Source organism: Mobula hypostoma, chromosome 22, assembly GCF_963921235.1.
Source record: "Mobula hypostoma chromosome 22, sMobHyp1.1, whole genome shotgun sequence".
Taxonomy (NCBI): Eukaryota; Metazoa; Chordata; class Chondrichthyes; order Myliobatiformes; family Myliobatidae; genus Mobula; species Mobula hypostoma.
This window is the reverse complement of record NC_086118.1, coordinates 47,752,855-48,011,107: the sequence shown is the minus strand read 5'-3', so window position 1 is coordinate 48,011,107 and position 258,253 is coordinate 47,752,855. Positions and strand designations below refer to the sequence as shown.

At 43.7% G+C, this 258,253-nt stretch overlaps 2 protein-coding genes across 3 annotated transcripts in view; one reads left to right on the top strand and one right to left on the bottom strand.

Moving 5' to 3' along the window:
- Positions 1–5,720, top strand: part of tmem235b (transmembrane protein 235b) — a 101,109-nt gene extending 95,389 nt beyond the window's left edge. For both annotated transcript variants that reach the window (XM_063074567.1, XM_063074566.1), the window contains one exon: positions 3,437–5,720. In XM_063074567.1, coding sequence (XP_062930637.1) covers positions 3,437–3,669 — 233 coding nt within the window. In that variant the 3' untranslated portion in view covers positions 3,670–5,720. The remainder of the gene's footprint in view (positions 1–3,436) is intronic.
- An 8,998-nt stretch (positions 5,721–14,718) lies between these two features.
- tha1 (threonine aldolase 1) lies at positions 14,719–128,239 on the bottom strand. Its single transcript, XM_063074565.1, has 7 exons — positions 127,890–128,239; positions 82,824–82,907; positions 41,203–41,291; positions 28,926–29,111; positions 25,223–25,360; positions 23,761–23,953; positions 14,719–17,489 (listed from the first exon to the last, which is right to left on the bottom strand). Exons 1-7 carry the CDS (start codon positions 128,092–128,094, stop codon positions 17,197–17,199), a joined length of 1,188 nt encoding a protein of 395 aa, XP_062930635.1. The 5' UTR covers positions 128,095–128,239; the 3' UTR covers positions 14,719–17,196.
- Positions 128,240–258,253: the final 130,014 nt, after the last annotated feature.

The window sequence follows — 258,253 nt, the reverse complement described above, 5'->3', positions numbered from 1 at the left end:
TTCCTGTTATCAAAGCCACTGGAAAATCTTTCATAAACATTTCCAACGATTCCAAGTAAAGCCTGTGATTTGCCAACAAGGATTTGGCATTTCCCAGATCACGAAACTTGGAACTTTTCAAGTGTGCTGACCTCTCTCTGGATACAGGCTCTGGTTAGTTATCCCTACGCAAGCCTGAGCCCGTGAGCCTCAAAATTCAGGGCAAAGTCTCTCCGACCCAATAGGTTTCATGAATTCCCAGATACTGTGTTACGGAAGGGCTCCATAGAGCATTTGTAACAGCATTTGAATAATTAAACAAACATCTCTCATACTTCAATGGATCATTATTGGCAGGGTAACAATAGAAAAAATACAAACAAAGAAACAGAGATCAGAACTAGAATCAGGTTTAATATCATCAGTATATGTCATGAAATTTGTTGTCTTTGTGGCAGCAGTACAACACAATGCACAATAATTGAGGAAAAACTGTGAATTACAGCTAGTATATGTATATTAAATAGTTAAATTAAATAAGTAGTGCAAAAATAGAAATAAAAAGTAGTGAGGTGGTGTTCATGTGTTTGATATCCATTCAGAAATCGGATGGCAGAGGGGAAGAAGCTGTTCCTGTATCACTGAGTGTGTGCCTTCAGGCTTCTGTGCCTCCGTCCTGATGGTCAGTGAGAACAAGGCATGACCTGGGTGATGGGGGTCTTTAATGATGGGTGTTGCCTTTTTGAGGCATGGCTCCTTGAAGATGTCCTGGATACTACGGAGGCTAGTGCCCGTGATGGAGGTGACTAAGTTTACAACTCTGCAGTTTACTTCGATCCTGTGCAGTTGCCCCCTCACCCCCACCCCCACCAGATGGTGATGCAGCCGGTCAGAATGCTCTCCATGTTACGTCTGTAGAAAGTTTCGAGCTTTTATGGAGACATACCAAATCTTCTCAAGCTCCTAATGAAATATAGCCACAGTTGTGCCTTCTTAGTAGCTGCCTCAATATGTTGGCTCCAGGTTAGATCCTGAGAATTATTGCTCACTCTTTCCACTTCTAATCCCTCTATGAGGATCAGTGTGTGTGTCCCTCTTCTTAGCCTTTCTGAAGTCCGCAATCAGTTCTTTGGGCTTACTGACATCCAGCGCAAGATTGTTGCTCCAACACTACTCAACTAGCTGATATATCTTGGTCCTGTACGCCCTAAGACACAGGAGCAGAATTAGGCCATTCAGCCCATTGAGTCTGCTCCGCCATTCCATCATGACTGATCCCGAATCTGACTTTTCGCCGTATCTTTCGATGCCCTGACCGATCAGGAAACTAACATACTCCTCCTTAAATATACTCACGAACTTGGCCTTCACTGCAGTCTGTGGCAGAGCATTCCACAGATTCACTACTCTCTGGCTAAAAAAAATTCCTCCTTACCTTTGTTCTAAAAGGTCACCTCTCAATTTTGAGGCTGTGCCCTCCAGTTCTGGATAACCCACCATAGGAAATATCCCCTCCACATCCACCCTATCTCGTCCTTTCAGTATTCGGTTTGCCCTCTCATCACCATTTGAAACTCTGCGAACAATAGTTGTATCATCCGCAGATCTATAAATGGAGTTTGAGCTATGCTTAGCCACGTGGTCGTGGGTGTAGAGAGACAGTAGAGCAGGGGCATCCCTGAGATGTGACAGTGTTGATTGTCAGCGAGGTGGGGATATTGTTTCAGATGCTGAAAGAGGGAAAAAGATAAGGTGCTGGAGGAACTCAGAGGACCAATCGGCATCTGCGGAGACTAAGGGATGGATGACATTTTGGTTCGAGACCCTGAATCAGGACTTAGAGGGCAGAGAGAAGATAGTCAGAGGGAGGGGGTGACAGAGTTTGGAAGGTGATGGAACCAGATGGGATTGGGGGAAGGAGGAATGATGGGCAGATGGAGGAGAGGCTGTAACAATCCACCATGGGCACTAGCCTCCCCACCATCAAGGACATCTTCAAAAGGCAATGCCTCAAAAAAGGTGGCAGCCATTATTAAGGACACCCCCACCCTCTTCTCGTTACTACCTTTAGGGAGGAGGCACAAGATGAGTCTCATCCCAAAGATTTCTGTGCTTAGTTGAATGGAGCTTGTACCTTCGGAGACTGAAGCAAGAGAGCCAACAGCCACTTCTAGTGTTTGATTACGCTGAGGTAGTGAACTCAAATGGAAAATTGTCATCACATGTACTGTGATACAGTAAAAGACTTTGTCTTGCATACCATCCATAGGGATCATTTTATTTCAACAGTGCTTTGAGGTACTACAAAGGAAAGCAATAACAGAGAGCAGAAAAGAGTGTTACAGTTTCAGAAAATGGGCAGTGCTGGTGGACAATAAGGTGCAAGGCCTTAATGAGGCAGATTATGATGTTAAGAGTCCATTTTATCATAACGGGACCATTCAATAGTCCTATAACAGTGGGATAGAAGCTGCCTTTGAACCTGGCAAAAGTACTTTCAGGCTTTTGTATCTTCTGCCCAGTGAGAGAGGGGAAGAAGAGGGAGAAGAGGTTAATGTTACAGGGCAAAAGTTGGAAGGCACTCTTTAATCCAGCCCAAGGCAAATCTTTAGCACTAATGTTCTTTGCTTCCTAGCTGAAAGTGTTGATGTGGGGAGAATATTTCCTATAGTCGGGGACCAGAGGACACAGCCTCAGAATACAAGGACGCCCCTTTAGGACAGAATGAGGAGGAATTTCTTCAGCTAGAGGGTGGGGAATCCGTGCAATTCATTGTCACAGACGGCTGTGGAGGCCAATTTGTTGGGTATATTTAAAGTGGAGGTTGATAGTAAGGGTGTCAAGGGTTAAGAAGAGAAGGCAGGAGAATGGGGTTGAAAGGGATGATAAATCAGCCATGATGGAATAGTGGAGCAAACTCAATGGGCTGAATGGCCTGATTCTGCTCCTGTGTCTTATGGTCTTGTTTGGCTGGTGTATTCTACAATTCCAAAGTGATTTACAGTGTGAGTTGAACAGGTAATATTTCAAAATGGTGCTGTTTCCCAGGCCTCTTCATCCAGCAGCAGTAATGTGTTGACAAGAACAGAATTTAGTGACATTAATGGATGAAAGAGAATATTGAGGATAACTACACAAAGGATCCTTTACATTCACTAGAGGGAGCAACAGGGTCTCAGTTTAAACCCTCAAAAGAAATCTAGACCCTGTGCAAAAACTTGGTCCTGAAGCAGAGTTTTGACCCGAAATGTTGACCGTTCCTTTCCTCCCACAGATGCTGCTGGGTCTGCTGAGCTCCCCTAGCAGGGAGAGTGTGTCACTCCAAAGGCCAGGACCACTGAACACCAGTCCCCGGAGACAGATTCAAACCAACGAGCCTCCGACTGAATGCTGAGAGCACCACCTGCCGAAGTCCAAAAGGTTGAAGTTCGAGCCTCACCTGTCCTTTCTGTTCCAGGTGCGCTGACCCTGGCCGGGATCTGCGTCTACGTCGCCTACTCGAAGGCTGCCTTTGCCATTGCGAAGCACATCTACGGAGACAAGGTGTTCGACAACGTTCACATTGGCTTCAGCTGGTCCATGGTCCTGGCCTGCCTCTCTTGCATCCTGGAAGTGATGTCCGGGGCTTTGTTTCTCCTGGCAGCCAAGCTCAGCACCGTAGGGCAACCAGAACAGTCTGCAGTCATATGAGCTCAGTGTTACTGTACAGCAACGCTGTGGACTGTTGTATTGTTATTGTGCCTCAGTGTATAATAAGCTAAGTTCAGGATACATGTTGCATCCAGCACTGTTTGTTCTTTTAGGCTGCTGTTCTCTCCCCTCCCCTTCAAATGTGAAACCAGAAATTTGCAAATAATAACAGGACTGCTGGAGTGGTATTTGTTCAGGCCTACGGAGAGATGTTTGAACAGGATTGTACGGTGGCAGACAGGGGAAATAACCGAGTTCAGAGCATGCCATTTGCTCTGGGAATTAGTCACAGTGGCGGGAAGTTTCATTCCCAGAAAGACGAGGCTGCAAGCATGTTGCTGGAGTTGCTGGGACTGCTCAGCTGACTGGGCAGCATCCGTGGGGAGCAAAACTGCTTAAAAAGAAGGGATCGTCTCTCTCGCTGAAGGTCATGAGTCTTTGGAACTCTTTTCCTCAAAAAGCAGTGTAAGCAGAACTTTTGAGGTGACTTGAGGGAGAGTAGTAAGGGGTGAAAGGTTACGGAGTTAACGTTACAACCGATCAGCCGTGACCTCATTGAAAGGTAGAACAGGCTTGAAGGGGTGAGTGGGTTACTCCTGCTCCTAAGTCACATCCTTGTATATAAAACAGATTTAACACTTCAGTTTGTTGACTCTTCATCAGTTCGGCGATGAACAGGTTATAAAAGTTAGAGAAAAGTTGGGGAGTGGTTGCGGGGGGGGGTGTGCTGGAGGAAGAAGGGGAGATTATGATTGGGTGGAAGGAAGGAGAGATTAAGTCATGTTAGGACAAGGCGAAGGAAGCTGAACAAGAACACGGAACATTGAACAGGATAGCACAGGTCAGGCCCTTCAGCCCACAATGTATATACTGAGCATGATGCCAAATTAATCTCTTCCGCTTTGCGCGTGATCCTCATCCCTCCGTTCTGTGTATCTTCATGTGTCCACCTAAAGCCCTCTTGAATGCCATGTAAGGCAAGAGTCTGGAAGAGGTGTACAAGGAAGAAAGAAAAATCATTGTCTGAAATTATTAAATGAAAGTACAGTGAATGCTGGAAATGTGAAATAAAAAAAATGCAGGAGATGTTAATAACCGAAACTGTGAAATTAATAATAAGCTTCAAAGATTGTAATATCCCTAGATAGAAAATGAACTCTTTCATAAGTTTGGTCTGGGCTTCATTGCAACAGTGTAGGAGGCCGATGGCAGAGTGTGGGATAGAGGATTAAAGTAATTAATGACAGGAATACGAGGATCATACTCTCACACTAACGGGAAATATTCCACAGAAGAAGCCACTCGGTCTATGACTGGTCTCCCCCCGAAGAAAAAAAAACAAGTCGACAGCAGTTGACAGGGAAAATTGCCTTGAGAAGAAGTCTAAGTTGTTTCATCTGGGAAGAGTGTTTGGACCCTGGATGCTATAGAAGTTAAAGGTCGGGAGTTGCATTTCCTATCTTCTTCCTAAGCCCAACACCCCTTTTTTTACTTGTGCATAGGCCACTGACAGCTGCTCACTGGAGTCCTTTATACTGGGCCAGACATTCCTCTGGACGATAAAAGGTTGATTAGCCCTGTGGCTTCCACGAACTTGCGGCTTTCGCCAGACGACTTTATACACCTTCCAGGCGAAGATCCTTCCTCTCCTAGGAATGAGGTCTTTGGAGCTTCCGTTGGCATTTCTGTAGCACTGGGTTTTTATGGGATGGGGTTGCTGGCCCTATGCCTAACCCTCCTTCTTTCACAGGCAGGCTTGGGACTGTCCATGGCAGAATCTGGCATTTCCTGTGGTTGCTAGGAAAGGTGATCTGAGAAGAGGACATTTACTGTCCACATTCCAACAAGGGGTTGTTCCATACATCTGACATCAGTTTGGAAGAAGTGGGTACACGAAGCAACAGAGGAAGTTTTCTCAAATTGGTGACTTTCCTCATGGATGTGTAGCCATTCTGCATTGACGAGCATTCCAAGTACAGTTCTGTGCAAAAGTCCCAGGCACATATATTCATATATAGAGCCTGGATGCGTAAGACGTTTGCACAGTACTGTGCTTGTCAATGTGAAGCAGAGAGTGAGTTTAGAAATCTGGCGGGAGCAGGGGATATTGGGATTGGCAAGGGTGGAGCGCCACAGGGAGGGGAGTGGGACAGGTGGCTGCAAAGGAGTGGTGGGGCAGGTGGGGGAGGGGTACTGGTTGGCATCTGTGCAGACACACCCAATCCTCAGACACCAGGCAAGGTAATTTGATTCCAAACAATTGGTTTATAGATTATTACACAACAATAATGTCTCTCTGGTGCTTCCCACTCTTTCCCCTCTCCCTTCCCTTTTTCCCTACCATGATTCCACTCTCCCTGCCCCCTTCCAACAAACAGTCCACAAAAGAGACCCATATCATCATTCACATATCTCACAAAATTCATTTTTGTTTGTGGCAGCAGTAGAGTAATACATAAAATTACTACAGTACTGTGAAGTATAATTTATGAAGAAGCAAAGCTTAAATTACTATTTGAATTGAATAACTGTCACCTTTATCACCAAGGTAGGTATGGCTGAAGATATATTATTCCTGCAACTTTTTGTGGGCTAGTTGGCAGAGCCAGGTCAATACTTGAACCCATTTACTGTATCTCTGCTCCTTTATCAAGTGAAGTCAAGTTTATTGTTGTTTAACTATATATATGCATATCGTCAAATGAGACAATGTTTCTCCGAACCAGGGTGAAAAACATTGCAGTATCCATAACACATAATAACTTATGAAAGTAAGAATGAAACCTACAGATAGATCATACATAAATAAACAAACTAAAGTGCATAAATTAAATATTGTAAGGTACAGAACAGATTAACCAGCGATATTTTGAATGTGATGCAGCAGGGAGTTTAGAAGCTTAAAGGAGAGAAGAAACAGTTTCCCATCTGAACTGTTCTTGCTTTTTTGCATCAGAGTCTCCTGCCTGATGGTTGAAAGTCAAAGAGGATGCAGGATGGATGCCTATTAAGGGCCCTGTGTGTGCAGCATTCCTGATAATTGTCCCTGATGGATGGTAGGGAGACTCCTATGATCCTCTCAGCTGTTCTTACAGGCCTTTGTAGGGACTTCTGCTGCAATGCTCGGCTGTTCCCATAACAGATAGAGGTGCAACTTATCAGGATGCTCTCAGTGGTTTTCCTGTAAAATGCGGTTAAGATGGGGGCGGGGAGAGCCTTGCTTTCCTCAATCTCCTAAGGGACTGGAGATGCCGCTGTGCCTACTTGTTCAGGGAGGTGCTATTAAGGGACAAAGTGGTGTGAACTCCCAGGTGCTTGGTGCACTTAACCCTCTCTAAGGAGGAACCATGTATTCGCAGAGGGGGATGGTTCATCTGTACCTTCCTGAAGTCTACAATGATTTCCTTGGTCTTCTTCATGTACTTGACTGCCGTTATGATGCGTCATAATCGTCCTCCAGCTCCACCATTAAGGTGTTGGTTGGATCACTGTTTGTCTGGAACCTCCCCCTTGGCCTTACTGCCATGGATGACCCTACTGAGAGCTAAGCAGTGGATGGCTAAAACTCTAGAGAGCATCTCTCTCGGGATCTCAGGAACTCACGAGCCTTTCCACCACGACAAGGCAATGATCCCCAGAGAAGAATGGCCATGCGCCTGGCTGACCAACCATGCTTCATCTGTCCTCCTAGCCCTCGATGAGCCAAGGCCAAACCTCCGTTTGCCTTTTGGACACAGACTTCCCAAGCAGCTTTATAAAACTGCACAAGACTATTGTTTGATAAACCCTTAACGAAGATAAAGATTAGTTTTATTTGTCACATGTACACCAAAACATACAGCGAAATGCATCAATAACCAACACAGTCTGATGATGTGCTCGATATGCAAGTGTTGCCATGCTTCTGGCTCCAACATAGCATGCCCACAACTTACTAACTCTAACTCATAAGCATTTTGAATGTGGGAGGAAACCAGAGGACCTGGAGGAAACCCACGTGGTCTCAGGGAAAACATACAAATTCCTCACTTACATAATGCTGTCTTCTCTTGGAGGAAGATATTCATCCACATGAAATAATGGGAAGATTCCCCTATGTATTCACCAGCTAGCTGAAAAGGAAATAAAATGATCTGCATCATCACACAACCATCTGCTGGAAGATGGGCATTGCTTAGACTTGGGAACCCCAAAGGATGAAAAGAGCATAAATGGAAATCTACAGCACCACACACATCAAATGCTGGAGGAACTCAGCAGTCTGTGGAGGGAAATAAACAACTGATGTTTGTGCTGAGAATCTTCATCAGATCTGGAAGGGAGCAGGTTCTGGGCCTGAAACATTGACTTTATTTCTCTCCAAAGATGCTGCCTGACTTGCTGAGTTCCTCCGGCACTTTGCTGCTCCAAATTTTCAGTGCCTCCAGAATCTTGTGTTGATGGGAAACTTTCCTGTTGTCTGGATCTAAAACCCCTGACTCCATCATATGTGTACTTCCTCACATACAGACATTCCCGGTTATGTAATGTCTCAACTCCCATTATGATTTTCAAATCTCTTCCTACCTCTGGAATTACTGTCAACCCCATATCTCTCCAAGATCTCTCTGGTCTCATATTTCCAGGCTCTCTTTCATTCCCAAATCTAAATGCACCACCTTTGGAGGACATTCCTTCGGATGACACAATCCTTGGCTTTAGGCTTTTCCACATAAACCTCACTCTATCCCAGCTCTCTCTCCTTTAAAGATGATCAACAAGCTTTTAGTCATCTAACCTCACACCTCCTTATGTGGGTCGGTATCAACTTTACAGATTCAGATTTAGATTCAGTTATTTATCTCCTTGGAGTATTGTGAACAACAAGCAAGAGAAAATCCGCAGATGCTGGAAATCCCAGAAACTCACACAAGATGCTGGAGGAACTCAGCAGGCCAGGCAGTTAGTGTAGTTTTGGATGCCCTGTTATAGGAAGGACCAGAAAGATTGGAGAGAAAATTTAGGAGGATGCAACTAGGACTTGAGGGCCTGTCACTGGAAGCAGTTGGGCAGACTAGATCTTCATTCCCAGGAATGTAGGAAATTGGGAGGTGATCTTATGGAAGTCTATAAAATCATGATGGGTACAGGTAGGGTGAATGCAGCCTTTTTCCCGGCGAAGGTAAAGTAAAAACCAGTAGGGATACAGTAGGCTGAAGGTTGGCAGTGGAAAATTTAAAAAGGACATAAGTAAGGGCACCTTCTTCAGGTAGAGTGTGGAGCATATATGGAACGAGCTGCCAGATGGTGGTACAATAAGATTTAATGTACGTGGACAGGAGGGGTTTACAGCAAGGGGCTCCGACCTTTTGTACGCCTTGGACCAATACCATTAAGCAAGGGGTCCGTGGATCCCAGGTTGCAAGCCCCTGCTCTAGAGGATTAGGCAAGTGTGGGCACACAAGACTAGCTTAGTGGGTACCATGGTCAGCATGGATGAGTTGGGCCGAAGGGCCTGTACCCCTGCTGTATTACTTTATGACTCTAGAATGTGAAAACCAATGGCTGCTTCGTCACTATGTGACACAGCTGCTCCTGAGCACAATGCACATGCCACATTGCCTGCTTTAGAACACGGGTGGTGTCAATTACTCTAGCCAGCAGTGATGAAAGGCAGGAACACCCGGCCACAGATGTACAATTAGGACTGCAGTTACTAGCACTGCAATTATTGAGGTAGCACTCTGATTAACTCTGACGTTCAAATCCAGCACCCCCACTGTTGGGTTAATGAATGCCTGCTTTTGCCTGCTCTCTGTTACAATCAGTAGCTGGGAGAATGAAAGGAAGAATCATCTGGTCAAAACAAAGCATCGCAGCGGGGAAGCGACAGAGCAACATTAATATCATTTCTGACCCAACCTTTGCATGATGGTACGAGCTATAAGTTAATTCATCCTGAACAGTGCACACATAGACCACAGAACAGTAGAGCACAGTACAGACCCTTCAGCCCACAATGTTGTGCTAACCCTTTAACCTACTCCAACCCCTTCCTCCCACATAGCCCTCCATTTTTCTTTCATCCACGTGCCTACCTAAGAATCTTTTAAATCTCCCTAATGTATCTGCCTCAACCATCACCCTTGTCAGAGTATTCCACGCACCCACCATTCTGTTCAAAAAACCTGCCTCCAATATTCCCCCATACCTTCCTCTAATCACATTAAAATTATGCTTATTTGTATTAGTCATTTCCACCCCTGTAAAAAGTCTCAGGCTGTCCACTCTCTCTATGTATCATCTTATACACCTCTATCAAGTCACCCCCATCCTCCTCTGCTCTCTGGCTCACTCAACCTCTTCTCATAAGACATGCTCTCTCGTCCAGGCAGCATCCTGGTGTCAAAGCTTTTGGATATGCCCAAGTGGAGAGAAAGACACTGAAGCGGGTCAACAGCTCACTGACTTTAATGAGGAAACCAATGAACGCTAAGCTAACAGGGCCGTTGACTAGACTCTCAAACTGAAAGTTAAATGCCAACACTGTGGCTGGAAGTAACATAGAAACAGAGAAACAGAAAACATACAGCACAATACAGGCCCTTTGGCCCACAAAGCTGTGCCGAACATGTCCCTACCTTAGAACTACCTAGGCTTTACCCATAGCCCTCTATTTTTCTAAGCTCCATGTAGCCATTCAGGAGTCTCTTAAAAGACCCTATCATTTCCGCCTTCACCACCGCCGCCGGCAGCCCATTCCACGCACTCACCACTCTCTGCGTAAAAAACTTACCCCTGACATCTCTGTACCTACTTCCAAGCACCTTAAAACTGTGCCCTCTTGTGCTAGCCATTTCAGCCCTGGGACAAAGCCCTGACTATCCACACGATCAATGCCTCTCATTATCTTGTACACCTCTATCAGGTCACCTCTCATCCTCCGTTGCTCCAAGGAGAAAAGGCCGAATTCACTCAACCTATTCTCATAAGGCATGCTCCCCAATCCAGGCAACATCCTTGTAAATCTCCTCTGCACCCTTTCTATGGTTTCCACATCATTCCTGAGGTGAGGCGACCAGAACTGAGCACAGTACTCCAAGTGGGGTCTGACCAGGGTCCTATATAGCTGTAACATTACCTCTCGGCTCTTAAACTCAATTCCACGATTGATGAAGGCCAATGCACCGTATGCCTTCTTAACCACAGCGTCAACCTGCATAGCAGCTTAGAGTGTCCTGTGGACTCGGACCCAAAGATCCCTCTGATCCTCCACACTGCCAAGAGTGTGGAATAATACTCCACAGAATAAATGCTATATTCTGCCATCATATTTGACCTACCAAAATGAACCACCTCACACTTATCTGGGTTGAACTCCATCTGCCACTTCTCAGCCCAGTTTTGCATCCTATCAATGTCCTGCTGTAACCTCTGACAGCCCCTCACACTATCCACAACACCGCCAATCTATGTGTCATCAGAAAATTTACTACCCCATCCCTCCACTTCTTCATCCAGGTCATTTATAAAAATCACAAAGAGTAGGGATCAGAACAGGTCCCTGAGGCACATCACTGTTCACCGACCTCCATGCAGAATATGACCCGTCTATAACCACTCTTTGCCTTCTGTGGGCAAGCCAGTTCTGGATCCACAAAGCAATGTCCCCTTGGATCCCATGCCTCCTTACTTTCTCAATAAGCCTTGCATGGGGTACATTATCAAATGCCTTGCTAAAATCCATATACACTACATCTATGGCTCTACCTTCATCACTGTGTTTAGTCACATCCTCAAAAAATTCAATCAGGCTCGTAAGGCATGACCTGCCTTTGACAAAGCCATGATGACTATTCCTAATCGTATTATGCCTCTCCAAATGTTCATAAATCCTGCCTCTCAGGATCTTCTCCATCAACTTACCAAGCACTGAAGTAAGACTCACTGGCCTATAATATCCAGGGCTCTCCCTACTCTCTTTCTTGAATAAGGGAACAACATCTGCAACCCTCCAATCCTCTGGAACCTCTCCCGTCCTCATTGATGGTGCAAAGATCATTGCCAGAGGCTCAGCAATCTCCTGCCTCGTTTCCCACAGTATCCTGGGGTACATCCTGTCCGGTCCCGGTGACTTATCCAACTTGATGTTTTCCAAAAGCTCCAGCACATCCTCTTCCTTAATATCTACATGCTCAAGCTTTTCAGTCCACTGCAAGTCATCCCTACAATCGCCAAGATCCTTTTCCATGGTGAACACTGAAGCAAAGTATTCATTAAGTACCTCCGCTATTTCCTCTGGTTCCATACACACTTTTCCACTGTCACACTTGATTGGTCCTATTCTCTCACATCTTATCCTCTTGCTCTTCACATACCTGTAGAATGCCTTGGGGTTTTCCTTAATCCTGTCTGCCAATGCCTTCTCATGGCCCCTTCTCATGGGCAGGTCTAATATTTCTGAGATTCCTTAATTTCAAAAGAAAACTTCATTCATAATATATAAAGTAAATACAATTGGGACACATCTTTCTCTACATTCAATGTACTATGAATTCAATGCATTGTCCTTCTATATATATATTATAATTATTTCCCCCTTAAACAGTGGACTCATGAAGCAATGGAGAGCATGCTACACAGGGCCTGGTCCATCAGTGACCAGTGAGAATAGCATGCTGAACTGCAGCCCTTCCCTTCCCCAAAGAGCATTTACAGTGGCTGGTGACCTGTCCTTAATTGCCCTTAAGTGGGCTCTCCAGGCGGTAACTTCAAGAGGACAAATCCGACTGGGTAAAGACATCACATTTCTTTCCCTACAGGACATTAGCAAATCAGACGGATTTTTATAAAAATCCTGCAAATTTCAAAATTCAAAATTCAAGATTCAAGCAACACACACAAAAAATGCTGGTGAATGCAGCAGGCCAGGCAGCATCTATGGAAAGAAGTACAGTCGACATTTCGGGCCAGGATCCTTTGTCAGGACTAACTAAAAGAAGAAATAGTAAGAGATATGGAAGTGGGAGCGGGAGGGATGGAGCCAAGAGCTGGACAGTTGATTGGCAAAAGGGATACCGGGCTGGAGAAGGGAGATGATTATGGGATGGGAAGCCTGGGGAGAAAGAAAAGTGGGGGAGAGGAGCCCAGAGGGTGGAGAGCAGGCAAGGAGTTATAGTGAGAGGGACAGAAGGAGAATAGAGAGAGAAAAAATTTAATATATATAAAAAATATATTAAATAACTAAATAAGGGATGGGGTGTGAAGGGGAGGAGGGGCATTAACGAAAGTTAGAGAAGTCAATATTCATGCCATCAGGTTGGAGGCTACCCAGACGGAATATTCCTCCAACCTGAGTGTGGCTTCATCTTGACGGTAGAGGAGACTGGATAGACATATCAGAATGGGAATGGGACGTGGAATTAAAATGTGTGGCCACTGGGAGATCCTGCTTTCTCTGGCGGACAGAGCATAGGAGTTCAGTGAAACGGTCTCCCAGCCTATGTCGGGTCTCGCCAATATACAGGAGGCCACATCGGGAGCACCGGACGCAGTATATCACCCCAGCGGACTCACAGGTGAAGTGTCACCTCACCTGGAAGGACTTGTCTGGGGCCCTGAATGGTGGTGAGGGAGGAAGTGTAAGGGCATGTGTAGCACTTGTTCCGCTTACAAGGATAAGTACCGGGAGGGAGATCGGTGGGAAGGGATGGGGGGGGTACAAATGGACAAGGGAGTCACGTAGGGAGCAATCCCTGCGGAAAGCAGAAAGGGGGAGGGAGGGAAAGATGTGCTTGGTGGTGGGATCCCGTTGGAGGTGGCAGAAGTTATGGAGAATTATATGTTGGACCCAGAGGCTGTTGGGGTGGTAGGGTAGGACAAGGGGAACCCTATTCCTAGTGGGGTGGCGGGAGGATGGGGCTTGCAAGCGGAACAAGTGCTACACATGCCCTTACACTTCCTCCCTCACCACCATTCAGGGCCCCAGACAGTCCTTCCAGGTGAGGTGACACTTCACCTGTGAGTTGGCTGGGGTGATATACTGCATCCGGTGCTCCCCGTGTGGCCTTCTATGTATTGGTGAGACCCGACGCAGGCTGGGAGACCGTTTCACTGAACACCTACGCTCTGTCCGTGCGTTAACAACCAACACAACTGGAGGCTGCCTGCAAGTGTTACCAAACACTACAGCACCAACAAGGTATGCTCACAAATTTTGGCAGAACACAGAACGCAAGCAACAAAACAACAAGAGCAAAAAACAAGCAACACACGTGTGTTGCTTGAATTTCCAGCATCTGCAGAATTCCTCGTGTAGAGCAAAAAACAAGGTCTGTTCCTCCCTTCCACCCTCACACATACACAATTCTCTAACCCCAAGACAGACGATCTTCATCAGCATCCCGCACTCAAGTGCGGAATCGGACAGCAGACATTTGGGCCTTTGACTACTCCAGAGGACTTGCAGAGGTTCGCAGATTTATGGCAAACACTGCCGATAATGTTTCCTGAGGAACAGTTTCAGCCTGAAACATCGACGTTTTTGTTCCTCTGCATAGATATTGCCTGACTTGCAGAGTTCTCCCAACAGTTGGTGTGTGTCCTTCCAATATTAGGTTAGTTTTATTTGTATTTATTTATTTTATTGAAATTGACCGGCATGATGTGGCTTGATTATAATTTTTCTTCTCATTAGTTCAGTTCACCAATCCAGTAAAATGACCCCAGTGTTTGGATTCCAGGAAGTGAGAGAGAGAGGCAGCCATGACCGCGAATCCCAGGGTTCTGTAAATGTTGCCTGATATTAAAATATCAAAAGGAGTGTGAGATGGTTCCAGCGACCCCTCTCTTGGTCTGAATTTTCTTTCTCAGCTTTGGGAATTGCTTGGTTTCCCTGCAACAGCCTCGATACTGATATAATGAAACAGATCAGTCAAATGGTTCGCCTATCATACCGAGCAGTGGCATTAACAGTAACCGTATAAGGGGCTGATCAAAATAATGATGTGTGGTGCCCGCATAGAGGCAGAGTCTACAACTACTCCAGGTTATCAGTACCTATACACTCAGTGGCTACTTTATTAGGTACTCCTATATCTAACGAATTGGCCACTGAGCGTATGTTTTTGGTTTTCTGCTGCTGTAGCCCATCCACTTCAAGGTTTGACGTGTGTACATTCGGAGATGCTCTTCTGCACAACACTGTTGCAACACCTGGTTATTTGAGTTACTGTCGCCTTCCTGTCAGCTTGAACCAGTCTGACCATTCTCCCCTGACCTCTCTCATTAACAAGGTCGTATCTCCCCAGAACTGTCACTTACTCTTTGTTGTTTTTTTGCTTTTCACACTGTTCATTTTTAAAATCGTTTTTTATTAATTATTATTAAAGATCAACAAAAAATACATTAAGGTAATCAAGTCAATATGTACAATGAAGAATTAAATTAGCAACTAACTGATTAACAAAGTTAAGCAATATATCAATAATAAGAAAAAAATAAAGTGTTAAGAATATTTTTTGAAAGAAAAAAGAAAAAAAAAGAACCCTACTAACTAAGAGAAAAAAAACCCTACTAACTAAAAGAAAAGAGACGGTTGTGCGTTAAATTTCCAGAAGTTTAGCAGTTTCTGAAATACTCAAACCACTCCATCTGGCACCAACAATCATTCCATGGCCAAAGTCACTTAAATTACATTTCTTCCCCATTCTGGTGTTTAGTCTGAACAACAATTGAACCTCTCGACCATGTCTGCATGCTTTTATGCACCGAGTTGCTGCCACAGGATTGGCAGATTACATAATTGCATTAACAAGCAGGTGTAGCTAATAAATTGGCCAAAGTGTGTACACTGATATAATGAAGCAGATTAGTCAGACAGTTCACTGGCCATACCGAGCACAGGCAGTAACATAACCGTGTAAGGAGCTGATCAAATGATAATGTGTGGTGCTCACATAGAGGCAGAGCTTGGTGCAACTGCTCCAGATTGTCAGTACATTCCACACCATCTAACTAATTCATCTCATTTCCAAAGTGTAGATAAATAAACATTTTAATAGAGGAACTGAAAAGTGTCGGGACAGCAAGAAGCTCACAGAGCTGAAATAAAAACAGACGGGATGAGAAGATACCTGAGCACCACTAGACACATTAACTTGAAGGTTCACACCATAATCCCCCATTTTCTTATTCTGCCTTTTCCCCCCCTTTCCTTCCCAGTCCTGATGAAGGGTCTCGGCCCGAAACATCGGCTCTTCATTCCTCTTCGCAGATGCTGCCTGACCTGCTGAGTTCCTCCAGCATTTTGTGTGTGTTATTCCGGATTTCCAGCATCTGCAGAATCTCTTCTCTTTGAGGCATATGATTCTGCTTCCACTGTTCGAGTGTTTTAAAGAAGGCTTCCAATTGATTTTTTTAAACAGTATTTAAACCAGACTTTTAGATATTTTATGTACTTTTGTCAGTAATATATTGACTCCTTTCAATTTCTCATCTTGCAAAGTGGGGAGATAAATGATTTAACTTTAAAACACAGTACCAGAGGCACAGTAGAGAGATAAGGACTCTTCATTTTGCATGACTACACCCTGAGGTATGATGACTCATCACAAGGGCACAGAACACTGTATTGATTTGGACACAGTGATCCTCATATGGCAGTGATCTCCAGCCTGTGGGCTTTGCTAAAGTACGAAGCGAGTCTATAAAATCAGTTTATTTCAGATAAACTGAAATAAGTGTATTTCAGATTCATTAGTCAGACCTCATGCGTCTTGGAGTGAGACCCCTGTAGATTTGGAACTATCTGACGCAGCTACAGTACAGACATTCTTGTCAAAGCATACAAGTGCTAGATACAGCCCAGTCCATCAGAGGAAAAGCCCTGCCCACCACTGAGCACATCTACACGGTAAGGCTGGATAACAAAGCAGCGTCCATCATCAAGGACCCCCACCATCCAGGCCATGCTCTCTGCTGTCATCAGGAAGGAGGTACAGGAGCATTAGGTCCCACACCACCAGGTTCACTAACAGTGATTACCCTTCAACCATCAGGCTCCTGGACCAGCGCGGATGACTTCACTCACCTCATCACCGAACGGGTTCCACAACCTATGGACTCATTTTCAAGGACTTCACACCTCTCATTCTCAGTATTGTTTATTTACTATTTACTTATTTATTTTTGTATTTGCAGTTTGTCTTCTTTTTCAACATTGGTTTCTTGAAAGTCTTTGTGTGCAGTTTTTCATTGATTCTGTTGTATTACTGTGAATGACGAAGAAAATTAATCTCACAGTGTACCTTACTAATTCATAATAAGTTTACTTTGAACTTTAAAAGTTCACAGAGCTCAGTTTGAAAAATGTCAGTGATTACTTCACGTACGTTCACATTATCACATGACCCAGCTGTTGCTTGTTCACATTGCAATGTGATCCTCGACAACAATTGCCATCATACACAGAGTGCTAGACTTGATAACTAGAACAAAGTTACTGTACTTGTTCCCATGATGGAGCGCGTAAAGTGTGGTGCCTTTGGCTTATTGTTCTTCTAGTTTCTTGACCACAAAACGCAGCTTCCCCAGGGCCAGGCTGGTGTCCTCCTCGGATACATCCAGGTGCCACACAGCACGCAGTGTGCGTCCATATACTGGGAGCATTAGCACCCGCATGCCATGCCCCGTCACAACCTCTTCCTCCTCGGACACCTGCTCCATCTTGTTGCAGAATTCCTCCGGGGAGATCCTGGGGTGGTTGATGGTAAACATTAGGATGTTTGTCTCCACAGTATTGACATCAACCTCACAGAAGGGTGTAGCGTACATCTTAATACCTGAAATCAAAATAGGCCAATTAAATACTGGAATATAAAAGCAAAGAAAGAATGCTTGTAATACTGAGGTTTTATAAGGCATTGGTTAGGTTACATTTGGATTACTGTGAGCCCCTTATATAAGAAAGGATGTACTGGCATCAGAGAGAGTCCAGAAGAGGTTCACGAGAATTACCCTGGATATGAAAGGTTAGCAGATGAGAAGCGTTTGATAATCCTGGGCCTGTACTAACTGGAGTATAGAAGAATTGGGGGGGGGGGGAAATCTCATTGAAACGTTTCAAATAGTAAAAGGCCTAGGCAGAGTGGATGTGGAGAAGTTTTCCTTCAGTGGGGGAGGCCAAGACCAGAGGGCACAGCGTCAGAATAGAAGGACATTCTTTTGGAACGGAGATGTGGAAGAAATTCTTTAGCCAGAGGGTGGCGAATCTGTGGAATTCATTGCCACAGATGACTGTGGAGGTGAAGTCATTGGGTATATTTATAGTGGAGGTTGATAGGTTCTTGGTTAGTCAGGGTGTCAAAGGTTATGGAGGTGAAGGCAGGAGAATGAGGTTGAGAGGGATAATAAATCAGTCATGATGGAATGGTGGAGCAGACTCGATGGGCTAAAGGGCGTAATTCTGCTCCCATGTCTTATTGTCTAATGGTGTAAGTAGTGTGATGCAGCAAGGACTTAACAAAAGAAAAGAGAGACCATTCTGCCCTTTAAATCTGTCCTGAGCAGCATGGCTTCAGGTTTCATCAGGAATTGGTCCCAGTTTTCACAATGTCCATTAAAGACTTGGATTTTGGTATGTAAGGCACTAGTTCCAAACCTTGAAAGTGTAGTTCTCACAAAACGCTGGTGGAACTCAGCAGGTCAGACAGCATTAAAGAGAGGAATGAACAGTCGATATTTCGGGCCGAGACCCCTTCATACGGAAGGGAAAGGTAGGGGAAAGAAACCAGAATAAGAAAGGGGAGGAGTACAAGCTGGCAGGTGAGAGTAGGTGAGGGGGAAGCTGGGTAGGTGGGATGGAGTAAGAAATTGGGAAGTGATAGGTGGAAAAGGTAAAAGGCTAAGGAAGGAATCTGATAGGAGAGCATAGTAGTCTATGGAAGAAAGCGAAGGAAGATGGCACCAAAGAGAGGTGACGAGCAGATAAGGAGAACAAGTGGTAGTTTCCAACATTTTTTTCTTCCCCTTCCTTTCCAGTCCAGATGAAGGGTCTCAGCCCAAAACATCTCGACCGCAAATTCCTCTCCTTAGCTGCTGCCTCTAGCATTTTGTGCATGTTTCTCTGGATTTCCAGCATCTGGAAAATCTCTTGTATTTATCATCTTGGGAGGGGTAGGGTGCTATGAGAAGGTCAGTAATAGACTATGAGCAGTTGGTGGATAGGTGGCGGATGAAATTTAACACTGAGAAACATAACATATTTCCAATTTGATAGGAGGAATGAGCAGAGACAAAGTAAGCCAGAGGGGACACTTTGGAAGGGGACAAGAGGGAAATCTGGGATATATGTGAATAGATTGTTTTAATTGGCGGGGAGGGAGGGGGTGTTAAACAAAGCACATGGAATCCTGGGATTTAAATAGAGTTCATAGAAAAAAGAACAGTTCAGAAGCAGTCCCTACGGCCCATCTGGTCATGCGAAACCATTTAATTGCTTCTTCCCATTGACCAGCACCTGGACCATAGCCGTCCATACCCCTACCAAACACATACCTGTCCAAACTTCTCTTAAATGTTGAAATCGAGCTCGCATGCACCAATTGTGCTGGCAGCTTGTTCCACACCCTCACAACCCTCTGAGTGAATAAGTTTTCCCTCACGTTGCCTTTAAAATTTTCACTTTTTGCCTTTAACAGAGTCCTGTTCAATAGACTGAAGTCACAATGACCCTCTATAAAACACTGGTGTGGTCTCAAGTGGAGTACCATGTCCAATTCTGGGTGCCACACTTTGGGAAATGTGTAAGGAGTTGAAAAGGGTGCAGGAAAGATTTCAGGACTTGACAAAAGAAAAGGGACCACTCTGTTCTTTAAATCTGTCCAGAGCAGCATGGCTTCAAGTTTCATCGGGTGTTGGTCCCACGTTTTCTTAGTGTTCATCAAAGATTTGGGTTTGCGTATAAGGCACTATTTGCAAATCTTGAAGATGCAGCTTTAACAAAATGCTGGAGGAACTCAGCAGGTCAGGGTGAGAGACTGCAGTAATGCTGATGAACCAGATAAGCTGAGGTTGCAAGGAGATCTGGCAGAGATACTTTAAATCGTGAAAGCTGGAAGAAGCATAGATAGAAACTGCTCACATTGGACGAGGGATCAAGAACTAGGGAATACAGAATGATGGTAGAAGAGGAGTATGAGGATGGTGCTGGGAATTGAGGGACTGAGCTTAAAAGAGGGGTTGAGTAGGTTGGAAATTTTTACACCGGAGCACAGCAGAATGAGAGATTTAGAGGCCAAACGTGGGCAAATGAGACTAGCTTGGTTGGTATGGAGACCAGTTGAGCAAAGGGCCCATTCCCATTCTGTGCAACTCCATGACTGCAACTGAAAAATGACAGTAAGTATATTTATTTCACCCAGATTTGGATATGGAATGGATCGTCAGGGGCAGTATTGGAGGATTCAAATGGAGCACTCCACTGGAGCTAGACAGTATGGACAAGTGGTCAAAATGACCTGCTGCTCTGTAACCACTCTGTGACTGCAAGGTTCTGTGTCAAATTCCAGAGCACGAGAGACAAGCCTTCAGTCACCAGAGAAGATTCCAAAGACTCCTGGCCAGGGTGGAAGGCATGCCTCTGTATTTAAATTCCTCTTTGAGTATTCCAGTGTTGAATGATAATCTGAGGGCTCCCTGTCACATGACACTTGATACCAAGCTTGCAGAGGTCACGCATCACATTGTGGGGTCACTTGCATCTTCTCCCTGTGAGAGTTGACTTTTCCCATTTCTCAAAGTTCAAAGTAAATTTTATTATCAAAGTACATATATGTCACCATATACAACCCTGAGATTCATTTTCCTGTGGGCATACTCAGCAAGTCTATAGAATAGTAACTATAACAGGTTCAATGAAAGGTCAACCAGAGCGTTGAAGACACCAAACTCTGCAAATGCAGATATAAATAAATAGTATTAAATAATAAGAACATGAGATTACAAGACAATGAGTCCTTAAAGCGAGATCATTGGCTGTGGGAACATCTCTACGGATGGGCAAGTGAGTGCAGTTATCCCCTTTGTTCAAGAGCCTGATGGTTGTGGGGTAGTAGCTGTTTTTGAACGAGATGGTGCAATTCCTGAGACTCTTCTACCTTCTACCTGATGGCAGCAGCGAGAAAAGGGCATGGCTTGGGTGGTGGGATCTCTGATGATGGATGCTGCTTTCCTACGACAGCATTTCTGATGTGCTTAGTGGTTGGAAAGGCTTCACCCATGATGTACTGGTCCACTTCTTTTCATAGGATTTTCTATTCAAAGGCATTGGTGTTTCCTTATCAGGCTGTGATGCAGCCAGTCAATACACTTTCCACCACGCATATATAGAAGTTTGTTGAAGTGTTAGATGTCATGTCTAATCTCCGCAGACTCTACAGGAAGTAGAGTCGCTGATGTGCTTTCTTCATAACTGGACTTATGGGAAATTCTTCACACGCTCGGTTTAGTTCCACCATTATTGGTTGAGAAACAGCTCAGTTCCTCCTCAGATCGACGCCTCAGTTCAGACGCTTTCAATTAGAACTGGCCATTGGGTTAGGTCTGGTGGGGGTGGCTGATAATGTGGAAAGACGTGTGGCTGAAGCAGGGTGCTGGGGGTCAGGCTCGGGAGCTGGATAACAAAACACAGCAGACATGTGTGTGGGGGGGTGGCTGAGGTACTAACTGCAAGAATATGAATCTCAAGATAGGATATGGTGGTATATTAGATACACAAGAGATTCTGCAGGTTCTGACAAAGGGTCTTGACCAACAACTAGAACAGTTTATTCCTCTCCATAGATACTGCCTGACATATTGAGTCACTCCACCATTTTTTTGAGTTAATATGATGACATACGTACTTTGATGATAAATTTACTTCTACTTTGAAATGCAGAAGGAGGTAGTCGTTAAGGACAGCTCTGCCTGAACCTATGTGCGTGTGAGAGAGTGAGTGTGCACTGCTATAGGTGTGCCCACCTAACCATGGACTTTAATATTCATGTAACAGAGACTACTCTCCATTCGACTTGGCTTCCCTTATCAATGGAGTAAGACCTTCCTCTGTCATTAGTATGGTAGCTGCCAGGCAGTCACCCTCCAATTACAAGAAACTATAGAGGTAACTTCCATTTCACAATGTGATCTAATATTAGTGAATGCCTTATGACCCTCTGGTCTCCCACTAAGACATAGAACAACGAACATTACTTCACAGGTCCTTCGGACATAATGGTGTACCAACCTTTTAACCGACTCTAAGATTAATCTACCTTCCATCCCACATAGTCGTCCATTTTTGTTTCATCAATGTACCTGTCTAAGAATCTCTTAAATATCCCTAATGTATCTTCTGGGTGGGGTGGGGTGGAGACATGTCTCTACCAAAGGAGGTGATAGGTCTCTACCAAAGGCTTCTCTCGGCAAGCCTGCAGCTCACCCTTGGACAAGGTGTAGCACCCGAAGACGGTCATGTGAAGCCATGGGAGCTGGTGGATGGTCGTATGAGCAACTGGTGCACGTCACAAGCCCTAGTTATACGACCACTGACGCCAGGCAGACAATCTCGAAGGAGTATTGATAATGGCTGGGGTCATCCATCTTGTAAAGACACTGCCCAGAATAAGGCAATGGCAAACTACCTCTGCAGAAAAATTTGCCAAGAACAATCATGGTCAAGACGATGATCGCCCACATCGTACGTACGACATGGCACATTATGAATGAATGAATGTACCTACCCTTACCTCCACCCTTAACAGCGCATTCCATGCACCTACCACTCTCTGTAAAAAAAACCTGCCTCTGATACCCCTCCTACACTTACCTCTAATCACCTTAAACTCGTATCCCTCATATTAGCCACTTCTGCCCTGGGAAAAAGCTCTGGCTGACCACTTCATCTATTCCTCCACACCTATCAAGTCACCTTTCACCCTCCTTCGCTTAAAAGAGAAAAGCCAACAGTCGCTCAATCTATTCTCATAAGACACTCTTCAATGTAGGAAGCGTCGTGGTAAATCTCTTCTACACCCTTTCCAAAGCTTCCACATCATTCCTAGAATGAGGTATCCACTAACTAACACACTGTGGTCATCAGTGTCTATGTCTCACTGCAGGAACCATTGCATGTGGCCAACAAGGGCTTTGTATCACACCTGGTTTTCATCCTCGAGTGAGCCAGGCTGAACCTCATGGATGGCTTCAAGGTTAGAGCGGACGGGACAAAACCCTCTGGCCAGGGATGATTAGCAAGGAAGGAGAAGGAAAGACTCACTGTAACGGCATCCTACTCATTCTTGGTTAGTAAAGGCATCAAAGCTTATGGGGAGAAGACAGGAGAAGGAGTTTGAGAGGGATAATAAATCAGCCATGCTGGAATGACAGTGCGCTCGATGGACCAAATGGTCTGATTTTGCTCCTACGTCTTATGGTCTCTGGCAAACTGCTTGGAGCTCTGTCTTGCTGTGATCAACACTACCGACCCATATATCTTCCAAACCCTGTGATCACCTTCAACCACCTGGGTGATACCTCACATCTTCACAATAGTTATTCAAATCCAACCATGGAGCATAGTGCAGGTTTAAACACCAGGTCCGTAGGTTACTTACTGCGACACATTTTAAGAAGGAATACAGTTACAAACGTTGGGCAGCAAACTACCTGCTGGAGCAAGTCAGCTGGGCAAACAGAACCTGTGAGGGGAAGGGAACTGGCGATGTGTCGGAACTGAGAGCAGAGTGGTGAGATGGCCAGTATAAAGAGGAGGAGGGACAAGGGGAGAAAGGAGGTGGAGCTGATTGGTGGGCTGAGGAGGGGTGTAAGATGACAGATCTCATATTCCTTCCTCAGTCAAACTATCACCTCAGACTCCTGTCTCATCACTTCTTCTCTTTATTCTGGTCTTCGCCCCTCGCCCCTCTCTGTCCTGATGCAGGGCTTTGATCTGAAGTGTCGACAGTTCCTTTCCTCCCACAGGTGCTGCTCGGCCCGCTGGTGTTCCTCCTGCACACTGTGTGTTGCTCCTGATTCCACTGTCCGCCGCCTGTGTCTACGAAGGCTGTGTACCTTCAGCAAACCTCCTGGTGTTCCTGTGGTCTTCCTCCAGCCTCCCCGCCATGTCCGAAAGCGCGATGATCCCAGCCGCGGCCAGCACCCCCGCCTGCCTCATGCCTCCTCCCAGCACCTTGCGCAGCCGCAGGGCTTGCTTGATGAAGTCCTTGCGTCCGGCAATGACGGAGCCAACCGGAGCTCCTAGACTCTGGACAATCCAAGAGAACAGGACCCAGTCAGAGCGAGTCACAGGGAGCTCCAGAAGATATCTGACCCGACTTTGCATCTCCATCCACACTGCCATCAGATCTGGACATTGCCACTCAGACAATCACACCGTTCAGTATTAGGAAAATAACTCATTATCAAACCCGAAATACTGTGTGTAGTTCTCGTCACCATACCATATGAAGGATGTGATTAAGCTAGAGAAGGTGCAGAAAAGATTTTACAAGGATATTGCCTGGACTGGAGGGTTTGAGTTATGAGGAGAGACTGGACAGGCTGGGATGGATTTCCCTGCAGCGAAGGAGGCTGAGGGGTTACTTCATCGAGGTTTATAAAATCAAATGGGAGCATAGATAAGGAGGGTGGCCAGTCTTTTTCCCAGCAGACGGAAGGCTAAAGCCAGAGGAAATAGATCTAAGGCGAGCGGGAAAAGATTTAAAGAGGACCTGAGTGACAAGATTTTTACATAGAGGGTGGTGGGCACATGGAACGAGCTGCCAGATGAGGTGCTGGAGGCAGGTACAATTATAACATTTAAAAGTCATTTGCACAGGTTCAATTGATAAGAAAGATTTAGAGGGATATGCGTCAAATGCAGGCAAATGGGACAAGCTCAGGAAAGCACTTTGTTCAGTATGGATGAGTTGGGCCTGTGGAAAAGTACTTTGCCTGTAGTCACAAAAATGGCATTTTTGTCTGTAACAAAATGGAACCTGTATTGTACCAGAGTGCTTTTCTAATAGTATTCAGGTAACATTATGTCGATGAACCCTGAGTATATGACAAACTGCAGAAAGACAAGTGGATTCGGTTACTGCAAGAATGCCAAATACACTGATCAAGCAGGCTAACAGAATGCACTCTGTCCTTGAACTGGCATGGGTAGATAGCACTTGTGCATAAAAGAGTGACTATGCCGTTTGTTTGTTTGAAGCTAACACCGGCTCTTGTGCAGTGCTAGTCTTCCCTTGCAGCAAGTAAAATAAACACACTTATGATTGATCCACTCTGAGTTGATTGTTGTTTGTTATAAGACGGAGTGAAAAGGTACTCAACAGGGCCAAAAGGGCCTGCTTCCATGATCTATAATATCTTTGGGTCCGTAAACTGGAACCCTGCAGGATTCAAGGGTGTTAAAATCTTTAAAGAATTATCTGTACCACTCAGGGAGCCCACTGACTCATTCACACTCTCAGACTGTGCTTCCACTGCCCCGCCTCCCTCCCTCCCCCAGCCGACAGAATCCTACCTTGGACAGGCACACACACACGGAGTCACAGTACTGCAGGATTTCAGAGACATCGACACCTAGAGCCACTGCTGCGTTCATCAGACGGGCTCCATCCATGTGGACTGGCAAATTATAGGTGTCAGCCAGGTCTCGTACCTGGAATGTAAGCAGAGAGGCGGGGGTGGTTCTCTGAGCAACAAGGGGGTGGCGGGGATTGCAGACATCTAACAGTCAGGAATGAGAAGTCACAGCATCAATATTCTAACACACTGCCGGTGTCCTGATCTGCTCTGGGTGTGGACATTTAGTTCATTTTCAACCATATATGAATATCCATGAATACAGCCAAATGAAACAGTATTACACTGGGGCTATGGTACCACAGTACCAACAGTCATACACAGCACAAGGCACATATAAGATAGAAAGTAAACATACAGTCCCACAAAAATATATCTATAGCCCAAGTTCCTCAGTGATGTATCCTGTAAATTGATGATGCATGGGTGTTATCGGCAGTTTGCAGATGAACGTATGCAATAACATAGTACAGGTCCTTCCACCGACAAAGTTGTGCCAACCTTATAACCTACCCTAAGATCAATCTAGCTCTTCCCTTCTATATAGCCCTCCATTTTTCTACCATCCGTGTGCCTATCTAAGAGGTTGTTAAATGTCCCTAATGTATCTGCCTCTACCACCACTCCTGGCATGGCACTCCCCACACCAACGACCCTCTGTGAAAAGCTAGCTCTAATATCCATCTCCACATACTTTCCTCCAATCAGTTTAAAATTATGGCCCCTCATATTTGTTATTTATGCTCTGGGATAAAGAGGACTGGAAATGGAAGGGGGAAGAAGCCAGGAAGGAGTACAAGCTGGAAGGTGACAGGTGAGACCAGGTGAGAAGGAAGGTGGATGAGACAGCAAGGGAGGATGAAATGAGAAGCTGGGAAGTAATAGGTGCAAAAGGTAAAGAACTGAATAAGGACCCTGGTAGGAGAGGTATTACTCTGGATTTCCAGCATCTGCAAAATCTTTTGTGTTTTTCAGTGACCCTGTCGTGGTTTTCTGTTCATTTTCCAGGATGATTCCTCAAACAACTATATTCATCTGTTTTGATTTCAAAACATGTCATGGCAGCATCTGAACCCAACATTTCTCAGGTACATATGCGCATGCTCTAAATAAAATCAGTGTTGTGAGGAGGTTGCTGAGTTTTTGAAGTTTTTGCCTTGAAAGCAATGTCCACCACTGCCTGAGGACCTTGGAGCTTTGACCAGTGACTGGTCAGGAGATCAGAAGTTTGAGAGAAGGGAATTTCACTCAGGCTCACCAGTGGAGTAGAAAAAGGCAGCAACTCACGGCATTTTTTTTTGGGGCTCAGACCAGCGACCAATCGGCGTTTGGGATTGATTAGCAGGAACAAGTTAAAGGGGCAGGTGTAGCGGCCACTGTTGGATTGGGCAGTGTTAGAGTGGTGATTCTGAGGCTTTAACTCTTCGAGGCTTCAGCAAGAAGCTTCAGTCAGAAAAAGCAAAAAAAAAAGCTGTAGGTGATTTTTCCCTCTTCCTTCTTTACATTTGCTCAACTAGGACAGTACAGATGCCAGGCAGGATAGCTGAATGCTCCTCTTGCGGGATGTGGGAAGGCAGGGAGACCTACAGTAGTCACCTCTGATGACTACAACTGCGAGAAGTGCATCCAGCTCCAGCTTCTAACAATCTGCATTACGGAGCTGTAGCTGGAACTGATGAACGCCAGATCATTCGGGAGGCTGAAGGGGTGAGAGATAGGACATACAGAGAGGTAGTTACACCCAAGGTGCAGGACACAAAAAACTAGGTGACAGTCAGGAAAGGGACAGGTGTTAAGGAGCCAGTGCAGAGTACCCCTGTGGCCATCCCCCTCAACAACAGGTATATCACTTTGGATACTTTTGGGGGGGTATGCCCTATCAGAGGAAAGTCACAGCCGTCAGGTCTCTGGCACTGAGTCTGCCTCTGTGACTGCGAAAGAAAGCGGGGAGAAGAGGCACGTTATGGTGATAGGGAATTCGTTAGTTAGGGAAACAGAAAGGAAAGCAGACGACATGAAGGAAAATCTTAAGCGATTCTACAGATATGTTAAGAGCAAAAGGATTGCAAGGGACAAAATTAGTCCTTTGGAATTCCAGAATGGTAGTCCCTGTGTGGAGCCAAAACAGATGGGGGAGGTATTAAATAATTTTTTTTTGCATCTGTGTTTACTCAGGAGACAGACACAGAGTCAATAGAAGTGAGGCAAGATGACATCAACTTCATGGACGCTGTACCAATTACACAGGAGGAGGTGTTACTACCCTGAGGCAAATTAGGGTGGATAAATCCACAGTATGGCTTTGTGCGTGGTAGGTCATGTTTAACCAATTTTATAGAGTTTTTCAAGGAAGTTACCAGGAAAGTGGAAGAAGGCAAGATAGTGGATGTTGTCCATATGGACTTTAGTAAGGCATTTGACAAGTTCCTGTATGGAAGGTTGGTTAAGAAGGTTCAGTTGTTGGACGTTCAAGATGAGGTAGTAAATTGGATTAGACATTGGCTTTGAGGGAGAAACCAAAGATTGGTAGTAGACAATGCCTCTCTGACTGGTAGAGTGCCGCAGGGATCAGTATTGGGTCCATTGTTGTTTGTCATCTATATCAACGATCTGGATGATAATGTGGTCAACTGGATCAACAAATTTGTGGATGACAGCAAGATTGGGGGGTGTAGTGGACAGTGAGGAAGGCTATCATGGCTCGGATTTGCATCAGCTGGAAAAATAGGCTGAAAAATGGCAGATGGAGTTCAATGCACACAAAGCGAAGTTTTACACCAACCAGCATAGGTCTTACACAGCGAAGGTTAGGGCACTGAAGAGTGTGGTAGAACAAAGGGATCTGGGAATCCAGGTCCATAATTCATTGAAAGTGGTACCACAGGTAGATAGGGTCATAAAGAAACCTTCTGGCACATTGATTTTCAAAAATCAATGTACTGAGTATAGGAGATGACTTGTTATTTTGAAGTATAAGACACTGGTGAAGTCTAATTTGGAGTATTGTGTGCAGTTTTGGTCACTTACCTACAGGAAAGATGTAAACAAGGTTGGAAGAGTACAGGGAAAATTTACAAGGATGTTGCTGAGTCTAGAGGACGAGTTATAAGGAAAGATTAATCAGGTTAGGACTGTATTCTTTAGAATGTAGAAAATTGATAGGAGATTTGACAGGTATACAAAATTTTGAGGGGTATAGATAGGGTAAACGAAAGCAGGCTTTTTCCATTGAAGTTGAGACTACAAACAGAGGTCATGGTTTAAGGGTGAAAGGTGAGAAGTTTAAGGGGAACGCGAGGGGAAACTTCTTGTTAGAAGGGCGTGAGAGTGTAGAATGAACTGCCAACACAAGTGTTGCATGTGAGCATGATTATAACGTTTAAGAGAAGTTTGGATAGGTACATGGATGGTAGGGGTATGGAAGGCTATGGTCCCAGTGAGGGTCGATGGGAGTAGGCAATTTAAATGGTTTCAGCATGGACTAGATGGGCTGAAGGGCCTATTTCTGTGCTGTACTTGTCTATGACTCTATATATATGTGCTTTATTTATAGATTTTGTCATACTTGGAAAAAGGAATGCAGCTCCACATTGTAATGATGTGACTCTGATTCTGATAGTTTTAACCAGGTGTCGTCTCACCTGTTGGAGAAAGGAAAGTGGCAGGACTCGCCCCCCTTTCATATTCTGGGTGTTCTCCAGGCAAATGAGGCTAGTCCGGGTTACGTGCAGGTCAGGGTAATCATGGCGAATGTTTGATTCCAGTTCACTCAAATCGAAAGTCCCATCCGGAAGATTCCTTATAACACGTGAATAAATTCCCGCAATCTGAAAAGGAAGACACAACTGTGTTCAGTGTTGATGTGTTATTAAGCTTCCACCCTGGATACCGGTGGCAGAGAGCCAGCACACAGCCAGCCGGTGAATGACTCTCTGTGGTGTTTTGATCCATGATTCCAACTCTGTAAGTGTCGAAGATCTGCTGTCGGAGGGAAAGCAAGAGGCACTGCAAGTTAAAAGAAAGAAACAAACAGTGGTGTTGTGGACAAGGATGGAAACACCAATGCCCAGGAACAGAAAAGTCTACAGAAGGTGGTGGGTACAGAGCAGTCCATCCCAGACAAAGCTCTCCCCACCATTGAGCACATCTACAAAGAGCAGTCCATCATCAAGCATCCCCACCATCCAGGCCATGCTCCCTTCTCACTGCTGCCATTGAGCAGGAGGTACAGGAGCCTTAGGTCCCACACCACCACGTCAGGAATAGTTATTACCCTTCAACTGTCAGGCTCCTGACCCAGTGTGGATAACATCACTCACCGCAACTCTGAACAGCCTCATTTCAAGAAGTCTGTAACTTATGCTCTAGTGCTATTTATTTATTTATTTTTATTTACACAATGCCTTCTTTTGCACATTGGATGTTTGTCAGCCTTTGCCTATGTATAGATTTTTCATAAATTCCATTACTTTCCTGTAAATGCCAGCTAGAAAATGAATCTCGGGATAGTATATGGTGATATATGTGTACTTTAAACAGACTTTGACTTTGAAAACTTGAGAATAATAGTAACTCCATAAACAACGGCCCACAATAGTGTGTGGCAATGTCTTTTCATATAGCCGCAGAATATTCACAATAGAATACACCATTTGACTTTTGGAGAGGGGCAGTGGACCTTCTCTCATGTAGCTAAGATGGTTCCCACTTCTTTGCATCTTCACGTTTTCCCCGTCTTCTTTGACTTTGAAAGATTCTTTTGCGTGGAGTCTTCCAATTCTGCGATGAACTGTAATGTAATGTAGCAGCACCAGAGGGCAGCAAGCACACAGGATTAATAATGTTTGGCTGCAGGAACAACGGGGCAGGAATTCACCTACAATACATCAGGACTCTGTAGCAACTTTTAATTTGATGTAATTACTTTTCTTGTCAAAAGTAATGACATGCAATAGTTTGGATAAATGGAATTGTGTAACAATATTTTATCACGTGGTTACCAGGAACAACGCTGGATACACACAGGATTTTGGGTTTCAGCATGGCATTTGTCATTGCACAATTTGTACTATAAAATCAGACCATCACACATTTGGGTGGTAATGTGGAGAATGGCAGATCTAGGCTAAATGGCCTCGCTCATTTACCAGAATGTTGCTGGGGCTCGAGGATTTGAATTATAGGGAACAGTTAAGTAGGTTAGAACTTTATTCCCTTAAGCGTAGAAGACTGAGAGGAGATTTGACAGAGGTATATAAAATTAAGTGGGGTACAAATGGGGTAAATACAAGCAGACCTTTTCCACTGAGGTTGGGTGGGATTAGAACTAAAGGTCATAGGTTAAGGGCAAAAAGTGAAACTTCTAAGGGGAACATGAGGGGAACTTCTTCACTCAAGAGAGGGTAGTGAGAGTGAGGAATGAGCTGCCAGCAGAAGTGGTGGACTCAGATTCGATTTCAACATTTAAGAAAAGTTTGGATAAGTAGATGGGAGGGTACAGAGGGCTATGGTCCAGAAGCAGGCTGATGGGACTAGGCCGGACAGCAGCTTGGCACAGTCTAGATGGGCAGAAGGGCCTGTTTTGAGCTGTAATGCATCTGTATGCATCTTGGGCAATAGGAAGGCAGCATTCAAAGGAAAATACACAACAAGGTGCTGGACCAGGGAGCTGAGAAGCTTTCAGAATCCCTGCACCCTCAGCTCTGCTGGGCGTCATGTAGCCATCACTGTACCCGGGCTTGCTGTGCCCAAAATGGCTGCCATGAGCTCTGTGATGCAAAGTTCGTTCAACTGCACAATCAGCCACAAACACAGAGATTCTGCACAGGCTGAAAATTCAGAGCAACACACTCAAAATGCTGGAGGAACTCAGCGGCTCAGCCAGCATCTCTGGGGAGGAATAAACCTTCAGCATTTTGGGCCGAGACCCTTCGAAAAGAAGGGATAAGAAGCCAGAATGAGGAGGGGGGAGGGGAAGCAGTAAAAGCTGGCAGGTGATAAGTGAACACAAGAGATTCTGCAGATGCTGGAAATCCAGAGTAACGTCTCTCCAGATTCTGATTCCTCTTCCATTGACTGTCGATGCTGTCTGACTTGCTGAGTTTCTCCAGCATCTTCTGTGTGTTACAAGTGAGGCCAGGTAAGTGGGAAGGTGGGTGAGAGGGCGAAACAAGAAGCTGGGATATGATAGGTGGAATTGGTAAAGGGCTGAAGAAGAAGGAATCTGATAGGTGAGGAGAGTGAAACATGGGAAAATGGGAAAGAGGGAGGTGACGGACGGACGAGGAGAAAAGGGGTAAGAGAAGAGCCAAAACAGGATATGGAAAAAGAGAGGAGGGGGAGTGTGGAGAAATTATTGGAAGATGGAGAAATTGATGTTCATGTCATCAGGTCGGAGGCTATCCAGACAGAATATGAGGAATGAAATCAACCGTCTGCAATAGGCATGCAGTAGCCCTGAGGTTATAAAAGGTGGCACAAAAATGCAGATAATAGAAACATTTGTGGTGCTCTAGATGACAAGGAGGATTATCATAAGACCATGGACAAAGGAGCAGAATTAAGCCATTCGGCTCATCGAGTCGACTCTGGCATCTGATCATGGCTGATTTAGTATCCCTCTCAACCCCATTGTCCTTCCTTCTTCCCGTAACTTTTGACAGTCAGGGACATTTAAATATACCCAGAGGCTTGATCTCTGCAGCCATCTGTGGCAATGAATTGCACAGATCCACCACCAGCTAAAGAAATTACTCATCACCTCTCCTCTAAGGGGACATCTATCTATTTGGAGACTGTGCCCTCTAGTCCTAGAATCTCCCAGTGTAGGAAACAACCTCTCCAAGCCCATTCTATCCAGGCCTTTCAATATAGAAACCATAGAAACTACAGCACAGAAAACAGGCCTTTTGGCCCTTCTTGGCTGTGCCGAACCATTTTCTGCCTAGTCCCACTGACCTGCACACGGACCATATCCCTCCATACACCTCCCATCCATGTATCTGTCCAATTTATTCTTAAATGTTAAAAAAGACACCGCATTTACCACCTCGTCTGGCAGCTCATTCCATACTCCCACCACTCTCTGTGTGAAGAAGCCCCCCCAATGTTCCCTTTAAACTTTTCCCCCCTCACCCTAAACCCATGTCCTCTGGTTTTTTTCTCCCCTTGCCTCAGTGGAAAAAGCCTGCTTGCATTCACTCTATCTATACCCATCATAATTTTATATACCTCTGTCAAATCTCCCCTCATTCTTCTACGCTCCAGGGAATAAAGTCCCAACCTATTCAACCTTTCTCTGTAACTGAGTTTCTCAAGTCCCGGCAACATCCTTGTAAACCTTCTCTGCACTCTTTCAACCTTATTTATATCCTTCCTGTAATTTGGTGACCAAAACTGAACACAATACTCCAGATTCGGCCTCACCAATGCCTTATACAACCTCATCATAACATTCCAGCTCTTATACTCAATACTTTGATTAATAAAGGCCAATGTACCAAAAGCTCTCTTTACAACCCTATCTACCTGTGACGCCACTTTTAGGGAATTTTGTATCTGTATTCCCAGATCCCTCTGTTCCACTGCACTCCTCAGTGCCTTACCATTAACCCTGTATGTTCTACGTTGGTTTGTCCTTCCAACGTGCAATACCTCACACTTGTCAGTATTAAACTCCATCTGCCATTTTTCAGCCCATTTTTCCAGCTGGTCCAAGTCCCTCTGCAGGCTCTGAAAACCTTCCTCACTGTCTACTACACCTCCAATCTTTGTATCATCAGCAAACTTGCTGATCCAGTTTACCACATTATCATCCAGATCATTGATATAGATGACAAATAACAATGGACCCAGCACTGATCCCTGTGGCACACCACTAGTCACAGGCCTCCACTCAGAGAAGCAATTCTCTACCACCTGTCTCTGGCTTCTTCCATCGAGCCAATGTCTAATCCAATTTACCACCTCTCCACGTATACCTAGCGACTGAATTTTCCTAACTAACCTCCCATGCGGGACCTTGTCAAAGGCCTTACTGAAGTCCATGTAGACAATATCCACTGCCTTCCCTTCATCCACTTTCCTGGTAATCTCCTCGAAAAACTCCAATAGATTGGTCAAACATGACCTACCATGCACAAAGCCATGTTGACTCTCCCTAATAAGTCCCTGTCTATCCAAATGCTTGTAGATTCTGTCTCTTAGTACTCCCTTCAATAACTTACCTACTACCAACATTAAACTCACCGGCCTATAATTTCCCAGATTACTTTTCAATCCTTTTTTAAACAACGGAACAACCTGAGCCACTCTCCAATCCTCCGGCACCTCACCTGTAGACAATGACATTTTAAATATTTCAGCCAGGGCCCCTGCAATTTCAACACTAGTCTCCTTCAAGGTCTGAGGGAACACCCTGTCAGGTCCCGGGGATTTATCCACTTTAATTTTCCTCAAGACAGCAAGGACCTCCTCCTTTTCAATTTGTACAGTTTACATGATCTCACTACTTGTTTCTCTTAATTCTATAGACTTCATGCCAGTTTCCTTAGTAAACACAGACGCAAAAAACCTGTTTAAGATCTCCCCCATTTCCTTTGGTTCCGCACATAGCCGACCACTCTGATCTTCAAGAGGACCAATTTTATCCCTTACAATCCTTTTGCTCTTAATATACCTGTAAAAGCTCTTTGGATTATCCTTAACTTTGATTGCCAAGGCAACCTCATGTCTCCTTTTAGCCCTCCTGATTTCTTTCTTAAGTATTTTCTTGCACTTCTTATACTCCTCAAGCACCTTATTTACTCCCTGCTTCCTATACACATCATACAACTCCCTCTTCTTCTTTATCAGAGTTGCAATATCTCTTGAGAACCAAGGTTCCTTATTCCTATTCACCTTGCCTTTAATCCTGACAGGAACATACAAATTCTGCACTCTCACAATTTCTGCTTTGAAGGCTTCCCACCTACCGATCACATCCATGCCAGAGAACAACCTGTCCCAATCCACGCTTTTTAGATATTCGGTAGGTTTCCGTGAGATCCCCCTCTCAGTCTCCTAAATGCCAGCGAATGCAGGGCCAGAGGCATCAAATGTTCCTCAAACATTAACCCTTTCATCCCCAGGGTAATTCACCTGAACCTCTCCAATGCTAGCCCTTCCTTTCTTAGAAAAGCGACCTGAAGGGGTCAGAGTCCTCCGGTGGAGTCTAAGCTGCAGCATGTCGATAGGCTGCTGCACGACGCAGCATAAGGAATAAGGTGGATGATCTTGTTGTACAGCTACAGATTGGCAGGTATGATATTGTGGCCATCACTGAGACGTGGCTAAAGGATGCATGTCTCTGGGAGCTGAACGTCCAAGGATACACGGTGTATCGGAAGGATAGGCAGGTAGGCAGAGGGGGAGGCCCGGCTTTATTGGTAAGAAATGATATCAAATCATTAGAAAGAGGTGACATAGGATCGGAAGGTGCAGAATCTTTATGGGTTGAGCTAAGAAATTGCAGGGGTAAAAGGACCCTGATGGCAGTTATATACAGGCCTCCAAACAGCTGCAGTGATGTGGACTACAAATTACAACAGGAAATAGAAAAGGCTTGTCAGAAGGGCAGTGTTATGATAATTGTGGGGGATTTTAACATGCGAGTGGATTGGGAAAATCAGGTCGGCACTGGATCTCAAGAGAGAGAATTTGTAGAATGTCTGCGAGATGGCTTTTCAGAACAGCTTGTTGTTGAGCCCACTAGGGCATTGGCTGTACTGGATTGGGTATTGTGTAATGAACTGGAGGTGATTAGAGAGATTGAGGTGAAGGAACCCTTAGGAGGCAGTGATCATAACATGATTGAGTTCACTGTGAAATTTGAAAAAGAGAAGCCGAAATCCGATGTGTCGGTATTTCAGTGGAGTAAAGGAAATTACAGTGGCATGAGAGAGGAACTGGCCAAAGTTGACTGGAAAGGGACACTAGCGGGAAGGACGGCAGAGCAGCAGTGGCTGGAGTTTATGCGAGAAGTGAGGAAGGTGCAAGACAGATATATTCCAAAAAAGAAGAAATCTTCGAATGGAAAAAGGATGCAACCGTGGCTGACAAGAGAAGTCAAAGCCAAAGTTAAAGCAAAGGAGAGGGCATACAAGGAAGCAAAAATTAGTGGGAAGACAGAGGATTGGGAAGTTTTTAAATGCTTACAAAAGGAAACTAAGGAGGTCATTAAGAGGGAAAAGATGAACTATGAAAGGAAGCTAACAAATAATATCAAAGAGGATACTAAAAGCTTTTTCAAGTATATAAAGAGTAAAAGACAGGTGAGATTAGATATAGGACCGATAGAAAATGATGCTGGAGAAATTGTAATTGGAGATAAGGAGATGGTGGAGGAACTGAATGAGTATTTTGCATCAGTCCTCACTGAGGAAGACATCAGCAATATACCGGACACTCAAGGGTGGCAGGGAAGAGAAGTGTGCACAGTCACAATTACGACAGAGAAAGTACTCAGGAAGCTGAATAGTCTAAGGGTAGATAAATCTCCCGGACCAGATGGAATGCACCCTTGTGTTCTGAAGGAAATAGCTGTGGAGATTGCGGAGGCATTAGCAATGATCTTTCAAAAGTCGATAGATTCTGGCATGGTTCCGGAGGACTGGAAGATTGCAAACGTCACTCCGCTATTTAAGAAGGGGGCAAGGAAGCAAAAAGGAAATTATAGACCTATAAGCTTGAAATCGGTGGTTGGGAAGTTGTTGGAGTCCATTGTCAAGGATGAGGTTACGGAGTACCTGGAGGCATATGACAAGATAGGCAGAACTCAGCATGGTTTCCTTACAGGAAAATCCTGCCTGACAAATCTATTACAATTTTTTGAGGAAATTACCAGTAGGCTAGACAAGGGAGATGCAGTAGATGTTGTATATTTGGATTTTCAGAAGGCTTTTGACAAGGTGCCACACATGAGGCTGCTTAACAAGAGCTCATGGAATTACGGGAAAGTTACATACGTGGATAGGGCATTGGCTGATTGGCAGGAAACAGAAAGTGGGAATAAAGGGATCCTATTCTGGCTGGCTGCCGGTTACCAGTGGTGTTCCACAGGGGTCTGTGTTGGGGCCGCTTCTTTTTACATTGTACATCAACGATTTGGATTATGGAATAGATGGCTTTGTGGCTAAGTTTGCTGATGATACAAAGATAAGTGGAGGGGCCGGTAGTGCTGAGGAAACAAAGAGTCTGCAGAGAGACTTGGATAGATTGGAAGAATGGGCAAAGAAATGGCAAATGAAATACAATGTTGGAAAGTGTATGGTTATGCACTTTGGCAGAAGAAATAAACGGGCAGACTATTATTTAAATGGGGAGAGAATTCAAAGTTCTGAGATGCAACCGGACTTGGGAGTCCTCATACAGGATACCCTTAAGGTTAACCTCCAGGTTGAGTCGGTGGTGAAGAAGGCGAATGTAATGTTGGCATTCATTTCTAGAGGAATAGAGTATAGGAGCAGGGATGTGATGTTGAGGCTCTATAAGGCGCTGGTGAGACCTCACTTGGAGTACTGTGGGCAGTTTTGGGCTCCTTATTTAAGAAAGGATGTGCTGACATTGGAGAGGGTACAGAGAGGATTCGCTAGAATGATTCCGGGAATGAAAGGGTTAACATATGAGGAATGTTTGTCCGCTCTTGGACTGTATTCGTTGGAGTTTAGCAGAATGAGGGGGGACCTCATAGAAACATTTCGAATGTTAAAAGGCATGGACAGAGTGGATGTGGCAAAGTTGTTTCCCATGATGGGGGAGTCTAGTATGAGAGGGCATGACTTAAAGATTGAAGGGTGCCCATTGAGAACAGAGATGCGAAGAAATTTTTTTAGCCAGAGGGTGGTGAATCTCTGGAATTTGTTGCCACGGGCGGCAATGGAGGCCAAGTCATTGGGTGTATTTAAGGCAGAGATTGATAGGTATCTGAGTAGCCAGGGCATCAAAGGTTATGGTGAGAAGGCGGGGGAGTGGGACTAAATGGGAGAATGGATCAGCTTATGATAAAATGGCAGAGCAGACTCGATGGGCTGAATGGCCAACTTCTGCTCCTTTGTCTTATGGTCTTATGGATGGTGATTACTGGAGAGCTGGGTGGAACAGTGGCAGACAGACTCTAATCCTGACCACTGCAAAATGGAGCGATTTGAAAGGTCAAATTAAATGGCAGGGTTCCGGCGGGTGTCGATTACTGAGGGACAGTGGGATGGAGGCCAAAGAATTGTGAAAGTGAGTGGACAGGTAAATAGGGGAACACAGAGGCAAGTGGGATGCAGCCATCAGCAGCTGCAGCAGAGATTATAACAGCAGGTGAAGACTTCACAAAACACTAGCTGGGCCACATCTGGAGTGTGTGTGCAGTTCTAGGTTATAGGAAAGATGTAACTGCACTGGAGATTCATCAGGATTTTGTCTGGATTAAGAGTATTTCAACATTCAAAGTAAATTCATTAGCAAAGTATGTTTATCTCAACATATAATTTCACATTCGTTTCCTTGCGGGCATTTACAGGAAATTAAAGGAAGACTATAAAATTCATATAAAACTATAACTATCAAAGACTGACAAATAATTAATTTGGAAAATTGTGCAAATAATAAAGTTTTTAAAAAGTTAGCAGCGAGAATGTGAGTTGTAGAGTCCTTGAAAATGAGTCTAATGTCTGTTCAGCATTGAGGAGAATGAAGTTACCCACGATGGTTCAGGAGCCTGACAGTTGAAGGGGAATAACTGTTTCCCAACATGGTGGTGTGGCTCCTGTACCTCCTTCCTAATGGCAGCAGTGACAAGAGAGCGTAGCCTGAATGGTGGGGTTCCTCGATAATGGATGCCGCTTTCTTGTGGCAGCACTCCGTGATGGGGAGGACTTTGCCTGTGATGAACTTGGCTGTGTCTACCACTTTTTACAGAAATTTCAGTTATAAGCAGAGACTGGATAAGCTGGGTTTGCTTTTCCCCTGGAGCGTAGGTGAACTGACAGAAGTAGACAAAATTATCAGGAGAGTAACTAGGATAATGGGCTGGCCAGTGGTGTAGGGGCTTCAACACTGAGATGGATTACACTGTGTAACACACCATAATAAGAGCAATTGCTGATGATACACTGTGTAATAATCCCCAATAATACCCTGTGTAACAATCCTTGATGACTGTGTAATAATCCCCAATAATACCGTGTAATAATTCCTGATAATACAGCTAATAATACGCTGTGTAATAATTCCTGATAATACAATGTGTAACAGTCCATGATGAAACACTGAGTAATAATCCCTGATGATACACTTTGTAACACTCCCTGTTACTACAATGTGTAACACTCCCTGTTACTACAATGTGTAACACTCCCTGAAACTACACTGTGTTGTCAGTTCTACATGTTGAGATCGGGGTCTTGTACTGATCCACCACATATTGCGAGGGGCAACACTGTGTGATTAAAGAGTCTCTGGGCTTCACCAACAAGGTGTCGAAAATCCTTCCGCACAATCTCTCCCACTGTCAGCTTGTATCAGAAGGTGACTTTGACACAGCAGATCATCCTGTTATTAAACAATTGCGATTCGGAGATGTCACGGCAGACAAGTCTACGAGGCCAGAACGTGGGCGGCTCTGCAGAAGTGTACAGGAAGAGTCACTTCACTTTCAAGTTGATACTGATTGTGATTGCTCAATCTGAATATTAGCTCTAAGGATGCATAAATGCAAATTCAAATCAAAATTTTTTGACCTCAAAATGCTGAACTGTGGGCAGGAATATTTGCAAAAAGTAGGACAGCGTGAGCGTGTGTATGTGAGAAACAGAGAGAGTGTGTGTGTGTGTGTGTGTGTGTGTGTGTGAGAGACAGAGTGTGTGAGTGTGTCTGTATGTGTATGAGAGACAGAGTGTGTGTGTGTGAGAGAGAGAACGAGTGTATGTGTGAGAGACAGTGTAAGTGTGTCTGCATGTGTATGAGAGACAGTGTGTGTGAGAGAGAGAACGAGTGTGTGTGTGTGTGAGAGAGAGAACGAGTGAATGTGTGAGAGACAGAGTGTGTAAGTGTGTCTGTGTATGAGAGACACAGTGTGTGTGAGAGAGAGAGAATGAGTGTATGTGTGAGATAGAGTGTATAAGTGTGTCTGTATGTGTATGAGAGACACAGTGTGTGTGTGAGAGAGAGAACGAGTGTATGTGTGAGAGACAGAGTCTGTAAGTGTGTCTGTGTATGAGAGACAGTGTGTGTGAGAGAGAGAGAACGAGTGTGTGTGTGTGAGAGAGAGAACGAGTGAATGTGTGAGAGACAGAGTATGTAAGTGTGTCTGTGTATGAGAGACACAGTGTGTGTGAGAGAGAGAGAATGAGTGTATGTGTGAGATAGAGTGTATAAGTGTGTCTGTATGTGTGTGAGAGACACAGTGTGTGTGTGAGAGACACAGTGTGTGTGTGAGAGAGAGAACGAGTGTATGTGTGAGAGACAGAGTGTAAGTGTGTCTGTATGTGTATGAGAGACACAGTGTGTGTGTGTGTGAGAGAGAGAGAGAGTGCGACAGTGTGGGTGTGTGACAGAGACAGAGTGTGTGTCAATGTTGAAGTCTACATTCTCTTAAGACTCAGCATAATTATTGTTGACTTCAGGCAGAAAATACAAAAACCTCTGAGGATACACCACCGGGATCAAGGAGATGGCTCCCTCTAATGTGTAATGACCAGCGTGCGCAAAAATCTTGTGCTGTGCAATCTTTTCCCAGTGATGACAACATGTGTGCACTGAATAATTTCTTCAACAAAAACAGCTTAAATAAGCCAGTTCTAAAATCTGCAAACAAATCATCGCAAACTCCATCTTGTCAACGCTGTCTGCATTGGAAACCGGAAAAGGAAATGTGATTGTGTACAACGATGAAATATACCTAACATGCCAATGAGGTTGTGGGTGACAACCATTTGTGCGCAGTTTAAACTCCTTCGTGCGCTAGTCACAAAAGATGTGCGCGCGCACACACCTTAGAAGGAACATTGCTCAAGAACAGCTTCTATTCCGCTGTTGTAATGGTTCCCTAGTATGATAAGATGGATTCGATCTATCTTGTCGTGACCATGCACCTGATTGCCTGCACTGCACTGCGCTTCCTTGGTATCTGTACCACTTTATTCTGCGTTCTGTTATTGCTTTCCCTTGTACTCCCCCAGCAAACTGATGTGATGAAATGATCTTTGCAAAACAAATTTTTTCCTTCGCATGCCCCTCCGTACAGATCACTTATCACATCAGTGCATTGGGGTAGTTTAAGGGAATAACAGAAAGCCAGCCCTAATGGAGGGTCTTGGCCAGAACCATCGACTCTATTCCTCCCCAAAGACCCTGCCTGATTTGCTGTGTTCCTCCAGCACTTTGTGTGTGTGTGTATGTGTGTCACTGAAATTTCAATGTTCAAAAGTTCAAAGTAAATTTAATATCAAAGTACATTTATGTCACTAAGTACTATCATGAGATTCATTTCCTCACATGCATTCACAGTAGAATAGAGAAATACAATAGAATCAGTGAAAAATAGCACACAAACAACAACCAATGTGCAAAAGAAGAAGAAATTGTGCAAATACAAAAAAAGACAATTAATAAATAAACAAATTAATTTATAATATTGAGAACATGAATCCTTGAAAGTGAGTCCATAGGTTGTGGAATCAGTTCAGTGTTGAGGAGAGTGAAGTTGTTCACAGTGCCTCCATACACGTGAAAATAGTAAGCCAAGTTACCAGTTTACTTTAGGTCAAACACACAGTCTCACTTCCAACTCACATCTATATAACGCTGTCTAGTTATGCTCTAAGAATGTAAAGCGGCCACTCCAGTGCCTTATGCTCCCCGGAGGCGAGGTGAGCAATAGGGGTATGGTACCTGTGCACTGCCTCCCTGTTCAAAGAGGTGGATGTGTGCCGCATCACCAACAACGAGCTCCACTCCCCTCTCCCGGCAGTGACACATAACTGCAAAGGAAAAGAGGAGTCGTTATTTAGCAATGTCAGATTTCAGAGGAAGGTTTACTCAACATTGACCTCTGGGAACCAGGTAACCTCAGATTGTACAAGAGGAAGTAAACCAACCAGCCAGCTGACGTTAAATTTATTTTATTTAGAGATGCAGCATGATAACAAACTCTTCCAGCCCAAACACGAAGAAATCTGCAGATGCTGGAAATTCAAGCAACACATGCAAAAAATGCTGGTGAACGCAGCAGGCCGGGCAGCATCTATAGGAAGACGTACAGTCGACGTTTCGGGCCGAGACCCTTTGTCAGGACTAACTGGAAAAAGAGATACTAAGAGATTTGAAAGTGGGAGGGGGAGGGGAGATCCGAAATGATAGGAGAAGACGGGAGGGGGAGGGATGGAGCTCTCCCGGGACAGTTGATTGGTAAAAGGGATACCGGGCTGGAGAAGGGAGAGGATCATGGGATTGGAAGCCTGGGGAGAAAGAAAAGGGGGAAGGGGAGCCCAGAGGGTGGAGAGCATGCAAGGAGTTATAGTGAGAGGGACAGAGGGAGAAAAGACAGAGAGAGAAATGGGGGGGGGAAGAGAGAGAGCGAGAGAGAGAGAGAGAGAGAGATAAATAAATAAATAAGGGATGGGGGTGTGAAGGGGAGGAGGGACATTAACGGAAGTTAGAGAAGTCAATGTTCATGCCATCAGGTTGGAGGCTCCCCAGACGGAATATAAGGTGTTGTTCCACCAACCTGAGTGTGGCTTCATCTTGACAGTAGAGGAGGCCGTGGAAAGACATACCAGAATGGGAATAGGATGTGGAATTAAAATGTGTGGCCACTGGGAGATCCTGCTTTCCCTGGCGGACAGAGCGTAGGTGTTCAGCAAAACGGTCTCCCAGTCTGCGTCGGGTCTCGCCAATATATAGAAGGCCACGTCGGGAGCACCGGATGCAGTATATCACCCCAGCCGACTCACAGGTGAAGTGTTGCCTCACCTGGAAGGACTGTCTGGGGCCCTGAATGGTGGTAAGGGAGGAAGTGTAAGGGCATGTGTAGCACTTGTTCCGCTTACAAGGATAAGTGCCGGGAGGGAGATCGGTGGGAAGGGATGGGGGGGGACGAATGGACAAGGGGGTCGCGTAGGGAGTGATCCCTGCGGAAAGCAGAAGTGGGGGGGTGGGAAAGATGTGCTTGGTGGTGGGATCCCGCTGGAGGTGGCGGAAGTTACAGAGAATTATATGTTGGACCCGGAGGCTGGTGGGGTGGTAGGTGAGGACCAGGGGAACCCTATTCCTAGTGGGGTGGCGGGAGGATGGGGTGAGAGCAGATGTGCGTGAAATGGGAGAGATGCGTTTGAGAGCAGGGTTGATGGTGGAGGAAGGGAAGTCTCTTTCTTTAAAAAAGGAGGACATCTTCTTCGTCCTGGAATGAAAAGCCTCATCCTGAGAGCAGATGTGGCGGAGACAGAGGAGTTGCGAGAAGGGGATGGCATTTTTGCAAGAGACAGGATGGGAAGAGGAATAATCCAGATAGCTGTGAGAGTCTGTAGGCTTATAGTAGACATCAGTAGATAAGCTGTCTCCAGAGATAGAGACAGAAAGATCAAGAAAGGGGAGGGAGGTGTTGGAAATGGACCAGGTAAACTTGAGGGCAGGGTGAAAGTAGGAGGCAAAGTTAATGAAGTCAACCAGCTCAGCATGCGTGCAGGAAGCAGCGCCAATGCAGTCGTTGATATAGCGAAGGAAAAGAGGGGGACAGATACCAGTATAGGCTTGGAACATGGATTGTTCCACAAAGCCAACGAAAAGGCAGGCATAGTTAGGACCCATACGGGTGCCCATGGCTGCACCTTTAGTTTGGAGGAAGTGGGAGGAGCCAAAGGAGAAATTGTTAAGAGTAAGGACTAATTCCGCTAGACGGAGGAGAGTGGTGGTAGAGGGGAACTGGTTAGGTCTGGAATCCAAAAAGAAGGGGAGAGCTTTGAGACCTTCCTGATGGGGGATGGAAGTATATAGGGACTGGACATCCGTGGTGAAAATAAAGCGGTGGGGGCCAGGGAACTTAAAATCATCAAAAAGTTTAAGAGCGTGAGAAGTGTCACAAACATAGTTGGGATGGGATTGAACAAGGGGGGATAAAACCATGTCGAGGTATACAGAAACGAGTTCGGTGGGGCAGGAGCAAGCTGAGACAATGGGTCTACCTGGGCAGGATGGTTTGTGGATCTTGGGTAGGAGGTAGAAACGGGAAGTGCATGGTGTGGGAACTATACGGTTGGTAGCAGTGGATGGGAGATCCCCTGAGCGGATAAAGTTGGTGATGGTGTGGGAGACAATGGCCTAGTGCTCTTCAGTGGGGTCATGATTGAGGGGTAGATAAGAGGAGGTATCCGTGAGTTGACGCTGTGCCTCGGCAAGGTAGAGGTCAGAATGCCAGACTACAACAGCACCCCACTTATCGGCGGGTTTTATAGTAAGGTTAGGATTAGTGCGGAGGGAGTGGAGAGCAGATCGTTCGGAAGGAGTGAGGTTGGAATTGGAACAAGATGTGGTGAAGTCGGGACGGTTGATATCCCATCGGCAGTCTTCCAGCCCAATGAGCCCGAGCCATCTAATTACAACCAAGTGACCAACCAACCTACCAACCGATACATCTTTGGACTGTGGGAGGAAACCGGAGCACCTGAAGGAAACACATGCGGTCACGGGGAGGACTTACAAATTTGGATCGCTGGCACTGAAGTAGCATAATGACCACCATTATGCCACCATGCTGCAGACTCTGTGCAATGGTCACTGCTGCAGGGATCGCTCTGAACCATTTTGGGAAGTCATAGTGGCTATCAAGAGCTATAGTAGAGAAGTTTGTTGAAGATTTCTTTGTAAAAGTATGTGACTTTACCCCTTCCTTTGTCTTCATGTGCCTTCAACTAGACAAGATGGCAATCTTCACATTCCAACTGAAACAGAGATCTTTCTCTATCTGGTTTAAGACATATCAATAAACCCAAAATGCTGAAGGATCAGATAGCATCTATGAAGAAGAATAAACCATCAACGTTTTGGAGATCAGTGCCAGAGTCCTGATGAAGGGTTTCAGCCCGGTACATCGACTACTCATTTCCCTCCTCAGACGCTGCCTGACTTGCTGAGTTCTTCCAGCATTTTGTGTGTTGATCAAGATTTCCAGCCTCTGCAGAATCTCTTGGGTTTAAGACATGCCAAGGGGTCCAGGATCCCAGTCCTTTCCTCACCTCTGCCCAATCTGGAAGGTTTCCCTGATCTTGGGGCAGAGGAGGTCAGCATTATCACTCACAGAATCAAAAGTAAAGTATTTGCAAACAAATAAAATCTCATCTCATTTGTAAATCTATTTTCCCAACTATCCCTCTGTCAGGGTAGCCTCCAACCTGATGGCATGAATATAGATTTCTTGAACTTCTGGTAGTTGCCCACCCCTTCACCATTCCCTATCCCTGTTTCTCTCTCTCATCTTTTTCCTTACCTGCCCATCACCTCCCTCTGGTGCTTCTTCCCCTTCCCTTTCTTCCATGATCTTCTACCCTCCCCTATCAGATTCACCCTCCTCCAGCGATTTATCTCATTCACCAGTCAGCTTCCCAGCTCTTTACTCCTCCCCTTCTCCGGGTTTCATCTATCACCTACCACCTTGTGCCCTGTCCTCCCCGTGCCCCCCCACCCGCGACATTCTCACTCTGATTTGTCTTTCTTTCCAGTCCCGATGAACGGTCTTGGCCTGAAACATCAACTGGTTATTCCTTTCCATAGCTGCTGCCTGGTCAGCTGAGTTCCTCCAGCATTCTGTGTGTGTTTCCCAGATATCGGGGCTATTTCCCAAAGATTTGGGAGGACTAGATCTTCCCGTTTTTGTATACAGTGGGGTTACATGAGGTAATCTCCAATCCTTTGGAACCATTCCGGAACATTGAATGTGTTGCAACATGACTACCAAAGCATCTGCTACTTCTTGGACTTGTTCTTTAAATACTCAAACCCTGGGGGATTAAAGTGTTCATAAATTTAAATTAACATCACTATATGTAATCATTTACACTGTTGGACTGCTCTACAGTATGGAATAGGAGATTGTTTCTTACTTATTCATCCCTTCTGTCACAACAGTTTTTGTTACAACATCTCAGAGCTTACAGATTAATTGGGTGCCAGCAGACCAGACATCCCATGGCACAGATATTAACTGATTACAAATACTTGCAATATTTCCTAACAGGATTCATAGATGTCTAATTCTCCTGTAAAGTCAACGCTGCACAACCCCTCGGAGGCGTGGTCTCTAAGTAATCAGTTGTAGTCTCTGCCAGGGACTAGGATAGAATTACCATTATGAAATTTACATGTTGCTTCTGAGTAATAGGTGAAAACAGAGAAGTAGGAGGAGGAGGCCATTCAGCCCACTGAACCTGTTCCATCCCTTCCTCTGCCTGGCTCTCCATACCCTTTTCCTTCCCGTCTTGAAGAAGGGTCTTGGCTCTAAACGTTGATCGTTTATTCCTTTCCATAGGTGCTGCCTGGCCAGCTGAGTTCCTCCAGCATTCTGTCTGCGTGCATTTCTCAAGACTTCCAGCATCTGCAGAATCTCTTCTGTATATCTTTCTCCCCAGCGATATTTTTTCCCCCAGGGTGGAAATAGATAATATGAGGGGGCATCATTTTAATGTGATTGGAAGAAAGTATAGCGGGGATGTCAGAAGTAGGATTCTTTTTACACAGAGCATGGTGAGTGCGTGGAATGTGCTGCCAGGGGAGGTGGTAGAGGCAGATGCATTAGTTCAAGTTCAAGTTTAATTGTCGTTTATCCACATATGAATACCCATGAACACAGCCAAATGAAAGTGTGCTACTCCGGGGCCAAGGTGTAAATCACAGTACCAACAGTCATATATAGCACAGACTCATAGACACATGGATGAAATAAAAACAGAACTCTGTGTGTGTGTATGTGTGTGTTGTGTGCATGCACAGCGTGTGTATATATATGTGTGGTGTGTGTGTGTGTGTGTGTGTGTGTGTGTGTGTGGTGTGTGTATGTGTGGGTGTGTGTTTGTGTGTGGTATGTGTTGTGTGTGTGTGTTTATGTGTGTGAGGTGTTTGTATGTGTGTGCGTGTGTGTGTAGTGTGTGCATGTGTGGGTGTGTGTGCAGTGTGTGTCTGTATGCGGGTATATGTTGTGTGTGTATGTGTTGTGTCTGTGTGCGCGTGTGTGTTGTGTGTGTATATATGTGTGATGTGTGTGTGCACGTGTGTGTGCGCGCGCATGTGTGTATATATGTGTGATGTGTGTGTGTGTGCATGTGTGTTGTGTGTGTGTATATATGTGTGATGTGTGTGTATGTGTGCATGTGTGTTGTGTGTATATACGTGTTATGTGTGTGTGCGTGTGTGTTGTGTGTGCGCATGTGTGTGTGTCTGTGTGCACGTGTGTGTGTTGTGTGTGTCTGTGTGCGCACGTGTTTTGTGTGTTTTGTGTGTGTATGTGTGTGTGTTTGTGTGTGCACGCGCGCACGTATGTGTATGTTTGCACGTGTGTGTGTGTGTGTATGTGTATGTGTGTGTGTGTGTGTCTGTGTGTGCGTGTGTGTGTGTGTATGTGTGTGTGTGTGTGTGTGTGTGTGTGTGTGTGTGTGTGTGTGTGTGTGTGTGTGTGTGTGTGTGTGTGTGTGTGTGTGTGTGTGTGTGTATGTGTGTGTGTGTGTCTGTGTGTGTGTGTGTATGTGTGTGTGTGTGTGTGTCTGTGTGTGCGTGTGTGTGTGTGTGTGTGTGTGTGTGTGTGTGTCTGTGTGTGCGTGTGTGTGTTACTCTCCACAGCCTTTCATGCTATTTGTGTCCATCTACTTACTAAGCGATATAACGCCGAGTAGGCCCTTCCGGTCCTTTGAGCCACGTCGTCCCAGCAACCCCGCAACCTCGATTAATCCTAACCTAATCACGAAACAATATACAATCGCCAATTAACCTACCCAGTGTGCCTTCGGACTGTGGGAGAGAACCAGAGCACCTGGAGACAACCCATGCATTTGGGGAGGACGTACAGCCTCCTTACAGAACGGCGCTGGAATTGAAATCCGAATTCTGAAACACCCCAAGCTGTAATCGCGTCACACTAACCACTACAATGGCTCCCTAAGATACAGTATAAAAATATATCCAGGCTCTTCTCACATATATTCAGCAACTTTGCCTTCTGCAGAAGAGAGCTCCACAGGTCTGAATGAAGAAGTTTCTCCTTTAAGCCTCTTAGCCCATATCCCGAGGCAATAATAATGTGGTGCATTTCCTGGACCTCAGGATATTGAGCAGTGATTAGACTAAGGGGATTATAATACTAGGCTGCCTTTGATGGGGCTGATCAAGAGAACCTACTTCCTCTGGTGGGGTCATCCAGAACAAGGCAGCGTAATCTTAAAATCAGAGCTGCCCCACTTCAGAGATACTTTGAGAATTCAAAGTTCAAAGAAAAGTTATTATCAAAGTACATATAGGTCACCATATATAACCCTGGGATTTGTTTTCTTGTGTGCATACACAGTAAATCAAAGGAACACAATAGAATCAATGAGAGGCCACACTCAACGCGACAGGCAAAGGACCAATGTGCAAAAGACAACAAACTATGCAAATACTAAAGAAAAAAAACAATAAATATCGAGAGTAGAGAGTTGGAGACTAGAAATGTGAATGCCCTCCACTGACACATGGGGGTGAATGCAGGGTCACATTAAATCTTCAAAGCTGAAGTTGCAAAGCATTTGCTAGGCAGGAGAAGCTGAAGCTGGGAGAGAGATAAAGCCCGTTAGGTTTGAAGATAACATGAGACTTAAGTGCTAGTTGGGGCTGAAGAGAATCTGGTATCTAGAATGGAAGCTTACCAGATAATGAGAGTGGTTAAGAGTACTAAACAGTGGAACTTTTTAACCTCACTTCAAGTTGCACAACCTTTGCATATTTCTGTTGTTTTGTGGTCTTTGTTGTAATTAATATTGAAATATTAAAACATATTGAATATTGAAAGGCTTAGTTAGAGAGGACACGGTGCAAATATTTCCTGTAGTGGGAGAGTCGAGGGCCAGAGGACCCAGCCTCAGAAAACAAGGATGTCCCTTTAGAACAGAGATGAGGAGGAATTTCTTTATCCTGAGGGTGATGAATCTGTGGAATTCATTGCCACAGACGGGTGTGGAGGCCAAGTCTTTGGGTGCACTTAAAGTGGCAGGTTGTATTTATTATGCCCATATATACTGTTCGCTCTGTGAGTTTCATGAAAGCAAAAAATTCCATTGCACCCTGGTGTACGTATATGACAATAAACTAACCAAACTCTGAACAAAAACTAGTCCATTACCCTTGTTTCTTGATACTTCTCGCTTTATAGTGAGATATACCAGCTAGTTGAGTGGAGGAGCGAGATATTTCTCAGCTAATTGAGTGGCTTTGCAGCAACAACCTTGTACTCAACGTCAGTAAGACCAAAGAGCTGAATGTGGACTTCAGAAAGGGTAAGATGAGGGAACACACCCCAGTCCTTATCGAGGGAACTGAAGTGGAAAGAGTGAACTATTTCAAGTTCTTGGTTGTCAGTATCTCTGAGGATCTGTCCTGAGCCCAACATATCGATGCAGTTATAAAGAAAGTGTGACAGCGCCTAATTTCATTAGGAGCGCAAAGAGATTTGGTAGGTCACCTAAGACACTTGCAAATTTCTACAGATGACAGCATTCTAACTGGTTGCATCACCATCTGGTATGTGGTGGGGGTGGGCGCTGCACAGGATCGAAATGAGCTGCAGAAAGTTGTGAACTCAGTCATCTCCATCGTGGGCACTGGTTTCCCCAGCACCCAAGTCATCTTCAAGGAGCAAAGCCTTGAAAAGGTGGCATCCATCATTATGACCCCGTTCGTCCAGGACGTGCCTTCTTCTCATTGTTACCATCAGGAAGGAGGTACAGAAGTCTGAAGTCACACAATCGATGATTCAGAAATAGCTTCTTCCTTTCTGCCATCCATTTTCTGAATGGATATTTAACCCATAAACACTACCTCACTACTTTTTTATTTCCATTTTTCCACTACTTATTTAATTTAACTATTTTACACACATACATATATATATATATATACTTACATACACACCTACTGTAATTCACAGTTCTTTTCCCTCTATTATTATGTATTGCATTGTACTGCTGCCACAAGGTTAACATATTTCACGGCATGTGCCGGTGATATTAAACCTAATTCCGATATAATACGGTGACTGGAGTTGAGTATTCTGTTCTCCTAAGGGGTTGTCTATTTAGTGCTGAGGGCAGCCTGCTAGTGTCACCACATATTCTGGCGCCAACATAGCACGTCCAGAACAACACAAAACACAACAAGCAACAAAACTACAACAGCAAAACAAGCCCCCTTCCTCCCTCCCGTGCACGCACATACACAGTCCTCTAACCCTAAGACAGGCTGTCTTCGTCAGCCTCCAGCCTCTAGCAGACTTGGATCTGGACTTGCAGACACTGGGCCTTTGACTACCCCAGACGTCTTGCAGAGGCCAAAAGGCCTCAACCTCTCAGCGGACTCGGTTCGGTGAGCTTAGAGCCTTGAAGCTGAAGGCAAGGCCAGTATTGTGATTGAGTTCAAGTATAAACAAGAAGGCAGAATTAGAGGAGGCCAGGTATCTCCATGGGTTGTTGAGTTGATACAGACTGGTGTGGCAGAGTCTTGGTGGCATCTGAAAACAAAGGAACGATTGTGGTGTTGCTTAACCACGAGCCAGTTGTGGTTAGAAAGCACAGGATGAGCAGAAATCCAGAAATGCAGGAGAGATAGGAAGGGGTGAGACTGCGAAAACCATAAAACTTCAGTAACTGTGTGAACAGATCTTGCGATAATGATTAGATATTAACTCCTGAAGTAAGTGTTGTCATACACCATACAATGAGAACAAGTTTACAATCAGACATCAAATCTTGGCAACATAAAATCTAAGCATAAACTAACAATTTCATCACAATCTTCCGTAGTTAGTACATTCAATATGTTAGAGAGTAGCATAACCAAGTTGAGTAAGGCTGCTTAAACTGATGTAACTTTTTCCTCTATGAAGATTTCTACTGTATTTTTAACCTGAGTATTTCCACATTCAGGTCTTCCAAATATAATTTTCAGCAGTTCACCTCATGACCACATACACGTTTAATTTCAACTCTTTCAGCCCAGGTCCTATTTCTAGAATACCACTTCATTTTCTCGGACAAACAGCTTCTTGAATGGCTCTTAACTGGTTCACCATTCTCAGTGTGGCTCCCTAGGCCTGAGTCTCAAAAGGAGAGATCATCTCGAGGTTCCTGTCAATTCTTATACACTTTCTGTAATTTCTCAGGATTGATGGATTTTCACTTATTTAAGAACAGCACAGAAGGTGCACATGATACCTCTTTAATTAGTTGTACTTCTCTTTCTGTCCTCTTGCCGTCTCGTCTCTGTTTTCCATTCCCCTGTTGCGCAACTTGCACTATTCCAACCAGTCACCATTGGATGCGGTTTTCTCTTTGCCAAAATTTGAGTCAAATGATAATATGAAGGAAGTAATATTGCACAAATAGATTTCAATGTTACGACAGTCATTGCACTTTATAAGCATTTCAGTAAAATACTCTGAGAAGTTCCTGACAGGGAGGGAGAAATGCAATTCCAGTACTGTAAGTCCTGCTTTCAAATGACTCACCATCATAGGAGAAAAGCATTGAAGAAAAAGCTTTGAGTTTGCCTCACTGCAACTAATTTGGTAACTTTAACAAGTTTCGCCACTGTGAAATTTTCCTTGTTGCAAATCTTCACCTTGTGAAATGTAAGCCCACAAGAGCTGCTTGCATCCTCCGCGCCAGTGATAACCGATCTGGGTTGTATGTTCCAACTATGTGGGTTTGCTCCAGTTTCCTCTTACATTCCTAAATACGTATGGTTAGAGAAAGGGTTAGTGAGTTGTGAGCACACTATGTTAGCTGCCTATAGCACAATCCTCAGACCGTGTTGGTTGTTGATGCAAAATGGCGCATTTCACTGTATGCTTTGATGTACGTGTGACAAATAAAGCTAATCTCATCTTAGTCCTAATGCACAGTCCTGAAACATCGACTATTTCTTTTCTCCCACAGAAGTGTGCTCAACCTGTTAAATTATTCCAGCAGACCGTTTGTTGCCCCAGATTCCACCATCTGCAATCTCTTGGCTCCAAGCACAAAGCCTCAAAACTGTTTCATTTACCAAACGTGCACGATCCTCAATTTTCAAGAAATCGGGATCAATCTTGTTCTACAGTGAGACAGATGGAATTATGAGACCACAGCACCGTAAGATATAGGTGCAGATTGAGGCCATTTTGTCCACTCTATCAGTTATGCCATTTCATCATGGCTGATCGATTTTTCCTCTCATCTCCAATCTCCTGCCTTCCCCCATATCCCTTCATGCCCTGAACCAATCAAGAATCATAAATATGCAGCAGCCTGTGGCAAAAAAAAATCTACAGATTCAATACCCTCTGGAGAAAGAAATTTTTTCTCATCTCTGTTCTAAAAGGATGCCCCTCTATTCTGAAGCTATGTCCTCTGGTCTTAGATTTTCCCACCATAGGAAACATCATCTTTACATCCACTCTGTCAAGGCCTTTCACCATTCGATAGATTTCAGTGAGGTCACCCCTCATTCTTCTGAATTCCGGTGAGTACAGGCCCAGAGCCATCAAACACTCTTCATATGACAAGCCATTCAATCCTGGAATCACTTTTGTGTATCCTCTCGAAGTAGTAGCAGCACTCTCGGCTCAAACAGAAAGGCCACACAGTTGGCGTTCAAATTATCAGAGGCTTTTTATTAAAATTGGTGCTCACAGGGAGACCAGTAAAAGCTGATCTACCTGAGCGTGAATTTGGTACAGCTTTTATGTTCTCAATTGACAAGATTGTCAGAACTTGATTTACAGTAAAAGTAGGTCTTGATAACAGGATCAGAAACACAAGAGATTCTGTGGATTCTGAAAATCCAGAGTAACAAACACAAAACGTTGTAGGAACTCAGCAGGCCAGGCAGCATCTGCAGAGAGGGATAAGCAGTCAATGTTTCGAGCCAAGACCATTCACCAGGACTCTCAGGGTGTCGGCCCAAAATGTCGACTGTTTATTCCTCTCCATAGATGCTGCCTGACCTGCTGAGTTCTTTTAGCATTTTGATAACAGAATGGTGGTTACAGAGGAAAAAAGAACTTAATTAGGTGACAAGCTAGGATTTTGATTACAGAACAAAATAATTTTCCACAAGATCAACTCAGTTAACAGTGAATCTAATAGAACAATAGGTGTATACTATAACATAATTAGAGAAGTTCCTGAAACTCGGCTGTCGTCACTGCTGCATTCCACATTTCTACTTCTAGGCTTTGTCTGCGGTTTCCTGTTGCAACATCAGTAGGATCTACGTTCTTATTTGGTAGATATAGCCCTCACTATTCTTTCCCACACAACAAGCAGCAACATGTTATTCCTTGACTTTAGAATGTTCAGTTTATGAATATTTGTTTGCCAGATCATATGTCATTCATAAGTTCATAGTACCTCTAAGAAGACACACTAAGGTGCTGTATAGGAAAGTTATCAGGTTCTGATACAGAAAACCGTAAAATGCTTTTGTCCCAGGTGATTGAAGATCGATCAAGGTTTGATTCCCGCTGTTGCCTGGCAAGAGTTTGTACGTTCTCCTTGTGACTGTGTGGGTTTCCTCTGGGCACTCCAGCAGCTACCTCCCAGATTTCAAGAAAAGATTCAAAGCTTAGAGTTAGTAACTTGTTTGTTCGTTACATCCCGTGCCATATGATGTAGGTGATCTTGGTCTTTCCATGAACATGATTGTCCTTGGCAAATTTTTCTATTTAAGTGGTTTGCCATTGCCTTCTTCTGGGTAGTGTCTTTACAAAATGGGCAACCCCAGCCATTATCAATACTCTTTAGAGACTGTCTACCTGGCGTCAGTGGTCACATAACCAGGGCTTAGAATATGTACCAGCTGCTCAAACGACCATCCACCACCACTCCCGTGGGTTCACATGACCTTAATTAGGGGGCTAAGCGGGTGCTACACCTTGTCCAAAGGTGATCTGCAGGCTAGCAGAAGGAAGGAGCACCTTACAGCTCCTTTAGTAGAGACGTATCTCTACCCTGCCACCTTGTAAGTTGTAGTCCAGCTATTTCAATGCTTTGACGTACATGTGACATACAAAGCTAATCATCGTCACTTTGCCTAACGAGCTAGGACTTAAGTAGTGACTCAAAGGAGGTGGGAGGTTCACAGGGATAAACACAAGAGCTTAGATACAAGGCAACTGAAGGCATGGCCATCTGTAATTGAATAACTACATCAGGGATACTCAAGATACCAGGGATAGATAATCACATGGACCTAGAAGATTCAAGATTGAAGATTGTCATTCTTCGGTACACGAATGTCAAGGAGAATGAAATGATTATCACTCCAGATCTGATAACAACGTAAAAAGCACAATAAATATAAATAAGAAATTAATCCTATGAAACGCAATGTAAATAGACTGTTAGTATGTACATAAAGTGACACTAGGTGATGTGTATGTAGTGGTGGTGGGATGGGTTAATGGGTGGAGTTATTGATCAGCCTGACGACTTGGGGGCAGTACCTGCTTTTTGAGTCTAGTGGTCCTGGTGTGGATACTGTGTAGCCTCTTCCCTGGTGGGAGTGGGATGAGCACCCCATATACAGTGCTGACAGCAGTACAGTTTCCTTACCACACAGTGATGTGTGTTCGCATTCTATCAACTGCACAACCATAGAAGGTTGTGGAAATGCTCAGACTGCTTTCTGCACTAACTGTTCAAGCCAAAACTGCTCCAAATATCCTTAGGCAGAGACTACATTGGCCGGAAAGCAAGTTTAGCTTCCAAGCTCCAGGTCCTGTCAGAGTCCACTGTCCACCTACTGCTCCCCGACATCATTGAAAGACCCCTCAGCAGTAAAACAAGACAAATTTGACACAAGTCTCATCCCCTCTGACAGTTATACTGACTTGCACCTTCATGCATTGTTAAAGCCAGAGTAACTGACCAGGTGGTTGACTGATCTAAATTTAGTACAGAATAACAAAGCTGATTTATATCAGCAAGAGGTCTCAATGAGTTGGCATTTCAACTCAGGTAGTTAATTCGTGGCCAGCATCCTTGGTGCCTGCCAGATACTGAGTATCAGAGGAATATTAACAATAATCTTTTGCTATCGTTTCATGCCAACAAAATTGTCATTCTGACCTAATATCTTTATGAATCAGGATCAGGTCCATTATCATTGACATACGTCATGAAATTTGTTGTTTTGCAGCAGCAGTATGGTAAGATATATACAATATACTATAAATTTCAATAAGGAATATATATATAAAAGATAAATAGTGCAAAAAGAGAGGAAAGATAGCGAGATACTGTTCATGCATAGGTCCATTGTCTGTTCATAAGTCTGCAGGCATTTAAATTTATGTTTGATAATCTGAGCTGGGGAAAAGTTTGTGAGTGAATGAGGTAGTGAGAGGGGATGAACATAGAACATTACAGAACTAAAACATCTAGTCTAGTCTAGCCCATCTAGTCTGTGCTAAACTATTAATCTGCCTAGTCCCATTGTCCTGCACCCAGACCATACCCCCTCATCCATGTACCTATCCAAATTTCTCTTACATGTTGAAAACGACTCCACATTCATCAACTTGCGCAGACTACTCTCACCACTCTCTGAGTGAAAATGTTCCCTCTAGTATTCCCCTTGAACATTTCACCTTTCATCCTTAACTCATGACCTCTACTTGTAGTCTCACTCAACCTCAGTGGAAAAAGCCTGTTTGCATTTACTCTATCTATAGTCCTCATAATTTTGTGTACCTCCATCAAAACTCCCCTCAATCTTCTAAGTTCTAGGGAATAAAGTCCTATCTAATGAACCTTTTTCTATAACTCAGGTCTTCAAGTCCTTGTAAATTTTCTCTGCACTCTTTCAATCTTATTTACATCTTTCCTGTAGGTTGGTGACCAAAACTGCACACAAAACTCCAAATTAGGCCCCACCAACATCTTATACAATTTCAACATACATCTCAACTCCTGTATTCAATACATTGATTTATGAAGGCCAATATGCCAATAGCTTTCTTTATGACCCCACCTATCTGTGATACTACTTTCAGGGAATTAAGGATCTGTATTCCCAGATCCCTCTGTTCTACTGCACTCCTCAGTGCCCCATTGCTTACCTAGTTGGTCCTCCCAAAGTGCAACACTTCATACTTGTCTGCATTAAGTTCCATCTGCCCATTTTTCCAGATGGTCCAGACCTTCCTGTAAGCTTCGATGGTCTTGCTCGCTATCCACTAACAGGCATCCGTGAGTCTCATGAGACCATGGACTTGGGCCTTGGAAGGTTTCCAGAGCACAGGCCTGGGCAAGGTTGTATGGAAGACCGGCAGTTGCCCATGCTGCAAGTCTCCCCTCTCCACGCCACCGAAGTTGTCCAAGGGAAGGGCATTAGGACCCATACAGCTTGGCACCGGTGTCGTCACAGAGCAATGTGTGGTTAAGTGCCTTGCTCAAGGACACACACGCTGCCTCAGCCAAGGCTCGAACTAGCAACCTTCAAATCACTAGACAAATGCCTTAACCACTTGGCTACGCGCCAGCTATCCACTATACCCCCAATATTGGTACCATCTGCAAATGTGCTTATCTAGTTTAACACATTATCATCCAGATCATTGATATAGATAACAAACTGCAATGGACCCAGCACCAATCCCAGCACACAACTAGTCACAGGCCTCCAGTCAGAGAGGTAAACCACTCCCTGGCTTCTCATCCAATTCATCTCATCTTCGATGCTGAAATAATTAGAATTTATTTAAATCTTACATCTGTCCCACAACGTGAGGGAGTAAAAATCTTTGTGTTATGACTCCATCTCAATGTACGGACATGTGAATTTATACGTCTAATGGCTTGTAGAAAGAAGCTGTCCCGTAGCCGGTTGGTGCTGGCTTTAATGCTGCGGTACCGTATGCCAGATGGAAACAGCTGGAACAGTTTATGGTTGTGGTGACTGGTGTCCCTGATGAGCTGCCAGGCCTTCTTTATATATCTGTTGCTGTAAATCCCTCAAGTTCACAACCGCAGAAGCGCTGGGCTGTCCGTACCACTTTCTGCAGTGCCCAGTGATCAAGGTTGGTGCAGCTCCCGTACCAGGAGGTGATACTGCCGGTGAGAATGTTCTCAGTGGTGCCCCTGTAGAAGGTCTTGAGGATCTGGGGGGGCTCATGCCGAACTTCTTCAGTCACCTGAGGTGGAAGAGATGCTGTTGTGCTTTTTTGTCACACAGCTGGTGTGTACAGTCCAGGTGACATCTTCGGTGATGTGTAAGAGAGAGAGTAAGGATGAAGGGAGGGCATGAGCTCTGATGGAAATGTGAGAGAATGGAATGGAGGAGAAAGGAAAGATGAGGACAGAAATGATAGAAGAGGTGGGGATGAAGGGAGGAAAGGGGGAGAGAAGAGAGATGAAGAGGGCAGAGAATGGGGAGTAGTAGTGGAGAAGCAGAAAGGGTAGGGAAGAGAACGTAATGGGAAAGGGAGAGAGATAAAAGGGTAACACAGGGGGCATGTGCACGCTTCTACAGGTGTTCTTATAGCTGTTAGTATAAGAAGGCTTCGGGAGTAAACCCTGGGGGAAAATCCAGAGCTGGAGTCCCTAAGGCAGTCCTACATGGAGTTCAATGCTGACTGTCAACTGCTGTGACGCTGCTGGTACCAAACTGTGTCAATCTCTGCTGTTCCTTTGGTTCATCAGTTGCATGGAGAGGGGAGCTTGCTACAGAGTGAAACAGCTTGCTCTCCATATTGTACTGCCTAGCCTTGCATATCTGGACACAATATCCGTGTTCAACTCTGACCGACAGAGGCCCTCACATTTTATTTGAAGCAAGAAAAAAATCCTTTACTACAGTTCTTGAATGATTAACAGTGACAGATTCATTTTCACATTTTTGTTTGAATAAGCAGTGGCTAATCACTTTCCTGTAAAAAGTACTGCCTTAAGCGTTTATCAGAATACAGAAATCCATTCCAGGAATGTCTGTTTCATTATTAAATACTCATATGTTTGGAAACTGGAAAGAATATAATTAGTTTTGCTGCAGAAGATAATACTCTTGTCATAATTCATTCTATGCTATTTTCATGGTTTGCTCACACACTTCTGGCACAGGTGTTGCCATCTGAACTAACTTCAGAGTTCAGAAACTTGTGGTTCTTTATTCTGAGTACACAGCATTTGTGCTGACTTCAAATAATTATTTCAAGAACTCAATCCAGCAGTTACTGGTAGACTCCCTAGTATTGCATCAATGTAATGACTGGAGACCCTGCATTTCCAAACTTATGGCAATAATTAAAGGATCAAGGATTTCAGGGCAGAACATCTGATGTGCGATTAATGATTTCAGTGCTTATAATGGGAAAGGTACTTTGCTCTTATCCCTTTTAATGTTAGTGACTCCACTAACTCACATTTTACGATTAGTTATTGATAAATGTAATGCATCAGTACACTGACCCAGTGCTTGATTTTAAGACAAACAAGTAAAACCTGTTGTGTGGGAACTTTCAGTGATGTTTTGCACTGTCTAAGAACCACTGAGAGATGGGCAAAGCAACAGACTTGAATCCTTGACCTAACTCAAAGAGTAGTTGATTAAAACAAAAATAGATTAAAAACTTAACTGGAAATGAAGGATACCCTCAAAATGGTGTAGGTAAGGTTGAAAGACCACCACCATCACTTGCCTCATACGCTGCTGGTGTTTAGGACAGTAATGAATGCCCTCCATCTCTGTCCATGGCCATCTTTGGTCTTGGTGTTGGCAGTGTTCAGCTTCATCGCGCCAGTAGCTTCCTTGCGGTTTTCACTACTTTCACTCATGCAAACCTTGGGTGGAGACTCAGGAATACTGTCACACACAGATCTAGGATTCTTCGTTGTTGTTTCTTTAACAATTTTTTTTTTGCCAGTCAGGATTGGTAGCCCTGAGCCAAGCTCCCAAAACTGAAGGACCAGTGGACCACTCATAGTCTGGCCTCTACCCTTTGGCATGGGTGACCTAACCAAGGTTAAAAGAGTACAGAGAAAATTTACAAGAATGTTGCCCGGACTGGAGGACCTAAGTTATAGAAAAAGAATAAATGGGTTAGGACTTTATTCCTTGGAACATAGAAGATTGAGGGGAGATGTGATAGAGGTTTACAAAAATATGAGGGGTATGCATTGGGTAAACGTAAACAGGCTTTTTCCACTGAAGTTGGATGGGACTACAACTAAAGGTCATGGGTTAAGGGTGAAAGGTTAAAGTTTAAGGGGAAAATGAGGGAAAACATCTTCACTCAGGAGGTAAACATGAAATACTCTGCAGATGCTGGGGTCAAAGCAACACGCACAACATGCTGGAGGAACTCAGCAGGTCGGACAGCATCCGTGGAAACGATCAGTCAACATTTCAGGCTGGAACCCTTTGTCAGGACTGACGAGGGAAGAGGCAGAGGCCCTATAAAGAAGGTGGGGGGAGGGTGGGAAGGAGAAGGCTGGTAGGTGCCAGGTGAAAAACCAGTAAGGGGAAAGATAAAGGGGTGGGGGAGGGGAAAGGCAGGAAAGGTGAAGAAGGAATAGGGGAAAACACAATGGGTAGTAGGAGGCGGCACCATGAGGGAGGTGATAGGCAGCTGGGGGAGGGGGCAGATTTGAACTGGGATGGGGGAAGGAATTACCAGAAGTTGGAGAATTCAATGTTCATGCCAATTTCTCAGAAGGTTGTGAGAGTGTGGAATGGGCTACCAGTGCAAGTGGTGCATGTGAGCTCGATTTCAACGTTTAAGAGAAATTTGGATAGGGACATTGATGGCAGGGGTATGGAAGGACATACAACTATCGTAAATTATAAAATAAATAAATAATGCAAAACAAAGAAATAATGAGGTAGTGTTTATGGGTTCATGGACAGGTAACGAACCTGATGACAGAGGGGAAGAAACTTTCCTGAATTGTTGAGTGTGGGTCTTCAGGCTCCTGTATGAGAAGAGCCATGATGAAATGGCAGAGCAGACTCGATGGGCTGAATGTCCTCATTCTGCTCCTATGTCTTATGGTCTAAAAAGGTGAGTCCTGGATGGTGAGGGGTATCACCTTCCTGAGGTACCGTCTTAATGATGGATGCTGCCTTCTTGAGGGACTACCTCTTGAAGATGTCATCGGTGGAGGGAAGGGTTGTCCCCTTGATGAAGCTGACTGAGTCTGCAGCCCTCTGTAGCACCTTCTGATCCTGTGCATTGGTACTTCGGTACTACTGTCAGCGTAACAAAATTTTAAATCAATAGGCAGCCCAGGATACTGCCACCATGTGACCATGTGGCTTTTGTCCAGGCCCTCCAGTTTAATTGATCATTGTAAATTGACCTAAGCGTGGCAGGATCTGGTTGGTGTAGGAGTTTGTGGGGGACGTGCAAACAAAAGAAGAAATAGCATCAACACAGATTCAGTGAGCCAAATAATCTGTTTCTGTGCTGTACTACTCCGTGAGGATAGAGCTATTGTACTGAAACACCAGTGTATGCTTGAGTAAAATCACAGAGCAAGCTGGTTAATTGGTAACTTGATCAAGATCATTAAGTATCAAGTATCTTGTTATTGTACAAAGCAACACTGAGAAAGCCTGTGCTTTCAAAGGCGATTTATTGCTAACAATGGTAAGGCAAAGGTCAAAACAACAGCTAGTTGTCTGTGTTACCTTTGGAACCAATGGAAGAACAAGAAGTTCCCTTATTTTGCTGATTTACCAAAACAAGAAAAGTCCAGACTTAAGGATTTTTTTTTAGAGAACTGGGTATAATGTTTAAACAATATATATTCGAGATCTCCCAAGGCAAATGACTTAATCAAGCTGTCCCTCCAGTGTACCTCACCAGGAAGAGGTTGTATAAGAAGATAAATCCTACTGGTTAAACTGTTGTGTTGCAACATTAAACAGAATTCCCAAACTTGGTAAAATAAATACAATGATAGTCCTGACGAAGGGTCTCAGCCCGAAACATCAACTGTACCTCTTCCTAGAGATGCTGCCTGGCCTGCTGCGTTCACCAGCAACTTTGCTGTGTGTTGCTGTTACAATGATTTTTTGTATACTTGATGTGGGAGAGTCTTCACTGTGTGTAGAAGCTGAAGCCTAGTGTCATTTATAAAGACTTAACTGAAGGATGTTTAAATGATTCTTGTATCATGATGATCTTAAGAGAAAAATTGGCTTGGCTGGGTGATCGGCGTGTAAAATTCCATCGATTTGCTGGGCCCAGGACAATTCCATCAACTTGTTGGGCCGAAGAACGTGGGATGTCAAAACGTTGTGGTCCCTACTCTAGGGATTTAAAAGCTGACAATGTCCGTCCTCATCAAGGGATCAGAAATGGAAAGAGTTCTTGGGTGTCAACGTGTCTGAGGATCTGTCCTGGGCCCAACAAATGGATGCAGTTACAAAGAAGGCATGACAATGGCTATATTTCATTAGGAGTTTGAGGAGATCTGGTATGTCACCAAAAACACTCGCGAATTTCGACCAACGTACCGTGGAGAGCATTCTAACTGGCTGCATCACTGGCTGGTATGGGGGGGGGAGGGAGAGGGGGGATGGTGGCCACTGCAAAGGGTCGAAATAAGCTGGAAGTTGTAAACTCAGTCAGCTTCATCGTAGGTACTAGTTTCCCCAGCTTCCAGGACATTTTCAAGGAGCAATGCCTCAAAGAGGCAGCATCCATTATGAAGGACATAGCCTCTTCTCATTGCTATCATCAGGAAGGAGGTACAGAAGCCTGAAGCCACAAACTCAACGATTCAGGAACAGCTTCTTCCCCTCTGCTATCAGATTTCTGAATGGACAATTAACCAATGAACACTACCTCTACTTTTTTTTCTCTTTTTGCACTAACTTTTAAAATACCTGTATAGTTACTGTAATTTACAGTTTTTATTATGTATTTCAATAGACTGCTGCCACATCACAATAAATTTCACAACGTATACCGGTAATATTAAACCTGATTCTGATTCTAATATCAGCCTGTTTATCTCATGACTATTTGTGAGACGGCTGTCATGTCTATCTACATTGGGGTGGCATAGCAGCGCAGTGGTTAGCACAACGCTTTACAATGCCTGGGACCTGGGTTCAATTCCCACCCCTGTCTGTAAGGAGTTACTATGTTCTCCCTGTGACTGCATGGATTTCTTCCGAGTGCTCCGGTTTCCTCCCACATTCCAAAGATGTAGCCATTAGTATGCTAATTGGTCACATGGGTGTAATTAGATGGCACAGGCTTGTTGAGGCACAAGGGCCTGTTGTGTTGAATCATTAAAATTAAAAAAACTTGCTGTGAAGCTAGGGCAATTTTACCAAGTTAACAATTACCAAGGGTAAGATTGTTGCAATACAATTGCCATTCAAAGCCCAACAATAGGACTTTAGTGCCTGTTCATGCTGCCTACAACCACCTTGGATTATAAACTGGCCTGGAACATAATTCAGAGGCCACTTTATCAGGTACAGCTGTACACCTGCTCGTTTTGCACATTGACTGAACGCCCAGGTTGCTGCGGTCTTTCATTGATTCTATTATGGTTATTATTCTATTATAGATTTATTGAGTATGCCCAGGAATTTTGAACTTTGAATGCAAATATTTAATTAGTTAATCATGTGGCAGCAACTCAATGCATAAAAACATGCAGACATGGTCAAGAGGTTCAGTTGTTGCTCAGACCAAACATTAGAATGGGGAAGAAATGTGATCTAAGTGACCTTCACCTTGGAATGATTGTTGGTGTGGTTTGAATGTCTCAGAAACTGCTGATCTCTTGGGATTTTCATGCACAACAGGCCAGAATTTACAGAGAATGGTGCAAGAAACAAAAGAAAAATCCAGTGAGCAACAGTTCTGTGGGCAAAAACGCCTTGTTAATGGGAGAGGTCAGAGAAGAATGGTCAGACTGGTTCACCCTGACAGGAAGGTGACAATAACTCAAATAACCACATGTTACAACAGTGGTGTGCAGAAGAGCATCTCTGAACGCACAACACATCAATCCTTGAAGTGGATGAGCTGCAGTGGCAGAAGACCACAAACGTATCCTCAGTGACCACTTTATAAGGTCCAGGAAGTACCGAATAAAATGGCCTCTGAGTATAGCTGAGTGGAACATTTGCATAAAGCAAATCTCACTAACTCGACCAGCTTGGGATTTTGTACCTTGTTTTCACCCTAGGTTCAATGTTGGTGTGATCTCTGCAAAAGAAGAGAGTGAAAATCCCCTGACATTCAAAGGTGAGATGGGCAAGTCCCTGCAAGTGTTATGTAGGTGTCAATGGGGAGTGGCACTATCACAGGCTACTACTAGCTTCAGATGGACTCCACAGACTTCTGTGTTAATGAATTCCACAGATTCACCATTTTTTGGCTAAATAAATATCTCCTCCTCTCTTTTATCCGTTTTTAGAACACAAAAGTCCTAGATAGAGTGGATGATGTGGAGAGTCTCAGACCAGCATGCACAGCCTCAGAATAGACGGACATCCCATTAGAACAGAGATGAGGAGATATTTCTTCAGCCAAAGAGTGGTGAATCTGTGGAATTCCTGGCAACAGACAGCTGTGGATTGTGTATATTTAAAGTGGAGGTTGATGGGTTCCTAATTAGTAAGGGATTCAAAGAGAAGGCAGGAGGATGGGGTCCAGCCATGGTGGAGCAGATTTGATGGGCCCAATAGCATAATTCTGCTCCTATATTTTATGGTCTTAAGACCTCCACATACACAGTAGATGTTTATTATGTTCTTCACTGCAAAAGCTGCTCCTATCAGGCAGGAGGTACAGAAGCCTTTAGTTCCACACTGTAATCATGGAGCCAAACACTACAGAAACAGGCCCATGAGTCAGCTGGTTCATGCTGACCAAGACACCCATCTGAGCCAATTTCATTTGCCAGCATACCTTGTACAAGTCCAATTGTCTTTTAAAAGTTGTTTTGGTACCTGCCTCAACCACTTCCTCTGGAAACTCATTTCAAAACTCTGAACCACACCCTGTGTGTAATAAAAAAATGCTGCTCCTCGAGCACCTATTAAATCTTTCCCCTCTCACCTTGAACTTATGCCCTCTAGTTCTGGATTCCGAAACCTGGGAAAGAGAGTGAGTGCACTCAGTCAACTAATGGCATTTTTTGGTTCTGTATGAGTATAGGAAGCAGCCCCAATATATTCATTGACCTACTTGGGGAATATAAAAGACAGGTTCAGGAACAGCTACTTTCTTACAACTATCAGGTTCTTGAACCAACCTGCACAATGCTAACCTTACCTCAGAAACAGACTGAATTTTGCATTACTAATGACTGTGTCAGTCCTAATTGCGACTTTACATCAACTTCAAAGTTGAGAGAAAGCTTTGGGACATCAACAACTGAATTGGTGCTGGTGCCTACAGTCATACAGGAACCAGCCCCGATGAAGAGCCTTGGCCCAAAATGTCGACACCAATCCTGATGAAGTGTCTTGGCCTGCGACGTTGACTGTTTATTCCTCTGCATAGATGCTGCCTGATCTGCTCAGTTCTTCCAGCATTTTGTGTGTGTTTCTCTGGATTTCCAGCATCTGCAGAATTACTTGTGTTTGTGCAGAAACCAATAATCTCATCACTTTTACAGTCAACTTCCACCCAGCTCTCACTTTCACATGATCTTTCAGTGACTCTCCCCTCCATCTCAGGAATTAGGATAATGTATCTACTTGTACTTTCTGGTTTGCTCTTCTGTCCCTCTAACCACTCTGTTTCTCATGGTAATTTCACATGCAACCATAATTTTGGATCCTGACAGCTGACAGGCACCTTTGCTGAGCACTGCATTGTGCTTGAGACTGCAGATCAAGTGTCATGATGGTCTGTATGCAATGGGCTTAGGATTGATCTGGACATGGAAGGGAAATATGCAGAAATTCTTCTCAAATGGTTCCACACACCCTTCTCACCTGATGTATAAAGTCCAATTGCAACTCTACCATACTTTCAATGCGTAGGTCCTGCAGGTAAATGCACTCGGGTGCTACAAGGTTTGCACTCAGTTTGGTTGTACTTACAGGCTGGGAATGAGATTTATTTCACTTTTTCTATAGTTGATTCTGCCACAGGGATGTGACTACATTCATAAATGTGAAAATAACAGGAAGCAAACCATCCTTCATCTTACATCTATTTATTGCAAACATGTCTTCAAATGAAATATGTAAAATCTTGCAGTTAGAAATTATACGCAAAATGTTAATCAGAAGCAACCAAAGCTAAGACTGCGTTTCTTTCTTGCTCATGTAGGATGGTAAATTAAACACATACAACCTTTTGCTGTCAAGCCATTCAGATGCCAAGTACTATGGATGTTTTAAAGAGTTTATTGTGATTCTACTCATTTATTTTCTCTCCTTAGCTTCATTCTTGAAAACAATACACCAAAACTTTGTGTCATTTCAAGGTTGCAAGTACATGCTCTCTTCCTTTGTGGTCACTTCTCATAAACTTTATCAGATTATAGGAGTGGGGTGAACAAGCTATAGATGGTACACAGCACAAGAAGATTATTCCAGATCAACATTTGGTTGTAAACTCTATACAACCCAGCTTCCTGTTTTTTTTTCCTCTCAGATTCAGTCAGCTAAACACAAGTCTCGTAAAAAAAAACTCCTCAGAAAGACATATTGTACATGATTTTCACGTACTGCCTTTCTAAGAATTAGGCCAGATGCAGTAAGCATCTAACACCTGTGAAGGACTCTGAAACACAAGGGTTATCTTCTCATAACTCAGCACACACCTCTCATCACCAATACAAACAAGATAACACACAACCTGACTTCCTCGTAATCTTGAGTAATCTCTTCTTTGTAAGCAGTGAAGTATAAATCTTGCAAGGCTATTTTAAAATCAAAAAACCACTTTTGGACACAGTAATGTTTTGTTAAGCCCAGCAGGAAGACCCTACTTGATTTCTTGGAAATGGTGATCCAACAATTGATATCAGTACAATAACGTGGTTGCAGATGTTTCTACAGTTTGTGTGAGGTTGTTGAACAAGAGGAATGAAACCAGCAGGATTGTAATAACCTTCATTACTGCTTCTGGTGTAGTCACTTCTCTTAATGGGGATCTCCTGGGCTTTGCTGACAGCGCTGGTATCTACTGAAACTTCTTTAATATGTCAAAACTAGTTTGTTTAGCAACATTTCTGTCTCAAGAGGTCACAATGAAAGGCCCACATCAATACAGACTAGAGGGGAATGGGGCTGGACTTTGAAGCAGATGAATAAAATACTAAGCACATGTAGTTTCTTCTTGGTCTTTGCGAACACTGAAGTACAAGTAGAAGATTTGAAGAATCATGGAACAAAGAACAGTACAGCATTCTACAGGTCCTATGGTCTACAATGCTGTATCTCTTATACACCTCTATCACATCACTTCTCATCCTCCTTCACTCCAAAGAGAAAAGCTCGCTCAACCTTTCTTCACAAGACTCGTCAATGCAGATGGCATCTTGGTAAATCTCCTTGCACCCTCTCTGAAGGTTCCATATCCTTCCTATAATGAGGCAACCACAACTGAACACAATACTCCAAGTGTGGTCTAACCAGGGTTTTATAGTAACATTACCTCATGGTTCTTGAACTCAATCCTCTGACTAATGAAGGCCTACACATCATAAGCAACACACACAATTCTGGAGCATCTCTGAAGGTCAGGCAGCATCTATGGAAAAGAGTAAACAGTTGACGTTTTGGGCCAGGGTGAAGAAGAAAGAGGGAAGATGCCAGAATAAAAAGGTGCAGGGAGAGAGAAGAGGCTAGCTGGAAGACGATAGGAGAAGCCAGGTGGTTGGGAAAGGTCCAAGAGCTGGAGAAGAAAGAATCTTATAGGAGAGGGGAGTGAACGATAGGAGAAAGGGAAGGAGGAAGGGACCAAGGGGGAAGTAATAGGCAGATGAGAAGAAGTAAAAGGTGAAAGTGAAATATAGAGGGGGGGCAATTTTGATCACCGTTAAGAGAAGTAGATATTCATACTATCAGGTTGGAGGGTACTCAGATGGAATATAAGGTGTTGCTTCTCCTGAGGGTTGCTTCATCTTGGCACGAGAGGCTGCCATGGATCGACACGTTGGAGCTGGAATGGGAATCCGAATTAAAATGTTTGGCGTGAAGTCCCACTTGTGGTGGAAGCAGTGGCCCAATTTATGTTGGGTCTCACCAATGTAGAGAAGGGAACATCAGACACAATAAACAACACCAGCAGATTGGCCTCACCTGGAAGGACTGTTTTGGGTCCCTGTTTTGTGAGGAAGGAGGTGAATGGGCAGGTGTAGCACTTGGGCTGTTTGCAGGGATAAGTACTGGGAGGAAGATTATTGGGGAGGGATGAATGGACAAGGAAATCGCGGAGAGACTGATCCCTGCAGAAAGCAGATGTACGGGGAGGTAAAGATAGGTTTAGTGGTAGGATCCCTTTGGAGATGGCGGAAGTTGTGGAGGATAATGTATTGGACGTGGTGGTTAATGGGTTGGTAGGCAAGGACAAGAAGGTCTCTATCACAATTACAGTGGCGGATAGATGGGTTAAGCACGGATGTATGGAAAATAGAGGAGGTGCGAGTGAGGGCAGCATCAATATCAGAGGAAGGTAAACCACCATAAGCCTTCTTAACCACCCTATCAACTTGAAATCCCATTAATATTTAAGGATGGCCTTTAGGTGTGCTTGTTTTCTGATTTATGTGCAGAATGTAAAGGGAATTCCAGAGTGACACTGCATAAGATTTTCTGATGAACTGTGAGCTACTAGAGTTTTCCGGTCACAAGCCATTGGGAGTCTGCTATTTCTTCCAGCATGCCCCCCTATTCGAGCTCCCAGTGCTAGGGTCCTTCTGCCTCCGAGGAGCTGATCTGGCCCCTGAATTTTGCCAGAGAAAGAGAAAGCTGGGGAGAGGCTGAGTCTCACTGGTCTGGGGTGGTACTGCAGTAATTAGCTTGCACCTCACATGGCCACGGCTGGAGGCGGGTGGACTCGAGGTCAGTGACACCACCGTGCATCGTGGGAGATAGAAGATTGAATGCAGTCAGCTGGCTGCTGGCTGTGTGCCCAGAGACCCGAGTTCTTTGGGCACAGAGCTCGGAAAAAGTGATGCAACAGACTTTTTAACACCATAAATCGGCGAGTTGCTTTGTTATGTCTCCCCTCTCGCTGTGAAATGGGGGACACCTCTTTTTCCCTTATTTGGGAGAGAGAGAGCCTGTGGTATGTCGAATACCAGTGAACGAGCAGTCTTTGGGGTACTGCAAGCCTGTGTCTTTATTGATGCTTTGCTACATGCTCGAGTACTTGGTGGAGGGTGCAGATGCTTTTTTGCTGATGGGGTGGGGGTCATTGCTTTACTGCTGATTATGCGTGGGAGGGGGGAGCTGGGGGGGCTTTGGGGTTCTAATATTTAACTGTCATTCATTCTTTGGGGCACTCCTCTGTTTTCATGGATGTTTGTGAAGAAAAAGAATTTCAGGATGTATATTGTATATATTTCTCTGACATTAAATTTACCTATCGAAACCTATTGATGACTCAGGAGACTGTCATATATCCCTAGACAGGTACCTGCTATCATCCACAAAACTTCCACTTTGAAAAGCCTGCAAGTATGAGGAGTTATGGTGGTACCAACCAGAGGGACTTCATTAGCTCATTATGTTACTGGGCTGTTAATCATCTTGGGCACTAGACTCCCCAGCACACTGGACACCTTCAAGTAGCAACGTCTCAAAAAGGAGGCATCCATAATTAAGGACCCCCATCACCCAGGACAGACTCTCTCCTCATTGTTACCATCAGGGAGAAGGAACAGTATAGGAGCCTGAAGGCACACTCTTAATGATTTAGGAATAGCTTCTTGCCCTTGGCCATCAGATTTCTGAATGGTTGGTGAATCCATGAACACTACCTCACTTCTTTTTTGTTCTCCTTTTTCAATACTTATTTGATCTAACATGTATACTTCTTGCTACCATTTAGTTACTATTATGTATTGCACTGTCCTGCTGCTGGATAACAACAAATTTCACGACATATGTCAGTGATATTAAACCTGATGGTAGAGTATTACAGCACAGGAACAGGGCCTTTAGTCCAGAGTAAGTGATCTCAGTCTTACCTGGTTCCAAAGTTCAAAGTTCATTTATTATCAAAGTACATACAGAGTATGCTAATATATACTACCCTGAGATCCATTTTCTTACAGGCATGTACAGGAAAATAAATAAATAGAATATAATTTATGGAAAAAACTGCACAAAGACTGACAAACAAGCAATGTGCAAAAGAAGATAAATTGTGCAAATAAAAAATAAGTAAATAAATAATACTGAAAATATGAATTGTAGAGTCCTTGAAAGTCTATACCTTGAAAATAATAACTGTTCCTAAACCTGGTGGTATGAGACCAAAATCGACCTTCTGCCTGTAGTTTCAAAGCATGCATTCAGGCTAGAACTTGCAAGTTGCAAGCTGAGTATGCATAGAGCTATCTGATTCTCAAAAATACCTAGACTGGTTCACTAGTATTGACCGTTCATGTCTCTCCACAAATGCTGCCTGACCCGTTGAGTTCCTCTAGTACTTTGCTTGTTGATTCTTTGATGCTCTTTCACAGGAGGAAGAGTGAGTCTTATTATGTGCAGGCCCATCCATGACTCTTCTAAATGTTCTTGTAAGTATAACTTCACTGCATTCCAGCAGTATCTGATTTCAAACTTGGGATACTTTGCAACTTGCGATGAGATTGACAAGGTACAAAACAAAATTGAATAACTCACTGGAATTCATCCAGTGTCCACAATGAACAAAATTAGCACAGACACCTAGTGCAGATAATGTGTTGCCTCTATACAATGCTATAGACGACTGCATCCTCCAAATCTTTATTTTCATTGAAACATTCAAGGTGGTTGTCGATACCTTCAAATTTTTCGTAGTTCCTAACTTGTTGAAGTAGTAAAATAGTTTCATTTTCATTCCTGGCTGTTTCTGATGTCCCCAAGCCTGAATGTTTGAAACCGCAGTGAGCAAAACAGTTCGGAATTGCCTTATTGCTTATTTCTCACCAACTATCACTGACAAAAACCATTGCTATTTGAACACAAATACACACAAATCAAGCTATTTAAAAACTGCTTGCTTTTGGCACAATGTAGTCTAATGGCCAAACAAGGGTGCCTGACCTACGCTAGTTAAAAGGGCGCCTGACTGATGCTAGTTACAAGGGCGCCTGACCGAGGCTAGTTACAAGGGTGCCTGACTGGCGCTAGTTACAAGGGTGCCTGATCGGCGCTAGTTACAAGGGCGCTGGACTGATGCTAGTTACAAGGGCGCCTGACAGACGCTAATTACAAGGCCGCCTGACCGACGCTAGTTACAAGGCCGCCTGACCGACGCTAGTTACAAGGGCTCCTGACCGACGCTAGTTACAAGGGCGCCTGACCTACGCTAGTTACAAGGGCGCCTGACCTACGCTAGTTACAAGGGCGCCTGACCGGCGCTAGTTACAATGGCGCCGGACTGATGCTAGTTAAAAGGGAGCCTGACCGACGCTAGTTACAAGGGCGCCTGACTGATGCTAGTTACAAGGGCGCCTGACTGACACTAGTTACAAGGCCGCCTGACCTACGCTAGTTACAAGGGCGCCTGACTGATGCTAGTTACAAGGGCGCCTGACCGATGCTAGTTACAAGGGCGCCTGACTGACGCTAGTTACAAGGCCGCCTGACCGACGCTAGTTACAAAGGCGCCTGACTGATGCTAGTTACAAGGGCGCCTGACTGATGCTAGTTACAAGGGCTCCTGACCGACGCTAGTTACAAGGCCGCCTGACCGACGCTAGTTACAAAGGCGCCTGACCGACGCTAGTTACAAGGGTGCCTGACTGACGCTAGTTACAAGGGCACCTGACTGACGCTAGTTACAAGGCCGCCTGACCGACGCTAGTTACAAAGGCGCCTGACTGATGCTAGTTACAAGGGCGCCTGACTGACGCTAGTTACAAGGCCGCCTGACCGACGCTAGTTACAAAGGCGCCTGACTGATGCTAGTTACAAGGGCGCCTGACTGATGCTAGTTACAAGGGCTCCTGACCGACGCTAGTTACAAGGCCGCCTGACCGACGCTAGTTACAAAGGCGCCTGACCGACGCTAGTTACAAGGGTGCCTGACTGACGCTAGTTACAAGGGCACCTGACTGACGCTAGTTACAAGGCCGCCTGACCGACGCTAGTTACAAAGGCGCCTGACTGATGCTAGTTACAAGGGCGCCTGACTGACGCTAGTTAAAAGGGAGCCTGACCGACGCTAGTTACAAGGGCGCCTGACTGATGCTAGTTACAAGGGCGCCTGACCGATGCTAGTTACAAGGGCGCCTGACTGACGCTAGTTACAAGGGCGCCTGACTGACGCTAGTTACAAGGGCGCCTGACTGATGCTAGTTACAAGGGCGCCTGACCTACGCTAGTTACAAGGGCACCTGACTGATGCTAGTTACAAGGGCGCCTGACCGATGCTAGTTACAAGGGTGCCTGACTGACGCTAGTTACAAGGGTGCCTGACCGATGCTAGTTACAAGGGCGCCTGACTGACGCTAGTTACAAGGGCGCCTGACCGATGCTAGTTACAAGGGCGCCTGACTGATGCTAGTTACAAGGGCGCCTGACCTACGCTAGTTACAAGGGCACCTGACTGATGCTAGTTACAAGGGCGCCTGACCGATGCTAGTTACAAGGGTGCCTGACTGACGCTAGTTACAAAGGTGCCTGACCGATGCTAGTTACAAGGGCGCCTGACTGACGCTAGTTACAAGGGCGCCTGACCGATGCTAGTTACAAGGGCACCTGACCGATGCTAGTTACAAGGGCGCCTGACCGACGCTAGTTACAAGGGCGCCTGACCGACGCTAGTTACAAGGCCGCCTGACCCACGCTAGTTACAAAGGTGCCTGACCGATGCTAGTTACAAGGGGGCCTGACGGACGCTAGTTACAAGGCTGCCTGACCGCGCTAATTACAAGGGCACCCGATTGATGCTAGTTACAAGGCCGCCTGACCGACGCTAGTTACAAGGCCGCCTGACCAACGCTAGTTACAAGGGCGCCTGACCTACGCTAGTTACAATGGCGCCTGACTGACGCTAGTTAAAAGGGAGCCTGACCGACGCTAGTTACAAGGGTGCAGGACCTGTGCTAGTTACAAGGGCGCCTGACTGATGCTAGTTACAAGGGCGCCTGACTGACACCAGTTACAAGGCCGCCTGACCTACGCTAGTTACAAGGGCACCCGACTGATGCTAGTTACAAGGGCGCCTGACCTACGCTAGTTACAAGGGCACCTGACTGACGCTAGTTACAAGGGCGCCTGACCGACGCTAGTTACAAGGGTGCCTGACTGACGCTAGTTAAAAGGGAGCCTGACCGACGCTAGTTACAAGGGTGCCTGACTGACGCTAGTTACAAGGGCGCCTGACTGATGCTAGTTACAAGGGCTCCTGACCGACGCTAGTTACAAGGCCGCCTGACCGACGCTAGTTACAAAGGCGCCTGACCGACGCTAGTTACAAGGGTGCCTGACTGACGCTAGTTACAAGGGCGCCTGACTGACGCTAGTTACAAGGCCGCCTGACCGACGCTAGTTACAAAGGCGCCTGACTGATGCTAGTTACAAGGGCGCCTGACTGACGCTAGTTAAAAGGGAGCCTGACCGACGCTAGTTACAAGGGCGCCTGACTGATGCTAGTTACAAGGGCGCCTGACCGATGCTAGTTACAAGGGCGCCTGACTGACGCTAGTTACAAGGCCGCCTGACTGACGCTAGTTACAAAGGCGCCTGACTGATGCTAGTTACAAAGGCGCCTGACTGATGCTAGTTACAAGGGCGCCTGACTGACGCTAGTTAAAAGGGAGCCTGACCGACGCTAGTTACAAGGGTGCAGGACTGGTGCTAGTTACAAGGGCGCCTGACTGATGCTAGTTACAAGGGCGCCTGACCTACGCTAGTTACAAGGGCACCTGACTGATGCTAGTTACAAGGGCGCCTGACCGATGCTAGTTACAAGGGTGCCTGACTGACGCTAGTTACAAAGGTGCCTGACCGATGCTAGTTACAAGGGCGCCTGACTGACGCTAGTTACAAGGGCGCCTGACCGATGCTAGTTACAAGGGCACCTGACTGACGCTAGTTACAAAGGTGCCTGACCGATGCTAGTTACAAGGGCGCCTGACTGACGCTAGTTACAAGGGCGCCTGACCGATGCTAGTTACAAGGGCACCTGACCGATGCTAGTTACAAGGGCGCCTGACCGACGCTAGTTACAAGGGCGCCTGACCGACGCTAGTTACAAGGCCGCCTGACCCACGCTAGTTACAAAGGTGCCTGACCGATGCTAGTTACAAGGGGGCCTGACGGACGCTAGTTACAAGGCTGCCTGACCGCGCTAATTACAAGGGCACCCGATTGATGCTAGTTACAAGGCCGCCTGACCGACGCTAGTTACAAGGCCGCCTGACCAACGCTAGTTACAAGGGCGCCTGACCTACGCTAGTTACAATGGCGCCTGACTGACGCTAGTTAAAAGGGAGCCTGACCGACGCTAGTTACAAGGGTGCAGGACCTGTGCTAGTTACAAGGGCGCCTGACTGATGCTAGTTACAAGGGCGCCTGACTGACACCAGTTACAAGGCCGCCTGACCTACGCTAGTTACAAGGGCACCCGACTGATGCTAGTTACAAGGGCGCCTGACCTACGCTAGTTACAAGGGCACCTGACTGACGCTAGTTACAAGGGCGCCTGACCGACGCTAGTTACAAGGGTGCCTGACTGACGCTAGTTACAAGGCTGCCTGACTGATGCTAGTTCAAAGGATGCCCGACTGAAGCTCGTTACAACCTGTTCAGCAAGTCTTCTGCCCCTATCAATTTTATTCCATTTTATTTTTTATTTTGTGATACAGTGCAGAATAGTCCCTTCTGGCCCTTCGAGCCACACTGCTCAGCAGCACCCAGCCACCACAATTTAACCTATAGGATTAATTTACAACGACCAACTAATCTACCCGATATGCCTTTGGACTGTCGGTAGAAATCAGAGCACCCAGAGAAAACCCATGCATTCCACAGACAGGATGTACAGACTCCTTACAGAGCATGCTGGTATTGAACGCCGGCTTACCAGGCTGTTATTAAGTGGCACAGTGTCTCAAATAAATGAAAGGAATCTCAGCAATGTTCTAGACTTGTTTTTGTTAAGAGTTGTCCCTAATAAGCGGCTGCTCTGATTTACCCATTGCCACATTAACTGGAAATGTACATCTGAGAATATGAGATGTTGTGTACTTGAAAGTGAGTCTGTAGGTTGTGGAATCAATTCAGAATTGAGGTGAGTGAAGTTATCCTCACTGGTTCAGGAGCCTGATGGCTGTTCCTGAACCTGGTGGTGCAAGACCTATGGCTTCTGTACCTCCTTCCTGATAATAGCAGTGAGAAGAGAGCATGGCCTGGGTGATGGGGGTCCTTGATGATGTACGCTGCTTTCTTGTGGACTGGGCTGTATCTCCCCACTTTCGGTACACTTTTCCATTGCTAGACACCGCTGTTTTCATACCAGGCCGTGATTCAACCAGTTAGGATACATTCCACTGTGCATCTATACAAGTTTACAAAATGTCACCAACCGATTTCTGAGACAAATTAAAACAAGGAGTGCAAATAGTGTACAAGCTTCATTCTGGTAGGAAAGGAAAGAAAGAAGGAGTAGTTATTACCCCTCAACCACCAGGCTCCTGAATCAGTGTGGATAACTTCATTCACCTCAGTACTGAACTGTTCCACAATCTATGCACTAACCTTCAAGGACTCTACAACTTATGTTCTCCCAACTCTTCTTTAATTTATTTATCTATCTATTTATCGACCGAAATTGCACAGTTTGTCTTCTTATATACACGGATTCTATTCTGTTTCTTTGCATCTGCACTCGCAATCCAAGCCTGCAGTCCGGGATCTGTCAATTTTGAGTATCGATAGATATTTTAAATGTCTTAAAACAATGTTGCTTTCAGAAATATCCATGGCTGTGACTGTGGATTTCAGCTGCAGTTATCCTGAATGGGAATATTGATTGATTCTCATCAGAGCTACACACGACGCCAAGCCCTTTATCAGCACCATCACGCCATCTATTGTGAAAGCCCGCAAGAAAATGAATCTCAGGGTAGTATATGGTGACATATAGGTACTTTGATGATCAGTTTACTATGAACTTTGAGGGAACAGTAGCTGAAGTATTTACAAGTCCCATTGAAGCCCAAGAATGTATAACACAGAGTGTGAATTGTTCATGTCCTATTTAAGGACAATCCTCGAAGAGGACCACATCCTTGGTTTGGGGGTTTGCGTGTTTCAATGACCCATAGAGCTATGTTTGGCTGTAGCCAGGGCTTTATGATTTGGCTCTTGGTAGGGTCACTCATGCAAAACAGGTCAGAGGGTAGAGGCCAGACTAAGAGTGGTCCACAGGTCCTTAAGGGTTGGGGGGAGGGGGTTCAAGTTCAGGGCTAACAACCCTGACTGGGAAAACAAAACTGTTACAGAAACAGCAATGAAGAATCCTTCTACATCTGAGAGTGATGGTGTTCCTGAGTCTCCACCAGGACTTGCATGAGTGACAGGAGTGGAAACCGAACCATTGACATGATGAAGGGAGACCTGAACACCACCAGAGATGGAGGATCTTCATTGCTGCCCTAAATGCCATAACAATAACAGGCAGTAGAGTAGAGACTTAAGGATAATGGAGTTGCCTTTCCAGGCAATAACGTTCTGAAGGAGAAAGAGAGCACTGAAAATGTGCAGGCATTGAATGTTGCAATGAGGAAACAGAAATGCAAGAAATCAGTATTACCTTTGGAAATCTATTCCAAAGTGTAGCAGGCGTCCAATAATTTACTAGCTTTGCAGTAGAGATATCAGAGTTCAGATGACAGACAAATCATTTTACCCACAGTCATTTATGAAGGCAGAAAGCCAAATGAACCAAATCCGAAGATGTGAGAATCCATGACCACATCATCACACTCATGAACTTTTCAACATTGTAACTTTGTAAAGTTTTCATATCTAGCTCCTAAAGACAGGTTCAAATGTGGTTTGGATGTGGGGGGAGAAAAGGTTCCAGTTGGAGCTGTTCAGCACAAAAGGCCTTTAGTTTGAATTGGCATGCATCGCTGTTTGGGTTTGGTTTATGAGTGTCACGTATACCAAGGTAGAGATAAAATTTACAAGAATGTTGTTGGGATTTGAGGAAGTGTATTATAGGGAAAGGTTGAATAGGTTAGCACTTTATTCCCTGAAGCATAGAAGAAAGAGAGGAGATTTGATAGAGGTATACAAAATTATGAGGGGTACAGATAGGGTAGATGCAAGCAGGCTCCTTCCACTGAGGTTGGGGGAAATGAGAACTGGAGGTCATAGGTTAAAAGTGGAAGGTAAAATATTTAAGGTAACCTGAAGGGGAACTTCACTTGGAAGGTAGTGCAAGTGTAAACAAGCTGTCAGCAGGAGTGGTGGATGCAGGTTCGATTGCAACATTTAAGAGAAGTTTGGATAAGTACATGGATGGGAGGGGTAGGGAAGGCTATGGTCCGGGTGCACGTCGATGGGACGAGGCAGAATACCAGTTCAGCATGGGTTGAATGGGCCTATTTCTGTGCTGCAGTGCTCTGTGACTATGAAAGAGACCTGTTTGCATTGATACACCAAAGCAACTTCTAGAGACACTACTGATGAAATATAGTGGCAAAGGGCAACTCTAACAGATGTTGCACAGAAGTCAGATAAAACAGTGAGATTATTTGATGACCACCAGATTATTTTACATCAAACAGATGATAATGAACAGCTATTTCCCAGAATCCGTATACATACTTAGCAAGATCCGGATTTTTCAAATTTCTGTGTAGTTGCACACAGAAGCACTTAGCAAACAACATGCATAGAGTTGTAGTCCTGCAGTTGTAATGGAGAGAAACCCACTGCAAAGTAGGATGAGATTTTGCCAGGCAATGATAAATATTGTGATCTTATTGCTCAAATTTGCAAGAAGATAATCTGCATTTCACAGGAAGTGCTGAAGTAACTTCACCATCACAACACCAAACTGAAACGGTGCTGGTGTAATTCTGAACAGCCAGAGATGTTGTTTCTCATTTCAAAGGTAGTTGCAAATGGACTGATACCTGTAAAAGAAAATGGTAATTCAAACATGAACTCCACACATTCAGGTGATAAGGCAGAGCTTTGTTCACTTTTGTGGATGATTCATTATATTATTTTTGTTAAGATCTAGTGATAGTGTTAGCAGTAATTGAAAAAAAAATCAACTGCTGTAAATCTGAAATAAAATCAGAAGCCTGAGAAAGTTAGGCAGCATCGGGGAGAAAAATAACATAATATTTTTGTTCATTATCCTTCATCAGTGAGAAAATGAGAAATCAATTTCTGTTATACAGATAGCTGGGTACATAAGGGAATAGTTCGGAAACTGTGAGGCCAGGCTGTGCTTGAGAAAGACGCGATAAAGCTGGGAAATAGAAATAATGCTGGGAGCCAAAAGCCAAAAGGAAAATGCTCAAAACGCCCAAAAGACAGGGAAATACCTGAATAGCAAGAGGAAACAGAGGGATAACACTCCAGCAGAAATGGGCAGTTCCGATAGTTAGTAGAAATTGTTGAATTTGATATTGAATACCAAAGACTACAATGAAGCCTGAAGTTACACACTCAGCGACTCAGGAACAGCCCCTCTGCCATCCAATTCCTAAATGGACATTGAACTCTTGAACAGTGCCTCTCTTTTTTATTATGTATTATTTCTGGTTTTTTGCACAAATTTTCATCTATTCAATACATGTATACTGTAATTGATTAACTTATTTATTGTTACTATTTTTTTTCTTCTCTATTATGTATTGCATTGAACTGCTGCTGCTAAGTTAACAAATTTCACAGCACATGCCAATGATAATAAGTCTGATTCTGATGTGGCCAGATGGAAGATGAAGCATGATTCCTCGAGCTTACTTTGGGCTTCACTGCAATAAGGCAGGGGGCCTTAGAAAGACAGGTCTGATCCTGGGAGGATGTGGTGGGACAGTGTAGAGGGAGCTTTACCCTGTGTCTGACCCTGGAAGTATGTGATGGGACGGTTTAGAAGGAGCTTCATTCTGTGCCTGACCACAGGAGTGTGAGATGGGACAGAGTGGAAGGAGCTTCACCCTGTGTCTGACTTCAGGAGTGTGTGATGGGACGGTTGGAAGGAGCTTCACCCTGTGTCTGACCCTGGGAGTGTGTGACAAGATGGTTTAGAAGGAACTTCATTCTATGCCTGACCACGGGAGTGTCTGATGAGACTGTGTAAATTATGACGGAAGTAGATGAAGTAGGCAGTCTGAGTTTTTAATCCCAAGGAAGGAAGGATGTCTACAGCTTGAGCACACAGTTTTAACATGAGAGGAGAAAAATGTAAAGATCAGGATGGAGAATTAAAGTGAGGGAAACTGAATGCTCTGGACGGAATGGGGGTGTCCTGTAAAGTGGCCACCCTCTATACGTTTGATTGTTCAGAGAGATATGAGAAACTGAATGCCATATAATGGAATTTAATGAACTGCTGCTTCACCTAAAGGAACTATTTAGTCCATGGTTGATGGGAAGGAAGAAGAGCAGAAGTTGTTAATAGTCTTGCATTCCCTTCATAAGAAGAATGAAGAATGGAATTGGACTGAGAGATGAAATCCCAAAGATTTATGACCACCAGGTTCAGGAACAGTTATTACCCTACAACCATCAAGCTCCAGAACCAACGTGGTTAACTTCACGCACCTCAATTCTGAACTGATTCCACAACCTATGGCCTCACATTCAAGGACTCTACAAATAATGTCCTTAGCATTTATTTATTTATTTATTTATTCATTATGTGCATGATTTATCTTATTTTATACAGAAGTTGTCAGCGTTCGTGAAATACAGAAAACATGAGAATATACATATTGTTTATATAAATTATACATATACATATATAATGTGTGTATACAATTTGTCTTCTTTCGAACATTGTTTTTTTGTCAATCTTTATTTATGTATAGCTTTTCACAAATTTTATTGTATTTCTTTATTTTCCTGTAAATGCCTGTAGGAAAATTAACCTCAAGGTAGGAAATGGTAATGGTGACGTACTGTACACATACTTTGATTATAAATTGACTTTGACTATGCCAAGCGCTGAGTTCCTCCCACATTCCGAGATTCCTGGCTTAGTAGGTCAATTGGCCACTTTATATGGGGGTGAGAGGTAGAACCTGTGGGGAGATGACGGGAACGTGGGTCGAATTTGTAAAAAACGGATTAATTGTAGGATTAATGGTCGGTGCTTACTTTATGGGCTGAAGTGCCTATTCCCGTGCTGTCTCTTTCCATGACCCACAGTTCATTTAGAGATTAGTAGGGGTGGTGATGCAATGGCAGCAAACAATTTATAGAGTTATTGAAAAGAATAACACAGAAAACAGGCTCTTCAGCCTATCTAGTCTGTGCTGAGCCATTTAAACTGCCTACTCCCATTGACCTGCACTGGGACCATAACCCTCCATACCTCTACCATCCATGCAGCTATCCAAACTTCTCTTAAACCTTGAAATTGAGCTTGCATGCACCACGTGCTGGCAGCTCATTTCACACTTCCACAACCCTCTGAGTGAAAAAGTTTCCCCTCAAGTTATCTTTAAACTTTTCACCTTTTACCCTTAACCCATGAAATCTGGTTGTAGTCCCATCTGACCTCAGTGGAACAGCCTTCTTGCATTTACCCTATCTATATCATACTGATTTTAACAAGTTAAGGAAGAGATCAACTCCACGTATTGAAAGATGCCTAGAAGAGGCAAGTATGGCAAAATTACTCTAGTTTCACAATGAATCATGGTCTCTCATTAGCTTTTCATTTATAAATATGTGCATTCACACTTTGATTTTGTTCCAGCAGTATGTCATCATCTTCACACAGGACTGAAGTTAGTACACTCAGAATTACGAGGTAGAGAGGAGAAAGCACCATTGTGAGAAAAATTAATGCAAAGTTAAGTGTCTGACATCATCATTCCCGTCAGTCATTAGACAAGACTCCAACAATGGGACTTTGGTGAAGTTGTCCAAATTTCTATTGTAATTCTATGAAGTACTTAGTTCATGTTGCAAAAGATGAGAGAAATACAAGTAGATGTCTGCAAACACTGATGCATCTAATTTACTTATTATTTTGAACACAAGAGATTCTGCAGATACTGGAAATCCAGAGTAACACACAAAATGCTGGAGAAACTCAGTAAATCAGGCAGCATTTATGGAGAGGAATGAAGAGCTGATGTTTCGGACTGTGATGTCAAGATTTTTATTCCTCTCCTTGATCCTACCTGACCTGCTGAATTCCTCCAGTATTTTGTGTCTGTTATTTTTGGGAGGGGTCTAGATGTTGCTGTCTAGATAAACAGCCATTTTCGAGTCCTAAATTCCCCTGAACTCTGTGGCTTCCTGAGTGTCAACCACATTGCTGATTGTGGTGTCACAGGGCTTGACCAGGTAAAGGGTGGCAGATTTCTTCCACCGAAGAACATTCGTGAACCAGAGGGGTTTTTAGCCACAGTCCAGTATTTTACAGAGTCAACTACAGTTGGCTAGTGAAAGAATAAACTCAGGTGGTTTCAGATCAACAAAGTATAATATTTCACCAAGCATACAACTGAGCAGTCCAATCTGACTAGAGAAGATGGTCAAGAATTTTAATCTGTAATGATTGAATATGATTATGAAAAATATCTATACCAAAAAGGGAGAGCAATATAATGACTTTTTGAAGATTTACAGTATGTAAATAAATCACATGGTTAGAGGGCATCGTGACATCACCATGCTGTAACACCATGTGCTACAGCTAGAATATAGCAGCTTTTTCTTAAAGCAACTGTGACCTGTTGGTATTAGTGAAAATGTAAACTCCAGCAGAATCCAAGGTTCATGTTAGGATGCATTATAGATTGCCCCAAGCATGATGTAGCAATACACAGGGCAATGAGAAATAGGTAAACTAATCTCACACAATAACTACTGAAGTAGCCGTGACTAATACATACAGTTGGCACATCACTGAAATTATGCAAGTACTATATAGTCAAAATCCCCAACCTCAATAATCAAGCAGTGACTATTCATAGCACATGTCCTGTCTGTATCAGAGACTTTTAATGAAAGTTGACACTTCTTCCAAGCACATTCAACTGAGAGTTCAGGCAGTAATGTAATTATTCAGCAAGTTTCAGAATTGGAAAACTTTTAGCAGTTTCAATTTGTGATTTAGGGAGAGGTAAGTGTGGATAAATTTCACTGGTTTACATGTAGAATGGGACAAAACTAAACACTGAAGCAGTTGGGTTGGAGGGAGGAGGTGAACAAGAAACTGTATTTGTGGAGGGAATAAAAGATAAAGATTCCAATATTTTCTAGTTTGGAACTGGCCAGGTTTGTTTTATGCTCTTCATTCATCTTGTACTTGATTCCTATAATCAGGAAACAGATGATGAGGCTAACGCAGATGACAGTCTCAAAAATGCCCCCTCGGATTTTGATACTTTTGCAGAGCAGGACCATGCGTACAATAATTGACCAGAACGTCTGACTGACTGATGAACTGCCTGGACTGTATGTTCTGGCAAATGGGACTATTTTGGATGGAGCATCATGATTGGTATGGCTCCACTTGCTTTAAGTAGACCACTATCATTGTGGTACTTAGGAAAAACAAGGTAGTGTGCCTTAAAGATTATTGCGTGGAGGCTCTGACATCCACCAACACGAAGTGCTTTAAGAGGGTGGTCATGGTACACATTGACTCCAGCCTCCCAGAAAACTCAACCTATTCAATTTGCTTACTGCTGAAACAGATCTACAACATTCACCATCTTCCTGGCCCGACACACATCTCTACATTGGACTACTGCTTGTTGGCTATAGCCTGGCCTTCAATACAATGATTCTAAGCAAATTCCTCCCCAGGCTTCAGACCTGCGATTCAGCACCTCCTCTCGCACTGGATTCTTGACTTCCTGACCAACAGACGGCTAACGGTAACAATAGGCAGAAAACACCGCCGCCACAACGATTCTCAACCCTGGTGCCCCACAATGCCTCATCCTCAGACTTCTGCTCTACTCCCTGTATACTGATGACTGCATAGCCTGATTCTGCCCGAATTCCATCTACAATTTGCATATTATACCACTGTATTTCAAATAATGAAAAGCCAGAGAACAGGAAGGAGATAGGAGGAGATATGGTGCCATGACAACAACCTTTCCTTCCATGTCAGGAGGTCACTGACCTCAGGAAGTAGGCCTGCTTACAGCAGCAGCACAGAGGCGGAGAAGAGTGAGAGCTTTATACTCCTAGAAATGAACATTACCAAAAGCCTATCCTGGCCCAACCATGTTGCTGCCACAGCCAATGAGGCTAAAGAAATTTAGCATGTCCTCTTTGACCCTCACCAATTTTTATTGACGTACCAGAGAATGCATCCAATCTGGATTCATCACAGTTTGGTTATGGCTGCTGCTCTGGCCCTGTCCGTAATAAACTGCAGATAATGGTAAGAGATTTAGCCCCTGAAGAGGGGGCAGGCAATCGGCTCGGACAGAGCCCTTGACTGCCAACCGCCTGGACCAGTGGCTGGCCAGTTTGGCCAGGTTCTGGAGTAAACTCACCAGGAAATCCCCCGACCGACCCAACACCCCCCCTCTCCCCCACACCAGATGGCCGAAGATCGAGAGCGTGGTGCTGATGTGTAACCCAAACTTGAGAAGCAGCCCCTTCAAGTAGCGGCTGCAACCTCTCACATTCCATGCCCTCCCAGTCCCAGCGGCTGGGTAATCAGTGAATTGACTCAAAAATCTGCTGCATGGGACTGTTCTTCCACCCCAGGTCCCCAGTGTAAGAACTCCTACATAAAGAGAATTCCTCTGGAGACCCCCCTCACCACTGATGTACTAGTTCCTGTTTCAGAGGTGGGGGAATTGTGGCTCTCAACCTATGACTATACCAGTTCACTGTAAAAAGAGTAAGTTTGGAAACCTCTTCTGTGGGGTGGTGATGGTTGAGGTGAGGAGGTGGTTTCCTGTTAACACACTGACCTGAAATCAGATTCCCCATTGTTCCACTGGGTACAAACAAAGCAGCCTCCATCCCAAACAGCTCCGCAGCTCGGTTCTGAAGTTCTGTGGGAAGAGAAAGTGAAGTCATTTACTTTGTACAATGAATCTTTGTAATAGCAGACCACCAAGCTGTTTAACCTGACAATTATTCTTGACTTGGTCCTAGATGATGTAATTATTACTTTTCTTGCCCTTACTCTTGTAATAAGACAAGGAAAAGACAAGATTAAAATAACAGAAGGCATTTGTTATACATCTTTTTATTTTAATCCTGTTCTCACTTTGGGCTGGAGAGTTGATTGATATTGCATTACTAATGACTTATTAAGTCTATACTTGAACTTTTAACTATTAGTCTTAATTTCCACTGATAAATTTAATGAAGAAGCTTTTGTGCAAGTAAAGAAATTCATACAAAGACAGGGAAATAAATGGCAGGATGTAAATAGAGGATTGGTAAAGTCAACCAGTAGATTCTGAAAACTCAATTCAGTACGGAGGGAGATTGCATCGCTGGAAGTGTTTCCTTCAGATCCAAACTCTGGGTATTGAGAACAAGCGAGACCGCAGAGCAATGCTCGAAACAAGTTGTTGTTCCACTAAATCCCCTTTACTCATTCAAATAAAATGGCAGATTAACTTGTGGCTAGTCAATCAACAGCTCCATACAACACACACAAAATGCAGGAGGAACTCCACAAGTTCAGCAGCCATCTCTGTTGGGAAACCAGGTAGATGCGGCTCGTTAACCACAGACGGTGGCTCATCTAGGAGAGGGAAAACTCCGATTTCAAACCTCCGCTGCCTTGTGGCTATACCCGCTCATGGGAAAGGCTTTGGGAGTAAACCTCGAGGAAAAATCTGGAGTCGGAGTCCCGAAGGCGGCTGACTGCTGTACCCAGAACTGGCACGGCAACTCCTGTGATGCTGCTGGCTCCAAACTGTATCGACTTTCGTCGTTCCTTTGGACCTGTCATCAGCATGGGGGTGGGGGGGGGGTCCCACCACACGGGCAACAGACGTATCTCCATATCAACTCTGCCCTGGAGAGGCCACTCTCAGTGACTACCAGAGGCGCAGTACCCAAGGTCAACCACGACCGACGGAGGCCACACATGTTGGGAAATAAACTGTCAAACGTTTTGGGCTGGGACCCATCATGAGGACTGATAAAGGGTCTCGACTGTTGATTCCCCTCCACAGATGCTGCCTGACCTGCTGAGTTCCTCCAGCATTTTGTTTATGTTGCTCAAGATTTTCAGCAGCTGCAGGATCTCTTGTGTTAAGGCCCATACAATAGTTCAGGCCTTTCTATCTATTTGATCCTGAACAATATTTCACTATTATTAATTCTACAACATGGTTTACCCTCCAAGAGGACCACAACCTTCTCGATGGGTTTGGAGGCTTGTGAGCTACGTTGGTTAGAGTCAGAGCTTCATGCTTTGGTTCTTGTAGGATCACTGCTAACTCTGCAGAGGTCAGACTAAGAGTGGTTCACTGGTCCTCCAGGTTCGGGGGTTCAGCTCAGGGCTAACAACCCTGACTGGCAAAACAAAATTGTTACGGAAACAGCAGTGAAGAATCCTTCTACATCTGAGCGCTCCTGAGTCTTCACCCGGGACTTCGTGACTGACAGCAGTGAAAACCGAGAGGAAGCTAGTGACATGACAAGGGAAGCCCTGAACCACACCAGAGACGGAGGACCTTCATCGCTGTCGGAAAAGCCAGTGGAAAGTAAGAAAGTAACAGGGTGGATGTAAATTCATGCTTTACTTTACATTTTCAGGTCGTGAAATAGAGCAAAATATCTTGACAAAAATCTGAATCAACCACACTGGTATTTAGCTGTAAAAACAGGACAAAGTTGAGATATCCATCAGAAGCTGAGTCAGAAGCTAATTTCCCGAAGCATCAACACATAGTGGCCACAGGACTCCAGCAAAATGCTACGGATTTTTCACTGAAAAGGACAGGATAAGCAGGTAGCACCAAAAAATACCTCCCCAAGTCAACCACACAAGTTAGTTTAAATGTATTGTCATAGACATACATCCTCAGGGTATAAACATGATGAAAATTAGCTTTCTGCAGTACAGTACATGATAACCTGATAAGCACAAGTTAAAATAAATTATATGCAACTAATTAAAATTAAAATAAACAAAACAACTAGTGCAAGTTGAGAACGAGAAAATAAAAATATGGTGCAAGGTAGCGTTTAGGTTCTTCACCATGATGGTCCTATGGTCTAACAACGCTGTCCTTGAACCTGGTTGTACCTGCTTTTCAGCTTTTCTATCTTCTGCCAGATGGCAGTGGGGGAGAAGCTATTGTTGACCTTGGCATGCAAGTCTTTAGCTGATGGTACCTTATGGCAGCATTGAGAAGGGGACATGGCCTGGATGGTTGGTTCCTAAATGAAGGATGTTACCTTCTTAAGGCAATGCTCCAAGAATGCAAAATCCATCATTAAGCCATTCTGACTTGGAAATATATTTTCGTCTCTTTGTTATCTCTGGATCAAAATACCATTACCCCCAACAGAACAGCACGAGGGGTGGATACACAGTATTTCATTCCAAAGACAGTAGCAGCTTAATGTCACCTTCTCAAGGATTATTACAGATGGGAAATAAGCACTGGAGTTGCCACTGACAACATGGTAGCGTAGCCATCAGTGCGATGCTATTACAGCTTGGGGCGTCAGAGTTCAGAGTTCAATTCCGGCATCCTCTGTAAGGAGTCTCTGTATGAGCTCCCCGTGGAATGCGTGATATTTCCACAGGCGCTCTGGTTTCCTCCCACAGTCCAAAGACATACTGGGTGGGTTAACTGGTCATTGTAAAATTATTCCATGATTAGGTGAGGGTTAAATCGGGGTTGTGGGGGGTTAAAGGTCCTGATCCATGCTGTAATTCTAAATAAAATCTCTTAAGAAAATTTTTTAAAATATTGGATATTTAGAAATAATAAAAGTAAATATTGAGAGGTGGTTTCTCCAGAGTTTGTGTCAATAAGTATGGTTGTTTCATTCCAAGTAATTATAATAAAATGATTACTGTTCCTGTTAAGTTGTTACACTAACAAAAGAAAGCACATTGATGACTGTAGGAACAGAAGTGAGCTACTGAGTCTGAGCCTGTTCCACAATGCATGGAGCGATATGGCAGTGTAACGGTTAGCGCATTGCTTTACAGTGCCGGCCTCTCATCGGCGATCCGGTACAATTCCCGGCATTTCCTGTATGAAGTCTGTAGGTACTCCCTGTGACCGAATAGCTTTTCCTCCGGGTGCTCCAGTTTTCTCCCATATTCCAAAGATGTACGGTTAGGCTTAGTGAGCTGTGGGCATGCTGTGTGAATGCTGGAAACGTGCTGACACTTGAGAATTGCCCAGCACAATTCTCACTGATTTGTTTTGATGCAAACAATACATTTCACTGCATGTTTGATGCACATGTGGCAAATAAAGTTAATATTTAATCTAAAATCATGACCCATTGACAACACAACTCCATTCACCTGCCTTTGTCTCAAATTCATTTGGTAGCTAAGGAACTTGGACAGGATGTTTCCAATAGTGGGAAGAGTCTACAATTAGGCCTCAGAATACAAAAACCTTCCTTTAGAACAGAGATGAGGAGGAATTTCTTTAGCCAGAGGGTGGTGAATCTGTGGAATTCATTGCCACAAATCGTTGTGGAGGCCATGTCACTGGGTAGATGTGGTAAACCATGTATATGGGTTGTATGTATGTGTATGTATGTATGTATGTGTGTGTGGTGTGTATATATATGGTATTGCTTTGCACTGCCGTAACTATATGTTATAATTATGTGGTTCTGTCAGTGTTAGTCTTTGGTTTGTCCTGTTTTCTGTGATATCACACCGGAGAAACATTGTATCATTTCTTAATGCATGTATGCATTTCTAAATGACAATAAAAGAGGACTGAGTGTTCTCATAATCTAATCTAATATAGGTTGTAACTGGGTTACCTGTCTGGACAGCCTCTCTGCTGACTGCTCCTGTGGCTCCTCCCACAGACCCCTGAATAAAGGCGATTGTGTCACTGCTCCTCCCACAGCCCAGGACAGAGATGGATGTGGATCCATTTTACTGTTAATAAAAGCCTTTCAGTATTTACTCGACTTCCAGTCTTTTGGAGTAATTGATCGTGCATCAGTAGATTTAAAGCAAAGGTTCATAGGTTCTTGATTAGTAATAGAGTCAAAGGTTATGGCGGGAAGGCAGGAGAATGGGGTTGAGAAGGAAAATAAATCCGCCATGATGGAATGTCAGAACAGAGTCGTTGGGCTGAATGGCCTAATTCTGCTCCTATGTCTTATGGCCTAAAACACTGACTGAATTTTTTGAGGATATGTTGCTCCACACTGTAATGAACAAACTGCATACAACTGATTCAACAGCAGATAAGCTGTTTCCACAGCCAATTTTAATTAGCACATTATTTATTTCACAGTGATTCCCTATTCCCAAAGAGTCACGGCAGCCTTACCAATCTTTCTGAATTTCTCTAGGTCGATCCTTTCCTAAAGGAACCAAGCCAGGTTTATACAAACATGGATTTGTTAAAGCTGGACTAACTTCTGGTGGGAAATTGAAAAGGGAAAGAACATGAAGTGTTGCCTTTCCTCAAGAGAGTCAGGTGAACAGTCTACATAACGTATTCAGAATGTTCCAAGCCACAACCTGAAACATTCCACTGTGTTTAATAAGCATGTCTACAGTCACCCCATGAACTTTCAAAACACTGGTGTAGTTTGGCTTACATACTGCTTCTTCTATTGTGTACCTTATGAGTAACTATATCAGCTAATCTCTGCACAAATGTGCTGTTGCGTATACAGGCTTAGAGTCATAGCTTAAACTTGCTTGTATCTCATGCATCAGAATGCACTGTACTTTTTCACATTAAATTCTATTTGGCAAGTCTTCAGTCACTGACATCATTCATTAGGATTTCTTTCTCTATTCGCTCTACACCAGTCAGTTGGACACAAAACCTGGATGTTATTAGATGTTACAATTACAACATACATTACATAGGATTAAACATCAAGGGAACTTGTTGATCTTTTCATGGGATGCTTCACATTTGCTTGAATAAATGCATCTGTGATCTTGAAAAAGAATCTAAAGCTTCTCTGGCGTATATGACAAATAAACTCTTTTTGGGCTTCTAGCTAGGTACAGGTATCGATCGTAATCTGTGTTTCGATGTCAAACTCTGCCACCTTCATCATGAAGATGCCAGAGTTTGCCATCGAAACATTGGTTATAATCGATACCTGTACCTGGCTCGAAGTCTGTGAAGAGTTTATTCATTTGTGATCTCATTTAAATTATAGCAAATGGAGGACATTTTCTTGAATCCATTGGATTTTAATCAAAGGTACCATTAACAATTGAATCAGCTTTAAAACCCTTGTAACAAAGTGACTACCAATTTAAGGAGACATGATTTCTGGCAATTTAATAATAGCATTTGGCTTTTGGAACAGTGAGTAAAATAAGCGGGATTTCCAGCCCATAAATGCTCTGCCTGTTGCAGACTGGATAAAGAACAAGAAACCACATATGTTGTAATTTAGGAAAATGTGAGTCACTAGCAAATAGAGAAAAACAGAATCTTTTTAACTGATTTTAAAAAACACTCATAACTATCTGTATACAATAGAGCCTTGATAATAAATCAGCCATGATAGAATTGTAGGGCATACTCGATAGGCTGAATGGCCTAACGGTGCTCCTACGTCTTAAGGTCTTGATGTGCAGTTTCATGAAATGCAGCAAGTAAACATCACGTACAGCAGAAAATTTGGAAGATAAATTGTGGATAACAGAACAAATGATAACAAGTTAAAATGCCATTGTAAGGTCTTTGCTGAGTTCACTTTTAACTTCTGACCTTTGAGGTGAGGTCAGATTTCTGAGATGAGGGTTTATCCTGCAAGGCTGATTTGAGTAAGACTCTCCAAACTTCACTAGGGCTTAAAATAAACTATTCTCCACTGCAGAACTAAAAAAAAATCAAGGAATAGGGAGACCAGAAAAGAAAATGAGCAAAAGAGAACAGATCCCCTATTATTTTACTGAGTGCTACTGTAGACCATTATGACTCATTCCCATTGCTAATTCTCATCCAAAATCATAAAAAAGAAACTAACCGAATTATTTTATCTGACTTATTTTTGGTTTCCCTTTTTCAACGCTATTTTCTTTGAGGACTAAGAGCATGTCTGAAAAGTGCTCATGATTTGGCAATTCAATGTGGGTACCTCTTTTCTTTTTATATGAGAATGATCTCAGGAATTAAAACATTAACATATGAGGAGTGGTTGATGGCTCTGGGCCTGTTCTCGCTAGAGTTTAGAAGAATGAGGTAGGATCTCATTAAAACCTATCAAATATTGAAAAACTTAAGAGTGGACTTGGAGAGGATGTTTCCTATAGCAGGGAAAGTCTAGGATCAGTCTTTTGTTTGTTTAGCGAACTACAACTGACTCAAATGGAACTTTAAACTCAGACTTTAAATGGTTCTTCTTTTCAAGGCTCGGTTTTAGACATCTCAATTTTGGTGTGTGCAAGGATGGACACATACATATAGGACACATTTTACAAATTGCAAACGTTTCGAGCATTTGGTGGAGCTGCAACTGGAGCACCTTCTCTGCATGATGAAATATGCAGTTTTACTCAACACACTTCCAGAAAGTTTACACGGATGTGTAATGACTGCTGGGAAGGACAATTCACAACCCTTTCCCACATATTAAGAGAAATAGGACATTTTTTTTTCCTGGCAGCTCATGCCTTCAACTCCTCAATGATTCAGTGTACCAGAAAGACGGGGTGATTAGCATTATATGGCATTCCCTGCATAAATGTCAAAGTACTGCCGAGCAGATGTTATCAATTGTTTCAACACATTACAGATTCAAGCAGTTGGTCACGGCCAGTCATGTTACCCATGACAAAAGGGTTCAGCTTGCATGCACTGCCACAACTCGAAGGTTCTTGTCTCAGCGCAGGACAGAACGAGAAAGGGTCACCGCATCAGAGAGGCGGAGTGATTAGCACTAAGTAGCATTCCTTAAATAACTGTCAAACAAAGTACTTCTGAGCAAATGTCATCAATTGCTTCAACTTTATAGAGTGTTCAAACAGCCTGTCGTGGTGGAAAACAGCCAATCTTATTAGAACATACAGCAAAGGAACAAGCCCTTTGGCCGATGATGTGTACCAAAATAATTAAATTAGTAATGAAATTTCCAACTAAATTAATTCCTTCTGCCTACAATATGTCCATATCCTTTAATTTTTTGCCCATTCACGTGCCAATCTAAGACCCTCCTGAATGCCCCTGTTGTGTTTGCCTCCACCACCAGTCCTGGTGCTGCATTCCAGATGCTCACCATTCTCTATTCCCAAGGCAAATGGGTTCAGTTGACATCTATCACCACAGCTCAAAGGCCTTTGTCTCAATATTGAAGGTCTGCGTCACTTGGAGAATGCCGTTGATGGGAGCAGCAACACAAAATGCAATTCCACACCTTAAAATATATGATAGGTGTATAGATGGGGAGTTGTAGAGCGTGACTGGGTACGAGTAAAATGCAAACTGCCTCTCTCAAGCATCATACTTCAGCAACACATTACAAGTATAACTGGAGATCACTATTGGACAAAGCAAAGGCCAAAGACTGGGGTTGTATTCCAAGATGGCACTGGTGATACATGGGCAGCAAAGAAAACTACTAACTATTCTATTAATTGTACTTCTTCTGAACTAGGATCACTGTAATCCACAGCGTGTGATTTCCCAGTGGGAGTTCTGCTTTTGAACCATTTGTACGACATGGCACTTCTGTGGTATCTTGAACGAACTGGACTTTCAAGAATGCAGGTACAGTCACGGTGGCCGTTGCTAGAGCAGACTTGGGGCTGAATCAAAGTGGTGGGGGCCAGCCTGAGAGTGCAAAGTGAACCGATGCTTAGCCAATTTAAACACTGAGCCAGATTTTTCAAAAAACGATCTAAGCGTCAAGGCCAAGGGGCACCGCTCTAAGGGGCTTTACTCACATCAGGCTGCATTCTTCCTTTGCTCCCATCTGAAATACATCCCTCGCCACCATCGCTAATATCTACAGGAGCTGCTAGCTCGAGAAGGCGGCATCTATAATCAAAGATCCTCTTCATCCAGGGCATACCATCTTCTCACGCTATCGTCAGAAGCCCAGTCCAGCACCACTAGGTTCAATAACAGCTACTTCCCTCCAACCACTTGGTTCTTGAACCAACCAGGAAAACCCTTAACACTGTAGTTTACCAACATTACCATCACTTTACACTAAAATAGACTTCGCTTTTTTTGTTTTAATTGTGTTTCATTTGTGTAAAAATTGTGTATAATTCATTATCTTTATTTTGAATGTTGTTTATCTGATGCTAACGTAGCTGTGATGATGTTGCAGGTAAGATTTTCATGCATCTGTGCATACATATAGTTGCGTATATGAACCAAAACTCGACTTTGCAAAGGAACTCAAAAGCTGATCTCTTTAAGGTTAAGGCTATTTAGCTTTGTCTGCTATTACAAAAATGTACAAAATTAGGGCAGTACAGTAGTGCAATGGTTAGCACAATTCTTTTCAGTATCAGTGACCCAGGTTCAATTCCTGCCGCTGCCTATATGGAGTTTGTACGTCCTCCCTATGACTTCATGGGTCTCCCCCGGGCGCTCTGATTTTCTCCCACAGTCCAAAGACATACTGTTGGTAGGTTAATTGGTGATTGTAAATTGTCCCATGATTAAGCTAGGGTTAAATCGGGCCTGCAGGGCAGTGTGGCTTGAAGGGCCAGAAGGGACTATTCTGTGCTGTATCTCAATAAATAAATAAAAGTATTTCTAAAAAACTAAATTAACTAATTTCTTGCTATTAAAACACTTTTTTTCCCTCTTTCTAATGACAAAGCTGTTCACAAGACCAACCATTTTAACAAAGGAAGTTTCTAACTGAGCTTGTTTATACATAATAGAAAGTCCCCTCAATTAATGAACAATTTGCTGTCCTGTGCATTTTCTAGTAATGGCCCAACTGAATCAAAGGACTGACAGGCAAGTTACCTGGGACATGTGGGCAATAGGTCACTAGCACACACTGAATCAAAGTGGAATTCTGAGGTTTCCTTTCACTGCTACACTTAAAGGATCAAACTGCGAGGTATACATCAGCAACAAAAGCCTACCACAAAGATTCCATTAGAACTGGTAATGTCTGACTATCCAGCTTGTCTTGGTCATCTGAGTTACCACTCACTTGCAAACAGTGAGCTTGTTCACCGTGGTTCCAAGTCACAGGTTACACCTACGGTCAGTAGGCTAGGTTTCTCGCTGTCTATGAAGTTAAATACTGTTTCTGTTTCTAATTCTCTCCCAAATAGTGCTGTATCTATCAACTTCAGTGGGGTTCTTTTGGTCTCCAAAGGCAGATTTTAAACTAATTGTTGCTTTGTCAATTTTGGTCTGCATCCTAATAGATTTACTGAGTGACCACTTTATTGGGTACACCTGCTCATTAAAAGAAATATCCAATCAACCAATCATATGGCAGCAACTCAATGCATAAAAGCATCCAGACATGGTCATGAGGTTCAGTTGTTGTTCAGACCAAACATCAGAGTGCAGAAGAAATGTAATCTAAGTGACTCAGACTGTGGAATGATTTTTGATGCAAGACAGGGTGGTTTGAGTATCTCAGAAACTGCTGATCTCCTGGCATTTTCATGCACAACAGTCTCTAGAGCTTACAGAGAACGGTGCAAAAAACTAAGAACCCACAACCAGTGAGCGGCAGTGAGCTTGTTGATGAGAGGTCAGAGGAGAATAGCCAAAGAGGTTCAAGATGACAGTAACTCAAATAACCATGCGTTACAACAGTGCATAAGAACATCACTGAACACACATCTCACCAAACTTTGAAGTGGATGGGCTATAGCAGCAGAAGACCATAAACATACACTTAGTGGCCACTTTATTGGGTACAGGAGGTCTCTCATAAAATGGCTCACAGAGTGTTTATTCCCGTTCGGACTACCCCTTCCCTCCTCTCTTCAACGTAACTGCCAATTTCTTTCTTCGCCACTTTGATTAAAAAAAAGCTTTGACTTGAAAAGTTGACTCTGTACCTCTTACCATTGACCCTCCCTGACCGGCTGAACACTTCCGGCATTCTCTGTTTTAGTTCACCAATGAAGAGTTGATCTGTACAGCACCAGAAAGTCTTGCAATTGACCTGTGGTCTGCGTATGCAAGAGTTGCAAATGATGTCCAAGTCTCTGGGCCAGGGAGGGAAAAATTGAATACTGGCTGCACACTGAAGAACAAATAAACTAAGGCTTGATTTGCCAAAAAATATCACAGACCCACAAAAACGTGATTCAATTAATGCTGCTCTTATGAGCAGCAGATATGCACATATGCAAGCCTTTGGACTGCAACCCTGGATTTGTGCAATAACACCCAGAAGCACAGTGACGTCCAATAAACATCAGTCAAATGACCACATAATCTGCCTTACTATTTACGAGAAGAAACATTTGACCAGAATATTTGGAATCATACTTTGCTCCGTAATAAAACTCACAGTGTTTACATCCTCCTGAGAAGCCAGACAGGTTCTCAATTAATGGCATATATCCCAGAATATTGAAAGATTACTATGGCTTTGACAAGGATCTTTGTGTTCTCTACAGCAACAGGCGAGGTTCCCAGAGGATTGGAGTGTAGCAAATGTCATGCCTTTGTTCGACAAGGGAAGTAATTATACAGTGGTATGCAAAAGTTTGGGCACTCTGGTCAAAATTTCTGTTTCGGTGAATAGTTAAGTGAGTAGAAGATGAACTGATCTCCAAAAGTCATAAAGTTAAAGACGAAACATTCTTTTCAACATTTTAAGCAAGATTAGTGTATTATTTTTGTTTTGTACAAAGAGTGAAAAAAGGAAAGGAGCACCATGCAAAGGTATGCGCAGCCCAAGAGATTTGAGCTCTCAGATAACCTTTACCAAGGTCTAAGACCTTAATTAGCTTGTTAGGGCTATGGCTTGTTCACAGTCATCATTAGGAAAGGCCAGGTGATGCAAATTTCAAAGCTTTATAAGTACCCTGACTCCTCAAACCTTGTCCCAACGATCAGCAGCCATGGGCTCCTCTAAGCAGCTGCCTAGCACTCTGAAAATTAAAATAAATGATGCCCACAAAGCAGGAGAAGGCTATAAGAAGATACCAAAGCATTTTCAGTTAGCCGTTTCCTCAGTTCCCCGTAATGTAATTAAGAAATGGCAGTTAACAGGAAAGGTAGAGGTCATGTTGAGGTTTGGAAGACCAAGAAAACTTTCCGAGAGAACTGCTCGTAGGATTGCTAGAAAGGCAACTCAAAACTCCTGTTTGATTGCAAAAGACCTTCAGGAAGATTTAGCAGACTCTAGAGTGGTGGTGCACTGTTCTACTGTGCAGCAACACCTGCACAAATATGACCTTCATGGAAGAGTCATCAGAAGAAAACCTTTCCTGCATCCTCACCACAAAATTCAGCATCAGAAGTTTGCAAAAGAACATCTAAACAAGCCTGATGCATTTTGGAAACAAGTCCTGTGGACTGATGAAGTTAAAATAGAACTTTTTGGCCACAATGAGCAAAGGTATGTTTGGAGAAAAAAGGGTGCAGAATTTCATGAAAAGAAGACCTCTCCAACTGTTAAGCACAGGGGTGGATCGATCATTCTTTGGGCTTGTGTTGCAGTCAGTGACACGGGGAACATTTCACTGGTAGAGGGAAGAATGAATTCAATTAAATACCAGCAAATTCTGGAAGCAAACATCACACCGTCTGTAAAAAAGCTGAGGATGAAAAGAGGATGGCTTCTCCAACAGGATAATGATCCTAAACACACCTCAAAATCCACAATGGACTACCTCAAGAGGCGCAAGCTGAAGGTTTTGCCATGGTCCTCACAGTCCCCCAACCTAAACATGATCGAAAATCAGTGGATAGACCTCAAAAGAGCAGTGCATGCAAGACGGCCCAAGAATCTCACAGAACTAGAAGCCTTTTGCAAGGAAGAATGGGCAAAAATCCCCCAAACAAGAATTGAAAGACTCTTAGCTGGCTACCGAAAGCATTTACTAGCTGTGATACTTACCAAAGGGGGTGTTACTAAGCACTGACTATGCAGGGTGCCCGAACTTTTGCTCCAGGCCCTTTTCCTTTTTTGTTATTTTGAAACTGTGAAAGATGGAAATAAAAAAGTCATCGTGCTTAAAATATTAAAGAAATGTGCCATCTTTAACTTTATGCCTTTTGGAAATCAGGTTATCTTTTACTCGCTTAGCTATCCACAGTAACAGAAATTTTGACCAGGGGTGCCCAAACTTTTGCATGCCACTGTAGGCCAGTGAGCCTCACATCAAAGGTAGGTAAGCTATTGGAAAGGAAACTGAAGAATATTTGGGAAAGCATGGCCTGTTTAGGGACATACTGCTTGGATTTGTATACAGCAGGTCATGCATACAAACTTGAGTTTTTGAGGTGATAAAGGTTCACGATGAGGTTAAGGCAGTTGACATGATCTACGTTGATTTTAGTAAGGCATTGGATGGTTAATTTAGAAGATAAAAATGAATAGGATCCAGAGTGAATTGCAAGTTCGGATTTAGAACTGGCTTGCCCATAGAAGAGAGAATAGGGTAGAAGGCCGTTATTTTGGCTGCAGGTCCATAACCAGTCATGTTTCACAGGGATTGGTGCTGGAACCTCTGCTGTTTGTGATATACATCAATGACTTGTATGGAAATACAGATAGGTCGATTTGGAAGTTTGAGGATAATAAGTTTGAAGATCAGTGGAGTTTGGACAGTGCAAAGGACTATCAAAGAAAACAGCATGACAGATATAGGCGGAGAGGTGGCAGATACAGTTTAATCCAGACAAGTGTGAGGTGTTGCACTTTCAGAAGTCAATAGAAAGGAGAAAGTATGCAGTTAATAGTAGGTCACTTGGTAGCATCAAGGCACAGAGGTACATTAGGGTCCAGGGTCCATAGTTCACTGAAAATGACTGCTTAACTGTTTAAGGTGGTAAAGAAGGCATACGGAATGCATGCCTTTATTGATAGGAGTGCTGAGTCTAAGAGTAAGGGAGTAGTGCTGCAGCTACACAAAACTTTAGTCAGACCACACATGGAGTATTGACTGCAGTTCTGGTGGCCCCCTTATAGGAAGGATAAAGAGACTGTGGAAACGGCGCAGAAGATGTTTACCAGGATACTGCCTGGCTTAGAAGGGACAAGCGAAGGAATGGAGGGATCTGGATGATGCACAGGAACTGGTCATTTAGTCAAAATTGGCATCCAGTTTGGCACAACATTGTGAGATGAACATCTCATCAGCACTGTATGTAATGCCACTTCATACAGTACAATAATCTGTCGACACTTTAGTTCCATCAATAATGCTTTGTGCAAACTCAGTGGAATATAGCCCAGGAAAAGGCCCTTAGGCTCACAGTGTTGTGCTGAACTAACTAAACTAATAATTAAAAGTCTAACTAAATTAATCAATTCTGCCCACATATGTCCAATCCATCCAATCCCTGCATTTCCATGTGCCTATCTCTTAGGCATCTCTATTGTGTTTGTCTCCACCACCACTCCTGGTAGTGCATTTCAGGGATCTACCACTCTGTGTAAAAACAAATTTGCCCTGCACATTTCCTTTGATTTTACCCCATCCCTCTGGCATTAATCATTTGAACCCTGGGAAAAAGATTCTGACTGTCTACTCTTCCTATGCCTCTCATAATCTTCTAAGTTTGTATCGGGTTTTCCCTCGGTCTCCACCAATCAACAACAAAACGACGCAAGTTTGCTTAACTTGTTCCCCATAGCAAATGCCCTCTAATCCAGGCAGCATCTTGGTAAACCTCTTCTGCACACAGAATACTCCGCAGATGCTGGGGTCAAAGCAACACTCACAAAATGCTGGAGGAACTCAGCAGGTTGGGCAGCATCCGTGGAAATGACGAGTCGATGTTTCGGGCCAGAACCCTTCGTCAGGACTGTAGAGGGAAGGGGCAGAGGCCCTATAAAGAAGGTGGGGGGAAGGTGAGAAGGAAAAGGCAGGTAGGTACCAGGTGAAAAACCAGTAAGAGAAAAACCTCTTCTGCACCCTCTCCAAAGTCTCCACATCCTTCCTATAATGGGGTGACCAGTATTTAATGTACTATTCCATATGCAGCCTAACTAGAGTTTTATAAAGCCACAACGTTAACCTCCCAAGTCTTAAACTCAGTGCTTCAATAAAAGGCAAGCACGCCATTGTCTTCTGTACCACCCTATCAACTTGTTCAGCAATTCTTTAGGGAGTTATGGCCTTGAACACAGAGTTCCCTCTGTGCATCAACATTATTAGAGTCTTGTCAATAATAGTATATTGCCCTTTACATTTGATCTCCCAAAGTGCAACACCTCATATTTGGCAAGTATAAACTCTATCTGCCATTCCTTTGTCTACAGGTATATCTGTAACAGATCTATATCCCGGGATATCCTTTGACAATCTTCTACATCAAGGGTTTCCAACCTTTTTATGCCATGGACCAATAACATTAAGCAAGGGGTCCATGGACCACAAGTTGGGAACCCCTGTTCCACACAATCCACAAGACTACTAATCTTTGTATCACTTACAGATTTACTAACCCACTCACCAGGTCATATCAGAAACAGCAGAGCTCCCAGTATGGAGCCCTGCAGAACACCATTAGTCATGGATCTCCAGCTCGAATAAGTCCCATCAACCATTACCCTGTGTCTACAATGGGCAAGCCAATTCTGAATCCAACCGGTCAAGTTATCATGGATCCCATGCATCATAATCTTCTGGATGAGCTTGCATGAGGGATCTTGGCAAAAAAGCCTTCCTAAAACCCATGTAGATAACATCCATAGCTCTACCTTCATCAATCACCTCTTTGGAAAACTCATTTGATTAGTAAGACTGCAGAAAGCCATCTTGACCGCCCCTTTTTAGACCTGGGTTTCCCAAGTACTCATAAATCCTACCCTCAAGAATCTTCTTCAATCACTTCCCTACCTTGACGAGTCTTCTCTACATCAATGAGACTCACTGTTATCAATACTTTTCATTCCACTGTCTCTAAAGAAATGTGAACTACCACACAGAAGTAGTTGTGAGACCCCAGTCATAGCCTGTTGATCTCCTGGACTAGCTCCTCTCCTTACAGCTCGCTATGCATGCAAGAGTTTGCCTCTGGTACTTTGTCTACTTGTGCTCATTGAATGTGAATTCTAGGAAAAGTTTCTAGCTTGTTACCGTAAATAGAAACCAGGATCAATATTTCCATAACCTAAAGCATAGAAAACAGTTCCAAAGTGTCCATAAGGACAACTGACGAGTCCAAGATTTTCCAAGATGTCACAACTTTGCAAATTATTGTCTAAACCAGTTTGCTGTTATCTGGCAAGGCTGTTTTTCAGATGTCTCACAAGTTGCGTTAATAGATATCCTATTACTTGCTCTCTGTTAAAATGGGACTACAAAGAGGCAAATATCAACTGAGCCATAAGTCAACTATGTCACTGACCATAATAGTTACTCATCCTTTTTTCTTAAACTGACACTGTTCAATGAGTTTTGATCTTCTATACAGTGAGAATGGATTTTTTTAAAGCTATTTTTAGCAGTGGTCTTGCAACGTAGTCAGGAGATCAAAGTGACCCAGCTGTGGGCTTCTACTGGAAGCCCCTACACTGTCACCACACAGTGACTTCCTCGGCAGGTAAATGTGAAAATGAATCCTGGGAATTAAAAGGTTAATGCATGAGGATATCTGATGGCTCTGAGCCCGTACTCACTGAAGTTGAGAAGAATGGGGGGGGTGTGGGGAGATGGTGGTGGGATCCCATTGAAACCCATCGAATATTGAAAGGCTTAGATAGAGTGGACATGGAAAGGATGCTTCCTGTAATGGGGTCTCTGGAACTAGAAGGCACAGCCTCAGAATACAAGGATGTCCCTTCTAGAATAGAACAGAGATGAGGAGGAATTTCTTTAGCCAGAGGATGGTGAATCTGTGGAATTCTTTGCCACGGACAGCTGTGGAGGCCAAGTTATTGGACATATTTAAAGTGGAAGTTGATAGGGGTTTCAGTCACTTTCCTTTCTTCCCAGACATCTAAAAATGGGGTATAAATTCATTGGCTGAAGAAAACATACTGAAACTTCAGTTCTGTTTAAGCAGCAGGTTTGGATTTGAGAGTACATCTCAGAAGGTCAACATATTTTGGAATTTTTGAGTTCTCAGAATAGTTTCCTTAAATATTGTACCATAATTTTGGAGAGATTTGCAACCAAAAATTCAAGCATTCTTATAGCATTACTGTAAAAGATGACAGAGCTACTTCACTCAAAAGTCACTCATCCTCTTTGTCTGATATTTTGAAAATCAAATAAAACTGCAGATGCTGGAAATGTGAAATAAAAATAGAAAATGCTGGAAATATTCAGCAGGTCAGGTAACATCTGTGGGAAGACAAGCAGTTAATGTTTTAATTTGAATACCCTTTATCAGAAGGGATGGCGCGATAATCTGATGAACCTGAAACATTAGTTCTGGAGACAGAAGATCTGTTGCGCATGCTGTCTATCCCTAATGGTGATACCATAATTAGAATGGGAGAGGATTGCAGAGCTTGCATGTGTGAGTAAAGCTAGTAAGCTTGTTAGGGTGTATTGTAGAGATATGCCATATAGCAAATACTCATTTTAACAGCAGCCAGTCTTCAGATCTGAATCTGGACTGTAGGTTAAATTTAAAATGCAGCTTGGAACAATGGTCTTCTTGAAGCTGCATTTTAGAGTAAATTACAGACCAGGAAACACCCAATTGACTGAGATGTCTGCATGTGCATGAACACAATTAACAGACGATTGACCAAGAATCTGTATAGACATGCATGGAGACAACAATAATTAATACTCATTTTGCGTGTGTTGGTGGGAAAATAGAGGTAGTTGAAAAATTACATGCAACTCAAAAGAAAAATGAAGGCTTTGTAACTATAAAAATTATCATCACCTTTGTTCTTTAACTCTTTAACATATAAAAATGTGCTGTAATGTTGGGTTTGGGATTCTCTCTCTCTCAGACTCCAAAGGCTGTCAGCTTGTGTGTGTCCTGAATAAAGACCTTTATGTCCACGAGCTGCATCTCTCTGGTGACTTTGTTCACAGTCACAGCAAGCTCAAGGATGTGTTGGGGAGAGTAGGTTTGCAAAATACGGATTTTAAATGTGTGGATAAAATAACAAACAATGAGTATTGTCTAATGTATAACACCGAGTATACTCCCACCTCCAAAATGAATTTTGAGTGGAGGTAGCACTTAAAATGCAGACACTGCTTTGTTGTGTACTCACTGCTAAAGAATGGGAATATATTTTTACTATTATCTCTTCAGCAGTTACACAGAATTTTACCACTTTCCAAAGGGTACACACATTGGTCTAGTAAAGATGAACTCTGCTATCTGATGCAATCTTGATTAGAGCTACACTTGAATGGAGTTACCTAGAACATACAAGATAAGAAATGCCCTGTAACCGCACAGAATTTCGGGGCTAGCCTACAAGGAACAAAGCTCCTTCCTTTGAATTGTTTCAACAAATTAGAAATGCTGCACACAAAACAAGCTAGACTGTTTCCCTGCGAACTTTAAGACATAGATCATTGTTTTTTTCAATCCTACAAGGATACTGTTGCCTCGAAATTGTTTTTCTATTAGGAATGGTAAAATAGCATGTCATTTAAATACTGCTTTTAGAAGTCCCACAAAGATTTTATACAGATATTTGCAAGCAGACTTTTTCCACTGAGGTTGGATGGGTGGGACTACAACCAGAGGCCATGGGTTAAGGGTGAAAGGGTGAAAACTTTCAGGGGAACATGAGGGAAAACCTCTTCACTGAGGGGGGTCAGGAGAACGTAGAATGAGCTGCCAGCATTTCAGCACTTAGGAGAAGCTTGGATAGGTACATGGACCTGGTGCAGGTCGATGGGAGTAGGCAGTTTAAATGACTCAGCATGGACTAGATGGGCTGAAGGACCTGTTTTTGTGCAATAACTTTCTACGACTCGCTAAATATTACAATCTTCAACTGAGAGACCTTCCACAAAGCGGGCCTAAACCTTTCTGTATAAAGCATGTTGAGTTAATTTTAGTGTATACTACTCTGGTGACCTGTTGCAAGATCTCCCAGTTACAACCCTGAGGGACAGTTCTCAAAGGTACACATGGACATTACAAGCTATTGGAAAATGCTAATGGATGCTGCAATGAAGGGGCAGTCAGATGGATCTACTTGATAGCAAAAAGTCTCTGCAGGAAACATATTCATCCTGAAAGGGAGCTATGGATATCCTTGAGGTCTACAGTCAGCTGGACAAGTTTACTGCAGCCAAGTAGGTTTTCTAGAAGCAACAAGGTCCATCTCTAAATGGTCGCCATTTTAATTTTGATTATCTTCAACACATCAATCATATATCATGATCATGTGGCATGTCATATGACATCAGTGATCACGGTCTATCCATGACCATGATTGTTCTTGGCAGATTTCTCTACAGAAATGGTTTGCCATTGCTTTCTTCTGGGCAGTGTCTTTACAAGACGGGTGACCCCCAGCCATTATCAATACTTTAAAGAGACCATCTGCCAGGCATCCATGGTCACAAAAGCTGGACTTGTGATACGTACCAGCTGCTCACACGACCACCTACCACCTGCGCCCATGTTTCATGTGACCTTGAATAGGTGGCAAAGCAGGTGCTGCGCCTTGTGCAAGGGTGACCTCCAGGCCAGTGGAGGAAAGGAGCATCTTACATCTCCTTTGATAAAGATGTTTCTCCACCCTTGCACCCGTATTATATGTTACGTACTATCAATATCTACATTTTATATAGATATACTTATATATAGATATGACAGAATTGTTTCTCTCATATATCATTTTGTATACCTCTATCAAATCTCCCCTCATTCTCCTACACTCCAGGGAATAAAGTCCAAACCTATTCAATCTTTCCCTATTATTCCAGCCCTCAAGTCCTGGCAACATCCTTGCAGATTTTCTCTGTGCTCTTTGAATATTAATAACATCTCTCCTGTAGGTAGGTGACCAGAACTGCACACAACTTTTGTGTGGAGTGAATAGAGAAAGGATTATATACAGAAGTCAGGTAAAGAAATAGTCTGGTCAGCCTTAAGCATCCAGGCCTGTGCTTATGTCCCACTCAAACCCTTTTAACACACTATTCCTTTCTCCCTCACATACTTTCTTTACGTCATTCACTCCAACTGCACCATGGGAACCAATTTTCCCCCGGGATCAATAAAGTATGACTATGACTATGAATAAGTTCCACATTACCCACTCTGGGTTAACAGGATTCCTCTGAATGATCAGTTGTGAAGGCTCAACCTTATAAGTCGCTTCACTATTCCTTCAGATCAAGGCTTGCTCGTTCCCCTCTTCCAGTTGTTCATCTTGACCTTTTTCTATCTCTCACCATACAAACAAAAACAATGTCAATTTTGAAACGACAGTTACTGTTTCTTGTTTTTCCCTAGCTTGGTATAAGAATAGAGGTATAATAATGTACTCTTACTGAATATTAATTTGAAAATTTAATTTAAGTTAATGAAATTCAAATTTTGAAAGTGGAGAATTTTGGAATCAATCCTCTAATACTTCCGTATGTTTTGAAGCCCATGCCAGCAATGGATGGGTTTACGGTATAGTCCAATTAATCCAGATGATTTGTATTAAGAACTCATACTGTGGGTAAACATGCTTCCCACAATACTCTCAAGCTGCAAACATTGCTACACTGGTACAACAAGTTCTATCAATCCAATTCCTGATGAAAACTGGAGACTCGAGAGACTGCAGATGCTGGAATCTAGGACAATAAACAATCTGCTGCTGGAGGAACTCAGCAGGTCGGGCAAAATCGGTGGAAGAGAAGGGAAGGTCTTCCTTTTTCCATTCTCCATTCTGACTCTCCTCTTATCTTCCATTCTCCATTCTGACTCTCTGAGGTGGCTTTAAACTAGAATGGTTGGAGGGTGGGAATCAAATTAAAGAGACTAGGAGAGAGGAGGTTAGTTCACAAATAGAGAAAGCAGGTAGACAGTGTGTGAGGGAGGATAGGCAGGGGACAAAGATCAGGAGCACTCAGACCAAAGATGTAGGGGACAGGGAAGAAAAAGATAACAAAGTTGTTTGCTCCATTAAGGATAAACAGAGAGTAAGAGGTGGAGAGTTTCTTAAATGTATCTATTTTAATGCTAGGAGCATTGTAAGAAAGGTGGATGAGCTTAGAGCATGGATTGATACCTGGAAATATGATGTTGTAGCTATTAGTGAAACGTGGTGCAGGAGGGGTGTGATTGGAAACTAAATATTTCAGGATTTTGTTGCTTCAGGTGTGATAGAATAGGAGGGGCAAGAGGGGGAGGTGTTGCATTGCTTGTCAGAGAAAATATAACAGCGGCCCTCTGGCAGGATAGATTAGTGGTCTCGTCCAGGGAGGCTATTTGGGTGGAATTGAGGAATAGGAAAGGTGTAATGACACTTATAGGGGTGTATTATAGACCACCTAAAGGGGACCGAGAACTGGAGGGGCAAATTTGTAAGGAGATAGCAGATATTTGTAGTAAGCACAAGGTTGTGATTGTGGGAGATTTTAATTTTCCACACATAGACTGGGAAGCCCATTCTGTAAAAGGGCTGGATGGTTTGGAGTTTGTCAAATGTGTGCAGGATAGTTTTTGCAGCAATACATAGAGGTACCAACTAGAGAAGGGGCAGTGTTGGATCTCCTGTTAGGGAATGAGATTTGTGTTGGGGAGCACTTTGGGTCCAGTGATCACAATATCATTAGTTTCAATATAATTATAGAGAAGGATAGGACTGGACCCAGGGTTGAGATTTTTGGTTGGAGAAAGGCTAACTTTGAGGAGATGTGAAAGGCTTTAGAAGGAGTGGATTGGGACAATTTGTTTTATGGGAAAGATGTAATAGAGAAATGGAGGTCATTTAAAGGTGAAATTTTGAGGGTACAGGATCTTTATGTTCCTGTTAGGTTGAAAGGAAAGGTTAAAAGTTTGAGAAAGCCATGGTTTTCAAGGGATATAGGAAACTTGGTTCGGAAAAAGAGAGGGATCTACAATAAATATAGGCAGCTTGGAGTTAATGAGGTGCTCGAGGAATATAAAGAATGTAAAATGAATCTTAAGAAATTAGAAAAGCTAAAAGAAGATACGAAGCTGCTTTAGCAAGTAAGGTGAAAATAAATCCAAAGGGTTTCTACAGTTATATTAATAGCAAAAAGATAGTGAGGGATAAAATTGGTCCCTTAGAGAATCAGAGGGGACGGCTATGTGCGGAGCCAAAAGAGAAGGGGGAGATTTTGAACAATTTCTTTTCTTCGGTATTCACTAAGGAGAAGGATATTGAATTGTGTAAGGTAAAGGAAACAAGAAGGGTTGTTATGGAAAGTATGATGATTAAAGAAGAGGAAGTACTGGCGCTTTTAAGGCATATAAAAGTGGATAAGTCTCCGGGTCCGGACAAGATATTCCCTAGGACCTTTAGGGAAGTTAGTGTGGAAATAGCAGGGGCTCTGACAGAAATATTTCAAATGTCATTAGAAACGGGGATGGTACCAGAGGATTGGCATACTGCTCATGTGGTTCCATTGTTTAAAAAGGGTTCTAAGAGTAAACCTAGCAATTATCAGCCTGTGAGTTTGACGTCAGTGGTGGGTAAATTGATGGAAAGTATTCTTAGAGACGGTATATACAATTATCTGGATAGACAGGGTCTGATTAGGAACAGTCAACATGGATTTGTGCGTGGAAGGTCACGTTTGACAAATTTTATTGAATTTTTTGATGAGATTACTAGGAAAGTTGACGAGGGTAAAGCGGTGGATGTTGTCTATGTGGACTTCAGTAAGGCCTTTGACAAGGTACCACACGTAAGGTTAGTTAGGAAGGTTCAATCGTTAGGCATTAATATCGAAGTAGTAAAATGGATTCAGCAGTGGCTGGATGGGAGACGCCAGAGAGTAGTGGTGGATAACGGTGTGTCAGATTGGAGGATGGTGTGTAGCGGTGTGCCTCAGGGATCTGTACTGGGTCCAATGCTGTTTGTCATATATATTAATGATCTGGATGATGGGGTGGTAAATTGGATTAGTAAGTCTGCAGATGATACTAAGATAGGTGGCGTTGTGGATAATGAAGTAGGTTTCCAAAGCTTGCAGGGAGATTTAGGCCAGTTAGAAGAGTGGGCTGAAAGATGGCAGATGGAGCTTAATGCTGAAAAACGTGAGGTGCTACATTTTGGTAGGACTAATCAAAATAGGACATACATGGTAAATGGTAGGGCATTGAAGAATGCTGTAGAACAGAGGGATCTAGGAATAATGGTGCATAGTTCCCTGAAGGTGGAATCTCATGTGGATAGGGTGGTGAAGAAAGCTTTTACTATGCTGGCCTTTATTAATCAAAGCATTGAGTATAGGAGTTGGTATATAATGTTGAAATTGTATAAGGCATTGGTAAGGCCAAATTTGGAGTTTTGTGTACAGTTCTGGTCCCGAATTATAGAAAAGATATCAATGAAATTGAGAGAGTACAGAGGAGGTTTACTAAAATGTTGCCTGAGTTTCATCTCCTAAGTTACAGAGAAAGGTTGAACAAGTTAGGTCTTTATTCCTTAGAGCGTAGAAGGTTGAGGGGGGACTTGATAGAGGTGTTTAAAATTATGAGGGGGATTGATAGAGTTGACGTGGATAGGCTTTTTCCATTGAGAATGGGGGAGATTCAAACAAGAGGACATGAGTTGAGAGTTAAAGGGCAAAAGTTTAGGGGTAACATGAGGGGGAACTTCTTTACTCAGAGAGTGGTGGCTGTGTGGAACGAGCTTCCAGCAGAAGTGGTTGAGGCAGGTTCAATGTTGTCGTTTAAAGTTAAATTGGATAGATATATGGACAGGAAAGGAATGGAGGGTTATGGGCCGAGTGCAGGTCGGTGGGACTAGGTGAGACTAAGAGTTCGGCACGGACTAGAAGGGTTCAGATGGCCTGTTTCATGCTGTAATTGTTATATGGTTATATGTTATATAGTTACCTCTTCTCTTCTCCTCAGTTGCCTATCATGTTCTCCTTGTACCCGTCCTCCTTCCCTTTCTCCATTGATCCACTCTCATCTTTTATCAGCTTCTTTCTTCTTCAGCCCTTTACCTTTTCCACCTGTCACCTCCCATCTTCTCACTTCATCACCCCCTCCAACTCACCTACCTTCCTCTTCACTTGGCATCACCTATCACCCTCCAGCTTGTACTCCTTCGCCTCACCTTCCACCACCTTATTCTGGCTTCTGCCCCCTTCCTTTCTTGTCCTGAAGAAGGGCCTTGGCCCAAAACATCGACTGTTTATTCCTTTCCACAGATGCTGCCAGACTTGCTGAGTTTATCCAGCATTTTGTATGTGTTACAAAGAAAATGCATTGTTGATGTGAACAATAGCTTCCCACAGATGCTACATCACCTGCTGTTTTTTTTCAGAAGTTTCTTGCTCCTAATAAAAATGTGTAGAGACTACGAATTTAAGTTACCGAAGCCATGAATTATTTAAAAAAAAATTAGGTTTTAAAGACTCTTGCCAACTCTCTTTTCTGTAGCTTGCAAAATGAACACGTTGCTTAGCAACATTAAGTTGAAAAGTAGTTTTGGACAATTTTTCATTTTCATTTAAATCAATGCTTTGGCACCCAGTGGACCAGGTATGCTGCGTAAAACAAGTTATTCATCAGCATCAACTTTGGCAATCTTGCTTCTGTGTTAGGAGGGTCTAGGTCCAGACTCCACTCCAGAAACCTGAGTAAACTTCACCTGTATCCGTCAACATTGTTTGCTCACTGCTCTTGGTGCAGCCTCTCTCATCAGCTTCGTCGAGCATCTTCACCCCATCTGGTTCACAGCCCGGATCTCTCCGTGGCTAGCCATTTTAATTCCACTTTCCCTTCCCACTCCAACAAATTTTAATGACATATGCCGGTGATATTAAACCTGATTCTGATTCTGACGTGTCTGATCACAGTCTCCTCCATGCTCACATCGAGTCCAGATGCAGGCTGGAGCAGCATCAGCTCATATGCTACCTTGGTAGCTTCCTGATGACATCACCATTGATTTCTCTAACTTCTGGTAACAACTGCTCTCTGTTTCACTCTGCACTCCCCCCTTGTTTTCTATTCTGCCCGTAGCCCATTTACCCCCCTCTCTTTCCCCTGCTCTCAACTCAAGATCTGCCCATCTGCTTTAATTTCCTTCCTCTGATTCATCACTTTACTGTCTACTGATTGCTCCTTCACCCCATTGTCTCTAATTATTGCCTCCAAGCTTCTCACATCATTCCCCCATCCCCCACCCATCCACCTCTCCCCTCCCAGAAAGTGGGTGGAGATAGCACCGACCAATCATCTGCCAGCTCATGCTCCCCCCACCACTTATTCTGCCTTTCACTCTCTCCTTTCCAGATCAGATGAATGGTCTTGGCCCAAAACATTGATCATCTATTCCCTTCTGACTGTCTCACTTGCTGAGTTCGTCCATTATTTTGTCTGTGTTGCTCCCGATTTCCAGCATCTTCATTATCTTTTAAGTCCCCACACTCCCAGCATGCTGACACAGTCCTGTGTTGTATTGACAAAATACTAAAGATGTGCTGAGACTTTCAAAGACAAGGCTGGTGGAGTTTTCCCCAAAGTCCTGATATACTGTATATTTACCACTAAAAAAATCAGCATCATTGTCATAGATTACTCTTTATCATATATTTGCATACAATCTGCGCCTTGTAAGGCATGAAAATGCCCTACGCAGGCCTCTCAGGGTCTGTCGACGTTCCCTCCCTCCTTCCCCCCCTCCCCTCCCCTCCCTCCCTTGCATACAATTTGGCACTATTATAATAGTGGATATATTCCAAAATTAAAATTAACATTATTGTCACATATTACTCTTTATCATATATTTGCATATAATTTGGCACCATTATAACTGTGGATGCATTCTGAAATTATTTCACTAGCCATAAAGTCCTTTCAGATTTGTCTTTGTTTTTACACTGGACAAAGTTCAAGAAAAGAGCTTTTACCAGCTAAAGACTTAGAGATACCACAGAACCGGTTGTCCATGTTTTCTGAAGGATCAACTCAAGGTAATTGTAAATATTTTTAACAAGTGTAGAGTTATATAGCATGGAAGCAGATTCATTGAGCCAGCTTATCTGTGCCAACTAAGATGTGTATGTGAAGTAGTCCTAAATGCTATATGAATTTCTTTGTGTTTGTCCCATATACCTCATGAATTGTTTTTATCCACATATCTATCCAAAATGTCTTTTAAAACAGAATTGTACCTGCCTTTGCTACTCCCTGTGGCAACTCATTCCACATCCCCACCACCCTCAGTAAAAAACAAAAACTGTCCTCCGGTCCCTTTTAAACTTTTCCACTTTATCTACACCACTCATGATTTTATAAACCTCTCTACATTCAGTAAATATCAAAACAGTGACAGAAGGACAAGGCGATATTCAAAATGAAGTCACCTCAAGTATTTTTAATGGAGACACAAGCCACTGCAGGTCCTGGAATCTCTCTCCTTCTGGTCCATCTCCCATTTTTGTTCCCTTTCCCATTCCCCCACCTCCCAGTCTTCCACCGCCCGTTTTCATCTCCTTCCCTTCATGGTTCCACCCAGTCACCACCAGATACCCCCAGCCGTCTGGTTTTATCTGCTTTTCATCTCTCCCTTAATAGACCCCATTATCATCCTTACTTACCAGATTCCAGAATGTGAAGCCTTTGAGTGCTAGCTTATCACCCTCCAGTCTCTGCCCCCACCTGCAGCCCCCCACCCTTCCATCTGGCTCCACCTGTCACACTTAACACACACTGACCTCAGACTCCCAACTTTACCTAAGCCCCATCACAGCCCCCTTCTGACCATCATCCCTTAGCCCAACTTCATCCACCAATTTCCTTCTGGCTCCTGTCTCTCCCCTCCGCCTCTCCTCAAACTTTCTCTCTCCACTCTCAATCCTGCTTGAGGGTGTCAACCCGAAATGTGGGTGGTGGGATGGACTTGCATCTCTACCAAAGGAGGTGTAAGACACTCCTTCCTTCTGTTAACCTGCAGGCCCCCTTTGGACAAGGTGCAGCACCTGCTTTGACTCCTTCCCCATCTCCCCCACCACCCCCCCAATCAGGGGGTCAAAGGAAACCATGGGAGCAGGTAGTGGATGGTCATATGAGTAGCTGGTGCATAGTCCTGGTTATGTGACCACTGTCACCGGACCGACAATCTCTGAAAAGTACTGATAATGGCTGGGGTCACCCGTCTTGTAAAGACACTGGCTGCCCAGAAGAAGGCAATGACAAACCACTTCTCTAGAAAAATTTGCCAAGACCATGATTGCCTATGGGGTCATATGATATGGAATTTTACCAAGGAACTTGAAATAATGACAATTTCTTTCCAATACCACCCCCCCCCACCCACAGATTAAAGTTCAAAGTACATATATATTACCATATACAACCTGGATATTTATTTTCTTGCAGGCATTTACCAGAAAAAGGAGCCAGAAAAAGAAATCCAACAGAATTTTATGAAAAATTTTACATAAGTAGACAGAGACTGACAAACAACCAAAGTACAAAAGATGACAAACTGTGCAAATAAAAGAATAATACCGGGACTTGGGAGTCCTTATGCAAGATTCCCTGAAGATTAGCTTGCAGATTGAATCGGTGGTGAGGAAGGCAAGTACAATGTTGCCATTAATTTCAAAAGAACTAGATTGTAAGAACAAGGGTGTGACACTGAGGCTTTATAAACCATTGGTCAAACCGTACCTGGAGTATTGTAAGCAGTTTTGGGCACCTCATCAAAGAAAAGATATGCTGGCATTGGAGAGGGTCCAAAGAATGTTCACGAAAATGATTCTGGAAATGCAAGGGTTAAAGTATGAGGAGCATTTGATGGTTCTGGACTTGTAATTGCTGGAGATTAGAAGAATGAGTGGAGATCTCATTGAAACCTATCAAATATTGAAAAGTCTAGATAGAGTGGATGGGGAAAGATATTTCCCATAGTGGGAGAGTTTAGGACCAAAGGGCACAGTCTCAGAATAGAGGGATGTCCATTTACAACAGCGATGAGGAGGAATTTCTTTAGCAAGAGCATGGTGAATCTGTGGAAGTTACTGTCACAGACAGCTGTGGAGGGCAAGTCATTGAGTGTATTGAAAGTGGAGGTTGATAGGTTCTAGATTAGTCAGGGTGTCAAAACTGACAGAGAGAAGGCAGGAGAATAGGGTTGAAAAGGAGAATAAATTAGCCACAATGGAATGGCAGAGCAGATTCAATGAGCCAAATAGCCTAACTCTGTGCCTATGTCTTATATTGTGCTCGTGTTAATGTTAGGAACAGCGTTTTTATAAAATCAAGGCTCCCTCATGTAATTGAATTGTAATTTAGGGTGATACAAGTGCATTATTGAATCAGTCAGAATCAGGTTCATTATCACTGACATTTGTCGTGAAACTTATTGTTTTGGGGCAGCACCACAGTGGAATACATTAAAAGGTCACTCTAAATTAAACAATAAAATCAGTAAGTAACGCAAAAAGAGAGCAAAGAGTGAGGTAGTGTTCATTGAGGCCCAGGATGGTGAAGGCCCTTAATGACTGATGTCGGCTTCTTGTGACACCCCCCTCGGAAGATGTCCTCAATGCTGCCATCGATGGAGGTGGCTGAGTCTGTAACTCTGTGTCTTTTTTCCTATCCTGAGTATTAGCATCTCTGTACCAGACGGGAATGCAAGCAGTTGGAATGCTCTCTACTGTACAACAGAAGAAATTAGTATTGGAGGTGAAGTGCCATTGTGCTGCTGTGTATACTTGCAGTGTGAGTGACAGAGTGTGAGAGAGCGCGCGCAAGAGAGAGAGCACGCGCGAGAGAGTGTGACAGCATGTGACAAAGTGCGAGAAAGAGAGAGCAGGAACGTGTGTGAGAGAGAGACAGCACACATGAGAGAGCCAGCACCAGAGAGAGAGAGAGAGACAGCACGAGTGAGAGAGTGGGATCGCATGCGAGTGAGGGACTGCGCGAGGGAGAGAGCCAGCGCCAGAGAGAGGGACGGCACCAGAGGGAGGGATGATGCGAGGGAGTAACGGTGGGAGCGCGCGCAAGAGAGTGACAGTAGGAGTGAAAGAGAGCAGGAGCATGGTTGTGTGAGGGACAGTGGGAGTGAGAGAGCCAATATGAATGAGAGAGAGAGCACGCGAATGAGAGGCAGCATGAGTGAGAGAGACAGCGCGAGTGAGAGTGAAAGAAAGGACTCTGTTAAGTTTCTATGATAGTTGATGAACAGTGCCCGTGCCACATTCATAGAATTCATGCACAGTTATCTCCCATTTCTCAGGACTAGAACGGAGGCAACATATCCTGAACTTGAAAGGATCATCTAAGAAGAATAATTCTGTGATACTCGCTGATACAGACCAAAATGATTCAAAAAGACACAGATCTGAACATTACTGACAGATGCTTTACACAGATAGTAACAGACGTAGATGTGAACAAGAGTGTATGGAAATAACTAAAGAGCTGATGATGTATGGAAAGTTGATAGTATCTCTAAACTAACCAATGTTAGGGGGGTAGAAGTGTAAAAAAATACATTTCATAACAAACATTGTTAGAAATAACAAAATAGAACAGGAAAACCAAATTGCTTTAACTACAAACTGTGAAACCTGACCACACACAACAGTGGAAAGTATTTATCTATGTTTAAGGTGCTGATTTTCCATAGGAGGACAGATACATACCTTAATCTGACTACCCTGCCCAGTATAAAATACACATCCAGAAAGCTTATATTCATTTTATTCACCTACTTATTAAATTGAGGGAACTGTCTGAGCCAAATAGAAAAAAAAATTACACATTACTTAATAAGGTTTAGCTACTAATACCTTCCTCTTCTGCTCTGGGCCTGTACTCACTGGAGTGAGTACAATCGATGTTTCAGCCTGAAAATAGATTGCACTCTTTTCCTTGATGCTGCCTTGCCTGATGAGTTCCTCTAGCATTTTGCGTGTCTTGCTCGGATTTCAAGCATGTGCAGATTTTCTCTTGTTTGTGAATATTAAAATGCCTAGATACAGTGGACATGGAGAGGATGTCTCCGAAAGTGGGGGAGTGTTGGACCAAAACTCTCGGCCTTCAGAACAGAAGGATGTCTCTTTAGAACATGGATGAGGAGAACTTTCTTCAGCCAGTGGGTGGTGAATCTGAGGAATTCATTGCCACAGACGACTGTGGAGGATAAGTCATAGAACAAAGAACATAGAAATCTACAGCACATTACAGGCCCTTTGGCCCACAATGTGGTGCCAACCATGTAACGTACTCTAGAAACTGCCTAGAATTTCCCTGGCGCATAGCCCTCTATTTTTCTAAGCTCCATTTACCTATCTAAGAGGCTCTTATCCGCTTCCACCACCATCGCCGGCAGTGCATTCCACACATCCACCACTCTCTATGCGAAAAGCTTACCCCTGACATCCCCTCAGGACCTATTTCCAAGCACCTTAAAACTATGCCCCCTCATGTTAGCTATTTCAGCCCTGGGAAAGAAGCCTCTGGCTATCCACACGATCAATGCCTCTTATCATCTTATACATCTCTATCAGGTCACCTCTCATCCTCCATTGCTCCAAGGAGAAAAGGCCAAGTTAACTCAATCTATTCTCATAAGGTACGCTCTCCAATCCAGGCAACATCCTTGTAAATCTTTTCTGCACTCTCTCTATAGTATCCACATCCTTCCTGCAGTCAGATCCCTGCAGAACACCACTGGTCGCCGACCTCCATGCAGAATACAAACCATTTCCAACCACCCTTCTATGGGCAAGCCAATTCTGGATCCACTAAGCATGGTCTCCTTAGATCGCATGCCTCCTTACTTTCTGAAGGAACCTTGCATGGGGAACCTTATCAAATGCTTTTCTGAAATCCATATACACTACATCCACTGCTCTACCTTCATCAATGTGTTTTGTTACTTCCTCAAAGAATTCAATCAGGCTCATGAGGCACAAACTGCCCTTGACTAAGCTTATGTCTCTCCAAATGCTCATAAATCCTGCCCCTCAGGATCTTCTCCAACAACGTGCCCACCACTGAAGTCAGACTCACCGGTCTATAATTTCCTGGGTTATCTCTACTCCCTTTCTTGAGCAAGGGAAGAATATTTGCAACCCTCCAATCCTTCGGTACTTCTCCCATCCCTTTTGATGACACAAAGATCATCACAAGAGGCTCAGTAATCTCCTCCCTCGCTTCCCACAGTAACCTGGGGTATATCTCATCAGGTACCTGCGACTTATCTAACTTAATGCTTTTCGAAAGCTCCAGCACATCCTCTTTCCTAATGTCTATATGCTTAAACGTTTCAGTCCGCTGTAAGTCATCCTCACAATTGCCAAGGTCTTTTTCCCTGGTGAATACTGAAGCAAAGTATTCATTAAGTACCTTTGCTACCTCCTCCGACTCCATGCACACATTTCCACCATCACACCTGATTGCTCCTGATGGCTCATCCCTTGCTCTTCACATACTTGTAGAATACCTTGGGGTTTTCCTTAATCCTGCTCACCAAGGCCTTCTCATGGCCCCTTCTGGCTCTTCTAATTCCATTCCTAAGCTCCTTCTGAGCAACCTTGTAATTTTCTAGAGGTCTAACAGTACCTAGTTTCTTGAACGTTCCGTAAGCTTTTCTTTTCTTCTTTGGATATATTTAAAAAGGAGGTTGACATGTTTTTGATTAGTAAGTGCTTCAAAGGTTATGGGGAGAAGGTAGGAGAATGGGGTTGAGAAGGATAATAAATCAGCCATGATGGAATGGTGGAGCAGATGGCCAAATTCTGCTCCTATCTCATATGGTCTTATGGGTTTTCTCAAATTTAGATACCAATTTTCCACAATTTGCTTGCACAGCATCAAAGTTTGTACAATTGAAACTTGTATATCTTATAAGATGCATTCATATTTTAATTAAAATTATATTAACTTTGAGAAATAGAAATCTAATTATTTAGACTTATGAAGGCAGGGAATGGGCTGGGGAGTGGAAGATTCTTTTGAGAAACCCATATATCTAGTTTGTCCATAAGCTGTACATTTAAAAAATTGATTTAGGAGGGATTAAACTAATTAAACTGGAAATAATTTTTGTTACAAATGCACCAGATGATTACTTTTGTATTGCTGATGAGACTCAAGCAATGTGATAGAGCCAGCTTATTTAGTTTTCAGATCAGTACGTTGTCAATCCAACAAAAAATTAAGAGAGGTACCAGATGAAACCAGGTGGAAAAGTGGGTAATGGGAAGAAGGGGGAAGCGGGCTGGGGTGACTTAGAGAAGAGGGGTCTTGAGAGACCCTGGGTGGATAGAAAAGAGAGCAAAAGGAACACAATATTCATGCCATTGGGTTGCAGATTATCTGGGAGGTACTATTCTTTTGTTTTGCAGTTGGCTTCACTCTGGCAGTGGGGAAGACTGAGGACAGACAGGTCATTGTGGGAAAGGGCAAGGAGAATTGAAAAGGCTACAGGGAGCTCAAGATAGCCATAGCAGACAGAGTACAGGTGGTTGGAAAAGCAGTCGCCTAGCCTGTGCTTTGTCTCACCTATGTAGAGGAGACCTCACTGCAAGTACTGAATGCAGTAGATGAGGTTAGAGACAGTGCACATGAACCTGTCTCACCTGGGAGGGCTGATTAGCTCCCTGGATGGTGGTGAGGGAGGGACAGGTGCTGCACCTTGTTAAGTTACAGGGGAAAATGCCAGAGTGGGTGGAGAGGACTCAGTGAACCATGAAGGGACTGAAAATCCTAACCCTAAGTATCTTTCTATCTCCTTCTGATCCATCCAGCTTCCAATCCAATTCATCCTCTCCCAAACTTCTTCTCAAATCCCAATCCCACAACCCACAGTTTTGTCTTTTTCATCCATCTGGTTCCATGTGCCTATCACCCATAAGACCCATGTGCCCATCACCCATAAGACCCATGTGCCCATCACCCATAAGACCATAAAGACATAGGTGTAGAATTAGGCCATTCAGCTCATTGAATCTGCTCCACCATTCAAACGTGGTTGATTTATTTTCCCTCTCAACACCATTTTCCTGCCTTTTCACTGCAACTTTTGGTGTCCTTACTAATCAAGAACCTTTCAACCTTTGCTTTAGATATATCCACACACTTAACCTACTAGGAGACCAATCTCTTTCATCCAGCTGGTTCCAACTGCCCATAATCCCCACCTTACCTCATTCCACATCACCTTTCCTACTGACCAGATTCCTGGATCTGTAGCTCTTCAATGTCTCCACTTCCCACCACCGGCCTCTTTCAACCTACACCCTCTCCTCCCCTTAAATGGTTCCCTCTGCCCATCAACCCTTTCCTCAAGTTGTTTCACCTCTCTCAAGGCAGCAGTATTTTCAGTGTTGAGTCGATGGTAAGGAAGGCAAATGCAATGCTAGTTTCATTTTGAGAGGACTAGAATATAAAAACAAGAATGTAATGCTGAGGCTTTATAAGGCATTGCTCATACCACACTTGGAGTATTGTGAGCAGTTTTGAGCACTTTATCCAAGAAAGGATGTGCTGGTATTGGAGAGGCGGTTCATGAGAATGATCACAGGAATGAAAGGCTTAACGTATGAGAAGCATTTGATGGCTCTGGGCCTGTATTCATTGGAGTTTAGAGAGAGGAGGGGGATTTCAATGAGTACTGATAGGTTACATGGAGTGAACATGGACAGGATGCTTTCTCATCATGGGGGAGTCTCAGGCCAGAGAACACAGCCTCAGCATAGAAGGCCGTCCCCTTAGGACAAAGATGCAGAGGAATTTCTTTAGCCTGAGGGTGGTGAATCTGTGGAATTCATTGCCACAGACAGCTGTGGAGACCAAATCATTGTGTATATTTAAAGTGGATGATGTTGATAGGTTCTTGATTAGGAAGGGTGCCAAAGATTACGCGGAGAAGGCAGGAAAATGGGCTTGAGAGGGATAATAAATCAGCCATAATGGAATGGTGGAGCATACTCGATGGGCAGAATGGACAAATTCTGCTCCTATGTCTAATGGTCTCATCCCTCCTCTGCACACACACCTTTAATTCCCTACCTCTCCATCTCCTTTTAACATCCTCCATTCCTGATGCAGACTTGAAAGGCTAACTGTCCCTCTATCTCCAGGGACACTACCTGACCCACTCTGTTCTCCATAAGTTTGCTTATTTGTTCCGGATTCCAGTATTTGCAGTATCTTGGTCTTTGCTTCATTATGCAGATTGTGTGCTTCATAAAGGCCTATCACCAGTACCGGGAACAATTAGTGATGGGCAATGAACAGTGGCCTTGCCAATGATGTCGTTATCCCTGAAGGAGCATATACTGTAAAATTGTCCAGCTGATTTCCCCTATATGGCCTGCGTGCAAATTTCCCTCATCTAAATTAGGAAGTGGTCTAACTCGAGAAATCCAGCTAACTACAACTGCTTACAAATTGCAGTAGACCTTCACCAGGAAATGTCTAGTTAAAACAGTAACCTTAAAGGCACAAGCAATGCTGGCAGCAAAAAATGTTAACCATACAGTTAAAACCTGAAATTGTCCCTTGGCAATAATTATGAATATCATCCGATATTACAGACCCATGATGAACTGCAATGTGACAACTAGGCAGGCAAAGTATTTAAACAAGGTGCTCATAGAATACTGGCTGGCAGATTGTTCCATAAAGTCAAGAATGTGTGTCTTGATGGCACAGGCTGATATTGAGAAGGTGGAGGCACAGGTCAATAGTTACAGACTTTGTAGATAGAAAAGTCCTGACCATTTCTAGCCACCAGCAAGCTTAATGGCAAGTTTCATTTCTTGCTAGGTACTTGGGCATTTGAACAGCAGCCAATCAGAGATCAGAAGTGAGAGAAGAGGTGACTTGCACACTGTGCATTAAAAAGCAGCATTTTGCAGAAGTTTTGGCATTGGAACAGTATCCAATCAGAGACTGGGATTTATTTGCAAGGGCAAATAAAAATAATGCAGGGGTAAACAGAGTGGCCTTTGTTGAAGTCGACAGTGTTAGAGTGAGGATTTGAGGTTCTAGCTCTTCGAGGCTTCAATGAGAAGAGGTTAAGTGAGAGAAGGTGAAAAGCTGTAGGTAGATTTTTTTTCCAGTTTATTTAATGTTTCCTTCTTTATAATTGAACAGTTCGAGCAGCAGGAATACCAGGCACGATAGCTGAACGCTCCCCTTGCAGGATGTGGGAAGGCAGGGACATCGCCAATATCCCTGACAACTTCACCTGCGAGAAGTGCACCCAGTTGCAGACTTTAACACGCTACATTAAGGCGTTGAATCTGGAACTGGATGATCTCCTGATCATTTGGGACATATAGTGAGGTATTTACACTCAACGTGCAGGACACAGGAAACTGGGTGATAGTCAGGGGGGTGAAAGAGATTAAACAGCCAATGCAGAGTACCCCATGTCCATCCCCCCTCAACAACAGGATACTGTTGGGGGGGAATGACCTAGCAGAGGAAAGTCACAAAGGTCAGGTCTCTGGCAGTGAGTGTCTGGGTCTATGGCTCAGAAAGGAAAGTGGCGAGGGAGGGGGAGGTGAGAGGTGATCTGTGGTAAAAGAGGATTCCTTAGATAAGGGAACAGAAAAGAGAACGAGATTCCCAGATGGTATGTTGTCTGACGGATGCCAGGATCTGGGGCACCTCAGATCAAGTCTTCAGCATTTTTAAGTGGGAGGGTGAGCATCCAGAGGTCTTCGTCCATATAGGTACCAATGACATTGGGAGGAAGAGGGATGAGGTTCTGCAAAGTGAGTTCAGGGAGTTAGATGCTAGGATAAAGGACAGGACCTTCAGGATTGTGATCTTAGGACTGCTACCATGTGCTAGTAAGGCCAGAAATAGGAAGATCATACAGTGGCTAAGGAGTTGGTGTAGGAGGGAGGGCATGAGATTTTAGGATCATTGGACTCTCTTCCAGGGAAGGTGGGATTTGTGCAGAAGAGACAGTTTGCACCTAACTAGAGGGAAGGTTTGCTCGTATTGCATGGGGGGAGGGGCAGTGTTAAACTAGCATTGCAGAGGGGTGGGAATCAGAGTGCCAGACAGATAGTGGAGTGGTTGTAGAGACAGATGTTATTAAAACCTCAGACAAATTCAGGAATCAGAAGGTAGAGCATGGTGGGACTACTGTTCTGAGTTGTATGTATTTCAATGCAAGTATTGTAGGAAAGGCAGATGAGTTCAGGGCATGGATCAACACATGAAATTATGATATTGTAGCTGTTAGTGAGATTTTGTTGCAGGAGAGGCAGGACAGGCAGCTCAATATCCCTATGTTCTGTTGTTTTAGGTGTGGTAGAGTAGGAGGGATTAAAGGGGGAGTGGTGATAATACTAGTCAAGTAAAGTGCCACAGCAGTGCTCAGTCAGGACAGACTGGAGAACTTGTCTAGTGAGGCTTTATGGGTGGAACATTAAAGTATGACCATGTTAATGGGCCTGTATTATAGACCTCTGAACAGTCCGTGGGATTTAGGGGAACAAATTTGTAGAGAAGTTGCAGGCAAGAAGCATAATGTTGTGATAGTCGGTGATTCAACTTTCCACATTGGCTGGGACTCCCATGCTGCAAAGGAACTAGCTGGGATGTTAATAGGAACTAGATGGGAGGTTCCTGATTAGTCAGTCAGTCAGTGGGTGCCGTCCCGAATCCGGGGTTGGTGGCTATGCATCTCCATCTTCTTCGATCTTGCGCTCTTTTTCTGGCCTCAGCGTAACTCAACCCAGTTCATTGCCTCACATTATCGTACCGAGTGGTTCGCTGCCTTCCTCTTTCCCTCTTTCCTTCTATCATCCCTTCCAATAACAATCTCTGCAGTCCACCACCTCTTAACAAGTGCCCGGCATATTCCAGCTTCCTTTTCTGCACATTCTTCAGCAACTCCTTTCCTCTCCTCACTCTCTCCAACACTTCCATATTACTGACCTGCATCACTCATCTTGTTTTCTGCATTCTCCTTAAACACCACATTTCAAATGCCTCCAGTCGTCGTTGCGCTTCCTTGCATAAGGTCCACGATTTGACTCCATACAACAGACTGCTCCAGATGTAGCATTTCCAAATTCAACAACGCAGCCCCAAGTCCAACCTCTTGCCACACAGCACCTCACTCAGGCTCCAGAACGTTGATCTTGCAGTCTCAATTTTCCGTCTAATTTCTGTATCACATTCCCCATCCTCTGTGACCATCTGTCCCAAGTACACAAACTTCTTGACTTGCTCTAGGCCTACACCGTTAATTTTGATCCTGATTAGTAAAGGAGTCAAAGGTTATGGGGAGAAGGCAGGAGAATGGAGCTGAGAGGGATAATAAGTCAGCCATGATGGAATGGCAGAGCAGACTTGATGGGCTGAATGGTGTAATCCTGCTCATATGGGTTATGGTCTTATTTAATGTTACAATAATATAACAGGATCTTTCACTATTGTAATCCCTACTGTTGTCCAATCTTCCCTGTGATTGCTTTTTGTTCCTGTTCTAATAGTTTCATGACTTCTGCGAGCTTTACCTTTTAAACTCTAGGAATTACATAGTCATTTGAATTCTAATTCCACAGCTGAAATAGTAAGATTTGGCAACTTAAGCACCACATTATTACACCTCATGCTGGTCAGAGACAAAAATGGTATCTGAAACCACAAACATGTCAGAAACATGATCAATCAATTAAAACTGCCACCTTTCAAAGCAGGTTAATGTTTTCAATTATCTACCTTTCAGCGCATCAGTAAAGTTAAATTATCTGCTTCCGCAAATGACGAAAGCGTGAAACTTATTTGCCTAAGGAAGCTCATTGCTACCCACAGATAAAACTTTTATGAGATTATATCCAGAGCTATATCCATGCAAGTGCAGAACTGTTTAGATATTAGTGACACAAGACATTTTGCAGATGCTGGAAATCCAGTGCAACACACACACACACACACACACACACACACACACACACATGCATAGCTGGAGGAACTCAGCAGGCCAAGCAGCATCTATGGAAATGAATCTATGGACGCTTCGGGCCAAGACCCTTCATCAGGATTGATAATCTCAGAATCAGATTTAATATCACCAACATATGTCGTGAATTATGTTGTCTAGGTATTAGTATCCTTTTTCTTTTTCAGATCAGGAGTCAGTCAGTTATAGAGTCATAGAACACTACAACACAGAAACAGTCTGGGCTACACAACTTATCTGCCTCGACCGATTGACCTGCACCTGGATCATAGCTCTCCATACATCTCCCATAATATACCTATCCAGATTTCTCTTAGAAGTTGAAATTGAACCCGTGTCCACCATTTCTGCCAACAGCCTGTTCCACACTCTCAACTCACTTTGAGTGAAGAAATTCTCCTCATGTTCCCCTTAAACATTGCACCTTTCACCTTTAATGCATGACCGCTCGTTCTAGTCTCATCCAACCTTAGTGAAAAAGCCTGCTTGCATTTACCCTATCTATACCCCTCATAATTTTGCATACCTCTGTCAAATCTCCCCTCATTCTCCTACGTTCCAGGGGATAAAGTCCTAACCTATCCAGCATTTCCCTATAACTCAGGTCCTCAAGTCCTGGCAACATCCTTGTAAATTTTCTTGGCACTTTTTCAGTCTTACTGACATCTTTTCTGTAGGGAGTTGACCAAAACTGCACATCATTCTCCATATAAGGCCTCACTAATGTCTTATACAACTTCAACATATTTCTTTACAACCTTATCCACCTGTGACACTATTTTGAAGGAATTATGTATCTTATCTGTATTCCCAGATCCACCTGGTCTACTGTAGTTCTCAGTGCCCTATGGCCCACCGTGTAAGTCTTCCCAAAGTGTGACACCAAGTAAATTGCTAAGATTGGAGAACAACTTAACCCAACCAACACCTCATACTTGCCTGCATAAAATCTCTATCTCCTATTTTATAGCCCATTTTTCCAGCTGGTCCAGGTCCCACTGCAAGCTTTGCTTGTCTTGCTCACTGTCCACCACACCTCCAATCGTGGTGTCATCTGCAAATTTGCTAATCCAGTTTACCATATTTTCATTCCGGTCGTTGCTATAGATGACGAATAACAATCCCTGTGGCTCCCCAGTAGTCACAGGCATCCAGTCAGAGCGGCAGAGATCTAATACCACTCTATGGCTTCTCCTGTAAAACCAATATCTAATCAAATTTACACTGTCATCCTGAATGCCAAGTGACTGAACCTTCTTGACCAACATCTCATGTGAGACCTTGTCAAAGGCCTTTCTAAAGTCCATGGAGACAACATCCATTGCCTTGCTTTCATCAACTTTTCTGGCAACTTTCTCAAAAAACTCTATAAGAATGGTTAGACATGACCTACCATGCACAATACCATGTTAACTGTCCTTAATCTGTCCATGTCTATCTAAACACTTACATAATCAGACCCTTAGAGCAGTGGCCCCAACCTCCGGGCCGCGGATTGATACATTGCCGCGAAGCATGCAGGGGTGCAGTGGTGGCCAGAATGCACCCAGCACATCTTTAAGAAAAAAGCCAAAATAAACAAGCTAAATAATTAGGTGCCGGCCGGCACGTAAATGTTGGCCCTGATCAGAGGCGATTGCCGATTGCGTCGTCTCTGATCTGGACCAACAGTTACGTGCCAGGTGGCACCTGATTAATTAGCTTGTTTATTTCAGCTTTTTTCTTAAAGATGTACTGGGTGCATTCTGGCCACCGCTGCACCACTGCATTCTTCGTGGCAATGCATTGGTCTGTGGCCTGGAGGTTGGGGACTACTGCCTTAGAATACCTTCCAGTAACTTACCCAGTATTGATATCAGGCTCACTGTATTATGATTTTCTGGCTTATTCTTAGAGCCTTTCTTAAACTATGGAAAAACATTAGCTATCCTCCAATTCTCTGGTACCTCACCTTTGGCTAAGAATGTCTTAAGTACCTCTGCTAGGGCCCCTGCAACTTCTGCACTTGCCTCCTACAGGGTCCGAGCAAACACCTTGTCAGGCGCTGGGGATTTATCCACCATAATCTTCCTCAACGCAGCAAATACCTCCTCCTCTGTAATCTGTATACAGTCCATGACTTCACAGTTGTTTTGTCTCACTTCTATAGACCCTGTGTCCATCTCCTGAGTAAATACAAATACAAAAATCGACTTAAGAACTCCCCCATCTCTTTTAGCTCCATGTATAGATGACCACTCCAATCTTCACGAGGACCAATTTTATCCTTCTTATTCTTCTGCTCTTAACATATCTGTAAAAGCCCTTGCGATTCTCCTTCACCTTGTCTGCTAGAGCAACCTTATGTCTTCTTTTAGCCCTCCTGATTTGCTTCTTCAGTGTTCTCTTGCACTTCGTAATCTCAAATTTGCTCCTTTCTGCTTATACTTGCTATGTACCTCCTTCTTTGTCAACTAGAACTTCAATAGCTCTCAAAAACCAAGGTTTCCTAAACCCATTATCCTTTCCCTTGAATAAGAATACAAAATGTATAGTATTCCAGATACGTTTTCACAAATGCCCTACATAATTGGAGGTTAATCTTAGGACAAATACTGTACTCTCAAAAATTTACTTTTGAGAGCCTCCCACTTACCATGTACACTTTTGCCAGAAAACAATATGTCCCAATCCACATTTTCCAGGTCCTTTGTGATACTATCAAAATTGGCCTTTCTCCAGTTTAGAATCTCAACCCAAGGACCAGACCTATCCTTCTCCATAATTATCTTGAAACTATCGGCATCGTCCTGCCCCTCCTGCAACTAAGTCTCACTAATGACTACAATATCATAATTCCACATGGTGATCCATGCCCTAAGCTCATCTGCCTTTCCTACAATACTCCTTGCATTAAAATTGGTCCCACCATGCTCAACCTTTCAATTCCTGACTTTGTACACAGACTTAACGGCATCTTTCCTCAGAACCACTCCACTATATGCTTTGACACTCCGGTTCCCATCCCCCTGCACTTCTAATTTCATCCCCACTACCCCCCTCCCTCCACCGTACAGCACTAGCAAGCCTTCCTGCATGGATATTAGCCCCCCCCCCCCCCCAGTTCAGGTGAAACCGTCCCTTCTGTACAGCTTCCACGCTCCCTGGAAGAAAATCCCATGATCCAAAAATCTTAAGTTCTCCTTCCTGCACCAATCTCCTTAGCCACATGTTGAACTGTATCCCCTTCTTATCTGTGGCCTCACTAGCATGTGACATGAGTAGCAATCCAGAGATCACAACCCTGGAGATTCTGTCCTTTAACTTAGCACCTGGCTCCCCAAACTCACTTTGCAGGACCTCGTCACCCTTCCTACCCATGTCATTGGTACAACTCTGGCTGCTCACTCTCCCACTTAAGAATTCTGTGGACTCGATCTGAAATTCCCTTCACCATGGCAACTAGGAGGCAACATACCATCTGGGAATCTCATTCTCGTCCATGGAACCTCCTATCTGTTTCCCCTAACCAATGAATCCCTATCACAACAGCTCAGCTCTTCTATCCTCTTCCCTTCTGTGCCACAGAGCCAGAGACCTGACCACTGTGGCTTTCCTCTCCTTCCCATCAGAATCCAAGGCAGTATACCTGTTGTTGAGGGGAACGACCACAGGGGTACTCTGCCTATCCCTTTTCCCCCTGATGACGGTTACCCAGTTACCCACGTCCTGCACCTTTGGTGCAACTACATCCCTGTGTGTCCTGTCGATCAACCCCTTAGCCTCATGAATGATCTGAAGTTCATCCAGTTCTAGCTCCATTTCCTTAACACTGAGATTCAACAGAATCTTCTGACAAAATTTTCCTGAAATGCCAATGCTCCCATCTTGCTGAATGAAATACTCTCTTCCCTTTCTTATCATTGCACATGAGGTTACAAGAACCTGAGTTCCCACACCACTGGGCTCAGGAACAGTTATTATCCTACAACCATCAGCCTCCTGAAGAAAGCTGGATAACTTCACACACCTCTACTCTGAACTTATTTTTAAACAGAGACCTCTTGTTTGAGAGTCCCACATTTATAAAGAGATCCTCTCTGCTTCCACCTTAGCAAGACCCCTTGGTATCTTGGATATTTCACTTTGCTAAGCTCCAGCTGATATGTTTCGCCTAATTTAGTAAGACAAGACTCCTATGCCAGGTACTACTCTAGTAAACCTGCTCTAAACAGCTTTCAATTCAGTAATACTTGATTAAAATTTGAATAAGAATACAAATAATGTATAGTATTCCAAATATGTTTTTATAAATGCCCTACATAATTGAAGGTTAATCTTAGAGCTTCTGTATTTAATTTCCCTGTACACAGTGTCCACTTTATTATGAACAGGAGTGGGATCTGGTGTGATCTTCTGCTGCTGTAGCCCATCCACTTCAAGGTTCAATGTGTTGTGTGTTCAGAGATGCTGCTCTGCACACTACTGTTGTAACGCATGGTTACTTGAGGTACTGTCACCTTCCTATCAATTTGAACCAGTCAGGTCATTCTCCTCTGACCTCACTCATTAACAAGACATTTTCACAGAACTCCATCTCATCCTGGATTTTTTTTCACAGTATTCTCCATAAAACCTAGAAACGGTTCCATATGAAAATCCTTGGAAATGACCTATTTCTGGGATACTCCAACCACCCAATATGGTACCATCAATCAGTCCACAGTCAAAGTCACTTGGATCACATTTCTTCCTCATTCTAATGTTTGGTCTGAACAACAACTGAACCTCTTGACCATGTCTGCCTGCTTTTATGCATCCAATTGGCTGATTAGATATTTGCATTAACGAGGAGTACTGGTGTGTCTAATAAAATGGCCAGTGAGTTACATTACATTAGTTATCTAAATAATTGCTAACATTGACAACCTCACATTTTTCACATTTTATTCAATTTGCAAGATCCTTGTCAACTCTATTAACCAATGCCATTCTAATGTAGCCTCTTAATATCCTCTTCACGACTTACTTTGCTAACTATCTTTGAGTTATTAACAAAATTTAGCACCATTATATTTAGAACCTTTCAAATAGTCATTTATAAAAATTGATAATAGTGATACCCAGTACTGTGCCCTGCGGCACACCACTTGTTAAATATTGCCAACCAGAAAAAGACATATTTATACCCATTTCTGTTTCCTGTTAGCCAACCAATTTTCTATCCTTGACAAATATTACTTCTTAAACCGTGAGCTTATATTTTTTCAGCAATAACCTTTGTGGTTGAACCTTATCACCTTATTTCGTGTGACTTATTTTAACACCTTTTTGTCTATTCTGCAAACAGTTCAATATCTTGCAATGTAATGCAACAGATTGAAGGATATTCTCCAAGGTCTACTGGTGTTAGCAGAGTACCTTGGTTGAACCAACTTTGCAGAACTTGCTGCCACTCTTTTTTTTGCCATTCCTTCTCTCCAAAGCTCCCCCCATTCTCAACTCATCACTTTCTTGCCTGCTCCCCACACAAATATTCTCTCGCTATCCCTACAGCAACTCCCAATACACCCTCTCACCATTTTCCTTTAGTCTCCTGGCCTTTCTCCCACATCTACACCTCTTTCTCACCACTTCTTCTGCCTCCACTTTCCCTCTCACACCCTCCAACCTTATCCTTCTTCCCACTCTCCTTAATCTTATTCCTTCCACTCTCTATCTCTTCTCATCTTCCACCACCATTCCTCTCATGCCCTTCTCACACCATCCCTTTCCCAAATCTGAACCCTACCCCAGTTCATTCCCTCACTCCAACCCTCACTATCACTGTCAATTTCTAAACCTCAGAAATCCCTGCATCTTTATCCCCTATCACATACCATCTTATTTTTCTCCCTGCCCTCAGCCTGCTCCTGCCCCTTCACTCCTACCTTAACATCCCTCTGCCCTCATCCTCTACCCCTCCCACCCTTCTCCCATTCTCCCCTCCTCCCCATCCTCTCTCCCTTCACCTCCTCCCCACCCTCCTTCTCCCATGGCCCACCCTCCCTTCCCCCTCTCACCTTCCCCATCCTTCCACTCTTCCTCCCGTCCCCTACTCCCCTTTCTCTCTCTCTCCCCTCCACCATCTCTCCCTCCCCACATCCTCTACCTCCCTCTCCTCTCCCCCTCCCACTCCACCTCCTCTCCCCTCCCCACTTCCCCTTTCTTTCTCCCCTCCCCCACCCTGCTTCCCCTCACTTCCCCATCCCATCCTCATCCACTCTCCCTCCCTCACCACCCTCCACTACCTCTCCTCCCCTTTCCACATCCACTACCCCCACCCTACTCCTCTGCCTCTACCCCCCACCCTCCTCTCCCCTACCCTCACTCTCCCAATCCCCCTTTCCCCTCCCCATCGTCCTCCCATCCCTTCTCCCCACATCCCATTTCCCCACACTACCCCTCCCTCTCTCAACCTCCCCTCTCACTCTCCTCTCCCCTTCCTCCCCTCCCCCTCCTCTCTCCCTTCCCCCTCTATCTTCCCCTCACCCTAACAATCCGGACTCCCCTCTCCATACAGTTTTCCCCTCCTCACCCCACCTTCCATTCCCCACCCCATTCTCAGCCCATCACCTCTCCTCCTCCTCCCCGCTTCCCTCCCCTCCTCCTCTCCCCTTCCCCCTCCTCCTTCCCCCCACCCTATCAATCTCCCCTCACCCCCCTCTTTCCCACCCCATCTCTTCCCTTCTCCATTCTCAGCCCATCCCCTCTCCCCCTCCCCTCCACACTCCCTCATCTCCCCTCCTTCCTCACCCTCTTGTCCATTCTCCTTCCCCATCGCTCGTCTCCCCTCCCTCCTCACCCCTCCCCTCACCTCCCAACACACTCCTCTATCCCTCACGCTCTCTCCCCCTATCTACTCTCACCCCTCACCGACCCCCTCCCCCATTCCCCTAGCTACGCTCTCCCCCTCCCCGACCCCCTCCTGTTCCCTCTCCTTTCCCACCCCTTCTCCCCATCCCCTCACTCCTCTCCCTCTACCCCTCCCCACCACTCCTCTCCCTTTCCCCCTCCCCTCCAACTCCCCCATCACCCCTCCCCCTCACTTCCCACCCCTCCCCTCTACCCCCATGCTCTCCCCATCTCACCCCTCACCTCCCTCCTCCCCTTCCCCTATCTATGCTCTCCCCTTCCCCTCTCCCGCTCCCCACCCCTTCATCCCCTCCTCTCCCCCCCACCTTCTTCCCCACCCACTCACCCCTCTCTCTCCCCTTCCCACCACCCCTCTCCCCCTCCCCCACCACCCCTCTCCCCTCCCCCCCTCTCCCCCTCCCCCACCACCCCTCTCCCTCCCCCTCCCCCACCACCCCTCTCCCTCCCCCTCCCCCCACCACCCCTCCCCCTCCCCCCACCACCCCTCCCCACCCCTCACCCCTCCACCCCCCCTCCCCCTCCACCCACCACCCCTTTCCCTCCCCCTCCACTACCCCTCTCCTTCTCCCCCTCCCCGTTACCCCTCTCCCCTCTCTTTCTTCACCTCACCCTCTCCTTCTCCCCCTCTCTCATCGCCCTCCCCCTCCCCTCTCTCCTCCCTCCCTCCTCTTCGCCCCCTCCCCTCTCCACCTTCCACTCCCATCCCCTCTCCCCTCGCCACCGTTCCCCCCCCCCCCGGCTGTTCCGCATATTAGGCCGCATCCCCGGTCTTTCCTTACCGTTTACAGTCGGATCTTCGCCGTACCCATCATCGCCGACTCTGGCGCAGGCCATTGCCGTCCGCATGGCCGAGCTGGGGCTAGTGACTGTGTCGCTGCGCAGATCCACGGTCCGAATCGAGCGACGGGCGGCCGGAGTTCCAGGCACCGATCCCCGGTACCATCGCCGGCCGAAAGTCGGGAGCCTCAGCAACACAGAGCGCATGGTGAGCGGAGCCCGAGCGGCTGTCGAGTGCCAGCTTTGCCTGAATTAATTGCTGTCCCAAGGTTCCGAGCTGCTCTCAGCAGCAGTTTTTTTTCCCCTTCTCGTTGCCTGTTGCCCATCACGCACCCTCCCTTGCCATCATCTACCCTTCCCCTCGCTATCCTTCTGCCTTTTCTCTTGCCCCATCCCACATTTTCTGCTTGCCCCCTTCCTACCCTTCTCGTTGCTCCTCCTAACCTTCCTCTTGCCCTCATCCTCCTGTGACCACCTTCCTCTGCCTCATTCACCCTCTTCTTTTTCCTTCTCATCCTATATGCCTCTTATCACTTGTTTGTTGCCCACCTTACCTCTTTTCTTTCCCCACTCCTGATACCATCCATCCTCTCCACTACTCTTACTGATTGACATACCCCAATATTCCTTCACCCCCCTCCTTCTTCATCCTTTTGCTTAATCCACCTTCTTTCCCATCCATGTCCTTCCATCACTGCCCACCCTTATTCTCCCATTGTACTCTCGTCCGTCAAGAACCTTTATAAGGCACTAGTCAGGCCACACTTGGAGTACTGGCAACAGTTTTGAGCCCCATATCTCAGAAAGGATGTGTTGTCATTGGAGAGGAGGTTCACAAGGATGTTTCCAGAATGAAGGGGTTAACATCTGAGGAGCGTTTGGTAGCTTTGGGCCTGGAATTTAGAAGAATGCGGGGGGATCTGATTGAAACATACAGAATGTTGAAAGAACTAGATAGGGTGGATGTGGAGAGGATGTTTCCTATGGTGGGTTATCCAGATTTAGAGGGCATATCCTCAAAATTGAGTGGCGAACTTCGAGAACAGAGGTAAGGAGGAAATTTTTTTAGCCAGAGAGTAGTAAATCTGTGGAATGCTCTGCAACGGACTGCGGTGGAGGCCAAGTCCATGGGTAAATTTAAGGCAGAAGTTGATTATTTCCTGATCGGTCAGGGCATCAAATTATATGGCGAGAAGGCAGGTATATGGGGTTGTGTGGGATCTGGGATCTGGGATCAGCCATGATGAAATGGCAGAGCAGACGCAATGGGCTGAATGGACTAATTCTTCTCCTATATCTTATGGTCTTATCCCAGACCCAACCTGCTCACAGTGGTCTTGCAATCACCTGACCTTCTCTACCCATGCCCTATCTCACCCTGTCCTTTCCCACCTGTTTTTTTTTCTACCTTCCTTCCTCCAATCCTCTGCACAGAATACCTAACTATTATTTTCATGCTCTTTCCTTTTTTTTCCCCTTTGATCTTTTCACCCACTAGCCCTAACAATCCCTTCTTCTTTTCAAATAACTCCTCAGACTTCAACTCTACCCACCGTAGTATAGTGGTTAGCACAACACTTTTCAGTACTGGCAACCCGGGTTCATTTCCTGATGCTGCCTGTAAGGAGTTTGTACTTTCTCCCCGGGAATGTGTGGGTTTCCCCCGGCTGCTCCGGTTTCCTCCCACAGTCCAAAGACGTACTGGTTGGTAGGTTAATTGGTCATTGTAAATTGTCCTGTGATTAGGCTAGGATTAAATCTGGGGATTGCTGGGTAGTGCATTTCAAGGGTTCGAAAGGCCTATACCATGCTGTATCTCAAACAAATGAATGAATGTCTTTCTCACTGGAATTGTGGCTCTGAGGTGTACAAATGTGGACAACATTTTCCAAGGTCTCTTAACTGAGATTGGAGTGCATTTGGTGGCCATGTCTTGGAGACAAACTAGCTCCTCTCAGTGGAATGCTTGTTGAAGATAAGCTGCAGTTTTGTGGAGAAAGCTACTGAGAAAATTGTTGGGAAGTTGATACCAATCTGTAGTAAAGTTCGGTCTTTGGCAGCTCAGCTGGTTGGAGTGCAGTCTGCTTGACATCATATAGTGGATGTAAGAACTTTTGAGATAACCATATAACCATATATAACCATATAACAATTACAGCATGGAAACAGGCCATCTCGGCCCTTCTAGTCTGTGCTGAACTCTTACTCTCACCTAGTCCCACCGAACCTGCACTCAGCCCAGAAACCTCCATTCCTTTCCTGTCAATTTAGCTATCCAATTTAACTTTAAATGACAACATCAAACCTGCCTCAACCACTTCTGCTGGAAGCTCGTTCCACACAGCTACCACTCTCTGAGTAAAGAAGTTCCCCCTCATGTTACCCCTAAACTTTTGCCCTTTAACTCTCAACTCATGTCCTCTTGTTTGGATCTTCCCCACTCTCAATGGAAAAAGCCTATCCACGTCAACTCTATCTATCCCCCTCATAATTTTAAATACCTCTGTCAAGTCCCCCCTCAACCTTCTACGCTCCAAAGAATAAAGACCCAACTTGTTCAACCTTTCTCTGTAATGTAGGAGATGAAACCCAGGCAACATTCTAGTAAATCTCCTCTGTACTCTCTCAATTTTATTGATATCTTTCCTATAATTCGGTGACCAGAACTGTACACAATACTCCAAATTTGGCCTTACCAATGCCTTATACAATTTCAACATTACATCCTAACTCCTATACTCAATGCTCTGATTTATAAAGGCCAGCATACCAAAAGCTTTCTTCACCACCCTATCCACATGAGATTCCACCTTCAGGGAACTATGCACCATTATTCCTAGATCCCTCTGTTCTACAGCATTCTTCAATGCCCTACCATTTACCATGTATGTCCTATTTTGATTAGTCCTACAAAAATGTGGTACCTCACATTTATCAGCATTAAGCTCCATCTGCCATCTGTCAGCCCACTCTTCTAATTGGCCTAAATCTCTCTGCAAGCTTTGAAAACCTACTTCATTATCCACAACTCCACCTATCTTAGTATCATCTGCATACTTACTAATCCAATTTACCACCCCATCATCCAGATCATTAATATATATGACAAACAACATTGGACCCAGTACAGATTCCTGAGGCACACCACTAGACACCGGCCTCCAGTCTGACGAACAAATATAAACCAATTATAAAAGGACATTTTTCCTGGTCTCACTTGACCATAAGACATAGGAGTAGAATTAGGTCATTCAGCCCTTTCTGCCATTCGATCATGGCTGATTTATTTTCTCTCTCAAGCCCGTTACCTGCCCTCTCCCTGTAACCTCTGGTGACCTAGCCCTTACTAATCAAGAACCTTTCAACCTCCACTTTATACCTAACGACTTGGCCTCCACAGGTGTCTATGCCAATGAATTCCGCAGATTCTTTACCTTCTGGCTACAGAAATTCCTCCTCACCCCCGTTCTAAAGTCCTTCTGTTTAGAGGCTGTGCCCCTTGGACCTGGATTCCCCTACCGTAGGAAAACATCCTTTCCACGTGCACTCTGTGTAGGCATTTCAATATTTGTTAAGTTTCAGTGAAATGCAATCACCCCCAACACCACCATTATTCTTCAAAACACCAGCAGATACAGGCTCAGAGACATTGAATGCTCCCATACATTAACCCTTTCGTGCTCGGGGTCCTTCTTGTGGACCTCTTCAGCACCATCTCGAATGTCAGCATGTCTTTTCTTAGATAATGGGGTCCAAAGCTCCTCATAGTTCTCCAAATGCAATTTGATCAATGCCTTATAAAGCCTCAGCATTACATCATTGTTTTAATATGCTTTTATTGCTTGTCAGTTATTGTTTATGTATAAATTTTCACAAAAGCCATTGCATTTCTTTATTTTTCCTGTAAGTACCTGCAAGAAAATGATTCTCAAGGTAGTATATGATTACAAGTATGTACTTTGATAATAAATCTACTTTGATTTTGACTTATTCTAGTCCTTACAGAGCCTGACTGAGAGTCAAAGGTTCTAGGGAAGTTAAAAAAAAACATGTATATTATTAGCATGCTGCTTCATGCATGTACCTAGGAGTGAAGATAATTTCCATTAATATCGCTAATCTAATGAAATCCATACTGTAATTTGGGAAGCTACTCTCTGGCTATTGAGAGGAGAAAGTTCTGGTGAGGACAATTCTTGTGACAGACAGCAAGGAGTTTGTGATTGCTATAGTAAAATGAGATGAAGAAAGGAAAGGCAGCAGGTCCTGATGAATTAGTAATAGAACAAATTATCACCCTTGAAGATTATGGAATTGAAAAACTTACTGATTTAATCAATGACACTTATGAGACTGGAATAATACCAGAGGAGATGAAAAAGTCAGTATTTATCACTCTTCCTAAGAAACCTGGAGCAATAGAATGTGAATTACATAGGACCATAAGTTTAATGAGTCATATCACTGAGATATAACCATATAACAATTACAGCACGGAAACAGGCCACCTCGGCCCTTCTAGTCCGTGCCGAACTCTTAGTCTCTCCTAGTCCCACCGACCTGCACTCAGCCCATAACCCTCCATTCCTTTCCTGTCCATATATCTGTCCAATTTAACTTTAAACGACAACATCGAACCTGCCTCAACCACTTCTGCTAGAAGTTCATTCCACACAGCTACCACTCTCTGAGTGAAGAAGATACTTCTACGAATTTTGATGACAAGAGCTAAAAGTAAGATACGAGCTGAAATAGGTAGAGAACAATGTGGTTTTGTGAAAGACAAAGGTACAAGAAACACGATATTGATGTTAAGGATACTATCAGAACGAGCTATTCAAGTGCAAAAAGATTTGTTTGTTTTATCGACTACACAAAAGCATTTGATAAAGTGAAGCACAATAAGTTATTTGAAATATTACAGGAAACTCTAGATCTAGATTCGCAAGACCTCTGCCTAATCAGAAATCTGTACTGGGAACAAACTGCTGCTGTAAGAATAGATGGAGAAGTGAATCAGTTTATGAAAATCAAGAGAAGCGTTAGACAAGGGTGTGTTTTCTTCCCTGATTTGTTTAATGTGTACAGTGAAACAATATTACAAAAAATAAGAGCCATCTTGGGAATCAAAGTTGGCGGTGAAAACATCAATTGGAAAGAGCCCTCCTTTTCACAAGACTGCTAGCCAGTGGTGGTAGTTGAAGGCGAGAGCGGCAAGCACCACCCACTGCACCACCACACTAGATGGCTCGCAACAGCCGTTTGACACAGGTATAGAGGCTACTAAATATATCAGCAGATGCAAAATTGTGTCACCATAACATGATGGCAGTACGCTGGGAATAAAGAACAATCTGCTGAATTAACTCATTGAGTCAAGCCGCATCTGTGGGGAGAAAAGAATTGTTGACACCCTTTTGAATCATCCTTCCCACTCTCCCCCACCCCACAATGCTGTTTTGGATCTGCTGATAGCCTCGAACCTCCGGTCTGTTACTCCAGATTCCAGCAGCTGCACTGGGATTTTCTGATTGTGAATTTCAGAGCAATTGGCTTTGCTGTTATTATCTAATATTGGGCGGGATGGCTCTTATCAACTTTTCACCATATATGGTGAATTTTTTTCTAGTGACCCACAGATTGTTTGCTTACACGACATATATTGGTGATAATAATTCTGATTCTGATTCAATAACTCTCCATTTGATGGCTGTGACCAGCCCTCCAATGCACAAACTATATAAGAAAATGCACAAGATGCTGGAGGAACCCAGCAAGCCAGGCAGCACTTACGGAAAAAAGTAAACAGTCAACATTTTAGGCCAAAACCCTTCATCAGGACATGATGGAATAAAGAACAATCTGCTGGTTTAACTCAATGAGTAAGCAGCATTTGTGGGGGGGGGGGGGAAGAATTGTTGACACGTTTTTGAAACCCCCCCCCCCCACCGCCCCACTCCATTTCATTCAGTCCTGATGAAGGGTCTCAGCCCAAAACATTGTTGACTGTTTACTCTTTTCCATAGATGCTGCCTGGCCTGCTGAGTTCCTCCAGCATTTTGTTGTGGGTGTCGCTTTGGATTCCAGCATCTGCAGATATTTTTGTGTGCATGAGCAGATTACTTAAACTGATCATTCATTGTGGTTTATATATTGTGGTTGACTCCTGGCTCTCAATATTCTTGCCTTTGAAGTCTTTATAGGCAGTTTCCTCTGAGTTGAGAATGCCTTAGAACTGGATAGCATGGAGTGGAATGCAATTAAGAATTCTTGTGTTAATGACCAACTCTTCATTGAGGTTGTTCAATGTCATCGTTCCAATGGCCCCTCTGTCCTTGATACGCTTTCGTGTGTACTTCAGCACTGTTAAGTGTCATGCATGGTAGTTAACAGTGCTACAGAATTCATGTGTCATTGTTATCAGTAACAATGGATCTCTTCCACCACCCGTTATATACTGTATGTCTCAAGCTTTTTGTTTGCCTTCAGTCTTTGGGATAAAAAAGTTGTTTCTGTGCTCTTGAGGCAGAGTGAATTTTCCTGTCTAATCCATACTTGCAGTTGATAGCTCCTAGATTTCAAAGTTCAAGGTAAATTTATCGAAGTATGTATCTGTCACCGTATACTACCCTAAGAATCATTTCCTTGCAGGCATATACAGATTCAAAGAAGTATAATGGAATCAACGAAAAAGTACACACAAACAAAGATGACAGACAACAAATGTGCAAAGGACAACAATCTGAGTAAATACAAGAAGAAAAACAAAATAATAACAATTTTAAATAAATAATAAATGATGCTGATAACATGAGTTGTAGAGTCCTTGAACGTGAGTACATAGGTTGTGGGATCATTTCAGTGATGGGGTGAGTGAAGTTATCCACTCTGGTTCAGGTGCCTGATGGTTGAGAAGTAATAACTGTTCTGGAATGCTGGAATGTTATGATGAGGTTGTATGAGGCATTGGTGAGGCCGAATCTGGAGTATTGTGTTCAGTTTTGGTCACCAAATTACAGGAAGGATATAAATAAGGTTGAAAGAGTGCAGAGAAGGTTTACAAGGATGTTGCCGGGACTTGAGAAACTCAGTTACAGAGAAAGGTTGTATAGGTTAGGACTTTATTCCCTGGAGCGTAGAAGAATGAGGGGAGATTTGATAAAGGTATATAAAATTATGATGGGTATAGATAGAGTGAATGTAAGCAGGCTTTTTCCACTGAGGCAAAGGGAGAAAAAAACCAGAGGACGTGGGTTAAGGGTGAGGGGGGAAAAGTTTAAAGGGAACATTAGGGGGGGCTTCTTTACACAGAGGGTAGTGGGAGTATGGAATGAGCTGCCAGACGAGGTGGTAAATGCGGGTTCTTTTTTAACATTTAAGAATAAATTGGACAGATACATGGATGGGAGTTGTATGGAGGGATATGGTCCGTGTGCAGGTCAGTGGGACTAGGCAGAAAATGGTTCGGCACAGCCAAGAAGGGTCAAAAGGCCTGTTTCTGTGCTGTAGTTTCTATGGTTCTATGGTTCTATGGTTCCTGAATCTGGTGGCGTGGGATGTAAGGCTCCTGTGCTTCCTTCCCGATAGCAGCAATGCTGGTTGTTCTCATCAAACCATTCCTTCTGCATTCCTGGTAGAGAAGCCAGAAGTCTCAATGCAGAAGTTAATTGAGGTGGAATTCAGGGCAGTTCAGGCATTGAGCTCATTGATTGGGAGCAGTCAGGAAGCCTGAGGCCATGTCTAAGAAGAGTTTGCAGGCTCCTTGAGAACTTCAACACTGATTTTCTTGCAGCAGTATTTTTGTTGCCTGGTTGAGCACCTGAGGGAAATAACAGCTGACTAAGAAGCAGTCGATTGGCACCTGTCCTGACCTGTGATACAGACATCTTGCTGTCTCCTATTCATGGAATGACATAGTACGGCAGATATTGCCTGAACTAGGACATTGTCATGACATCATTTTTGTTTCTGCAGGTGAGGACAAATTCACCTCCATCAACCAGCGAAGGGTGAACTGGGATCCGCCACCCGTGGGTGACACATCATAACATCACACTGTCAGCATTGTGCAGTAGCCAGCTGGTGGGAGCAGCCCCTCTGAAGTAGGATCCCTGCCAGGCACCAGGCACCAGACAACACTATGAGCAAGGCCTGGGGTCATGTCCTTTCAGTCAATGTCAGGCAGCGTTGAGTAGATATCAGAATGCGATACCTTATCATTATACATGTTGTGAGATTTGTTTTTCAGCAACTGTCGACTCAATGAAAAAATTACTGCAAGTAACAATAAAAATATATACTTTATATATATAATATATAAATATATCCAGTGCCTTGAAAAAGTATTCAGTTCCCAACCCTTTGTTCACATAAATGAGTATTACAACCAGGAATTTTGATCAATTTAACTGAGAATTTTATTTCTGAATCACATGCTCCTTTATTCACAGTGAAGCCCAAAACAAAAATGGAAAATTGTAAAGTACAATCACTAAAAATTCAAAAACTGAAATGTCAGCAGTTCAAAAGTATTCATCCTCCTTTGCTCAATACTTGTTTGAACCACCTCTTGCAGTCATTACAATCGGTGGTCTTTTTGGATAAATCTCTATTAGCTTTACATGTGATGGAACAAGATCTGCCCATTCCTCTTTGCTAAATTGCTCAAGCTGTACCAGGTTAGTTGGGGAACTGCAGTGGACACTAATCTTCAAGTCTTGCCTCAAGATGTTCCATCGGGTTAAGGTCAGATTTTGACTGGGCCACTCAAAAACATCAATTTTCTTCATTTGAAGCCACTCCATTGGTTGCCCTGGCAGGGTGCTTTGGGGTGTCATCCTGCCGAAAGGTGAAGTTCCTCCCCAATTTCAGCTTTCTGGCAGAGGCTGGCAGATTTTATCGAGGATCTCTCTATTTAGCAGCATTCATCTTCCCATCAATCTTGATCAGATTTCTAGTCCCTGCTGCTGAAAAGTATTCCCATTGCATGCTGCTACCTCCACCATACTTTACAGTAGGGATGGTGTTACCTGCTGATGCAGAGTATGACAATTACATAACTTGTGCCGCTTGGTGCTGAGGCGAAAAGTTCCGTTTTAGTCTCATCCGACCACAAGACTTTCTTGCACATCTTTAGAGTATCTTTTAAGTAACGCTTTGCAAAGTCTTTACAGTCAATGATAGACTTTTTTTTTACCCAGGGCTTCTTCCTTGCCACTCTTCCATAAATACCCTTTTTGTGCAAGGCCTTAGAGACTGAGAAGCCATGAGCTTCACCTCCAGTTGCAGCCATTGACTCTGCAGCTCACTCAAAGTGACTGTTGGTGTCACATCAGCCTCTCTTACAAGTGCCATTCTTCTCCAGTGACTACGTTTAGAGGGGAACCCTGACCTAGGCAGTTTGACTGTGCTTTCATATTTTCTCCACGTTTTCATAATGGGCTGCACTGATCTCGGAGGTATGTTCAATGTCTTTGAGATGGTCTTGTTCACAGGCAGGAATGAGGAAGTCATTCCTGCCTGTGGCCATCAAACTTTACAACTCCTCCCTTGGAGGGTCAGACACCCTGAGCCAATAGGCTGGTCCTAGACTTAATTTCCTGGCATAATTTACATATTACCATTTAATTATTTATTGTTTTATTACTATTTAATTATTTATGGTGCAACTGTAACAAAAACCAATTTCCCCCGGGATCAATAAAGTATGACTATGACTTTGACTATGACTATTGTACCCTTTCCCAGATTTGTGCTTCTCTATTATAATTTCCACGACTTGTCTTGAATGCTCTTTTCTCTTCATTTTGGTTTGGTCTTTTGAAATTCTGCCATACTGTTGGACCTTACAGAGAGAGGTGGTATTTATTCTTATGAATTAATTGAAAACAGGTGATCCTCCAGTTTTCTACATCAACAAATTGGGTGAGTTGGTAAGGTAATTACACCTGATGAAAGTTAGCATAATAATTACAATCGGTCACAATTTTGGTTATTCAATTTTAGTAAATTGTTGACGGATTTTGGAGTTTTGTTTTGACATGATGCACAATGTTTTGTAGATTAGCTCAAAAATCCTAACTCATTATATTTTACATTTAGGAAATGAGACATAAAATGTGAAAATAGTTGGGGCTGAATACTTTTACAAGGTGTTATATATTTTAAAAATTACACACACACACACACACACACACACACACACACACACACACACACTTAGTGTTCATGGACCATTCAGAAATCAGAAGGCAGAGGGAATGAACCTGTTCCTAAGATTGCAAGATTCTGTTGGACATTGATAATGTAGAATACCGCAGGTCCGGTTCATTGGTGAAATCTACGACAGTGGAGCTGTGTCACCTTAGTTGTAGTGCAGACGAGGTCAACGTACTCTGGGGTTGGTTGTTGCAGCCACCCAGGGGAGAGAGACGCTAGAGGCAGTGTCAGAGCAGAGGCACGGAAGGTGCACTGGAATCCATGCTGGGTTGAGGGTTGGACGCTCCTACTGGTGCTGCTCTCCAGTGATTGCTCGCTGGAAGACAAGCTGGACTGCACTCATCTGCGGCTGCAATACTGCATGATGATCAGACTGCTACAGGCTTGTCCTTGCTGGCAACACCCGTGCACCGTCAATGTACAGTACATGACACTCAGGGATTTGGCTATACTATATTTTTAATGTGTCTATATTTACTGCTATGATATAAGTGCCTTGTGCTGTGTATGACTGTTGGTACTGTATTTTGCACCTTGAACCCGGAGGAAGGCTGTTTCATTTTGCTGCATTCATGTAACATGAGGGACAATTGAACTTCAACTTCGATGTTGAGTGTGGTTCTTCCAGCTCCTATACCTCCTCTCTGATGGTAGTAATGAGAAGAGGGCATGACCAGGGATGGTAAGAGTCCTTAATGAAGACTAACGCCTTCATGAGCACTGCCTTCTGAAGATGCCCATGATACTTCAGAACTTGTTTGCTTGCTTTATTGTTTGCACGACCTGTTTTATTTTCTCTCTGCACATTGGGTGTTTGATGGCCTTCTTTGTTTTAAATGGGTTCTTTGGGAGTTCTTTGCTTCGTGGATGCCTGTAAGGAGACAAATCTCAAGGTTGTATAAAGTATACATACTTCCAACTTTGATAGAGCTGGGTGAGTCTACAACTGTCTGCATCTTTTTCAATCCTGTGCATTGGAACCCGAAACAGGTAACACATTTCTGCTGAAGTTTTTCTTATGGCTGGGAAGCATGTGCTGGCAAGGTGTGGGAAGTTGGGAGGGGACAGGATATAGTATTGAAAACTAGGGGTAAGGGGTAAAGTGAGAGTGTGGTGCCTGAGAGGGAGAGGAAGATTCTGGGTGGGTGGAAGGAGATTAAAAACTAGGGATGTACAAAAGAAAAGGAGATTTCAGTGAGGGGAGAGTCATGGGTGAGAAAGATCTCAGAGAGGGCTCTGATTAGGGTTTTGCCAAACAGACAGTACATACAGTATAAAGTGGGCTGAGGTGTATATGATCCTTGGGGGTCTTGAGAGGGCAAATGTGGAATGGCAAAGTGCTATTGCAATTAGTTCCGCTGCCTCACTGCATCAGGGGATGTTGACAGCTTGTGCTGGAGAGAATAAATTGCAAGGGTACAAGCATGAAAAAGGAAGGGGGTCCTGGCAAAACGTTGACTGTATACTGTAGATGCTGGCTGACTTGCTGAATTCCTCTAACATTTTGTGCATGTTGCTGAAGATTTCCAGCATCTGTAGAATGTTGTATTTACTAGGAGGATAGGACTACAGAGATTGTTCCACTGGGAGCTGGCAAGGACTTGACAGTGTATGTGTAAGGAGTCAAAGTTGAGTTTATTGTCAGCTGTACAAGTACATGTATGCACACGTGCAATGAAAAACATATTGCAGCATCATTGGCACGTAGTAGATACGCAACATTCACAGGGAAAACATAAGCATACAGCACTGTGCAAAAACCTTAGGCGCGTCTACATCGCAAGGATACCTAAGACTTTTTCACAGTTCTGCATTTGTCAATGTGGAGCAGAGAGCGAGTTTGTAAATCTGGCGGGAGCAAAGGATGTTGGGAATGGTCGGGGTGGAGAACCACGGGAGGGAAGGGTTATTGACAGGTAGCAGAGAAGGAGTCCTGGGGTGGGGGGGGGGTTGGGTGGGTGGTGTTAGTGGTGCTGGTGCAGACATACCCAGCCCTGGGACACCAGGCTAGGTCATTTGATTCCAAACAATTGGCCTATTGAGCATTACAGAATGGTTTCCTGGTGCTTCCTGCTCCCCCTCCTCTCCCTTCTCTTTTCTCCGGCTATGATTCCCCTTCCCACTCTGTCCACCATACAGACCCATATCAGAATCAGGTTTATCATCACATATGCCATGATTTTTTTTGCATCAGCAGAACAGTACAACACAGGAAATTACTACAGTACTGCGCAAAAGTCTTAGGCGCCCTAGCTATAGATATGTGCCTAAGACTTTTGTACAATACTGTAAATTGAACACAATTTCAGATTCCGATTTATTTATCACATATACGGTGAAATGCCTTCTTTGCATTCACCAACACATCCAAGAATGTGCTGGGGGCAGCCCACAAGTTTTGCCACATATTCCAGCGCCAGCATAGCATATCCAAAATGCAACCCAGGCATCATCAGCAACAGAATTAAACGAGACAACAGCAACAGAAGAAATCCCTTTCCCATCCATCCACCCACCAACCCCCTCACACTCAGACAAGCCCCCAACCACAGGATGGGACTACAGTCCTTGGCCCTGGACTCTCAAACTTGTAACAGTCAGTCACTGGCCCAGATTCGTGGACTTGACCTTCAGGCCTCTACCTCCAGACTCACTGACTTTGGTCTTCGACTTTCAGGCTTCCAGGCAATCTTTACACGCCAAGAACATAACCGTGACAAAAAGAAGTACAAAAGCCATTGTTATGTAAAGTGATCACTGACTGTAGACATTAGACTGGCTCAGGTTGGTTCAAGAACTGAATGTTTGGAGCAAAGTAGCTGTTCTTGAACCTGGTGGTGTGGGATTTCATGCTTCTGTATTTCCTGCCCAAGAACATAACATGGCACAGATGGTGGGGATCTTTGAAGATACGTATTGTCTTCTTGAAACAGTACCTCATCAGTACACTACTGATGGTGGTGAGGGATGTGCCAGTGATGTATTGGGTGAGTCCACTGCTCTTACAGCTGTTCCTTCTCGGAAACAATGATCACTTCAAAAACAAGGATATGCCCATTTAATACAGAGAGGAGGTGACTTATTTGCCTCTTAAGGTCATGAGTCTTGGGACAGCAGTGGGAACAGAGTCTTTGAATATTTTTAATGTAGGTTTAAATCGTTCATTTGTTATATGCCATTTCATATGACATAGGCAATCATGGTCTTTCCATGACCAGGAGTGTTCTTTGCAAATTTTTCTGCAGAATTGGTTTTCCATTGCCTTCTTCTGGGCAGGGTCTTACAAGATGGGTGACCCCTGCCATTATCAATACTCTTCAGAGATTGTCTGCCTGGCGTCAGTGGTCACATTACCAGGACTTGTGATATGCACCAGCTGCTCATTCAACCTGCTCCATGTGACCTGATCAGGGGTTGGGGGGGTGGGGTGCTAAACTGGTGCTACATCTTGCCCAAGGGTGACCTGCAGGCTAGCAAAGGGAAGAAGTGCCTTACACCTCCCTTTGTTATAGACTTTCCTTCACCCCACCACCCATAGATTTAGATAGATTCTTGATAAGCAAGGAGGTGTATGATTAGTGGGAGTTTAGAGATAAGGATTCAGTCATATTAACCATCTAATTATTGTATGGCAGAGCAGGCCTATTCCTGCTTCTAATCTGTATACCTACACATGCCCATTTAAGAACATAAGATATAGGAGCAGAATCACATATCAGCATGATCTGCATATGGTAAATGCCAATGCCATTGTAAATGTGCTTGCGTTTACAAAGATTATTAGACTCTTTCTCAAACACGTAGACCAGCAGGGTGCATCCTTGTCTTTTTGGTAACTGAATGTCCACAGATATGTCTGCGCAGATCTCTGGAATTCAAAGCAGAGCTGCAGTGTTTCAGTGCTAATTTGCTCAGTCTATTTAAAACTACAGTTAAAGTCTGCCTAAAGGGAAGGTGAGCTCTTCTGCTCTTATGGCAAGTAGTTCCTGAAGTCAATTAGATGGTAATTGTTAATGGAAATAAAGTTTTTCCAGCCTAACAGTTTCTTGACTTTTATCGTTTTGACTAGTTAATACATTTTTTGAAGGGTAATCTGAGAGAAAAAAAACAACGGGAAATACCAGGAACACGAGAGATTCTGTAGATGCTGGAAATCCAAAGCAATGCACACAAAATGCTGGAAAACTTGGCCGGTCATGGAAATGAACAAACAGTCGATATTTCATGGATGCTGCTTGACCTGCTGAGTTCTTCCAGCATTTTGTATATGTTGCTTAGGAAATATAAAATTTCCTTTAGTACAAATTTTAAAGTTTGTGTCTGTAGGTTTCGTTGATACATTTTTATTTGCAGAATAACACTTGTCAAATGAAGAGGAAGAATGCAATTTTTACAGGGAAGGACACAATGGTAACAAAACGAAAAAACAGAATCCATAAACACAGGAGATTCTGCAGAGGCTGGAAATCCAGAGTAACACACACAAAATGCTGGAGGAACGCAGCAGTTCAGGCAACACCCATGGAAATTAATTAACAGTGGGGAAAAAATTAATAAATGGGAGAAGAAGCCAAATAAGATGTAGGAATATGAGCTATGGGGGAGGGGTAGGAATACGAGCTGAAATGTGACATGTTAAACCAGGTGGGTGGGGGAGAGGGAATAAAATAAGAAGCTGGGAGCTGATAGGTGGAAAAAAGTAAAGGGCTGGTGAAGAAAGAATCTGATATGAGAGGAGACTGGACCATGGGAGAATCCATCCTCCCCCACCCACCTGGCTTCATCTATCACCTTCTAGCTTGTACTCCTTCCCCTCCTCCCACCTTCTTATTCTGACTTCTTCCCTCCTCCTTTCCAGCCCTGATGAAGGGTCTCAGCCTGATATGTCAACTGTTGATTCATTTCCTCAGATGCTGCCTGACTTACTGCATTCCACCAGCATTTTGTGTGTGATGCATAGAATCCATTGTTGTGCAAAGTGGTCACAGTGTTGCGAGAGTGTGCCGATTAAAGTTGCACAGGTTGGTTCAAGAACTGAATGGTTGAAAGGAAGTAGCTGTTCTTGAACCTGGTGGTGTGGTAGTTCTAGCTTCTGTAGCTCTTGCCCAAATGTTGATAATCTTTTATCTGCTCAAAAATAGAAATGCTTGTAAGAGTTACCCAGTGCACAAAATTGAGGTTCAAAAGAGCCAGAATTTCTATCAACAGAGTAGTGCCATGGACTTTCCTAACATTTTGACCTATTGCATTCCATGGGCATTATTTCCCAAAGTTTTTTGGTGGAAAGCAGAGTGAGGGGTGAGTGCAGAAGATGATAATTTGTAGGGGAGGGAGAGATAAAAATGGAGGATTAGAGGAAAGAGGAATGGAAAGCTTTGCACTACTCTGAAGATAACACAAAAGTAGGACCGTGCAGAGATTTAAAATGAGATAATTTAAATTGCTTTAAGGTTTGAGGGGAAAAGTTTAAAGGAAATTTCCAAGGCAAGTCTTGCACAAAGAAAGGTCGGCGCCTGGAACATGCTGCTGAGTGAAGTGATGCAAGCAGATGTGATAGCAGATAGATGTGAATCATGTAGAGATACACACGAACAGGAAAGGAATGGAGTAACTTAGACCATATGCAGCTGAACTGGCATCACGGTCAACACAGATATCATGGACCGAATAGCCTGTTCTGGAAGACACGGTAGGTGCAAATTCAAAGTAGTTTTCAGGTTCAGTGCTTTAGAGAATGTGCAAAGTGTAGGAGGTTGCTGCAGGGGAGTTTCTGGATCTTATTCTGCATCATTCCTGATTCCATTTAGCCTTCAGTCTGATGAAAGGTCATGTGTTTTTAATTCCATTTTTTTCTTATGTGCTCTGGCATGCTGAATATCGTCAGAACGTTTTTGATTCAACCCCCTACTTTTCTCATTGTTTCTTTGATACTCTATAGTACCAATTCACACATCTCCTCTGAATCTTATATATCCTTTGTCACTCTGTTCTCTTGTTTTTATGTCTCTTTGGCTTGCAACATTATTACTTCTGCCATTATTTAACCTTCCTCTGCTGACTAATTTCAGATCTCTTTGCTCACCACTGCTTTTCCCTGAAAGGGGAACCAGACCACATTTTGTTGAAGATTTAAACCCCAGAACTAGCCACAGATCTATCAATCTTCTGTCAGAATCAGGTTTATTATCACCGACATATTTCACAAAGATATGTTGTTTTGTGGCAGTAGTACACTGCAGGACATAGAAGGTACTATAAGTTACAAAAATGTATAGATAGTGCAAAAAAAAACAAAACAATGAGGTAGTGTTTATGGCTTTGTGGACCATTCAGAAATCTGACGGTAGAGGGGAAGAAACAGTTCTTAAAACATTGGTTGTGGATCACAGGCTCTCTGTTAGTAGTAATGTGAAGAGACATGACCTGGATCGTGAGGATCTTTAATGATGGTTGCCACTTTCTTGAGCCTTTCTGATGACCTAATTTGTGGGGAGATTCGTGCCTGTGATGGGAACTGGCTAAGTCTACAACCATTTGCACCATTCAATCTTGCACATACCAGGATGTGATGCAACCAGTCAGAAATGTTCTCCATCGTACATCTGTAGAAACTTGCAAGAGTCTTTGGAGACATACTGAATCTTCTCAGACTCCTAATGAATTATAGTCGGTGCTGTGCCTTTGCAATTGCATCAAAATGTTGGGGCCCAGGGTTGATCCTCTGAGATATTATTCGAAATAACTAAATAGTGAAAAAGAGGAATAGGGAGGTAGTGTTCATGCATTCAAGGGCCGTTCAAAAATCTGATGATGGAAGAGAAGAAACTATTCCTAAAACATTGAGTGTGGGTCATCAGGTTCCTATGCCGCCTCCCTGATGGTAGTAATGAGAAGAGGGCGTGTCTCGGACAGTGAGGGACGTTTATGAGGGATGTTGCCTTCTTGAGGCATTGCCTTATGCCTGTGATGTAGCTGGCGGAGTGTACAACATCTTGCAATCCTGTGCATTGCAGGATCTGTACTAGGTTTTGATACAACCTGTCAGAATGCTCTCTGCTGTACATTTGTAGAAATTTGGTGACATACCAAATCTCCTCAAACTCCTAAAGAATTCTAGCTACTGGTGTGCCTGCTTCATGACTGCATCAATGCATTGAACCCAGGAAGGATTTACAATGTTAGCATCTACCAGTTGATGCAAGCAGTTTCCAGGGTATGTTCTACTTACATGAAAGCAGGACAAATCTAATCCTGCTAATGACTACAAATCAGTCAATCAGCAAAGTGATGGGTGGTGTCATCAACAATGCTAAAATACAACATTTATTCATCAAAACCCTGGTTAGACCACACTAGGAATATTGTGTTCAATTCTGGTCATCTCATTATAGGAAGGATGTGGAAGTTTTAGAGAGGGTGCAGAGGAGATATACCAGGATGCCACCTGGATTAGAAAGAATGGCTATGAGGATAGGTTGAGTGAGCTAGGATTTTTCTCTTTGGAATGAAGGAGGATGAGAGGAGACTTGATAGAGGTGTACAAGATAATAAGAGTCATGGATAGAATGGACAGCCAGAGACTTTTTCTCAAGGTGGAAATGGTTGCTACAAGGAGGGATAACTAAGGTGTTTGGAGGAAAGTATAGGGCGATGTCGGAGGCAAGTTTTTTTTTACACAAATTGTGGTTTGTACATGGAATGTACTTCCAGGGATAGTGGTAGAGGCAGATACATTAGGAACATTTAAGAGATATTTAGATAGACATGGATGAAAGAAAAAAGGAGGACTATGTGGAAGGGAAGGGTGAGATTGATTATTGTAGGTTAAAGGGTCAACACAACATTGTGGGCCAAAGGGCCTGTACTGTGCTGTACAGTTCTATGTTTTATAATAACCTGCCCACTAGTGCTTGAGTTTGGTTTCTCAAGAGTCATGGAGCTGCATCTCATTGCAGCCCAGTGCAGGCATGGACATAAATACTGAGCTCCCTACCCAACAATACAAGTGGGAGCACTAATACTCACAAAATCACAGTCAAAGTTCATAGTACATTTACTATCAAAGTACAGATATTTCACCAATTACTACCCTGAGATTCATTTTCTTGCAGGTATCCACAATAAATACTAGAAACACAACAGAGTCAATGAAAAACTGCAACCTGTCAATATACTCTCCACCACACATCTATAGTTTTAGATGACACGCTGAAACTTCACAAACTTCTATCAAGAGGCGCTGCCGTGCCTTCTTTGTAATGGCACTCATGTGCTAGACCTAATTCAAATTCTCTGAAATGATAACACAGAGGAATTTAAAGTTTGCTGATCCCCCCCACCTCTGATCCTCCGATGAAAGCAGGCTCATGGACAGCTCACTGTTATCTACTTGAGTGCCAATTAGGTTCAGGTTCAGATTTATTTATTACAGGTACATCAAAATATACAGTGAAATGTCATTTGCACTAACAACCAACACACCCAAGGATGTGCAAGTATTCCAGCTCCAGCATAGCAGATCCACAATGTTCACCGGAACAACACAAGCAACGACGACAACAACAACAGTAAGGCAAGTCCCTTTCCCACCCTCTAACACATACAGATGGACTTCCAACGCAAGACAAGCTGCCTCCAGGCCTCCAGGCCTCCAGTCCTTGGCCCCGGACTCTCAGACACATGTAGACCTTATAAGTAACATTATCCTGATAAACTATTGCAAATAAAGTTGGGTTTTTTTTCAGTGTCATTCTGGTAGTGCTTTGCTATTGGAGGTTCCAAATTGGACGGCATTGTCTTCTCAAGTGATGTAAAAATGATCGGGTCAATTAGGCTCTAGTATCCTAACCAGTTCTGATACTTTAGTCAATTTTACTGAAATAGGTGATTCCCCACAATGCCAGCTGTGAGAGCTTGCTGTGCACAATTTATTTCCTGTGTTTCACAAGGTTAAAAATAAAGCATGAATTTCTAGCAACACACACAAAACGCTGGTGGAATGCAGCGGACCAGACAGCATCCATAGGAAGAAGCACAGTTGGCATTCCGGGCTGAGATCCACAAAGCATTTTGTTTGTGTTGCTTGAATTTCCAGCATCTGCAGATTTCCTCGTATTCATGAATTTCTAGTGAACCTTTGACTGGCTGTAATGTTCTTGGAATGTCTTGCAGCTGGGAAAGCTATAGAAATGCATATTTTTTTAAAATAGAAACATTGACTTTGAATATTGCTGCTTTGAACATGAACCAAAATTTTATGCTTTTTTTTCCAGCATTGTTTTGGTCTGGCTGTTGTTATCCTTTGATGCCACCAAGCTCTTTGCTCCTAAGTATGCCACATAATTGTGACTTGGCCCCTTGCACAGTGCTTGCTTTTCCTGTGAGTGTGTGGTTATCAAGTGCTCATGGATACAGGGGACTGAAGCCACACACTCAACATTTTAGAACCAAGTTCTTCCCCTCCGTCATCAGATTTCTGAATGACACGAACCCATGAACACTGCCACACTATGTTTGCCCTCCTTTTGCACTCGTTCATTAGTTATGCGCCGTGTTGTATGACATGGGCGATCATGGTCTTTCCATGACCATGATTGTTCTTGGCAAACTTTCTTGTAGAATTGGTTTTCCATTGCCTTCTTTGGACAGTGTCTTTACAATACAGGTGACCCCAGCCAAGTATGGATATACACACACACACGATACGCAAGCCAGAGCCTTATGATGTGGAGAACAAGCTGTTGCCCAGGTAGCACATTCTCCCTCTCCACGCAGCTGATGAATCCAAAATCCAAAGTAACAGTAAAGACCGATACAGTTTGGGACCAGCGGCATCGCAAGAGTTGCCCGTCAGCACTGAGCTCAACATTGGACTGCCTTAGAGTCTCTGAGGATCTGTCCTCAGAGTTCACTCCCAAAGCCTTCCTCATGGGTAGGTATAGCTGTGAGGCAGTGGAGGTTTGAGATCAGAGTTTTCCTTCTTCTAGATGAGATGTCAACCATGGCTGACAAGCCCCATCTGACCCATCTAACCCACATTTGTCCCTTCTCCTGTCAGTAGAAATGGTTCCGCAGGGCTTAGTAACTAAGCCACACGTGAAGGGCAGGAGCTGGACTTGGTTGGCATAAGCTATTTGAGATGCACTCCATTGGGAGCATTTAATAGGTTGTGGGAGTTTAACTCCACTACCTCCCCTGGCTAGGACAACTTTAAGTAAAAGTTATTCTCTATAATATATATTTCTTATTGTAATTTATACACTAGTATATTTTATGTATGCCATTATGTACTGCTACAAAACAACAAACTTCATGACATATGTCAGTGATAACAAACCGATTCTGACTTTGGTTCCTATGTTCCATAGTTGGTGCACAGCTGTTTTGATTCTCCCATTTCTTTCATATCTGCCCAAATTCATCCCCTTCATGTTAAAATATGTTTGCAACCCTCTTGTAAAGTACCTTCGGATATTTTGCTTGTTTAACATTCTTGCAAAACAGCAAACAATTGTTTGTGTTCTTGACATTTACACAATGACCTTCCCAGCAGGAAAGAACAAGGAAGAGGTTCGGTTCCAGCAGCTTCATCCCCTCAGGGAGTACTGAGTGTTTAGTCCTGTATACCTTGGCTGATACAGCATGAAAAAGTACTTAATCCAGATGTTATGCCTTGTGTAGACAAGGGCAACACTGCATTTACTACAGAGCTTTCGGGCAGAATGCCACGGTTTCCCCGAAGAATGTGGAATTTAGTGAGTATCAAATATGGAGATGATCGGAAAGAGCTTTCTTTCTACTTCTGTTAACCAATATGAATGTGTCAAGAGCAGCTGTGAGTAATCCTGACTCAGATCTTTCCAGATTTTAAGAAGCTAAAGTGAGCAAAGACAGTAAATGGAAGAAAATAAGAAGAAATTATTTACTGGTAATAAAGAAAGAAAGTATTAAATAACTTGCAGCACTCAATTAAGCCAGCACAACAGGTACACCCTTTTATGTTCTTGGACTTACTGTACCATGTCCCAGATGTTAATCTTGACTCAGACGACAAGACATCAAAGTTCAAAATAAATTTATTATCAAAAGGCATATTGTACGTGCTGTGGAGGCCAGGTCATTGGGTGTATTTAAGGTGGAGGTTGATAGGTTCTTGATTAGTCAAGGCATGAAATGTTATGGGGAGAAGACAGGAGAATGGGATTGAGAAGGTAATGGATCAGCCATGATGAAATGGTGCAACAGACTCAATGGGCTGAATGGCCTAATACTGCTCCTTTGTCTTATGGTCACCGTATACAACCCTGAGATTAATTTTCTTATGGGCATGTTCAGTAAGTCCAATAACCTTAACAGAATCATTGAAAGACCGCACCAACGGGGCGGACAACCAGTGTGCGAAAGACAACAAACTGCAAATACAAAAAGAACAAAACAAAAAAAAAGCAATAAATATCTAGAGCGTGAGACTAAGCATCCTTGAAAGTGAGTCCATAGGTTGTGGAACAGGTCAGTGATACGGTGAGTGAAGTTATCCCCCTGGTTCAAGAACCTGATGGTCGAAGGGTAATAACTGTTCCTGAACATACTGATGTGAGTCCTAAGGCTTCTGTACCACCTTCTCGCCACAGCAAGAATAGAGCATAACCTGACTGGTGGGAGTCCCTGATGCTGGATTCCGTTTAACATTGAGTCTGCTCTGCCAGTTTATCGTGGCTGATTTATTATCTCTCTCAACTGCATTCTCCTGCTTTCTCCCAGTATCCTTTGACCCCTGACTAATCAAGAGCCTCCGCTTTAAACATTCCCAATGACTTGGCCTCTGCAACCATCTGTGGCAATGAATTCCACAGATTCACCATCCCCTGGCTAATAAAATCCCTCCTCATCTCTGCTCTAAAGGGACACACACAAAATGCTGGAGGAACTTAGCAAGTCAGGCAGCATCTATGGAGAGGAATAAACAGTTGACGTTTTGGGCCGAGACCCTTCTTCAGGACCAGAAAGGAAGGAGAAAGATGCCAGAATAACAAGGTGGGGGGGGGGAGGAGAAGAAGGAAAGCTAGAAGGTGATACTGTAGGTAAAGCCAGATGAGTCGGAAAGATAAAGGGCTGAAGAGGACGGAATCTGATAGGAGAGGAGAGTGGACGATAGGAGAAAGGGAGGGAGGAGGGGACCCAGGGGGAGGTATATGGGATATGGGAAGTCTGTGAGACCTTCAGTCTCCCAGGTAAACACATCTGCACCTGGTACACCAAGCTGCATCTCCTGAGAGAACATATTAAGGAACTGGAGCTGCAGCTCGATGATCTTCAACTCATATGGGAGAATGAGGAGGTGATAGACGGGAGCTATAGGGAGATAGGTACACCTGGGCTGCAGGAAGCAGGTAACTGGGTACCCATCAGGAGAAGGAGGGGAAATGCACAACTAGTGCATTTGTGGATCAAAACTTTTCCATGGACGGCTGCCAGACCGTTCGGGCTGACCGGAAGTGCACTGAGAGTGGTAAGCGTAAAGGAGTTGGGTGCTTACTGTTCTGGTTAACAACGGATGCTGCAATCCGGGACATATTACGATCGAGGAATGTGTTTGCAGACCGGATATTGAACTTTTTGCTGTTGGACTCTAGCCATATTCCACTGAGATACAACACTGGGCGTCACGGGAGGTTGTTCCTGCCTGTGGCCATCGAACTTTGCAGCTCCTCCCGTGGAGGGTCAGACACCCTGAGCCAATAGGCTGGTCCTGGACTTATTTCCATCTGGCATAGTTTGCATTTTGTTGTTTGATTGTTTGTGGTTTTTGTATTATTATATTTATGCTCTATTCTTGGTTGGTGCGGCTGTAACGAAACCCAATTTCCCTCGGGATCAATAAAGTATATCTATCTATCTATCTATCTATCAGTGCAGAGTACACCTTTGGCCATACCCCTCAACAATAAGTATACAATTTCAGATACTATTGAGAGGAACGACCTACTAGGGGGAGTCACAGTGATCTGGTCTCTGGCTCTGAGTCTGGTGCTGTGGCTCAGAAGAGCAAAAAGGTGAAGAGATCTGCAGTGTTGATAGAGATTCCTTAGTCAGAGACGAGGTTCTGTGGGTGTGATAGAGATACCTGGATGGTATTTACCTCCCTGGTGCCAGGATTGTGGATGTCTCAGATTGTGTCCATGACATCCTCAAGGGCAAGGATGAGCAGCCAGAAGTCTTGGTATATATTGGCACCAATGACATAGGTAGTCAAGGTGAGGAGGTCCTGAAGACAGACTTTAGAACAGACTTTAAGACAGAAAGCTGAGAAATAGGACCTTCAGGGAAGTAATCTCTGGATTGCTGCCTGTGCCATGTGCCAGTGAGGGTAAGAAAAGGATGATTTGGCAGGTGTATGCATGGCTGAGGAACTGGCGCAGGGGCAGGGGTTCAGATTTATGGATCATTGGGATCTCTTCTGGGGAAGGTATGGTCTGTGCAAAAGGGATAGGTTACACCTGAACCCAAGGAGGTCCAGTATCCTTGTGGGCAAGTTTTTGAGGTGGGTTTAAACTAATTTGGCAGGGGATGGGAACCAGAGTTATAGTGTTGGAGGTGAGGTAGCTGGTTTACAAACAGAGGCAATGTGTAATGAGACTCTTAGCAAGGAGAGGCTGATGATAGGGCAAAATTGTACTCAACAAAATGAGTTGCAATGCAAAAGGCAGACAAAATCGAAATGGGTGAATTCAGGATTGAAGGTGTTATATTTGAATGTGCACAGTACAATATACAGAATGAAGTCAATGAATTTGTAGCACAGTCACAGATTGGTAAGTACAATGTTGTAGTCACCACAGAATCATGACTGATAGAAGATTATAGCTGGGAGCGTAATGTCCAAGGGTACACATTGTATTGAAAGGATAGCAGGAAGCCGGGGGGGGGGGGAGGGTGGTGTCTCTGTTGGTAACAAATGAACAACCCTGATGGGAGTTAAATACAGATCCCCAAACAGTAGAAAGGATGTGGTCTACAAGATTCGATGGGAGTTAGAAAGTGAATGCCAGAAAGACAATGTTACAATAGTCATGGGGGATTTCACATTGGTGAGGGATTTCAAGAGGAGGAATTTCCAGAATGCCTACAAGATGGCTTTTTAGAGCAGCGCATGATTGAGCCCACTAGCGCAGGGGTCCCCAACCTTTTTTGCATCGCGGACCGGTTTAATATTGACAATATTCTTGCGGACCAGCCGACAGGGGGTGGGTGGGGGGGGGGTGTTCAAGTTCAACAGTGCGAGACAGGGAATGAGGAAAGGTGCAGCTGACTCATATCGTTTCATATCGCCAAATCATATCGTTTCCGCGCGGCCCGATAACACATGCGGTACCGGCCCGCAGCCCAGTGGTTGGGGACCACTGCACTAGGGGATCAACTACTCTGGATTGGGTGTTGTGTAATCAACCTGAATTGATTAGAGAGCTTAAGGTAGAAGAACTCTGAGGGGGAAATGATCATAATATGATCAAATCCACCCTGAAATTTGAGAAGGAGAAGCTAAGATCAGATGTATCAGTATTACAGTGGAGAAAAGAATATTATAGAGGCATGAGAGAGGAGTTGGCCAGAAATGTTTGGAAAACAACACTGGCAGGGATGACGACAGAGCAACAATGGCTGGCATTTCTGGAAGTAATTCGGAAGGTACAGGATACAAGACCATAAGATATAGGAGCAGAATTAGGCCATTTGGTCCATCACCCCTGCTTTGCCATTTCATCATGGCTGATCCAATTTTCCCCTCAGTCCCAATCTCCTGCCTTCTCCCTGTATCCCTTCATGCCCTGACCAATAAAGAATCTATCAACCTCTGCCTTAAATATACATAAAGACTTGGATTTCCAAAGATACATCCCAAAGAGGAAGAAGTATTCTTAAAGGCAAGATGACAGAACTATGGCTAACAAAGGAAGTCAAACCCAATATAAAAGACAAAATAACAGAGCAAAACTTAGTAGGAAGTTAGAGAATTGAGAAGCTTGACCTCAGTGGTTGGGTAAATGTTGGAGTTGATTGTTAAGGATATGGTTTTGGGGTGCTTGGAGGTACCAAATAAAATAGGCCATAGTCTGTTTGGTTTCCTCAAGGGAAAATCTTGCCTGACAAGGCATCAAATGATACGGTGAGAAGACAGGTGTATGGGATTAAGTGGGATTTGGGATCAGCCATGATAGAATGGCAGAGTAGACTGGATGGCTGGATGGTTGCATTCTGCTCCTATGTCTTATGGTCCATGGTCTAAATTTATTAGAATTCTTTGAAGAAATGACAAGCGGGATAGACAATGGATTTTCAGAAGGCCTTTGACAAGATGCCACACGAGGTTGCCTAACAAGCTATGAACCCATGGTATTACAGGAAAGATTCTAGGGTGGATAAAGCAGTGGCTGATTGGCAGGCGGCAAAGAGTGGGAATAAATGGAGCCTTTTTTGGTTGACTGCCGGTGACTAGCGGTGTTCCACAGATGTCTGTGTTGGGATCGATTCTTTTTACGTTATATGTCAATGATTTGGATGATAAAATTAATGACTTTGTTGCAAAGTTTGCAGATGATACAAAGATAGGTGGAGAGGCAGGTAGATTTGAGGAAGTAGAGAGACTACAGAAGGATTTAGATAAATTAGGAGAAAGGGCAGAGAAGTGGGAGATGGAGTACAGTTTCAGGAAGTGTATGGTCATGACTTCTGTAGAAGAAGTGAAAGGGTTCAATTCAACTTAATTTAATTTAATTCCAATTATCATTTAACCATATATGAATACTCATGAATACAGCCAAATGAGACAGCGTTGCTACAGGGTCAAGGTGCAAACTCATTACCAACAGTCGCACACAAGATCACAATCACTTAATAAGAGTCCCACCTCACCCCTCTGCAGCGCTGCAGCTTGATGTGTACAAGTCAACAAACCCATATAGAATATCATTAAAAATACAAGGACACAGAATATGCATGTACATATATAGTCCAGACACCCCCTCCTCACCGATGTCATCTGATGACTGGCCCCTGACACCCGCTAGGCAACACCATGGCTTTGAGGTCTAGTCCTTACCTCAACTTCTGACTCCCCCAGGTGAATCCATGGTTCTGAGGCCCAATCCTCGCATGTACAAGCACATATAGAATACTAGTAAAAACACAACCAGACAGATATATATATATATACAGTTTAGACCCGTCAGTCTATTTTATATCTTCAGTCGCCACAACTGTGCTACACTGCCCAGGTAGAGTGCAGTGGCTTGGAGGCCTCTCCATTGACTATTTTCTAAATGGGGATAAAATACAAAAATCTGAGGCGCAAAGGGATTTGGGAATCCTTGTGCTGGATTCCCTAATTTGCAGGTTGAGTCTGTGGTGAGGAAGGCAAATGCAATGTTAGCATTCATTTCAAGATGACTAGAATATAAAAACAAGGATGTCATGTTGAAACTTTATAAAACATTGGTGTGGCCTCACTTGGAACCGTGAGTGGTTTTGGGCCCCTTGTCTTGGAAGGGAATGCTGAAACTGGAGAGGGTTCAAAGGAGGTTCACACAAATTATTCCAGGATTAAAAGGCTTGTCATATGAAGAGCGTTTGATGGCTCTGGGCCTGTATTTACTGGAATTCAGAAGAATGAGGGGTGACCTAATTGGAATTTACTGAATGGTGAAACGCCTTGATAGAGTGGATGTGGAGAGGATGTTTCCTGTGGTGAGACTGTTTAAGACCAGAGGACATAGCTTCAGAGTAGACCTCTTAGAAAAAACTCCACTCTTTTAGAACGGCAATGAGGAGAAATTTCTTTAGCCACAGAGTGGTGAAATTGTGGAATTCTTTGCCACAGGCAGCTGTGGAGGCCAAATCATTATGCATATTTAAGGCAGAGGTAGATACTTTCTTGATTGGTCAGGACATGAAGGGATACGGGGAGAAGGAAGGGGATTCTGTACTGTACTTTTCTATGACTCTATGACGCTATGACCTGCTGACTTTTTCCAGCATTTTGTATGGTTGCTTTGGATTTCCTGCATCTACCAAATTTTTTGTGTTTCTGTTCTGAAGGGACATCCTAGTGTTCTGAGACTATACCCTCCAGTCCTAGACTCCCCCACTATAGGAAGCATCCTCCCTACATTCCCTTTATCCAATCCTTTCAATATTAAGTAAGTTTCAATGAGATTGCTCCCTCATTCTTTTAAACCTAAGTCAGCAGCGTTCCTGAAATTGGCCCATGAGCTTTAAGTATAAAAGTCACGGAAACAGGGAAATTTCTGAGATTGTAATTTTTTTTCTAACTTTTAAAATGTATATGCACTACTGGTACACACTTTCATGTTCTTGGACATACTGTACTATAAATCCCAGACAATGATCTTCTTCCTGAACTGTACTGCGTTCTGCAGAGATTTATGACTGCACTTTCCTGTTGGCCTCTTAAATTTGGATACTTTTTTCTGGTTCTGGTTTGAAGGATGAATCCCAAAAGTGAAGATCAGAGTCCTTTCACCAGCCTAATGATCTAAGGAGCTGTGCTAATCTCAGGGACATAACATAATGTCCTAATTGGTACATCATGGCCCTTCTCATCATTTCAATGTCAGGAATTGATAAAAATGAAACAACTTCATCTGTAAGCAGACAGAGTCATTAACTATCAGTGTGTCAGTAATACATGTGGTTCAGTTTTCGAGTATGCAGATGATACTAAGATAGGTGGAGTTGTGGATAGTGAAGTAGGTTTTCAAAGCTTGCAGAGAGATTTAGGCCATCTAGAAGAGAGGGCTGAAAGATTGCAGATGGAGTTTAATGCTGATAAATGTGAGGTGCTACATTTTGGTGGGACTAATCAAAATAGGACATACATGGTAGGGCATTGAAGAATGCAGTAGAACAGACGAATCTAGGAATAATGGTGCATAGTTCCCTGAAGGTGGAATCTCATGTGGATAGGGTGGTGAAGAAAGCTTTTGGTATGCTGGCCTTTATAAATCAGAGCATTGAGTATAGGAGTTGGGATGTAATGTTGAAATTGTACAAGGCATTAGTGAGGCCAAATTTGGAGTATTGTGTACAGTTTTGGTCACCGAATTATAGAAAAGATGTTACCGAAATAGAGAGAGTACAGAGAGGATTTACTAGAATGTTACCTGGGTTTCATCACCTAAGTTACAGAGAAAGGTTGAACAAGTTGGGTCTTTATTCTTTGGAACGTAGAAGGTTGAGGGGGCACTTGATAGAGGTATTTAAAATTATGAGGGGGATAGAGTTGACGTGGATAGGCTTTTTCCATTGAGAGTGGGGGAGATTCAAACAAGAGGACATGAGTTGAGAGTTAAGGGGCAAAAGTTTAGGGGTAACATGAGGAGGAACTTCTTCACTCAGAGAGTGGTAGCTGTGTGGAATGAGCTTCCAGCAGAAGTGGTTGAGGAAGGTTCGATGTTGTTGTTTAATGTTAAATTGGACAGCTATATGGACAGGAAAGGAATGGAGGGTTATGGGCTGAGTGCAGGTTGGTGGGACTAGGTGAGAGTAAGAGTTCGACATGGACTAGAAGGGCCGAGATGGCCTGTTTCCATGCTGTAATTGTTATATGGTTATGTAATTTTGTATACTTTGATCAAATCTCCTCTCAATCTTCTAAGTTTTAAAGAATACAATCCTAACCTATTCATTATTTCCTTATATCTCAAATCCTCCAGATCCGGCAACATCCTTGTAAATTCTCACTGCACTCTTTCCACTTCGTTTACATCTGTTCTGTAGGTAGGTGACCAAAACTGCATACAATAGTCCAAATTAGGTCTCACCAATGTCTTATACAACTTTGGCGTGACATCCCATCTTCTGTACTCAATAAATTGATTTATGAAGGTCAATGTGCCAAAAGCATTCTTTATGACCCTATCTACCTGTGACGCCACTTTCAATGAATTTTGACCTGTATTCCCAGATCCTTTTGTTCTACCACACTCCTCAGTGCCGTACTGTTCACTGTGTAAGACCTGGTTGGTCCTACTGAAGTGCAAAACCTCGCACTTGTTTGCATTAAATTCCACCTGACATTTTTGAGCCCATTTTTCCAGCTGATGCAGATCCAAGCCACAATAGCCTTCCTCACTGTTCCCTACACCACCAATCTTGGTGTCATCCACAAACTTGCTGCTCTATTTAACCACATTGTCATCCAGGTCATTGATATAGATGACAATCAACGAAGGACCCAGCACCGATCCCTGCAGCACACCACTAGTCACAGGCCTCCAGTCAGAGAGGTAACAACTCTCTATGACCACTCTCTGGCTTCTCCCACAAAGCCAATGTCTAATCCAATTTACTACCTCATCCTGAATGCTAAGTGACTGAATCTTCTTGACCAACCTCACATGTGGGAATTTGTCAAATGCCTTACTAATGTCCATGTAGACAACATCCATTGCCTTGCCTTCATCCACTTTCCTGGTAACTTCCTTGACAACCTCTATAAGATTACTTAGACATGACCTGCCATGCATGAAGCCATGCTGACTATCCTTAATTAGTTCTTGTCTATCCAAATACTTATATATCTGGTCCCTCAGAATACCTTTCAATAACTTTCCCACAAAAGATGTCAGACTCACTGGCCTATAATTTCAATGATGGTGGGCAAATTTCACCTGTGTATTATTCATGATTACATCACACTATCAAACTGGATGCTTGGCATAATTGCAAGAGGAATATACACTCAGTGGCCAATTTATTAGGTACACTAGTACACTTGCTTGTTAATGCAAATATCTAATCAGCTAATTATGTGGCAGCAACTCAATGCATAAAAGCATGCAGACGTGGTCAAGAGGTTCAGCTGATGTTCAGACAAAACATCAGAATGGGGAAGAAATGTGATCTAAGTGACTTTGCTAATGCAATGATTGTTGGTGTCAGACGGGGTGGTCTGAGTGTCTGAGAAACTGCTGATCTCCTGGGATTTTCACACACAACAGTCTCTAGGGATTACAGAGAATGTGTGATAAGGAAAAAAAACATTGAGTGAGCAGCAATTCCGTAGGCTAGAACACTTTGTTAATGAGAGAGGTCAGAGGAGAATTGCCAGACTGGTTCAAGCTGACAGGAAGGTGACAGTACCCAAATACTGTGTTACAACAGCGATGTGCAGAAGAGCATCTCTGAATGCACAGCACATCAAACCTTGAAGTGGATGGGCTACAGCAGCAGAAAGCCACGTACGTACACTCAGTGGCCACTTTATTAGGTACAGGAGGTATGTAATAATGTGGCCACTGGGTGTATTTGTGATCTTTATTGTTAACCATGCATTCCCAGAAAAGGTCTGGAACGTATTCCAGGAAGATGTGCATTTAAACCTTGGTGGGTTCCTGTTCACCTGAAATGATGCAAGTTTTGTAATTCTTACACAACTCTAAACAATTATATCGAATCTAGCTCTCGGATATCTGAGTTGCTCATGTGTAGATTAATAATAAGATTGTCATTGACAACTGAATATTTAAGAAAATGTTTTGTTGCCTTCCAGTAAATAGCAGTTCCATTGATCTTCTCATACATTGAATTGTGGTAGCTGTATTGAGTAACCTCTTTGGATGAACCTGATGTACAGGAAAGGAATTCATCATAGCATTACAGAGGTAAATATCTTTTCATATTACATTTCCTGATCTACCCTCCCACATGTATTATTATTTTTATTCCCTCCTTCATGTATTGATATTTTTATTATCAGCTTTGGGAGAACGGTATCACTCATAACATTGAGCCTACTCACCCACTTGATCACAATCTGTCTGATCTTTATCTCAGTTCCATTTAACTGTTTGATCCCATATCGTTTGCTATCTGACAGAACAAAATACATTGATCTCAGACTCTAGAACTCCAGTTGCACTCACATTCTCAGCCACTTGGAGAAGCGTTTCAGATCTCCACGATGCTTAACGTGGATAGATTGCTTCTTGATTTCATATGCTCATTGGTCACCTTATTAGGTACCGTCTGCACCTAATAAAGTGGCCGCTATATATATGTTCATGATCCTCTGCTGCTGCAGTCCATCCGCTTCAAGGTTTGATGTGTTGTGCATTCAGAGATGCTCTTCTACACTCCACTGTTGTAACGCATGGTTATTTGAGTTACTGTTGCCTTCCTGTCAGTTTGAACCAGTCTATCCATTCTCCTGTGACCTCTCTCATTAACAAGGCGTTTTCACCCACAGAACTGCCATTAAATTGGATTTTTAAAAAGTTTTTCTTGCATCATACTCTGTAAAGTCTAAAGACTGCTGTGTGTAAAAATCCCAGGAGATCAGCAGTTCCTGAGACACTCAAACCACCCTGTCTGGCATCAGCAATCATGCCATGGTCAAAGTCACTTAGATCACATTTCTTCCCCATTCTGATGTTTGGTCTAAGCAATAACTGAACCTCTTAACCATGTTGGCATGCTTTTATGCATTGTGATGTTGCCATTGAATTGGCTGATTAGATATTTGCATTAACGAGTAAGTGTACAGGGGTACCTAATAAAGACCATAAGATGTAGGAGCAGAATTAGGCCATCTAGCCTACTGAGTCTGTGCCACCATTTCATTATGGCTGAAATCATTTTCCCTCTCAACCCCAATCTCCCGTTGTCTTCCTATCCCTTAATGCCCTGACTAGTCAAGAATCTATCAACTTCTGCCTTAAATGACTTGGCCTCCACATCACTTAAATGTTGTCATCAACTCAAGTGGCCACTGAGTGTACTTCATTTTCCTTTAAAGACAGAAGAAGGCAACTTAGCCCATCCAGTCTTTAATATTTATTTATTTTTTGAGATACAGTGCAGAAGAGGCCTTTCGCTGCCCAGCAACCCCCGATTTAAACCGAGCCTAATCACAGGGCAATTTACAATGACCAATTAACCTACCAACCAGTACGTCTTTGGACTATGGGAGGAAACCCATGCAGCCACAGGGAGAATATACAAATTCCTCACTGATAACAGCAGGAAATAATCCCATTTCATTAGCTCCTTTAGACCCAGTCCCTGTAAGCCATTTTTTCTTACCTACCCATCAGAACCTGGTTCATTATTTCTGATATATGTTACGAAGTTTGCTGTTTTTTTGGCTGAAGGACATAAAAATAACTACCTTGCAAGGCAAATAAATGGTGCAAAAGGCAAAAATAAATTGAGGTAGTGTTTATGGTTCTATAGGAGAATGTTAAAAATATGATGGACCACACACACATCAAATGAAGAAGTTCTCAGAAGAGCCCAAGCAATTAGATCACTCATACCAACAATAAGAGGAAGACAACTCAGATTCCTAGGACACATCATGCAGAAAGATGAACTAGAAAAACTCATGCTCTCTGGAAAGATTGAGGGGAGTAAACCTAGAGGAAGACCTCGGCTTACGTACATCAAAAGCATAGCCAGGTGGCTACACATCGAAGAAATGGAAGTCATCCAAAAAACGAAGGATAGATCTATATGGAAAACCATGGTCATCAAAGTCCGCATCAGATATGGTACCTAGACAGACAGACAGTGTTTATAGGCTCATGGACCATTCAAAAATCTGATGGTGGAGGGGAAGAAGCTGTTGAGTGTGCGTCATCAAACTCCGGATGAGACGGGGGCACAATGGTGGATGCTGCATCCTGAGGTGCTGCCTTATGAAGGTGCCCTTGATGGCAGGAAGGACACCTTTCAATTCCCTTGCTATGCACACAAAATGCTGGAGGAACTCAGCAGGCCAGGCAGCAGCTATAGAACAGAGTAAACAGTCACCGTTTTGGGCTGAGACCAGGAGAGTCCGAAAAGTCAACTGCTTACCCTGTTCCGTAGATGCAGCCTGACCTGCTGAGTTCCTCCAATATTTTGTGTGTGTGTGTTGCTTTGGATTTCCAGCATTGTGGTTCTCTATTCCCTTGCTGTTCGCAGACAGTAGAAGTAACTTACAGTCACTAGTTAACAGACCAGCCATCATGCCTTTGAGTTGTGGAGAGTACTGGAACACCTGGAGAGAATGCGTACACTCGATAGAGACACTGCCAGGGATCAGTATTGAGGCTGGGTGTCTGGAGCTGTGGGGTGGCAGGGCTGTCACCCATGCTGCTGAACCACTCCAATCTCCTTGTTCTTGAAGCGCCTTCAGTAAAAAACAAGTTTACATCCCAATGAATACTTGCAGCAGTTTAAACAATTTGATCAGGTCATTCTTTCACTTTTTCTGTTAAATGGTATGCAATCAGTACTTTTAAGCATCGAGCTCCTGAGCCAGTGTGGGTTAACTTCACTCACCTCAACTCTGAACTGAATCCACAACTGCTGGACTAGCTTTTAAGGACTCTATATCTGGTGTTCTCAGTATCTATGTAGGTATTGTATGTATGTATCTATGTATGCACTTATTTATCTGGTTATCTATCTATCTATCTATCCATCTAACCATTTACGTGCGTATTTAATTTATTATGTTAATTATTTGCTCAGTTTGTCTTTTACATATTGGTTGTTTGTCAGTCTCTTTGTGTAGTTTTTCATTGATTCTATTGTATTTCTTTGTTCTACTGTGAATCACTGCAAGAAAATTAATCTCAAGGTAATAATATGGTGACTATACACACACACACTTTGATAATAAATGTACTTTCAACATTGAACTTTGACCCTTAAAACACTAGAATATTCTTTTCACATAATAAAATATCATGATAGTTGTAACTGGTTTTTGTTGTAATGTAGCTTGTAAATGGTTTTGTTTTTATTGCTAGATTGTAATAATTGTGTGTTCTCAAAAACTTTAAGTATTGCCTTTATCATAATCTTTTCCCAGTGTTTTAAGGATGTTTTCTGTACAGCAATTAAAGTGGCATTTGTTGAGGTATACTGTATATATGTTTGCAACATTTGACTCCAGTTTTGGGATTCCACCACCTTGCAACCTATATAATTTCACAAGTAACAGGAATTCTGCAGATGCTGGAAATTCAAGCAACACATATCAAAGTTGCTGGTGAACGCAGCAGGCCAAGCAGCATCTATAGGAAGAGGCGCAGTCGACGTTTCAGGCCGAGACCCTTCGTCAGGACTAGTGCTCAAATACTGTGAAACTGTGCACGTCACATCCCTGAGAGTCTTTCTGACTACCAATTCTGTTTTCATTATCCAGCAAGTAAACCGGCACTAATGATCCTGCCCATGGAATGATCCGTGGGTTTGGCAAATCACAAAACTAGGAATGTTAGTCATATTTCTCAGTCCATCAACACTGTCTACTCTAATGAACATTTCTATCATCTTCTGCTTTCATCCATAAGATATTTTATAGGTAACACACCCAAAGTGCTGGAAGAACCCAGCAGGTCATGCAGCATCTGTGGAAAGGAATGAACAGCTGACATTTCGGTCCGAGACCCTTCATCATTTTGCAGATAATAGATAACTTGGGTGCCACAGAAGCTTTTAGACAACCTATGTGAATTACTTTCTCCCAGTAAAGGTGTCTGAACATTCAGAGGTGTCTAGTCAGTTATAGTGTATGCTTCAATTATGAATAGGTCATTCAATGGAACGATTTGTCAGAATATTGAAATAAATGACACCATTATAGCTGTTGAAATTGCATTGAATCACTTGGCATTATCTTTTTTTAAGAGAATGAAAACTTGATGTACTCCTGAGTTCAGAGAGATTCCACTGAAAGATCTTGAAGAGAATACCTTTTTGTTGTAATGAATAAGGACTATTTGCATCTATTGGCTTCCATTCACAGTCTCTACACACTTCAAAAACATAACATTGTCTGTACTTAAATCATGAAAGGAATTACTCACTTCTTTTTCTTCACTAGATGATAGAGCATAATACCAACTTGGACCCAACTGCCAAATGTCCTATTACCGTAATGTGATGAAGGGTTCCAGATCTTAAACATTAATTAATTTTTGTTTCTGCAGAAGCCTCTGACCTGCTGAGTGTTTCATCATTTTCTATTTTTAGTCCTCTTACTGAGATGTAAATATACAGCATATGCATCATCATGTAGGTCCATTTAATCGAGTGAAATTTTAGTGAGGCTTTGCTCCTGTGATTAAATGTCCATAGTCTTTTTCCTATAATGCGCAGATGTTAATTGATCATCTTAAGTTATCCAAGTGGAATTTATATCTTTTGGAGTTGCAGGACTGATGTGGATAAAACATATTTGTAATCTTCTCTCCTAAAAAAAATTCATGTTTTGAAAGAAGGAAATTGAATGACCTTTCAATTTTTATAGTTCCCATTTTGAAGTGGTAAACTTGAGTTTTATTAAAATCATGCATTCACAACAAGTCTCGTAAAGAGATGGCACACTAGAGGAAGTCAGTTCTGTGTGAATCTGTAAAATAGGGTAGTTTAAATTAAATTCACTGTGAAGCAATTGTCTGTGGTTAAGACGAGAATTTTGTATTGTGAGATCTATTAACTTTGGCAGGAAAGAAAGGCATTCCAGTAAATAGAAACTTATTTTGGAAGATCTACAGAAATAACTCTAACAAGTTGCATGGTATATTAATCTAGCATTAAATGCCATTGTAGGAGAGGCACCTAACTCAAAATGGTGAGGGGAGAAAACAACCGAATTGATTGGATGTCCCTAGGAGTCATAATGTTGTATTCTTTTGATTTGGATAATGCAAGATCTTTGGCAGGTTCCCACATGGCAGGGTGGTCATGAAAGTAGAAGCCCATGGGATCTGAGATTAGCTCAGGGACAGGAAGCAAAGAATAATGGTTGATGAGTGTAATGGGGAGTGGAGGACAATTAATAGTGCTCTGTACTTGCGCCTTTCCTTTTGTAATGTACAAATAATAATGATTTAACGTAATCGGGCAAGTAAAAATAAAATAAATGTTCTGTTTAACATTGAGGATGGTCTGACGTGTTGGGCAGAAAAATAGGAAATAGGATTTCATTCAGGGGAGTGTAGGTAATATATTTGGGGAAGTATGACAAGACAAGGGTATAAACAAAGTATCAGAGGATAGTCATAGATTCATGAAGTCATACAGCATGGAAACAGGCCATTCGGCCCAAATCATCCATGCTGACCAAGATGTCTGTCTGAGCTCGTCCCATTTCCCTGCCTATACTCCTATAAACCTTTTCTATCCATTTATCTGTCCAGATGTTTTTCAAAAAGATTGTAATTGTACCCTCCTCTACCACTTTCTCTGGCTGCTCATTCCTTATACCCACTGTCCTCTGAGTGAAAAATTGCCCCTCAGATCTATTTTAAATCTTTTTCCTTTCACCTTAAATTTATGTCCATTGGTTTTGGACTCCACTGCCCCAGGAAAAAGACAGTGGGCAGCCACCTTACCCAAAGTTCAAAGTAAGTTTTAGTACTTCCCTCGCCCAGTGTGATGTTATCTATATCTATGAAGTCACCTCTGAGCCTCAAACACTCCTGAGGAAGAAAGATCCAGTTTATCCAGCATCCTCACGAGTCTTTTCTGTACCCTTTCCAGCTTAATATCATTCTTCCTATAGCTGGGCGACCAGAACTGAGCACAATATTCCTTCTGTAGTCTCAGCAGGGACTTGCACAATTGTAACATGAAGTGGTATGGAGCAACAGAGGGAGCTTGTGTAGGCCTACAGATCTTTAAAAGTGGCAGGGCAGGTTGATGAGGTGGTTAACAAGTCATGTGAGATGTTCTCCTAAATTAGCCAGAACGCAGTTCTACAAGTCATGCAAGATGTTCTCCTAAATTAGCCAGAACACAATTCTACAGGGGCATAAATGAGAGCATCCTGACTGGCTGCATCACTGCCTGGTATAGGAACTGTACTTCCCTCAATCGCAGGACTCTGCAGAGGGTGGTGTGGACAGCCCAGTGCATCTGTGATGTGAACTTATCAGTTTTCAGGACATTTACAGTGACAGGTGCGTAAAAAGGGCCCGAAGGATCATTGGGGACCCGAGTCACCCCAACCACGAAATGTTCTAGCTGCTACCATCCGGGAAACGGTACTGCAGCATTAAAGCCAGGACCAACAGACTCCGAGACAGCTTCTTCCACCAGGCCATCAGACTGAATAATTCATGCTGACAAAATTGTATTTCTAAGCTATAATGACTGTTCTGTTGTATATCTTACTGTTAATTATAAATTACTATAATTTGCACATTGCACATTCAGACGGAGACATAACATAAAGATTTTTACTTCTCATGTATGTGAAGGATGTAAGAAATAAAGTCAATTCAATTCAATTCAATTCAATTCACAGGCCCGACTGTGTCAACTCAGCGCCGTAGGTACGATGTCGCCGCGAACCCTACGCAGAGCCTACGTGGATCCCTACGCCGTAGCCTGACGCGCACCTCTCCCAAAATGTAACTACGCATCGCAGTAACACAGACCACAACAACTGTGATTGGTCCGCTTGGTAGCATCGCATTTCCTCCTACGCTGCAATAGCTACCCATTGGGCGACTGAAGGGCAGGGAAGGAACTCTGGCTGCAATACTTTCCATAAAGCTTTACAGACCTCCGAAATTATGGAGGACACATTTTGCTTAATGAAAAAAGCTGCTTGCTTTAAACTTGTTTACCCCGAGAAAGACTACCATGACCATGAAGCCTTGCACAGGTAGGTGCGTGCGCATGCGTGACGTCCCCGAATTGCAGAGCGACGCAGACACACCAACAGACAAGTATAAATGCTCACAACGCGCATAGGCCACTTGCGTAGGTTACGGCGTCGATTTGACGCAGAAGTATAAATCAGCCTTCAGTTAAGGACCGCAGATCTTTTGTTCATGCCTTTATAGGAAAGATATGATTCCACCGGAATAGGTGCCAAGGAGATTATGTTGACAGGACCAGAAAACTACTACTGTGAGAAACAATTTGGTAAACCAAAGTGGTGTATTAGGGGTAGAGTGCTGAGAGGAGACTTAACTGTGGTGGATGAATTTATGGGATCAACACGCACAAAATGCTAGTGCAACTCAGCAGGTCAGGCAGTAGCTCTGGAGAGGAATAAACAGTCGACTTTTCGGGCTGAGACCCTTCATCGTGTCTCCATAAATGCTGCTTGACCTGCTGAGTTCCTTTAACATTTTGGGTGCGTTGTTCTGGATTTCCAGCCTCTGCAGAATTGCTTGTGTCTATGCATTTATGCGTGGCCTAGTTAGAGTAAATGGGAAAGACCCAGTTCTCTGTTATGAGGGGTCAAAATTTTAAAGTAATTAATATCAGATTGCGGGGGGTGGGGGAATGAACAAAAGGTTTCCTTTATTCTCACCTAGAAAGCAGTGAAACTCTGAAGAGGGTGCAAAGGAGATTTACCAGGATGCTAAATGGAATAGAAAGCATATCTGATGAGGAAAGGTTGCGTGAGCTGGACTTTTCTCTTTGGAGCAAAGGAGGATGGGAGGTAACTTGATAGAGGTGTATAAGGCGATAGGAGTCATAGATAGAGTGGAAGACAGTGCTTTTCCCTCAGGGCCGAAATGGCTAGTTGAGAGGGCATAATTTTAAGGTGATTGGAGGAGAGTATGGGGGAGGGGGATGTCAGAAGTAGATTTTTTTTTACACAGGAATGATGAGTGCATAGAGCATGCAGCCAGGGGCAGTGGAAGAAGCAGGTACGTTCAGGACATTTAAGAGGCTCTTAGATAGTCACATAGATGATAGAAAAAAATGGAGGGCTATCTGGGAGGGAGTGCTTAGACTGACCTTGGAAAAGGTTAAAAGGTCAGCTCAACATCATGGGCCAGTGGGTCTGTACTGTGCTGTAATGTGCTACGTTCTATGTAAGGAGTGCAGAGACAGAAATTCGGAACATACAGGATGGTGGAGCAAGCAGTGCAAGATGGTTTAGTCTACGGTAGAGCAATTTTTGCCTGGCACCAGCATGATGGGCCAAATAGTCTCTTTCTGTGTTGTAATTTTCTTCAATGATTGCATGATGATGCTATTATGTGGGAATTTCTTGCACTACAAATAATTAAGATTTCTTTAGAATTTTTCTTTCTTTGACTGGGTATAATATCTTCTTATTGGTAAACGGGGAGTGGTGTCATGTGTGCGGAAATGATCTGTACATAGCGTATTCATATCTGTCAGCCAAGATTTTAAAAACCCTGAAACTGTAAGACATACAATTGGAGCAGAATTAGGTTGCAGGTGCTGTAATAGTGTTATGGTCACAGGTGCTGTAATAGTGTTATGGTCACAGGTGCTGTAATAGTTTTATGGTCACAGGTGCTGTAATAGTTTTATGGTCATAGGTGCTGTAGTAGTTTTATGGTTGCAGGTGCTGTAATTGTGTTATGGTCGCAGGTGTTGTAATTGTGTTATGGTCTCAGGTGCTGTAATTATGTTATGGTCGCAGGTGTTGTAATTGTGTTATGGTCTCAGGTGCTGTAATTATGTTATGGTCGCAGGTGTTGTAATTGTGTTATGGTCTCAGGTGCTGTAATTGTGTTATGGTCGCAGGTGTTGTAATTGTGTTATGGTCTCAGGTGCTGTAATTGTGTTATGGTCGCAGGTGCTGTAATTGTGTTATGGTCGCAGGTGCTGTAATATAAACATAGAAACATAGAAAATAGGTGCAGGAGTAGGCCATTCGGCCCTTCGAGTCTGCACCGCCATTTATTATAATCATGGCTGATCCTCCAACTCAGAACCCCGCCCCAGCCTTCCCTCCATACCCCCTGACCCCCGTAGCCACAAGGGCCATATCTAACTCCCTCTTAAATATAGCCAATGAACTGGCCTCAACTGTTTCCTGTGGCAGAGAATTCCACAGATTCACCACTCTCTGTGTGAAGAAGTTTTTCCTAATCTCGGTCCTAAAAAGCTTCCCCTCTATCCTCAAACTGTGGCCCCTCGTTCTGGACTTCCCCAACATCGGGAACAATCTTCCTGCATCTAGCCTGTCCAATCCCTTTAGGATCTTATACGTTTCAATCAGATCCCCCCTCAATCTTCTAAATTCCAACGAGTACAAGCCCAGTTCATCCAGTCTTTCTTCATATGAAAGTCCTGCCATCCCAGGAATCAATCTGGTGAACCTTCTTTGTACTCCCTCTATGGCAAGGATGTCTTTCCTCAGATTAGGGGACCAAGACTGCACACAATACTCCAGGTGTGGTCTCACCAAGGCCTTGTACAACTGCAGTAGTACCTCCCTGCTCCTGTACTCGAATCCTCTCGCTATAAATGCCAGCATACCATTCGCCTTTTTCACTGCCTGCTGTACCTGCATGCCCACTTTCAATGACACCCAAGTCTCGTTGCACCTCCCCTTTTCCTAATCGGCCACCATTCAGATAATAATCTGTTTTCCTATTTTTGCCACCAAAGTGGATAACTTCACATTTATCCACATTAATTGCATCTGCCATGAATTTGCCCACTCACCCAACCTATCCAAGTCACCCTGCATCCTCTTAGCATCCTCCTCACAGCTAACACTGCCACCCAGCTTCGTGTCATCCGCAAACTTGGAGATGCTGCATTTAATTCCCTCATCCAAGTCATTAATATATATTGTAAACAACTGGGGTCCCAGCACTGAGCCTTGCGGTACCCCACTAGTCACCGCCTGCCATTCTGAAAAGGTCCCGTTTATTCCCACTCTTTGCTTCCTGTCTGCTAACCAATTCTCCACCCACACCAATACCTTACCCCCAATACCGTGTGCTTTAAGTTTGCACACTAATCTCCTGTGTGGGACCTTGTCAAAAGCCTTTTGAAAATCCAAATATACCACATCCACTGGTTCTCCCCTATCCACTCTACTAGTTACATCCTCAAAAAATTCTGTGAGATTCGTCAGACATGATTTTCCTTTCACAAATCCATGCTGACTTTGTCCGATGATTTCACCGCTTTCCAAATGTGCTGTTATCACATCCTTGATAACTGACTCCAGCAGTTTCCCCACCACCGACGTTAGGCTAACCGGTCTATAATTCCCCGGTTTCTCTCTCCCTCTTTTTTTAAAAAGTGGAGTTACATTAGCCACCCTCCAATCCTCAGGAACTAGTCCAGAATCTAACGAGTTTTGAAAAATTATCACTAATGCATCCACTATTTCTTGGGCTACTTCCTTAAGCACTCTAGGATGCAGACCATCTGGCCCTGGGGATTTATCTGCCTTCAATCCCTTCAATTTACCTAACACCACTTCCCTACTAACATGTATTTCGCTCAGTTCCTCCATCTCACTGGACCCTCTGTCCCCTACTATTTCTGGAAGATTATTTATGTCCTCCTTAGTGAAGACAGAACCAAAGTAATTATTCAATTGGTCTGCCATGTCCTTGCTCCCCATAATCAATTCACCTGTTTCTGTCTGCAGGGGACCTACATTTGTCTTTACCAGTCTTTTCCTTTTTACATATCTATAAAAGCTTTTACAGTCTGTTTTAATGTTCCCTGCCAGTTTTCTCTCATAATCTTTTTTCCCCTTCCTAATTAAGCCCTTTGTCCTCCTCTGCTGAACTCTGAATTTCTCCCAGTCCTCAGGTGAGCCACTTTCTCTGGCTAATTTGTATGCTTCTTCTTTGGAATTGATACTATCCCTAATTTCTCTTGTCAGCCACGGGTGCACTACCTTCCTTGATTTATTCTTTTGCCAAACTGGGATGAACAATTGTTGTAGTTCATCCATGCAACCTTTAAGTGCTTGCCATTGCATATCCACCGTCAATCCTTTAAGTGTCATTTGCCAGTCTATCTTAGCTAATTCACGTCTCATACCTTCAAAGTTACCCCTCTTTAAGTTCAGAACCTTTGTTTCTGAATTAACTATGTCACTCTCCATCTTAATGAAGAATTCCACCATATTATGGTCACTCTTATAACTTTTAACTCCATAGTTTTATGGTCGCAGGTGCTGTAATAGTTTTATGGTCACTGCTGCTGTAATAGTGTTATGGTTGCAGGTGCTGTAATCATGGTCTCAGGTGCTGTAATAGTGTTATGGTTTGTTAAGGTCACAGGTGCTGTAATCGTGTTCTGAATAAAGTATTTTTGGGAAAAAAAATCGTGTTATGCTAATTGCTACACTACTGTCATACTGCCATACGTGCAAGAAATGAGCATCATTGACAAGGCCAGCATTTTAATCCTTCGTGAACCTTGAAGTGACTAATTTACCAATCCATCAGAGGCTCAGCTGGTAAGGATGACAGGATTCCTTCCCTGAAGGATAGTCATACAGCAATCCAGTCATCTCATGGTCATCATTACTGGTCCAAACATGCTGGGGAGCGAGACTGAATTCGAAACTCTGCATCGGAAGTCTAGGCTCTTGCTGTCTGGTCCTGTAATTTAACTGTGGGAAAAATAGAATAATTGAGTTTATTATCAAATGCACGTGTATGGACTAGTGTCATGAAAAGCTTGCCACGGCGTCACTGATACATATAGTATTATATAGGCAGTATTCGCACGACAAACATAAATTAAACATATTATCCACAACTTTAAAAAAAACACAACTAGAACAAAAGAAAAATCCACAGTGGCCAAAGTGTTCAAAGCAACACACACAAAGTTCTGGAGGAACTCAGCAGGTCAGGCAACACCTATGGGAATGGATAAACAGTGGATCTTTAAGGCCAAGACCCTTTTTTAGGGCTGGAAAGGAAGGGGAAGACACTAGAATAAAAAGGTGGGGGAAGGAGGTTAGCTAGAAGGTAATAGGTGAGGCCAGGTGGGTGGAAAAGGTAAAGGGCTGGAGATGAAGGAATTTGACAGGAGAGGAGAGTGGACCGTAGGAGAAAGGGAAGGAGGAGGGGACAATGGAGGAGGTGATAGGCAGGTGAGAAGAGGTAAGGGACCAGAGTGGGGAATAGAGGAGGCAGGGAAAGGAGGGGATGAAATCGATATTCATGGCTACCCAGCTCTGGGTCGTCCCCCCCCCCCCCGCCATCATTCTTCCCGGACCTCCTGTCCCATGATCCTCTTGTATTCCTTTTGCCAATCACCTGTCCAGCTCTTGGCTCCATCCCTCCCCCTCCTGTCTTCTCCTATCATTTTGGATCTCCCCCTCCCCCTCCCACTTTCAAATCTCTTACTAGCTCTTCCTTCAGTTAGTCCTGACGAAGGGTCTCGGCCTGAAACGTCGACTGTACCTCTTGCTAGAGATGCTGCCTGGCCTGCTGCGTTCACCAGCAACTTTGATGTGCATTGCTTGAATTTCCAGCATCTGCAGAATTCCTGTTGTTTGTGGAATATGAGGTGTTGCTCCTCCACCCTGAGGGGGACCTCATCTTGGCACATTAGGAGGCCATGGACCTCCCCGCCTCCCCACCCCCCCCCCACAACCCAGTTGGAAGGGGAATGGGAATTGAAATTAAAATGCTTTGTCACCAGAAAGTTCCGTATATGGCAGATGAAGCAGGGGTGCTTGACAAAGTAGCCCCCCATCTCACCGATGTAAAGGAGGCTTCACGGGGAGCACCGGACATGATAGATAACCGCAGCAGGTTCACAGGTGAAGCGTTGCCTCACCTGGGAGGACTGTTTGGGGCCCTGACTGGGGGTGAGGGCGAAGGTCTATGTGCAGGTGTAGCCCTTGTGCCACTTGCAGGGGTACGCGCTGGGAGGGAATTGTTCATAATGTTGCTAAACTGTAGTGACTAGGATTAGGAATCTGCCGGTTGGTTCAAGTGCTAAATGATTGAAGGGAGGAAACTAATTCAGTCTACTTTTGCTGGATTACAGAATGAAAATGCTTAAAAACCCTCTCAGAAGCTGTAAGCAGATTTGGGATATTCTGAAAGGGAAGTGTGACCCCTCAGCTCACATGTGATATGATAATTTAAATATACCTGGGAATAAATGTATTACACACTGAAATCATATTGAAACCTAACTTCTCTTCTTGACTGATGAGTGCAACAGGGTATTCTCAAGAAACCTAAAAACAGCCAAGAGAAAGAGCCCATTTAATTGGCATGCTAAACATTCGTACCCTCCATTATCGGTACAAAGTGGCTGTGCCATCCCTACAATCTATCGCCTACAGTTTTCTCTTCCAACTTGTTCACTATCAGGGCTTGGAAATACATTGTTGGTCCCTCGACATCACGCGGTCTAATTCCTGGAATTCTCCACCCAGCAACGCCGCAGGAGAACGTTTACTGGAAGGACTGCCGTGCTTCAATAAGTAGCTCACTGCCACTTCTCAAGGGCAATGAAGAATGGAGCATAAATGCCGGCCTCCCCCAGTTATGCACAGAATCTAGTAATTAAAGAAAGGACATATTCAGTGGCAAATACATTATGTATATAAAAAAAAACTAATTGAAGATCAGGTGACTGAGTTTGGGCAAAAGGAGACAGTAAGGTGCAGCATGGACCAGTTAGACGAAATAGCCTGCTTTTATCTGCATAATAGCACAATGCAAGCCAGGTCCAAGGCTCAAACCAGGTGTTTCCTAATGTACATTACTCTTTTGGCCTCGAGACCATGAGTAAGAGGAGGAGATTAGTCAGGATTCCTGTCACCAATTAAGACTCACAGATGACTGTGGAAAGTAAATGCCCGTGGCTGTTTGTGAAAGTTGAAAAGAGACTGCAGATGCTAGGGATTTGAAATGACAACAGCAAATGGTGGGGATTCTCAGCAGGTCAAAGATTCAAAGGATTCAAAGCACATTTATTATCAAAGAATGTATAAATTTCACAACTTTGAAATTTATCTGCCGATGGGCAGCCACAAAGCAAGAAACCTGAATGACCCAATTAAAAAAGACCAACACCCGATGTGCAGAGAAAGAGGGAAAAAAACACAAATCATGCAAACAATAAAAGCAAGCAACAGCATTCTGAACCAAATTGAGTCCATAGGCCCGAATCCTGGAGTAGTCAGAGTAGGCCCAACACCTCGGTCTTAGTTCATCATATAGTGGGGCAAATCACCACGGAGCACATAGCAACCGGAGAACTGTGGAAAGATTTCAGGATTAGGACTGTTAGGCTGAACCTTTCTTTAATGGCTGCTCAATAGAAATCAGACACGAGACAGTTGTTACGCCACCCACAATTAAATAGTTCAACACGTGGACTCAGATGAAGAAGGTACCACTGCTGATGTTCGTGGCTGGTACCAGTGCTCCTGGCTGGTGCCAAACCACCCCGTCTGGCACTAGCAATCAATCCACAGTCAAAGTCACTTAGATCACATTTCTTCCCCATTTTAATGTTTGGTCTGAACAAATAAACTTCATAACCATGTCTGCATGCTTTATGCATTGAGTTGCTGCCACAGGATTGGTTGATTAGATATTTGCATTAACAAGGAGGTGTATCTAATTAAGTGCCTACTGAGTGTCTATTGATAGTGCCAGTGGTTATGGTGGGCCAATATAATTGCTGCTACTAGGTTGCTGGCCTCTGTTCTCTCACAGGGCTGCCGGCTTTGGATCTACTGTTGGGCTGAGTGTCGTGGGTGAGCTGTTGGGATTCTTTGTTCCTGGTGGGTTTCTAGTTTCGGAAACTCCTGACTGGCTGTTGGAGTAGCTGGTGGGTTGCCGGTTTGCTTGAGGTCGCAAACTGCTGAAATCGGTGAACTGGTTTCAGCCCGCGATACGCTGGCCCAGCATGAGTGAGGACATTCTCCAGAGCCATGGAGAAAGAATAAGAGGCAAGAGAAAAATGAGGTGATCAGCATTGTGGATCATATTCTGTGTGCAGCCTAAGCAAAGCCTTGTATAGTTTAAACCAAAGACCCTTTGACAGAACTGGGAAAGAATGAAAATAAGCTTTTTAAGCTGCAGGGAGAGTGTGGGAGCAGATGCCTTCGATAGGGGAAAACTCGGCATCTATAGCAATAAACTATAAACAAAGTTTCCTGGTTAATGAGTGAACAGGGGTAGTTAGAAAGTGAGAATCTAGACACAGGAATGGAGAACTGTAAAAGGCTGAGCAGGAAGGCATAACGTAACATGCTCCATCTCGGCTGTCAGACAACGAAGGACAAATTTCAATCATTTAGGACGCTTCTGAATCTGCATTGAAAATGTACTGCGCTGATAAATAGTTTCGTAAACAAAATTGTGAAACTGATGGGCTTCTTGGGACTTTTCTACAACTACAGATGGCTTTCCATCTTCTAAGCAGCTGGTTTTGACCTCTCCATCAGAGTGTTGCTGAGAGGGAACTAAGTCTGCCATGATTAGATGGTGGAGCAGGCTCGATGGGCCGAGTGGCCTAATTCTGTTCCTGTGCAATACGATATTATGCTTGGTTCTTATTCTGTTGCAAGGACTACACAGTGCCATAGAGAGTTACAATCAGATGTCAAACCACCTTCACTCCATCTCTGTAGGTAATTTCAAACATCTAAAAAGAAAGCTCACTCTCTGGATAAAACAAAAATGTTGCATTATCTATGTTGCATTTTCGTGAAGCATTTAGAACCTCAAGGGCATTTGCACTGAAACCCATTCTGCAGGGCGCAGTACTCCCAGGAGATATTGCACCAGATATTGATGCAAAGACCACTTGAGTATTTGTGAAAGGCTGGGATCTCAAAACGCTCTGACTGTAATCTTATTGAAAGGAGTTTGTGAGCCAAGATCACTTGCTTACTGTAAATCCTTTGTATTAGCACAATGCATCGATGCTGAGAATTCTGTTCCCACCCAGCGTTCATTTTAAGAACGGAAAAGTGGCCTCCTTATTCTCCTCTATAGGAAGGGATGTGAAGCTGACAGGCAACTGAGTGGCATATGTCAAGGAAGTTGCTATGGCCAGTAACCACTTTCTGCTAAGATTACTACCTACAAGAAGTAGCCTTTTGACATTTGTGGTGTGGTAATAACTCCTCTGGGAACATTTAGAGCACAGAACATATTGACTGGTATACAGCATTTTAGATCAAAGTGGAGTTCCTAAAAGAGCACTATATTCACTGAATTGACTCTATTTGTCTGTCTTTGCAATTCAAACTGCTTTTTACTCTACAAAATGCTGATTTATGAATGGTTTAACTCCATTCAGTGGATGCTATTCACAAAGAGATAATGGATCTTCCAGGGGCTTTAGATTCCAGTTTAAATGTTCATTTAATTTGTCACTAAATCAAATAACAGTGGAAATACTTTCAGCACTTTCCCAGTCAGATTTATCTTAGAAGCAATCAGGCATACAGTTGAGATTGCCATTTACTATAAAACCTGACGACATTGGTAAATAATCAGAGATACTGAGGATTGTGAAGTCATCTGTTATATCAGGCTCTGCAGTTACACTCAGTGGCCACTTTATTAGGTAAAGGAGGTGCCTATAAAGTGGTCACTGAGCATATTTCTGTATATTCATGGTCTTCTGCTGCTTGTAGCCCATCTTCTTCAACGTACAACATGTTGTAACATGAGGTTATTTGAGTTACTGTCGCCTTCCTGTCAGCTTGAGCTGGTTTGGTCAATCTCCTCTGACCTCTCTCATTAACAAGGCATTTTTGCCTACAGAACTGCCACTGACTGGTTGTTTTTTGTTTTTATTTTGAACCGTTCTCTGTAAAGTCTAGAGACTGTTGTGCGTGGAAAATCCCCAGAGATCAGCAGTTTCTCAAACTACCTGTCTGGCATCAACAATCATTCCATAGTCAAAGTCACTTAGATCGCATTTGATGTTTGGTCTGAACAACAACTGGACCTCTACATGCTTTTATGCATTTGGTTGCTACCACATGATCGGCTGATTAGATATCTGCGTTAATGTGCACATGTACAGGTGTATCTAATAAAGTGGCCACTGAGTATATGTAAAATCAGTGACATTTGGCTGAAATGGATTACATGGAAAAAGAAATCCCACTGAGACCTGCTGAAGGGTCTTGACCTGAAACCTCAGCGCTTTAGTCCTTTTTTTCTTGGCGCGTGCGTGCGTGCGCAATGTTGGCGGGACGATGTCTTTTTCGTGCCTTTATAAGACGCGGAGCAAGAGAGAGACTGTGTGGCCGGCCACTCCTCACACAGACATTTCGCAGTATTTTTCCCTTTATTTTACAAGGTTGAGTTGTGATCTCGACACTCAACCCGGCACGGATGGAAAGCGTACTCAGGAGCGGCCCTGACTGGATTCGAACCCGGGAACCTCCATTCCGGAGTCCGTCGCCGATGTCATTGCGCCACCAGCCGGCCCACCTTTAGTCCTTTCTATAGATACTGGCTGACCTGCTATGTTCTTCTGGCAGTTTGTCTGTGTTACTCTGGATTTTCAGCAACTGCTCATGTGTTTACTTACTTACCTACTTGGGCCCTTAGCTCCTGAGTGGAGCAGAGGCCATCGATGACCTCCTGCCTCCGTCGTCCTCTGAAGTCGATGGGGCTCATCAACACTTCTACAATCCATTGCATCCACTGTACAGGGGATTGGCCGAGATAGTTTCACCCTGCAGGCCACGTTGCAGGACCTTCAGCCCTGCTGAAGGGTTCCAGCCCAAAACATAGATTGAACTCTTTTCCTAGATGCTACCTGGCCTGCTGAATTCCTCCAGTGTTTTGTGTGTGTTGCACAGTTTCACCAGAAGCCTGTTGGCTGGCCTTACCCATGTTCACCTCTCAAGACAGGGGTCATATCATCTTTGATTCCTCCAGATGAAACAGAGTTGAACCTCATCTGAAAGTGGCCCTCAGACTGGGACCACACATATTTGGAGCAGGGAGATGGCTGTTGAGCTTTTGTGGAGTGGTACATAGGTGGGAGTTGGGGGAATGAAGTGCCTGTGGCTTCCAGAGCCCCTTGTTCTTACTTGAGTAGGACTAGCTTAGATGGCTCCAGTTGGACCTGTTTTCATGTCATGTAACTCTATGACTCTATTTGAGATGCCCACTTCTTGACAAGTAGCACATGGCCTCCAGTAAAGTAATCAATCCACAATGGGCCATGTCAGGGAACAATGGTCCAGGTGCACCTTATAGCGGTGTTTGTAGACTGGGAAGTCCATTTACTGTACTGATCTTCTCCTTTGACTGTTATGAGGATGGGACCGCAGTTGGCCTGCAAGAGTATCCTCTCTAGTGCTGAGTTCCTTTCAGAGAGCAAGCCCGGCTTAAAGTCAAAGCCAGAGTAAAATTTATTATCTACGTTCACATATGTCATCATATCCTACCTTGAGATTCATTTTCTTGCAGGCATTTACAGGAAAATAAAGAAATACAACAGAATTTATGAATAACTATGGAGGAATCTAAGGTGGGGGCTTATATGGGAGGCCGGGTTTGAGGGTCGGCACAACATTGTGGGCCGAAGGGCCTGTACTGTGCTGTACTATTCTATGTTTTATATTCTATAACCAAAGACTGACAATGAATGTGCAAAATAAGCCAAGATGTGCAAATTTAAAAAAAAATACTGAGAATATGAGTTGTAAAAAGTCCTTGAGAGTGAGCTTGTACGTTATAGAATCAGTTCAGAGATGTGGTGAGTGAAGTTATCCATGTCATTTCAGGAGCCTGATGGTTGTAGGATACTAACTGTTCCTGAACCTGGAGGCTTAGGACCTAAGGCTCCTGTATCTCCTGCTTGATGATAGTAACGAGAAGAGAGTGTGGCCTGGATGGTTGCCGTCCTCAATGATGGACGTTGCTTTCCTGTGACAGTGCTCCATGCAAATGTGCTCACTGGTGGGGAGGGCTTTGCCTGTGGTGGACTAGGCTGTATCTACTACTTTATGTAGCCTTTGTCATTCCTATACATTGACGTTTCCATACTAGGCCATGTTGCAAACAGTTGGGATACTCTCCACTGTGCATCGCAATAGAAGTTTGTCAAAGTTTTTGATGACATGCTGAATCTACACAAACTTCTAAATGAATTGTGGTGCCCTCTTGTCTTCTTTGTGATGACATTTATGCACTGGTCCCAGCATAGATCCTCTGATAATGCCAAGAAATTTAAAGCTACTGACCTTCTCCATCTCCAGTCCCCCAATGAGGACTGGCTCGTGGACATCCGGTTTTCTTCATCCTGTAGTCGAATATCAGCTCTTTGTGGGTTTGCTGGCCTGTTATAAAGAACTAGGAAGGGCTAGGATCACGGAATCTGGTATTCAGAATATCAGCAAAGGCTGGGGGTGGGGTTGTTGAGACATACGTAGCTCCAGATGTTGAGGCAAAGACCAACTTCACTTGGGAAATAAATCAGAACTTCAGATGCAATTATTTATACTTGCCAGAATTTTTTTGATTATAGTCTTAGATTAAGTTTTGTGGTGGATTCTGTTTATGGTAACTGAGGTTTGACTTTGTTGGAAACAGCAAGTGCTTACTTGAAGTGTAATCAGATTTTTCTGGCTACATATAACCTTTTGCAATACTGCTCAGTGCTATTTATGTCTCTTGCACTACATCAAGGTTTCTCTTGATTCCTCTTTCTGTCAGTCAGTTCAAACTTGCTGCTCATTTCCCAGAGCTGCAGTATCACGTAATTAACTCCTATGTGTTAGTTAGCCAGTATATGGTAATATTTTACTTAGCAAGTCCTCTCTAAATTTAGCATGCAACCAGATCCATGGACACAGCTCCAGCGGATTACACAGAGCCTCACTCATTGCTGACGAACAGCTTTGTTGTGTTTTCAGCATCTGCATCGATCACATTTCAGAGACTACATGAGTAGTGATATGGCTATGAGAGATTGTAACAAGTGGGTTGCCAACTTAATTCTAATATCTGTCACTCCATTTCAGTTACCTTCCTGCTGTCAAAACTGAACTGATTACACAACTCTACAATTCATGTTCTCAATATTATCTCTCCTTCCTCTCCCCCTCCCATCTTTGTTCTGCTGTGAATGCCCAAAAGAAAATGAATCTCAGTGTAGTATATGGAGACATATACATACAATGCTATGAACTTAAAATTACTCCTTATGTTTCCTATCTTCAGGGATTATCTACAACTTCAGGACATGTATCTTAAATTCCAATTCCTAAATGGACATTGAATCCATGAACACGAACTCACTTTTTTTTGTTTCTATATTATTTCTGTCTTTGCACTGAGAGCGGTGTCTCAGAAAGGCAGCATGCATTATTAAGGACCTCCAGCACCAGGACATGCCCTTTTCTCACTGTTACCATCAGGTAGGAGGTACAGAAGCCTGAAGGCTCACACTCAGTGATTCAGGGACAGCTTCTTCCCCTCTGCCATCAGATTTCTGAATAGACATTGAACACTATCTCCCTTTTTTTTAATATACAGTATTTCTGTTTTTGCACATTTAAAAAAATCTATTCAATATATGTAAATGATTTACTAGTTTATTTTTTTATTTTATTTATTTTTTGCTCTGCTAAATTATGCATTGCATTGAACTGTTGCTGCTAAATTAACAAACTTCACATCACATGCCAGTGATAATAAACCAGATTCTGATCCTGATTTTAATTTAACTATTTAATATACATATATACTTATAGTAATGATCTACCGATTTACTTACTTATTTATAATTTTTTTCTAGATTATCATGTACTGCCTTGTACAGCGGCTGCTAAGTTAACAAATTTCACGACATAGGCTGGTGATATTAAGCCTGATTCTGATTCTGAGTATCTGAACAATACATTGTTCATGGTGACTATCATCTTCTTGACCATAGAAAGTGGTTAGTTTAAAATGAAAAAGTAAGGTTTAATCCATACGGTAGATTGAGTCTTAGAATGAAGGGTTGATGACATGAAAAATATTTTACAGTTCGGGTCTATACTTTTTGAAGCATGAGAGATGATCTTAATGATATATTAGATTCTGAGGGTTACTAATACGATGGACATTGGAGGGATGTGGGGGTATTAGATTCTGAGGGTTATTAATACGATGGACGTTGGAGGGATGTGGGGGTATTAGATTCTGAGGGTTATTAATACGATGGACGTTGGAGGGATGTGGGGGTATTAGATTCTGAGGGTTATTAATATGATGGACGTTGGAGGGATGTGGGGGTATTAGATTCTGAGGGTTATTAATATGATGGACGTTGGAGGGATGTGGGGGTATTAGATTCTGAGGGTTATTAATACGATGGACATTGGAGGGATGTGGGGGTATTAGATTCTGAGGGTTATTAATACGAATGACGTTGGAGGGATGTGGCGGTATTAGATTCTGAGGGTTATTAATACGATGGACGTTGGAGGGATGTGGCGGTATTAGATTCTGAGGGTTATTAATACGATGGATGTTGGAGGGATGTGGGGGTATTAGATTCTAAGGATTATTAATATGATGGACGTTGGAGGGATGTGGGGGTATTAGATTCTGAGGGTTATTAATACGATGGACGTTGGAAGGATGTAGGGGTATTAGATTCTGAGGGTTATTAATACGAATGACGTTGGAGGGATGTGGCGGTATTAGATTCTGAGGGTTATTAATACGATGGACGTTGGAGGGATGTGGCGGTATTAGATTCTGAGGGTTATTAATACGATGGACGTTGGAGGGATGTGGCGGTATTAGATTCTGAGGGTTATTAATACGATGGATGTTGGAGGGATGTGGGGGTATTAGATTCTAAGGATTATTAATATGATGGACGTTGGAGGGATGTGGGGGTATTAGATTCTGAGGGTTATTAATACGATGGACGTTGGAAGGATGTAGGGGTATGCAAAACTACAGGGCACAGAGGCAGAATAATGTAGAACATAGAACATAGAAGAGTCTAGCACAGGGACAGCCCTTTGACCCACAATGTTGTGCCAAACTTGCTCAAAAGTAAATCAAAAACCCCAAAGGCTAATTCCTCCTACCTACACAATGTCCATATCCGTCCACCTTCTTCATATTCCTGCACCTATCTAAACATCTCTTAAAAGCTTTAATATATTTGCCTCTACCACCATGCCTTGGGTAGTGGGTAGTGGCTGCATATGTCACTACTACAGGGTGTGACGACCCTGCCTTACACGAGTCCCGGGCTCAGCTGGCTCTGGCTGACAGTACCTGGTATGGGCTCCTATCCAGGGTCACGGATCTCACTGCCTTGTGGGTATCTTCGGGAGAAGAGAAGGCTAAGGAGTAAACCCTACACAAATCCGGAGTGGAGCCCCTAAGGCGGTTGGATGACGTATCACGTCACCTCCTGGCAGCTCCTGCGGCCAAGCTGATGCCAAATGTACTGTTTCACATTCCTTTGGACCACATCCGCGAGGCCGAGAGGGGGATCTTGATGTCTGGGCAGCCCAGAATCTCCATATTCATCGCCCAGGTCTGCGCCCCGGAACGGGCACATCCATTGTCTACTTAGACAGACGGAGTCATTAATTACCACCTCACCAGTCAACACTAGTCCAGGCTACTCTCTGAGTAAAAACTTACTTCTCACATCCCCTTTGAATTTACCCCCTCTCACCTTCAATGCATGCCCTCTGGTATTAGTCATATCTATCGTGGGGAAAAAAGATGCTCGCTGTGCCTCTCATAATTTTGAAACCTCTATCAGATCTTCCCTCAACCTCCGCCGCTCCAAAGAAAACAACCCAAGTTTGTCCAACTTCTCATTGGGTCTCTCAGTTCAGATGGAGGTGAAAGGGATGGTATGGTAGTGTATCACCAGTTGCAAGGTGGATGGATTCAATTACTGCCAGTGTCTGTAAGGAATTTGTTAACGTTCTTCCCATGACTGCGTGGGTTTCCTCCCGGTGCTCTGGTTTCCTCCCATGTTCCAAAGACATCAGGCTGGGCATGCTCTGCCGGCAGTGGAAGCATGGCGATGCCTGCAGGCTGCTACCAGCACATCCTCGAACTGTGTTGGTCGTTGACACAAATGGCACATCTCACGGTATGTTTGGATGTTTTGATATACATGTGACAAGTAAAGTTTATTTACAGAATTCCTTTGAAATTCTCCACCCCATAAAGTCAGGTTCGTTGAATATATTCAGGTACTTAAACTTCCTGAGGACAAAATGAGTATGAGGGAAGAAAGGAAAGTGGCATTGGGGCCAATATTGGATCAGCCTTGATCTCAATTAATGGGGAAGGACGCCTGAGGTGCTTGCAGACTCCTGTTTCTTATTCTATTTTAAATACACATATCTCGTCAATCAACGTTTCATCCAAAACCATGCATATCTTCTATCTCTTTTGTTAATGCCACAATATTGTAATAAACACTGTCATCGCCTGTAACATTATCCCCTTCATTTTCCTTGTGTTCGCTAACATTATTTTTGTTCCTCCAAAGCTTAACTTCACAATACTGCTTTTGTTTTCACTTCTCTCCTAATCCTTTTGTTTTTTTTTTCTCTCATTATACCCCCCTCTGTTCAGTGAGCTTTATTCATCCAAGGAGCTCGATGAGTGTTCAGTATGATTTTTGCTTTCAGGGATATGTATTTTTCCTGGGGACCTCTTTAAATATTCCATTTTTAATATTTCCCATTATTGTATAATATTATTGTCTGCTAATACTGTTGAACATATTATATTCTCTAATCAAATTCTGCTTCTGACTTCGGGCAACCAGGATCCCTGTAATGAGCTCTTCAGGCCTGTGAGGGGAGCTAGAGAGCATTAGGCGCTGAGGTTTTCCGAGCACCCGAATTGGTTAATTGTTGTTTAGTGAGAGTCTTTAATGGTTTAGAATTCCATGTGCTTTTCTCGAGCAACTTGCTCTTTGTAACGCAGTCTCCTGGTGCTTCCTGTTTAAACTTGTTAAGTTTATTTTGGTAGGCTCAGGGATTCCACTTAACTGGTAACACTTAAGTGGATGCCAGACTAACACGAATCATGGTGTCCTACTTTTGAGACTGTTACATCTTGTGGTGTCACTCAAATGAGCCACTGAAGTTCTATTGCCATTCTTATGAATAATCTCTGGTCACTGTCTTTACATTGGAGTCTGCCTTTCCTCTGCACTTGGGTTCTGACATTGCCAGTGCACACCGTGACAGATCCTATTTTTATTGCTTGACTCTTTCAGTTCAGCTTTTCTCCAATCTGTTACACTGATTGTTATTCATTAATCATGCTCTGTTTGCACTTAAAACTATTAGCAGCTTATGTTCACTGTTGCTGAAAAATCCCCCTATTTTTATTACTCTTGACTACTCAGGTTCGTTCCCATTCTGGCAAAATAGTGAATCTCTCCGAAACAGAAGAGAAGGTTGGTAGCTTGGGTTGGCTGCTTGTTTGTAGGGCTGTTTGCCGAGCATGGAGGTTAGGTTGCAAACATTTTATCACCAGCTGAGCTGACATCATCAGTGCACAATTGAGTATTATTTCTGCCAATTTTGTGTTGGTCTGACCCACTGCTCTGCTTGGTTGGCTGTCGCGCTGGCCGCTGGTCTTTGCTGGGAGACAGCTGAGTGATAGCCGCTAGCCCATAACCCTGGTCATCAGTCATCGTGAGCTTTGATTCCCAAGCACCATGTAGACAGACAGGGAGAAAACTATCCATGAGACTACGTGAACACCAGCTAGTTGTGAGAAGGCACGATCCCCTTTCACTCATTCAGTACATGAAGACCTAGAAGGACCCAAGTTCATCTGGGAAGTTACAAAAGTCCTGGCAGAAGCACAAAACAGGAAATCAAGAGCATTCTTAGAAGGTTGATTCTCAACGGAAGACTCTATGAACTGGACACAATTTATGAACCTATGCATCTGTGGGATCGGGGTCGAGGGGTGAGAAGTGGACACCCGACGAACAATGCTCACAGTGACGGGTGACGAAACATGTGTGATCCAACCCCCCCAGGCTCCGTGAACAACCCTACAACCAAGTGAATCTGTACATAATTTAATTGATCACAACAGGGAAGAAGGTCATTCAGCCCATCAAACTGCATGCTAGTTCAGAGCAACCCTGTCAGTCCCATTTCCCCTGTCATTCTGCAGCTTACTGTTCCCCACATTTAGTTCTTTTGCCACATTAGGGGGTAATTTATAATGGCCAATTAACCTCCCAGCACATCTTGTGTGGATGTGGGAGGAAATTGGATCAACTCAAGCAAATACAAAGAGAACTTGCAGACTCCCCACAGACAGCAGCTAAGTTCAAGCTCGAACCTGACCCACTAGAACTGTGTGACGGACTCAGTGATGTGTCAGTATGCCACCTTTTCTGTGTTTATTTCACTTGGGTTAGAGAGGCATCCTTCTCCAAGGGGACCATGGCCTTGTCGTAGGGTTTGGAGGCTTGTGTGCCTCAATGACCCGGAGAGCTATGCTGGCTGGAGTCAGGGCTTCATGCTTTGGCTCCTGGTAGGGCCACCCATGCCAAACAGGTCAAAGGGTAGAGATCAGACTAAGAGTGGTCCACCGGTCCTCCAGGTTCAGAGGTTCATCTCAGGGCTAATAACCCTGACCGGTCAAACAAAATTGTTGTGGAAACAGCAGTGAAGAATCGTTCTACATCTGACCGCAACAGTATTCCTGAGTCTCCACCCGGAACTTGCATGACTGACAGTCGTGAAAACTGAGCTACTGACATGATGAAGTTTCGAGCCCTGAACACCGCCAGAGATGGAGGACCTTCATTGCTCCTTAATCCTACATGCCAAGGCCTTCTCATGTCCCCTTCGAGCTCTCCTTAGTCCTTTCTTAAGCTCCTTCCTGGCTACCCTATATTTCTCATGAGCAGCTTCCTGCTTCTTATATCTAACGTATGCTTCCTTCTTCCTCTTGACAAGTTGCCTCGTGTTTCATCAGCCAACACGTCCCTTTTCCTACCATTTTTTCCTTGTTTCAGTGGGACAAACCTATCCTGAACCCAGCACAAGTGGCCCCTAAACTTCCTCCACATTACTTCTGTGCTTTCACCCTTGAACATCCGTTTCCAATTTACTCTCGCTAGTTCCTGTCTCATCCCTTCATCGTCAGCCCTCTCAGCCCTTCCTCAGTTAAGCGCTTCCCCGTTTTGTCTGTTTTTTCCTTTTCCATAGCTATGCTGAAGCTAAGGGAGTTGTGGTCACTCACCAAAATGCTCCCCCACCAAGAGGCCTGCCACCTGGCCAGGTTCATCACCCAGAACTAGTTCCAGTGTGGCCTCTCCTCTCATCGGCCGGTCCACATACTGTGTCAGGAATCCTTCTTGAACACGCCTAACAAATTCGGCTCCATCTATCCCCCTTGCAGTCAGGAGGAGCCAGTCAATATGAGGGAAATTGAAATCACCCATAACTACAACCCTGTATTTCCTGCACCATTCTAAAATCAGCCTGCTTATCTGCTCCTCGGTGTCCCGAGGGCTATTTGGGAGTCTATAGACTACTCCCAGCACAGTGATTGATCCCTTCCTATTTCTGACTTCCACCCACACCGACTCAGTGGATACTCTCCCTGCAGCGTCCTCCCTTTCTATAGCCGTGATGCTATCCCTAGGTACCCATCTATACTAATGCCATGTTCCAGCACTTATCATGGCCTCCTATGCCTTAGTGATTCAAGTGCTCACTTTGGTACTTCATAAATGTTGGGACACCACCTGCCTCCTCCACTCGCTCAGGCAATGCATTCCAACCATCCTTGTGGTGAAAATGTTGGACATGACTCAACTGCAGAGGGAGAGGGAGACTGAAGCGGGTAAACAATTCACTGGCTTTAATGAGAACTGTTGCAGAATTTAAAGGAAAAGATAAACAATAAACGCTAGGCCAACAGGGCCATTAACTAAAACTCTCAAACTGAAAGTTAAATGCCAACACCACAGCTGAAAGCCTAAGTGCTAAATTAATACTGTTCCTTTCCAACATCGGTTGAAGCAGTAGTACTCTTTCCCGTACAAGGACGAGGGTAGGCAGGGAGCAAATGTTGCTGTGCTTTTGGTCAAGTCTCAACAAGACTACAAGGAAAAGAAGGGGGTTAAATACCACCGGAATGAAACTGTAATAAGCTGGAACATGCATGCTCGTAAGTGCAGTTGCCGAACCTGTTGCTTAGATCCCATAGCAGAGTCTGTGGTTGTAACAGTTCCTCCTCAGACACACCCTAAATCTCTGACTCTAACCCCGTACCCTCTAGTGTTAGATACTTTCACCAATGGGGAAAGTTGCCCTGAGTGTCCCCTGTCTATAATCCTCAGATCTTATGCATTTATATCAGATCTCCCTCAGCCTCCTTTGCTTTATGGAAAACAGACCCAGTCTGATGGTCTCCCTTCATAGTTGAAATATTACGCCCCAGGCAATATCTTAGAGTCGTAGGGTTATAGAGCAGTATGGCACAGAAATAAGTCTTTCAGCCCATCCTAATGTTCTATCTGCACCCAGACCATAGCCCTCCATACCCACATGCCTGTCCAAATTCTCTAAAATCTTACAGTTGAACCCACTTATGCTGGCAGCTTGTTCCACACTCACTCCACCCTCTGAGTGACGAAGTTTCCCCTTGGATTCCCTTTAAACATTTCACCTTTCACCCTAAACCTATGACCTCTAGTTCGAGTCTCACCCATTCTGAGGGGAAATGCCTGCAAGCATTCATCCAATCTGTACCCCTCATATCTTGGTCAATCTCCCCTGCACCGTCTCCTGTGCAATCACGTCCTTACAATCTCCCCTCTACACTCTCAGTCCTGATGCAGTGTCTTGACCTGAAAGATTGACCTGTTTGTTTTTTTGCTGTAAGGGTCCAGCATCTGCAGCGCCTTGTATCCCTGGCAGTCCTACTGCTTGTGCCCCACCGCTCCTTGCCCAGGAATTCTGCTCCTGCCCTCGCGTCTCGGAGTATCTTTAACTCACACTCCAGCTGAGCCTGAGAGATTCACTCTGGAGGCATTTCCTGCAAATGTACTTGCAAAGAACAGTCCTACGTTGCACAGTTCAGACACACAGCCTGTCCTCCCATTTCTCAGAGAAGTCTTATTTGACTTAATTAATTAAGTAAAGTCATATTCAGTAATATTAAGCAGTAAATTTAATTTGGTATAAATGTCAAACCACTGTCAAAGTGTAGATTCAAGCTTCAAGCTTGTTTATTGTCTATAAGACCATAAGATTTAAGAGCAGAATTAGGCCATCGAGTCTGCTCTGTCATTCCATCATGGCTGATTTATTATCACTCTGAATTCCATTCTCCCGCTTTCTCCCTGTAACTTTCGATGTCCTTACTAATTAAGCAGCTACTAACCCCCACTTTAAGTATATCCAATGCCTTGGCCTCCACAATTGTCTGTGGCAATGAATTCCATAGATTCACCATGCTTTGGCTACAGAAATTCCTCCTCCTCTCTGTTCAAAAATAGAAATATTTGTCATTCTTCAGTACACGAGTGGAAAGGAGAACAAAATGATTGTTACTCCAGATCAGATACAGCATAAAAAAACACTATGTATAAAAACACAATAAATATAAACATAAAAAGCAATTCTGTGAAGCACACTGTACAAGTAACTGAGTGTGGACGTGTACACTGTATGTAAGGTTAGCTTATATACATAGATTGATTGTAAGTACATAAAGTGACACTAGATACAGGAGTCTGTACAAAAGCTGACTCTGACAGGAAATGATACAGAGACAAAGTGACTCTTGCCAAGAGGAACTCTTCCAAGGAGCAGTAGGGCATGTGAAAACACAGAACAGAGACTGCGTCAGCGGAGGTATGAGGTGAGGAGGGAGGAACAAAAATCCACCTTTAATGTTCATGAGTCAATCTTTTACTTGCTCTCCTAAAGTATAAAAGCAGCATCTCCCTTCATCTGCTTTCCCTACTTAACCAATTTCTGGGTGTTTTTTTTTTGTAGTCTAAAAGCACTACTTGAAAATCGGAATCCCTTGCTAAATACTCGAAGGCTGAGCAACGTGCCACTTTCCACAAAATCAGTAGATATCAGCCTAGCTGAAAATCTGGCAGACTGATCATGGCGGATATGGTGGAGTTAGGCTACCGAGGGGTCAAGTTTTCACTGAATAACCATATAACCATGTAACAATTACAGCACGGAAACAGGCCATCTCGGCCCTTCTAGTCCGTGCCGAACTCTTACCCTATCCTATTCCCACCAACCTGCACTCAGCCCACAACCCTCCATTCCTTTCCTGTCCATATATCCATCCAATTTAACTTTAAACAACAACATCGAACCTGCCTCAGCCACTTCTGCTGGAAGCTCGTTCCACACAGCTACCACTCTCTGAGTAAAGAAGTTCCCCCTCATGTCACCCCTAAACTTTTGTATAGGTGAAGAAGAGGGCATGTAGTTAAAGTGAGAGGACTTGGGTTCAAAGGAGATGTATGGGCATATATTTTTTTTGCAACATGTGTGGTGGGTGCCTGGAATACCCTGCCGGGGCTGGTAGTGGAGGTAAAGATGATAGCGGCATTTAAGTGGCTCTTAGATAGATACAGGGACGCGCAGAGAATGGAGAGGTGCAGACCCTGTGTAGGCAGGAGGGATTAGCTTAGTTAAGCATTAATTTGGCGCACCATCATTGGCCAGAGGGCTTGTTGCTGGGCTATATCGTTCATGTTTGAAACTTCTGAGGCGAAGTGGCCTCCTCCTGTTCTTGCATTGCTGGGTATCAAATTGACAAGCGTTCCAAAAAGAATGCAGAATGACTGAACAACAGAGCAGTAAATGTGAGATTACGGATTTGGATGACCTTAAGTAATGTTACCACTGTCCCACTGAAGTTGAGAGGAGTTGTGGGGGTGGGGGGGAACGTAGAGTTGTACCAAAGATCTGAGAAGGGCGATTTTTTTTCTGCTCAGCAGACTGAGTTGGCTGGTCTGTATATTTTTTTTTAAATCATGAACTCTTATCTTTTAACTTAATGTTATCTGTCCAATTCACATTTTATTTCAAACATACAAGTTCCAGCTAAGTGGCGTATCAATCAAAGTGAAATCATGATGTATTTTCAGGAAGTTTTGTTACCCAACTATATAGGTCAGATCTACTCATCTTTAGTTTGTAATGTAAGATCGTACTTGTCTCAGAATGTCATTGGTATGTCTTGGTAAAACATCAGGCAGTTTAACAAGACCCAGGAATGTACAGCTCACCCTATTTCATGTCAGTACTCCCTTTCAGCATGTCACTGGCATCTCACATCCTATTTTCTCTTTCCACCCCATCTCATTCCATTGTTACTGTTTCACCTTGTCTCTGTTGTATGTCACTCAAAGTTTAAAGTTCAAAGTAAATTTATTATCGAAGTACGTATATGACACCATATACAAACCCTGAGATTTATTATCTTGTGGGCATTCACACTAGAGCAAGTTCGAGTTTAATGATCATTCAACCTTTCATGAATACCCACGAATGAAGTCTAACAAAACAGTGTCCCTCAGGGGCCAAGGTGCAAAGTGCAGTACGAATAGTCATACAGAAAGAAAATAGTCAAAGTTCCTGAGTGACATGTCCTGTAAATTCATGGTACATTGGTGCTATTGGCAAGAATAAGTGGTTCCAACCTGCAGACGATTGCACACACATGCATTCTAATTTGTCTTCCACCAGGTGAACACTGGGGGGGGAGGTCACATTGAAAGGAGAGGCCAGCCCCCAACTCAACATGGATGCTGCGCGCACTGCCTCTGACTTCTAAATCCTCCCCCCCCCCAAGCGGGTTGTAACAGGCAAGCCCGCGGCATGAGGCCTAGTCCTTGCTATAACCAAGGCCATGCAGTTCCCCCCCCTCCCCAGCTGTTGGACTCCCCATTAAACCAGCGAATCAGACTTGCGGTATTTTACATGACCAAAGTCCAATGGGGCCTTGCGATCGAAAGAGTAACACTCAAGACAATCGCACAGTGTTAGGCTGCACACTGCCTTCACGCACCGATGCAAAGAAATACAATAGAATCAATGAAAAAGGACCCACAAGGACAGACAATCAACCAGTGTGCAAAGGAAGACAATCTGTACAAATACGAAAAAAAATATATGAATGTTTATGTCTAAATGATACTGAGAACCTGAGTGGAGTTTTTGAAAATGGGTCCATAGGTTGCGGAATCATTTCAGGGTTAAGGTGAGTCGAAGTTATCCATGCTCACCACTCGGTTAATGTGTGAGATTGTGCAACCACAGTGCCAATACAACTGTAACCACTGCAACAGTGCTACCAAAATGACACAGCGCATAGTACCAAAACGCCGTCAAGCAACTTTATTCCAATTACGTGCATCAAATGTACATAATGCACACAGTGTATAGCTATAATGCTTTAAATATATGGAATGTAGATTTAATATATTACTGATGATTAAGTCTATGTTTCTGATAAAATATTGGAGATTGTATGGAACTGGATTAAGTTTCTTTCTCCCCACGTTGTCTCCTGAGTCCAGTCCTCATGGATGTGAGGAATCAGAATCAGAATGAAGTTGATTATAACTGACAAGTTGTGAAATTTGTTGTTATTGCAGCCACAGCGTACAGAGCAATAGATAATGTATACTATAATTTACACTAGAATTAGGTATAAAAGGAATAAATGAGTCGAGAGAAAAATAATCAAAAGATGAGTCCACCTTCAGGCTGGAGGAGCAACACCTTACGTTATGTCTGGTTAGCCTCCAACCTGATGGCATGAAGATCGATTTTTTCCTTCCGGTAAAAAGTTTTTTTCCCTTCCCTCCTCTCTTTTCTATTCCTCATTCTGGCCTTTTACCTCTCCTCACCTGCCTATCACTTCCTCCTGGGTCCTCTCCTCGTTCCCTTTCTCCTATAGTCCTTGCTCCTCTCCTATCAGATCCCTTCCTCTCCAGCCCTTTATCTTTCCTACTCACCTGGCTTCACCTACCGCCTTCCAGCTTTCCTCCTTCCTCGCCTCCCATCTTTATATTTTGGCATCTTCCCCCTTCCTTTTCAGTCCTGAAGAAGGCACTCAGCCTGAAACGCCAACTATTGATTCCTCTCCCATAGATGCTGTCTGACCTGCTGAGTTCTTCCAGCATTTTGTGTGTCTTACTATATCCTTGAGCGATCTGGAACGGCCAGTGCTGTGTCATGCAGTGAAAGTCACTGGGGAAGACTAGTAGTCTGGACGATTGATTTAGGGTCTTAGGATATAATTACAAATTCCACCAAATGAGTTGGGGTTTAAAATGATTGTAATTAAATAAAACTGTCATTAAAAAAAATCCAGTCTCACTGATGGTAACCATCGAGCTACAAAGTGAGGGTAAGAGCCCATCTGGTTTGCAGATATCCTTAGGGGAAGGGAATATGTTGTTACTATCCACTTTATTCTATAATCTTCAACCACCTATGGTCAGTACATACTAGATGGGCTGAAGGACCTTTTTCTATGCTGTAATTTTCTGTGACTCTAATATGATTGACTCCTGGCAGTCTTCTAAAATAGTTTAAGGAAGCCACTAAGAATAAGGGTCATTATGAGTGAGAATAAACGATAGTCTGGCTAAATTTGCCACTTTCAATGACTAAATCTAAATAAAGTGCCTGGTTGTGTTCAGCTATTTTAGTGTTAAACCTGTGGTTAGCTCGAATTTACGGGCCACTCATGGGATGCTCCTTCCGTTCAGCTTCCTATGCTCCATTTTCAAGCCAAGTTCAAACTACCTCCATCATCTGCTAAATTAGAGAGAAGGAACTGTGTTTATAATCTGGTTTCTGCAGCCTCAGGGCACAATAATCACAACTAAATATTTTAGTGCTTTCACTGTTGTCATGTAAAATATGAAACAGCCAGCTGGCATACAGGAGGCTGCCAGAAACAACAAAGGTGAGAACAACCAGAAGATACATCTGTGGAGGTTCACATCAGGAAATCGGCTTCCTGCTCCAAGAAAGGATGCTGTGAATTGTTTCACATCTGTAACAGTCAGCAGATCGCCACATGGACATCACATTTACACAACTTAGTCATAGTTTTTATACTCAGGACCCAGGAGCAGACTTGACCCGCTTCACTTTTCATTTAGGTGCAAAGCTATAGACCATTGTTTGAACATTATGGGCCTTTGCGTGAACAAAAGAAAATGGCAGATGTTAGAAATCTGAAATAAAACTTGCCTCATGAGGACTGTTTGAGCAAGCTGGTTTTTTTTAGAGCGACTGAGGATGAGAGATGACTTGATCTAAGTGTGTAAGATTATGAGAGATAGAGTGTGAACAGACAGCATTTTTTTTCCTAGAGCGGGAAAGATTGAAGATCCTTGAAATCTGAAATAAAACATCTTCTGAGAACAGACTGAGCAAGCTGGGGTTTTCTCATCACAGCAACAGAAGTGACTTGATATTGGTGTGCAAGATTATGAGAGGGCTAGATAGAGTGGACAGCCAGCAACATTCTTTTCCCAGGATGGTGGTGGACAATACTAGAGGGCATCAATTTAAGCTGAGTGGAGGAAAATTTATGGGGTCAATGTCCAAGGTAGATTTTTTTACACATAGAGGTGGTGGAAGAGGCTGATACAAAAGGGACACTTAAAAGACTCTTAGATCAGAATCAAGTTTAATATCACCGGCATATGTCGTGAAATTTGATGCCTCTGCAGCAGCAGTACAATGCAATATATAATATTAAAAAAGTGAATTACAGTAAGTGTGTGTGTATGTATGTTGCGTTAAATAAGTAGTGCAAAAATAGAAATTTAAAAAGTAGTGAGGTAGTGTTCATGTCCATTCGGAAATTGGATGGCAGAGGGGAAGAAGCTGTTCCTGAACTGTTGAGTGTGTGCCCTCAGGCTTCTGTGCCTCCTTCCTGATGGTATCAGTGAGCAAAGGGCATGTGGATGCAAGACAAATGGAGGGTCAGGGGCTGTGTAGGAGGGAAGACTTAGATTGATTGTGGAGGAGGTTTATATGGGCTGGCACAAGATTGTGGGCTGAAAGGCCTGTACTGTGCTGTACTGTTCTATGTTCCAGACACATAAAAAATGCTGGACATAGTGGTGCCCGGGTCCTAGTGTGAGGTATGATATGCAGTTTGGACAATTAAAATGCCGGCCCAGATAGACTGAAAGATACGGTGCTGGGATCGGAGGTGAGAGCCGATTTCGCTCGCTGTCCCACAATAGTCACTCTTCTCCCCATGAGGCTGAGGCTGTGAAGTCTGCCCTGGCTGCTCTGCTCCGTGCCCTCTAACATGATAAGCTGATACCGAGGCTTTGCACCTGCTCCAGGCTGCTCCAGGGTTCGGATCTAAGGATGCATTTTGGTTCGGAATGTTTTTGCTCATGATTTGTGTTTTTTTTTTCTTCCCTTTTCTCTGCACATACGGTGTTGGTCTTTTTTTTAATTGTTTTTTTTCCCAGATTCTAACTTTATGGCTGCCTGTAAGCAAACAAATCTCAAGGTTGTATAATTTATACATTCTTTAGTAATAAACATATTTTGAACTTACAAAAAAAAACTTAGCCGGTCAGGCAAGATCTGTGGGAAAAGAAACAGAGCTAACGTTCCATATCAAAGGCCCTTCATCAGAGTCATTGTTGCTTTTGGATATAAGCACATAGGGAAATCCATGACTCTTATTTTCTTATCTCACAGCAGCTTCAACATCTGTTGCATTGCAATCTCATCTACTCATCATCGCACCAATTGGGCTCACATACAAGTATGACAAGTGAAATTCAAAAAAAAGTCATGAAGTATAAATGATCAGCTCAGTACTAAATCCTGCAGGAAATCCAATTTGGAATCCAATCTGGAAAATACAGTCACGCTGAATTCAATCCGGATAATGTTCTGTAATGACATTGTTGGGTCAGTAGGAGGCAGCACTGTAACAAGAACTGTTTGCCTAACACTAACCACTAATTAGAGGTACATTATCCTGAAACCTACAAGCAATTAAGATTATTAATACTGACAATAAGGCACTGCAGTGATAATACCCTGGATGCTTGTTACTGAATAAATAAAAGATGCTGTTAAATCTTGATTACATCTTTAAAATAACAATTGACCAGACTACACAGAGTACTATTCACATTAAGAATGCTAGTTTCCACATAGATTGATTTCTATGCAAACTTAATTTCATTTTTATTTTTCATTACTGGAGTCAAAGATAGGCTGTAAAATGCCCTGGAACTCACCAACGCATGGTAATTGTTCATGAATGTCTAGCATATTTCATGGTCTCCTATTGGGGACTTGTTGTTTAATCTTTTGTCAGCATTGGTTATTGGAGTTCACTTTTTTGTTTAGCTTGCACCATATCTTGAAGATTACCTTAAGCCTCTGCTATAGTCCTGGTATATACGATTGTTTGCCAGGCCAGAGGAACTGTATGCCATGAACTGAGTCATTAGGTTTCTAACCACCCCATTATAGCTATGCTAGTTAGTACAATGTATTATCACCTACTTGTTATAGCTACGCTAGTTAGCAAATAACTTGGCAAAGATATTTCCCATAGTAGGGGAGTCTAGGACAAGAGGGCATGACTTCAGGATTTAAGGACGTCCATTTAGAACAGAGATGCGGAGAAATTACTTTAGTCCGAGGGTGGTAAATCTGTGGAATTTGTTGCCACGAGCAGTGTGGAGGCCAAGTCATTGGGTGCATTTAAGGCAAAGATAGATACGTTCTTGTTTAGCCAGGGAAGGGTATGGGGAGTGGGGATGACTGGAAGAATTAGATCAGACCTTGATTGAATGGCGGAGCAGACTCGATGGGCCAAATGACCTACTTCTGCTCCAATGCCTCTGGCAGTGGGGAATCTCCCAGGTGTTGCCTTAGTGGGAGACCACCCGTAGTATCAATGTCCATGAAGAATTTTCACCAAATAAGCACAAAGTACAACACCTTGTCCTCTCACTGGACATATGGCGGGCCTTCCAAACTCAGCACTGAATTCAACAGTTGAGATAGTCAGATCTATAGTGCTAATTAAAACTAGCATTACGTGATACACATTTCAATTCACCTTTCAAAAATTCAGTTTATTTTCTTAAGGTAACTTCAAAATAATCTGCTGCACCCTCCTGAACTAGTCTGACTGTCACTCAGTAAACTCTTTAACAGCCTCTGTAAACTATGACCTACTTGCAGCATTTAATTTCTCCTGTCTTCCAGCATATTGTGGATGTATCCATCTGTTCTCCCATAGTCCCTTTCTCTACAACAAAAAACATATCTGTGAATTTACAGAAGACCACCAAAATCTCTCTCTTGCCCTCCCTCACCCTCCCTCTCTCACCCTCCCTCTCTCACCCTCTTTCTCTCACCCTTGCCCTCTCACCCTCATGCTCTCTCTCTCTCTCTCTCTCTCAGATCAGAGGTGATTTGATGGAGGTGTAGAGTATCTGATGATAAAAAGCATAGATTAGAGTGGGCAGCCAGCGCCTTTTCCCCAGGACTAGTCCGAAAGCGCCTGATTTTTAAGGTAATTGGAGGAGAGTGTGAGGGGTGGGGTGACAAATGTCAGAAGAAGGTTTGTTTTTACACGGGGAGTGGTAGGTGACTGGAGCGCACTGCCAGGGTGGTGGTGGTGGTAGAAGCAGATATATTAAAAGCATTTAAGAGTTTTTTAGATAAGCAAGTGGATGAAGGAAAATTATGGGCTATGTGGGATTGATCTTGAAGTAGGTTAAAGGGTGGGTGGAAGGGGCTGTACTTTACTGCACTGTTCTATGTTCTGAGTATTAATCTAACAGTTCTTTTGTACTCTCAGTGACTTCCATTGGTTTTCCTGATTCATTTAATGTATTGAATGTAACTCTCTCAGTTGCTATGGTGCAATTAGACTAATACCTACATGTTTACTGCCTGTTAAACTGCTGGCATTTAGGGCAGCAATGAAGGTCCTCCCTCTTTGTCGATCCTTGCCCATCTCTGGCAATGTTCAGGGCTTCCTTCATCTTGCCACTAGCTTCCTAGATAGAGCGGATAGCCAGTGCCTCTTCCCCAGGGCACCACTGCTCAATACAAGAGGACATGGCTTTAAGATAAGGGGTGGGAAGTTCAAGGGGGATATTAGAGGAAGGTTTTTTACTCAGAGAGTGGTTGGTGCGTGGAATACACTGCCTGAGTCAGTGGTGGAGGCAGATACACTCGTGAAGTTTAAGAGACTACTAGACAGGTATATGGAGGAATTTAAGGTGGGGGGTTATATGGGAGGCAGGGTTTGAGGGTTGACACAACATTGTGGGCTGAAGGGCCTGTACTGTGCTGTACTATTCTACGTTCTATGTTCTAATACCGCCGCACACAGATATAGGATTTTTTAATTGCTTTTTCCAAAACCATTTTGTTTGACCAGTCAGAGTTGTTGGCCCTGAGCTGATCTCCCAAACCTGGAGGACTGGTGGACCACTCTTAGTCTGGCCTCTACCCTTTGACCTGTTTGGCATGGGTGACCCTACCAAGAGCCAAAGCATAAAGCCCTGACTCCAGCCAGCATAGCCCTCCATGTCATTGAGACACGCCAACCTCCAAACCACAACAAGATTGTGGTCCTCTTGGAGAAATTAGACAAAAGTCTCTGGATTATTAATCAAATCTCTATACTTAATAACATAACCATGAAACTACTTTCTCAACTATATGCTAAGCTCATCAATTAGGAAGGAAGTACTTGGAATCTTCATGATCTATTGTTGTTTATTTCCTTTAGTAGTTGAAAACTATCTGATTGGTTATTTACCACACCTTCCTCTACTTTTGTGCTCCATCTGGATCTAATTTCCATCTAGATCACTTTTATTTGTCACTTCTACATCAGAACATTCAGTGAGATGTGTCAGTTGTGTCAAATCACATCAGTGAATGTTGTGCTGTGAGCAGGCCTCTGGTGTCGCCAAACTTCCAGCACCAACATAGCATACCCACAACTTATTCTGTCGCCCTCCTCCTTCCTTCTCGGTCCTGAAGAAGGGTCTTGGCCCGAAACGGTGACTGCTTATTCCTCTCCACAGGTGCTGCCTGACCTGCAGAGTCCCTCCAGCATCTTGCGTGCGTCATTCTGTACTTCCAGCGTCTGCGGAACCTCTGGTGTTTACGTACATCTCTGAAGTGTGGGAGGGAACTGGAGCGCCTGAAGGAAATCCATGCAGTCATGGGGAGACGTACAAACTGCTTGCGGACAGCGCCAGGAATCGAACCCTGATTGGCGATCACTGGGGCAGGAAACCAACTGCACTACCATTCCGTCCCAGTACTACCGAAGGTAATGCTCCCATTTAAGGAAGGTCAATAATATGGTGGTATTGGCTCAGAGGAGGTTTACTTACCTGTCAACACACACAAAATGCTGGAGGAACTCAGCAGGTCAGGCAGCATCTATTGAGAGGAATAAACAGCCAATGTTTCAGGCCGAGACCCTTCTCTCTTTTTCCATTCCCCATTCTCGTAACCTTCTCACCCCCTTTCTTCTCCCCCACCTTCCCCTGGTTCTCCTCCCCTTTCCCTTTCTTCCATGGCCCACTGTTCTCTCCTATGCGATTTCTTCTTCTTACGATCTTGACCCCCTGCCAGCTTCTCACTTCATCCTCCCTCCCCTACCCCTCACCTGGTCCCACCTCTCACCTACTCCAACACCCCTCTCTCTCTCTTATTCTGGTTTCTGCCCCTTTCCTTTCCAGTCCTGATGAAGGGTCTCAGCCTGAAATGTCGACTGTTTGTTCCCATCTAGTTCTACTTGTGTGGGGTTTGCATCTTCTCCTTGTGACTGTGTGGGTTTCTCCCGGTTCCTCTGGTTTCCGACTTTCCAAAGACAGGTATCTGGTCACTGTGAGTTGCCCTCTGGAAAGTGGCAGAATCCAAGGGTAATTGTTGGGAGAATTAAATGGGATAGTGTAAATTGATGTTTGGTGGCCTGCATGGACTTGGTGGGCTGAAGGGCCTGTTTACATTCAACTTGGCTCTATAACCCTAAACCAACAGTTCTCAACCTGGGGTCCATGAACTCCCTCAGTTAACGGTAGGGGTCCATGGAATAAAAAAGGCTTGTAATCCCTGCTCTAAACATATATTTACCTGCTTTAATAAATACAGATCAAATGTTCATTCTTTAATAACTAAATGAATATCTTTTAATGCTACATTTTAAAACTGGTGTTCTGTGTTTGTCCACTCAGTGATTCGAAACAAAATTAGAATCAAATGTGTATTTTAAACACAATTTATGTTTGATTTGTCGACTGAGCACAAAGCATAAGATTTACTCTTTAATCTCTAGCAGAATGAAAAAGCTGCTTTATTGTGCAATAAAGAATTTATCAAAAGGAAGGCGCATTGTTTTTAATAGGGATGTTCCTATTGACCATTTACAGGAATACATGCTGACAATCATTATCGTTAATTGAGTAATCTCCAATGTCAAGGCTGCTGCCTAATGCACAGCATTTGTTGGCACTCATCATTCAACATTTGGTTAAATATCAGGTCCAGATTTCCTGCTAATTTGTTGGATGTACCTATTCAGTGGAGTGAGCTTCCTTTTAGTTGTCGACTGCTTTTAGACGGCAATGGTGATGATACCTACAGAATCAGAATCTCTTTGTGCACATTTGTGCCAATAAACCTCTGTGCACAAATACAACATTTTAACTTTTCATTTTCTGTCTAATGATGTAAATAAGATCTTTGAAAAAGTTGATGTCATAAAATTTCATGACATGGTTAATAATAGGGATTAGTGACAGTAAAGAATATTAATAAATCTTGACAAAGCAATATTGTCAAATTATGTTTTTTAATGGACTGTAATCCGTAATCTCCATCTCCATCTGGTATGGGAACAGCTGAGCATCAGACTGGAAGTCCCTATGAAGGTCTTTGAGAACGGCTGAGAGAATCATAGGGGTCTCCCCACCATCCATCGGGGACATTTATCAGGAGCGCTGGGACATAGGGCCCCGTAGTATTGTTAAGGATCCCACCCATCCATCCAGCATCCCTTTGACATTCTTCCATCAGGCAGGAGACTCGAAAGCATAAAAACAAGAGCAGTCAGGATAGGAAGCAATCTCTTCCCTCAGGCCATTAGGCTTCTGAACTCCCTGCCGCATTGCATTTGAAGTTCCCCCGGATAATTTGTACTGCACCCTACAATATTGAATTTATGCACTTTACTTTGCTTATCTGTACATAGTTCATTGTAGATTTAATCTTTACTTTCCTAAGTTATGTGTCCTACTGTGCTTTACACCCTGACCTGAAGAAACATTGTCTTGTTTGGCAGTATACATGTATATAGTTAAATGACAATAAACTTGACTTGATAATGGAACTATTACTTCTAATTTATGATTTTTTTACCTTTATGATTCTTCATTTAAATTTGAACAGATTTGGGGACCTTTTATTCGATATTTTCATTTAATGTAATATTTACCCTTCTTGTTTTTTTTTTCACTGTTTTTAATGGAGGTCGGGATTGAGGACGTGATTTTAAGTTTAACTCTGTTTGGTTTCAAGTTAGCCCATTGCTTTGCCTTGCTTTTAGTTAGCTGCACGGTGGGTTTTTTTGGGGGGTTTTTTTTTTCTTTTTTTTCCATTGATATATATAAAATTTAGTATACTATTATATTATCTTGGTTTCTTATGTTTAAATTACAGTGTTTGTAGTAATTTCTTTTTGGTATTGATATCTTTTGGAATTTTATTATACTTTAACATTGTATTAATGTTTATACGGCTTACCTTTTTTGTATACTTACTCAATAAAAAGATTTAAAAAGAAAGATAATGGAACTATTTAGTTCAATATAGATCAATGGAATGATTGACCTTTTGGTTATATTGTACATTGTTACCTTAGCGCTTATAGATAACAAAGGACTCCTTGCTCTATGCCTGCCAAATGCACGCAGCGTAGTTGTGTATATCACAAGCAATTGGAAGTTCGGGGTTCAATTCCTGCCACTGTCTGTAAGGAGTTTATATGTTCTTCCCATAACCGCAGGGGTTTCCTCCAGGTGCTCCGGTTTCCTCCCACGTTCCAAAAGACGTACTGGTTAGAGTTAGTAAGTTGTGCACCCCGGGAGCATGGTGACACTTGCACATCTTAGGGCAGTGTTGATTGTAGATAAAAATGACACATTTCACTATATGTTTTGATGTACGTGTGACAAACAAAGCTAATCTTTAAATCTCTATACAAAGCCAATGAAGGGCTCTGATATTGCTATTGTAATAGCCATTCAGTCGGGGCTTAGCAAGCTTTGACAAATAGCTGTGGCGTAAATACCCAGATAATCTACTTCAGTGATGTTGAAAGTTAGAGGACTATAAGTCACAAGATTGTAGTCATCTTCGAATGACACCAGGGAACCTCCTCTGAACGTTGGAGATGCTAGTAACTGGTTTGAATACTAATCCAAAAGGCAGCTCATCCATCTAATCAGAATTCTCTCAGTACAGTGCTGAAGTGTAGGCCTGGATTATTGATTGATTTTTTAAAAATTGAGATACAATACGGAATAGGCCCTTCCAGCCCTTCGAGCTGCACTACTCAGCAATCCCCCAATTTAATCCTAGCCTGATCGCGGGACAATTTACAATGACCAATTAACCTACCAACCAGTATGTCTTTGGACTGTGGGAGGAAATTGGAGCACCTGGAGAAAACTCACACAGTCACGGGGAGAACGTACAATCTGCTTACAGGTAATGGCGGGATTGCTGGTACTGTAAAGCGTTGTGCTAATAACTATGCTACGGGAACGAGACTTCAACTAAAACCCAAAGTCAAGCAAAATAGGATTTCAGAAAAGGGATTAAAGTCCATGGATCATGGGAACTGTTTTGTGTCTTCTATACTGGTGAAGGAGTGAGGACTAGCCGTAACTAGTGTAACTTTTAACAATGGTAATTGGGTTCTGGGTGTACTCAGTTTATTAGTCGAAGGATGTTAAATTTTCTCCTCTAAAGTGAGGCCAGGAAATGATTTCATGCGCAGATGACAATTTTAGAATGTACAGTTGAAAGTACGTGTCACTGGTTGGGAACTGGCGTGATGCTTTGGCATGACTTGTGCAGGTTATGCACAGTCAGATGGTTGTGAAAGAAAGGATGAATAATGATTGAAGCCCCAGCTGAACAGAGATGAGGATAAGATCAGAGGTGTCACAAAGGGAAGTGTAATAGGTGGAATTCTGGATAGTTGGAAGCTGTGCTTGGGGTTGAACCATGAACACGACCCCACTACTTTGGTCTGTTTGCACTGTTAATCTTTGTATATTTCTTAATGTAATTTATAGTGATTTATGCATTATATGGCAGCCACAAGACAGATTTCACACCATACAGTACTTTGCAAAAGTCTTAGGCATGCATATAGAGCTAGGGTGGCTAAGAGCTTTGCACAGTACTGTATTTGGCAGCATGGAGCAGAGAGCAAGTTTGCAAATCTGTCGGGAGTAAAGGACGTTGGGAACGGCGAGGAGGGAGCACCGCGGGACCTGTGATGGACAGGAGGCAGAGAAGGAGTTCCAGGGGCAGGGAGAGGCGTGGGTGCAGACACACCCAGCCCTGAGACACCAGGCAAGGATATTTGATTCCAAATAATTGGCTTATTGATCATTACAGAATGTCTCTCTGGTGCTTCCCGCTCCCTCCCTCTCCATTCCCCTTTTCCCAACCATGATTCCTCTCTCCCTGCCCCCCTGCCCCTCTCAATCCACAATAGAGACCCATATCAGAATCAGGTTTATCATCACTCATATATATCATGAAATTTGGACAGTGCCATATATAAAATTACTGCAGTATTGGTGCAAAAGTCTTAAGCACTCTAGCTGCCCAAGACTTTTGCACAGTACAGTGATATTAAAGCGGATTGTGATTCTGAATCTGAGTAGGTCTTGAGTTTTTACCTTGGTCTGATTCAGGACGACAGTAGAAGCAGCGGGAATGGCTGAGGAGATTATAGAGTGGGTGATATGGGACACTCTCGCCTGATGAAACTACCCAAAATATCTTGAAGGCTGGAAGTCCAGGGGAGATTGTATAATTACTGCTGAGATGACAAGGTTACCTCTTGAAGACTTCCTGCTTCCTCCCTGACGGCTGCCATCTGCCATGGCAATCTCTCCATTCCTGAAGCTCCCAAGTCCTTGAAAGATTAGGAAGCAGAAGACCAGGAACCACAGGAAACCAGGAGCAGGAGTAGCCTACTTGGGCCCTCAAGCCCGCCCCACAATTCAACCTGATCACAGCCGATCCTCATGGCCCTCAACAGCTCCTTTGCGCCAGTTCCCCCACAACCCTCGGGTTCACCAGTCTTACAACAAGGATGACCCTACCTTCACCTTAAGTACATCCAATGATCCTTACGGTAGTGCAGCCATTGGCCCATTCACTTTACAGCAACTGGGGTTCGATTCCCGCGGCTGTCTGTGAGGAGGTTTGTACAACCTCCCCGCAGATCGTGCAGGTCTTCACAGAGTGCTCCCACGTTCCTAAGATATCCAGTTCAGGTTAGTAACTGTGTTGCTGCCAGAAGCATGGTAACGCTTGTCCCTAGCATAACCCTCGGACTGTATTGGTTGTTGGTGCAAAAGACGCATTTCACTGTATGTCTCAATCTGCAGTACATGTGATAGATGTAAAGCTTATCTTTATTTTTTATTTTATTGAGGCCTATTGAGTCGTCCCATTCAGCAAACCCCCGATTTAACCCCAGCTTAATCAGGGGACAAGTTACAATTACCACTGGACTTTGGGAGGAAACCCACGCGGTCACAGGGAGAACGTACAAACTCCTCACAGGCTGCAGCGGGAACTGAACCTGGGTCGCTGGAACTGTAAAGCATTGTGCTAACCACTACGCTACCGTGCAGCCTCACAGCCACCTGGGGTAAAGAGTCACCAACCTCTATGTAAATAAACCTCGACAGAACTCAGGGAATTTTCTTCTAACTTTTTCCTCTCCTTGAGACCTTCCTGAGTAGGAGGTCACTTAGCTAACGTGATCCACGCTGGCTGATAAAAAGCATTCCAAACTAACCCCACCACCTAAACTAACGGCATTAGACTCCAGGACTGCAGAGTATGGCTTTTCAAGTGCGCGATGCTTTCTTTTGTCTTTACAAGAACATTCCCTATAACTTCAGAAACAAGGGTGACAATGAGCAATGATCCCTGCTGCTCAGTGAACACTGTTAGAACATAGAACATAGAATAGTACAGCACAGTACAGGCCCTTCGGCCCACAATGTTGTGCCGACCCTCAAACCCTGCCTCCCATATAACCCCCCACCTTAAATTCCTCCATATACCTGTCTAGTAGTCTCTTAAATTTCACTAGTGTACCTGCCTCCACCACTGACTCAGGCAGTGCATTCCACGCACCAACCACTCTCTGAGTAAAACACCTTCCTCTAATATCCCCCTTGAACTTCCCACCCCTTACCTTAAAGCCATGTCCTCTTGTATCGAGCAGTGGTGCCCTGGGGAAGAGGCACTGGCTATCCACTCTATCTATTCCTCTTATTATCTTGTACACCTCTATCATGTCTCCTCTCATCCTCCTTCGATCCAAAGAGTAAAGCCCTAGCTCCCTTAACCTCTGATCATAATCCATACTCTCTAAACCAGGCAGCATCCTGGTAAATCTCCTCTGTACCCTTTTCAATGCTTCCACATCCTTCCTATAGTGAGGTGACCGGAACTGGACACAGTACTCCAAGTGTGGCCTAACCAGAGTTTTATAGAGCTGCATCATTACCTCGCGACTCTTAAACTCTATCCCTCGACTTATGAAAGCTAACACCCCATAAGCTTTCTTAACTACCCTATCCACCTGTGAGGCAACTTTCAGGTATCTGTGGACATGTACCCCCAGATCCCTCTGCTCCTCCACACTACCAAGTATCCTGCCATTTACTTTGTACTCTGCCTTTGTACTGTTGCAGTAAGCTTAGGAGTTTGAGGAGGTTTGGTGTGTCAGGAAAGACTCTGTCATATTTCTACAGAGGTACCGTAGAGAGCATTCTAACTGGTTGCATCAGCGGGATCGGAAGAAGCTGCAGAGGGTTGTAAACTGAGCACTAGCTTTCTCAGCACACTATATATACGTGTACATACTGAGGCCTCTGCTGGTTAAGGTTGACCATGGATATTGCATCCTAGTTATTTAGCCGTGCAAAGCCTGAGCAGTACGATACGGAGAGCAAGCTGCTCCCCCTCTCCACGCAGCTGATGGACCCCAAGGAACGGCGGGATCGGCACAGTTAGGCACCGGCAGCATCGCAGGAGTTGCCAGTTAGCACTGCACTCAGCATAGGACTACCCTGGGGACTCCAGCTCTGGATTTTTCCCTCGGGGTTCATACCCAAAGCCTTCCCCGTAGCCGCAAGGCAGTGGAGGTTTGAGGTCAGAGTTTTCCCTCTCCTGGGCTATCTGCCAACTATGGCTGACGACCCCCCACCCCCCCCGCACTCCACTCCATCTGCCCAAAGTTACTGGTTTTAAGGTGCCAGTAATTCACCTATGCCCCTTCTCCTGTCAGCAGAAACGGCTCTGTTAGCTTAGTAGCTAAGCCCCACGTGAAGGCCAGGAGTTAGACTTGGTTGTCAGAGGCTATTTAAGACATACTCCATTGGGAGCACTTAATAGCTAGTGGGAGCTTATCACCACTACTACCTCAGCTATAACACCCCTAAAAAACTATAATATATTTTATAGTTATAATAGTTTTATATATATATATATATAATAAACCTGATTCTAATTCAGATTCTACTTTAAAGCTGCCTTGCAGCTGATGTCAAAATGACCAGTATAGCCTACAGTCATCCGCATCTGAGAAGCACAACAAAGCCTTGCCAAACGTTTGAAGTACAATTGTAATTTGCCAATTTTTCTCAACAGCTGTTAACAAATCCATGCTTTGCAGATAAAAATGTGGTTGCCCCCGACCAACATCTACAAACGTTAATAATGGGCCAAACAATCATCATCTCGTGTTTACCATACAGATATTGCACAAGGTGCAAATCCTTTCTTTGTTTGCAGACACATTGTGTGGCAGGGAGCTTGTTTCTCGTCAGCTGACAGAAAGCAAATTGGCACTGGACAGAAGTAAAGTCACATTGACCTCAATGTCTGATTACTTGGGTATTAAGGCTCTCAAGAATGGAGACAGCCTTGTTTCCTGGAATGGCTAGCCAGAGTCTGTCTTGTCTACAGGGTTGCTCTGCTCAGGAGATGTTGACCCATTGTCCTGCCAAGCAGCGTCCTGGACGTAAAGCCCTATTTGTTGTACTGCGGCCTCTTTAGAGAATTGTGTCTCTTTATTCCTGGCAACCTTCAAAGTGTGCCAAAAAAAATGGCCATCCGTAGGTAAGGGAAGGAAGTGGGAAGCTGTCTTTAAGTGTTATCCTTGTCATTAGGGTCAGGCTGGCCTCGACAGTAATTATTTATTTATTGAGATACAGTGCTGATTAGGGCTTTCTGGCCACTCTGCAACCCCCGATTTAACCCTAGCCTAATCAAGGGACAATTTACAATGACCAATTAACCAACCACCCTCTACATCTTTGGAATGTGGGAGGAAACCATAGCAGCCAGAGGAATGGGGAGAATATACAAACTCCTTACAGACAGCAGAGGGAAATGAACCCAGGTTGCTGGTACTATAATGGCATTGTGCTAACCACTATGTTACAATCTCCCTCCTATAGCTTATAGTCTTATGGTCTTATCCTACCTGTTGGCACAAATATCGAATTCTCCTTTCGGTAAAACAATGTTTTCTCTCCTTTAATTCCACATCCCATTCCCATTCTGACATATCTATCCACGGCCTCCTCTACTGTAAAGATGAAGCCACACTCAGGTTGGAGGAACAACACCTTATATTCCGTCTGGGTAGCCTCCAACCTGATGGCATGAAAATCGACTTCTCTAACTTCCGCTAATGCCCCACCTCCCCCTCGTACCCCATCTGTTACTTATTTTTATACACACATTCTTTCTCTCACTTTCCTTTTTCTCCCTCTGTCCCTCTGAATATACCCCTTGCCCATCCTCCGGGTTCCCCCCCCCCACCCTTGTCTTTCTTCCCAGACCTCCTGTCCCATGATCCTCTCGTATCCCTTTGGCCAATCACCTGTCCAGCTCTTGGCTCCATCCCTCCCCCTCCTGTCTTCTTCTATCATTTTGGATCTCCCCCTCTCCCTCCAACTTTCAAATCTCTTACTCACTCTTCCTTCAGTTAGTCCTGACGAAGGGTCTCGGCCTGAAATGTCTACTGTACCTCTTCCTAGAAATGCTGCCTGCCTGCTGCATTCACCAGCAACTTTGATGTGTGTTGCTTTTCTCTCCTCCTCCCCTCTTCTTCTATTCCCCACTCTGGCCTCTTGCCTCTTCTCACCTACCTATCATCTCCCCCAGGGTCCCCTCCTCCTTCCCTTTTGCCTATGGTCCACCCTCCTCTCTTATCAGATTCCTTTTTCTCCAGCCCTTTACCTTTCCCACCTACATGGCTTCATCTAGCATCTTCTAGCTATCCTCCTTTCCCTCCCCTTTTTATCCTCGTGTCTCCTTCCTTCCTTTCCATTCCTGAAGAAGAGTCTTGGCCCGAAACATCGACTGTTTATTAATTTCCATCGATTCTGTCTGACCTGCTGAGTTCCTCCAGCATTTTGCATGTGTTGCTTTATTTATTTATTTTAGCTTGAAATTCTGATTTAAACCTTGTGAATACTTCCTAGATCAATCACATCCTTTCTATATCATGGTGCCCAGATATGTATAAGATATAGGAGCAGAATTAGGCCATTTGGCCCATTGAGTCTGCTCCAGTATTTCATCATGGCTGATCCATTTTCCCTCTCAGCCCAATCTCCTACCCTCTTGCCATATCCCTTCATGCCCTGACCAATCAAGAATCTATCAACTTCTGCTGTAAATATACATACAGACTTGGCCTCCACAGCTGCCTGTGGCAGAGAATTCCAGATTCTCCACTGTTGAGCTAAGAACATTCCTCCTCATCTCTGTTCTAACAAGACACTTCCTCTATTTTGAGGTTGTCTTCTGGTCTTAGACATTCCCACCAGAGGAAACATCTCCTCCATATACACGCTATCAAGCCCTTTCACCATTCAGTAGGTTTCAATGAGGTCATCCCTCAATCTTCTAAATTCCTGTGAATACAGGCTCAGAGCCATCAAATGCTCTTCATATGACAAGCCGTTTAATCTTGGAATTCGTGAACCTGCTTTGAATCCTCTCCAGTTTCAGCACATCCTTTCCAAGATAAGTGGCCTAGAACTACCCACAGTTCCAAGTGAGGCTTCACCAATGCCTTAGAAAGCCTAAACATTACATCCTTGCTTTTATATTCTAGTCCCCTTGAAATGAATGCTAACATCGCATTTGCTTTCCCCACCACTAACTCAGCCTGCAATTAATCTTTAGAATATCCTGCACAAGGACAACCAAATCCCTTTACACCTCAGATTTTTGTATTTTCTCTCCGGTTAGAAAATAGTAAACCCTTTCATTTCTTCTACGAAAGTGCATGACCATACACTTCCCAACATTGTCACTTCTTTGCCCATTCTTCTAATCTGTCTAAGTCTTTCTGTAGCCTCCCTATTTCCTCAAAACTACCTGCCCCTCCACCTATCTTCATATCGTCTGTAAACTTGGCAACAAAGCCATCAATTCAATCATCCAAATCATTGACATATAATGTAAAAAGAATTGATCCTAATACAGACCCCTGTGGAACACAACTAGTCACCGGCAGCCAACCAGAAAAGGTTCCCCTTTATTCCCACTCTTTGCCTCCTGCCAATCAGCCACTGCTTTATCCATGCTAGAATCTTTCCTGTAACAATATGGGGTGGTAGCTTGTAAAGTAGCCTCATGTGTGGCACTTTGTCAAAGGTCTTTTGAAAATCCAAGTACATAAGGTCAACTGGTTCTCCTTTGTCAATCCTGCTTGTGATTTCTTCAAAGAATTCCAACAGATTTGTCAGGCAAGATTTTCCCTTGAGGCATCCATGCTGACTACAGCCTATTTTATCATGTGCCTCCAAATACCCTGAGACCTCATACATAATAATCAATTCCAAATTTTTCCCAACCACTGAGGTCAGGCTAACTGGCCTATAGTTTCTTTCCTTCGGCCTCTTCCCCTTTCTTGAAGAGTGGAGTGACATTTGCAATTTTTCAGTCTTCTGGAATCATTCCAGAATCTAGAGATTCTTGAAAGATCATTACTAATGCCTCCAAAATCTCCTCAGCTACTTCCTTCAGAACTCTGGGGTGTACACCATCTGGTCCAGGTTTTCCAAGAACCTTCTCCCTGGTAATGGCAACTTCACACACTTCATGACCCTTGAAACCTGGAACTTCCACTGTACTGCTAATGTCTTCCACAGTGAAGACTGAGGCAAAATACTTATTCAGCTCACCTGCCATTTTCCTGTCCTCCATTACTACCGCTCCAGCATCATTTTCCAGCAGTCCAATATCCACTCTTGCCTCTCTTTTACACTTCATGTGTCTGAAGAAACTTTTGGTATCCTCTCTAATATTGTTGGTTAGCTTACTTTCATATTCATCTTTACTTTAATGACTTCTTTAGTTGTCTTCTGTTGGTATTTAAAAGCTTCCCTATCTTCTAACTTCCCAGTAATTTTTGCTCTATTATATGCCCTCACTTTGGCTTTTATGTTGGCTTTTGCTTGCCTTGTTGGCCATGGTTGTGTCATCTTGCCTTCCAAATACTTCTTCCTCCTTGGGAGGTATACATCCTGTGCATTGCAAAGTAGGAGAGGACTTTGGGAGCACATGACTAAGTGATGAAACCAAAATGTGCTCTGTTTTTTCTACAGTTTGAAATAATTAAAAGTTATAACAATTATCAAACCGCAGACTTGAGAACATGAAATAAATGATAAATGGAAACCATGCCTGAGTGAATTAATGTTAAATTAATCACAATGTGGAGCTGTTTTCTAACCAAACTAATTTGTACTTGACCAAACCCACAAACAAGGTCTTAGTGCCCAGATGATCTGCTCTTTGCCTATCTACCTCATTACAATCTTACATCTCATTGTTTACCTGCACTGTGTTCCTCTGACCAGAAAAACTGCATCTGACTTTGAGGATGACCAAGATCAGCGCCTTGCAGCAGCACGAGACTGGCACCACAAAGCTGTGTATGCACCTGTTCTAACAGCTGCCATTCCATGTCCAACCTGCAACTGCATGTGTGCTTTGGTCTTCAGCCTCCGAAGCTACATGCCTGTCCATAGACGACCGCACAATGTTTAGTCTTCCTCGGACCCCGAGAGACAACCAGTCCTGACGAAGGGTCTCGGCCTGAAACGCCGACTGCACCTCTTCCTATAGATGCTGCTTGGCCTGCTGCGTTCACCAGCAACTTTGATGTATGTTGCTTGAATTTCCAGCATCTGCAGAATTCCTGTTGTTTGCTCTAATTCCTCTGCAGCTTTTGCATTTTGTTCTGCATTGTTAATGTTTTACCTTGTGCAAAGATTTGATCTGTATGGACAGTAGACAAGACACATTTTTCACTATACATGTGTCAATGATAAACCAATACCGTGCGAATAAAAAGACAAAACAGACTGGAACTGAGAAGAACTCAGCAGGTCAAGCAGCATATGTGGAGGCAGAAGATGTAAGTGAAGGAAGATGAAAGGTGACTTGGAAGAGGTGTACAAAATGATAAAAGGCATAGATAGAGTGGACAGCCAGAAACTCTTTTCTCCCAGGGCAGAAATGATTAATATGAAGGGACATAATTTTAAGGTGATTGGGGATGTTTTCTACACAGAATGTGATGAGAGCACAGAACACCCTGCCAGGGCTGATGGTGGAGACAGATACATTAGGGAGATTTAAGAAGCTCTGTGATCAAGGACGATGGAAGATGGAGGGCTGCATAGGAGGGAAGGGTTTGATTGTCCTTAGTTGAATGGTCGTCACAACATTATGGAGCAAAGGGCCTGGTCTGTGCCGTAATGTTCTATGTTCCAGGTAAGTCAATATTTCGGGTCAAGGTGCTGCATCAGGATTGAAAGGGAACAGGAAAACAGGAAAGGTTACCAGTGCATTGGAAAGATTCTGAAATTACTGTCCATTCTCAGGTTGGAGAAGCGACACCTCATTTTCTGTCTGGGTAGCCTCCAACCTAATGGCATAAGCATTGATTTCTCTAACTTCTGGTAACTTCCCCCCCCCCCCCAATTCCCCACTCTGGCTACCCTCTTACCTCTTCCCTTCCCCTCACCTGCCTATCACCGAACCTTGGTGCCCCTCCTCCTTCCCTTTCTCCCATGACCCATTCTCTTCTCCTATCAGATTCCTTCTTTTCCAGCCCATTACCTTTTCCACCTATCAACTCCCAGCTCTGTATTTCATCCAGCCACCTGGCTTCACCTATCGCCTCTTACCTTGTACTCCTTTCACTCACTCGCCCACCTTCTTATTCTGGTTTCTTCCCCCCTTCCTTTCCAGTCCTGATGAAGGGTCTTGGCCTGAAGCACTGCCTGACCTGCTGAGTTCCTCCAGTGTCTTTATTTCTGGCACCAACAGAAATCTCTTGTGTCTCTGAAAAAGTACTGACATAGCTTTGCAAGTCAGCTTAGTTTAACAGGTAGCTTTGTAGAATTGCGTGATAGGAGCACAGCTCAGCTGAACAGTCGTCATCAGCTGTTCAGCACAGGGTTTTGAATACAAAGCCCCGGACACCTAAAATATAATTCTTTTATTATAGTGATGAGGGATGGACTTCAGAATGCTAATTGAAAAAAACAAGATTGCCATGAACTATGTATTAAGTGGCAGGAGTATGCCTTTAAATTTGTGTTAATGTAGAAGGTACACTCTGTGGCCACTTTATTGCCTATACCTGTACACCTGCCTGTTAATGCAAATATCTAATCATCCAATCTAATCAACCCAATGCATAAAAGCATGCAGACATGGTCTAGCAGTTTAGTTGTTGTTCAGATCAAGCATCAGAATGGGGAAGTAATGTGATCTGAGTGACTTCGACTGTGGAATGATTGTTGGCACGAGACGGAGTGGTTTGAGTACCTCTGAAGCTGTCGATCTCTTGGGATTTTAGCGCACAATAGTCTCCAGGTTTTACAGAGAACTGTACGGGGGAAAGAAAACATCCAGTTAGTGGCGGTTCTGTGGGGGGAGAAAACCCCTTGTTAATGAGAGAGGTCAGAGGAGAATGGCTAGGTGGGTTCAAGCTGACAGGAAGGCAACAGTAACTCAAATAACCATGCAGTAGTGTGCAGAAAAGCATCTTTAAATGCACAGCATGTCGAACCTTGAAGTAGTTGGGCTACAGGAACAGAAGACCACAAACATACATACAGAGGTCACTTTATTAGATATCACTCCTTGAAGGTGTCTTGACTGCTGGGGAGGCTTTGTACCCTTGATGGAGCTGAGTGAGTTTTCAACTTTATGCAGCTTGTTTTGATCCTGAGCAGTACACGCCCCCACCCCCATACTAGATGACGATACAGCCAGTTTGAATGCTCTCCACAGTATATCTATAAAAATTTGTGAGTGTTTTTGGTGACATACCAAATCTCCTGAAACTTCTAATCAAATACAGCCAATTGATTATCCCAGACTGGCTCTCTGAAACTATTCTATTCTAGGAATCCATTAGTCTTGCGAGACCATGGATCTGCGCCTGGAAAGTCTTCACTCTCCAGGGTGCAGGCCTGGGCAAGGTTGTATGGAAGACCAGCAGTTGCCCATGCTGCAACACTTCCCTCTCCATGACACCAATGTTGTCCAAGGGAAGGGCATTAGGACCCATACAGCTTGGCACCAGTGTCGTCACAGAGCAATGTGTGATTAAGTGCCTTGCTCAAGGACACAACATGTTCCCTCGGCTGGGGCTTGAACTCATGACCTTCAGGTCACCAGTCTAATGTCTTAACCACTTGGCCAGTGGTTAGAATCATAAGCACTGGCATATGTTGTGAAATTGGCTGTTTTGCAGCCACAGTTTAGTGCAATACCTAAAAATTACTGTGTATTACAAAGGCAAATAAAGTAAAAGGTGAATAATGAGTAGTTGTTGCGTAATTAGTATATCAGTAATATTTGAGTAATCTTGTTTGATTAGCATTCTTGTTCATTACGGGTTATATGCAAAAATATGTGAATTGCATATGTTATGTTGCCGTGTGATATAGGCACACCTCACTTAAATTAAACACGAAGTTACACTCACATTTAGATTATGAAAACACGTAGTCCTCTTTTATTGTCATTTAGTAATGCATGCATTAAGAAATGATACATTATTTCCTCCGGTGTGATATCACAAAACACAGGACAGACCAAGACTGAAAAAATTGACAAAACCACATTTTTATAACATATAGTTACAACAGTGCACAATACTATAACTTGATGAAAAAGTCCATGAGCACAGTAAAGTTCAAAGTTTCTCAAATCATCTCACACAGACGGGAGAAGAAAGAAAAACTCTCCCTGCCATGCCGACCACAATCCGACGCTGAGTCATCCGAAAACTTTGAGCTCTGATCAGCTATCCAACACCGAGTACTGGGCACCACCTCTGTCCAAACGATTCGACCTCCTTCTCGGTCGCCAAAAGCAGGAAAGGCCGGGGATTTTGAGGCCTACCCTCTGAAAGATTCCCGACCACACAGTAATGACAGCAGCAAACGGGCGTTTCAGAAATTTCTCCAGATGTTCCTCTGTGCTTTCACGTCCATTCTCCATCAAATAAGAATTGTCCACGGCCCCTATTTAACAGATACGATATCATTTTTCACTGGAGGGCTGCGCACACGCAGGCACACCGCCATCTTCTCCTCCCACCTTTTTTAGCCTCTTGCATCTTCCTTTGAATTAGTTTAATGGTTTGAAGTTATCAAAGAAAATAACAGTACTGTTCATGGTTTCGTGGACCATTCCGAATTCTGCTGGCAGTGGGAAGAAGCTGTTTTTAAAATGTTGAGTGTGTGTGTTCTTAAGTTTCTGTACCTCCTCCCTGATGGCTGTGACGCAAGGTGGCTCAGTCTGCAGAGCCCTGAAGGTTAGTGACTTTGCTGTCTCTTGCCATAACCCCGATCATGTCCCGTGTCAGTTTAAAAAATGCACTGTTTAAAATTTCTCCCCAAATGTCAAAGCCAAGTTTACTATCAAAGGAGATCTTACAGCAGCAACACAGGCGCGTGGCATTAGAAACACAACATTCACAAGAAAAACATATTTAATATAAATTACGCAAGCATTGTTCCAAGCTATTTTCCAAAATACTAATTTAAACAACACCAATTTCTCTCAAAATATGGGTATTTCCTGTCTGGAATGGAGGCACTTATATTTGAACACTATAACTTGAAGCTCATATGGCCAGAGTGAAATCCAGGCCTCTCTCTTTCTCTCTCTCTCTTCCATATGCTATTTTTAAAGGAAAGAAATAGAAGAACACAAACTTAAAATATAGGTAAGACAAACAAGTAACCATGTATAACAGGTGTAAAGCTGTTTTGTGCTCTAAGTAGTCACAATGGGTTCGGCTCACAGAAAGCACACTTGGGAACCCTCTAGGTTGTTAGAGATGAAGAGGTTTTTGTAGCAGGGTCCTGCCACCTAAAGAATCTCAGGTATAGCTAAACGCAAAGGTTCGCTGCTGTGTCTCGCACAGCTTTCAGCCCTCCCAAAGGTACCTTGAGGTGGAAAAGAAAAGGAACTAATATGGTGGATTGTCGTATGATATTTATGAGGATACAATCATTTATTGGGCTAATCAACCTCTGAATAATGTTTCCCTGCATTATTTTGTTGGAGATTACGATTACTATATGGTTTGTCCAGACTCTACAGATAAGAACATTAAAAGCAGAAACAGAAGTTGTCAGCCTGGCCCAGATCAGTTAGATCCCTATTCTAGAACATCATTTACATCACTTCTAACTCTGTCTCTTACTTAGTGTCACAGGGCTTCATCTGGAAGGGAAGTGGATCACGACAGACCTTGAGTTTTTTTTTCTGCGCTGTTTCAAGCAGTTATACTGGAAATGAAATAGCTTTCAGTTAAAGCAACCCCAAATGTTTATTATGGACTTGCAGACAATTTGTCTAATAACAGAAGTTGCATAAGAGTTTCCCGCAAATAAATTGTGTCTTACCCTGCTTAGTTTGGAATTTTGACATCCATCTAAAGAACAAATTGTGCAATGAAAATATCTGTGTTTAAAATCTGGTTTGATTTATGGCCCCAGTAATTTCAATGAGAACATCTGCAGCTTCCTTGACCTGGAACACAGAGCTGTCCAAAGCCTTTGTATTTACCTCTGCCAATCATTCTCATTGTAATGTGACTTCAGTGACTTTGACCATGGATAGGGCGGCAGGGTAGCATAGTGGTTAGCACAATGCTTTACAGTGCAGGTGACCCGGGTTCGATTTCCACCTCCGCCTGTGAGGAGTTTTATACGTTCTCCCCGTGACCGTGTGGGTTTCCTCTGGGAATTCCAGTTTCCTCCCACGGTTAAAAGATGTACCAGTCGGTAGGTTAATTGGTCATTGTAGATTGTCCCATGATTAGGCTAGGTTTTAAAAATCGGGGGTTGCTGGGCAGCATGGCGTGAAGGTCCTATTCTGCACTGTATCTCAATCAACAAATAAAATAAAAAAGATTGCTGGTGCCAAATGGGGTGGTTTGAGTATAACAAGAACTGCTGATCACCTGGGATTTTCACGCACAACAGTCTGTAGAGTTTACAGAGAATGGTGTTGAAGAACAACAAAGTGAGTGGTGGTTCTGTGGGAGAAAATGCTTTGTTAATGTATGAGGTCAGAGGAGAACAGCCAGACTGACTCAGCTGACAGAAAGGCAACAGTAACTCAAATAACCATGTGTTATAACAGTGGTGTGCAGAAAAGCATCACTGAACGCAAAACCTGTCAACCCTTGCTACAGTAGCAGAGGACCATGAACATACACTCAGTGGCCACTTTATTAGGTGCAGAAGATACCTAATAAAGTGGTCACTGAGCATATATTCAACTCAAGAAAACAGCCCAAGATATAGCTAACATTCTCTAACCCTGACAACATCCTGGTGGACTCCGTCTGCACTGTCTCTAAAGCCTACACATCCTCCCTGTAAAGAGGTGACCAGAACTGTATGCAGTACTCTATATGTGACCGAAAGAAAGTTTTATAGAGCTACAATGTCCACTTTTATACTCAATGCCCCAATCAATAGAGGAAAGTATCTATATGCCTTCATTTGTACCTTATCTGGCTAGTGCATTGCTTTAAAGCACCAGCTATTAAGATCAGGATTCAGTTCCTGCCACTGTCTATAAAGGGTTTATATTCTCCCCTTGAACACGTGCTCTGGTTTCCTCCCACATTCCAAAGATGTATGGTTAGGATTACTGAGTTGTAGGCAAACTATGCTGGCGCTGGAGGCATGGTGACACTTGCAGGCTGCCCAGCACAGTCCTTTGCATATTTGTGTTGCTACAAACAATGCATTTCACTGTATGTTTCAATGTAGATGTGACAATTAAAGCGAATCTTCAATCTTCTATCTAAAGAGACCTACAGGCTTACACTCCAAGATTCCTCTATACATCAGTGCTTCTGAGGGACTTTCCTCCTATATTTCATTTCCCAAAATGCACACTTGTCTGGATTAAACTCCCTTTGCCATTTCACCGCTCATGTCAACAAATGATTTGCATACTGCTGAACCCTTTGACAACCTTCTTTACGATCCACAGCTCCACCAATCTTTGGGTCAACTGCAAACTTACTCCTCAGACCACACATGTTTTCACCCAACTCAGTTAAATGTATCACAAACAACAGAGGTCCCAATATTGACCCCTGCAGAACATCACTGGTCACAGACCTCCAGACAGATTACTACCCCTTCACCACTACACTTGCAGCCAAACCAGTTCTGAGTCCAATCTATTAAATCACCATGCATCCAATGTACCTTAATCTTCTGGATTAAACTACCATGAGGCACCTTTATGGAAGTCCACATATACAACGACACTGTCCTACTTTCATTAGTCAACTTTGTTGCCATTTTAAAGACTCAGACAAGTTTGTAAAACATAACCTCTCCTGTACAGAGCCTTGTTGACTCTCATTAATAAGTTTATGCTTTTCTGGATGCATCCTATTCCTATAAGAAATTCATTCAACAGTCTGATAACGGTGGGATTGGAGCTGCTGGTCATAAAATGGGAGATGCTACTAAAGAAGGATTAGCAAGTTGTGTGCACTTGTGTAAAAAAAAAGCCTTCGTCTGAGTGAAGGGATATGGCGAGAAGGCAGGAACTGGATACTGATTGTGGATGATCAGCCATGATCACAGTGAATGGTGGTGCTGGCTCGAAGGGCTGAATGGCCTACTCCTGCACCTATTGTCTATTGCTCAAAAGTAAGTTTATTATCAAGGCATGTATATGGAATGCAACCTTAAGAATAATTTTCTTGTAGGCAGTCATAAGAAAACAAAGAAATACAATAGAATCCACAAAAAAAACACACACACACACACACGCACGCACGCACGCACGCACGCACGCACGCACACACACACACACACATAACAAAGAGCAACAAACACTTGATGTAAAAGAAGAGGGCAAATAGTAAAAAAAAGTAAACAAATAATAGAACGTGATCTGCAGAGCCCCCTAAAGTGAGCCCATAGGCTGCAGAGTCCACTCAGCACTGAGGTGAGTGAAGTCAGTCCAGAAGCCCGAAGTCTGCAGGGCAACAGCTGCTCCGGGACCCGGCGGCACAGGACACAAGACCTGCCTCCCGCTCGATAGTAATAGTGAGGAGAGAGGGAGACGGACGGAACACAAGCAGACTGGAGGGGCTCAGGTCGGGGATCTTGGCTGGCACAAAGTAGTGGGGCTGAGTTCCAGTTCGTTTTCTGCTCTTTAATCTGGCACGTCGCCCGCCCTGGTGATGGCTGACCTCGTCTTTAGAGTGCTGAACCTGCATTCCCGAAAGTCAAGTTCGTCAGGTCCTTCAAGAGATCGTAAAATTGCTAGTTCTTTCACATGGTTCAAAAGTACATTTGTTAAAGGGAAATTACAAGCTGCAGATTGCAGTAATGGTAGCTCAGAAGAAACATATCTAGTAGTTTTGAAAGCTGGCTGCAAAACATTGCCGCATATTACTAGTGCCATCTTGGAAGAGAAGCACAGAAGAGAAAGCAAAAGGAAAAAGAATATCTCCTCATACTTTATAAACTCTCTGCATGGTGTTGTCCAGTACATTCTTTGATGGGATCCATCATTACTAGGTGCACAGAGCATAAGGGTCTTTGCAGAGTTTTGCAAATCAAAGGCTGGGTGCAGAAACACCATCGCCATTGTAATGCGATGCTGAGACCACAGCCTCAGCTTTGGTCACAGTACTATTAAAAGCAAGAGGCACTAGAAGGGATTTGACCTTGTTTTAACGTTGACTGCAGATTTGAAATTCTGTGAAAAGTTACAGTAAATGAAAAGGAATCCAGCATTTAAGGCCAGAGTTACAGTAAATCGTAACTGTCTGAACGTGTGGTGAAGCAAGGCAGGGGCATCTTGGCTGGAATTACAGCTTACTTGCAACAGACTAATTTCAGGGAGGTGGCCAAGTTTGAGAAGGCTTCTCCATAGACATTCTTGATTGATAGTGTCAAAGGCTTTGTTTAGGTCAAAGATGGTTGCATATAGTGATTAATGCATTCCTTATGCCATTCATGGAGCTAACCCACAGTTACAATTATAAGCTATGTGGACAGAATCCACTTTGGGATTTATAGAGTAGCTTTCTCTTGCACAAACCTACTAAAAACAAGGTTATTCGGCTCGTGACCCGGAGAATATAACTTCACTCAATTTCACTCGCCCGTCACTGAACTCTTCCCACAACCAATGCATTCACTTTCAAGGACTTCATCTCATGTTCTTGATATTTAGTTCTTATTTATTTATTTATTATTATATTTTTCTTTTTGTATTTCCACAGTTTGTTCTTTCATTTATTTATTTATTTATTGAAATACAGTGTAGAATAGGCCCTTCTGGCCCTTCGAACCGTGCTACCTAGCAACCCCAATTTAACCAGAAACCTAATCACAGGACAATTCACAATGACTGATCAACCTACCCAACCGGCACGTCTTTGGACTGTGGGAGGAAACCAGAGCACCCGGAGGAAACTCGCATGGTCACGGGGAGAACGTACAAACTCCTGACAGGCAGTGACAGGAATTGAACCTGGGTCGCCTGCACTGTAAAGCGTTGGGTTAAACTTTATGCTACCTTGCCGCCCCCAGTTTTTCACATTGGTTGTTTGTCTATCTTGTGTGAAGTTTTTCACTGATTCTATTGGGTTTCTTTGTATTTACTCTGAATGCCCACAACAAAATGAATCTCAGGGTAGTATATGAATGTCCTTATCATAAAGTATCATAGAAACATAGAAAATAGGTGCAGGAGTAGGCCATTCGGCCCTTCAAACCTGCACCGCCGTTCAGTACGGTCATGGCTGATCATCCAACTCAGAAACCTATACCTGCCTTCTCCCCATACCCCCTGATCCCTTTAGCCACAAGGGCCTTATCTAACTCCCTCTTAACTATAGCCAATGAACTGGCCTCAACTGTTTCCTGTGGCAGAGAATTCCACAGATTCACCACTCTCTGTGTGAAGAAGTTTTTCCTCATCTCGGCCCTAAAAGGCTTCCCCTTTATCCTCAGACTGTGACCCCTCGTTCTGGACTTCCCCAACATCGGGAACAATCTTCCTGCATCTAGCCTGTCCAATCCCTTTAGAATTTTATCCAATCCATTTAGAATTTCATGTAAGTACTTTGACAATAAATATACTTTTAATTTAATTGATTGAGCTTTGTGGCTTGCAGGAGCCTATAGATACAGGCTTTAGTATTTCCTGCATTCTAACAGTGACATTTCTGCAAAACATGACACGCAATTGCAAGTGTTTTTCTTTTATCTTTTTTTTCCTGGTCCACACCAAATGAACTCATTACCTCTGCTGGAAAATGTTTGTGTAGTTTGGCCGTGACGGTGCCTCGCAATCAATGAACCTACTCAATCTCACTGTACAGGTTCACACATGAAAAGGATCCAATTACACAGGACACAGAAGGCTAGAGCTACACGTCAGCATTAACTGAGAAGAGGTGAGAGAGTCAGAATAACAACAATGTTTTCCTGACAGTCACATTTCCAAGTACAGGGGGCACCAGTTGTAAGCAGGATTGAAAGAATCAGGGATCAAGGATCAAACACTGTGGGAATACTGGATAAAATGGGGAAAGAGATATAATTCCTTTAATCTCTGACTCAGTGCATGTTTGACCTTTTATATAAATGACTGGAACACAACTCTGAACTTGGTACATGGATTGGACACATTGTCCAATGAAAGAGGAAATACCAGGAAACAGGTTAGGAATCAGAAACTTGGTGGGACTTCCATGTTTTGGAAAAAAAATAAGAGCATCAGGGAAAAATATTTTTTCTGCAAAAAAAGTGTTGCAGGACTTGCAGCAAACTACCCTGCTAGTTGTGCCCTTGCACAATAATAGTATTTTGAAGAGACCTTGGATCATTGCCACATTTTAGCTCAATAATAATATAGCATATGTCCAGTTTTCTTCCATTAAATGGCCCTTAGCAGTTGTCAAATCACAAACAAGAGAAAATCTGCAGATGCTGGAAATCCAAGCAGCACACGCAAAATGCTGGAGGAACTCAGCAGGCCAGGCAGCATAGCTGGGAAAGAGTACAGTCGACATTTTGGGGCCGAGACCCTTGAATCTATGAATCATAGCCGTACTAGACAACATCATTGACTTAAACGATCATAGCCTTTGCAATTGGTGCAAGTTAAATCAATATACAATGTTTTAAAATTTATTTGCAATTTTATCTCCTGAACAAACAGTTGCACTGTTGGTAACAGAGCTTCGGGGAGATGGTATGATAGTAGAGTGGAACAGGGAAACTGGGATACCAATCAGCAGGCGTTCTTCCCATAGGTGTGAGCTAGTATCTTCTGCGTAATTAAAGAGAAAGGAAACTTGTATTTACAGTAAAGACAGCGAGGAGGGAGGATCGGTCCGCATCCAATGCGTCGATGCAATCACGAAGAAGGCTATACTTGGTTAGGAGTTTGGAGAGATTTGGTATGTCGCCAAATATTCTAGCAAACTTCAACAGGAGCACAGTGGAGAGCATTCTGTCTGGTTGCTTCACAGCCCTGTTCTGGTGCAGGCTCCAATGCTCAGGATCACAAGACCCTGTGGAAGGCTGTAGACCCATTCAACTCCATCAATGGCAAAAACCCTCCTCACCATCGAGGACATCTTTGAAAGGCGGTGCTTCAAGAAGCCGGTACCCATCATTAAGGACCAACACGCCATTTTCCCATCACTACCATCGGCAAGCAGGTACAGGAGCCTTAAGACACGCGCTCAACATTTTCAGAACAGCTTCTTCCCCTCCACCATCAGATCTCTGAATAGTCCATGAACACTGCCTCACTATTCCTCTTTTGCATATTTATTTTTGTAACTTATAGTAATTTTTATGCCTTGTAATTTTATAGTAATTCGTAATTATAGTAATTTTTACCACTGCCAGATCAATAAATTCCACACTGTATTTCAGTGATAATAACCCCGATTCTGATTCTGAGTACAGATGGAGAAAGTCAGATTCATAAATCTTCACAAAAGTAACAGAAATTGCGGGTTAATGGGTTAATGAATATAACTACAGAGTAAATAAATCATAGCAGCAATAATGGGCTGGTGAAAACTGCTGGTGTTTCTCATGGTTGAGGAGCTTTGTGAAATCTCAGAACCCTGGGCACGTTGTTAATACTTGGCTATCACATTTGGCAAAGATACTATCAGAGTCACAGGGAACCGAAACCAGAAGAGAGAACATTGATGTCAAAGTAGCTGGTGAAAGTAGGCCACAGTGATGCAAATTGCCACTGTTTTCAGGGCCTTGCTCGAATGGTTCTAAGAATGTCAATAGAACAAAAGGTTGGAAAAGAAAAAGATAATTGCAGGGAAAGAAAAGCAAATTAAAGGAAAGAATGTGTTGGCGCATGGCCAAGTGGTTAAGGCATTCGTCTAGTGATCTGAAGGTCGCTAGTTCGAGCCCTGGCTGAGGCAGCATGTTGTGTCCTTGAGCAAGGCACTTAACCACACATTGCTCTGCGACGACACCGGTGCCAAGCTGTATGGGTCCTAATGCCCTTCCCTTGGACAACATCGGTGGCGTGGAAAGGGGAGACTTGCAGCATGGGCAACTGCCGGTCTTCCATACAACCTTGCCCAGGCCTGCACCCTGGAAACCTTCCAAGGCGCAAATCCATGGTCTCACGAGACTAACGGATGTCTATAAAAGAAAGAATGTAGTTGGCATTCTCACAAATCACCATCGAGGACATCTTCAATTGGCGGTGCCTCAAGGAGCCGGTATCCATCATTGAGGACCCACACACCATTTTCTCATTATTACCAGTGGCGAGCAGGTACAGGAGCCTTAAGACATGCTCAACATTGTCAGAACAGCTTCCCTTCCACCATCAGGTTTCTGAGTAGTCAATTGTTCAATACTCTTCATATTATGGCAATAGGAGGAGAAGATGGCGGCGCGACGCAGCGCACGCGTCCTCTCCGGTGAATGATATCTGTAATCTGTCAAGTAGGGTAACGTGCACAATTCTGATTTGATGGAGGCAGACATGAGAGTACGGAGGAACATCTGGAAAAACTTCTGAAATGCCCACTTCGCTGCCGCTGCTACTGAGTGGTAACCGGAATCTCCGGAGCAGAAGGCCCTGAATCCTTGGCTTGGCTTGTTTCGGCGGCCAGGGCAAGGTCGAAGGCGCTCGGCAGAGGATGGTGCTCGGGAGGCTGTATTGGAGGGGCTGGTCGGAGGCTCGAAGTTTTTGGATGGATGGACTCGGTGTCGGCTGCTTCCAAGGCATCGGCAGTCGTCGGTGCCTTGGAGGTTTATGGCAGGGAGTTTCTCCCTTTTGCCGCCTGCTATCGGGGACTCGGGAGTCAATCTGGACTTAAGACTTTTTTTTACCGTGCCCATGGCCTGTTCTTTATCAAATTATGGTATTGTTTTGCACTGCTGTAACTATATGTTATAATTATGTGGTTCTGTCAGTGTTAGTCTTTGGTTTGTCCTGTTTTCTGTGATATCACTCTGGAGGAACATTGTCTCATTTCTTAATGCATGCATGTATTTCTCAATGACAATAAAAGAGGACTGAGTGTTCTCATAATCTACAAACATTTGTAATCTAATAGAGTGTTTTCACTAATACTTATTAGATCTCTCTCCCCTCATAACAATCAAACGCATGCATTGCTGCTCAGTAAAACAGAACCAGAATGATGCTTCTTGCATTGGCTCCTGCACATGTTCACAACTACTTCATAAGACCATAAAACATAGGAGCAGAATTAGGCCTTTTGGACCATCGAGTGTGCTCCCCCATTCGATCAGGGCTGACCCCTCTCAACCCCATTGTCCTGCCTTCTCCCTGTAACCTTTGATGCCCGAACTAATCAAGAACCTATGAGTGTCTACTTCAAATGTACCCAATAACCTGGCCTCCACAGGTGTCTGTGGGAGTGAATTCCAGAGATTCTGGCTAAAGAAATTCCTCCTCAACTCTATTCCCTCTATTCTGAGGCTGTGCCCTCTGAGGCTAGGCTCCACCCCCCCCCCATAGGAAACATCCTCTGCACATCCGCTTTCATGTGTTTCAACCTACACACAGGGTTCTAAAAATAGATAAAATAGTGAAATAGACCAAGACCTGCACTTGCTGATGAACAGGTGCAGAAGCATGATGGAGCTAAATAGAGGGCCACGGTCCCGAGGTACAGACACACCCAAGGCCCCAGTATCCAGGGTCCTGAATGCCCGAGCTAACGTAGAGCTTGGTTGGAAATGAATGCACCTTTCTTTAAGGCTGGCACCACAGTGTCAGGGAGCGGACTGTTGTCTGGGTTCCGACACTGCTTACAGAGGAGCCCTTATGGTGCACTGTCATGCTTCTGTGAGCTCATGGGCCTTGGGGAGTTTCTACAACAATTCACACGTCAGTCAGAGAATTCAGAGAAAGACATAAGAGACTGAAAACACAAACAGAATATTACAGCACAGTACAGGCCTCTCGGCGCACGATGTTGTGCTGACCTTTTAACCTGCTCTAAGATTAATCTAACCCTTCCCTCCTATGTAGCCCTCCAGTTTTCTATAATACATGCAGTTTTTTAATCACTAGGAGTCATTTAAATGCCGCCTACGTATCTGCCTAAACCACCACCCCCGGTAGGGCATTCCACATAACTAACTCTGATACCCCCCCCCCGATACTTTCCTCCAATCACCTTAAAGTTATGCCCCGTTTATATCAACTGGGTTCTGCACTTGTCTAGTTCTGCTTAATTTAATTTATATTCTTATTATTTATTTAGAAATGCAGTGTGGAACAGGCCCTTTTGGCTCAACGAGCCGCTCTGCCAAGCAACCCACTTGTAATATTTACCTCTAGCCTAATCACAGGACAAACTCTAGGAGGAGGGAAACTCTGACCTCAAACCTCCGCTGAGTTGCAGCTATACTCACTCATGAGGAAGGCTTTGGGAGTGAACCCTGAGGAAAAGTCCCTAAGGCAGTTTTATATTGAGTTCAGTGCTGACTGGCAACTCCTGTGACATGGCTGTTGTGAAACTGTATCAGTCTCTGCCTTTCCTTTGGATTCATCAGCTACTTAGAGAGGGGGAGCATACTACATGGGCCAGCAGCTTGCTCTCCATATTATACTGCCCTGCCTTGCATATCACATAGACAGCTGGAACGCAATACGTATGGCTGACCTCCACCAACAGAGGGCTTCAATCATAGGACAATTTTCAATGACCCATTAACCTACCAGCCAGTACATCTTTGGAATATGGGAGGAAACTGGAGTATCCGGACGAAACCCACGCGGTCACAAGCAGAACATACAAACTCCTTACAGCCGGCACCAGAATTGATCTTCGAACTCTGACACCCCAAGTTATAATATTGTCATACTAACCATTACACAACTGAGGTGCCCTGCACTGGCTTTCTTTGTAATTACTATTTAAACGTAAATGCTCTTATTTTACCAGTAAATTGAAATGTTCAGTTAAACCTGGTCAGTTGCATTTCCTAAATCTGCTATCTTTTTCTTTTACACATTTGAAGAGAATTCTCGTACTGCACTCAAACCTGCTTTATATCAACCACAATGTCTACTTCTCGTTAAATTTCACCAATGGTGAAAAAATAGCAGTGCAAACATACCCTGAAAATAACTGCTATGCAGCAGTGTTTTGACATTTACATGAATCTGCAGTCTTTACAGTTTAATACTTCATTTCTTTTAAAATGTGTCGCTCGATCACAAAGTCACAAAATAACCACAAAGGACATTGTGAAAAGGCTACACAAGGTAATGGACGCAGCCCAGTCCATCGGAGGTAAAGTCTTCCCACCATTGAGCACCTCTACAAAGTAGCATCCATCATCAAGAACCTCCACTGTCCAGGCCATGCTCTTTTCTCACTGCTGCTATCAGGAAGGAGGTATAGGAGCCTCAGGACCCACACCATCAGGTGCAGGAACAGTTATTACCCTTCAATTATCAGGCTCTTCAACCAGAGGGGATAACTTCCCTCACCCCGACACTGAACTGACTCCACACACTGTGGACTCACTTTCAAGGACTCTGCAAATCTTGTTCTCAATGTTTCTTTGAAATGACCTGATGACGCTGGAGTGGGTTCATGAAAATGATTCCAGGATTGAACGGCTTGCCATATGATGGCTCTGGGCCTGTATTCACTGGAATTCAGAAGAATGAGAGGTGACCTCATTGAAGCCTATCGAATGCTGAAAGGCTTCAATAGAGTGGATGTGGAGAGGATGTTTCCTATGTCTAGGACCAGAGGACACAGCCTTAGCATAGAGGGACGTCTTTTTAGAACAGAGGTGAGGAGGAATTTCTTTAGCCAGAGAGTGAATCTGTGGAATTTGTTGCCACAGGTGGCTGTGGAGGCCAAGTCTTTACGTATATTTAAGGCGGAGGTTGATAGATTCTTGTTTGGTCAGGGTATGAAGGGATTTGGGGATATGGGGCTGAGAGAGAAAATGGAAATGGCAGAGTAGACTTGATGGGCCAGATGGCCTAATTCTACTCCTAGATCTTATAGGCTTATTTATTTATTTATCTTTTATGTATTTGCACAATTTGTTGTCTTTTGCACATTGGTTGTTTCTTCAAAAGTTCAGAGTAAATTTATTATCAAATTATACGGTATATAAGCCATACTAACCCGAGATTCATTTTCTTGTGGGCATTCTCAATAAATCTAATAACCATAATAGAATCAATGAAAGTCTTCATCAACAGCGTTGACAACCAGTGCACAAAAGACAACAAACTGTGCAAATACAAAAAGAAAGAAAAAAGTAATAATATACAGTCTGGTTATTTCAATCTGTAAATTTTCCAGCTCAAAATCAATTTGGAAAACTTACAACAAAATGTAAGAAATGAAATAACAAATTTTAGAAAACGCTATGTACACTTGAACGTACTTAGATTAACACTACCTAGGAGAGAAGGAGGAAGAGGATTAATAGACATATAAAAATGTTTACACAACAGTCAGATAAAAAAATTAAGAATATATTTTCATCAACGAAAACAGGATTCAGCACTCAATGCAACTATATGCAATTCTGATAAGAAGTATGCACCACTAAACTTAAATGAAAACACAAACCAGAAAATGACAAAGTTATCACTACAGAAGAAAAAGTTAACCAATGGAAGAGCATGACCCTCCATGGAAGACATCCCCTGATCTGAGCTAACTAGATGTCAACAAGGAAGCATCGAATGTCTGGCTCAGAGCTGGAGACCTCTTCCCAGAAACAGAGGGATTCCTTGTGGCAATACAAATCAGGTGATTAACACAAAATAATTACCAAAAATGCATAATAAAAGACCAACAAATTTAAGATGATAAATGCGGAAAATGCCAAGAGAAACCAGAAACAATCCAACATATTACAGGATCCTATAGCAGTTTAACTCAATCTGATTACTTACACAGGCTCAATCAAGTGTAAATATCATTCACCAAATTTTTACTTTAAATTACAAACTTATAAAAGACGCCATAGCTTACTATAAATACAAGCCTGATGAAGTGTTCTTGAAAATGAAAGTGTCTTTGATGTGTGCAGTTTTTCATTAATTGTGTTATGTTTCTTTGTATTTACTGTGAATGCCCACAAGAAAATGAATCATAGGGTAGTGTATGGACACGTATATGTACTTTGAGTATAAATTTACTTTGTACATTGTAGCTTGTGATTAATAATAACATGCTTGTGTCCTGATGAAGGGTCGTGCCTGAAACGTTGACTGTTTATTCCTCTCTGTAGATGCTGTCTGATCTGCTGAATTCCACCGGCATTTTAGGTGTGTATTACCTTGGATTTCCATCATCTCCAGAATCTATTGTGTTAATAATGACACTCCTATGTTTTCTGAAAGGCTTTAAGAATTTGTTTCTTGCAAAACTTTTCAGGAGGGAAATGCTGGTTTTGCACTGAGGGTGCTGTGTCACAAGACCATGGCCAAAGAAAGTGGGTTGCACGGATGTCACATGGATGATAGAAAAATGGAGGGTTATGGGGAAGGGAAGGGTTAGATTGATCTTGGAGTAGCTTGAAGAATAAGCACAATATCATGAGCTGAAGGGCCTGTATTGTGCTTACCGTTTTATGTTCTTTGTAAGGCTTTGTTTTGTTGGAGTTATGGGTGTTGATCTTTTTAACAGTTTTGCTCGCAAGTTCCAGATATATATTTTGGAGGGAATCACCCTCGTCGTTGTCCGGAGGCTTGCGTGCCTCAATGACCTGGAGAGCTATGCTGGCTGGAGTCAGGGTTTTATGCTTTGGCTCTGGGTAGAGTCACCCATGCCAAACAGGTCAAAAGGTAGAGACCAGATTACGAGTGGTCAACTGATCTTCCAGGTTCAGGGGTTCAGCTCAGGGCTAACAACCTGGACCGGTCAAACAAAACTCTTCCAGAAACCACAATGAAGAATTCTCCTACATCTGAGTGATGGTATTCCTGAGTCTCCACCTAGGACTTGCATGACTGGCAGTAAACTGAGCGGAAGCTAGTGACATGATGAAGGAAGCTGCGAACATCACCAGAGATGGAAAGCCTTCATTGCTGCCCTTACCGCCAGTGCAAAATGGGCAAAAGAAGAAGAAGTCATTAGTTGCAACATCTTGTGCTGAGATAGCGGTTTTGTTACTTTGGTGAGACTGGGAAATAACCCTCTGAAAATAAATGGACTTGCACTTTTGTGGCCCTCCTTGTGACATTAGGATGTGCTAATGAATATCAGTCAAGCAGACTGGGAAAGAGTACAACTAGGAGACAAGTGGCCAAGTAACTTATTTTAGAAGAATGGGTTGAAAATAGGAGGTGGTTGGCATATTGGAAGAACTATCCTGACATCACTGATCTTTAGACTACATGTCTCTGCTTCAGTAGTGCCCAGGGTCCTTTACATTGGGCTGAGAGCTAATGAGGCCTTGCTCTCCCACGTCAATTATTCCCTCTTCTCCACTCTCCCAGCAAGGAGAAAATACAAAAGCTTGAAAGCACTCAAGGACTCAAGGTCAGCTTCTGCCCCGTTGTTATCAGATTCCGAAACAGACCTGTCAATTGCTAAAGAAGAACTCTCAACCTTCCTTGCCACGGCCCTTGAACTTTATTTGCTTACCTGCACTTCTCTACCCCTGTAGCCACAACAATATATTCTGCACTCCCTTCATTACATATTCTAAATTCAGCTTCTTACCTCGTGCCTCCCTCCCCCACCCACCTACTTTTGCCCCCAGGGTGTATGGGGTGTCAGGGAGGGGTCGCACCTCTGGTGGGGGAACACGTCGCGTCCTTTTCAAGGCGGTTAGTCCACCTTTGATCCCCACCTGGCACTCAGCTCTCACCTGTGGCTCCCCGTAGCTGTTTGCATGCGACAGTGGCCACACCCCAGGCAACGGCTTCGACAAGCCGGCTAAACCAGGTGAGGGTAGCCGACGGGTCTCAAACCCTGGGTGAGATAGGGAGCTGTCTATCCCAGCATGTGAAGACAGACTCCGACGGATTGAGCAGACGAGTCCAATGGAAGGTCCAACGGTCAAAAAGGCAGTCTCTGCAAGCGTCGTGGAATGCGTAGAGCAGGACAAGACACAGAAGGTGTCCTGGTTATCCACTGTGCCTAGTCCCATCTCCAGCCGTCTAGACTCTACTGGACCCAGATGGGAATTGGGAAGAGAGAGTGAGGCTGACGCTGCGCAACTCTCCCTCACTTAAATCTAAATCAAGCGCTAGTCTCGACACCATCTTCATCATATTGGTGTTGAGGTCTTCATCGACGATGATGGACGAACAACAACAACAAAAACTTTTGCCCTTCAACTGGCTTCACCTATCAGCTGCCCGCTTCTACTCCTTCCCCTCCCGTATCTTCTTATTCTGGCTCCTTTCCCCTTCCTTCTCAGTCCATACTCAGCATGAAATGTTCACTGTTTACTCTTTTCCATCAATGCTGCCTGACCTGCTGAGTTCCTCCAGCATTTTGTGTGTGTTGCTCTGGATTTCCAGCGTCTCTGGAATCTCTTGCGCTGACAATATTCTGCATCCTGTTTTTCTTTTTACTATCTCGATGCCCCTCAGTATGGAATGATTTGTCTGGGTGGAATGCAGAATGAAGTTTCTCACTGTATCTCAGTGCAAATGACAACAATAAGAACAGCGCCAATACCAATACATCTCATGTGTGAGATAAGCAAGAGAAAATCTGCAGATTCTGGAAATCCAGAGTAACACACACAAAATGCTGGAGGAACTCTGCAGGCCAGGCAGCATCTATGGAACTGAATGAACAGTCAACATTTTGGGTAGAGACCTTTCTTCGGGACTGAGGAGGAAGGGGGGAGATGCCCAAATATGAAGGTGTGGGGTGTGGGGGAGGAGGGTAGCTAGAAAGTGATAGGTGAAACAGGTGGGAGGGAAAGGTCAAGGGGAGAGAGGAAGGAATCTGATAGGAGAGGAGAGTGGGCCATAGGGGAAAGGGAAGAAGGAGGGGATCCAGGAAGATGTAAGAAGCAGGTGAGAAGAGTAAAAGGACAGAATGGGGAATAGAGGAAGGGGGACGGTAGATGAATTAGTTTACCAGAAGGAGAAACTGATATTCACCCCATTCTGTTGAAGGCTACCCAGATGGAATATAAAGTGTTGGCTCCTCCACCCTGAGGGTGGCCTCATTGTTGTGAGGTGATCCAGTGATCCATCCCTATAATTCCACATTGAAATTTCAGTTCTGATTTTGTGTGTTCAAATCCCATGCAAAAAAGGAACATAAAAAACAAAATAGATCAAAACATTGAGTTTCTGTTTCTTTCCTGCCTGGTTCTTTCTGAGAAGCAATCAGTGACTGGGTGATGATGTGCTTTGATCCAGACATTTTCGCAGTTAGAGGAGAGGAGAAGATGGCGGCACGACGCAGCATGCAGCAGCCACTCCTGTGATGAGGATCTGTTATTTGTCAAGTAGGGTGCCGTGCACCATTCTGATTTGATGGAGACAGGCATGAGAACACGGAGGAAAATCTGGAGAAACTTCTGAAATGTCTGTTTCGCTGCCGCTGCTACTGTGTGATCCAGAATCTCCGGAGGGGAAGGCCCTGAGTCCTCGGCTTTGCTTGTTGCTCGGCGGCCGGGGCGGGGTCGAAGCGCTCGGCAGAGATGGTGCTCGGTGCTCGGTGTCGGAGGGCTGGTCGGAGGCTTGAAGTTTTCGGACGGACTCAGAGTCGGCTGTGGTCGGGTGCTTCCAGGGTGCTGCATCAGCAAGTTTGCGGCGCTGGAGGCTCATGGGAAGGAGAGTTTCTCCCTTCTACCGTCTGCGTGAGATGTTGGGGGCTATCAGGACTTTGAGACTTTTTTTTTAATGTGCCCATGGTCTGCTCTTTATCAAATTACGGTATTGCTTTGCACTGTTGTAACTATATGTTATAATTATGTGGTTTTTGTCAGTTTTAGTCTTGGTCTGTCCTGTGTTTCTGTGATATCATACTGGAGGAACATTGTACCATTTCTTAATGCATGCATTTCTAAATGACAATAAACGAGGACTGAGTGTCCTCATAATCTAAAAAAAAATTACCTGTTGTAAGTTACTGCCAAGTGAGTGAGCTTGGCTTGTAGCTAGCATTTTTACAATCGGTGGCCACTTTATTTGGTACATCTGCTAGATAATGCAAATATCTAATTAGTCAATAGACAATAGACAATAGGTGCAGGAGTAGGCCATTCGGCCCTTCGAGCCAGCACCGCCATTCACTATGATCATGGCTGATTATCCACAATCAGTACCCCGTTCCTGCCTTCTCCCCATATCCCTTGACTCCGCTATCATTAAGAGCTCTATCTAACTTTTTCTTGAAAGCATCCAGAGAATTGGCCTCCACTGCCTTCTGAGGCACGGCATTCCACATATCCACAACTCTCTGGGTGAAAAAGTTTTTCCTCAACTCCATTCTAAATGGCCTACCCCTTATTCTCAAATTGTGGCCTTTGGTTCTGGACTCCCCCAACATCGGAAACATGGTTCCTGCCTCTAGCATGTCCAATCCCTTAATAATCTTATATGCTTCAATCAGATCCCCCTCTCATCCTTCTAAAGTTCAGTTTATACAAGCCCAGTCGCTCCAATCTTTCAACATATGACAGTCCCTCCATCCTGGGAATTAACCTCGTGAACCTCCGCTGCATTCCCTCAATAGCTAGAATGTCCTTCCTCAAATTTGGAGACCAAAACTGTACACAATACTCCAGGTGTGGTCTCACCAGGGCCCTGTACAACTGCAGAAGGACCTCTTTGCTCCTATATTCAACTCCCCTTGTTATGAAGGCCAACATACCATTAGTTTTCTTCACAGCCTGCTGTACCTGAATGCTTACTTTCAGTGACTGATGAACAAGGACACCTAGATCTCGTTGTACTTCCCCTTTTCCTAACTTGACGCCATTCTAATAGTAATCTGCCTTCCTGTGCTTGCCACCAAAGTGGAAAACCTCACATTTATCCACATTAAACTTCATCTGCCATGCATCTGCCCACTCACCCAACCTGTCCAAGTCATCCCGCATTATCTCAACATCCTCCACACATTTCACACCGCCATCCAGCTTTGTGTCATCTGCAAATTTGCTAATGTTACTCTTAATCCCTTCATCTAAATCATTAATGTATATAGTAAATAGTTGTGGTCCCAGCACCGAGCCTTGCAGTACCCCACTAGTCACCGTCTGCCATTCTGAAAGGGACCCGTTAATCCCTACTCTTTGTTTCCTGTCTGCCAACCAATTTTCTATCCAAGTCAGTACCCTACCCCCAATACCATTTGCTCTAATTTTGCCCACTAATCTCCTATGTGGGACCTTATCAAAGGCTTTCTGAAAGTCCAGGTACACTACATCCACTGGCTCTCCCTTGTCCATTTTCATAGTTACATCCTCAAAAAATTCCAGAAGATTAGTCAAGCATGATCTCCCCTTCATAAATCCATGCTGACTTGGACCGATCCTGTTACTGCTATCCAAATGTGTCGCTATTTCATCCTTTATAATTGACTCCAGCATCTTCCCCACCACTGATGTCAGGCTAACTGGTCTATAATTCCCTGTTTTCTCTCTGCCTCCTTTCTTAAAAAGTAGGATAACATGAGCTACCCTCCAGTCCTCAGAAACTGATCCTGAATCTATAGAACATTGGAAAATAATTACCAATGCATCCACGATTTCTACAGCCACCTCCTTAAGTACCCTGGATGTCAATGCATGAAAAACATGCAGACATGATCAAAAGGTTCAGCTGTTGTTCAGACCAAAACATCAGAATGGCAAAGACATGTGATCTAAGTGACTTTGACTGAGATGCAACGGGACTTGGGAGTCCTCGTACAGGATACCCTTAAGGTTAACCTCCAGGTTGAGTCGGTGGTGAAGAAGGCAAATGCAATGTTGGCATTCATTTCTAGAGGAATAGGGTATAGGAGCAGGGATGTGATGTTGAGGCTCTATAAGGTGCTGGTGAGACCTCACCTGGAGTACTGCGGGCAGTTTTGGTCTCCTTATTTAAGAAGGGATGTGCTGACGTTGGAGAGGGTACAGAGAAAATTCACTAGAATAATTCTGGGAATGAGAGGGTTAACATATGAGGAACATTTGTCCGCTCTTGGACTGTATTCCTTGGAGTTTAGAAGAATGAGGGGAGACCTCATAGAAGTATTTCGAATGTTGAAAGGCATGGACAGAGTGGATGTGGCAAAGTTGTTACCCGTGATGGGGGAGTCTAGTACGAGAGGGCATGACTTAAGGATTGAAGGGTGGCCATTCAGAACAGAAATGCGAAGAAATTTTTTTAGTCAGAGGGTGGTGATTCTATGGAATTTGTTGCCACGGGCAGCAGTGGAGGCCGTCATTGGGTGTATTTAAGGCAGAGATTGATAGGTATCTGAGTAGCCAGGGCATCAAAGGTTATGGTGAGAAGACAGGGAAGTGGGACTAAATAGGAGAATGGATCAGCTCATGATAAAATGGCGGAGCAGACTCAATGGGCCGAATGGCTGACTTCTGCTCCTTTGTCTTATGATCTTATGGACTGTGGAATGATTGTTGGAGTCAGACGGGGGGTTTGAGTTTCTCAGAAACTGCTGATCACCTGGGATTTTCACACACAACAGACTCTAGGGCAGGGGTTCCCGGCGTTTTTTTATGCCATAGACCAATACCATTAAGTAAGGGATCCATGGACCCCAGTTTGGGAACCCCCACTCGAGAGTATACAGAGATTGTTGCAAAAAACGAAACTTATCCATTTACTGGTAGTTCTGTGGGTGGAAACACCTTGTTAATGAGAGAGGTCAGAGGAGAATGGTCAGACTGGTTCAGGATGACAGGAAGGCGACAGTAACTCGAATAGCTACATTGAACCTTGAAGTGGATGGGCTACAGCAGCAGAAGACCATGAACATACACTCAGGGTACATTTTTTAGGTACAGGAAGTAGCGACTGAGTGTGTATGCCTCTGCCTAGCTATAACGGTGCAGCACGGGAGTGTATGTGGCTGGCCTGGCAGACTAGGGTGGCATGGCAACATGGTGGTTAGCGTAACACTATTACAGAGCCAGCGACCCAGGTTTAATTACGCCACTCCGCCGCCTATGAGGAGTCTGTATGTTCGCCCTGTGACGGCTATGTTCCCTCTGGGTGCTCGTTCGAAAGACATACGGGCCAGTAGGTTTTTTGGCCACATGGATGTAACTCAGTATCACTGGCTCATTGGGCCAGAAGGGCCTGTTACCACACAGTAGCTGTAAAGAAGAAGATTCTGCAGATGCTGGAAATCCAGAGCAGCGCACTCAAAATGCTGGAGGAACCTCATTCTCTTAATCCGCAGTTTAGCTTCCACAATTGCTTTTGATGTGAAATGCTGCTGGTTTTCACTCCTGGGATAGGTACTTCCCTTCCGCGTTAAGTGAACAGAAACTTCACATTTGGTCATTTCAATTATCGTAAGTGAGATGAGAATGAAACTTACGGTTAGAAGGTTAATTCAAGCTAACTGACAAGTTGAAAAAGAGAAGTACGTTGTTATCTGTTTGACAGGTGGGTGGATAATAATGACATTGATCAGGTCTTTGAAAGAGAGAGAGAGAGAGAGAGAGAGAGATAGAGAGGTAGAGATAGAGATAGAGAGAGATGAAGAGATAGATAGAGATTGAGAGAGAGAGTTAGAAAGATAGAGATGGAGTGATAGAGAGAGATAGAGAGATAGAGTGATAGGGAGAGAGAGATAGAGATAGAGATATAGAGAGATAGATAGATAGATAGAGAGAGAGAGAGCAAGGAATATGGCAGTTTCTGAAGAAGAGATCACAATGTTCTGGGGTCAAAGCTTTCCACCTTCCACTCTCCATCAATTTAAGATCATCCACAACTCTGCTGTCCATGTCTTCCTTCCTTGTCCCGGTCTGCTGAGATACCACCTGAGCTCTATTGGTTTCTGGAGCAGTAGTGCATCAAATTAAAAAAATTCATCTTTTACCTTGCTATTTCCCTTCCAATTTAATCTTCTCCACACCTACAGCCCTTCATGGTCTCATCACATCACGGACACCAGTTTCCTCTCCTTGGACGCAGCCTACACTTCCTACAGGCTTGGCAAAGCCGCCAGAAAATTCAGACCCCCTCTGACCCTGGGCATTCTCCTCCTTTCCAATGGGCAGAAAATACCAAAACCTCAAAGCATATACAAGCAGGCTCAAGGACAGTTTCTATCCTTGACTCTTGACCCTGTAATCTACTTCACTATAACCTTGTGTCTTGTTGTTAAACAGTTGACGTCTCAGGCCAAGAAACTTCATCAGGACTAGAAAGGAGGAGGGAAGATGCCAAAGAGAAAAAAGTGGGGGCAGGGGGAGGAGGACTAGCTAGAAGATGATTGGTGAAGGAAAGTAAAAGGCTGGAAGGGAAGTAATCTGATAGGAGAGGAGAGAGAACAATGGGAAAGGGGAAGAAGGAGTAGCACTTGGGGGAGGTGATAGGGAGGTGAGAAGAGGTAAGAGGCCAGAATGGGGAATGGAAGAAGATGGAAGGGGAGAGGAATTTTTTTTTCGGGGAGGAGAAATCGATATTTATGTCACTCAGTTCCAGGCTACCCAGAAGGAATACGAGCTGTTGTTCTTCCACCCATGGAGCGCCATGTCAGAATAGGAATGGGGATAGAAAGTAAAATGTTTAGCCACCAGGAAATCCTGCTTTTGGCAGATGGAGAGGAGATGCATGACAAAGCAATCCCCCAGTTTACGACGGGTATCACCAATGCAAAGGAGGACACATTGGGAGCACCGGATACAATAGATGACCCCAACAAATTTGCAGGTGAAGTGTTGCCTCACCTGGAAGGATTGTTTGGGACCATGAATGGAGATAAGGGAGGAGGTAAGTGGGCAGGTGTAGCATTTTGGTTACTTGCAGGTCTATCCCAGGACGGAGATTAATGGGGAGACAAGGGAATCATGGAGGGAGCGATCCTTGTGGAAGGTGGAGGGAGAACGAGGTAGAGATGTGTTTGGTGGTTGGGATCCTGTTGAAGATGGCAGGAATTATAGAGAATGATGTTGAATGTGGAGGCGCATGGGGTGGTCGGTGGGGGCAAGACAAACTTTATCTCTGATAAGATGGGTTAAGCATGGATGTTTGGGAAATGGAGGAGATGCGAGTGAGGGCAGCATCAATGGTGGAGGAAGGGAAACCCAGTTCACTGAAGAAGGCAGACATCAGAGATGTCCGGCAAAGGAAAGCCTCATCCTGGGAACAGATGCAGCAGAGACAAAGAAACTGAGACAAGGGAATAACATTTCTACAGGAGACAGGATGGGAAGAGGCGTAGCCAAGATGGTCGTGGGAATCAGTAGGTTTATGAAAGATGTTGGTATAGATAATTTGTCTCCCGAGATGGAGACAGAGATTGAGAAAGGGGAAAAAGGTCAGATTTGGACCAAGTAAACTTAAGGGCAGGATGAAAGTTGGAGGAAAAACTGATGAAATTGATGAGCTCAGCATGGGTGCATGTAATAAAAATTGTAATGAATTGCTCAGTATTAATGATATGCAAGGCATGTTTTTCACCATACCTCAGTACTTGTGACAATAATAAACCAATTTACCAAATTTCTAGTTCACCCTCCACAGGTATTTCCATCTCTTAAGGTCCTCTCTTTTATGACACTTTTGAACCTACCTCTTTGACCAAGTTATTCCAAAGCTTGTGTGAAAGAACTTGTTCTACTTCATGATACTAAAGGCACTATATCAATGCAAGGTAACATTGTTGCATGATTATCTAGTGTGATAAGATGGGCTTTTGACCTCACAGTCTACCTTGTTAAGGGCTTGCATCTCGTTACCTACCTACACTGCCCTTTCTCTGTAACCACTGCTTTCGATTGGCCGTTTGTGACAGACACAGGCTAATCTACGCCTGCCGGTTCAAGTCTAGTCCAGTGAGTTTTGTCAGGCAAATCACTAATGGAAGCAGAGTGCGTAACAAAACAGAATTCTTCTGTTTATCCACTTTTCAGGAAGGATTACTGATTGGCATCCAGTACAGGAAGCTTGGCTAATGCTTATTCCTTGCTGGGCTGGAGGCACTAAAGCTAATGGCAGTCTTAACGAGGAAGGTTAACAAACTCAGTACAGATTGGGAACCACACCCTATGTATATCCTCTTTTGTATATAACTGCATAGTGCTTTTTCCATATGACATCTTATCTAATTGCTTTTTATGTTTATCTGCTGTGCTTTGAGACCAGGTGTTTCACTGATACCCAGGCACTGCATTACACATAGTCCACAATAAACAAATGACAATGTCATGCTGTGCAATGAAAAGGTTACTCTTCAATGAATGTTAAAACAATAATGGGTAATGGATGATGGAGGGAAACCATAGTATTTGAATAGGTTTGATTAATTCATTGGAGCTTAAGAGTGGGTATAATGACATTCATGGGTGTCATGGTAGCATAGCGATCAGTGCAGTCACTTGCCATAAATCACCAATCAGGGTTCGATTTCCACCCCTGTTTGTAAGGAGTTTGTACGTTCAGTGGCATGTTAGCACAATCACTTTACCGTGCCGGCGCTCGCCGATGGGGTTCGATTCCCGCTGCTGTCTGTTGGGAGTTTGTACTTTCTCTGTGTGACCACGTGGGTTTCCTCCGGGTGCTCTGGTTTCCTCCCTCATTCCATACAGGTCAGGGTTAATGAGTTGCAAGCGTGATACGTTGGCGCTGGAAGCGTGGGTGATGCTTGTGGGCTGGCCCAGAAACAATCCTCAGACCGTGTTGGTCATTGGCACAAGATACCGCATCTCGCTGTAGATTCAGTTTCAGATTTATTTATTGCACGTGCATCATAACACACAGCGAAATGTGTCACTTGCGTCAACAACCAGCACGACCTAAAGATGAGTAGTGGGCAGCCCGTAAGTGTCATTACAGCTCAGTGTCACCTTGATAAAAATTGTACATGTGGCAGATAAAGGTAATCTCTTTATTTCTCAGTAAGTTGCACTGGAAGTTCATTTGAGTCGGCACAGGGAGAGTCAGTCATTGTGCCAGCACTTACGGGGGACAGATGCCCTTCAGTTTTTTCTTACGCCTCTGATGGGTGCTGGGACCTGAAGAGCAGGAAGAAAAGTCCCGGCGGGTTACCTGAGGCAACGGAACTGATCTCCACAAACTGTTCACCCATGGGAGCCTGAGTGCATCTGATCTTTAAAGCTGCGGTTGATTCAAATTACGAGAAGACCTCAGGGTCGGGACTGCAGGCAAGAAGAGAAGGTAGAGAAAAGGTTGAGTCAATATTGGCACTTGTGTTGGTATTGGCTTATTATTGTCACATGTACCAGGCTTGTCTTGTACACTGTTATACAGTGCCTTGAGCTGGAATATGGGAAACCAATTGCAATGCAGAATGAAGTTTAAAATGGTGTAGTGCAAGTAACTGATACAATGCAAGACCATACCAGAGTAGACTATGAGGCCACGACTTCATTTTATCGTACAAGGTAACGTCACAAGAGATTTTGCGGGTGCTGGAGATCCATCGAAACACAAGCAACATGCTGCAGGAACTCAGCAGGTCAGGCAGCATTTATGGAAATGAATAAACAGTTAGTACTTCAGACTGGAAGGGAAAGGGAAAGAAGCCAGAATAAGAAGGTGAAGGAGTGCTCAGGAAGGGTAATCCACTCTCCTGGCCTGTCAGATTCTGTCTTCTTCAGCCCTTTACTTTTTCCACCTATCACCACCCAGCTTCTCTCCCTCTCCCCCACCCACATTCCCCGTCGCCTGGTCTCACCTATCACCATCCAGCTTCTCTCCCTCTCCCCCACCCACATTCCCCGTCGCCTGGTCTCACCTATCACCACCCAGCTTCTCTCCCTCTCCCCCACCCACATTCCCCATCGCCTGGTCTCACCTATCACCATCCAGCTTCTCTCCCTCTCCCCACCCACATTCCCTGTCGCCTGGTCTCACCTATCACCACCCAGCTTCTCTCCCTCTCCCCCACCCACATTCCCCGTCGCCTGGTCTCACCTATCACCATCCAGCTTCTCTCCCTCTCCCCCACCCACATTCCCCATCGCCTGGTCTCACCTGTCACTACCAGCTTGTACTCCTTCCCTTCCTTCCACCTTCTTATTCTGGCTTCTGCCTCTTCCTTTCTAGTCCTGACGAAGGGTCTTAGCCCGAAACGTCGACTGTTTATTCCTCTCCATAGATTCTGCATTTGAATTCTTACATGGCTTAAGCTCATATTCCCTTATCCCTTCTTAGTAAAATTGGAAGAGATCATCCGTTCATTCATGATCCACGTCTACGGTAAATACACAAACATCCTTAAACCTCTCCCTGTAGTTGACAAACTGTCTTAGAATTTCTTGTGGAAGCTTAGCAGGAGTATAATTGTTGTTTCTAGATCACTATCACCAATGGGGACATTAGTTCAGATATCGGCTTATGAACATCCTCCACAAAGTTGGCGTGGCATCAAATGGTTCTATTAAAACAGCCCAGTACCTTGATAACTTTGACTACGGTATCTTGATATTGATCATGAATTTCCTTTGATCGGTACACATTAGCCTTTTCATCCCTCAATCTCTTGTGGGCCTGTCAGCTGGCACAACTTCAAAGCTATTTTTCTGGCTGGATTTGTGACAATTACATTAGTCATTTTCGTTTTGCTAGCCCTTGGGGTTGCGCTCATGAAAGCGATCCGTGTAGCCCTCACAGTTTCGTAGTGGTTGGCAAAACATTATTACAGCATCTGCAGTGAGACTGGGGTTCGAGTCCCGCCACTGCCTGCAAGGAATTTGTATATTCTCCCCGTAACTATTTGTGTTTCCTCCCACATTCCTACGATGCACGGTTAGAGTTAGTGAGCTTTGGGCATACTATGCTGGCATCGGAAGTGCGGCCACACTTGTGGTCTGCCCGGCCCAATCCTCATTAACTTGATTTGCTGCAAACCTGCATTTCACTACATGCTTCAACGTACACGTGACAAATTAAGCTGATCTAATTTTTACACTTTGATGTTTGCCCGTTTAGTGCACTCTACCTTCTTTGGAAACTAAGTGCAAAATAAATTGTTGTATAGATTTTCATTGTAGTATTGAACTGTCAGAGATATAGGCTGTCAAGTGGGAGACCTTACTTTGTTTCTAAAACTTTCAGTGTGGATCTTTGGGCTCCTGTATCTCCTTCCTAATGGTAGTACTGAGATGAGGGCATGTCCTGGATGGTGAGAGTCTTTAATGATTCTGCCGCCTTCTTGAAGCACCGCCCCTTGAAGATAACATTTAAATCTTTCATATAGTTATATTTTTCAGCATATTTAGATTTGACTCATTCTGAAGTGTCGCTATCATGATTAGAAATGAATGTGGGTATTATTTCTGCGACTTTGGCAGTAATACCTTCTGAAAATGAGCTCTGGGCATCTTTTGGGAATCAGGAATTACATACGGAACAGCTCTCATGTGTGGAGTAATAGAACTTTGTTCCAGACGGAAAAGGGAACCTGACAAGAAATACAACTTCCTCTTCCTTAGAGAAAGACAATATGGACATAAATCCTGTTGTGAATATTGGGTCATGCCATTGGGCAACTAAATTAGAATCAGAATCAGAATTGGGTTTAATGTCACCAGGATATGTTGGGAAATTTGATGCCCTTGCAACAGCAGTACAATGTAATACATAATAATAGAGAAAAAACTGTGAATCACACTAAGTATATATATATATATTAAATAGTTAAATTAAATAAATAGTGCAAAAATAGAAATAAAAGAAGTTGTGAGGTGGTGTTCATGAGTTCAATGTTCATTCAGCTGAGGTAGAGGGGAAGAAGCTGTTCCTGAATCCCCCAGCTGCGGATATCGTGAAGTTTGCAAGGTTTCAGCCACACTGTGAAATATTGTAATAACTCTGGGTAACAGATCCTGGGGTCACTTTAAAGATTAACATTGATAGTGGGTGGAAATTCTCTTCATGGCAAGCATACAGCCTTGAATGCCATAGGCAGCAGTTTCCTCCCGGTTATAAAGGCAGGCTGCTGTTACAATTTTATTTCCAAGTTTGCATGGCGGGTTCTCAGAACTGCTCTACAAGCAGAATAGGTCACCCTGATGTGTTTCACCCACGGGGTGAGGATAAGCGGCGAACAGGCAGAGAATGGGAACCGAGACAGCGATGGAAATGGTGAGTGAGGATGTAAATTAGATTGCCACCAACTCTGTAATTTGGGAGGCTGAAATGTGAGTCAGCTATCACTGAATCATACCATGCCGAAAAAGGATGTTCAACCAATCAAAGTTCAAAGTCAATTTATTAACTAAGTATGTATATGTCACCATATACTGCATGGGATCTTTTTTTTTGCAGGTATTCACTGTAGAGCAAAGAGATACAATAGAATCCACAAAAAAACTACACACGAAGACCGACAAACAACCAATGTGTAAAAGGAGGCAAACTACACAAATAAATAAATAGGTCGGTAGATAGATAAATAAATAAATAATTCTGAGATCATGAGTTGTAGAGTTCTTGAAAGTGAGTCCGTAGCTTGTGGAATCAGTTCAGAGTTCAGGTGAGTGGTTATCTACGCCTGGTGGTTGTAGGGTAATAACTGTTTCTGAATCTGGTGCTGTCGGATTTAAGGCTCCTGTACCTCCTGCCAGATGATGGAAGAGAGCGTGGCCTGGATAGAAACATAGAAACATAGAAAATAGGTGCAGAAGTAGGCCATTCGGCCCTTTGAGCCTGCACCGCCATTCAGTATAATCATGGCTGATCATCCAACTCAGAACCCTGTACCAGCCTTCCCTCCATACCCCCTGATCCCTTTAGCCGCAAGGGCCATATCTAACTCCCTCTTAAATATAGACAATGAACTGGCCTCAACTGTTTCCTGTGGCAGAGAATTCCACAGATTCACCACTCTCTGTGTGAAGAAGTTTTTCCTAATCTCGATCCTAAAAGGCTTCCCCTTTATCCTCAAACTGTGGCCCCTCGTTCTGGACTTCCCCAACATCGGGAACAATCTTCCTGCATCTGGCCTGTCCAATCCCTTTAGGATTTTATACGTTTCAATCAGATCCCCCCTCAATCTTCTAAATTCCAACGAGTATAAGCCTAGTCGATCCAGTCTTTCATCATATGAAAGTCCTGCCATCCCGGGAATCAATCTGGTGAACCTTCTTTGTACTCCCTCTATGGCAAGGATGTCTTTCCTCAGATTAGGGGACCAAAACTGCACACAATACTCCAGGTGTGGTCTCACCAAGGCCTTGTACAACTGCAGTAGTACCTCCCTGCTCCTGTACTCAAATCCTCTCGCTATAAATGCCAGCATACCATTTGGTGGGCATCTTTGATGATGACAACACTCCTTGTGGATGAGCTCAATGGTGGGGAGGGCACCATTTTTTGAACATCTCTTCCATTCTTACCAAGCCATGACACAACCAGTCAGGATACTTGCTCGTGGAAGCTCCTTGAAAGAACCATCCAACTACTTTCTTACCCTTCTCTTTCCTCATAAACTCGTTTATTATCCCAACTTACACAATCTATCCAATGCCTTTTGCAGGTTTCTTCTGAAGCAGGGAAGAAGCTATCAGCACAGTCAAGCAACCAGAGGAAATGCTGACTCCTAGCTCTGGTTCTGTTGTGATGAAATAATCCATAGGGATGGCGTGGAAAACAAGATTTTTCAATTATCTTGATATATATGACAATAATAAACCAATAATAAACCAGTTTGACCACTTTTTTTTAAGATGGCGCTGAGCTTTAGTCACCATCAGGGTTGCGGCTCAGATTTAGTTAGTTTTTGTTTGGTTTCAGATTTGTAGGGATGGGTTTGGGAACAGCGAAGGGAGTTAGGGGTCAGGTTAGGGCTTAGGGACAGGGATGTGGAAGAATTGAAGCACAGGTTGGAGTCTGAGTCTAAGACAAAGCCTCCGTTCCACATCTGAAGGCTAATGGCAATGACTAACTGGAGTTTTTGCGGTCCTGTCATAAGACCATGATATATACGAGCAGAATTAGGTCATTTGGCTCATCGAGTCTACCTTGCCATTTCATCATGGCTGACCCATTTTTCCTCTCAGCCCCAATCTCCTGCCTTCCCCCACATATCCCCTCATACCCTGACCAATCAGTAATCTATCAACCTCTACCTTAAATATACATTTAGATTTAGTCTCCACAGCTGCCTGTGGCAAAGAATTCCAGAGTTTCACTACTCTCTGGCTAAAGAAATCCCTACTCATTTCTGTTCTAAAAGAACACCCATCTATTCTGAGGCTGTCCTCTGGTCTTAGACACTCCTACCACAGGAAACATCCTCCCACATCCGCTCTATCAAGGTCTTTCACCATTCAATAGGTTTCAATGAGGTCACCCATCATTCTTCTAAATTACAGTGAATACAGGCCAGAGCCATCAAACACTCTTCATATGACAAACTGTTTAATCCTGGAATCATTTTCATGAACCCTCTCCAGTTTCAACACATCCATTCTATGACAGTGGGCCCAAAACTGCTCACGACTCCAAGTGAGGCCTCACCAGTGCTTTATAAAGTCTCACCATTACATCCTTGCTTTTATATTCTAGTCCTCTTAAAAGAATGTTAACATCACATTTGCCTTTCTCACCACAGACAACCTGCAAATTAACCTTCAGGGAATCCTACGCAAGGACTCCCAAATCCCTTTGGGCCTCAGAATTTTGTATTTTCTTTCATTTAGAAAATAGACAACCCTTTGATTTCTTCTACAGAAGTACATGACCAAACACTCTCCAACACTCTATTCCATCTGCCATTTCTTTGCCCATTCTCCTAATTTGTCTAATCCTTCTGTAGCCTCTCTACTTCCTCAAAACTACCTGCCCCTCCACCTATCTTCGTGCTGTTTGCAAACTTTGCAATAAAGCCTTCCATTCCAACATCCAAATCATTAACATATAATGTAAAGAGAATTGGTCCCAATACAGACTACTGTGGAACATTACTAGTCGCTGGCAACCAAACAAGAAAGGCTCCATTTATTCCCACTCTTTCTCTCCTGCCAGTCAGCCACTGATTTACCCATGCTGGAATCTTTCCTGTAATACAATGGGCTCGTAGCTTGTTAAACAGTCTCAGGTGTGGCGCCTTGTCAAAGGCCTTTTGAAAATCCAAATACACAACATCAGCCGAATCTCCTTTGACTATCCTGCTTGTTATTTCTTCAAAGAATTCCAACAGATTAGTTAGGCAAGATTTTCCCTTGAGGTAACTATGCTGACTATGGCCTATTTTATCATGTGCCTCCACATATCCCGAAACCACATCCTTTACAATCGACTCCAACATCTTCCCAAACAGAGATCAGACTAACTGACCCATAATTTCCTTTCTTCTGCCTCTCTCCCTTCTTGAAAAGTGGAGTGACATTTTCAAATTTTCAGTCTTCAGGAACCATTCCAGAATCTAGTGATTCTTGAAAGATTAGATTCGATTCAGCTTTATTGTCATTGTGCTGAGTACAGATACAAAGCCAATGAAATGCAATAAGCATCTAACCAGAAATGCAAAGAATAGTGTTATTTACAAAATAACTGTGAATAAAAAGTAAGCGCTACAGTACACAAATATAAAAGTACTGAGACAGAAAATGTGGGTGCAATACTCCTTAGCGCTGTGATGTGAGGTTCAGCAGGGTCACAGCCTCAGGGAAGAAGCTCTTCCTGTGCCTGCTGGTGCGGGAGCAGAGGCTCCTGTAGTGCCTACCAGATGGGAGGAGAGTAAAAAGTCCATGGTTAGGGTGAGATGATAATCCCTGATAATGCTTTTCGCCCTGCCCAGGTGGTGTTTATTGTAGATGTTCTCAATGGTGGGCAATTAGGTGCCAATGATCCGCTGGGCAGTTTTCACCACACGCTGGAGTGCTTTGTGGTCCGATATGGGACAATTGCCATACCACACTGAGATGCAGTTGGTGAGTATGCTCTCAATGGTACAATGGTAAAAGTCCGTCAGTATCCTGGGACAGAGGTGAGCTTTCTTGATGCTCCACAGGAAATAAATGCACTGTTGCGCCTTTTTGATCAGGATGGAGGAGTTCAGGGACCAGGTGAGATCCTCGGAAATGTGGACACCATGGAATTTGAAGCTTGTTACATGCTCCTCTACAGCTCCGTTGATGTAGATGGGGACGTGAATGTGGCTCCTAGCATGCCTGAAGTCTACAATGATCTCCTTGATCTTCTGGGTGTTAAGGGCCAGGTTGTTGTCAGCACACCACACGGCCAGGTGCTGGACCTCATCCCTGTAGGCTTGCTCGTCATCCCCTCTGATCAGGCCAACCACCGTGGTGTCTGCGAACTTGATTATGGAGTTAGAACCATGTACAGGAATACAGTCATAGGTGAAAAGGGAGTATTACTAATGCTTCCACAATCTCTTCAGCCAACTCTTTCAAAACCCTGTGGTGTCATCAACAAGTCCAGTGTTCAAAGCCTAGAGTCTGGGTCCTTATCAAGAGTCCTCACTTGTTATCATCGGTGAGTTCTGAGGTGATACTGAAGGTCGAAGCCCGAAGGTTGATCAGAGGTCTGGATCAAAGCCTGAATGTCAATCGGAAGTCCAGTTGAGATCCAATGGCTGGAGGCTGAAGACTGCGAATCTCTGCAAGTCTGCTGAGGAAGTTGGGGCCCAATGTCTGCACATCTACATGTCCACTGAAACCTGGAGGCTGAAGACGGCCCATCCTGGGATTAGAGGACTGTGTTTGCATGTGGGTGGGTGGGAGGAACAGGTCTCGTTTCACTGTTGTTGCTTCGTTGCTTAATATGTTCAGTCCCACTAAGCAACGTGGGCAGGCTATGTTGGCGCCAGAATGCCTGGTGACACTTATGGGCTGCCCGGGAAACACCCTTGACTGCGTTGGTTGTTAAGGCCAATGACACACTTACCTGTATGTTTCATTGTACATGTGATAAATAAATCTAAATCTGAATCTGTAAATTGTTCCTAGTGGGTAGGCGATGGTAGAATTTAAGGGGAGTTGACAGGAATGTGTTGAGAATTGAACAGGATTAGTGTAGGATTAATATAAATGACAGCCTGATTCCTGCATTCATTTATTGTTTTTCCCTTGTACTAACATAGCATTCCAATGTGATGAAATGATTTCTATGGAAGGATGCAAAACAAAGTTTTTCAATGTAGGCATAAACTCTTCTCGGGCTTCCAGCTGGCTACAGCTATCGATTTTAACCAATGTTTCAATGCCGAACTCCGCCTTCTTCATCAGGGAGGGCAGCGTGCATCATCGAAACATCGGCTGGAATTGGTACCTGTACCTGGCTGGAAGCTCAAGAAGGGTTTACTTGTCACATGCGCTGGAAACGCACTAAATCCTATTTCAATGTACGCACAGTGGCCACTTTATTAGGTAGAGCTGTATACTTGTTCTTTAATGGGAATATCTAAAAAGCCAATTATGTGGCAGCAACTCAATGCAGAAAAGCATGCAGACATGGCCAAAAGGTTCAGTCATTGTTCAGACAAAACATCAGAATGGGGAAGAGATGTCATCTAAGTAACTTTCATGGTGGAATGATTGTAGGTGCCAGACAGGGTGGTTAAAGTATTTCAGGAACTGTTGACCTCCTGGGAGATTTTCATGCAGAACAGTTTCTAAAGTTTACAGAGAATGGTACGAAAAACAAAAAGCATCCAGTGAGCAGCAGGCCTGTGGGTGAAAATGCATGTTGATGAGAGAAGTCGGAGGAGGATGACCGGACTGGTTCAAGCTGACAGGAACTCAGACAACCAGGCGTTACGACGGTGGTGTGCAGAAGAGCACCTCTGAATGCACAACATGTCGAACCTAGAAGCAGATGGGCTACAGCAGCAGAAGATCACAGACAGGAGGTACCTAATAAAGTGGCCACTGACTGTGTATGCCTTCCTTTCACCCTATATCCATTTTATGATTCCAAAGAAGAAGGATTCTATTTGATGCCAAGACACAAAATCTGAATCACAATTATAAACCAACTTAATCCTTAGAGTGTAGCTGGTGATAGAATCTGAGAGGAATTGACAGGAATGTGTGGAGAATTAAACAGGATTAGTGTAGCATTGATGTAAATAAGTGCATAATGGTCTGCACCAAAAGGCTGTTTCAATGAATGACTCCAAATCCCCAGGATTTGGATATCAGATTACATTGAGAATATTGGCACATCAATGACTATAGATCATTCTGACTCCCTGAGATTAAAGCCTTTGTGATAGGTTCAAATAAAGTTTGACAGCTCTTGGCTGCAGTTTGCATTCACTCAAAACAGGAGGAATGCTGGGTGAAAACACACAGGATAAATAATTCATGGAGTAAGAATCTTAGTAATTATGTATGACAACTAGACAGCAACAGAGGACTGGAGAATTTTCAAAGTGCAATAAGTTACTGAGTCCAGCCTGAGGCATGTTCATTGAGGCCCTCCGTTGGTTGCGTTGCGTTCTAGCTGTCTACGTGATATGCAAGCCAGGGCAGTACGATAAGGAGAACGAGCCGCTGCCTATATAGCAACCTCCCCCTCGCCACGCAGCGAATGAATCCAAAGGAACAGCAGAGACCAATACAGTTTGGCACCAGTGGCACCGCAGGAGTTGCCAGTCAGTGTTGAACTCAATATTGGACTGCCTTAGGGACTCCAGCTTCGGGGTTTTCCCTCTGGGTTTACTCCCGAAGCCTTCCCCATGAGTGGGTATTGCCACAAGGCAGCAGAGGTTTGAGATCAAAGTTTTCCCTCTCCTCGCTGAATTGCCAACCAAGGCTGACGAGCCCCATCTGTCCGAAGCGACTGGTTTTAGGGTACCAGTAACCCGTCTTTGCCCCTTCTCCTGCCCATAGAAATGGGTCCCCCGGGCTGAGTAGCTTAGTCACATGTGAAGGCTCGGAGCCGGACTTGGCTGTCAGAGGCTATTTGAGACGGATGCCATTGGGAGCATTTAGTAGGTAGTGGAAACCCCCAGCTACAACAACTGTAAGGAACTAGAGAGACATGTTTAATGGTTGCCAAAATGAGCAAGGTCAGAGAACCTAAGTGGGAATCTAGCACATGAAAGCTTCCGCTCTGTCAGTGTAACCCTCTCCTTCCCAGGCATCTTCTTTTTATTCTGGGAGAATTGTTAGATAGGAGCCAGACCTGGGGCTTGCCCTTGATGTGAGATGCGTAATGAGACGCCCTGCTTGTGGAGCAGCAACTAGGAAACAGGCAGCAAAATGATACCGAACAAACTATATTCAAAGTTTGAAGTTCAAAAGTCATGGGCACAGAAACAGGCCCTCCGATAAATCTAGTCCATACTGAACTATTAATCTGTCTAGTTCCATCGACCTGCATCAGGACCACAAGCCTTCATAACTCTCCCATCCATGTATCTATCCAAGTTTCTCAAATGTCGAAATTGAACCTGAATCCACCACCACTGGCTGCTCGTTCCACACTCTCACCACCCTCTGAATGAAGAAGTTCCCCTCATGTTCCCTTTAAACATTTCACCTTCCACCCTTAACCCATGACCTCTAATTCTAGTCTCACCCAACCTCAGTGGAAAAAGTGTGCTTCTATTTACCCTATCTATACCCCTCATAATGTTTAACCTGTGTCAAATCTCCCCTCATTCTCCAACGCTCTAGGGAATAAAGTTCTAACCTATTCAAGGTTTACCTGTAACTCAGGCCCTCAAGTCCTGGCAACATCCTTGTCAATTCTCTCTGCACTCTTTCAATCTTATTGACATTTTTCCTGTAGGCAGGTGACCGGAACTGCACACAATACTCTAAATTTGGCCTTGCCAACATCTTGTACAACTTCAACGTAACATCCCAATTCCTATAATAGGTACATTGATTTACAAAGGCCAGTGTGCTAAAAGCTTTCTTTATGACCCTCTCTACCCGTGATGCCACGTTCAAGTAATTATGGATCAGTTTTCTCAGATCCCTCTGCTCTGCTCCACTCCTCAGTACTCTACTGCTCATCGTGTAAGTCCTACCCTGGTTTGTCCTCCCAAATTTCAACACCTCACCGTTGTAATTAAATTCCACCTGCCAGTTTTCCAGCTGGTCCACATCCTGCTTCAAGCTCTGATAGCCTTCCTCACTATCCACTAATTTGCTGATCCAGTTTACTACGTTATCATCCAGATCGTTGATACAGATGACAAACACCAAGATGCCAGCAGCTCACTACTTGTCATTGTCTCCTGTCAGAGAGTCAACCGTTTATTGCCACTTTCTGGCTTCTTCCGCTAAACCAAAATCTAATCCAAATTATTACCTCATTCTCAACGCCAAGTGACTAACCCTTCTTGACCAAACTCCCATGCAGAACCTTGTCAAAGGCCTTCCGAAAATTGATGTAGACTACATCCTCTTTCTTGACTTCATCAATTTTACTGGTAACTTACTGGAAGTTGCTTTTCTGGTAACTTCCTTGAAACACTCTATAAGATTAGTTAGACACAAACTACCATGAACAAAGCCATGTTGACTATGCCTAATCAGGCCCCGTCTATACAAATACTTACATATTTGGTTCCTTACAATATCTTCCAATAACTTACCCATTACTAATGGCAACCTGACCGGTTCAGTTCAAAGTAAATTATTATCAAAGCACACACACCCAGTGGCCACTTTATTTGGTACCTTCTGTCCCTGTTGAAGCAGTCACAGAGTGTATGTTCATGGTCATCTGCTGCTGTTGCCCTCCACTTCAAGCTTCGAGATGTTGTATGTTCAGAGATGCTCTTCTGCACACCACTGCTGTAAACATGTGGTTATTTGAGTTACTGTCACCTTCCTGTCAGCTTGAACCAGTCTGGCCATTCTCCTCTGACCTCTCTCATTAACAAGGCGTTTTCACCCACAGAACTGCCTGGTGCTTCCCCCCGTTCCTTTCCAGTCCTGAAGAAGAGTCTCGGTCCAAAACGTTAACCATTTATTCATTTCCATATATGCTGCTTGATCTGCTGAGTTGCCTCAGCACTTTGTGTGTATTTTACTCACTGGATGTTTTTTGTTGCTCACGCCATTCTCTAGAGATTGTCGTGTGTGAAAATCCCAGGACACCAGCAGTTTCTGAGAAGCTCAAACCACCACGTCTAGGACCAACGATCATTCCATGATCAAAATCACTTAGATCATATTTCTTCCCCATTCTCATTTTTGCTTTAACTTTCTGACAGGCATTTACAGCAGAATAGAGAAATACAATAGAACGAATGAAAAACTACACACAATAACTGACAAAGAACCAATGTACAAAAGAAGACAAGCTTCACAACTATGAATGAATGAATGAATAAATAAATAAATATTGAGAACATGAGTTGTAGAGTCTTTGAAAGTGAGTCTGTAGCTTGTGGAATCAGTTCAGAGTTGAGGTGAGTGAAGTTATCCACCCTGGTTGAATGGTGATAACTGTTCCCAAGCAGTTTGAATTAAAGTTTGAAGACAGAATGTTAAAGCAAAAAAGAAATGACATTTTGAAAGTAGTTATAAGAACAGAAAATGTAGAGAGAGTCAACAAGTCAGGTAGCATATGGAGAGAATGAAACAGAGTTAACATTTCAGGTCAGTGATTTTTCTTCAGAAACTCAAGAGATTGTGCAGATGCTAGAAATCTAGAGCAACACACATAAAATGTTTAGGGAACTCAGTTGGTCAGGCAGCATCTGTGGGGAGGAATAAACAGTCAATGTTTTGGGCTGAGACCCTGATGATCAGTCTTGATCAAAGTGTCAGCTGTTTATTCCTCTCCATTGATGCTGCCTGATCTGCTATGTACCTCCAGAATTTTGTGTATAGTTCATCTGAATACATCATTCAGCAGCTCTGATGAAAAATCAGCAACTGGTAATGTTTCTGTCTTCACAGATGCTGCCCGATTCACTGAGTGTTTTCATGAATTTCTGATTATAGTTCAGTTTTTCAACTTTTACCTTTTGGTTGCATTTTGATTTCATTGTATTCAAGATGAGCTTTATTTGTCACATATACTTCGAATCATTCAGTGAAATGGCCGTTTGCATCTCTGACCAACACAGTCTGAGGCTTGCACAGCCTGTTTCTGGCGCCAACATAGCATGTCCACAATTTACTAACTCCAACTTGTCTTTGGAGTGGTGGAGGAAACTGGAGCACCCGGCAACGGTCGTGGGGTGAAAGTACAAACTCGTTACAAACAGCAGCGGGAATTGAGCCCCGATTGCGATCGCCAGCGCTGTGAATTGTTACGCTACTGCGCTGCAGTATGTGTCACCTTCAGGCCAACTGCAAATTATTTACATATTGAGACGTAGCGTGGAATAGACCCCTCCGGCCCTTCGAGCGGTGCTGCCCAGCAATCCCTCGATTTAACCCTAGCCTAATCATGGGACAATTTACAATGACCAATTAACCTGCCCACCAGTACTTTTTTGGACTGTTTGAGGAAACAGGAGCACCCAGAGGAAACCCACGCGGTCACAGGGAGAACGTACAAACTCCTTACAGGCAGCGGCGGGAAGTATGAAGAGATAAGTATAACTTAGACTTTACCAGCATGTTGGGAAATTTTCAACCAATCAGATCCACAAATTGAGCATTTAACATTTTATTTTGCTTGCTTTTGAAATTACCCTTCTGGTTCTCACATGCTGAGGACATGAGAGAAAGTATCATGTAACTGCAATTGTTCTTGTTACAAATTGCTTGCATACGTCTGGTAATCACCCTGCTGTGCCAAGCATTTATCAATAACTGACAGCTCCTAGCTATCAGCTGTCACACACTGATACCTCTTTAGGCTACAGGCTGGGAAGTCAGGTGACTGCGAGGAACAACGCATTCCAGTTGAGTTCAATTAAATAGGAAGAAAGATCTGGCAGAACTGCCCTCGAAACGACCCAATCACACGCAGATAAATTAACTTAATGAGTCGGCAATGCACACAAAGCTGCTTAATGTGGATAAGGCAACGGACAAGCACCCCCTGGAGAATAATCAGCTTCCCCTGACCACCCGAGTGATCCATGCCTTTTGTTTGGGCTTTGAAAGCAGTCTGCTTTCGGTTTTGTGAGAACACAAAACTGAAGGAGCCGCAGAGGGGCCACTCTGCCCCTCAAACCTACCCCCTCCATTCAACATGTGGCTAATCTTCTGTATCACTTCCACATTGCTCTCAGCTCCCGGATCATTCAAATATTTCATCTGCTCCCTCTTTCACAAGTCCTGGTTATGCGATCACTGACACCAGGCAGACAAGCTCTGAAGAATGTTGGTAATGTCTGGGGTCACCCGTCCTGTAAAGAGACTTGCCCAGAAGAAGGCAGTGGCAAACCACTTCTGTAGAAAAACTTGACAAGAGCAATCATGGTCAGGGATAGACCGTGATCGACAATGTCATACAACATGGTACATAACGGATGAACTAACTCCCTCTTTAAGTTCCCACATTGCTCTACCCTCCACACTCTCCTCTAAGTTTGTTGACAACCAGAACTTTGTATTTTATTTTTATTTTAAATAAAAATAGAAAGCAAAATACATTTCAATTATTTTTCAGTAATAGGCTAATCACCAATCTTTATATCTTCTAGTTAACGTACGAGAAGCATTTGAAGGCTCTGGGCCTGCTAGAGTTCAGAAGAATGAGGGTGAATCTCATTGAAAGTTATTGAATGTTGAATGGCTGAGGTGGAATGGACATGGAGAGGATGACTCCTATAGTGGGGGAGTCTGGAATGAGGCAGCACAGTGTCAGGCAGAATTTCTTTAGCCAGAGGATGAATCTGTGGAATTTATTACCACAGACAGCTGTAGAGGCTAAGTCATTGTGTATATTTAAAGCAGAGATTCATAGTTTCTTGATTAGTAAAGTTGTCAAAGGTTATGGCGAGAAGGCAGGAGAATAGGATTGAAAGGAATAATAAATCAGTCATGATCGAGTGGCAGAGCAGACTCAGTGAGCTGAAGGACCTAATTCTGTTCCTAGGTCTTAAGGTCCAGTGGTCTTCAAAGTTAGCAACTCACCTCACCCAAGTATATCTTTGTGGAGACGCAGGAGAGACTGCAGTTCCTACGAATCCGGAGCAACACACACACAAAGTGCTGGAGGAACTCAACAGGTCAGGCAGCACCTGTGGAGGGAAATGAATAGTCTACGTTTCATCCAAGACCCTTTCCTCAGGGCTGGCAACGAAACGGGCAGAAGCCAGAATACAAGGATGTGGAGGACAGCCGGCAAGTGAGGTGGGGGGGGGTCCGTGGGGAGCAGGCAGGTGAGGGAGAGGGGTCAGTGGGAATGATGTGAGAAGCTGTAATGTGATAGGTGGAAGAGACAAAGATTCTGAGCAAGATGGAATCTGATAGGAGGGGCTTGGAGGAGCTGCACTAGATTGCAGAGATACAGAGGGGTTTGATTACAGCCGGACTTGTAAACATAGAAAAGAACTTCAAATCAAAATGCTTCAGATTGGTTGGTTCAGAGACAATAAGTGAACAGGACTTTGTCTGGGTTAGGACGTAGCCAGCAGACTTTTAGATGTCATTATGTTTAATTGAGGGAAGATGACGTAATGGAAAACAGGCACAGCTGTAGTTTCAACAGCAGATGAACTGAGGCCAGAGGAGAGCTGTGCACGATAGAAGCAAATGTTTCTTAATGATGATCGAGATGTATGGTCTGCAGCTTATCTTGCAGTCAAGTACGACCCTCAGGCTTGTGGCCGGGGACAGGGGTGGAAATGATAGCTGTGTCTGTGGCAGGAACTGAAACACTTCAATTTTACCAGTATTTGATTTGTGAAATTTTTCGACATCAGATCAGTTCAAGTTCAAATTCGAGTTTATTGCCATTCAATCATACACGTGCATACAGTTAAACAAAGCACTGTTCCTCTGGGGCCAAGGTGCAAAACACAGTACTTGCAGTATTGTGCAAATGTCTGAGGTACACATATATAGCTAGGGTGCCTAAGACTTTTGCGCAGTGCTGTAGTGATTTAATGTATTGCATTGTACAAATTTCATGACATATGTGAGTGATGATAAGCCTGATTCTGATTATGGGTCTGTATTGTGGACTGAGGGTGGGAAGGAGGCAGGGAGAGGGGAGGGAGCAGGAAGCACAAGAGAGACATTCTGCAATGATCAATTGTTTGGAATCAAATGACCTTGCCTTATGTCTCAAAACTGGGCGTGTCTGCACCCACGCCACCCCCACCCCCTGCCACTCCTTCTCAACCACCTGTCCCACAACCCTCCTGTGGTACTCCACCCTCACCACTCCCAACCTCCTTTGCTCCCGCCAGATTTACAACCTCGCTCTCCGCCTCAACCTGACGTATACAGTACTGCGTAAAGATCTCATCCACTCTAGCTATCTACACGTGCCCATGACCTTTGCACAGTGCTGTATAGTTACAATCCAACACACACTGGCACAAAATAATATTACCACAAGTCATTGAGTTCAAAGTTCAAAGTAAATTTATTATCAAATTACGTATATGTCACCATATACTACCCCGAGATTCTTTTTTTTTTGTGGACAATCACAGTAGATACAAAGAAACACAATAGAATCAATAAAAAACCACACACAATGAAGACAAACAAGCAACCAATGTGTAAAAGACCACAAACTGCGCAAATACAAAAAGAATGGAAAACATCGAAATAATAACGATAAATAAATAAGCAATAAATATTAAGAACATGAGATATAGAGTCATCAAGAGTGAGTCCATAGGTTGTGGAATCAGTTCAGTGTTGGTGTGAGTGGAGTTATCCCCTCTGGTTCAGGAGCCTGATGGTTGTGGGGTAATAACTCTTCCTGATCCTGGTGGTGTGAGGTCCTGAGGCTCCTGTACCTCCTTCCTGATGGCGGTAGTGAGAAGAGAGTATGCGCTGGATGGTGGGGTCCTTGATTATGGATGCTGCTTTCCGGCGACAGTGGTCCTTATAGATGTGCCTGTCAGTATTTTGTACTATTAATGTTCAACAAGGTCTTGCAATCGTAAGAAAAATGTGAAAGACAAAACAAACATTTCAACTATTTGTTGGACCCAGAGAAACCATTGCAACTAAACTCCCCACCATCTTACTAGATAGTATCAACAGATATTGCCATAGAACCGGAATAGTAAATTTAAAAACAGTCTCCATATGATAATTGGTATAAATTATTGCTTTTCAACAGGGAAGTAATCATGAATAACTTAGGTCATATGAATTGTTTTAATGTTATGATTAACTTTTGACTGATTTGCAGTGAAGCCTTCATTCACCCGGTTCAATTCACCCATCGTCTCAACCATCCGCATTCTTTTCCTAAGATAAAGCTGGTGTCAGATATACAGTGTTCCGCCTGTCCAAGATAAATATCCCAGAGGCCTCACTTCTATGTTGTTTGCATTGTGTTTGCTTTCTCTCCGGTGCTGAAAACTTCCCTGCACCGAAGATTAGCATTTTCTCAGCAATCTGCCAACTAAGCAAAAGGTTACATTAAGGCACTGCCCTAGAGGATAAAAGACTCAAGAGATTGTAGGTGCTGGAACCTGGGACACAGAACAAACTGCTGCTGGAGGAACTTAACAGGTCGAGCAGCATCTGTGAGGCTGAGGAGTGGTTGACACTTTGAGTCAGGACCCTGCCTCAGGACAAACTGTAGGTGGAGGATAGCCAGGATAAAGCGGTGAGAAGGAGGGGTGAGATGGGGACTAGTCCCGGAAAGATGGGAAAAGGTGAGGTTTTAGATGATGGACAGGTGGATTCAGAATGGGGTGGTGGGCCTGGAGTTTAAAGAAAGAGGTTGGCGGGTGGTTGGTAAGGGGGAGCATGATGGTGGGGGGGGGGATAGGGAAATGGCAGAAGGAGCCAAGTGGGGAGTATGGTGGGGGGAAAGGAGAGAGAGGCTAGAAGGTGGCAAGTGGAACCATACAGTATAAGGGAGGGACGATGAGCAGATGAAACCAGATGTTCCAGGAGATAGGAAGGGAAATGTAGGTGGGTGCTGTGTGGATGTTAGTCTGAGGGAACCTGCGGTGGAATGGTGATGAATATAAGAAGTGGAGTGTGGGTAGGAGATGGTTCTGGAATGGAAAGGTTGAACAGAGGGAGAGAAAACTAAGTAGATTATTAGGAGTGATAGCAGATCACGGGGTGTGTGGGTTACCTGAAAATGGAAAATTCAATGTTCATACTACTGGGCTGTAGGATACCCAAGCAGATTCAAAGTGCATTATCAAAGTATATATGCAGTATGCATCCCCGAAATTCACCTTCACCACAGACAGTCACAAAGCAAAGCAGAACCACAGAACCAACCTGTTCAAAGAAAACCATCAAGCAACAAACCCTTCCTCCCCCAGGATGCAAAAAAAATTCACACAAATGGCAACAAAAAAAGGGTGGAAACACAGAATAAAAAATACAAAATCCGAAGGGATACTTCAGTTCAGTTCAGCTCAGTGTTCATTATCTGCAGGCCGTCCTAATTCAAACATCGCCCAAAAGTAGTAGCCAAAAAGGGCAACCTGGACTAGAATGAGAAACTAGAACACATCATAAATCTGAATTGGAGTCCAAACCTACAATCCGCATCATTGCTCCAGCCGACGGCGTCGAGGGAGAGGGAGATCACTCAAATGTAAGGACCTTCCCTCGGGAGCAGCGAGTGAAAGAGACTAAGGGACCTGCCGTACGCTGACACTTCCTCCAGCAGCAGCAAACAAGAGGCTGGTAGGTGACACTGAACACTCGCCGCGATGATTTCCTTCTCCCTTGGCGCTTCAGTCAGCGAGATCGGTGAGAGAGGGAGTCGTGCATGTGCTTGCACCGCATCTCCTGCCTTCCTGACCTCCGTGCCCCTACTTTGGTTGCAGCCTCGTGGAACACTCTTGGAGAGGGCAAAGTGCCAGATCGCCGGATCAGCCCAAAATCACGCTGCCAGAATGTAGACTACAGGCTCTAACAGTAGCAGAACCATTTCCGAAACAAAAAATATAAAAGACATGGAAGGAATTGCTTCATGACCCGACTTGAGAATGTTGCTTGTGGAAACATTGTTCATAGAGATGTTGTCATACAGTATGGAAAAAGGCCATTTGGCCCACAAATGCCATGGTGGCCATTAAGCATCCATACCCACTAATCCTGCACTTTGCTTTATTCTCCCCACATCCTCATCAATCCCCTCATCTAACTACTGGAGACAGGTTACCAGAGTGAATTCACCTCCCACTCCTGACTAACCACTAGTCCTGATGAGGGGTCTTGGCTGTTTGTTCTTTTCCATGGATGCTTTCTGATCTGTTGAGTTCCTCCAGCATTTTGTGTGTGTTGCTCAAGTTTTCCAGCCACCGCAGAATCACAAACGAGAGAAAATCCAAGCAACACACACTAAATGCTGGAGGAACTCAGCAGGCCAGGAAGCAGCTATGGAAAAGAGTACAGTTGACGTTTCAGGTCGAGATCCTTCATCAGGACTGGAGAATCTGCAGAATCTCTTGTGTTTATTAACCTTTCACTGTCTGCTTTCCCAAGGGGGCGAGAAAGATCTCATGGTGCTACTTTGGAGAGAAGTTTTTGGTCGGTATTTATACGTCAAACGGCAACACAATTGACCTGTTCTTTGTCACATTCCCATGTGTCAGGGCTTGTTGGCACAGCATGACAATTTGTTGCCACAGTTCCCAGTGATTACACTGCAAAAAGCACTGATTACCTGTAACTGTTATAGAACATCCCATCACACGAGGTGATCTACAACCATATTTTTATCATTTGCTTTGCATTCCCATCTGCAATGTTTTCTCTATTTGTACAAATAAGACATCGGAGTAAAATTAGGCCATTCAGCCCATTGAGTCTGCTCTGCCATTTGATCATCAATGATTTAGTATTTCTCTCAGCCACATTCTCCTGCCTTCTTCCCATAACCTTTGATCCCCTTACTAATCAAGAACCTATTAACTTCCACTTTAAATATAACGTTTTTCCCTCCACAGGCCTCTGTGGCAATGAATTCCACAGATTAAAAATCCCTCTGGCCAAAGAGATTCCACCTCGTCTCTGTTCTAAAGGAACATTCCTCTATTCTGAAGCTGTGCCCTCTTGTCCTAGACTTCACCACTATAGGAAACATCCTCTCCATCTAGGTCTTTCAACACTCAATAAGTTTCATTAAGTCCCTCCTCATTCTTGTAAGCTCCAGCGAATACAGGCCCTTAGCCTGTGGAAGAAACAAGCCAGCAAAAAAGTTAGCAGATGGAATATACGCTGGGGAAATGTGACGATTTGAATTTGAAAGAGAAGGCAGAATAATGTAAGAGAAGAGTCTGAGATTCTTTGAAATAAACATACCGTTAGTATCAGATACAGTAAATAAAAAGACAACTGCAAAGTGTAAAAGGAAATATTGCAAAATGGATGAAATATATTTTGTTCTAAATGGATTGACTGTTGGTGAGACCACACCTGGAGTACTCTCACTCTCATGGTCTCTATATTTAAGGAAGGATGTGGTTACTGCCGAGGCAGTTCTGGGAAGGCTCCTAGGTTGATTCCTGGAATGAAAAGGTTGTTTTACAAGGAAAGCTTCAGCAAATTGGACCTAGACTCATAGAGTTAATCTTACTGAAGACTTTCTGAAGAAGGGTCTTGGCCCGAAATGTCGATTACTTATTCACTTCGTTGATGCTGCCTGACCTGCTGAAATCCTCCAGCGTTCTGTGTGTGTTGCTTTTTCTTTTTGAAACATAAGATTCTGAGGGGCCTTGACAGGGTAGTTGCTGAGACCACGTTTCCTTTCTGGGGAAACCTAGAACCAGGAGATAATTTC

Excerpts from the sequence above, each read along its gene's own strand:
- tha1 (XM_063074565.1), bottom strand. The coding sequence starts at position 128,094 with ATGCGCTCTGTGTTGCTGAGGCTCCCGACTTTCGGCCGGCGATGGTAC. Across the intron at positions 82,908-127,889 it reads CGAAGATCCGACTGTAAACG|AACTTCAGAACCGAGCTGCG; the intron begins GTAAGGAAAGAC and ends CTCTTCCCACAG. Across the intron at positions 41,292-82,823 it reads AATGGGGAATCTGATTTCAG|TTATGTGTCACTGCCGGGAG; the intron begins GTCAGTGTGTTA and ends TTTCCTTTGCAG.